Source organism: Pseudophryne corroboree, chromosome 9, assembly GCF_028390025.1.
Source record: "Pseudophryne corroboree isolate aPseCor3 chromosome 9, aPseCor3.hap2, whole genome shotgun sequence".
NCBI lineage: Eukaryota > Metazoa > Chordata > Amphibia > Anura > Myobatrachidae > Pseudophryne > Pseudophryne corroboree.
The window spans coordinates 69,922,342-70,210,699 of NC_086452.1; the positions used below are offsets into that span (position 1 = coordinate 69,922,342).

Below are 288,358 nucleotides of genomic sequence, written 5' to 3' on the forward strand. Positions count from 1 at the left end.
GTAGTGTCTGTTATTCACATTACACCACGCAGTAGTGTCTGTTATTCACATTACACCATGCAGTAGTGTCTGTTATTCACATTACACCACGCAGTAGTGTCTGTTATTCACATTACACCGCGCAGTAGTGTCCATTATTCACATTACACCGCGCAGTAGTGTCCATTATTCACATTACACTGCGCAGTAGTGTCTGTTATTCACATTACACCGCCGCACAGTAGTGTCTGTTATTCACATTACAGCATGCAGTAGTGTCTGTTATTCACATTACATCGCGCAGTAGTGTCTGTTATTCACATTACACCGCGCAGTAGTTTCCATTATTCACATTAGACCACGCAGTAGTGTCTGTTATTCACATTACACCACGCAGTAGTGTCTGTTATTCACATTACACCGCACAGTAGTGTCTGTTATTCACATTACACTGCGCAGTAGTGTCCATGATTCACATTACACCGCACAGTAGTGTATGTTATTCACATTACACCGCGCAGTAGTGTCCATTATTCACATTACACTGCGCAGTAGTGTCCGTTATTCACATTACACTGCGCAGTAGTGTCCATTATTCACATTACACTGCGCAGTAGTGTCCATTATTCACATTACACTGTGCAGTAGTGTCCATTATTCACATTACACTGCACAGTAGTGTCCATTATTCACATTACACTGCGCAGTAGTGTCCGTTATTCACATTACACTGCGCAGTAGTGTCCATTATTCACACTACACTGCACAGTAGTGTCTGTTATTCACATTACACCGCACAGTAGTGTCTGTTATTCACATTACACCGCACAGTAGTGTCTGTTATTCACATTACACCGCGCAGTAGTGTCTGTTATTCACATTACACCGCACAGTAGTGTCCATTATTCACATTACACCGCGCAGTAGTGTCCGTTATTCACATTACACTGCGCAGTAGTGTCCATTATTCACATTACACCGCACAGTAGTGTCCATTATTTACATTACACCATGCAGTAGTGTCCATTATTCACATTACACTGCACAGTAGTGTCTGTTATGCACATTACACCGCACAGTAGTGTCCGTTATTCACATTACACCGCGCAGTTGTGTCCATTATTCACATTACATAACGCAGTAGTGTCCATTATTCACATTACACTGTGCAGTAGTGTCCGTTATTCATATTACATCGCACAGTAGTGTCCATTATTCACATTACACTGCACAGTAGTGTCTGTTATTCACATTACACCGCGTAGTAGTGTCCATTATTCACATTACACTGCGCAGTAGTGTCCATTATTCACATTACACTGCACAGTAGTGTCCATTATTCACATTACACCGCGCAGTTGTGTCCATTATTCACATTACATAATGCAATAGTGTCCATTATTCACATTACACCGTGCAGTAGTGTCCGTTATTCATATTACACCGCACAGTAGTGTCCATTATTCACATTACACTGCACAGTAGTGTCTGTTATTCACATTACACCGCGCAGTAGTGTCCATTATTCACATTACACTGCGCAGTAGTGTCCATTATTCACATTACACTGCACAGTAGTGTCCATTATTCACATTACACCGCGCAGTTGTGTCCATTATTCACATTACATAACGCAGTAGTGTCCATTATTCACATTACACCGTGCAGTAGTGTCCGTTATTCATATTACACCGCACAGTAGTGTCCATTATTCACATTACACTGCACAGTAGTGTCTGTTATTCACATAACACCGCGCAGTAGTGTCCATTATTCACATTACACTGCGCAGTAGTGTCCATTATTCACATTACACTGCACAGTAGTGTCCATTATTCACATTACACTGCGCAGTAGTGTCCGTTATTCACAGTATACTGCGCAGTAGTGTCCATTATTCACATTACACTGCGCAGTAGTGTCTGTTATTCACATTACACCACGCAGTAGTGTCTGTTATTCACATTACACCACGCAGTAGTGTCTGTTATTCACATTACACCATGCAGTAGTGTCTGTTATTCACATTACACCACGCAGTAGTGTCTGTTATTCACATTATACCGTGCAGTAGTGTCCATTATTCACATTACACCGCGCAGTAGTGTCCATTATTCACATTACACTGCGCAGTAGTGTCTGTTATTCACATTACACCGCTGCACAGTAGTGTCTGTTATTCACATTACAGCATGCAGTAGTGTCTGTTATTCACATTACATCGCGCAGTAGTGTCTGTTATTCACATTACACCGCGCAGTAGTTTCCATTATTCACATTACACCACGCAGTAGTGTCTGTTATTCACATTACACCACGCAGTAGTGTCTGTTATTCACATTACACCGCACAGTAGTGTCTGTTATTCACATTACACCGCGCAGTAGTGTCCATGATTCACATTACACCGCACAGTAGTGTATGTTATTCACATTACACCGCGCAGTAGTGTCCATTATTCACATTACACCGCGCAGTAGTGTCCGTTATTCACATTACACTGCGCAGTAGTGTCCATTATTCACATTACACTGCGCAGTAGTGTCCATTATTCACATTACACTGCGCAGTAGTGTCCATTATTCACATTACACTGCACAGTAGTGTGCATTATTCACATTACACTGCGCAGTAGTGTCCGTTATTCACATTACACTGCGCAGTAATGTCCATTATTCACATTACACTGCGCAGTAGTGTCTGTTATTCACATAACACCGCACAGTAGTGTCTGTTATTCACATTACACCGCGCAGTAGTGTCCATTATTCACATTACACCGCGCAGTAGTGTCCATTATTCACATTACACCGCGCAGTAGTGTCCATTATTCACATTACACTGCGCAGTAGTGTCTATTATTCACATTACACTGCGCAGTAGTGTCCATTATTCACATTACACTGCGCAGTAGTGTCTATTATTCACATTACACTGCGCAGTAGTGTCCATTATTCACATTACACTGCGCAGTAGTGTCCGTTATTCACATTACACTGCGCAGTAGTGTCCGTTATTCACATTACACTGCGCAGTAGTGTCCATTATTCGCATTATACCGCGCAGTAGTGTCTGTTATTCACATTACACCGCACAGTAGTGTTTGTTATTCACATTACACCGCACAGTAGTGTCCATTATTCACATTACACCGCGCAGTAGTGTCTGTTATTCACATTACACCGCGCAGTAGTGTCCATTATTCACATTACACCGCGCAGTAGTGTCCATTATTCACATTACACCGCGCAGTAGTGTCCGTTATTCACATTACACTGCGCAGTAGTGTCCATTATTCACATTACACCGCGCAGTAGTGTCCATTATTCACATTACACCATGCAGTAGTGTCCATTATTCACATTACACTGCACAGTAGTGTCTGTTATGCACATTACACCGCATAGTAGTGTCCGTTATTCACATTACATAACGCAGTAGTGTCCATTATTCACATTACACTGTGCAGTAGTGTCCGTTATTCATATTACATCGCACAGTATTGTCCATTATTCACATTACACTGCACAGTAGTGTCTGTTTTTCACATTACACCGCACAGTAGTGTCCATTATTCACATTACACTGCGCAGTAGTGTCCATTATTCACATTACACTGCACAGTAGTGTCCATTATTCACATTACACCACGCAGTTGTGTCCATTATTCACATTACATAGCGCAGTAGTGTCCATTATTCACATTACACCGTGCAGTAGTGTCCGTTATTCATATTACACCGCACAGTAGTGTCCATTATTCACATTACACTGCACAGTAGTGTCTGTTATTCACATAACACCGCGCAGTAGTGTCCATTATTCACATTACACTGCGCAGTAGTGTCCATTATTCACATTACACTGCACAGTAGTGTCCATTATTCACATTACACTGCGCAGTAGTGTCCGTTATTCACATTACACTGCGCAGTAGTGTCCATTATTCACATTACACTGCGCAGTAGTGTCTGTTATTCACATTACACCGCGCAGTAGTGTCTGTTATTCACATTACACCACACAGTAGTGTCCATTATTCACATTACACCGTGCAGTAGTGTCTGTTATTCACATTACACCGTGCAGTAGTGTCTGTTATTCACATTACACCGCGCAGTAGTGTCCATTATTCACATTACTGCTGTTATTCACATTACACCGCGCAGTAGTGTCCATTATTCACATTACACCATGCAGTAGTGTCTGTTATTCACATTACACCACGCAGTAGTGTCTGTTATTCACATTATACCATGCAGTAGTGTCTGTTATTCACATTACACCATGCAGTAGTGTCTGTTATTCACATTACACCGCGCAGTAGTGCCTGTTATTCACATTACACCGCGCAGTAGTGTCCGTTATTCACATTACACTGCGCAGTAGTGTCCATTATTCACATTACACCGCGCAGTAGTGTCTGTTATTCACATTACACCGCACAGTAGGCCTGTTATTCACATTACACCGCGCAGTAGTGTCCGTTATTCACATTACACTGCGCAGTAGTGTCCATTATTCACATTACACTGCGCAGTAGTGTCTGTTATTCACATTACACCGCACAGTAGTGTCTGTTATTCACATTACACCGCGCAGTAGTGTCCATTATTCACATTACACCGCGCAGTAGTGTCCATTATTCACATTACACCGCGCAGTAGTGTCCGTTATTCACATTACACTGCGCTGTAGTGTCCATTATTCACATTACACTGCGCAGTAGTGTCAGTTATTCACATTACACTGCGCAGTAGTGTCCGTTATTCACATTACACTGCGCAGTAGTGTCCATTATTCACATTACACCGCGCAGTAGTGTCTGTTATTCACATTACACCGCACAGTAGTGTCTGTTATTCACATTACACCGCACAGTAGTGTCCATTATTCACATTACACCGCGCAGTAGTGTCCATTATTCACATTACACCGCGCAGTAGTGTCCATTATTCACATTACACCGTGCAGTAGTGTCCATTATTCACATTACACTGCGCAGTAGTGTCCATTATTCACATTACACTGCACAGTAGTGTCCATTATTCACATTACACTGCGCAGTAGTGTCCGTTATTCACATTACACTGCGCAGTAGTGTCCATTATTCACATTACACTGCGCAGTAGTGTCTGTTATTCACATTACACCGCACAGTAGTGTCTGTTATTCACATTACACCGCACAGTAGTGTTTGTTATTCACATTACACCGCGCAGTAGTGTCCATTATTCACATTACACCGCGCAGTAGTGTCCATTATTCACATTACACTGCGCAGTAGTGTCCATTATTCACATTACACTGCACAGTAGTGTCCATTATTCACATTACACAGCGCAGTAGTGTCCGTTATTCATATTACACTGCGCAGTAGTGTCCATTATTCACATTACACTGCGCAGTAGTGTCTGTTATTCACATTACACCGCACAGTAGTGTCTGTTATTCACATTACACCGCGCAGTAGTGTCCATTATTCACATTACACCGCGCAGTAGTGTCCATTATTCACATTACACCGCGCAGTAGTGTCCATTATTCACATTACACTGCGCAGTAGTGTCCATTATTCACATTACACCGCGCAGTAGTGTCCATTATTCACATTACACCAGGCAGTAGTGTCCATTATTCACATTACACTGCACAGTAGTGTCTGTTATGCACATTACACCGCATAGTAGTGTCCGTTATTCACATTACATAACGCAGTAGTGTCCATTATTCATATTACATCGCACAGTAGTGTCCATTATTCACATTACACTGCACAGTAGTGTCTGTTTTTCACATTACACCGCGCAGTAGTGTCCATTATTCACATTACACTGCGCAGTAGTGTCCATTATTCACATTACACTGCACAGTAGTGTCCATTATTCACATTACACCACGCAGTTGTGTCCATTATTCACATTATATAACGCAGTAGTGTCCATTATTCACATTACACCGTGCAGTAGTGTCCGTTATTCATATTACACCGCACAGTAGTGTCCATTATTCACATTACACTGCACAGTAGTGTCTGTTATTCACATAACACCGCGCAGTAGTGTCCATTATTCACATTACACTGCGCAGTAGTGTCCATTATTCACATTACACCGCACAGTAGTGTCCATTATTCACATTACACTGCGCAGTAGTGTCCGTTATTCACATTACACTGCGCAGTAGTGTCCATTATTCACATTACACTGCGCAGTAGTGTCTGTTATTCACATTACACCGCACAGTAGTGTCTGTTATTCACATTACACCGCGCAGTAGTGTCTGTTATTCACATTACACCACACAGTAGTGTCCATTATTCACATTACACCGTGCAGTAGTGTCTGTTATTCACATTACACCGTGCAGTAGTGTCTGTTATTCACATTACACCGCGCAGTAGTGTCCGTTATTCACATTACTGCTGTTATTCACATTACACCGCGCAGTAGTGTCCATTATTCACATTACACCATGCAGTAGTGTCTGTTATTCACATTACACCACGCAGTAGTGTCTGTTATTCACATTATACCATGCAGTAGTCTCTGTTATTCACATTACACCATGCAGTAGTGTCTGTTATTCACATTACACCGCGCAGTAGTGCCTGTTATTCACATTACACCACGCAGTAGTGTCCGTTATTCACATTACACTGCGCAGTAGTGTCCATTATTCACATTACACTGCGCAGTAGTGTCTGTTATTCACATTACACCGCACAGTAGTGCCTGTTATTCACATTACACCGCACAGTAGTGTCCGTTATTCACATTACACTGCGCAGTAGTGTCCATTATTCACATTACACTGCGCAGTAGTGTCTGTTATTCACATTACACCGCACAGTAGTGTCTGTTATTCACATTACACCGCGCAGTAGTGTCCATTATTCACATTACACCGCGCAGTAGTGTCCATTATTCACATTACACCGCGCAGTAGTGTCCGTTATTCACATTACACTGCGCAGTAGTGTCCATTATTCACATTACACTGCGCAGTAGTGTCCATTATTCACATTACACTGCGCAGTAGTGTCAGTTATTCACATTACACTGCGCAGTAGTGTCCGTTATTCACATTACACTGCGCAGTAGTGTCCATTATTCACATTACACCGCGCAGTAGTGTCTGTTATTCACATTACACCGCACAGTAGTGTCTGTTATTCACATTACACCGCACAGTAGTGTCCATTATTCACATTACACCGCGCAGTAGTGTCCATTATTCACATTACACCGCGCAGTAGTGTCCATTATTCACATTACACCGCGCAGTAGTGTCCATTATTCACATTACACTGCGCAGTAGTGTCCATTATTCACATTACACTGCGCAGTAGTGTCCATTATTCACATTACACTGCGCAGTAGTGTCCGTTATTCATATTACACTGCGCAGTAGTGTCCATTATTAACATTACACTGCGCAGTAGTGTCTGTTATTCACATTACACCGCACAGTAGTGTCTGTTATTCACATTACACCGCGCAGTAGTGTCCAATTATTCACATTACACCGCGCAGTAGTGTCCATTATTCACATTACACCGCGCAGTAGTGTCCGTTATTCACATTACACTGCGCAGTAGTGTCCATTATTCACATTACACCGTGCAGTAGTGTCCGTTATTCACATTACACTGCGCAGTAGTGTCCATTATTCACATTACACTGCGCAGTAGTGTCCATTATTCACATTACACTGCGCTGTAGTGTCCATTATTCACATTACACTGCACAGTAGTGTCCGTTATTCACATTACACCGCGCAGTAGTGTCCATTATTCACATTACACCGTGCAGTAGTGTCTGTTATTCACTATTCACATTACACTGCGCAGTAGTGTCCATTATTCACATTACACTGCGCAGTAGTGTCTGTTATTCACATTACACCGCACAGTAGTGTCTGTTATTCACATTACACCGCACAGTAGTGTCCATTATTCACATTACACCGCGCAGTAGTGTCCATTATTCACATTACACCGCGCAGTAGTGTCCATTATTCACATTACACTGCGCAGTAGTGTCCATTATTCACATTACACTGCACAGTAGTGTCCATTATTCACATTACACTGCGCAGTAGTGTCCGTTATTCATATTACACTGCGCAGTAGTGTCCATTATTCACATTACACTGCGCAGTAGTGTCTGTTATTCACATTACACCGCACAGTAGTGTCCGTTATTCACATTACACCGCACAGTAGTGTCCGTTATTCACATTACACTGCGCAGTAGTGTCCATTATTCACAATACACCGCGCAGTAGTGTCCATTATTCACATTACACCATGCAGTAGTGTCCATTATTCACATTACACTGCACAGTAGTGTCTGTTATGCACATTACACCGCATAGTAGTGTCCGTTATTCACATTACATAACGCAGTAGTGTCCATTATTCACATTACACTGTGCAGTAGTGTCCGTTATTCATATTACATCGCACAGTATTGTCCATTATTCACATTACACTGCACAGTAGTGTCTGTTTTTCACATTACACCGCGCAGTAGTGTCCATTATTCACATTACACTGCGCAGTAGTGTCCATTATTCACATTACACTGCACAGTAGTGTCCATTATTCACATTACACCACGCAGTTGTGTCCATTATTCACATTACATAACGCAGTAGTGTCCATTATTCACATTACACCGTGCAGTAGTGTCCGTTATTCATATTACACCGCACAGTAGTGTCCATTATTCACATTACACTGCACAGTAGTGTCTGTTATTCACATAACACCGCGCAGTAGTGTCCATTATTCACATTACACTGCGCAGTAGTGTCCATTATTCACATTACACTGCACAGTAGTGTCCATTATTCACACTACACTGCGCAGTAGTGTCCGTTATTCACATTACACTGCGCAGTAGTGTCCATTATTCACATTACACTGCGCAGTAGTGTCTGTTATTCACATTACACCGCACAGTAGTGTCTGTTATTCACATTACACCGCGCAGTAGTGTCTGTTATTCACATTACACCACACAGTAGTGTCCACTATTCACATTACACCGTGCAGTAGTGTCTGTTATTCACAATACACCGTGCAGTAGTGTCTGTTATTCACATTACACCGCGCAGTAGTGTCCGTTATTCACATTACTGCTGTTATTCACATTACACCGCGCAGTAGTGTCCATTATTCACATTACACCATGCAGTAGTGTCTGTTATTCACATTACACCACGCAGTAGTGTCTGTTATTCACATTATACCATGCAGTAGTGTCTGTTATTCACATTACACCATGCAGTAGTGTCTGTTATTCACATTACACCGCGCAGTAGTGCCTGTTATTCACATTACACTGCGCAGTAGTGTCCGTTATTCACATTACACTGCGCAGTAGTGTCCATTATTCACATTACACCGCGCAGTAGTGTCTGTTATTCACATTACACCGCACAGTAGTGCCTGTTATTCACATTACACCGCGCAGTAGTGTCCGTTATTCACATTACACTGCGCAGTAGTGTCCATTATTCACATTACACTGCGCAGTAGTGTCTGTTATTCACATTACACCGCACAGTAGTGTCTGTTATTCACATTACACCGCGCAGTAGTGTCCATTATTCACATTACACCGCGCAGTAGTGTCCATTATTCACATTACACCGCGCAGTAGTGTCCGTTATTCACATTACACTGCGCAGTAGTGTCCATTATTCACATTACACTGCGCAGTAGTGTCCATTATTCACATTACACTGCGCAGTAGTGTCAGTTATTCACATTACACTGCGCAGTAGTGTCCGTTATTCACATTACACTGCGCAGTAGTGTCCATTATTCACATCACACCGCGCAGTAGTGTCTGTTATTCACATTACACCGCACAGTAGTGTCTGTTATTCACATTACACCGCACAGTAGTGTCCATTATTCACATTACACCGCGCAGTAGTGTCCATTATTCACATTACACCGCGCAGTAGTGTCCATTATTCACATTACACCGCGCAGTAGTGTCCATTATTCACATTACACTGCGCAGTAGTGTCCATTATTCACATTACACTGCACAGTAGTGTCCATTATTCACATTACACTGCGCAGTAGTGTCCGTTATTCATATTACACTGCGCAGTAGTGTCCATTATTCACATTACACTGCGCAGTAGTGTCTGTTATTCACATTACACCGCACAGTAGTGTCTGTTATTCACATTATACCGCGCAGTAGTGTCCAATTATTCACATTACACCGCGCAGTAGTGTCCATTATTCACATTACACCGCGCAGTAGTGTCCGTTATTCACATTACACTGCGCAGTAGTGTCCATTATTCACATTACACCGTGCAGTAGTGTCCGTTATTCACATTACACTGCGCAGCAGTGTCCATTATTCACATTACACTGCGCAGTAGTGTCCATTATTCACATTACACTGCGCTGTAGTGTCCATTATTCACATTACACTGCACAGTAGTGTCCGTTATTCACATTACACCGCGCAGTAGTGTCCATTATTCACATTACACCGCGCAGTAGTGTCTGTTATTCACTATTCACATTACACTGCGCAGTAGTGTCCATTATTCACATTACACTGCGCAGTAGTGTCTGTTATTCACATTACACCGCACAGTAGTGTCTGTTATTCACATTACACCGCACAGTAGTGTCCATTATTCACATTACACCGCGCAGTAGTGTCCATTATTCACATTACACCGCGCAGTAGTGTCCATTATTCACATTACACTGCGCAGTAGTGTCCATTATTCACATTACACTGCACAGTAGTGTCCATTATTCACATTACACTGCGCAGTAGTGTCCGTTATTCATATTACACTGCGCAGTAGTGTCCATTATTCACATTACACTGCGCAGTAGTGTCTGTTATTCACATTACACCGCACAGTAGTGTCTGTTATTCACATTACACCGCGCAGTAGTGTCCATTATTCACATTACACTGCACAGTAGTGTCCATTAGTCACATTACACTGCACAGTAGTGTCCGTTATTCACATTATACTGCGCAGTAGTGTCCATTATTCACATTACACTGCGCAGTAGTGTCTTTTATTCACATTACACCACGCAGTAGTGTCTGTTATTCACATTACACCGCACAGTAGTGTCTGTTATTCACATTACACCGCGCAGTAGTGTCCATTATTCACATTACACCGCGCAGTAGTGTCCATTATTCACATTACACCGCGCAGTAGTGTCCGTTATTCACATTACACTGCGCAGTTGTGTCAATTATTCACATTACACCGCGCAGTAGTGTCCGTTATTCACATTACACTGCGCAGTAGTGTCCATTATTCACATTACACTGCGCAGTAGTGTCCATTATTCACATTACACCGCGCAGTAGTGTCCATTATTCACATTACACCGCGCAGTTTTGTCCATTATTCACATTACACTGCGCAGTTGTGTCCATTATTCACATTACACCATGCAGTAGTGTCCATTATTCACATTACACTGCACAGTAGAGCCCCTTATACACATTACGTGTAAGAATGACAGGCTACCGCGTTAGGGGGTTGGGGAGGGAACAGGGGAGACCTGCGTTCCTGGGAGGGGAGAGCCAAAGGTCTGCATGTCATCACGCAGACTTCCTGACCTTGCAGTCACCCCCTTCTGTTGGTCAGCTACATTAGCTAAGGCTTACTCAGCTGTCTGTCTGCGTTAACATCGTGACCGATGGTTGCAACACCTGTTTTTGGGGAAATAGTCCCAAATATGTAGTATCACCTAAATGCATGACAGAGGGAAAGCAGCAGGTAACTCCGATTTCTCCTGCGATCCTTCCATTCCTGACAGCAGCCACATTCATCACAGGTTTCTAAGGGGGATGCAATGCTGTCAGATTGACCAATTCCAGAGACTGACCCCCACAGCTAATGCCTTCTGTGATCTGTGTTCCTGCACATGGATCATGGTGGGGTCAGTGTCATATAAGAGTATAAGTCCTGCATTAAGTGGTTGATAAGATAGTAAGCTGATCCTGATTGTGTTTGAATGCTAAGCTGATGTTTATACAATGGAATGATTATCAGCAGACTGGGCATGTGCAGCTATCAAACTGCCCACAGAGCAAGGTACCTTTGCGATTGCGATCGCACTTTTTATACGCAGAGTGATTGACAGGAAGGGACTCTTTGGGGGTGTTAAAGTGGGAGTGGTGGCAAAAGCGCAGGCATGTCACGGCTGTATCTGAGGCGTGTATCTGCCTTCAGCCGCGATAATGTATGTACAGAAACATGGTGTCGCTACTGCTGCAGTCAGTCTGTGTAGCCATAGGTCATATAGGTTTTGTCATGTTAAGATCTTGATGCAAAACTTTCCTAACAGTTTCTCTGTCAATGTGTACCGTTTCTGCTATAATTCGGACAGGACTGGCAACAGGGAGGACAAAGGGGACACTGGTACAGGGACCCAAGGTTCTATTGCAACTATTTTTTTTAAAAGCCACCCTCTGCTTTAAAAGGGGGTGGTCAAGGGGGGTACATAATGACATAATGACACACATAATGTCCCTTACACATATGCCGCACATTATTAGTGCCCTTATATTATACACATATTGACACACATAGTGCCCCTTACACATATGTCACACATTATTAATGCCCTTATACACATAATGACACACATAGTGCGCCTTAATGCATTTTTACACGACACGCGTAATGCCCCTAACACATATGCCGAACACTATTACACAACCAACCCACTCACACACACACACACACACACACACACACACACACACACACACAGCACTCACACGGCCGCTAACACTGTGACCTCTGCCTCTACTTGGATACAGATGTGTCCTCATTAATCTTGCCTCAATGTACCATGCAGCAGGAGATGTGTGGCGTGAGTCAGCTGGCAGTTCTACTAATGTCGGGCGCCTATTTTTTATGAAAATACATCATATTTGCATTGCTTTGTGGCTAGGATGCACAAGCAGATTCTGCTGATTAAAATGATGGGGGTCATTCCGAGTTGTTCGCTCGCAAGGCGATTTTAGCAGATTTGCTCACGCTAAGCCTACGCCTACTGGGAGTGAATCTTAGCATCTTAAAATTGCGAACGATGTATTCGCAATATTGCGATTACACACCTCGTAGCAGTTTCTGAGTAGCTTCAGACTTACTCGGCATCTGCGATCAGTTCAGTGCTTGTCGTTCCTGGTTTGACGTCACAAACACACCCAGCGTTCGCCCAGACACTCCCCCGTTTTTCCGGCCACTCCTGCGTTTTTTCCGGAAACGGTAGCGTTTTTCCCCACACGCCCATAAAACGGCCTGTTTCCGCCCAGTAACACCCATTTCCTGTCAATCACATTACGATCGCCAGAACGATGAAAAAGCCGTGAGTAAAAATCCTAACTGCATAGCAAATTTACTTGGCGCAGTCGCAATGCGGACATTGCGCATGCGCATTAAGCGGAAAATCGCTGCGATGCGAAGATTTTTACCGAGCGAACAACTCGGTATGACCCCCGATATGCGGCATGCTTATATACTGTGTGTGACTGTGGCTGTATCTGCATACAAAATGCTACACACAGAATATAGGCATGCCGCATATCATTTTAATCAGCAGAAGCTGCTCGTGCCCCTAGGCATACCAAATGCCCTAGGCAATTGCCTAGTTTGCCTATGCCTAGGGCCGGCTCTCCCCTAATTGAAATCAGCACTATGAATAGAGGTTGTGTGATCCCTGTGCAGCAGTCACAGAAAGGATTAATCTCTGTAATCTGTCACTCAAATCACATTGTTGCTCTTTTGGGAGCTGTAACCCACAGACCAGCTGCAATAATTACCCTTATGCTGGGCGCTTTGGTACACCCCCATGGTACTAATGTGGACCCCAGCAATCCCCTAGGACGTAAGAGAAAATTGGATCCATTGCATGCACATTGTGCATGTTTTGGGTGCGAATACGATGCGATGCGCGGCTGCTACTGCGCATGAGCTGGGTCCTGGCTTCTGTGAACTGTACAAAACCGTTTTGGGATAGTTTAAGGTCAATGTTCTCCCTTGGTTAAATTTTTTTACAATTACAGTCTCGTTATTTAATAGTCACACCTTATAGTGCACAGACTAAATGTTTGACAGGTTGCTGGTTTACTGAGCAAGAGGTTCCAAGCAGCACAGAAGTGAGATGTCTGGTGTTCTGCTGTGAGTTTATAGTGAAAGGAAGAATACAGCGCAGAAACTGTGTTTAATGTGTTCATTCCCTTCCCTATAAACAAATAGACTGATGGTGGCACTAGGGCCAGAACAAGGACTATTTTATACTCTAATCATGTAAGATATATATTCACAGACCCTATTATCATTATTATTAAAATTATTATTTTCTTAAGAAAAGAAGAAAATGTATCATTCTTCTTGGCTGCAGGGCTTGATAACTATTAACTAGGAAGAAAACCAACATCTGCTGAAAACAACAGTTTATGCTGGATTTAAAGCTTTACTTCCTTAATTAAATAGAATACAACTGTTACTAGATAAAAGCCCGTTCAAAATGACCAACACCAGGGCCAGATTATAGGAGTGGGGGGAATCAGTCACTACTCACACAGGAGCTGACGGGTTCCTGGAAGTCCTGCTCCCGGGAGCCGGGACTCTGTCATGCCGAGTGTGAGTATGTGTAGCATTAGGCTCATTATATATATATATATATATATATATATATATATATGTGCTGTATATCTGTAATGGGCAGGCTATAATGATGCTCCACTATATACACCAATACTGGTACATGTAAACTCACTAGTACCCGCACAGCTACTGGCCAGTTTGGGGGTAGAGGAGGCCAGAATGTAGTCACCATCCCGACAGTTGGGATCCCAGTGGTCCGCATACCGACCAGAATGCCGGCAGGGGGCCCAGGACTATTCACACTCCTGGGTGTCAACGACACCCATAGCCCGCAAGGGGCTTCGTCGTGCTCACCCCCCTGCCGGCAGTATGGCTGCTGGGATCCCGGCCGCCAGTCACACATACCCAACGCAAGAGGCCAGTAGCCATCAGCAGCTGGCTGGAGGGGTCAGGGCATGGCCTATGCGGGGTGTGGGAGGAACGAGCACAGGACTCCGTCCTTCTGCCGGCGTGCAGTATATTCAAAGCAGATGACCTGGATATCTGCCTTCTCCTTACCCACATCATCTGCAGCCCCAGCACCAAACCCTCCTCCTCCCGGTCACCACACGGCTAACCCCACACATGGTCTCACCACGTCCTGCCGGACTAATTCACCTTCTCCCCCCGCCAGTAAGTGGCAACACATGTTCCTGATGCCTCCACTCTGAGTGCTGTGGGACCGTCTGGTGGTTCCTGTATCCAGTTCCTGGTTACTGCTGCTACTTGTTGCTGAGTCCCGGGATGGCAAGTAACCTGGGGTTGCAGCATAGTATATGGAGAAGGGGGTGCAGAGTATGCGGTATATGGTGGGAGCAGTATTTGGAGGAAGGGGGTGCCCAGTATATAGGGGGCACTATATGGAGGGGTATGGGGGTGCAGTATATATAAATAGGGGCAATATATAGTGTGGGGTGCAGAATATGGAAGAAAATGGGGGTGCAGTGTATATTGGAGCAGTATATAGTGGAGGTAGCAGTGTACATAGAGTGTTTGTGTCCGTGTCCCGAACGGAACTCCGTCGGGTGCCCTCCTGTGTCCGCCGGCCGCACCACAGAGGTTACTATAATCAAAAAATCTGCATCTTTCTGACTACTGTCCCTATCTGTCCCTACCACTCCTCACTCTCCCCAGTCCCTTACTACCCCCACCCCTCCCACTCCGCTCTCTCCTCAGTCCTTATCTGCGTCAAACCCCCCACCCCCCACCCTCACTCTTTCTCCCTCAGTCCCTAACTGCCCCTAATCCACTTTTCAAACCTCCCCAGTCCCTATCTGCCCCTACCCCCACTCTCTCTCCCCCCGGCCCACTCTCCCTGTATGCAGCAAGTGTGAAGCAGACAGATCAGTATTATTAATATTAGCAGCAGCGGGCTAGGAGGCAGTAACATCTCCCTGCAGTATCGCTTTCACCTGTGACAGCAGCTTGCAGCATAGAAAGGAGTCAATTGGTCCTTTGAGCAGCCGCCGGCGCACATAACAGAGGTGAGGAGAGGCTTTAGCCTTTAATTATATACTATGTTTGGCAGTGCTGTAACTAGGCATTTTAGCGCTATGTTCAAGAAACGACAGTGGCGCCCCCATTTAAGATAGGGGCAGTGCGTGCCGTAAGCGCGCAAAAAAATTATAGGGCCGTGGCTTCACGGGGAAGGGGCGTGGTCACGAAATAATAGCAATTCATACTACGGTGCACAGTAGTCTACATTATTCAAATTACGCTGCACAGTAGCGCCACTACACCAGGTAGAGCCCCTTTTATACATTACAGCAGACAGCGTCCCCCTTTTTACACATTACAGCAGCCAGTCCCCCTTTTTACACATTGCGGCAGCCAGTCCCCCTTTTTACACATTGCGGCAGCCAGGCCCCCTTTTTACACATTGCGGCAGCCAGTTCCCCTTTTTACACATTGCGGCAGCCAGGCTCCCTTTTTACACATTGCGGCAGCCAGTCCCCCTTTTTACACATTGCGGCAGCCAGGCCCCCTCTTTACACATTGCGGCAGCAGTCCCCCTTTTTACACATTGCGGCAGCCAGGCCCCCTCTTTACACATTGCAGCAGCCAGGACCCCTTTTTACACATTGCGGCAGCCAGGACCCCTTTTTACACATTGCGGCAGCCAGGACCCCTTTTTACACATTGCGGCAGCCAGGACCCCTTTTTACACATTGCGGCAGCCAGGCCCCCTTTTTACACATTGCGGCAGACGGTGTCCCCGAGAGAGAGAGAGAGAGAGAGAGAGAGACATACTTACCTTCTCCCCGCTGACAGGCTCCTCGTGCTGGCATCTCCCTCTCGGTGCAGGCAGTGAGGTGAGAAGGAGGAGGAGGGAGGGGGAGCAGGGAGCCGCAGCAGCGCTATTTCATTGGTAGTAAGCGCCGCTGCAGCATCCCCCTCTCCTTCCGTATTGGCTGCCTGGCGCTGCTGTGGATGCTGGGATGAAGGAACCGCATCCCAGCATCCATAGCAGCGCCGGGCAGCCAATACAGAAGGAGAGGGGGATGCTGCAGTGGCGCTTACTACCAATGAAATAGCGCTGCTGCGGCTCCCTGCTCCCCCTCCCTCCTCCTCCTTGTCCGCTGCCCGGCGCTGGTCTCTTCTCCCTCCAGCGCGGCGCACACAGCAGATGCGGCATGTAATGAGTCAATTTGGCTCATTACATGCCGCTGGCCGTGCGCCCTCAGGGCAACTGCGCTGTGTGCCAAGCCCACTTGGCACACACGTAGTTACGGCCCTGATGTTTGGACCACCCAATTCCTCCTGCCCATCAATATCATTCTCTCCATCCCATATGCACCCTTTTCTTTATACAGTAACAGGAGTAGGTAACACACAGTATGGTGGGCTCCCACCTCCTGTAATCACTGTATGAGGGGAGCAATGGCTGCACGGTGACACAGAGTATGGTGGGCTCCCACCTCCTGTAATCACTGTATGAGGGGAGCAGTGGCTGCACGGTGACACAGAGTATGGTGGGCTCCCACCTCCTGTAATCACTGTATGAGGGGAGCAATGGCTGCACGGTGACACAGAGTATGATGGGCTCCCACCTCCTGTAATCACTGTATGAGGGGAGCAGTGGCTGCACGGTGACACAGAGTATGGTGGGCTCCGACCTCCTGTAATCACTGTATGAGGGGAGCAATGGCTGCACGGTGACACACAGTATGGCGGTCTCCCACTTCCTGTAATCACTGTATGAGTGGAGCAGTGGCTGCACGGTGACACAGAGTATGGTGGGCTCCCACCTCCTGTAATCACTGTATGAGGGGAGCAATGGCTGCACGGTGACACAGAGTATGATGGGCTCCCACCTCCTGTAATCACTGTATGAGGGGAGCAGTGGCTGCACGGTGACACAGAGTATGGTGGGCTCCCACCTCCTGTAATCACTGTATGAGGGGAGCAATGACGGCACGGTGACACACAGTATGGCGGTCTCCCACTTCCTGTAATCACTGTATGAGTGGAGCAGTGGCTGCACGGTGACACAGAGTATGATGGGCTCCCACCTCCTGTAATCACTGTATGAGGGGAGCAGTGGCTGCACGGTGACACAGAGTATGGTGGGCTCCGACCTCCTGTAATCACTGTATGAGGGGAGCAATGGCTGCACGGTGACACACAGTATGGCGGTCTCCCACTTCCTGTAATCACTGTATGAGTGGAGCAGTGGCTGCACGGTGACACAGAGTATGGTGGGCTCCCACCTCCTGTAATCACTGTATGAGGGGAGCAATGGCTGCACGGTGACAGAGTATGATGGGCTCCCACCTCCTGTAATCACTGTATGAGGGGAGCAGTGGCTGCACGGTGACACAGAGTATGGTGGGCTCCCACCTCCTGTAATCACTGTATGAGGGGAGCAATGACGGCACGGTGACACACAGTATGGCGGTCTCCCACTTCCTGTAATCACTGTATGAGTGGAGCAGTGGCTGCACGGTGACACAGAGTATGGTGGGCTCCCACCTCCTGTAATCACTGTATGAGGGGAGCAGTGGCTGCACGGTGACACAGAGTATGGTGGGCTCCCACCTCCTGTAATCACTGTATGAGGGGAGCAATGACGGCACGGTGACACACAGTATGGCGGTCTCCCACTTCCTGTAATCACTGTATGAGGGGAGCAGTGGCTGCACGGTGACACAGAGTATGATGGGCTCCCACCTCCTGTAATCACTGTATGAGGGGAGCAATGGCTGCACGGTGACACACAGTATGGCGGTCTCCCACTTCCTGTAATCACTGTATGAGTGGAGCAGTGGCTGCACGGTGACACAGAGTATGGTGGGCTCCCACCTCCTATAATCACTGTATGAGGGGAGCAATGGCTGCACGGTGACAGAGTATGATGGGCTCCCACCTCCTGTAATCACTGTATGAGGGGAGCAGTGGCTGCACGGTGACACAGAGTATGGTGGGCTCCCACCTCCTGTAATCACTGTATGAGGGGAGCAATGGCTGCACGGTGACACAGAGTATGATGGGCTCCGACCTCCTGTAATCACTGTATGAGGGGAGCAATGGCTGCACGGTGACACAGAGTATGATGGGCTCCCACGTCCTGTAATCACTGTATGAGGGGAGCAATGGCTGCACGGTGACACAGAGTATGGTGGGCTCCCACCTCCTTTAATCACTGTATGAGGGGAGCAGTGGCTGCACGGTGACACAGAGTATGGTGGGCTCCCACCTCCTTTAATCACTGTATGAGGGGAGCAGTGGCTGCACGGTGACACAGAGTATGATGGGCTCCCACCTCCTGTAATCACTGTATGAGGGGAGCAATGGCTGCACGGTGACACAGAGTATGATGGGCTCCCACCTCCTGTAATCACTGTATGAGGGGAGCAATGGCTGCACGGTGACACAGAGTATGGCGGGCTCCCACCTCCTGTAATCACTGTATGAGGGGAGCAATGGCTGCACGGTGACACACAGTATGGCGGTCTCCCACTTCCTGTAATCACTGTATGAGGGGAGCAATGGCTGCACGGTGACACAGAGTATGGTGGGCTCCCACTTCCTGTAATCACTGTATGAGGGGAGCAGTGGCTGCACGGTGACCCAGAGTATGGTGGGCTCCCACCTCCTGTAATCAGTAATCACTGTATGAGGGGAGCACTGGCTGCACGGTGACACAGAGTATGATGGGCTCCCACCTCCTGTAATCACTGTATGAGGGAAGCAATGGCTGCACGGTGACACAGAGAATGATGGGCTCCGACCTCCTGTAATCACTGTATGAGGGGAGCAATGACTGCACGGTGACACAGAGTATGATGGGCTCCCACCTCCTGTAATCACTGTATGAGGGAAGCAATGGCTGCACGGTGACACAGAGAATGATGGGCTCCGACCTCCTGTAATCACTGTATGAGGGGACCAATGGCTGCACGGTTACACAGAGTATGGTGGGCTCCCACCTCCTGTAATCACTGTATGAGGGGAGCAATGACTGCACGGTGACACAGAGTATGGTGGGCTCCCACGTCCTGTAATCACTGTGTGAGGGGAGCAATGGCTGCACGGTGACACAGAGTATGATGGGCTCCCGTCTCCTGTAATCACTGTATGAGGGGAGCAATGGCTGCACGGTGACACACAGTATGGTGGGCTCCCACGTCCTGTAATCACTGTATGAGGGGAGAAATGGCTGCACGGTGACACAGAGTATGGTGGGCTCCCACCTCCTGTAATCACTGTATGAGGGAAGCAATGGCTGCACGGTGACACAGAGTATGATGGGCTCCCACCTCCTGTAATCACTGTATGAGGGGAGCAATGGCTGCACGGTGACACAGAGTATGGCGGGCTCCCACCTCCTGTAATCACTGTATGAGGGGAGCAATGGCTGCACGGTGACACAGAGTATGGCGGGCTCCCACCTCCTGTAATCACTGTATGAGGGGAGCAATGACTGCACGGTGGCACAGAGTATGATGGGCTCCCACCTCCTGTAATCACTGTATGAGGGAAGCAATGGCTGCACGGTGACACTGAGTATGATGGGCTCCCACCTCCTGTAATCACTGTATGAGGGAAGCAATGGCTGCACGGTGACACAGAGTATGGCGGGCTCCCACGTCCTGTAATCACTGTATGAGGGGAGCAATGACTGCACGGTGACACAGAGTATGATGGGCTCCCACCTCCTGTAATCACTGTATGAGGGAAGCAATGGCTGCACGGTGACACAGAGAATGATGGGCTCCCGTCTCCTGTAATCACTGTATGAGGGGAGCAATGGCTGCACGGTGACACACAGTATGGTGGGCTCCCACGTCCTGTAATCACTGTATGAGGGGAGAAATGGCTGCACGGTGACACAGAGTATGGTGGGCTCCCACCTCCTGTAATCACTGTATGAGGGAAGCAATGGCTGCACGGTGACACAGAGTATGATGGGCTCCCACCTCCTGTAATCACTGTATGAGGGGAGCAATGGCTGCACGGTGACACAGAGTATGGCGGGCTCCCACCTCCTGTAATCACTGTATGAGGGGAGCAATGACTGCACGGTGACACAGAGTATGATGGGCTCCCACCTCCTGTAATCACTGTATGAGGGAAGCAATGGCTGCACGGTGACACAGAGAATGATGGGCTCCGACCTCCTGTAATCACTGTATGAGGGGACCAATGGCTGCACGGTTACACAGAGTATGGTGGGCTCCCACCTCCTGTAATCACTGTATGAGGGGAGCAATGACTGCACGGTGACACAGAGTATGGTGGGCTCCCACGTCCTGTAATCACTGTGTGAGGGGAGCAATGGCTGCACGGTGACACAGAGTATGATGGGCTCCCGTCTCCTGTAATCACTGTATGAGGGGAGCAATGGCTGCATGGTGACACACAGTATGGTGGGCTCCCACGTCCTGTAATCACTGTATGAGGGGAGAAATGGCTGCACGGTGACACAGAGTATGGTGGGCTCCCACCTCCTGTAATCACTGTATGAGGGAAGCAATGGCTGCACGGTGACACAGAGTATGATGGGCTCCCACCTCCTGTAATCACTGTATGAGGGGAGCAATGGCTGCACGGTGACACAGAGTATGGCGGGCTCCCACCTCCTGTAATCACTGTATGAGGGGAGCAATGGCTGCACGGTGACACAGAGTATGGCGGGCTCCCACCTCCTGTAATCACTGTATGAGGGGAGCAATGACTGCACGGTGGCACAGAGTATGATGGGCTCCCACCTCCTGTAATCACTGTATGAGGGAAGCAATGGCTGCACGGTGACACAGAGTATGATGGGCTCCCACCTCCTGTAATCACTGTATGAGGGAAGCAATGGCTGCACGGTGACACAGAGTATGGCGGGCTCCCACGTCCTGTAATCACTGTATGAGGGGAGCAATGACTGCACGGTGACACAGAGTATGATGGGCTCCCACCTCCTGTAATCACTGTATGAGGGAAGCAATGGCTGCACGGTGACACAGAGAATGATGGGCTCCGACCTCCTGTAATCACTGTATGAGGGGACCAATGGCTGCACGGTTACACAGAGTATGGTGGGCTCCCACCTCCTGTAATCACTGTATGAGGGGAGCAATGACTGCACGGTGACACAGAGTATGGTGGGCTCCCACGTCCTGTAATCACTGTGTGAGGGGAGCAATGGCTGCACGGTGACACAGAGTATGATGGGCTCCCATCTCCTGTAATCACTGTATGAGGGGAGCAATGGCTGCACGGTGACACACAGTATGGTGGGCTCCCACGTCCTGTAATCACTGTATGAGGGGAGCAATGGCTGCACGGTGACACAGAGTATGGTGGGCTCCCACCTCCTGTAATCACTGTATGAGGGAAGCAATGGCTGCACGGTGACACAGAGTATGATGGGCTCCCACCTCCTGTAATCACTGTATGAGGGGAGCAATGGCTGCACGGTGACACAGAGTATGGCGGGCTCCCACCTCCTGTAATCACTGTATGAGGGGAGCAATGGCTGCACGGTGACACAGAGTATGGCGGGCTCCCACCTCCTGTAATCACTGTATGAGGGGAGCAATGACTGAACGGTGACACAGAGTATGATGAGCTCCCACCTCCTGTAATCACTGTATGAGGGAAGCAATGGCTGCACGGTGACACAGAGTATGGCGGGCTCCCACGTCCTGTAATCACTGTATGAGGGGAGCAATGACTGCACGGTGACACAGAGTATGATGGGCTCCCACCTCCTGTAATCACTGTATGAGGGGAGCAATGACTGCACGGTGACACAGAGTATGATGGGCTCCCACTTCTTGTAATCACTGTATGAGGGGAGCAATGGCTGCACGGTGACACAGAGTATGGCGGGCTCCCACCTCTTGTAATCACTGTATGAGGGGAGCAATGGCTGCACGGTGACACAGAGTATGATGGGCTCCGACCTCCTGTAATCACTGTATGAGGGGAGCAATGGCTGCACGGTGACACAGAGTATGGTGGGCTCCGACCTCCTGTAATCACTGTATGAGGGGAGCAATGGCTGCACGGTGACACAGAGTATGGTCGGCTCCCCCACCTCCTGTAATCACTGTATGAGGGGAGCAATGGCTGCACGGTGACACAGAGTATGGTGGGCTCCCACCTCCTGTAATCACTGTATGAGGGGAGCAATGGCTGCACGGTGACACAGAGTATGGTGGGCTCCCACCTCCTGTAATCACTGTATGAGGGGAGCAATGGCTGCACGGTGACACAGAGTATGATGGGCTCCCACCTCCTGTAATCACTGTATGAGGGGAGCAATGACTGCGCGGTGACACAGAGTATGATGGGCTCCCACCTCCTGTAATCACTGTATGAGGGGAGCAATGACGGCACAGCAGGGACGGACTGGGGACGAAAATCGTTCCTGGCATGTTCATGCAAGTGCATGTGAAATAGTTGCATGTGCTGTGAAAGGGGGCGTGCTATGAGTCAGGGGGGCGTGGACTCTCAGCCACCATATTTCATAGAAACAAGCACTTCGGGCGGCGGGGGTGGGGTGACAGAGAGCCGGAAGCTGCGATGCGCACGACCTTCCCCGCTCTCTGTTTAACTGGACCGGCCCACCAGACCATCGGCCCTTCTGGCATTTGCCAGAAGTGCCAGATGGGCAGTCTGGCCCTGTGGCTTAGTGATAGTATCGTCTCAGCACCCCTTGTGCCATCTGAGATTACATCCCCACCCCATCTCATGGTAAGAGACCCCAGTGGGAATAGGGTGAGCAGAAGTGGAGCTAACTTTAATAAAAGTCCCCATTAGTATATTTTGGGAGGGAAAGGTAATAGGAATAATGAGTGGACCCAGTGGCGGAACTACCGCCAGTGCAAGCAGTGCCTTGCACTGGGGCCCGCCACCGTCCAGGGGCCCAAAGCCAGCGCGGCATGTAATGAGTCAGACTGACTCATTACATGCCGCTATCCACCGCCCTCCGAGGAGAGGAGCACTGCACCACGGGTGGGGAGGGGGGAGGAGGGAGCCGCAGCAGCGCAGTGTAATTGGTGGAGGCGCTTCTGCTGCTGTCCCTCTCCTTCACCATAGGCTGCCCTCCGCCGCTGTGAATGCTAGGAAGCGCATCCCAGCATTTACTGCGGCGGAGGACAGCCTATGGTGAAGGAGAGGGACAGCAGCAGCGCCTCCACCAATTACACTGCGCTGCTGCAGCTCCCTCCTCCACCTCCCTCCTCCTTCTTCTCCCCTGCCCGAGATCATCATACGCCATCAAGCTGCACCGAGGAGCCTGACTACCAGCGGAGACAGTAAGTATAATCTTTTCTATCTATCTATCTATCTATCTATCTATCTATCTATCTATCTATCTATATATTCTGTCTGGCTGACACAGTGTGTAAAAAGGGGGACTGGCTGCCTTAATGTGTAAAAAGGGGACGCTGTCTGCCGTAATGTGTAAAAAGAAGACGCTGTCTGCCGTAATGTGTAAAAAGGGGACGCTGTCTGCCGTAATGTGTAAAAAGGGGACACTGTCTGCCGTTATGTGTAAAAAGGGGATGCTGTCTGCCGTAATGTGTAAAAAAGGGGACGCTGTCTGCAGTAATGGGTAAAAAGGGGACGCTGTCTGCCGTATTGTGTAAAAAGGGGACGCTGTCTTCCGTAATGTGTAAAAAAGGGGGACGCTGTCTGCCGTAATGTGTAAAAAGGGGACTCTGTCCGCCGTATTGTGTAAAAAGGGGACGCTGTCTTCTGTAATGTGTAAAAAAGGGGGACGCGGTCTGCCGTAATGTGTAAAAAGGGGACTCTGTCCGCCATAATGTGTAAAAAGGGCTCTACCTGGTGTAGTGGTGCTACTGTGCGGTGTAATTTCAATAATGGAGACTACTGTGCACCGTTATATGAATTGGTATTATTTTGTGGCCATGCCCCTATATTTTTTGCGTGCGCCTACGGCGCGCACTGCCCCTGTTTTACATGGGGGGGAGCTCCGATGCCGTTTCTTGCACACAGTGCTAAAATGTCTAGTTACGGCACTGTTGCTAGGTATCCATTTCCCTGGCCCTGAGCAGGTCCCCCTCACCAGATCCTCTCCAGGGGTGAGGGGGTGGACTTGGATGGGATGGGGGGCCCAAAGCATTTTGTCGCACCTGGGCCCACCGCTCGCTAGTTCCGCCACTGAGTGGACCCTGATGTAAAGGACATTCAGCTAATGTTTGGCATATACTTTTCTCACCCTACAGTCTGCCTATATAAAGTGCATTATAAGCAGAATTCCCAGAGCCCTCTGTGGGCTGTGGATCTGTATAATGGGTACTTCCGCCACATAGAGCACAGTCAGGATAATCTACAGCAATTAGGACTGGATTTCTGTGGACCTCAGCTCTCTGCATTTACTAACGCGCATAGAAGGCTGATTCGTCATATCCTATCTCTGCTTAGACACGCTAAAAGCTATGTATGCACTAAGCAAAAGCTGCAGACACACTATAGAGAAGAGGAGGTTTGTTGGAAATGTGTTTGCTCGCTAGGCCCCTGTGTGCTCAGGCTTTGAGCCAGTCATTTGTCAACAAGACTTTGCTTCTTGTTACAAGTTACAACACAGAGGAATTAATGAGCAAGCTGCCTGTCCCTCTGGTCACATAATAAGATGTCCTTGTCTCCTGTACTCAGACATAATATTGTCCTCCCCAAATTGCTGAAAACTGCACAATATTCTCGTCCCTTATCCTCCCTGCGGATTTCACACTGTCTGAGAGTCATGTCCTCACAGCAAGGACCTATCACCTCCTATCTAGGACAGAAAGAGGCCTCATCTGTGATTCTGAGTCCCTGTTATCACTTTATACAAATCCTCTTTATACAACTTTATATTTTTCTTATGTCTTGATCAGGGCAAGAGAGACCATGGATGTTGTTATTGCACATGTCACAGTTCTACATTTAATTACATTTGTTCCTGTGAATATATAAATGCATTTTCCTGCATGGAATGGCGCAGGCGGCACTGTAATGGGTGACACCCTGTCTCCGACACTTGTGAAAGGGTTTTCCAGCACTTAGATACACATTCTCCATTCCTAGTATTTCAGTATTTGATTTCTCCTGAACTTCAGGGAGAGTAGGGATGGACATGGGTCACCGATGGTTTGTAACCATTGATGTTTTCAGTCTGACAGTGATGCTTTTTCAGTTAGATACATAGGGTGCTACGGTGGGAACCATGTTCTGTCTAACATTTTCCTAAGTTTGATGATGTCAGTCCATGCACTCAGTATCTCCAGCACTGATACATAGAACATAGATACATAAATGATTGCAATAGTCTTCCCAAAAATAGGCTCTCACCACTACAATCCATTTTCAATGCAGCTGTGAGGCTGATTTTCCTTGCTAGACGTTCATCGTCTGCGGATCCGCTCTGTCAGTTGGTCCATTGATTAACGGTATTCTACTGTATTCAATATAAAATACTTTTACTTACATACAAGGCTATAAACCAAACTGCACCAACATACATCTCCTCACTCATCTCAAAATATTTTCCTAACCGGCTTCTCCGCTCTGCATAAGATCTGCATCTCTCTCATCCACACGCATTACTTGCTCCCACTCAAAATTACAGGACTTTATTCGGGCTGCTACTGGTGGCTGACTTACACAAACAACATCATCAATATCCTCATCATCAATATCCTCATTAGCGTCAGATAGTACACAAACATCCCCCTCATCCTGTTGCACTTCCACACTAGAATCCTCAATTTGCATTTTATTTTCATCACCATCTTTACTTCTCTACGAATACAGTGTGAGGAATATCAGACGCACACATAGCTAATGTGGACACATCTAGACTCTCCTCAAGGATTTGTGAACACACAGTGTGTTCTTCGGCCTTAGGCCCTCATTCCGAGTTGTTCGCTCGTTGCCGATTTTCGCTATATTGTGACGTCAAACCAGGGTGGTCATTCCGAGTTGTTTGCTCGCTAGCTGCTTTTAGCAGCATTGCACACGCTAAGCCGCCGCCCTCTGGGAGTGTATCTTAGCATAGCAGAATTGCGAACGAAAGATTAGCAGAATTGCGAATAGAAATTTCTTAGCAGTTTCTGAGTAGCTCCAGACTTACTCAGCCATTGCGATCAGTTCAGTCAGTTTCGTTCCTGGTTTGACGTCACAAACACACCCAGCGTTCGCCCAGACACTCCCCCGTTTCTTCAGACACTCCGCGTTTTTCCCAGAAACGCCAGCGTTTTTTCGCACACTCCCAGAAAACGGCCAGTTTCCGCCCAGAAACACCCACTTCCTGTCAATCACAGTACGATCACCAGAACGATGAAAAATCCTCGTTATGCCGTGAGTAAAATACCTAACTTTTGTGTAAAATAACTAACCGCATGCGCTCTGCGAACCTTGCGCATGCGCAGTAAGCGACTAATCGCAATATAGCGAAAATCGGCAACGAGAGAACAACTCGGAATGAGGGCACAGGAACGAAACTGACTGAACTGATCGCAATGGCTGAGTAAGTCTGGAGCTACTCAGAAACTGTTAAGAAATTTCTATTTGCAATTCTGTTAATCTTTCGTTCGCAATTCTGCTATGCTAAGATACACTCCCAGAGGGCGGCGGCTTAGCGTGTGCAATGCTGCTAAAAGCAGCTAGCGAGCGAACAACTCGGAATGACCACCTTAGTTTTCTTTTTTGAGGGGCACTGATTTGTCAGTTTTAAAGGTAACACTTTTAACACTGTGAAATATTTTGATTTCAGGTGCCCTTTCTTAAACTTTCTGCCCCCCCCTCCCCCAGATAACTTTTAGTAGATCTTGTAGTACTATTATGACAAGCAGCAGACACAGCTCTAGTACGTGGTTGCTTCTCCTGCTTATCCATCGAATGATTGTGATCCATATCGACAGCACTTATATTATTAAAGCAGTGGCAGGCGTGGCACCTACGTTGCATTACTGTAACACAGTGTCACACTGCTTGGCCCTGAACACACACAATTTAAAAAAAAAACTAAAAAAAACGTCACACTGCATCTCACAGTGCTCATATTTTTAATGTAGTGGCACTACTGTTATTGTAACTCAGTGCCATTGCCTGGTCCTGAATGCACACAAACATTTTTTTACACACTGCTGTGAATCACTGTGCTTATATTATAGTAATGGTGGCACACACCAAAACCTTTTTCAAGTACCAGTGTGCACGAATAATAAGATTTTACTCACCGGTAAATCTATTTCTCGTAGTCCGTAGTGGATGCTGGGACTCCGTAAGGACCATGGGGATTAGCGGCTCCGCAGGAGACTGGGCACAACTAAAGAAAGCTTTAGGACTACCTGGTGTGCACTGGCTCCTCCCACTAAGACCCTCCTCCAGACCTCAGTTAGGATACTGTGCCCGGAAGAACTGACACAAATAGGAAGGATTTTGAATCCCGGGTAAGACTCATACCAGCCACACCAATCACACCGTATAACTCGTGATACTATACCCAGTTAACAGTATGAAATATAACTGAGCCTCTCAACAGATGGCTCAACAATAACCCTTTAGTTAGGCAATAACTATAAACAAGTATTGCAGACAATCCGCACTTGGGATGGGCGCCCAGCATCCACTACGGACTACGAGAAATAGATTTACCGGTGAGTAAAATCTTATTTTCTCTGACGTCCTAAGTGGATGCTGGGACTCCGTAAGGACCATGGGGATTATACCAAAGCTCCCAAACGGGCGGGAGAGTGTGGATGACTCTGCAGCACCGAATGAGCAAACTCTAGGTCCTCCTCAGCCAGGGTATCAAACTTGTAGACTGTTGCAAAAATGTTTGAACCCGACCAAGTAACAGCTCGGCAAAGTTGTAAAGCCGAGACCCCTCGGGCAGCCGCCCAAGAAGAGCCCACTTTCCTCGTGGAATGGGCTTTTACAGATTTAGGGTGCGGCAGTCCAGCTGCAGCATGTGCAAGTTGAATCGTGCTACAGATCCAGCGAGCAATAGTCTGCTTAGAAGCAGGAGCACCCAGCTTGTTGGGTGCATACAGGATAAATAGCGAGTCAGTTTTCCTGACTCCAGCCGTCCTGGAAACATATACTTTTCAGGGCCCTGACTACGTCCAGTAACTTGGAATCCTCCAAGTCCCAAGTAGCCGCAGGCACCACAATAGGTTGGTTCACATGAAAAACTGATACCACCTAACCACCTTAGGAAGGAATTGGGAACGAGTCCTCAATTCCGCCTTATCCATATAAAATACAGATAAGGGCTTTTGTATGACAAAGCCGCCAATTCTGATACACGCCTGGCCGACGCGACGGCCCACAGCATGACCACTTTCCACGTGAGGTATTGTAGCTCCACGGATTTAAGTGGCTCAACCCAATGCGACTTCAGGAAATCCAACACCACGTTGAGATCCCACGGTGCCACTTGAGGCACAAACGGGGGCTGACTATGCAGCACTCCCTTAACAAAAGTCCGAACTTCAGGCAGTGAAGCCAGTTCTATTTTGGAAGAAAATCGATAGAGCCGAAATCTGGACCTTCATGGAACCCAATTTTAGGCCCATAGTCACCTCTGACTGTAGGAAGTGCAGAAATCGACCTAGCTGAAATTTCTCCTTTGGGGCCTTCCTGGCCTCACAGCACGCAACATATTTCCACCATATGCGGTGATAATGGTTTGCGTTCACTTCTTTCCTAGCTTTAAATAGCGTAGGGATAACTTCCTCCGGAATGCCCTTTTCCTTCATGATTCGGCGTTCAACCGCCATGCCGTCAAACGCAGCCGCGGTACGTCTTGGAACAGACAGGCCCCCTGCTGCAGCAGGTCCTGTCTGAGCGGCAGAGGCCATGGGTCCTCTGAGATCATTTCTTGGAGTTCTGGTTACCAAGCTCTTCTTGGCCAACCCGGAACAATGAGTATAGTACTTCTTACTCCTCTCCTTCTTATTATTCTCATTACCCTGGGTAAGAGAGGCAGAGAAGGGAACACATACACCGACTGGTACACCCACGGTGTTACCAGAGCGTCCACAGCTATCGCCTGAGGGTCCCTTGACCTGGCGCAATATCTTTGTAGCTTTTTGTTGAGGCTTCTGCCATCGCCATCCTGCTTCTTGTGCCGCCCTGTCGGTTTACATGAGCGACCGCCGTGATGTTGTCTGACTGGATCAGCACCGTCCGGTGTTGAAGCAGGTTCTAGCCTGACTTAGGGCATTGTAAATGGCCCTTAGTTCCAGAATATTTATGTGTAGGGAAGTCTCCTGACTTTTCCATAGCCTTGGAAGTTTCTTCCCTGTGTGACTGCCCCCCAGCCTCGAAGGCTGGCATCCGTGGTCACCAGGACCCAGTCCTGTATGCCGAATCTGCGGCCCCCTAGAAGATGAGCACTCTGCAGCCACCACAACAGCGACACCCTGGCCCTTGGAGACAGGGTTATCCGCCGATGCATCTGAAGATGCGACCCGGACCACTTGTCCAACAGATCCCACTGGAAAATCCTTGCATGGGACCTAGCGAATGGAATTTCTTCGTAAGAAGCTACCATCCTTCCCAGGGCTCGCGTGCATTGATGCACCGACACCTGTATACGTATTAGGAGGTCTCTGTCTAGAGACGACAACTCCTTGGACTTCTCCTCCGGGAGAAACCCTTTTTATCCTGTTCTGTGTCCAGAACCATACCCAGGAACAGTAGACGCGTCGTAGGAACCAGCTGCGACTTTGGAATATTCAGAATCCAGCCGTGCTGTTGTAGCACTTCCCGAGATAGTGCTACTCCGCCGAACAACTGCTCCCTGGACCTCGCCTTTATAAGGAGATCGTCCAAGTACGGGATAATTATTTCGGCCATTACCTTGGTAAATACCTCGGTGCCGGGGACAGACCAACGGCAACGTCTGGAATTGGTAATGACAATCCTGTACCACAATTTTGAGGTACTCCTGGTGAAGAGGGTAAATAGGGACATGCAGGTAAGCATCCTTGATGTCCAGTGATACCATGAAATTCTCCAGGCTTGCAATAATCGCCCTGAGCGATTCCATTTTGAACTTGAACCTTCGTATATGTGTTCAAGGCTTTCAATTTTAGAATGGGTCTCACCGAACCGTCTGGTTTCGGTACCACAACATTTTGGAATAGTAACCCCGGCCTTGTTGAAGGAGGGGTACCTTGATTTCACCTGCTGGAAGTACAGCTTGTGAATTGCCGCCAGTACTACCTTTCGCCGAGGGCAGCAGGCAAGGCTGATGTGAGGTAACGGCGAGGGGGAGTCGCCTCGAACTCCAGCCTGTATCCCTGTGATACTATTTGCAGAACCTAGGGATCCACCTGTGGGCAAGCCCACTGGTCCCTGAAGTTCCCGAGACGCGCCCCTACCGCACCTGTCTCCACCTGTGGAGCCCCAACGTCATGCGGTGGACTCAGAGGAAGCGGGGGAAGATTTTTGATCCTGGGAACTGGCTGCTGGTGCAGCTTTTTCCTTCTTCCCTTGTCTCTGTGCAGAAAGGAAGCGCCTTTGACCCGCTTGCTTTTCTGAAGCCGAAAGGACTGTACCTGAAAATACAGTGCTTTCTTAGGCTGTGAGGAAACCTGAGGTAAAAAATTTTCTTCCCAGCTGTTGCTGTGGATACGAGGTCCCAGAGACCATCCCCAAACAATTCCTCACCCTTATAAGGCAGAATCTCCATGTGCCTTTTATAGGCAGCATCACCTGTCCACTGCCGGGTCCCTAATACCCTCCTGGCAGAATGGACATTGCATTAATTCTGGATGCCAGCCGGCAAATATCCCTCTGTGCATCCTTTATATCTAAGACGACGTCTTTAATATGCTCTATGTTAGCAAACTATTATCCCTGTCTTAGAGTATTAATATTATCTGACTGGGTATCAGACCACGCTGCAGCAGCACTATTTATGCTGAGGCAATTGCAGGTCTCAGTATATAACCTGAGTGTGTATATACAGACTTCAGGATAGCCTCCTGCTTTTTATCAGCAGGCTCCTTCAAGGTGGCCGTATCCTAAGACGTCAGTGCCACCTTTTTTGACAAACGTGTGAGCGCCTTATCCACCCTAAGGGATATCTCCCAACGTGACCTATCCTCTGGCGGGAAAGGGTACGCCATCAGTAACTTTTTAGAAATTACCAGTTTCTTATCGGGGGAACCCACGCTACTTTACACACTTCATTCATTCATCTGATGGGGGAACAAAACACTGGCTGCTTTTTCTCCCCAAAAATAAAACCCCTTTTATGTGGTACTTGGGTTCATGTCAGAAATGCGTAACACATTTTTCATTGCCGAGATCATGTAACGGATGTTCCTAGTGGATTGTGTATATGTCTCAACCTCGTCGACACTGGAGTCAGACTCCGTGTCGACCTCTGTGTCTGCCATCTGAGGTAACGGGTGCTTTTTTGAGCCCCTGATGGCCTTTGAGACGCCTGGGCAGGCGCGGGCTGAGAAACTGGCTGTCCCACAGCTGTTTTACGTCATCCAGCCTTCTATGTAAGGAGTTGACATTGTCGGTTAATACCTTCCACCTATCCATCCACTCTGGTGTCGGCCCCACAGGGGGCGACATCCCATTTATCGGCCTCTGCTCCACCTCCACGTAACCTTCCTCATCCCACATGTCGACACAGCCGTACCGACACACAGCACACACACAGGGAATGCTCTGACTGAGGACAGGACCCCACAAAGTCCTTTGGGGAGACAGAGAGAGAGTATGCCAGCACACACCAGAGCGCTATATAATGCAGGGATTAACACTATATTGAGTGAATTTTTCCCAATAGCTGCTTGTACAAACAATATTGCGCCTAAATTTAGTGCCCCCCCTCTCTTTTTAACCCTTTGAGCCTGAAAACTACAGGGGAGAGCCTGTGGAGCTGTCTTCCAGCTGCACTGTGAAGAGAAAATGGCGCCAGTGTGCTGAGGGAGATATCTCCGCCCCTTTTTCGCAGACTTTTCTCCCGCTTTTTTATGGATTCTGGCAGGGGTATTTATCACATATATAGCCTCTGGGGCTATATATTGTGATGATTTTGCCAGGCAAGGTGTTTATATTGCTGCTCAGGGCGCCCCCCCCCCAGCGCCCTGCACCCATCAGTGACCGGAGTGTGAGGTGTGCATGAGGAGCAATGGCGCACAGCTGCAGTGCTGTGCGCTACCTTGGTGAAGACTGAAGTCTTCTGCCGCCGATTTTCCGGAACACTTCTTGCTTCTGGCTCTGTAAGGGGGCCGGCGGCGCGGCTCTGGGACTGAACATCAATGGCCGGTTCCATGCGGTCGATCCCTCTGGAGCTAATGGTGTCCAGTAGCCTAAGAAGCCCAAGCTACCACCAGTTAGGTAGGTTTGCTTCTTCTCCCCTTAGTCCCTCGCTGCAGTGAGTCTGTTGCCAGCAGATCTCACTGTAAAATAAAAAACCTAAAATATACTTTCTTTCTAGGAGCTCAGGAGAGCCCCTAGTGTGCATCCAGCTCAGCCGGGCACAAGAATCTAACTGAGGTCTGGACGAGGGTCTTAGTGGGAGGAGCCAGTGCACACCAGGTAGTCCTAAAGCTTTCTTTAGTTGTGCCCAGTCTCCTGCGGAGCCGCTAATCCCCATGGTCCTTACGGAGTCCCAGCATCCACTTAGGACGTCAGAGAAAAAGGGTTAATGCTGCCCTGCATTACTAATAGGAGCTCTAGTCTCTACTATGGGAGATCTGGGCAGTTACAGCACCAGTGTACACCAGTAAAGGATTAATGCTGCCCTGTTTAGGAGCTCTGGGCTGCACTGTTACAAACAATACCAGTGTGCACCAATTGTTAATGCTGCCCCTGCATTAGGAGCTCTGGTCTGCACTTCAGGCAGTTACATGCTAAGCAGCACCAGTGTGACTGTGCATGTGAACCAATAAAGGGTTAATGATGGTTAATGAATTGCTGCCCTGTGTTATTAAGGAGCTCTGGGCTGTGTGCACCAGTATAAAGGATTGGTCATTTACTGCCCAGGTAGTCTAGTGTGCTCTCCGTCCGATGTCCTGTGTGAAAAGGCACTTGAATCTCTGCGGGAGAGACTTTTATGGAATCCAACACACATGAGATCTGATGCCATGAAGCATACTTACCTACTTTTCTTTTATCCGGAGAAGCCTAGAGTGGAGATGGTGCAGGGATCTTCGGGTTTTAACAAGCACCGCCCCCACATCGGGAACATGCCATCATGATTCGCTGGTCTGTGGGAAGTGGGTGGGGCTAAAATTATGGGTTTGGGTCATTTTAGCCCCTCGCTTTCCCCACGTACAGGCGAATGCCAGGGATTATCCCTCCATCCTGCACGCTTCACTAGGGTGCGGGCAGGATGCGGGAGATCTGCCTGCTCTTCCGGGGGTGCGGGGGGGTTAGCCCAAAAATCGAGAGCCTCCCGCGACTTCCGTGAGAGTAGGAAAGTATGACGGGAAGATGACGTTTTGCCTTGTTTTTGAATATGAGTCTGGCTGGGGAAAACCGGAGCCACAGCTCGGATAGACGTGGATCTCTGAAGTTCGAGTGGGCTTGGTTTAAAAAAAACAACAAGCCTGCACGTCTCTAGTCACAGTATGAAATATGGGGTGGCACTTGATATATCGGCTGTCGTGATCCCGGCGCTCAGCATACCGACGCTGGAATCCCGACCGCCGGTATACCGACAAGTATTCTCCCTCTTGGGGTGTCCACGACAAACCTGGAGGGAGAATAAATAGCGTGGCGTGCATAGCGCACCACCGTGCCTGCAAGGGGCTCTTTTGTGCTCGCCCCACTGCCGGCAGTCCGGCGGTCGTGATCCCGGCGCCGGTATGCTGGCCGCCGGGATCCCAAGTGCCGCCAACTCATACCACACCCAAATAATGTCTATTTGTGTGGAGAGCCAGATTAATTATTTCACGTTCAGCGAGTAACATCCAGAACCTCCCAGCTCCTACCACTAGAGGAGGACAAAATGTTACCCACCACAACTGCCCCTTTCCTTCCTAACAGGTGAACTAAAATGTATTTATGACAGAAGGGTGTGTTTCTAAAGTGATGATAAGCGGGAATTGGAAGTGACTTTTTACATTCTCTGTTAATGCTCCTTCCCTTCAAAAACCTTCCTTTCTCTATCGTCCTAGTGGATGCTGGGGTTCCTGAAAGGACCATGGGGAATAGCGGCTCCGCAGGAGACAGGGCACAAAAAGTAAAGCTTTTCCAGATCAGGTGGTGTGCACTGGCTCCTCCCCCTATGACCCTCCTCCAGACTCCAGTTAGATTTTTGTGCCCGGCCGAGAAGGGTGCAATTCTAGGTGGCTCTCATAAAGAGCTGCTTAGAGAAAGTTTAGCTTAGGTTTTTTATTTTACAGTGATTCCTGCTGGCAACAGGATCACTGCAACGAGGGACAGAGGGGAGAAGAAGTGAACTCACCTGCGTGCAGGATGGATTGGCTTCTTGGCTACTGGACATCAGCTCCAGAGGGACGATCACAGGTACAGCCTGGATGGTCACCGGAGCCGCGCCGCCGGCCCCCTTGCAGATGCTGAAGTAAGAAGAGGTCCAGAATCGGCGGCTGAAGACTCCTGCAGTCTTCTAAAGGTAGCGCACAGCACTGCAGCTGTGCGCCATTTTCCTCTCAGCACACTTCACACGCAGTCACTGAGGGTGCAGGGCGCTGGGGGGGGGCGCCCTGGGAGGCAAATGTAAACCTATATAAAGGCTAAAAATACCTCACATATAGCCCCCAGAGGCTATATGGAGATATTTAACCCCTGCCTGTATTCACAAAATAGCGGGAGACGAGCCCGCCGAAAAAGGGGCGGGGCCTATCTCCTCAGCACACAGCGCCATTTTCCTTACACAGCTCCGCTGGTCAGGACGGCTCCCAGGTCTCTCCCCTGCACTGCACTACAGAAACAGGGTAAAACAGAGAGGGGGGGCAAATTTAATGGCAATATCTTGATATATATAAAGCAGCTATAAGGGAGCACTTATTATAAGGCTATCCCTGTCATATATAGCGCTTTTTGGTGTGTGCTGGCAGACTCTCCCTCTGTCTCCCCAAAGGGCTAGTGGGTCCTGTCTTCGTTTAGAGCATTCCCTGTGTGTCTGCTGTGTGTCGGTACGTGTGTGTCGACATGTATGAGGACGATATTGGTGTGGAGGCGGAGCAATTGCCAAATATGGGGATGTCACCTCCTAGGGGGTCGACACCAGAATGGATGCCTTTATTTATGGAATTACGGGATAGTGTCAACACGCTAAAGCAGTCGTTTGACGACATGAGGCGGCCGGACAATCAATTAGTGCCTGTCCAGGCGCCTCAAACACCGTCAGGGGCTGTAAAACGCCCTTTGCCTCAGTCGGTCGACACAGACCCAGACACAGGCACTGATTCCAGTGGTGACGAATCAACCGTATTTTCCAGTAGGGCCACACGTTATATGATTTTGGCAATGAAGGAGGCGTTACATTTAGCTGATACTACAGGTACCACTAAACAGGGTATTATGTGGGGTGTGAAAAAACTACCTATAGTTTTTCCTGAATCAGAAGAATTAAATGACGTGTGTGATGAAGCGTGGGTTGCCCCTGATAAAAAGCTGATAATTTCAAAGAAATTATTGGCATTATACCCTTTCCCGCCAGAGGTTAGGGAGCGCTGGGAAACACCTCCTAGGGTGGACAAGGCGCTAACACGCTTATCAAAACAAGTGGCGTTACCTTCTCCTGAGACGGCCGCACTTAAAGATCCATCAGATAGGAGGATGGAAAATATCCAAAAAAGTATATACACACATGCAGGTGTTATACTACGACCAGCTATAGCGACTGCCTGGATGTGCAGTGCTGGGGTAGTTTGGTCAGAGTCCCTGATTGAAAATATTGATACCCTGGACAGGGACAATATTTTACTGTCGTTAGAACAAATAAAGGATGCATTTCTTTATATGCGTGATGCACAGAGGGATATCTGCACACTGGCATCACGGGTAAGTGCTATGTCCATTTCGGCCAGAAGAGCTTTATGGACGCGACAGTGGACAGGCGATGCGGATTCAAAACGGCATATGGAAGTTTTGCCGTATAAAGGGGAGGAGTTATTTGGAGTCGGTCTATCAGATTTGGTGGCCACGGCTACAGCCGGGAAATCCACCTTTCTACCTCAAGTCACTCCCCAACAGAAAAAGGCACCGACTTTTCAACCGCAGCCCTTTCGTTCCTTTAAAAATAAGAGAGCAAAGGGCTATTCATATCTGCCACGAGGCAGAGGTCGAGGGAAGAAACAGCAACAGGCAGCTCCTTCCCAGGAACAGAAGCCCTCCCCGGCTTCTACAAAAGCCTCAGCATGACGCTGGGGCTTCTCAAGCGGACTCGGGGACGGTGGGAGGTCGTCTCAAAAATTACAGCGCGCAGTGGGCTCACTCGCAGGTAGATCCCTGGATCCTGCAGATAATATCTCAGGGGTACAGGTTGGAATTAGAGACAGATCCACCTCGCCGTTTCCTGAAGTCTGCTTTACCAACGTCCCCTTCCGAAAGGGAGACGGTTTTGGAAGCCATTCACAAGCTGTACTCTCAGCAGGTGATAGTCAAGGTACCTCTTCTACAACAAGGGAAGGGGTATTATTCCACTCTATTTGTGGTACCGAAGCCGGATGGCTCGGTAAGGCCTATTCTAAATCTGAAGTCCTTGAACCTGTACATAAAGAAGTTCAAGTTCAAGATGGAGTCACTCAGAGCAGTGATAGCGAACCTGGAAGAAGGGGACTTTATGGTATCCTTGGACATCAAGGATGCGTATCTCCACGTTCCAATTTACCCCTCACACCAGGGGTACCTCAGGTTCGTTGTACAAAACTGTCACTATCAGTTTCAGACGCTGCCGTTTGGTTTGTCCACGGCACCTCGGGTCTTTACAAAGGTAATGGCCGAGATGATGATTCTTCTTCGAAGAAAAGGCGTATTAATTATCCCATACTTGGACGATCTCCTAATAAGGGCAAGGTCCAGAGAACAGCTAGAGATGGGATTAGCAATATCTCAAGAGGTGCTAAAGCAGCACGGATGGATTCTGAATATTCCAAAATCCAAATTAATGCCGACAACTCGTCTGCTGTTCCTAGGGATGATTCTGGACACGGTTCAGAAAAAGGTTTTTCTTCCCGAGGAAAAAGCCAAGGAGTTATCCGACCTGGTCAGGAATCTCCTAAAACCAGGAAAGGTGTCTGTACATCAATGCACGCATCTTCAGATGCACCTGCGGATAACCCTGTCTCCAAGGACAAGGGTATCTCTTCTGTGGTGGTTGCAGAGGGCTCATCTATTGGAGGGCCGCAGATTCGGCATACAGGATTGGATCCTGGTGACCACGGACGCCAGCCTGAGAGGCTGGGGAGCAGTCACACAAGGAAGAAACTTCCAGGGAGTGTGGTCGAGCCTGGAAAAGTCTCTTCACATAAACATTCTGGAACTAAGAGCAATCTACAATGCTCTAAGCCAGGCGGAACCTCTGCTTCAAGGAAGACCGGTGTTGATCCAGTCGGACAACATCACGGCAGTCGCCCATGTAAACAGACAGGGCGGCACAAGAAGCAGGAGTGCAATGGCAGAAGCTGCCAGGATCCTTCGCTGGGCGGAGAATCACGTGATAGCACTGTCAGCAGTGTTCATCCCGGGAGTGGACAACTGGGAAGCAGACTTCCTCAGCAGACACGATCTTCACCCGGGAGAGTGGGGACTTCATCCAGAAGTTTTCCACATGCTAATAAACCGTTGGGAAAGACCAATGGTGGACATGATGGCGTCTCGCCTCAACAAAAAACTGGACAGGTATTGCGCCAGGTCAAGAGATCCGCAGGCAATAGCTGTGGACGCGCTGGTAACACCTTGGGTGTACCAGTCGGTGTATGTGTTTCCTCCTCTGCCTCTCATACCAAAGGTATTGAGAATCATACGGCAAAGCGGAGTAAGAACGATACTAGTGGCTCCGGATTGGCCAAGAAGGTCTTGGTACCCGGAACTTCAAGAGATGGTCACGGACGATCCGTGGCCTCTACCTCTAAGACAGGACCTGCTTCAGCAGGGACCGTGTCTATTCCAAGACTTACCGCGGCTGCGTTTGACGGCATGGCGGTTGAACGCCAGATCCTAAAAGGAAAAGGCATTCCAGAAGAAGTCATTCCTACCTTGATTAAGGCAAGAAAGGAAGTCACCGCGAAGCATTATCACCGCATTTGGCGGAAATATGTTGCGTGGTGCGAGGATCGGAGTGCTCCGACGGAGGAATTTCAACTGGGTCGTTTCCTACATTTCCTGCAATCAGGATTGTCTATGGGTCTCAAATTGGGATCTATTAAGGTTCAAATTTCGGCCCTGTCAATATTCTTCCAAAAAGAATTGGCCTCAGTTCATGAGGTCCAGACTTTTGTCAAAGGAGTACTGCATATACAGCCTCCTGTGGTGCCTCCGGTGGCACCGTGGGATCTAAATGTAGTTTTAGATTTCCTCAAATCCCATTGGTTTGAACCACTAAAAAATGTGGATTTGAAATATCTCACATGGAAAGTGACTATGTTACTGGCCCTGGCGTCCGCCAGGAGAGTATCTGAACTGGCGGCTTTATCTTATAAAAGCCCTTATTTAATTTTCCATTCGGATAGGGCAGAGCTGCGGACGCGTCCGCATTTTCTCCCTAAGGTGGTATCAGCGTTTCACCTGAACCAGCCTATTGTAGTGCCTGCGGCTACAAGCGACTTGGAGGACTCCAAGTTGTTGGACGTTGTCAGAGCTTTAAAAATATACATTTCAAGGACGGCTGGAGTCAGAAAATCTGACTCGCTGTTTATACTGTATGCACCCAACAAGTTGGGTGCGCCTGCTTCTAAGCAGTCGATTGCTCGTTGGATTTGTAACACAATTCAACTTGCACATTCTGTGGCAGGCCTGCCACAGCCTAAATCTGTTAAGGCCCATTCCACAAGGAAGGTGGGCTCATCTTGGGCGGCTGCCCGAGGGGTCTCGGCATTACAACTCTGCCGAGCAGCTACGTGGTCAGGGGAGAACACGTTTGTAAAATTCTACAAATTTGATACCCTGGCAAAGGAGGACCTGGAGTTCTCTCATTCGGTGCTGCCGAGTCATCCGCACTCTCCCGCCCGTTTGGGAGCTTTGGTATAATCCCCATGGTCCTTTCAGGAACCCCAGCATCCACTAGGACGATAGAGAAAATGAGAATTTACTTACCGATAATTCTATTTCTCGGAGTCCGTAGTGGATGCTGGGCGCCCATCCCAAGTGCGGATTATCTGCAATACTTGTACATAGTTATTGTTAACTAATTCGGGTTATTGTTTAGGGAGCCATCTTTCAGAGGCTCTTCTGTTATCATACTGTTAACTGGGTTTAGATCACAAGTTGTACGGTGTGATTGGTGTGGCTGGTATGAGTCTTACCCGGGATTCAAAATCCTCCCTTATTGTGTACGCTCGTCCGGGCACAGTACCTAACTGGAGTCTGGAGGAGGGTCATAGGGGGAGGAGCCAGTGCACACCACCTGATCTGGAAAAGCTTTACTTTTTGTGCCCTGTCTCCTGCGGAGCCGCTATTCCCCATGGTCCTTTCAGGAACCCCAGCATCCACTACGGACTCCGAGAAATAGAATTATCGGTAAGTAAATTCTCATTTTTTTATTATTTGGAGTAAAACCTTTGGCCTCAAACATTACTTGGACATAGTGTTTGCAGGGGTCTGGGACTCCAGGTCGACAACAAAAAGGTCGACACACCTTATGTCGACACACCTTAGGTCGACATGGACAAAAGGTCGACAGGAACAAAGTCGACATGGAAAAAGGTCGACATGACTTTTTTATGTTTTTTTGGTGTCGTTTTCTTCGTAGAGTGACCGGGAACCCCAATTAGTGCACCGCGTCCCCTCGCATGGCTCGCTTCGCTCGCCATGCTTCGGGCATGGTGCCTTCGCTCCGCTTCGCTCGGCACAGATTACCGTTCCAATCGTAGTCCACGTGGATCGTTAAGTATGAAAAAGTTCCAACAAAGAAAAAAATTGTGAAAAACACATGTCGACATTTTTCCATGTCGACCTTGTCCCTGTCGACCTTTTGTCCATGTCGACCCAAGGTGTGTCGACCAATTGGCGGCGGCCTAAGGTGTGTCGACCTTTTTGTTGTCGACCTGGAGTCCGGATACCGTTTGCAGATAGTGTGTATGACCAAGTCACAATTACACAAATGTCTATTTATGAAGCAGTGATACTTTTGTTTGCCATGAAATACAACACTTTGAACTGCAGGAGATTCACTGAGGTCACTGGAGTAATATTACTAAAGAGTTGTACATATTAGTCAATTATCAGATTGGCAAAAGAGTATGCAGAGTCACCATGTTGTTAGAGCCCAAAGTTCCTGACTATTATGGCCGCATAGAAAACCGAAGGGGTAAATTTACTAAAGCTTCTAAAACAGACAAGTGAAGATTCTATCGCTTTCTAGAATTCAATAGAGAAATTATTGGTATAACCCGATTGTTGTTATCGGCAACACCTCTACTTTCATTTTTAGAAGCTTTAGTAAATCTACCGTTGACAGACCCTCTCAGAGGCCCATATATTATTGAATATTTGCCTTATTCCCCGAAAACACCTGCTTTCCTGTCGGGCTGGACTATAGATCTACAATGTCATGGTCGACAATCAATAGGTCGACACCATATGGTTGAAATACATTAGGTTGGCACTGACAGCAGTCAACATTGACAAAAGGTTGACCTATGGAAGGTCGACAGGTTCAAATGGTCGACACATCAATGGTCGACATACATATGGTCGACGCATATTTTTGGGGTTCCATGTTTTTTAACTTTTTCCATCTTTGACTATCCGTGTAACAAATCATAACCTTTAGTAACCTTGTGTCGACCGGAGCATAGCGAGTGAGGGGACGCGTTTATACAAAGGGTGGTTCCAGATGAAAAAACTATCAACACTAACCCCAAAAATTCTAAAACAAAAAAAATCTGTGTCAACATTTTTTGTGACAACCATTGTCATGTCAACCTTCTGAACTAATTGACCTTTTGTACAATATTTAGTATCACTCAAATGTATTACTGAGGGACCACTGCAGGTATCTGAGATATCTGCTACAATCCCTCTATTCCCAACAGCAGCTGCATCCCCCGTAGGCTTCTATGGGGGATGCAATGCTGCCATATTTACCAAGCTAGTAGCTAATGTCATCTAAAGATGGCGTTAGAACTTTGTCACCCTGTGGGTGTAGACTGTTACATCCACCATAAGTTTGCACCCTGCAATGCGATTCTGGGTGCTAATAGTGCACCCAGATTGTACTGCAAATGTGATTCTTGCTAAATAGGCCCCTCAGCCTCTATGCTTCCCTCTTCCACCTGCTTATGAAAGAGAGCTCCCCCTCCTTTCCATTTCAGAAACTTGCTGCTAGGAAGGTAGTGGTGGAGTATAGGGAGTGAGGGTTCCAGAAACCGTCCTCACTCCTCCAAATGGCTAGCACACCAGCAGCACCATTACACATTATTTTCTGTGCCTAAGTGGCCTATTTGTTAAAGTAGTTTTGTACTCAATCCTCCAAAAACTTCCTTTTTGGAGGATTGCCACATTATTTATATAAGAGGGCTATGTATTATGAGAGTGCTACAGCAGTTGACAGAGAAATATGTGGCAATCGTTCTGTTTTCCCATAGCTTTATATGGGGACTGAGAGACTGGCAAATTTACCAAACTCTAAAAGGTTTAGTTTAACTTTGAGTAATAGCTAACATATGTTCCCTTCACTGCTATGGGCTCTTGATGGAACCACTGTCCCAGCAGAAGAATTTTAATGAATTGCCAACTAATTTGGCAAAAAGAAATGAGAGGTAATGGGGAAATGAGAAATGAGAGGTAACAGAGAAATGAGAGGTAACAGGGAAATGAGAAATGAGAGGTAATGGGGAAATGAGAAATGAGAGGCAACAGGGAAATGAGAAATGAGAGGCAACAGGGAAATGAAAGGTAACAGAGAAATTAGAGGTAACAGGAAAATGAGAAAGGAGAGGTAACGGGGAAATGAGAAATGACAGGTAACAGAGAAATGGGAGGTAACAGGGAAATGAGAAATGAAAGGTAACAGGAAATGAGAGTTAACAAAGAAATGAGAGGTAACGGAAATGAGAAATGAGAAGTATCGGGGAAATGAGAGGTAATGGGGAAATGAGAGGTAATGGGGAAATGAGAAATGAGAGGTAACGGGGAAATGAGAAATGAGAGGTAACGGGATTTTTTTTAGAATGTTGATAAATCGACCCCTTAGTGAAATGTATTAAAATTTACTAGAAAACATACAACTTCCCTCTCATCCTCAGGTAGACAGATCAGGGGCTAACTGGGAAATGATAAATGAGAGGTAACAGAGAAATGAGAGGTAACGGGGAAATCAGAAATGAAAGGTACCGGGGAAGTGGGAAATGAGAGGTAACAGAGAAATGAGAAATGAGAGGTAATAGGGAAATGAGTGGTAAGGGGGAAATAAGAAATGAGAGGTAACGGGGAAATGAGAAATGAGAAATAACAGGGAAATGAGAAATGAGGGGTAACAGGGAAATGAGAAATGAGAGGTATTGGAGAAATGAGAGGTAACAGCAAAATGAGAAATTAAAGGTAACAGGAAATGAGAAATTAGAGGTAAACAGGTAAATGAGAAATGAGAGGTAACGGGAAAATGAGAAATGAGATGTAATAGAGAAATGAGAGGTAACGGGGAATGAGAGGTAACAGATACATGAGAGGTACCAGATAAATGAGAGGTAACAGGGAAATGATAAATGAGAGGTAACAGAGAAATGAGAGGTAACAGAAATGAGAGGTAACAGAGAAATAAGTGCTAAGAGGGAAATGACAGGTAACAGGGAATTAAGAAATGAGAGGTAACGAGGAAATGAGAAATGAGAGGTAACAGGGAAATGAGAGGTAAGGGGGAAATGAGAAATGACAGGTAATGGGGAAAAGAGAAATGAGAGGTAACAGGGAATGAGAAATGAGAGGTAGCAGGGAAATGAGAGGTAATGGGAAATGAGAAATGAAAGGTAACAGGAAATGAGAGTTAACAGAGAAATGAGAGGTAACAGGGAAATGAGAAATGAAAGGTAACGGGGAGAAGAGAAATGAGAGGTAACGGGGAAATGAGAGGTAATGGGGAAATGAGAGGTAACGGGGAAATGAGAGGTAATGAGGTAACGGGGAAATGAGAGGTAATGGGGAAATGAGAGGTAACAGAGAAATGAGAGGTAACAGGGAAATGAGAGGTAACAGGAAAATGAAAGGTAACAGAGAAATTAGAAGTAACAGGAAAATGAGAAAGGAGAGGTAACGGGGGAAATGAGAAATGACAGGTAACAGAGAAATGGGAGGTAACAGGGAAATGAGAAATGAAAGGTAACAGGAAATGAGAGTTAACAAAGAAATGAGAGGTAACGGAAATGAGAAATGAGAGGTATCGGGGAAATTAGAGGTAATGGGGAAATGAGAGGTAACGGGGAAATGAGAGGTAATGGGGAAATGAGAAATGAGAGGTAACGGGGAAATGAGAAATGAGAGGTAACGGGATTTTTTTAGAATGTTGATAAATCGACCCCTTAGTGAAATGTATTAAAATTTACTAGAAAACATACAACTTCCCTCTCATCCTCAGGTAGACAGATCAGGGGCTAACTGGGAAATGATAAATGAGAGGTAACAGAGAAATGAGAGGTAACAGGGAAATCAGAAATGAGAGGTACCGGGGAAGTGGGAAATGAGAGGTAACAGAGAAATGAGAGGTAATAGGGAAATGAGAGGTAATGGGGAAATGAGAAATGAGAGGTAACAGGGAAATGAGAGGTAACGGGGAAATGAGAGGTAATGGGGAAATGAGAGGTAATGAGGTAACGGGGAAATGAGAGGTAATGAGGTAACGGGGAAATGAGAGGTAATGGGGAAATGAGAGGTAACAGAGAAATGAGAGGTAACAGGGAAATGAGAGGTAACAGGAAAATGAAAGGTAACAGAGAAATTAGAAGTAACAGGAAAATGAGAAAGGAGAGGTAACGAGGAAATGAGAAATTACAGGTAACAGAGAAATTTGAGGTAACCGGGAAATGATAAATGATAAATGAGAGGTAACAGAGAAATGAGAGGTAATAGGGAAATGAGAAATGAGAGGTAACGGAGAAATGAGAAATGAGAGGTAACGGGGAAATGAGAAATGAGAGGTAACAGAGAAATGATTGGTAACAGGGAAATGAGAGGTAATGGGGAAATGAGAAATCAGAGGTAACGGGGAAATTAGAAATGAGAAGTAACAGGGAAATGAGAAATGAGAGGTAACAGGGAAATGAGAAATAAGTGGTAAGGGGAAATAAGAAATGAGAGCTGACAGGGAAACGAGAAATGAGGGGTAATGGGAAATGAGAAATGAGAGGTAACAGAGATATGAAAGGTAACAGGGAAATGAGAAATGAGAGGTAACAGGGAAATGAGAAATTAGATGTAATAGGGAAATGAGAAATGAGAGGTAACAGGGAAATGAGAATTGACAGGTAACGGGGAAATGAGAGGTAAAGGGGAAATGAGAAATGAGATGTAATGGGGAAATGAGAGGTAATGGGGAAATGAGAGGTAATGGGGAAATGAGAAATGAGAGGTAACGGGGAAATGAGAAATGAGAGGTAATGGGGAAATGAGAAATGAGAGGTAACAGGGAAATGAGAAATGTGAAGTAACAGGGAACTGAGAAATAAGAGGTAACGGGGAAATGAGAAATGAGAGGTAGCAGAGAAATGTGAGTTAACAGGGAAATGAGAAATGAAAGGTAACAGGAAATGAGAGCTAACAGAGAAATAAGAGGTAACAGGGAAATGAGAAATGAGAGGTATCGGGGAAATGAGAGGTAATGGGGAAATGAGAGGTAACGGGGAAATGAGAGGTAATGGGGAAATGAGAGGTAACGGGGAAATGAGAAATGAGAGGTAACTGGAATTTTGTAGAATGTTGCTAAATCGACCCCTTAGTGATATGTATTAAAATTTACTAGAAAACATACAACTTCCCTCTCATCCTCAGGTAAACAGATCAGGGGCTTCTCTGCACAAAGCTAACACTCAAAGTTTTGGCTAAAGCTGTTCTAAATCTGCGTGTCAAGGTTACAGCAAATGTTTAACTAAACACAGAACTTGGGTTCAATAGCTTGAATAGTTAACGTACTAACCCATAGATTATAAATCAGAAGCTCGTGCTGGGTGTGGTGTCACAGTTTGGAATTGCAAATTGATAATATAGTAAATGTTACAGCGACCTACATAGAAATGTTTACGATTGACTATCATTCCATCTTTACGCCATATTTATTATATAATCTGCATTATTCTATTGGTTGTATGTATTTTAAAATAAGATTTTACTCACCGGTAAATCTATTTCTCGTAGTCCGTAGTGGATGCTGGGACTCCGTAAGGACCATGGGGAATAGCGGCTCCGCAGGAGACTGGGCACAACTAAGAAAGCTTTAGGACTAACTGGTGTGCACTGGCTCCTCCCACTATGACCCTCCTCCAGACCTCAGTTAGGATACTGTGCCCGGAAGAGCTGACACAATAAGGAAGGATTTTGAATCCCGGGTAAGACTCATACCAGCCACACCAATCACACCGTATAACTCGTGATATTATACCCAGTTAACAGTATGAACATAACAGAGCCTCTCAACAGATGGCTCAACAATAACCCTTTAGGTAACAATAACTATATACAAGTATTGCAGACAGTCCGCACTTGGGCCGGCGCCCAGCATCCACTACGGACTACGAGAAATAGATTTACCGGTGAGTAAAATCTTATTTTCTCTAACGTCCTAAGTGGATGCTGGGACTCCGTAAGGACCATGGGGATTATACCAAAGCTCCCAAACGGGCGGGAGAGTGCGGATGACTCTGCAGCACCGAATGAGAGAACTAAAGGTCCTCCTCAGCCAGGGTATCAAATTTGTAGAATTTTGCAAACGTGTTTGCCCCTGACCAAGTAGCAGCTCGGCAAAGTTGTAAGCCGAGACCCCTCGGGCAGCCGCCCAAGAAGAGCCCACCTTCCTCGTGGAATGGGCTTTTACAGATTTAGGCTGCGGCAGGCCAGCCGCAGAATGCGCAAGCTGAATTGTGCTACAAATCCAGCGAGCAATAGTCTGCTTCGAAGCAGGAGCACCCAGTTTGTTGGGTGCATACAGGATAAATAGCGAGTCAGTCTTCCTGACTCCAGCCGTCCTGGAAACATAAATTTTCAAGGCCCTGACCACGTCCAGTAACTTGGAGTCCTCCAAGTCCCTAGTAGCCGCAGGCACAACAATAGGTTGGTTCAAGTGAAAAGCTGATACCACCTTAGGGAGAAACTGGGGACGAGTCCTCAATTCTGCCCTATCCATATGGAAAATCAGATAAGGGCTTTTACATGACAAAGCCGCCAATTCTGATACACGCCTGGCCGAAGCCAAGGCCAACAACATGACCACTTTCCACGTGAGATACTTCAAATCCACGGTCTTAAGTGGCTCAAACCAATGTGACTTTAGGAAATCCAACACCACGTTGAGATCCCAAGGTGCCACTGGAGGCACAAAAGGGGGCTGAATATGCAGCACTCCCTTAACAAAAGTTTGAACTTCAGGTAGTGAAGCCAGTTCTTTCTGGAAGAAAATCGAAAGAGCCGAAATCTGGACCTTAATGGAACCCAATTTTAGGCCCATAGTCACCCCTGACTGTAGAAAGTGCAGGAAACGACTCAGCTGAAATTCTTCCGTTGGGGCCTTCCTGGCCTCACACCACGCAACATATTTTCGCCATATGCGGTGATAATGGTTTGCGGTTACTTCTTTCCTAGCTTTAATCAGCGTAGGAATGACTTCCTCCGGAATGCCCTTTTCCTTCAGGATCCGGTGTTCAACCGCCATGCCGTCAAACACAGCCGCGGTAAGTCTTGGAACAGACAGGGCCCCTGCTGCAGCAGGTCCTGTCTGAGCGGCAGAGGCCATGGGTCCTCTGACATCATTTCTTGAAGTTCCGGGTACCAAGCTCTTCTTGGCCAATCCGGAACAATGAGTATAGTTCTTACTCCTCTTCTCCTTATTATCCTCAGTACCTTTGGTATGAGAGGAAGAGGAGGGAACACATAAACCGACCGGTACACCCACGGTGTCACTAGAGCGTCCACAACTATCGCCTGCGGGTCTCTTGACCTGGCGCAATACTTTTCTAGCTTTTTGTTTAGGCGGGACGCCATCATGTCCACCTGTAGCCTTTCCCAACGGTTTACAATCATTTGGAAGACTTCTGGATGAAGTCCCCACTCTCCCGGGTGGAGGTCGTGCCTGCTGAGGAAGTCTGCTTCCCAGTTGTCCACTCCCGGAATGAACACTGCTGACAGTGCTAACACGTGATTTTCCGCCCATCGGAGAATCTCGGTTTACATGGGCGACCGCCGTGATGTTGTCTGACTGGATCAGTACCGGCTGGTTTTGAAGCAGGGGTTTTGCCTGACTTAGGGCATTGTAAATTGCCCTTAGTTCCAGAACATTTATGTGTAGGGAAGTCTCCTGACTTGACCATAGTCCTTGGAAGTTTCTTCCCTGTGTGACTGCCCCCCAGCCTCGAAGGCTGGCATCCGTGGTCACCAGGACCCAGTCCTGTATGCCGAATCTGCGGCCCTCTCTGAGATGAGCACTCTGCAGCCACCACAGCAGAGACACCCTGGTCCGTGGAGACAGGGTTATCAGCCGATGCATTTGAAGATGCGATCCGGACCATTGGTCCAACAGGTCCCAGTGAAAGGTTCTGGCATGGAACCTGCCGAATGGAATTGCTTCGTAGGAAGCTACCATCTTTCCCAGGACTTGCGTGCAGTGACGCACCGACACCTGTTTTGGTTTCAGGAGGCCTCTGACTAGAAGATGACAGCTCCTTGGCTTTTTCCTCTGGGAGAAACACTTTTTTCTGGACTGTGTCCAGAATCATCCCCAGGAACAGTAGACGTGTCGCAAGAACCAGCTGTGACTTTGGAATGTTTAGAATCCAGCCGTGCTGTTGTAGCACTTCCCGAGATAGTGCTACCCCGACTAACAACTGCTCTCTGGACCTCGCCTTTATCAGGAGATCGTCCAAGTATGGGATAATTAAAACTCCCTTTTTTCGAAGGAGTATCATCATTTCGGCCATTACCTTGGTAAATACCCTCGGTGCCGTGGACAGGCCGAACGGCAATGTCTGGAATTGGTAATGACAATCCTGTACCACAAATCTGAGGTACTCCTGGTGAGGATGGTAAATGGGGACATGCAGGTAAGCATCCTTGATGTCCAGTGATACCATGTAATCCCCCTCTTCCAGGCTTGCAATAACCGCCCTGAGCGATTCCATCTTGAACTTGAATTTTTTTATATATGTGTTCAAGGATTTCAAATTTAAAATGGGTCTCACCGAACCGTCCGGTTTCGGTACCACAAACATTGTGGAATAGTAACCCCGTCCTTGTTGAAGTAGGGGCACCTTGACTATCACCTGCTGGGAATACAGCTTGTGAATTGCCTCTATCACAGCCTCCCTGCCTGAGGGAGTTGTTGGCAAGGCAGATTTGAGGAAACGGCGGGGGGGAAATGTCTCGAATTCCAGCCTGTACCCCTGAGATACCACTTGAAGGATCCAGGGATCTACTTGTGAGCGAGCCCACTGATTGCTGAAGTTTTTGAGACGGGCCCCCACCGTACCTGGCTCCGCCTGTTGAGCCCCAGCGTCATGCGGCGGACTTAGAAGAAGAAGCGGGGGAGGACTTTTGTTCCTGGGAACTGGCTGTATGCTGCAGCTTTTTTCCCCTACCTCTGCCTCTGGGCAGAAAGGACGCGCCTCTACCCCGCCTGCTCTTTTGGGGACGAAAGGACTGTACCTGATAATACGGTACTTTCTTTGGTTGTGAGGGGACATGTGGTAAAAATGCTGACTTCCCAGCCGTTGCTGTGGACACTAGGTCTGAAAGACCATCCCCGAACAACTCCTCACCCTTATAAGGCAAAACTTCCATGTGCCTTTTAGAATCTGCATCACCTGTCCACTGCCGAGTCCATAACCCTCTCCTGGCAGAAATGGACAGTGCACTTATTTTAGATGCCAGCCGGCAAATATCCCTCTGTGCATCTCTCATGTATAAGACAGCGTCTTTAATATGCTCTATGTTTAGCAATATAGTGTCCCTGTTTAGGGTGTCAATGTTTTCTGACAGGGAATCTGACCATGCAGCAGCAGCACTGCACATCCATGCTGAAGCAATAGCTGGTCTCAGTATAATACCAGTGTGTGTATATATAGCCTTCAGGAGAGCCTCCTGCTTCCTATCAGCAGGCTCCTTCAGGGCGGCCGTATCCGGAGACGGTAGTGCCACCTTTTTTGATAAGCGTGTAAGCGCTTTATCCACCTTAGGGGGTGTTTCCCAACGTGACCTATCCTCTGGCGGGAAAGGGTACGCCATTAGTAACTTTTTAGAAATTACCAATTTTTTATCTGGGCAAGCCCACGCTACTTCACACACTTCATTTAATTCTTCAGAAGGGGGAAAAACTACTGGGAGTTTTTTCTCTCCAAACATAATACCCTTTTTTGTGGTACCTGGGGTCACATCAGAAATGTGTAAAACATTTTTCATTGCCTCAATCATGTAACGAGTGGCCCTACTGGACATAACATTAGTCTCTTCGTCATCGACACTGGTATCAGTATCCGTGTCGACATCTGTGTCTGCCATCTGAGGTAGCGGGCGTTTTAGAGCCCCTGATGGCCTTTGAGACGTCTGGGCAGGCACGAGCTGAGAAGCCGGCTGTCCCGCATTTGGCATGTCATCAAATTTTTTATGTAAGGAGTCGACACTTTCACGTAATTCCTTCCACAAGTCCATCCACTCAGGTGTCTGCACCGCAGGGGGTGACAACACATTTACAGGCATTTGCTCCGCCTCCACATAAGTCTCCTCATCAAACATGTCGACACAGCCGTACCGACACACCGCACACACACAGGGAATGCTCTGACAGGAGACAGGACCCCACAAAGCCCTTTGGGGAGACAGAGAGAGAGTATGCCAGCACACACCAGAGCGCTATATAATACAGGGATTAACTAAATTATATCCCCTTATAGCTGCTATATATGTATATTGCGCCTAAATTTAGTGCCCCCCCCCTCTCTTTTTTACCCTTCTGTAGTGTAGACTGCAGGGGAGAGCCAGGGAGCTTCCTTCCAGCGGAGCTGTGAGGGAGAAATGGCGCCAGTGTGCTGAGGGAGATAGCTCCGCCCCTTTTTCGGCTGACTTTTCTCCCGCTTTTTTATGGATTCTGGCAGGGGTATTTATCACATATATAGCCTCTGGGGCTATATATTGTGATGATTTTGCCAGGCAAGGTGTTTATATTGCTGCCCAGGGCCCCCCCCCCCCAGCGCCCTGCACCCATCAGTGACCGCAGTGTGAGGTGTGCAAGAGGAGCTACCTTGTTGAAGACAGGAGTCTTCTGCCGCCGATTTTCCGGATCACTTCTTGCTTCTGGCTCTGTAAGGGGGCCGGCGGCGCGGCTCCGGGACCGAACACCAATGGCCGGTTCCATGCGGTCGATCCCTCTGGAGCTAATGGTGTCCAGTAGCCTAAGAAGCCCAAGCTACCACCAGTTAGGTAGGTTCGCTTCTTCTCCCCTTAGTCCCTCGCTGCAGTGAGTCTGTTGCCAGCAGATCTCACTGTAAAATAAAAAACCTAAAATATACTTTCTCTCTAGGAGCTCAGGAGAGCCCCTAGTGTGCATCCAGCTCAGCCGGGCACAAGATTCTAACTGAGGTCTGGAGGAGGGTCATAGTGGGAGGAGCCAGTGCACACCAGTTAGTCCTAAAGCTTTCTTAGTTGTGCCCAGTCTCCTGCGGAGCCGCTATTCCCCATGGTCCTTACGGAGTCCCAGCATCCACTTAGGACGTTAGAGAAAATGTGTTGTTTTTATATTCCTAATGTGACCAGTTGAGTCCTATAGGTGTCATTAACACACGCAGTGTTGGTGTCAGCATTCAGCCCCATCAAGGTCACATCAAGGTGGCAAACAGACTGGACTTTAAAGAAGCAGCCCAGCAGCTGCTGAAGCCCATTTGATTCATTGTCTACCTGCTAAAGCAGGAGGCCGTTTTTGCTTGGTCCCTGCCCTGCTTGTAGATGAGTGAAGACTGTGTGGCTCGGTAGCCTGGACAGTACTGCAGAGGACACACACTGATTATACACCGCTTCAGTAGGACTGAATGGTAGGCTCCCGAGGGCTGAGTCAGGTCCCGTTGCTGATACGATGCATGCCGTAAAGTACTGATGTTTGGTACTTTGCGCATGCGCCTGACCCATACTGTCCATGTGCAGTTTGGGTCTGCTACGTTGGTCACACTACGGCATCAGACTGACAGTGATTGCAGTTTGAGGGCAACAATGGCCCCCATTTCTCAAGATGTAGGTGTGTAGCCGCCATTGTTGTGGAGGAACGAGGCCAGGATCTCCGTCAGAGAGCAGAGATTTCCTGGCCGCCTCTTGCTTGGATCAACTGATGACTGAAGGTGTCGCAGGTGATCTGATGCTGCATCCCAGATGCAGCTCGGATCAGTAATGCAGCAGGGGGCGTGACACCATCTGCTGCCTTACCATATTAGACCTATCCCTGCTGCTTCTATGTAATCAGCAGCGATAGCTCCTCCAACCGGGATGTAGTTACGTGACCGGCAGTCAGCAGATCCTGCCCCCTTACAGTCCCGACAGTCGGCATGCCGACTAACAGGGACTATTCCCACTTGTGGGTGTCCCATAGAGTGGGAATAAAACACTCGCCATCGAGCCGGGCACCTATAAGCCGGGGACCCCGTTGTCTGTATGGTGACTGGTGGTCTCTGACCGCCTGTCATGCATACCCAACCCCCTCCAACCACATATGAATCAGGCCCCCAGTGAAGGAAGCAGCAGCGATAACTACTCCAACCACATCTGAATCGGGATACGGTCCTTAGATCGATCTCACTCAGGTCGACGCTCAATAGGACAACCACTATTGGTTGACCTACTTTAGGTCAACACATGAAAATGTCAACATGAGTTTTTCACAATTTTTTTCATTTTTTTAAACTTTTTCATATTTTACGATCCACGTGGACTATGATTGGGAATAGTAACCTGCCCGAAGATGCGAGGGGACACGGTGCACTAATTGGGGTTCCGAGTCACTTTACGAAGAAAGCGACACAATTTTTTTTTAACAACTCATGTCGACCCTTTTCCATGTCGACCCACTGACCATGTCGACCTTTTCCAGGTGTCGACAAATAGTGGTCGACCTAATGAGTGTCGACTTAAATAGGGTCGACCCAACAAAGCCATTGCATCTGAATCAGTCCCGTTGTCACCTATCATTTATACTTGTCATAGTAACATCTGTAGAGCATTCATATTTGGGATACTCCTTTCATTTCTGATGGGCCCTACACATTAGGCGACCCGCTGCCGCGCTGCCCGATGGCTGATATGGCACACAGGCGAGCCGGCGGCGGGGGGGGGAGTGAAGTTTCTTCACTCCCCCCGTCACCTGGCCCCACAGCAATGTATGCTAATATGGACGAGAGTGTCCATATTGGCCTGCATGCACAAGCGACCCGGCACCAACGATGAACGAACGCGGGGCTGCGCATCGTTCATCATTGCTGCCTCCACACTGAATGATATGAACGAGTTCTCGTTCATTAATGAACGAGAACGTTCATATCGATCACTGTTATCGGCCAGGATGTAGGGCCCATTACTCACTGTCTCACAAGACACAACATCATGCTGGAAAAAGGTTAATCCTGGAATTAGGGAAATGGAAAAATAACACATTGTAACACAGATGATATATTTGATTAAAATTAACTGTCAGGAAGGAAGCTCTGCTACAGTCTCAGCTGCAGACACTATAATAAGTTGTATTACAGCACAGGGGCCAGTGATTCCATAGGACCCATTGCAAAGGAAAATATGCTGCCAGGTTTCTTTAATTATGGATTGCAGGTATATCAGCAATGTGTATGCTGCGTAATGTCGACACAGAATGCTGACATATGGGGGTATCTTATTAGCCACGTTAATTTTTCTGTAAAAAAAAACAAAAAAAACGTCCTAATATCGTGGTGTAGCCTGATGGTCATTATCGGGCTATCCAATGATTACCTGTTTTTTTCTTCTGGCAAAAAATGTCCTGTTTGCGGGCGATAACACATGGGATCCAAGATAGGTTTCCGGGCCCATATGTTTTTGTGAAAAAAGGGTTCTCCTAGGGCTGGTTATTGGGGATTTTGCTCCGCGTGTTTACATAATCCCAGATAAGTGTCAGCTATTGAGGCTAGTTGAACTCTGACGAGGGACTCCGGCCACAGCTACCTCACTTTGCAGGACATACTGTGCTAGATTGGGGCATCAAAGAGCAAATGCAGGATTTGGGGAAGGTGCAAACAAATTCCAATAAGCGCTGGCATCAGGGGATAAGTGCCGGCATTGGGGCTAATAAGATAGCCCTGGGCAAATGCATTAGCAGCAGTAAATTACCGCTGCTAATTGAATATCCCCCATAGTCTGTATGTCGGCTTTCAGAGTGTGTAATAGTGTCAACATGGTCATAGCGTCAACATGGTCATAACTTCAATTAGCCCCGGAGCTAATTGTAGAGCTGGATCAATTCAATTAGCAGGGATTACTCCACACATGAATTCCTTATTTTATCTTTACATTGTTCATGTTAACAGTCGGCATGTGGACATAGCATTTTTACAATGTTAAAACCCTAACACTAGGCTAGACTAACCATAACAGTATCTCTAACCCTAACTGCAGCCTAACCTTAATGCTAACTGTAACCTAACCCTAACCGTAGCCGAACCCTAACTGCCGCCTAACCCTAACCGCAGCGTAGCCCTAACTACAGCCTACCACTGCCTGGAGCCTTACCCTTATGCTAGCCGCAACCTAACCCCTACTGCAGCTTAGCCCTAACCGCAGCCTAACCCTAACTGCATCCTAACCCTAACTGCAGCATAGCCCTTACCGCAGCCTAACCCTAACTGCATCCTAACCCTAACTGCAGCATAGCCCTTACCGCAGCCTAACCCTAACTGCATCCTTACCCTAGCTGCAGCTTAGCCCTAACCGCAGCCTAACCCTAACTGCATCCTAACCCTAACTGCAGCTTAGCCCTAACTGCAGCCTAACCCTAACTGCATCCTAACCCTAACTGCAGCATAGCCCTTACCACAGCCTAACCCTAACTGCATCCTAACCCTAACTGCAGCTTAGCCCTAACCGCAGCCTAACCCTAACTGTATCCTAACCCTAACTGCAGCTTAGCCCTAACCGCAGCCTAACCCTAACTGAATCTTAACCCTAACTGCAGCATAGCCTTTACTGCAGTCTAACCCTAACTGCATCCTTACCCTAATGCTAGCCTAACCCTAACTGCAGCCTAGCCCTAACCGCAGCCTAACTCTAATCGTAGCCTTACTCTAATGCTAGCCACAACCTAACCCTAACTGCAGCATAGCCCTTACCTCAGCCTTACCCTAACCGCATCCTTACCCTAATACTAGCCGCAGCCTAATCCTAACTGCAGTTTAGCCCTAACTGCAGCCTAACCCTAATTGCATCCAAACCCTAACTGCAGCCTAGCCCTAACCACAGCCTAACTCTAATGCTAGCCGCAACCTAACCCGAACCGCAGCCTTACCCTAATGCTAGCCGCAACCTAACCCTAACTGCAGCTTAGACCTAACCGCAGCCAAATCCTAACTGCATTCTAACCGCAGCCTAACCCTAACTGCAGCCTAGCCCTAATTCTAAACGCAGCCTAATTCTAACTACAGCCTAGCCCTAACACTAACCGTAGCTTAACCCTAATGCTAGCCACAACCTAACCCTAACTGCAGCCTTACTCTAATGCTAGCTGCAACCCATCCCTAACTGCAGACTAACTCTAACTGCAGCCTAACCCTAACTGCAGCATAACCCTAACCACGGCCTTACCCTAATGCTATCCACAGCCGAACTGTAACTGAAGCCTAACCCTAATACTAATTGCAGACTAATTCTAACCGTAGCCTATACTCAATGCTAACCGCAGCCTAACCCTAACTGCAGCCTAACTCTAATTGCAGCCTAACCCTAATGCTAGAACAACCTAAGACTAACTGCAGCCTAGCTCTGAAAACTTTATCTCTCTCCAAGTCTTAGTACAATACATAGACCAATTAATTCCTTATGCTATTGCAAATATCTGTACTACTTCATGTGTGGCGCATGGTCGCACCGCCTCCAATGTTTTTTTTGTCCGCAGTTGCATCTGTTATCACTAACAGGCTTCCCTTCCCCATAAGCACGCCTCACACTAGCACAGTTGCTGTCCACAAACTCCCATTTCATGGAGAGAGAGATCTGGCCACAAACACGGAAAGAACAAGCCGCTCTCAAATCCTCCATGGTGATATTTATGCATGGTGCAACACATGCGCATTCTGCAATTACTTTTACCAGTGTGTGCAATCTTTGAATCAACTCAGGAAGTGTCCACAGATGGATTGGCATCAGGAATCAGGAACATTATTTGTTGCATGGGGAATCATGGAGAAATTAGTAGTAATCCTGCCCTGTAGATGATTGAGTTCTCTTGTCCTAAATCTGGGTAACTGCCTGTAAATCTGGACACACTCCCCAGGGCTCCCCGGGATTGCAGCTACAGTCAGTTCAGGTGGCTCTATGCATTCCAGTCCTTTACAGCAACTGATAGGCTTAGGATGTGTAAAGAAGACAAGGAAAACAAACAGACAGGCAGGTGGCTTATAAATAGTGAGACCTGCACATTGAGCCCGGACAGTCCCACCGCACAGCACGAACAGTAGCAGCAAAGGTAAGGCTGCAATACCTATACCAATATATCTATATATGGGGCTGGGACTTACTGATCAACATCTGGAAAGGTGCCGAGAAAATGAGCAACGTCGCTAATTTTCACCCTTCCTGAGCGACATCGCTCATTTTTACGGCAAGTGTGTATGCTGCCGCCGACCAGCGATGCGCGGCCCTAAGGGTCGTTAACGACCCTCGCTGTTGGCCATGCAATCAGCTCAATTTGGAATGTCATCCAAGAGCTCCCTGCACAGCCTGGCCGCTGCGTGACGTCACTGAGCGATTTAGTCATCACATGGCTCAGTGTGTACGCCCTGCCACCGCCCGCCCTGGGCCGGGAGGGGAGACATTAGGTGACATCGCTCGTAAGGGGTAATTCAGAGTTGATTGCAGCAGCAGATTTGTTTGCAGTTGGGCAACACCATGTGAACTGCAGGGGGGGGGGGAGATATAACAGTTGCAGAGAGAGTTAGATTTGGGTGGGTCATATTGTTTCTGTGCAGAGTAAATACTGGCTGGTTTGTTTTTACACTGCAATATAAATTTCAGATAGAACACAACCCACCCAAATCTAACTCTCTCTGCACCTGTTACATCTGCCCCCCCTGAGTGCACATGGGGAGTCATTCTGAGTTGATCGCTTGCTAGCAGTTTTTAGCAGCCGTGCAAACGCATAGTCGCCACCCACGGGGGAGTGTATTTTCGCTTTGCAGGAGTGAGAACGCCTGTGCAGCAGAGCGCCTGCAAACACATTTTGTGCAAAACAAGACCAGCCCTGTAGTTACTTATCCTGTGCGATGATTGCTGCGACGAGTGACACTGTAATGATGTCAGATACCCGCCCAGCAAACGCCCGGCCACGCCTGTGTTTTTCCAAATACTCCCAGAAAACGGTCAGTTGACACCCATAAACGCCCTCTTTCTGTCAATCTCCTTGTATTCGGCTGTGCGATTGGAATCGTCGCTAGAACCAGTGCAAAACCACAATGGACTTCGTAGTTCGTACCCGTACGATGCACGTGCGCATTGCGATGCATGTGCATGCGCAGATTAGCCATTTTTTTTACTGATCGATACGCAGCGAACAACGGCAGCTAGCGATCAACTCGGAATGACCCTCATGGTTTTGCCCAACTGCTAACAAATTTGCTGCTGCGATCCAACTCTGAATAACCCCCATAGAGCATATCGCCTAGTGTGTACCCCAGTGGCGGAACTGGTGAGCGGTGGGCCCAGGTGCGACAAAATGCTTTGGCCCCCCATCCTATCCAAGTCCACCACCTCACCCCTGGAGAGGATCTGGTGAGGGGGACCTGCTCAGGGCCAGAGAAATGGATACCTAGCAACAGTGCCGTAACTAGACATTTTAGCACTGTGTGCAAGAAACGGCTCCAGAAGCCCCCCCCCTGCTCCATGCAAAACAGGGGCAGTGCGCACCGTGGGCGTGGCTTCGTGAGGAAGGGATGTGGCCACAAAATAATACCAATTCATATAGCGGTGCACAGTAGTCTCCATTATTCAAATTACGCCGCACAGTAGCGCCACTACACCAGGTAGAGCCCCTTTTACACATTACGACGGACAGATTCCCCTTTTTACACATTACGGCAGACAATGTCCCCTTTTTTACACATTACGGCAGACAGCGTCCCCCGTTTTACACATTACGGCAGACAGCGCGCCCTTTTTACACATTACGGCAGACAGCGTCCCCCCTTTTTACACATTAAGGCAGAAAAGAAAGAAAGAAAGAAAGAAAGAAAGAAAGAAAGAAAGAATGAATTATACTCACCTTCTCCAGTCAGGCTCCTCAGTGCAGCTTCTGGCAGAGATCCCGGGCAGGAGAGAAGGAGGAGGAGGGAGGTGGAGGAGGGAGCCGCTACAGCGCTGTGTAATTGGTGGAGGCGCTGCTGCTGCTGTCCCTTTCCTTCAACATAGGCTGTCCTCCGCCGCTGTGAATGCTGGGAAGCGCTTCCCAGCATTCACAGCAGCGGAGGACAGCCTATGGTTAGGGAAAAGGACAGCAGCAGCGCCTGCACCAATTACACAGCACTGCTGCGGCTCCCTCCTCCACCTCCCTCCTCCTCCTTCCCCCCCTGCCCGTGGCCGCTGCGCATCTCTCCTCAGCGGGTGGCTGTGAGCTGCGGGCAGCAGTTGCCCGCAGCACACAGCGGCATGTAATGAGTCACTTTGACTCATTACATGCTTTGGGTCCCTGGACAGTGGCGGGCCCCAGTGCAAGGCACCGCCTGCACTGGCGGTAGTTCCCCCACTGGTGTACCCACAGTAAGACCTGAAAGCAGCAAGATGAATGTTACAAAATATAGATTGCAATGTTCCTCTTTAGAAGGATGAACCATTATTGAATTTCCAATTTAGTTAAAATTTGGATATGAACTTGTTTGTAAATGACGTCTCATTTTTGTTCTGTGCAGTGATGACTTAAGATAGTTTTTAATCAAATTGTAAAAACATAAAAATCTGCGTAGGTTACAATAGATGAAATACAATCAGATCTAGGTGTCAACCAATAGTAAGGCTGGGTACACACTTGCCGATGTCAGTGACATCATCACAATCCCCCGCAAACGGTATCGTTCATACACACTGAACGATATCAGTTGCGTCCCAGCAGTGACGGCATGCACCCACATCCAGGTGCATGCCGTCTCGTACAATATCTTTAGATTTCAAGTTAAAAACTGAAGATATTGTACCTCGTTAACGAGCCGCAGGTTCGCGTATCATTAACGAGATAGGGTATACAGTTATACACACTTGTCGATGTATACGATATATATCGTCCGATCTGCTGGTTCGGGCGATATATCGGGTGCACATCCGCAAGTGTGTACCCAGCCTAAGATTAGGAATTAAAAAAAAAAAGTACTGTGTTTGATCTGGAGATCTCTGATGTGTTTGTATGATTATCATATAGTACATTAAATGTCTAACAATGTTATAATGTGTGAGATGATCACTGGTTCTTCATCTGTCTCTTTTCAAAAAATCTGATTTCAACGTGTGTGCTCTAATTAATAATCATTCATAAAATGTTATGGTAACAGAACAGTTCTCTATTATGTGATGGTGGTATGTCAGGAACCGCTTATTCCATCATTATAATCCTACATTCACGTTGCGGTCACTTTGTCCCCTATCTGTAATATTGCGCTTTCTCAGCATAACATTTTCTGTTTTGTCTTCTCCATAATTTACTGAAATGTAACTTTTTGTTTCAATGTTCTATTGACAAAGTGCTTTGATTTTCTATTTATTCAGTAACACTAGTGTGTAACCTGAAATGGGACAAAGGTAAGCAGTAATCTGCTAGAGGTTACAAAAAAGTTTAGGTTAGCAAAAAGTGAAACATAATGTAAATTTCAGGGAACAGGGTTAAGAATTTACAGCTGTTCTGCCGCAATGAAAAAGAGGCCTGCCTGGGCCGTGAAGCACCCCCAGAGGACTACTGAAGACTGGAAGGTCTTATGGACCGATTCATCAAAATATGAAATCTTTGGTTCATCACGCAGGGTTGTATGCCGTCAAGTAGGCAAAAGGATAGTATGATGGTCATTCAGTGCAAGAGGTACATATATATATGTTGCCATTTTCCGGAATGCTTAAAGACAAAAATTTAAAGGGGAAATGCTTTTAACAGCAAAACACCCCAAACACGCAGAGAAGAAGCAGCTTTTACAAGCTCCCGCTTAGTACTGTATATAAACCCCTGTGACAGCAACTGTCCAACACGGGGGAAGAAATGTCATGGCCTGGGGCTATTATTTTTGAGTTAGCAACTTGCACAAAGAGACTGACATCCTGAGCCAAAAAAGCTACCACTGCATTTTGCTGCAGCATGCAATACCCTCTGGTCTATACCTAGTGAGCTAAGAGTTTATCCTAAAGCAAGATAATGAGCCGACTATACCTCTCTGATGTGTTGAAACAACTATGAGCAGATCAGGGTAAGGAGCCCAAATAGGAATACGCCAGTCCAGGGTATTTGATACAAAGAGCCTCAGCTAATTTTATTTGCACCAAACGTAAAACAAAACATAAATCCTAGCCTGTCCGGCTCTTACTATTACTAGGACAATACATTTATTCAAAGAAAGAAGGCCTGTGCATTCCTCCTCCTCTGATCTCAGATGTGCAAAATGCGCTGTGTAACCTCCCTGCATTGTGTGGAATAAGTCACATGACACATAGAGGGTCATGTGATGCAGAAGTTAGCCATTCGTGGCAAAGAATATGACCAAGTTTTATTGAAAATAAGAGGGTGTTGGGGGGCGTGGCCTGGCTGGCAATGTGAGAGGAAGCATTTCCCATGGGCTCCTGCTAACTGGCTCATATAAACTCTAAAAATACCCTTTGTAGTCCTCTGGTGTCCCCTGCACTTACCCCATTGCCTCTGCTTACATCAACCCGGCCAGGGGAAAAGTGCTGCGGAGTCGGAGGGCGGCCTTGGCTGCCCTTGCGGATTGCGGCCTTCCCCCTCCTGTGAAGCCGGGACCTCGATTTCGGCGCGTCGCGGGGCCGGGTTCCGGAGCCGTCCGCGGGACTCGGGACACACATCTCCCCCCTTCCGGACCGCTGGTAACGGCCTACGGTGGCCTCACCCCCTCGGTGGATCCCTCCGGCGGAACTGTGTGGCTGCTGAAACGGGTCTGCGGCCCCCCTGCTGCCTCCGGCCGCCGCGGCCTATCACGCGCCCTACAGCCGGGGCCTCGAGTTTGGGGACGACCCGGCCGTGAGCTCCGGGAGCGGAGCGCGGCCGCAAACGGCTCCCTGAGACCCCGGATCCTCCCTGTATGCGTGGCTGGACGCCCCACAGCATCCCCAAGGAGCCTCAGTACCATAGGCAGCCCCACAGAGGGTGAAAGAGAGGAGAGAAGCAGCTTTGTAAATGCTGCGGCGGCCATCTTGAAATCCTGGAGCTTTATCTGGAAAAGGCTGTGCACACCTGCAGCCCTAGAAGTCTCTACAACACAGCCAAAAAGGCTGCATTGCCTTCAACACCAACACCCAGCCATCCTGGAACATTGTGAGTACCTGCTGTCGCCACAGCATCTATTTCTTATTAGCACCCCTGCTCCATAGAAGCCCACGACAGGAGCCCAGAGTCGCCATTTTACTTTCTGGCACCCAGACAGGGTAAAGAAAAGCCGCACTATACCACACACTCCTCACCTCTGCAGGAGTCCAGATTCTGTTTGCACCACCGCCGGCACTGGCGACGGCCATGGAGGTGCTTTAATACCAACCATGAGCACCCGGGCCACTGAGTAAGGGGCTGGACTGCGACCTGCCCCGATAGCGGAGCTGGCGCCTGGAAGAGACACGGTCTCAGCGTTATGACACAAGGATCCATGCATCTCAGACCTATCCTTAAGATGACTCGCAAGATGATTTAACGCAAAATAATAATATATTACATGTGCCATAGCTAAATAGTCAGACTCCATATATAACTCTCTGGCACCCTACCCCCAGCCCCGCGGTTGGAGGATCGGATCTGACCGGATTGCCTGTTCATTAAACGGACTTTGGCCTGTGTCCTCCCATCAATAATTTTCTTTCCTTTTTCTTTTTTACCCCCACCCCTACCCTCCTTTTTTGATACATACCACTATGTCCAAAAACAAAAAAGCATCGCAAGCTCCGACTAACTTCTTTGGCTCAAAGTCCAAGGGCTCACAGAACCCCATCATGGCCGCAAGCTCCCCCCCCTCTCCATGTTCGTCGGAAGTAGGTATCGACCCTCAGATACAGGCGGTCATGTCGAGCCTATTGGAGGGAGTGCAGTCCGCGTTCAAGCAAGAACTCTCGAACGCTATAGCCGAATTTAAATCGGACCTTACAGATCTCGGTAACCGGACGGATGCACTGGAAACAAAGACGGACGATCTCTGTCGCTCCCAACACCGCATTGACAGTGAACTCGCTAGATTGCACGAGGAAATGGAGTCCCTCAAGGAGCGACAAGAGGACCAAGAAAATCGCTCGCGTAGAAATAATCTGCGCATACGGGGCGTTCCAGAAACGGTCCTCGGCCCATCACTACCAACATTCTTGAGAGAATTCTTCATACACTTGGTACCAGACCTCACAGCCGAAGAATGCCTTTGCGATAGGGCACATAGAGCACTCCGGGCAAAACCATCTCCCGCCCAACCGCCCAGGGATGTTATTGTCCGTTTCCATTATTTCCGTTCGAAGGAGAAAATTATGTCCTCCGTTCGAGACACATCGGAGATCCTGTTTAAAGGCACGCAGCTGCAGATCTTTCAGGACCTTGCACCCTCCACCATCCAAAAACGGCGAGACCTCCAACCGGTCACCCGGATCCTACGACAACACCAGATCAGATACAGATGGGGATTCCCCTTCCACTTACACGTTTCGGTCAATAACTCTGTTCACTCGGTCAAGACCTTACCCCAAGGACAGGAACTGCTGGCATCTGCAAGCTAGATCTCCTCCCAACATCAGCAGTAGATGACATGGCGGCCTCATCATCCCAACCGCCACATCCTCAGTCCCCTCTTCCCGACTGGACACGGGTGACCCGACAGCGCAATGTGGACAAGGACCCTCCCTGACCTGGGGAAACTCCCCGATATGCATAGTGCATGAACTGTCGGTGCAACGTCTCCACGACTCGAAACGAGTGTGAACAGTGGAAGATTCGACCTCAGTTCAACTACCAGTATCGTAACTATCCTTGGTTAATGCTGTTATAATCTAGTTATAACTGTTTGAATCCCCGTGGTATTCCCCCCCCCCCCCTCCTCCCTCCCTCTCCTCCCTCCCTATCCTTCAACCCCCCCCTCCCCTTCCCTCCTTTCTCCCTCCCCAATTTTTAATTTTTCTCTCGTTTGTTTTTTTTTATTTTTTATTTATTTTTTGCTGTTCGTTGTTTGTTTTTATGCTTGCAAATTTGTTGTATGGACACAGTTCTCAATGTCCTATATTATATTATGTTTGCTATAAATGTAAAAAGGTCATAGCCATTCCCAGCCCTCATGGCCCGGGTGACGCACACCCTCTCACATGGTAGCTCAGTTACCCCCCTACAATCCCTTACTGTTGTTTATAGTGTTACTAACTCGATGCTTTTTCCTAGCGGCCCCTAAATGGGACCCACAACCTCAGGGATGTTTCCCCGTTTGGGGTACTTCTTCTTCTTCTTTTCTATGTTCTTTCTTTTCTCTCTTTTCTTGTGGCCTCTGCTTGACCTCCCTGCTCCTTCTCTTGCTTGGCCCAGAGGGGTGGCCTTCGCCTGGCACAAATTGTACCTCGCTGGACTATACCTGGCAACATGCCGTACTCCCCCACGTAATTAATCATGTCTCTTAAAATATTCTCGGTCAATGTTAATGGCCTGAACTCCCCTAGGAAGCGTACCGTATTCCTGAGTGCTTGCAGACGTGAGAAAGTTGACATAGCATTCCTGCAGGAAACACATCTCACCGGTCCCCACACTCGGCTAAAGGGCAAATGGTTCTCCCAGTCCTATTTTGCCTCAGCAGACTGCAAAAAACGGGGTGTGGCCATCTTAGTTCATCGTAATATCCCGTTTATACATTCCAGGACGGTGACAGACCCAGACGGGCGGTTCCTTATGGTAATGGGTACCCTCCGCTCTAAGGCTTTCACTCTGGTCTCCGCCTACGCCCCCAACCAAGACCAATCTCTGTTTTTTGATTCTCTCTCCAAACGCCTATCACGAGAAGCACAGGGAAGCATTATCATGGGTGGTGACTTTAATACCATAATCGACCCCTTGCTGGACAGATCTGGTCCCCCGCCTCATGCTTCCATGACGACCCTCCCTCGGGCTTCTCGCACACTTACCGCCACCATGAAACTCCACGGTCTCTGTGACACTTGGCGTTCCCAACACCCCCACACCAAAGATTTTACACACTTCTCAGCCCCACATCAACACTATTCCAGGATTGACATGATCCACATCTCCACTGCCCTAGTGCCACTGATCTCGGACACGGGCATTACACCACTGACTTGGACGGACCACGCTGGGGTCTACCTCCTCATAGATATATACCGCACGCCTCATAGGAAATTTAAATGGCGTCTTGATGACTCGCTTCTACAACACCCCTCTGCACTAGAGGAAACTAGACTAGCGATCACACACTACTTCACTGAAAATACATCTCCCGACATTCCACTTAATATCCTTTGGGAAGCCCACAAAGCCACGATTCGCGGCACCTTATTAGCAAAATCGTCGGCAATCAAGAAAAAAGCCGCACAGGAAATAGCCTCCCTCGAATCAGAAATAGCCACCTTACTACCCAAACACAAAGCATCCCCCGACCCCTCTTTACTCGCTCAGATAGACTCCCTCCGAGGACAACTCAACACTCTCCTATCCAACCGCGCGGCAACAATCCTTCGGAAATTGCAACAACGCTTTTACGACAAAATGGATAAAATAGATACCCTACTAGCCAACAAACTACGTCGTAAGCAGGTGCTGGGTGCAATAGATAAACTGTACTCGTCACAAAGGGGAACCTATACATATGACCCTGATTTGATGGCTGAAGATTTCCGCCTGTTTTATAGCTCCCTCTATAACTTACCTGACCCGCCCCTGCTGTCTCCGGACGGATCCGGGGGAGTGCGCTCATATTTATCCGATACCCCCCTCCCAACCCTATCCGACAATCAATTGGAAGCCCTAAATAGCCGAATCTCGGAGGAGGAGACAATAGCTGCCATACGAACGATGCGATCATCGGCTGCTCCGGGTCCGGACGGTTTCACAGCCCAATATTATAAACTCTTCGCGAAGGAACTGGCCCCACACCTAGCCTCCCTATTTAACGGTATCCTCGAAGGAGCCTCCTTCCTGCCGGAGACGACTCGGGCTGATATAGTAGTAATCCCAAAGCCCGACAAAGATCCGACTAGCTGCTTAAATTATAGACCAATCTCATTATTGAATGTTGACTTGAAAATATACGCGAAAATACTAGCTAACCGTCTGGGTCCCCTGATGCCCGGCCTGGTCCACCCGGACCAGGTCGGCTTCATCCCTGGACGCCAGGCGTCTGACAACACCAGAAGGGCAATAGATCTAATATACTCAATCCAAAAACGGAAACCTCCCTCTCTCATTTTGGCTCTCGACGCGGAGAAGGCCTTCGACCGCATATCGTGGTCTTTTGCCTTTGCAGTTCTTGACAAAATGGGATTCTCCGGAAACTTTCTAGAGGGAATTAAAGCACTCTACCACTCCCCGTCGGCCCAGGTTATGGTTAACGGTGTCTCCTCCTCCAGTTTCGGGATCACCAATGGTACCAGGCAGGGATGCCCCCTCTCCCCTTTAATCTTTGCCCTAGTCATGGAGCCCCTAGCAGCAAGGATCCGTAATAATAGTGCTATCCACGGAATATCCACAGGCCTATCCGAACACAAGATAGCGTTATACGCCGACGACGTCCTGATCTCCCTCACTGACCCAGCCCAATCTCTCCCCGCGCTTTTATCTGAGATCAGCTCATACTCACAGCTATCAGGTTATAAAATAAACGTGAACAAAACAGAGGTCCTCAACTTTTATATCCCGGCAGCTCTCAAACAAGAACTTCAAACTATTCTCCCCTGTAACTGGCATACCAAGAAAATTAAATACCTTGGTGTGTACTTGACCCACCATCACCACCAACTTTTCCAAGCAAATTATCCCCGTTTATTACAGACAATTAAGGAGGACTTGGTGGACTGGTCCAGTTATTTTATATCATGGATAGGCAGAATTAACTCTGTCAAGATGAGCGTGCTCCCCCGACTCCTGTACTTATTTCAGACCCTCCCGATCTATGTCCCTACCTACGTCTTCAAGACTCTACAACGCCAATCCTCCCTCTTTATTTGGAATCACAAACGCCCTCGAGTCAGACTTAAACTGCTTCAACGCCCCTCCAGAGGCGGCGGCCTGGGTATCCCGGATTTTAAGAAATACTTTTATGCCGCGCAACTCGCTCAATGTGCACAATGGTGCAACGAAGGCGGGACACGGAAGGTCTGGGTGGGGATAGAGGCAGAGGAGACGGGCCTAGCTACACTATCCTCTCTACTGTGGCTTCACAGGAACCAGCGTCCCCGCGCGGCCCTATTGCACCCTGTAGTAAGTCGCTCCCTGGCAACATGGGACCTGACAAATAGACGATTCAGTCTGGCCCCATACCCGTCCCCGCTAATTCCGTTATTTAACAACCCAGCCTTCCCACCAGGTATGAGCAGAGCCACGCACACGTCTTGGCGCATGAGTGGTATTTTCTATGTTAATGATATCACCTCCACAGCTACGTTCCCACAATTCGCAGATATCCGTGAAGGAACAGTAATCCCCTCATCGGACTTCTTTCGCTATCTACAAATTAGACATTTCCACTCCACCATCACCACCACCCTTCTCCACAGACATTTATCCCCCTTTGAACACATTAGCTGGAAACGCACCAACACTAAAGGCCTCATATCAGACATCTACACCCTCCTGGACGACCCCCCCACAACACCCCGGGCCCCTCATGAAGTGGCATGGGAAAAGGAACTGGGATTCACTATAGACAATGAGGACTGGGTAGATATATGGGACAATGCGGCTTCCAGCTCCATCTGTGTAAGAATTAAAGAAAATATCTATAAATTACTCTACCGATGGTACTATGTCCCTTCCCGTCTACATACTATGTTCCCCGATACTCCAGATAGATGCTGGAGGGGCTGTACGGACATTGGTTCATTCTTACACATATGGTGGGCCTGCCCTAAAATCTACACAATATGGGGTGAACTCATCACCATGCTTTCGCGTCTATTCGACACCTTCATCCCCTCCGAACCCCAATACTTTTTGCTCCCCATGACTCTTCCTACCCTCAACAGACATCAAAACAAACTATTCCGACATATAGTCTCGGCAATGACATGTCAAATCGCCACAGACTGGAAGAGCCCGACCCCCTCCCCAATGCAGGGGATAATTTCTCGGATATGGTATGTCCACAAAATGGAATACATGACCGCAGTTATTCGTAACACCTCGAAGCAATTCGATAAAGTATGGTCCCCATGGCTAAACCTACAACAGGCTTCCTCCCCATTCATAATCTGACACGGCATGCCAAGGTCCTATCCACCTCTTGCCCCCGAAGGCTACCCCTCCACCTCTCCTCCCTCTCTCTGCTCCCCCCCTCTCTTCTTCAACCGGAGGTGCCCAGCCTCCTACACTTTTCTGTCCTCTTCTGATCGCTCTCTGAGCACTCTCCTTTCTCATTTCCTTTGCTGACTCTCTTGACGGAAGGCCACTCCGTTGCCGAGAGTTTCCCACTTTTTATGCTCTAACCTGAATCTCTAAACACGGGAAAACATAAAAACAAAAAAAAAGGATCCATGCTGTTGTAGCAACAATTTACTGTACTTACATTTGTATTTTAAGCACCCAAAATGTTCGGGTGCTCTGTTATGTAATCATTGTACCTACTTCATGATCCATTCAATAAAATGTGTTTAAAAAAGAAAAAGAAAATAAGAGGGTGTTAAAGCTGAAACCAATGGTCCGGAAAGAGCGATGGATGAAGACCACTCAGGGGGCTACATGTTACACTACGGTTGATTGTTGCCAGTTACTGGTGGATGCAATTGTCTCTGCCTCGCCTCATTCTCTGGTTTTATAAGTTATATTAAAGTATTTAATTTAAAATGCAAGAATAATACATAGGGCAATATTTACTAATATTCGTGTTTGAGTCGGTTTGTGTAGTGTTTAAACTCGTTTTGTATCGGGTGCATTTTCATGCAACTTTTTGAATCCATATACGCAAAGTTACGAAGCCGTCGACTTTATGGTTGTCGTGTTTTCCGATGTTGATGCCAGTCGTTTTGTTTTGGCACATTTACGGCCGTCATTGTCGTTTGCGTACGTGCTTTTGTAGTATTTGTTGGTTTTTGTCCTAAGTTAAACGCGGCAGGGTTTTTTTTTTCCCGCGGCCGCATTTTCACTTTCAGTTTTGATTTTCATCCCCGTCCGTGATTGGTTGTGTTTCAGATGGTAGGAGTGTCTGTGTGCAACCATATAAATACGCCCCAAACCGTCCGCACCTCGTGGGTTTAGTTAGTGGTGAGGAGGAGGGAGGTTGTGCTGTGGAGGTAGGTGAATTTGTGGTTTGGTGAGGAGTGTTGGTAGCGATTTCTGAGTGTAGGTGTATTGAAATGGGCCTAACATCCTTTTATAGGCATCCTAATTCAGGTGTGAGTGATTTTTTATTTGCAACACATGTAAACACGACTGAAAAAAGCAGGTCTATTTTTTTGCCGCTTTTTTTTACGAATCGCAAAAAAATACGACCGCATTTGAGCACACAGAAACTAACACCCAAATACGAATGAACAGTGAATTCCCGTATTCTATGAAATAACAGCCGCGTTTGACCGATGGTCTATTCATTCGTATTTCAGAACATTGTCATTCAAACCATTACGAATAGACCAGACACTGCCGAGATTGGTGCTTAGTGAATTCCCGGATTGGGACTTACAAAAAAACACAAATCGACCAAACTCGTATTTTTAGTAAATACTGGCCATAGTGTCTACATGTTAGGATGGGGATTGTGTTGCACCAAGGTCATCCAAGGCTCACAGAAGATTTTATTAATGAGTTTGATACTATGTACACTGCATGGGGCAAAATATTGGCATTCCAAAAGGGAAAGAAGCTTGAAAATATCTTAGGAAGGTAAGTATCTTGTTTCCATCTCCCTAGCTATGTGTGCTCAATATCAGGGTCCAATGTGTAATCACCCCCTTCTTCCGCCTCTCAGTGGTTCTTTCAGTATGTAGTTCCCTCTCTTTCCATTGGGAGAGCTGCCGGATCCGGGGGGAGCGGGTGAGGAGAGACCTCGGGAAATCTCTGAGTTCAATACTGTGATGAATAATAAGCAATAACCATAAATATGTCCTTTCCTGCAGGCACAGGACAATCATGAGTCCACTGCGGATAATCCTTGCGCTGATCTTCCTATCTGCTGGTTCTTGTGAGTTGAGCTGCCTGCATGGGACACATCACAAGGGGGCCCCCAGCCCGGAGCCTGGCATGCAGGAGTGTGTTCTCTACTCTACATGTAAGTGGCTCAACAGGAAAACATCTAAGAGTCACAGAGGACACTGGACAGTTCTTGTGGCTGTAAAAATGTCATTAGGTTCCAAAAGCAAAACGGTGATTGTAAGCTCTGCGGACCAACATGGTTGAGCTGGCCCCTTATCCTTTGCCTTTATGGAAAATCAATTTAATAGAGACCAACGTACAGTAAGACAATACCATAATCACAGGTGGGGGAAAGGCTGCATTTTATGATATCGGTGGGTGCCATGTCCTTTGTTCGCTTGCTGTATAACGCTACATGCGTAGAAAGTGCTGATTCCCTTTGTACCTTTCTAATAGCCCCCTCAGTGTATCTACCTCACATTCTCTCTCCTTCTATGTTTGAGGTTCTTCAAGGCTCTTTGGGCGGGATGTACTAAAGCTGAAAATGCAGCCAAAACTGCCGCATTCCCATATGTACTAAGCTCCTACCAGTAGTCAACGCCACCTGTAGATGTTGTTCCGACAAGAAGCCCATGGGCCGTGTGCAATGAGAGGGATCCAGTGCAGCGTGCACATCTTCCGACGCATGTGCAGATGTACTCTCGGGTCATAAACCCAGAAGTCTTTGTATTGCACAGGACAGCTCTTACTGGGCGAGCTGTCCTGTGCCATATTCTAAGCACAGATGGGTACCCTTCATCTATTGTTCTCAGCTGCAATACACTACAGAGAACAATACAGCAGGGGATTAAGTCCGACTGCCCAGTCTCAGTTAATCCTAATAAAGGTCAAGGCAAACATGGACCCATCTGTATGTACCGGCGTTATTAATGTCGGTTTGCCGGCGGCCGGGATCCAGACGACCAGCATACCGGCGCAGGAATCCCGACCGCCAGCATACCGTAGCGCGCAAGGGGCTAATTTGCGCTCGTCCAGTTGTCAGTATGCCAGCGGTCGGGATTCCGGCGCCGGTATGCTGGCTGCCGGTAGCCCGACTGCCGGCATGACATACTACACCCGCAGGTTGTATCGCATGGTAAATGCAATGCATAGTACATCCCGCTCTGTGACTCTTCTCTCTGTGACCTATAATTTCCTTCAGCCTCCACTCCCAGCTCTACACTGATGACACACAAAGAAACCTCTCCTCTCCTGACCTCTCTCCTTCTCCACCTGAAGCTCTGCCATCTCCGCCTGGATGTCTCAATGCCATCTGCAGCTCAACATGTCCAAAACGCTCATCATTTTCCCCTCTCCTAGTTTTACTGCACCTCCTCTTGTGTCTCTCATGGTTAAAACCTTTAAGCCCGTTGTTCCCCAAGCCTACTGACCCAGTGTCCTATCACCCTTAGCTTCACTCTACACACCCAGGGGGAGATTTATCAAAGCTTGGAGAGAGATAAATTGGGGAGAGATAAGGTACCAACCAATCAGCTCCTGTAATTTTTCTAACACCGCCTGTAAATTATAAACTGATTGGTTGGTACTTTATCTCTCTCCAAGTCTTGACACATCTTCCCCCAATCTGTTGAGCAGCATTGACTCCTCAGAACACACGCCTTTTTTACTCAGGATGTTACCAAAATCTTTGTTTAACAATTGACAATTTATTTTGTGTTATCATTTAGCCTCTTGTTGTCATGCCAACTTTACCGAGAAAATCACCCCATCTCCGATCATAAAGGTGGATAATTATTACTGGAACAGATGTGGAAACCTCAGCAAGACGTAAGGAAATGCTGTACATTTAATTATTTTAGATTTAGAAAGGATAATGCTTTGGTGTGTGTGTGTGTGTGTGTGTGTGTGTGTGTGTGTGTGTGTGTGTGTGTGTGTGTGTGTGTGTGTGTGTGTGTGTGTGTGTGTGCGTGTGTGTGTGTGTGTGTGTGGGATGGGGGGGGGGGGGCTGGGGGTGATGAATCAGAAAAATCTAGTTAAAGTGTAAACTAAAGGTTATTCAGATATTTGGAAAGCCGCAAGTATGAGGACCAGAGTCTTTGACCCAGCAATCCAAGAGACAATGGAAGGTAGATGCAAAAACTGAAACTCTATTCAAATAAGCACTTTTGATATTCAGTTATGCATTCCAAATAATCATTTTGGGGTATATTTACTAAACGTCAATTTTCAATGTTTTTTTGTGAAAAGTGATTTAAATTGATGTTGTATTTCCAGGAATAAAACACACATTCACTAACATTTAAAAATTCATATAAAAAATCATCTGTTAGTAAATGTGGTTTCAGCCCCTGAAACACAACATCAATTTAGAGAGTTTTCCGTCAACTGATGTAAATAGATCATAGCCAGATTAAGGGGGGATGCAGGGCATACTGTACCCCAGCCCCCCTTTATCAGGGCTCCCCCCCCCACCCCCCAGAGCACACTGACATCATTAGCTTTCCCTCTTAAGCAGCAGCAGAACCAGCAGCCAGAATACAAGCAGGACAGTATGCAGTGCAGGCCGAAACACAGTATCATGTTTCATGAGCTACTGACAGAGCTTTCTGACCAGAGGAGAGATAGAAGGGTGGAGAGAGCTGTAAGTGACACTGGGGTCCCAGCTTCTCCTCTTCCCTGCCTGGGTGTCTGAGTCCTGTGTAAACTGTTATGCAACTAAACAATTTGGGTCTAGAGATAGAGACACACACAGAGAGCCCCCCTGAGTCCAGTCCCAGTGTGTAAGTAGTACAGAGGCTGCTGCTATTCTTGCATCTGACAAGATAAATTATTTTATTTTTCTATGTGTGTATAAGGTTAAGTTGTCTTTGTACCACTACAAGAAAAATTTATTAAATAGTTGTCTTTAAATTAGGTGGCGCTATAAACAGTACCCAGGCATTATTAAACTATTGGTTAAATCTAATATACACCATTGGTTTAAATTTAATATACACAATCTATACCTCCCACCATGACCCATTCTAGGAGGACATACTGCTCTCTACCTGGACTTCCTTCTTAATTTATGATTGCAATCACCTGTGTTGAAGTACCTTTCTTATCAATTAAATAGTTCAACACAGGTGACGCCAATCATATATTAAGTGGGAATCCAGGTAGAGAGCATTTTGTCCCTCCTGGAATGGGACATGTTGGGAGGTATGCACAATTCAATATACATCCCCCACCTTACATCGGGGGCCCCCCATCTTAAGTGCCCCGGGCACCCCCAAGGCTTAATCCTGCCCTGAAATAGATGAAAACCCACATTTAGTAAATATACCCCCTGGACTCCATCGTGCAGGTGATCTCACCCCTAATTTCCCAAAGTCCATGTTACAACATTTTTTATTGATTTATTTTTCTGTAAAATTTGAGTAAAGCAGCCATTTATTAGAGACAGTGGGGTATATTTACTAAGATTCGTAATTTCCGAAAATAGGTCAAAGTTCAATCACGAATGACATCGACAGTGTAAAACTGCAACTTTTTGAATTGATTACGATGGATTTACTAAGCTGTCGTATTCGTATTTTTCTTTGCTTCCGATGTCGATGTCATTCGTTTTTTTTAACCTATTTTTACGGCAGTGATTAGCAAAACACTGCCGTTTTTTTTTACAATCAATCTCGGCCGGATCTGTGTGATCCGTGCTGGGGTTCTTATTTTTTTTTTTTTTAATTAAACAATGTAAAATCCCAAAAAAAAATGCGTGGGGTCCCCCCTCCTAAGCATAACCAGCCTCGGGCTCTTTGAGCCGATCCTGGTTGCAGAAATATGGGGAAAAAATTGACAGGGGTTCCCCCATATTTAAGCAACCAGCATCGGGCTCTGCGCCTGGTCCTGGTTCCAAAAATACGGGGGACAAAAAGAGTAGGGGTCCCCCGTATTTTTAAAACCGGGCTCCACTAACTGGACAGATAATGCCACAGCCGGGGGTCACTTTGATATAGTGCCCTGCGGCCGTGGCATCAAAAATCCAACTAGTCACCCCTGGCCGGGGTACCCTGGGGGAGTGGGGACCCCTTCAATCAAGGGGTCCCCCCCCCCAGCCACCCAAGGGCCAGGGGTGAAGCCCGAGGCTGTCCCCCCCCATCCAATGGGCTGCGGATGGGGAGGCTGATAGCCATTTGTGATAATGAAAAGATATTGTTTTTAGTAGCAGTACTACAAGTCCCAGCAAGCCTCCCCCGCATGCTGGTACTTGGAGAACCACAAGTACCAGCATGCGGCTGAAAAACGGGCCCGCTGGTACCTGTAGTACTACCACTAAAAAAATACCCAAAAAAACACAAGACACACACACCGTGAAAGTATAATTTTATTACATACATACACACATACATACATACTTACCTTATGTTCTCACGCAGGTCGGTCCTCTTCTCCAGTAGAATCCAAGGGCTACCTGTTGAAGAAATTCTACTCACCAGATCCATGGGTCCAGGCTCCTCGGCAAATCCAGGGTTAATCCACGTACTTGAATAAATAAAAAAAAACGGTGTCCCGACCACGAACTGAAAGGGGACCCATGTTTGCACATGGGTCACCTTCCCACGAATGCCAGAAACCCACTTTGACTTCTGTCTAAGTGGGTTTCTTCAGCCAATCAGGGAGTGCCACGTTGTAGCACTCTCCTGATCAGCTGTGTGCTGCTGTCCTCACTGACAGGCAGCACGCGGCAGTGTTACAATGTAGCGCCTGCGGTTGACCTAAAGTGACGTCACCGCTGAGCAGAAAGTTCCCAGCATTGGTTACAATGGAGCGCATAGGCGCTACATTGTAACACTGCCGTGTGCTGCCTGTCAGTGAGGACAGCAGCACACAGCTGATCAGGAGAGTGCTACAACGTGGCACTCCCTGATTGGCTGAAGAAACCCACTTAGACAGAAGTCAAAGTGGGTTTCTGGCATTCGTGGGAAGGTGACCCATGTGCAAACATGGGTCCCCTTTCAGTTCGTGGTCGGGACACCGTTTTTTTTATTTATTCAAGTACGTGGATTAACCCTGGATTTGCCGAGGAGCCTGGACCCATGGATCTGGTGAGTAGAATTTCTTCAACAGGTAGCCCTTGGATTCTACTGGAGAAGAGGACCGACCTGCGTGAGAACATAAGGTAAGTATGTATGTATGTGTGTATGTATGTAATAAAATTATACTTTCACGGTGTGTGTGTCTTGTGTTTTTTTGGGTATTTTTTTAGTGGTAGTACTACAGGTACCAGCGGGCCCGTTTTTCCGCCGCATGCTGGTACTATCTGTCCAGCTAGTGGAGCCCGGTGCTGGTTTTAAAAATACGGGGGACCCCTACTCTTTTTGACCCCCGTATTTTTGGGACCAGGACCAGGCGCAGAGCCCGATGCTGGTTGCTTAAATATGGGGGAACCCCTGTCATTTTTCCCCCCATATTTCTGCAACCAGGATCGGCTCAAAGAGCCCGAGGCTGGTTATGCTTAGGAGGGGGGACCCCACGCAATTTTTTTGGCAAAAATAAGCACTTTCCCACCCCTTCCCACTGATATACATGCACGGATCTCATGGATCCCTGCATGCATCTCAAATCACGGAAAAAAAAAGCAGGTCTGTTTTTTTTTAGGACTTTTTTACGAGTTGTAATTTTTCACGGCAGTGTTTTGTGTTTTTTTGCTTTGCACTTCTTAGTAAATGACCGAGATTCATATCTAAACAGGCGTAATTTGACCGATGGTGTATTCATTCGTAATTTTTTACCTGAACTAGCAAAAAATTACGAATGCCCTCATCACTGCCGTGATTAGTGTTTAGTAAATGACCGAGATTAACCGAGATGACACTTTGAAGAAAAAACGGCATCTCGGTCAAAATCGGGAGCTTAGTAAATATACCCCAGTGTGCCTAATTCAAGGTTGATTGCAAAACAAAATTTTCCTCTAACGGCCAAAAACATGTGCACTGCAGGTGGGGCAGATACAACATGTTCAGAGAGAGTTGGATTTGGGTGAGTTATATTGTTTCTGTGCAGGGTAAATACTGGCTGCTTTTTTTTTTACACTGCAATTTAGTTTGAACACACTCCTCCCAAATCTAACTCTCTCTGGAGTCTGCACATGTTATATCTGCCCCACTTGCACTGCACATGGGGCCTAATTCAGACCCAATCGCTGCAACGATAGCGATCACAGTCTGAATCTTTTTGCCTAGTGCGCTCGCGCAGTGGGCGTACTGCGCGTGCGCACCCAGTGAGATGCGAAAGCATCTCACTGGTGCGATTGCCTCTGCCTGGAGGGGGCGTGCCAACAGTGTTAGAATGTTGTTGGGGGATGCGGTCTGGACAGCGCAGGGCTGGATCGTTGCTGGTGCGAGCTGCGGCTGCTGCGCGACATCACACACAGCCGCTGTGACCCAGAACGCTAGGCTGCGCAAGTAAAGAGCTACTTGGTGGGTGCGAAAGCATTGCTGCTGTGCAAAGCTTTCACACCCCTGCGAGGGGGAGGGGGGGCAGGGCCTGACATACGGGGCTGACTAGCCCTGTGCTTGGCGTCAACCGCATGTCCGAAAATCTGTTCGTAGATGTGCTAAATTTAGCACATCTATGATCAGGTCTGAATCCCGGGATCCGGTCTGAAGATCAACACTGTCTAGGTCGACAATGTTTAGGTCGACCACTATAGGTTGACAGTCAATAGGTCGACAGGGTTGGAAGGTCGACAGGGTTTCTAGGTCGACATGTGCTAGGTCGACATGAGTTTTTCAAAAATGTTTTCTTTTTTTGAACTTTTTCATACTTAACCATCCACATGGACTACGATTGGAACGGTAATCTGTGCCGAGTGAAGCGGTAGTGGAGCGAGGCACCTTGCCCGAAGCATGGCGAGCGACGCGAGCCATATGAGAGGACACGGTGCACTAATTCGGCTTCCTGGTCACTGTACGCAGAAAACGACACAAAAAACCCTCATGTCGACCTTTTGACCTGTCGACCTAAAACCATGTCGACCTTCCAACCCTGTCGACCTAGTGACTGTCGACCTATAGTGGTCGACCTAAATATTGTCAACCTAGACACTGTCGATCTAATGATCCACACCCCTGAATTCCCCCCATGATTTTGCCCATTAGAGGAAAATGAATCAACCTTGAATTAGGCCCAGTCCCCTTTTAGACAAAACCTTCTTTACCTACTTACCCCCACCTCCATGTTACTAATAAAGGAGGGAAAAGGCTTCTTTCTTTGGGGACAGCTGTCACTTGCACCCAGGAACCAGACCATGCGGTTTATGATTCCATAAGATTTGACAGGGTGAGCTTGCCGGGTCTGATGTAGTGCTCAGGTGCTTTGTCCGAAACTGCACACCATGGGGGTTATTCAGCGCTGGTCACAGATTTTGCTATTTTTTAGCTAAATCTTCGACCACTAAAATCACATGCTGGGGTCTACCCAGCACAGGGAAAGGCCACTCAGGATGCAGGGCCGGCTCTACCATTAGGCAGCTTTAGGCGGCTGCCTAGGGGCGCTGTCCTCTGAAGGGCGCCACTGAATTCATCTAACAAAAAACTGAAGGATATGAATGTGGCCTCCACCTTTTACACTGCCCTGGCTGCTGCTGCAGGTCTAATCAGGTGCAGCCGCCGCTATCAGGCTGTACCACATAGTGTCTCAGCGTTTCCTCTGTGCCGACATGAGTAACATCAAGTCATGTGATGGCATATAGGGGCGGATGTAACTGTGGATCCGGGGGGCCTACAGTACGTCCGCTTCTCATAGCCCTGATGCACCTCCTCCAGGCCTCTCAGGGGCGCTTTAAGAGAGGAGGAGGCCCGGGTGCAGCCTCCTCCGTTCGGGCCTCCTCCTCTCTGACAGCAGCGCTGAGAGTCTGAGCACTAGAGCGCTCAGACTCTACTGCGCATGTGTATATCTCTGGGTAAAATGGCGCGGCGGCCATTTTCCCTGAGATTTCTCTCAGGGCCATTTTCACAGAGTTTTGATACCGCCGTGGACATCGCCGCGGGACTCCGGAGGGGTGAGTATTTAGAAAATGGGTGCAGCGTGTGCGGTGGGGGCCCCCTCTGGACTCAGGAGCCCGTGTGCACAGCACACACTGCACCCATTATAGAGACGCCAGTGAGGCCTCTGTATCCCGGCTCTCCAGCAGCAAGCAGCACCTGACTACATGTCGGCTCCCAGCAGTGTCGTTGTAATGCTGCTGCCGCCTGTGAGAGGAACCAATTACCAGGGAAAACAAGGAAACAAATTTTAGGTAAGTAACCCATGGGGGTTCTGCGGCGCCACAGACAGTGCAGATCTTGCAGCCTGATGGGTGGTTTGCACTTGTAAACAGCATAATAGGGAAATCACAGACACTGGGGCACAATGCACATACCTCCCAACTGTCCCGATTTTCGCGGGACAGTCCCGTTTTTTGGGGACTGTCCCGCTGTCTCACCCACAGGCCGCAGTGTCCCGCGGTTGGGGGGGGGGCAGTTGGGAGGCTCTGTCTCTCGCTGCCCTGCTTAGCAGAGCAGCGGTGAATAGACGCTGTGCGCATGCGCACAGCGTCTATTCACTGAAGTCAGAAAGAGAGGGGGCATGCCAACAGCTCACAGAGCGCTGGGCATGTCCCCTCAGTGATGAAAACGGGGGCGTGGCTCGCAATCGCGGCTCCTCCCATGAAGCCACACACCCCTTTCGCCGCGCATGTGTCCCTCTTCCAGCCAGGACAAAGTTGGGAGGTATGCAATGCAGTACAAATGGAGGAGGGGGACAGTAATGAATTTACAGATGGGGGAATGGAACACAATAAGGAGCAAACAACTATATGTATGTGTGCAGAGGCAGAACTCTGGGAGGCAACGGAGTCATCTGCCGCCGGGCTCCTGCTCTGAAGGGGGGCACCTTTCCTCCCATTCTGTGACACCATTGAATTAAGTTAATTAATAGCTGCCGCTGTCTTTTCACTTCCTCACTGGTCCCTGCACCTTACAAATCACACCCTTTTTATTATACTGAATATACACATTTTACAAGTGTCATACCCAGGATTAGAAACCACAACCTATTACACTGGATGCGGCACCTTACTGATGAAGCTGTTTGCTCCTGTATAGGAAATATGAGAATTTTAACTATATGAAGATACTTCTCTGACAATTACATGTAACTTCATATAGTTAGAATTCTCATGCTTCCTCTACAGGAGCAAATAACTCCATCAGTAAAGTGTCTCCTGTTAGTGTAACAGGTCGTGGGTTCTAATCCTGGGTATGACTGCTAAGAAATGTGTGATTTAAAATAAAAGACAATTAAATGTATAAATACAGTATATAATTTTTTTTCAGAACACTACACATACACACACAGACACATATTTATCTTAATATAGTAAATAGGGGGGCACCAATATTTATCTTGCCTCCGGGCAACTGGGACAAACTTACGCCACTGTATGTGTGTGTATATATGTATGTATATATATACACATATAATTAAATATCCCCACCAGACCCCATATGCAGAATTGCAGATGCATATCTCGGCACTTAGCAAAAACGTAAAATTGGCCTCAGTGTACTATACAATCCCAAGGATGCTGGCTAGGGTGTATACACAGTCAGAAAGAATGATCGCCACTCAGGGATTTGAAAGTGAAAGTATACTGCGAACAAAGTCACAAAATGTTGTGACTTTGTTTACAATATACTTTTTCACCTTAAAAGTCCTTGAGTGTATTCCCTTTTCTCTGTATGTGTATAATGGTGCAATTCACCTCAGCCCACCCAGTGGCCACCTGCACCTCCTCTCCGAGAGGTGGTGGTGTTTTGTTTTTTTTGCAGGTTAGGGGGCGCCAGGCTGAAGCTTTGCCTAGGGTGCAGAGAGACCTTGCACCGGCCCTGCCAGCATGTGTGGTGCCGCACCGTGATGTGATTGCAATTCAATTGCGATTGCATTGCAAAAGACTCAAATATAGATTGACCCCTGCCTATGCAGGATGGCTGAGTAGGCAGGGGCACTGCCACCATGTTTCCAATAGCAGGAAACGCAGACGACACCATTGGCCGGCCCTGAAATTGGCCATGACATGACTGCGTTTCCTGGCGTATCCCCCCCCCCCCCCCAGCGCCACGTCGCCACCTTGGATGCCCAGGATGCGATCGCATTATGCTAGCCCACGCACTGTGGCCACGGTGCGTGGGAAGACGCCTGAAAATACTCTGCGACAGGGTCTGCATGAGACCCTTTGTTCACTGAATCGTGAATCTGAGCCGGAAATCAAACACTGTTGACTAGAAAATTGACCAGTGGAGAAATTTTCATATATATGACCAAGGTTTCACACAGTGATCGATGAGGCGTTCTCAGGCGCAGCAGCCTATCACAGAAGCGGCCTGGAGGTGTCTATTTATACCAGATGCCTCCTGCTGCATTAGCATATTAAAGCAACAATGCTTTCAGCAAATAACCGCTGGAATCGGGACAGTTGGGAGGTGTTGGGAGTGACCTGTGGGCAGAAGGGGGGTGGGGGGTGGGGGGCAGTTGGGGAAGGCTTTTATCACCAGCTGTTCTGCTCCTCAAAGCAGCGAGTGATCATGATCTATTCAGTGCTTGGAGGGGAGCAGGGGGCTGCCCAGCGGCTTGGGGGCCGCTAGACACACCACCAAAATAACGAAAAATGGGTTCCGTTACGCACGACCACGCACCTCCCACCAGAGGCCATGCCCTTTTTGGCTTGCATGGCTGCCGTCCTGAACCTATAATATGAAAAGTTGGGAGGTGTGTTAATGTAGATGCCTCTATAGAGAGTTACAGTATCTGTATAGGTACCAGAAAAAAGGTAAAAGAGGAAGGGGGAGGCTGGACTGCACACCCTATTACTAAAGATATCAAGATGTGCGGTCATGCTGAGGCTTGTAATACTATGCTGGAGGAAGAGAGAGGCAGATGCACACTCCGAGCACTAAGAACACTGATAATAAAAATAATTTAAATAAACCCTCACAATTAACATGGAGTGTAATTGAAGTTCTTAGCACACATTTGCGCAAATGTGCGGGCCCATGTACCACGACCAGGTGACTTCATCACAAGGGTCCCTAACATTCCTAATACTATCACATTATATAAATTAGAAAAAAGGTACCAGCACTTACCTAAAGTTACAAGGTGATACTAGATTTATAGTAGCTTCCATACACTGGACAAGTCATCAGACACTTATTTTATTCCTTTATGAAACAAGTTCCTGTTTCTGGAACTAGTTATAAGAATTAATAATGTTGCCAATAAAAAGGTGATGATTATTTGTAGTGTAACTTCTAATAGTTCTTATTGGCTGTACCAGAAAGGGGTTGGGCTAAATGGGTTGCAGTCATGTGACTGGCACTCGTGATCCCGGGGGTCACCATGCCAACGCTGGGATCCTGAGCTATCAAAATGTCAGCAGACAGAATGCCGACCCGCAGGGACTATTCCCACTTGAGTGTGTCCACAGCACCCATAGAGTGGGAATGGAACCTGTGGAGAGCGTAGCGAGCCATCGAGCCTGCAAGGGGCTTTGTTGCGCCCCCTCTTCCCGGCATTCTGATAGCAGGGATCCCCAGCGCGTCTCCCAGCCCCAGCCCGGCTAAATAAGTAGTAGGCGTTTCACCAGGCAGTGAGCGCGTTTGGTGTGTTTTGGTTGAATTGGGGTATGGCTTGCACAGATCAGGGGCGGGGCTTATTTTGCTTTGATTGGTGCTGTGCAATCAGAGCCTCAGTCCTCTCCTGATGTAATTCCAAAGATCCTCCCGCACAGATGGATTTTGCAAATGGAAAACTATCAAATGTCTCAACGATACAAAACAAAGTGGGATTGCATAGAACATACATTTGCTGAAAACTAATAATGGAGTAACAGTTTAACTTGAAACACAAGATATTATTCACTTATGGAAATAATGACTTTCTAATATAAGTTATGGGAAAAGCTTAGTGGAATCTTCCACTACATGGTGCACATCTATGCAGTATAGGAAATGCGCTTACACACTGTACTGTAGGTAGATAATGACTTCTCAGAATACTCAGTGAGTAAGAGGGGGTAAAGGGATTAATTATACGCAGCTGGAAATGTGATCTAATCTCAGAGAATATCCACTGTTCTTCCTGCTTCCTGTTTTGTACAGATTCATTAATCTCCTGTTCGTTATTAAACTACAGTGAATTCATAATCACAATCAATACAGCCAAGGGCGTAGCTACCATAGGTGCAGGCAGTGCAGCTGCTATGGGGCCCAGACCTGAGAGGGGACCCCCTTCTCTGTCGCAGTTATATGTGTTATATACATTTTTCGCCATTGGGTGGTACGTAGGGGTCCTTTCAAACTTTTTCCTTTGGGCCTGCAATATATCTAGGTATACCCCCGGACCTGCTCATTGTAGTGTGGTATAAAATGAACTGGAGGGCATTTTAATGTTATATAATATGACCGGGGCACTGTAATGAGACACAAAATGAACGGGGAGCACTATATATATCATAATGTGAATTGGGGGTACTGTGCGGCATAATGTGTACTGGCAGCTCTGAAATGTGACATAGGGTGAACTTAAGCACTACTACGATTCATAAAAGAAACTAGGGCACTGCTATGGGGCATAACAGTAAATAAGGCTCTACTATGGGTCAGAAAATGAACTAGGGCACTGTTATAGGGCATAAAATTAACAACTACTGCAAAGAAGTGTCTCTTTAGAAGCATTAAGACGGGGGCCCCTTCAAAATGTTGCTATGGGGCCCACAAAGTTCTGGCTACGCCTCTGAATACAGCATCACATTGGAGTTATAATGTCCCTTGGAAAAAGTGATTAGCTCATTAATATCCAGCCTGGAGCTTTGTTGAAACTTAGATCCTATGTCAACTACCATCACAGTCTGGCCACATGCATTCCTCCCAACACTTGGGAGTTTAAAGTCGGGACATTGCATGCTGAAGTCAGTGCCCTGGAAAAGGGGGCATGGTCTTGTGGGAAGTAGAGATGAGCGCCTGAAATTTTTCGGGTTTTGTGTTTTGGTTTTGGGTTCGGTTCCGCGGCCGTGTTTTGGGTTCGAACGCGTTTTGGCAAAACCTCACCAAATTTTTTTTGTCGGATTCGGGTGTGTTTTGGATTCGGGTGTTTTTTTCAAAAAACACTAAAAAACAGCTTAAATCATAGAATTTGGGGGTCATTTTGATCCCAAAGTATTATTAACCTCAAAAACCATAATTTCCACTCATTTTCAGTCTATTCTGAATACCTCACACCTCACAATATTATTTTTAGTCCTAAAATTTGCACCGAGGTCGCTGTGTGAGTAAGATAAGCGACCCTAGTGGCCGACACAAACACCGGGCCCATCTAGGAGTGGCACTGCAGTGTCACGCAGGATGTCCCTTCCAAAAAACCCTCCCCAAACAGCACATGACGCAAAGAAAAAAAGAGGCGCAATGAGGTAGCTGTGTGAGTAAGATTAGCGACCCTAGTGGCCGACACAAACACCGGGCCCATCTAGGAGTGGCACTGCAGTGTCACGCAGGATGGCCCTTCCAAAAAACCCTCCCCAAACAGCACATGACGCAAAGAAAAAAAGAGGCGCAATGAGGTAGCTGTGTGAGTAAGATTAGCGACCCTAGTGGCCGACACAAACACCGGGCCCATCTAGGAGTGGCACTGCAGTGTCACGCAGGATGTCCCTTCCAAAAAACCCTCCCCAAACAGCACATGACGCAAAGAAAAAAAGAGGCGCAATGAGGTAGCTGACTGTGTGAGTAAGATTAGCGACCCTAGTGGCCGACACAAACACCGGGCCCATTTAGGAGTGGCACTGCAGTGTCACGCAGGATGTCCCTTCCAAAAAACCCTCCCCAATCAGCACATGATGCAAAGAAAAAGAAAAGAAAAAAGAGGTGCAAGATGGAATTGTCCTTGGGCCCTCCCACCCACCCTTATGTTGTATAAACAAAACAGGACATGCACACTTTAACCAACCCATCATTTCAGTGACAGGGTCTGCCACACGACTGTGACTGATATGACGGGTTGGTTTGGACCCCCCCCAAAAAAGAAGCAATTAATCTCTCCTTGCACAAACTGGCTCTACAGAGGCAAGATGTCCACCTCATCATCACCCTCCGATATATCACCGTGTACATCCCCCTCCTCACAGATTATCAATTCATCCCCACTGGAATCCACCATCTCAGCTCCCTGTGTACTTTGTGGAGGCAATTGCTGCTGGTCAATGTCTCCGCGGAGGAATTGATTATAATTCATTTTAATGAACATCATCTTCTCCACATTTTCTGGATGTAACCTCGTACGCCGATTGCTGACAAGATGAGCGGCGGCACTAAACACTCTTTCAGAGTACACACTTGTGGGAGGGCAACTTAGGTAGAATAAAGCCAGTTTGTGCAAGGGCCTCCAAATTGCCTCTTTTTCCTGCCAGTATAAGTACGGACTGTGTGACGTGCCTACTTGGATGCGGTCACTCATATAATCCTCCACCATTCTATCAATGTTGAGAGAATCATATGCAGTGACAGTAGACGACATGTCCGTAATCGTTGTCAGGTCCTTCAGTCCGGACCAGATGTCAGCATCAGCAGTCGCTCCAGACTGCCCTGCATCACCGCCAGCGGGTGGGCTCGGAATTCTGAGCCTTTTCCTCGCACCCCCAGTTGCGGGAGAATGTGAAGGAGGAGATGTTGACAGGTCGCGTTCCGCTTGACTTGACAATTTTGTCACCAGCAGGTCTTTCAACCCCAGCAGACTTGTGTCTGCCGGAAAGAGAGATCCAAGGTAGGCTTTAAATCTAGGATCGAGCACGGTGGCCAAAATGTAGTGCTCTGATTTCAACAGATTGACCACCCGTGAATCCTTGTTAAGCGAATTAAGGGCTCCATCCACAAGTCCCACATGCCTAGCGGAATCGCTCCGTGTTAGCTCCTCCTTCAATGTCTCCAGCTTCTTCTGCAAAAGCCTGATGAGGGGAATGACCTGACTCAGGCTGGCAGTGTCTGAACTGACTTCACGTGTGGCAAGTTCAAAGGGCATCAGAACCTTGCACAACGTTGAAATCATTCTCCACTGCGCTTGAGACAGGTGCATTCCACCTACTATATCGTGCTCAATTGTATAGGCTTGAATGGCCTTTTGCTGCTCCTCCAACCTCTGAAGCATATAGAGGGTTGAATTCCACCTCGTTACCACTTCTTGCTTCAGATGATGGCAGGGCAGGTTCAGTAGTTTTTGGTGGTGCTCCAGTCTTCTGTACGTGGTGCCTGTACGCCGAAAGTGTCCCGCAATTCTTCTGGCCACCGACAGCATCTCTTGCACGCCCCTGTCGTTTTTTAAAAAATTCTGCACCACCAAATTCAAGGTATGTGCAAAACATGGGACGTGCTGGAATTTGCCCATATTTAATGCACACACAATATTGCTGGCGTTGTCCGATGCCACAAATCCACAGGAGAGTCCAATTGGGGTAAGCCATTCCGCGATGATCTTCCTCAGTTGCCGTAAGAGGTTTTCAGCTGTGTGCGTATTCTGGAAAGCGGTGATACAAAGCGTAGCCTGCCTAGGAAAGAGTTGGCGTTTGCGAGATGCTGCTACTGGTGCCGCCGCTGCTGTTCTTGCGGCGGGAGTCCATACATCTACCCAGTGGGCTGTCACAGTCATATAGTCCTGACCCTGCCCTGCTCCACTTGTCCACATGTCCGTGGTTAAGTGGACATTGGGTACAACTGCATTTTTTAGGACACTGGTGAGTCTTTTTCTGACGTCCGTGTACATTCTCGGTATCGCCTGCCTAGAGAAGTGGAACCTAGATGGTATTTGGTAACGGGGGCACACTGCCTCAATAAATTGTCTAGTTCCCTGTGAACTAACGGCGGATACCGGACGCACGTCTAACACCAACATAGTTGTCAAGGCCTCAGTTATCCGCTTTGCAGCAGGATGACTGCTGTGATATTTCATCTTCCTCGCAAAGGACTGTTGGACAGTCAATTGCTTACTGGAAGTAGTACAAGTGGGCTTACGACTTCCCCTCTGGGATGACCATCGACTCCCAGCAGCAACAACAGCAGCGCCAGCAGCAGTAGGCGTTACACGCAAGGATGCATCGGAGGAATCCCAGGCAGGAGAGGACTCGTCAGAATTGCCAGTGACATGGCCTGCAGGACTATTGGCATTCCTGGGGAAGGAGGAAATTGACACTGAGGGAGTTGGTGGGGTGGTTTGCGTGAGCTTGGTTACAAGAGGAAGGGATTTACTGGTCAGTGGACTGCTTCCGCTGTCGCCCAAAGTTTTTGAACTTGTCACTGACTTATTATGAATGCGCTGCAGGTGACGTATAAGGGAGGATGTTCCGAGGTGGTTAACGTCCTTACCCCTACTTATTACAGCTTGACAAAGGCAACACACGGCTTGACACCTGTTGTCCGCTTTTCTGTTGAAATACCTCCACACTGAAGAGCTGATTTTTTTGGTATTTTCACCAGGCATGTCAACGGCCATATTCCTCCCACGGACAACAGGTGTCTCCCCGGGTGCCTGACTTAAACAAACCACCTCACCATCAGAATCCTCCTGGTCAATTTCCTCCCCAGCGCCAGCAACACCCATATCCTCCTCATCCTGGTGTACTTCAACATCTTCATCTTCAATCTGACTATCAGGAACTGGACTGCGGGTGCTCCTTCCAGCACTTGCAGGGGGCGTGCAAATGGTGGAAGGCGCATGCTCTTCACGTCCAGTGTTGGGAAGGTCAGGCATCGCAACCGACACAATTGGACTCTCCTTGTGGATTTGGGATTTCGAAGAACGCACAGTTCTTTGCGGTGCTTTTGCCAGCTTGAGTCTTTTCAGTTTTCTAGCGAGAGGCTGAGTGCTTCCATCCTCATGTGAAGCTGAACCACTAGCCATGAACATAGGCCAGGGCCTCAGCCGTTCCTTGCCACTCCGTGTGGTAAATGGCATATTGGCAAGTTTACGCTTCTCCTCCGACAATTTTATTTTAGGTTTTGGAGTCCTTTTTTTACTGATATTTGGTGTTTTGGATTTGACATGCTCTGTACTATGACATTGGGCATCGGCCTTGGCAGACGACGTTGCTGGCATTTCATCGTCTCGGCCATGACTAGTGGCAGCAGCTTCAGCACGAGGTGGAAGTGGATCTTGATCTTTCCCTAATTTTGGAACCTCAACATTTTTGTTCTCCATATTTTAATAGGCACAACTAAAAGGCACCTCAGGTAAACAATGGAGATGGATACTAGTATACAATTATGGACTGCCTGCCGAGTGCAGACACAGAGGTAGCCACAGCCGTGAACTACCGTACTGTACTGTGTCTGCTGCTAATATAGACTGGTTGATAAAGAGATGTCTATGTAACTATGTATGTATAAAGAAGAAAGAAAAAAAAACCACGGTTAGGTGGTATACAATTATGGACGGACTGCCTGCCGAGTGCAGACACAGAGGTAGCCACAGCCGTGAACTACCGTACTGTACTGTGTCTGCTGCTAATATAGACTGGTTGATAAAGAGATGTCTATGTAACTATGTATGTATAAAGAAGAAAGAAAAAAAAACCACGGTTAGGTGGTATACAATTATGGACGGACTGCCTGCCGAGTGCAGACACAGAGGTAGCCACAGCCGTGAACTACCGTACTGTACTGTGTCTGCTGCTAATATAGACTGGTTGATAAAGAGATGTCTATGTAACTATGTATGTATAAAGAAGAAAGAAAAAAAAACCACGGTTAGGTGGTATACAATTATGGACGGACTGCCTGCCGAGTGCAGACACAGAGGTAGCCACAGCCGTGAACTACCGTACTGTACTGTGTCTGCTGCTAATATAGACTGGTTGATAAAGAGATGTCTATGTAACTATGTATGTATAAAGAAGAAAGAAAAAAAAACCACGGTTAGGTGGTATACAATTATGGACGGACTGCCTGCCGAGTGCAGACACAGAGGTAGCCACAGCCGTGAACTACCGTACTGTACTGTGTCTGCTGCTAATATAGACTGGTTGATAAAGAGATGTCTATGTAACTATGTATGTATAAAGAAGAAAGAAAAAAAAACCACGGTTAGGTGGTATACAATTATGGACGGACTGCCTGCCGAGTGCAGACACAGAGGTAGCCACAGCCGTGAACTACCGTACTGTACTGTGTCTGCTGCTAATATAGACTGGTTGATAAAGAGATGTCTATGTAACTATGTATGTATAAAGAAGAAAGAAAAAAAAACCACGGTTAGGTGGTATACAATTATGGACGGACTGCCTGCCGAGTGCAGACACAGAGGTAGCCACAGCCGTGAACTACCGTACTGTACTGTGTCTGCTGCTAATATAGACTGGTTGATAAAGAGATGTCTATGTAACTATGTATGTATAAAGAAGAAAGAAAAAAAAACCACGGTTAGGTGGTATACAATTATGGACGGACTGCCTGCCGAGTGCAGACACAGAGGTAGCCACAGCCGTGAACTACCGTACTGTACTGTGTCTGCTGCTAATATAGACTGGTTGATAAAGAGATGTCTATGTAACTATGTATGTATAAAGAAGAAAGAAAAAAAAACCACGGTTAGGTGGTATACAATTATGGACGGACTGCCTGCCGAGTGCAGACACAGAGGTAGCCACAGCCGTGAACTACCGTACTGTACTGTGTCTGCTGCTAATATAGACTGGTTGATAAAGAGATGTCGTAGTAGTATGTATGTATAAAGAAGAAAAAAAAACCACGGTTAGGTGGTATACAATTATGGACGGACTGCCTGCCGAGTGCAGACACAGAGGTAGCCACAGCCGTGAACTACCGTACTGTACTGTGTCTGCTGCTAATATAGACTGGTTGATAAAGAGATGTCTATGTAACTATGTATGTATAAAGAAGAAAGAAAAAAAAAACCACGGTTAGGTGGTATACAATTATGGACGGACTGCCTGCCGAGTGCAGACACAGAGGTAGCCACAGCCGTGAACTACCGTACTGTACTGTGTCTGCTGCTAATAATATAGACTGGTTGATAAAGAGATGTCGTAGTAGTATGTATGTATAAAGAAGAAAGAAAAAAAAACCACGGTTAGGTGGTATACAATTATGGACGGACTGCCTGCCGAGTGCAGACACAGAGGTAGCCACAGCCGTGAACTACCGTACTGTACTGTGTCTGCTGCTAATATAGACTGGTTGATAAAGAGATGTCTATGTAACTATGTATGTATAAAGAAGAAAGAAAAAAAAACCACGGTTAGGTGGTATACAATTATGGACGGACTGCCTGCCGAGTGCAGACACAGAGGTAGCCACAGCCGTGAACTACCGTACTGTACTGTGTCTGCTGCTAATATAGACTGGTTGATAAAGAGATGTCTATGTAACTATGTATGTATAAAGAAGAAAGAAAAAAAAACCACGGTTAGGTGGTATACAATTATGGACGGACTGCCTGCCGAGTGCAGACACAGAGGTAGCCACAGCCGTGAACTACCGTACTGTACTGTGTCTGCTGCTAATATAGACTGGTTGATAAAGAGATGTCTATGTAACTATGTATGTATAAAGAAGAAAGAAAAAAAAACCACGGTTAGGTGGTATACAATTATGGACGGACTGCCTGCCGAGTGCAGACACAGAGGTAGCCACAGCCGTGAACTACCGTACTGTACTGTGTCTGCTGCTAATATAGACTGGTTGATAAAGAGATGTCTATGTAACTATGTATGTATAAAGAAGAAAGAAAAAAAAACCACGGTTAGGTGGTATACAATTATGGACGGACTGCCTGCCGAGTGCAGACACAGAGGTAGCCACAGCCGTGAACTACCGTACTGTACTGTGTCTGCTGCTAATATAGACTGGTTGATAAAGAGATGTCTATGTAACTATGTATGTATAAAGAAGAAAGAAAAAAAAACCACGGTTAGGTGGTATACAATTATGGACGGACTGCCTGCCGAGTGCAGACACAGAGGTAGCCACAGCCGTGAACTACCGTACTGTACTGTGTCTGCTGCTAATATAGACTGGTTGATAAAGAGATGTCGTAGTAGTATGTATGTATAAAGAAGAAAAAAAAACCACGGTTAGGTGGTATACAATTATGGACGGACTGCCTGCCGAGTGCAGACACAGAGGTAGCCACAGCCGTGAACTACCGTACTGTGTCTGCTGCGACTGGATGATAAATGATATAAAAAATATATATATATCACTACTGCAGCCGGACAGGTATATATTATATATTATATAATGACGGACCTGCTGGACACTGTCTGTCAGCAGAATGAGTTTTATTTTTATAGAATAAAAAAAACAACAACACACAAGTGAAGTCACACGACGAGTGTTTAACTTTTTCAGGCAATCACAATATAAGTATACTACGAACTATACTGGTGGTCAGTGTGGTCAGGTCACTGGTCAGTCACACTGGCAGTGGCACTCCTGCAGCAAAAGTGTGCACTGTTTAATTTTAATATAATATTATGTACTCCTGGCTCCTGCTATAACCTATAACTGGCACTGCAGTGCTCCCCAGTCTCCCCCACAATTATAAGCTGTGTGAGCTGAGCAGTCAGACAGATATATAATATATATAGATGATGCAGCACACTGGGCTGAGCCTGAGCAGTGCACACAGATATGGTATGTGACTGAGTCACTGTGTGTATCGCTTTTTTCAGGCAGAGAACGGATATATTAAATAAACTGCACTGTCTGGTGGTCACTCACTATATAATATTATGTACTCCTGGCTCCTGCTATAACCTATAACTGGCACTGCAGTGCTCCCCAGTCTCCCCCACAATTATAAGCTGTGTGAGCTGAGCAGTCAGACAGATATATAATATATATAGATGATGCAGCACACTGGGCTGAGCCTGAGCAGTGCACACAGATATGGTATGTGACTGAGTCACTGTGTGTATCGCTTTTTTCAGGCAGAGAACGGATATATTAAATAAACTGCACTGTCTGGTGGTCACTCACTAGTAAACTCTCTGCACTCTCTACACTTCTACAGTACTCCTCCTAGTCCTAAGCTCCAGTAAATCTCTCTCTCTTATAATCTAAATGGAGAGGACGCCAGCCACGTCCTCTCCCTATCAATCTCAATGCACGTGTGAAAATGGCGGCGACGCGCGGCTCCTTATATAGAATCCGAGTCTCGCGACAGAATCCGAGCCTCGCGAGAATCCGACAGCGTCATGATGACGTTCGGGCGCGCTCGGGTTAACCGAGCAAGGCGGGAAGATCCGAGTCGCTCGGACCCGTGAAAAAAACCATGAAGTTCGGGCGGGTTCGGATTCAGAGAAACCGAACCCGCTCATCTCTAGTGGGAAGGGGTTTGGCCTCGTGAGTCGTGACACCCCCCATTTTTCATCAATCTGGGTGTGTGGCTAGCACTCCCGGATATACTTGGCTGCCCCCAGCCTCTCCCTGCAGTGGCTCGACAGTGGCAAACGCAGGATGTCTAGAGGGGAGTTTCCAAATGCAGTCCACAATTTCCCACTCTGCAGAACATTTGAGCAAATGCGGGAGTCTGGGGAAGCGGTAGAAGAACCTAATACAGACCCTGGACATTAATGTAAACATTGGTCTACAGTATTTATACACTAGATAGTGTACGGAATACAGTATTAATAATTAACGCTATAGATAGTTTATAGTATAGGCTGTATCAAACATATATAACTAATAAGATAAGTGGTCAGGAAAAGGTTAAATATACTTTAATAAATAAATACACAAACATAATAGAACCAGTACTGTACTTTCTAAGCACACATTCTACCAGTTCATGGTAAGGCTCCTGTCTCTTTTTCCTGGTAGCTACTCTCTGGTCCAGTGCACTGATTGAGAACGTGTAGCAGCTCTGCTCTGTCCCTTAAACTGCATGATGTGGCGGGAGCTCTAGTAACCATATTATATATCATTGCTATTGACATAATTTGTGCGACTTGCCAAGAGGAGGGGGGTTTCCGGGCGTTTGCCTATGCCCGAGTGCTCCCCCAACTACCCCTCCTCCTTCGCAGGACACTGTGGCCTGTGTCTGTCTCACTGAAAGGGATGTTTCTAGAGAGGAGGACGCCCATGTCCATGCTCCGTCTGGGCCCCCTCCTCTCTAGTGCTGTCCCAGAGCCTAGAGCGCATGCCCAAATGACCGGGAAAATGGTGCAGCGGACATTTTCCTAGTGACTTTCCTACTGCGCATGCCCGAATCACCATGAAAATGGTGCAGCGCTATTTTCCCAATGATCTCTGCAGTGCTGCTGTTGAGCCACAGAGGGTATGTAAATTAATGGGTGCAGGACGTGCGGTATGGGCTCGGGGGCCCACGTGCACCGCACACACTGCACCCATTATAAATGCGCCAGTGGTTGCGAGGTATGTACACAAAAGGGCCTATTCATTATGCTAATTATCAGGGCTGGATGGCCTTCGATAGGGAAGTGTTCCACTTGGGTGCTGAAGTAATTCATCACTGCTGCGGCATGTAGACAGCAAGGTTACGGTTTGTGCAAGCCCTAGGGCAACTAACTTGTGGGGTCCACTACAAATAAAATGATCAATATGACATACTGGTAATATTAGTAACAGTATAATATGTAAATAGAGCTTCCAGTTCACATTATGCCGCACAGAACCTCCAGTTCGCATTATGCCGCACAGAACCTCCAGTTCGCATTATGCCGCACAGAACCTCCAGTTTGCATTATGCCGCACAGAGCATTCAGGTCACATTATGCCGTACAGAACCTCCAGTACGCATTATGCCGCACAGAACCTCCAGTTTTCCATTATGCTGCACAGACCCTCCAGTTCGCATTATGCCACACAGAACCTCCAGTTTTCCATTATGCTGCACAGACCCTCCAGTTCGCATTATGCCACACAGAACCTCCAGTTTTCCATTATGCTGCACAGAACCTCCAGTTCGCATTATGCCACACAGAACCTCCAGTTTTCCATTATGCTGCACAGAACCTCCAGTTTGCATTATGCCGCACAGAGCCTCCAGTTCACATTATGCCGCACAGAGCCTTCAGTACACATTATGCCGTACAGAGCCTCCAGTTCACATTATGCTGCACAGAACCTCCAGTTTACATTATGCTGCACAGAGCCTTCAGTACACATTATGCCGCACTGAGCCTCCAGTTCACATTATGCTGCACAGACCCTCCAGTTTACATCATCCCAGAGTACACTTATGATGTAGCCATGTGTGGAGGCCCTGGACAACTGCCCAGCTGCCCTGTTAATAATCCAGCACAGACACAGCGCTGTCCCCAGACACTAACACTCGCTGTTTATCTTCCCCACAGCAGCTTGTGTTTCACTTTCCAGGCAGGAAAAAAAACAATCACAATACATTTATAATTAAAATAAGAAAATAGGGGGAGAGGGGGGAGGGGGGGGGGGCAGCCGGACAATCTGCAGAATATGTATCTATATCCTGAGGTGGACGGAACAGAGCAATGTTCTGCAGATCTCCAGATAGGGCAGTCATTTAATACTTTACAAGTAATTAAGACAAAAATTACTGGATGTTCCACAAAACTATTAAACTTGTACGTTCAGTGATCATAACAATTGTGTGTGTTGTGTGCGCACTGCAGTCACGCCATGCTGGGAAGAAGAAGCAATGTATATAAACAGTACTGATGCATACTGTAGATCTTCCACTGAATGTTACTGGGCATGCTCAGTATAGTAATGGCAGTACATATGCTCTATATAGACCTATCTGCAATTGCACTGCGTGTTTGCAGTGTGAGGCAGTGAAGGCATCAGAGGGGTTAAGCGAGCAGCTTGGCAGGATAACACATCCCATCACATATTGATGAAGTGAATCCAGTCATAATCCTCCTATGTATCTCAGCCTGGCTCTGGCAGTCATAAATATTGTGAAGCCAAAAGCGTACTGGGTAGATTAACTTTGTTGGCCACGAGTCACAGCAATGTGGTCAGTATTCCCTTATGAGCCATTACTCATATAACCAGAGGAAACAGCGGTCTGTACTGAACAGATCGGCCCCAATGCACATATTCTGATCTACTAATTAATACAACACCTTGGAATGATAATTACACTGTAACCAGGGCTTAGGTGGTCTGCTAAACTGCGCATAAAGGGACTGCTATAGAGTAGTACGCAGTTTCCACTTAAATGGTGACTTCAATTGCTTCCCTGTTGACCGTACATAGGGCCTAATTCAGGGGTCTATTCATGAAGCAGTGAAAAGAGTGGAGAAGTGAGTCTGTGGAGAAGCTGCCCATGGCAACCAATCAGCTGCTCCGTATAAATTGTATAGTATGCAAATAATAAATGTTACTTCAATGCTGATTGGTTGCCATGGGCAACTTCTCCACTGGCTCACTTCTCCACCCTTTTCACTGCTTCATGAATAGACCCCTTAGTGTTTTACGCATTTTCCGATGTTCACGCAAGTGAACGATTATCTGCAGAGTGCGCATACGCAGCGATCGTCCTTGCGATCACTCTCTCACTTTTATCAGCCTGACAGAAAAGGGACCGTTTAGAGGTGGTAATGGGAGTGGCGGAAAAAACGTAGACATGGCACGCCCATTTTCGGGTCTGCAATCATGTTTATAGAGAGACATGGGTCCTGCTTTGCTATACTGCCGCGGCCAGTCTGCGTGGCCACAGGGGCTACCCCGATGGTCCTCTTTGTTGCAAATAAAAAATGTCCTCTTTATGGGCAAAACCATGGCCCTCATTCCGAGTTGATCGGTCGCAAGGCGAATTTAGCAGAGTTACACACGCTAAGCCGCCGCCTACTGGGAGTGAATCTTAGCTTCTTAAAATTGCGACCGATGTATTCGCAATATTGCGATTACTAACTACTTAGCAGTTTCAGAGTAGCTTCAGACTTACTCTGCCTGTGCGATCAGTTCAGTGCTTGTCGTTCCTGGTTGACGTCACAAACACACCCAGCGTTCGCCCAGGCACTCCCACCGTTTCTCCGGCCACTCCTGCGTTTTTTCCGGAAACGGTAGCGTTTTCAGCCACACGCCCCTGAAACGCCGTGTTTCCCTAGTGATGAGCGGATTCGGTTTTACTCGGTTTTACTCGGTTTTACTCGGTTCTCAAAACGGCATCTTATTGGCTCACGGATGTCACGTGTTTTGGATAGCCAATAAGATGCCGTTTTGAGAACCGAGTAAAACCGAACCTCGCTCATCACTAGTTTCCGCCCAGTAACACCCATTTCCTGTCAATCACATTACGATCGCCGGAGTGATGAAAAAGCCGTGAGTAAAATTACTTTCTACATAGCAAAGTTACTTGGCGCAGTCGCAGTGCGAACATTGCGCATGCGTACTAAGCGGATTTTCATTGCGATGCGATGAAAAATACCGAGCGAACAACTCGGAATGAGGGCCCATGTGCACTGCAGGTGGGGCAGATATAACGTGTAGAGAGAGTTAGATTTGGGTGAAACACTCGGCGGCGATGTTGGATTGAGCGAAGCAGCATTTGAGTGTCTAAGGGGTGCTGGCCAGGGAAGGGCTTTGTTGCGGCCTGAGCATAAGTTGCAGCCTCAGATTTAGGAGATTTGTGGTTTTTATTCAGCTTTAATTGTGTCATCTGTGTGCACTCAGATCATCCTAAAAACAGACATTTGGCACATTTATCACCCATATTTAATGATCCCTAAAATAAGAAAACAACTACATTAACAAATACATATGATCTTTATTTACGCCAGAAACCTAAAGGGGGGTACTCACGGAGCGATCGCTGCTTAAAATCTAAGCAATCTGACTAGATTGTGATCACTCCGTGTGTACCCCCCACAGCGGTAGCGATGCGCAGCCCCGCGCATCGCTATCGCTGGTGCTAGATTGACCTGCATGCAGGCTCAATCTAGCAGGTCGCTCATTTCATCCGCTGGGTGAAATGAGCGCCCCTCTCGTCTCCCCCCCGCACTCTCAGCACACATTGCGCTGTGCTGAGTGAGGGGAGAGATCTGTGCTGAGCGGTTCGCTTAGCACACATCTCTCCCCAAATCAGGCCGTGAATACAGCCCTTAAGTTTGCAGCGCTGATGATACTGTGATGATACTGTGATAATATCACTAAAGACAAACAGAGGGAGAATCTCCCAAGTGGCAAGACAGAATGGGTGGGAAATGCGCAATTAGAAAAAAAACCCATTAGGTTTCAGGTCCCTGCCCCAAACAGCTTACATTCTAATTGGGTGATGATATATAAGTGAGGAGCTTACAAGCGGCACCCAGAAATAAGAATGTAGAAATGGTAAGAGGTTCCAGCAGCTATGTTCAGTCTCTTCAGTGTAAGTCTATAATATATATTTATGTATTGTATGTTACAGATGTGAGGATTACATGAAGAAGATTGAATGTTTCTATCAGTGCTCCCCAATCGCTGGTCACTGGGTTCATCCCAACATCTCACTTGCTATCCAGAATGTTCCGCTGTGCCAATCATTTTGTGACAACTGGTAAGTGGTAGAAGGGGGCAGTTTGTGGCCCTGGGGCCGGATCTGGGGGTTTGTTATTCATCTCATGGGATTTGTGTTGGCAGGGTTTCCCAAACTCTCTCCTCAAGGCACTCTAACAGTCCAGGTCAGGTTTTAAGAATATCCCTGCTTGTGCACAGATGATAATCAAACTGACTGAGGTACTAATTAAGTCACCTGTGCTTAAGCATGGAAAGCCTTAAAACTTGGACTGGTAAGTTGCCTTGAGGACAGAGGGGGCTATTCAGCGCTAAAAGCAGCTACACGTCTGTATGTATGCAGCGGCTGCATTCGAAGGGTCTGCGCGCGCGCACCGGCCGCAGTGAGTGTGCGCCACTCTACACCTTGCAGCCGCATCGCTGCAAAGTGATTGACATCGGCGGGCATTCCAGGGGTAGCGTTTCGGGTGGCGTAGCAGGAGCATTTTTTTGTGAGGGGGGGGGGGGGCTGCATGACATCACACGCAGCTGCTCCCCCCCAAAGACATTGTTCCAGACCGCCTGCCAGCGCAGCCAGGGGTCAACCTTAAATAGATGCGTCCAAATTGCGGATGCATCGCGAGGCGGCACCACACACATGCTGGGCAGCCATGCCCTGTGCTGGGCGGCCCCCAGCATGTGAGATGGATGCAGATCTTGCGGCCGGAAGAAAGATCTGCATCCATCTCTGAATGAGGTCCATAGTTTGGGAACCACTGGACTGAGGGGTCCAGTATATATTATTCCCCAGTAATACAGCCTATGTCATTGTCCTCTTATCCTCAGGTTTGAAGCTTGTCGGTCGGACCTGACCTGTGTCCACAACTTTCTTTCTGACTGGACCATTGATGAGAGTGGGAACCACTGTAAGAATGAATGTATCCCCTATGATAAGGTAAGACATTGGGTGACCCTGTGAGTATTGATAGGACACTGTACTGGTTCTCTGCTGTGCTATATCTGCACACACTATAAATCCGCTTATATAAGGATTATATACAGTATATAGGTGCCATCAGAAAGATGAGAGATGCATTAGATGTTTCAGGCTTTACTAAGATCACTGTTTTAAAGATAATTATTAATGCAGCCAAAAGATTATATTTAAATGCTGATAATGACGATTTATTACCTTATAAAATTCAATATATATGGGTAAGAGACTCAGGCCCTCATTCCGAGTTGATCGGTCGCAAGGCGAATTTAGCAGAGTTACACACGCTAAGCCGCCGCCTACTGGGAGTGAATCTTAGCTTCTTAAAATTGCGACCGATGTATTCGCAATATTGCGATTACTAACTACTTAGCAGTTTCAGAGTAGCTCCAGACTTACTCTGCCTGTGCGATCAGTTCAGTGCTTGTCGTTCCTGGTTGACGTCACAAACACACCCAGCGTTCGCCCAGGCACTCCCACCGTTTCTCCAGCCACTCCTGCGTTTTTTCCGGAAACGGTAGCGTTTTCAGCCACACGCCCCTGAAACGCCGTGTTTCCGCCCAGTAACACCCATTTCCTGTCAATCACATTACGTTCGCCGGAGCGATGAAAAAGCCGTGAGTAAAAATACTTTCTACATAGCAAAGTTACTTGGCGCAGTCGCAGTGCGAACATTGCGCATGCGTACTAAGCGGATTTTCATTGCGATGCGATGAAAAATACCGAGCGAACAACTCGGAATGAGGGCCTCAGTACGCAATTGGCGTATGGGGTACCGTAAGGGTACGCACTTAGCGTAGCAGACGCTTAGCCGTGGTCGAGACGCACATGCGGCACGCTCGCTCACAGCTTAACGCTTGGTGTCGAGCACGCTATAGGCGGCCAACTACCGTAATGCTACACAAACAGCGTAGCGTACGCTCGTGACCACGAGGGGAACACGAGCGGCGCAGATGCTCACGGGATGACACTCAGTAAACCTTGTATGCAACACACTGAAAGATTGAGTTTGTACTGTAAACCTTACTACTGAAATACTGTAGCGATATAACGCTGCTTAACCTTGCTAATATAAAAGCTGCTTGAGCGATTGAGACGCTCTGATTACCCTCAGCAATATAATAAACACACAATACCTTGCTAAGGTTCCAACACCTTTACTAACAATATTTAGCTAAGTAAAAAGGGGAAAACAGTTAACAGTTTATACACTACAGGCTAACATTGATATCTAACAGAATAACTACACGTGAATAATATACAATAGCGGCACAATCGCTAACACAAATACATTGACTAAGAATGAACAGCTAACATTACATGGGTAACAAAGTGGCCACAGAGAAACATACCATACGGGGAACACTCGCTAGCGCAACCGGATCCAGTCCTCCAATTATCTGAGATAAATGTTGATGAGAGAGAGTACTGGCCGGTCTGGGGACAGTGACCCTTATATACACAATATACAGTGCACTACAAAGGGTCCTATAATCTCATTGTTCATTGGACACAGGAATGTCTCCTTGCACCATAACAAAAGGTCATAGGTTAGTTTGAACAGGTGGGCTGTGACTATATCAAACTGCTCAGGTGGGAGGGAATCTCAGAATTCCCGCCGCATGGATAGTGAACCGCAAATATAGTAAATGTCCAGAAACTACTAATAGACATAACTATACCCAGGAGCGATTAATCTTTACCTAACCAGCACCGGATTGTTTCTAATAAAATGTTCTTTAGTTAGGTACCAAACACCACTGCTCAAACCCTGTCTGACCCTTCGTATCATGCAAAGAGGAATTCCTCTGTCCAGCGACCAGTTACAATAAACAGACTTACAGTTATTATTAAGGGGAACATTACCTATAAAACATACTATTTGGTTTTACTATGTAACGATTGAGTCGCCGACTAGACGCACACAAACTCTACCGTAAATGCACATACCACGCGCTCGAGCGTATGGCCGAGGAAGTGCCATCACGCAGCTGCGAGTATCCGCACGCACGGGAGAGAATGTGCACGTGCAGCGGGCAAGCGCATGGGGTGTATATATGGCAACGTGTAGCGTGATATTTTTCGACTTTGACAGTCCACCCTTTGGCAGTCATCAATAACTGCCACTTCCTAAAACAGTTCAAAAAAGAAAAAATAAGAATTTACTTACCGATAATTCTATTTCTCATAGTCCGTAGTGGATGCTGGGGACTCCGAAAGGACCAGGGGGATAGCGGCTCTGCAGGAGACTGGGCACAAAAGTAAAAGCTTTAGGACTACCTGGTGTGCACTGGCCCCTCCCCCTATGACCCTCCTCCAAGCCTCAGTTAGGATATTGTGCCCGGACGAGCGTACACAATAAGGAAGGATTTTGAATCCCGGGTAAGACTCATACCAGCCACACCAATCACACCGTACAACTTGTGATTTGAACCCAGTTAACAGCATGATAACAGAGGAGCCTCTGAAAAGATGGCTCACAACAATAATAACCCGATTTTTGTAACAATAACTATGTACAAGTATTGCAGACAATCCGCACTTGGGATGGGCGCCCAGCATCCACTACGGACTATGAGAAATAGAATTATCGGTAAGTAAATTCTTATTTTCTCTAACGTCCTAGTGGATGCTGGGGACTCCGAAAGGACCATGGGGATTATACCAAAGCTCCCAAACGGGCGGGAGAGTGCGGATGACTCTGCAGCACCGAATGAGAGAACTCCAGGTCCTCCTCAGCCAGGGTATCAAATTTGTAGAATTTTGCAAACGTATTTGCCCCTGACCAAGTAGCTGCTCGGCAAAGTTGTAAAGCCGAGACCCCTCGGGCAGCCGCCCAAGATGAGCCCACTTTCCGTGTGGAATGGGCTTTTACAGATTTTGGCTGTGGCAGGCCTGCCACAGAATGTGCAAGCTGAATTGTACTACAAATCCAACGAGCAATCGTCTGCTTAGAAGCAGGGGCACCCAGCTTGTTGGGTGCATACAGGATAAACAGCGAGTCAGATTTTCTGACTCCAGCCGTCCTGGAAACATATATTTTCAGGGCCCTGACTACGTCCAGCAACTTGGAATCCTCCAAGTCCCTAGTAGCCGCAGGCACCACAATAGGCTGGTTTAAGTGAAATGCTGAAACCACCTTAGGGAGAAATTGAGGACGAGTCCTCAATTCTGCCCTGTCCGTATGAAAAATTAGGTAAGGGCTTTTATAGGATAAAGGCGCCAATTCTGATACACGCCTGGCTGAAGCCAGGGCTAACAGCATTACCACTTTCCATGTGAGATATTTTAAATCCACAGTGGCGAGTGGTTCAAACCAATGTGATTTTAGGAATCCCAAAACTACATTGAGATCCCAAGGTGCCACTGGAGGCACAAAAGGAGGCTGTATATGCAGTACCCCCTTGACAAACGTCTGAACTTCAGGAACTGAAGCTAGTTCTTTTTGGAAGAATATCGACAGGGCCGAAATTTGAACCTTAATGGACCCTAATTTGAGGCCCATAGACAGTCCTGTTTGCAGGAAATGCAGGAATCGACCCAGTTGAAATTCCTCTGTAGGGGCCTTCCTGGCCTCACACCACGCAACATATTTACGCCAAATACGGTGATAATGTTGCACAGTTACATCCTTCCTGGCTTTGATCAGGGTAGGGATAACTTCATCCGGAATGCCTTTTTCCTTCAGGATCCGGCGTTCAACCGCCATGCCGTCAAACGCAGCCGCGGTAAGTCTTGGAACAGACATGATCCCTGCTGGAGCAGGTCCTTTCTTAGAGGTAGAGGCCACGGGTCTTCCGTGAGCATCTCTTGAATTTCCGGGTACCAAGTCCTTCTTGGCCAATCCGGAGCCACGAGTATAGTCTTTACACCTCTCCTTCTTATGATTCTCAGTACCTTGGGTATGAGAGGCAGAGGAGGCAACACATATACTGACTGGTACACCCACGGTGTTACCAGAGCGTCCACAGCTATTGCCTGAGGGTCCCTTGACCTGGCGCAATATCTGTCCAGTTTTTTGTTGAGGCGGGACGCCATCATGTCCACCTTTGGTTTTTCCCAACGGTTCACAATCATGTGGAAGACTTCTGGGTGAAGTCCCCACTCCCCCGGGTGAAGATCGTGTCTGCTGAGGAAGTCTGCTTCCCAGTTGTCCACTCCTGGAATGAACACTGCTGACAGTGCTATCACATGATTTTCCGCCCAGCGAAGAATCCTTGCAACTTCCGTCATTGCCCTCCTGCTTCTTGTGCCGCCCTGTCTGTTTACGTGGGCGACTGCCGTGATGTTGTCCGACTGGATCAACACCGGCTGACCCTGAAGCAGAGGCCTTGCCTGACTTAGGGCATTGTAAATGGCCCTTAGTTCCAGGATATTTATGTGAAGTGACGTTTCCATGCTTGACCACAAGCCCTGGAAATTTTTTCCCTGTGTGACTGCTCCCCAGCCTCTCAGGCTGGCATCCGTGGTCACCAGGACCCAATCCTGAATCTGCGGCCCTCTAGGAGATGAGCACTCTGTAACCACCACAGGAGAGACACCCTTGTCCTTGGAGACAGGGTTATCCGCTGATGCATTTGAAGATGCGATCCGGACCATTTGTCCAGCAGATCCCACTGAAAAGTTCTTGCGTGGAATCTGCTGAATGGAATCGCTTCGTAAGAAGCCACCATCTTTCCCAGGACCCTTGTGCATTGATGCACTGACACTTGGCCTGGTCTTAGGAGGTTCCTGACTAGGTCGGATAACTCCCTGGCTTTCTCCTCCGGGAGAAACACCTTTTTCTGTACTGTGTCCAGAATCATCCCTAGGAACAGCAGACGTGTCGTCGGAATCAGCTGCGATTTTGGAATATTTAGAATCCATCCGTGCTGTCGTAGTACTACTTGAGATAGTGCTACTCCGACCTCTAACTGTTCTCTGGACCTTGCCCTTATGAGGAGATCGTCCAAGTAAGGGATAATTAAGACGCCTTTTCTTCGAAGAAGAATCATCATTTCGGCCATTACCTTGGTAAAGACCCGGGGTGCCGTGGACAATCCAAACGGCAGCGTCTGAAACTGATAGTGACAGTTCTGTACCACAAACCTGAGGTACCCTTGGTGAGAAGGGCAAATTGGGACATGGAGGTAAGCATCCTTGATGTCCAGAGACACCATATAGTCCCCTTCTTCCAGGTTCGCTATCACTGCTCTGAGTGACTCCATCTTGAACTTGAACCTTTTTATGTAAGTGTTCAAGGATTTCAGATTTAAAATGGGTCTCACCGAGCCGTCCGGCTTCGGTACCACAAACAGCGTGGAATAATACCCCTTTCCCTGTTGTAGGAGGGGTACCTTGATTATCACCTGCTGGGAATACAGCTTGTGAATGGCTTCCAATACCGCCTCCCTGTCGGGGGGAGACGTTGGTAAAGCAGACTTCAGGAACCGGCGAGGGGGAGACGTCTCGAATTCCAATTTGTACCCCTGAGATACTACCTGCAGGATCCAGGGGTCCACTTGCGAGTGAGCCCACTGCGCGCTGAAATTCTTGAGACGGGCCCCCACCGTGCCTGAGTCCGCTTGTAAGGCCCCAGCGTCATGCTGAGGACTTGGCAGAAGCGGGGGAGGGCTTCTGTTCGTGCGAAGAGGCTGTCTGCTGCAGTCTTTTTCCCCTTCCTCTGCCCCGGGGCAGATATGAGTGGCCTTTTGCCCGCTTGCCCTTATGGGGACGAAAGGACTGAGCCTGAAAAGACGGTATCTTTTTCTGCTGAGAGGTGACCTGGGGTAAAAAGGTGGATTTCCCAGCCGTTGCCACCAGGTCCGATAGACCGACCCCAAATAACTCCTCCCCTTTATACGGCAATACTTCCATATGCCGTTTGGAATCCGCATCACCTGACCACTGTCGCGTCCATAACCCTCTTCTGGCAGAAATGGACATCGCACTTACTCTTGATGCCAGAGTGCAAATATCCCTCTGTGCATCTCGCATATATAGAAATGCATCCTTTAAATGCTCTATAGTCAATAATATATTGTCCCTGTCCAGGGTATCAATATTTTCAGTCAGGGAATCCGACCAAGCTACCCCAGCACTGCACATCCAGGCTGAGGCGATTGCTGGTCGCAGTATAATACCAGTATGTGTGTATATACCTTTTAGGATATTTTCCAGCTTCCTATCAGCTGGTTCCTTGAGGGCGGCCGTATCAGGAGACGGTAACGCCACTTGTTTTGATAAGCGTGTGAGCGCCTTATCTACCCTAGGGGGTGTTTCCCAACGTGCCCTAACCTCTGGCGGGAAAGGGTATAATGCCAATAATTTTTTAGAAATTAGCAGTTTTTTATCGGGGGAAACCCACGCTTCATCACACACCTCATTTAATTCATCTGATTCAGGAAAAACTACGGGTAGTTTTTTCACACCCCACATAATACCCTTTTTTGTGGTACTTGTAGTATCAGAAATGTTCAAAACCTCCTTCATTGCCGTGATCATGTAACGTGTGGCCCTACTGGAAAATACGTTTGTTTCCTCACCGTCGACACTGGAGTCAGTGTCCGTGTCAGTATCGACCTGAGGTAACGGGCGTTTTAGAGCCCCTGACGGTGTTTGAGACGCCTGTACAGGTATTAACTGATTTGCCGGCTGTCTCATGTCGTCAACAGTCTTTTGTAAAGTGCTGACACTATCACGTAATTCTTTCCATAAGACCATCCAGTCAGGTGTCGACTCCCTAGGGGGTGACATCACTAACACAGGCAATTGCTCCGCCTCCACACCATTTTCCTCCTCATACATGTCGACACAACGTACCGACACACAGCACACACACAGGGAATGCTCTGACAGAGGACAGGACCCCACTAGCCCTTTGGGGAGACAGAGGGAGAGTTTGCCAGCACACACCAGAGCGCTATATATATATAGGGATAACCTTATATAAGTGTTTTTCCCTGATATAGCTGCAATATATATTTATCTGCCAAATTAGTGCCCCCCCTCTCTTGTTTTACCCTGTTTCTGTAGTTCAGGACTGCAGGGGAGAGTCAGGGAGCCTTCCTCCAACGGAGCTGTGAGGAAAAAATGGCGCCAGTGTGCTGAGGAGATAGGCTCCGCCCCCTTTTCGGTGGCCTTTCTCCCGCTTTTTTATGGAAAAATTGGCAGGGGTTAAATGCATCCATATAGCCCAGGAGCTATATGTGATGTATTTTTTCCCAAAAAAGGTGTTTTTATTGCGTCTCAGGGCGCCCCCCCCCCAGCGCCCTGCACCCTCAGTGACCGGAGTGTGAAGTGTGCTGAGAGCAATGGCGCACAGCTGCGGTGCTGTGCGCTACCTTATTGAAGACAGGATGTCTTCTGCCGCCGATTTTCCGGACCTCTTCAGTCTTCTGGCTCTGTAAGGGGGACGGCGGCGCGGCTCTGGGACCCATCCATGGCTGGGCCTGTGATCGTCCCTCTGGAGCTAATGTGCAGTAGCCTAAGAAGCCCAATCCACTCTGCACGCAGGTGAGTTCGCTTCTTCTCCCCTTAGTCCCTCGGTGCAGTGAGCCTGTTGCCAGCAGGTCTCACTGAAAATAAAAAACCTAAAACTAAACTTTTTTCTAAGCAGCTCAGGAGAGCCACCTAGACTGCACCCTTCTCGTTCGGGCACAAAAATCTAACTGAGGCTTGGAGGAGGGTCATAGGGGGAGGGGCCAGTGCACACCAGGTAGTCCTAAAGCTTTTACTTTTGTGCCCAGTCTCCTGCGGAGCTGCTATCCCCCTGGTCCTTTCGGAGTCCCCAGCATCCACTAGGACGTTAGAGAAATATATGTCATCATGTAAACACCATTTTATGATTGGGTAAAGGGAGGAGAGGAGAAGGTGGGAAAAATGTATGACCTAGTGAGATAGTAGAAGCATGTGTGTATGAATCCATGTTTGAGGGGTCATGTATCATCGTGCCGTACGTGTTTTAAATCAAGCTTCGAGGTATTGCGAAGTATACATTTGAATCCTTCTTATCCCGTATTACGGGTCTGTGGATGGGCTGTCAAACTTTACCGAGCTCTTTTCGGCTTTTGGTTGCAACAAATGGGGGAGCACATTTAGTTGATGATACATGAATGGGGGGATATGTGAGTGCTGATATCTGTATCTATATTCCCTATCGACTATGTGTGTCATTACCTGAAGGTTATAGAGGTGAAGATAAGAAGCAATTATTATAAATGCAGTCGTAAACTATGTGAGTTTAATATGCATTCGCCGATTGAGGTCTTGTCTGATGTCTTGTCTTGATGTACATGTTGTCTGATGTCTCTCTGTGCTTTTGCTATAAATAGCGAGCAAAAGTTGTTCCATTGTCCATAAAGTTACAGTCTCTAAAGTATTGGGCTATCGTAAAAGTTAAAGTCACTAGGGATATTGGGGGTCTGTGGCATAGTTCATCAGTGGTCTGTATAAAAGAGGTTGTCAGATTTTTCTTCCAAGCGGATGTCTTTGTACCTTGGAAGAAAACAAAGGAGAAACGGGTGAAAGAAACGGACCGTGGATTAACATTTTCATCACAACATTGTCTCTATCGTTGGGTCATAAATCAAATTTGTTGTTGTTATTATAGTGTCTTCGCTCCTTAAACTCATCACTCTGGTATTACTTTTACACTTCGTTAAAACCCGAACGCATCTAAATATCAGTCCAACCAATATGACGACTCCCAGAATACACAAAAGAAATTTCCCTACATCCATAATAATACTTTGGGCCCATTCTCTTAAACCAGAGAACCAATTTCGTGGGTTCAACCATGACACCCAACTGGTCAGCTCATTACCCACAGCGGTGAGTGTGATATTGTGTTTCCTTCGGAACTCCCACTTTAATTGTAAAATGTCATCCATCTTTTGGGCTATGACCTCGGCTGGGTCCTCCGTGCTGTTTGTAATGTACGTGCAGCACTTTATTCCATATTGAGTTGCTAGGGTAACACAATACCCGCCTGTCACAGCTGTGAGGTAATTGAGAATCATCCTATGCTGAACCAGTTCTGTTTTGTAGGCTTGTAACTCTTTCCCAGTATACCTGAATGTGTCGTCATACATTTCGGTGATATTGTCTAATAAATTTGCTAGCGCAGATATATATCTATAATTTATCACTCCTCTGGCGGTACGAGTGATATCATCTAACGCGAGTAGGAATTGAATCCCGGTGGATTCATGGATCAGATCAGAGGCTGGATGCTCTGTCCTCTCTATCAGGTGCCGTTTAACGACGTGCTCGTAATGAGTGTGAGTATAAGGAGCTTGGGCACTGCGGTGAATATCTTTCATTTTGTTATGGGATACAGTCATTACTTCAGGCAGTACTTTTCCAATATAACACAATCCCTCTGAGTTTGGGGCAAGCCACTTATACGCCTTCCTCCCGCATATGAAATATGCATCATCGGGGAGAACATATGGGACGGAATATGACATAACCATGTTACAAATTTTCCATGTGAAATCTCCTAACCCTAATTCTCCCATCTGTTTAGTACACGTATCTGTTTGTACGATATGTGCATAGTATCCTGGTGATACTTCTCCAACTCGCATGGTCCTACTTCCTAGAGTGTACCTATACCGGAAAAATCTTCCATGGTCGGCTATCTGGCGTATAAGTTCTGTGTCTATAGGCATTCTGTCGGCTCTGTATGAAAAGGTCATGGTTTGATTACTCCATGACACTTCCCAATTTCCCGGCTTTCGGGGATTGGAAATGTTAAAGCACACTAAGGACCTATCCACATGATATTGGTGGAGCTTCAAACTAGGAGGACTAGAGATATTAAACCTCTTGTCCACCGGCCTCCCACCACTTAGCTCAAGTACCTCTCCTACAGTTAAAGGGAATGGTACTAGTCCTGATTTGCTATGACCTTGAGGTACTTGAGAGCATACCCAACAGTCTGTCTGATTTAACACTTTACCCACTAAGGAGTGATAGTCACTCAATGGATGCCGGTCCATGTGGATATTAAAACTGGACTGACATTTCTTGATGCACCCATCCTCAACTATACTGTCACAGTGTCTACAGATGCAGTTCTCTTCAGCTAACAATCCTTCACAATTCCTTCTATTGTCAATGCTATCAGATCGTTTTCGGATACTCGCCTTTACTCGGTGATTATGTTGTTCTTGGAAATCTACGACTCCATCCTGGTCATCAGAACCCATTCCAGATCCTTTCTCGACCTCCATGGTACTCTCACCGAAACAGACTGCTCTGGTCAACATCATGGTCAACAGGAAAATCCGGATCATAGTCTCTTGGGGCAAGTCCATCTTAGAGGAGTAAAAGGAGAAAAATAAGAAGGGGGAAAGGAAATAGGAGGGAGGTGGGAACTGGAGAAAATAACAAATGGGAAAAAGAAATCTGGCTCGACAACCGCCTCTGGTCTTATTATTCTCAGTGCTCAGGTGTCGTCTCAATCCTCCCTGAACAGACACTCTAGTGATACAACCTCTACCGTCTGTTCTTTATCACGAGACCTCTCTGGGTCAGCAACCTTTTTACAATGAGACGAATGGACCCAAGTCTCCCTCTCGGCAACCTTCAATGCAGTTGTGCTGGTCAATAAGACTTGATATGGTCCTTCCCATCTGTCAACAAGGCAACCTGAGCGTAGAAAATTCTGTATCATTACATAATCCCCAGGTTCAATGTCATGACAATTACTGTCTGGCAAATCAGGAATCACCAGCTTTAGATTATCATTCTGATTCCTCATTTGCTTACTCATCTTAACCAAGTACTTTACGGTTACTTCATTGTTACATTTCAAATCATCCTGGGGGTTAATCATAACATGAGGTTGTCGACCAAACAGAATTTCAAAAGGAGACAGATTAAGAGGGGACCTGGGAGTGGTTCTGATGCTGTATAATACGATTGGCAAAGCTTCAGGCCATAACAGTCCTGTTTCAGTCATTACCTTGCTCAATTTATTTTTAATAGTGCCGTTTACTCTTTCCACCTTCGCACTCGCCTGGGGGCGGTACGGAGTGTGCAGCTTACTATTAATTCCCATCAACTTACACATTGTTTGAAAGACTTCACCTGTAAAATGGGTACCCCTATCGCTTTCAATTATTCTAGGGATACCGTACCTACACACAAATTCCTGCACAATTTTCTTTGCAGTAAACACAGCGGTATTTGTGGCCTCGGGAAATGCTTCAACCCAATTTGAGAACACATCAATACAGACCAATACATACTTTAAATTTCTACAAGGTGGCAATTGTATATAATCAATTTGTATTACCTGAAAAGGGCCATCTGTCGGAGGGATATGGGATGGCTCTGTTGGTATTGCCTTACCGATATTCTTCCTCAAGCAGGTGAGACATGTCATCGCTCTTTTACCCGCATGGGAAGAAAATCCTGGGGCGCACCAATAAGCTCTTACCAACTTACACATTCCTTCTTTGCCTAGATGAGTCAGCCCATGTGCCGCTTCCGCTAGACTTGGAAGGTATGCTCTGGGTGCCACTGGCTTACCCTGTCCATCTGTCCAGAGTCCTGAGGACTCCTGGCCATATCCTTTTGACCTCCAAACTGCCTTTTCCTGTGGGGAACACAAGTTTTGCATTTCACACAATTTCTGTGTGTTTACAGTATTAAATACCATCAGTTGTGTGGTGTCTGTCTGTATGGGGGTACTGGCTGCTGATTTTGCAGCTTCGTCTGCTCGGCTGTTACCAAGTGATACCGGGTCTTGGCTATATGTGTGAGCTTTACACTTGATAACAGCCACTCTGTCGGGTTCCGGGTTCCTGTATCGCTGTTAGAAGTCTTTTGATGTGGGCTGCATGCGCTACGGGTGTGCCAGCTGCCGTCATGAAATTTCTGAGGCGCCATAGGGCCCCGAAATCATGGACTACTCCGAAGGCGTACCTAGAATCTGTGTAAATATTGGCTGACTTGCCCTTAGCCAATTCGCATGCTCTGGTTAGGGCAACCAGTTCAGCAACTTGTGCTGAGTGTGGTGGGCCTAACGGTTCTGCTTCTATGGTTCTTTGGTCATCTACGACTGCGTATCCAGTACACAAGTCTCCCGAGTCCGTCTGTCTGTGACAACTACCGTCAGTGTAGAAAGTAAAATCTACATCTTCCAGTGGGTTGTCACTGATGTCAGGCCTTGCCGTGAAATTTTGGGTCAAGTATTCCATACAATCATGTGTGTCGCTGTCCTTACTAAATCCTCCTTCCCCATCACTCTCATCCTCCACCCTTTGTGGCTGTCCAGGCACACCTGGGAGATATGTTGCAGGATTTAGTGTACTGCATCTCTTTATTGTAATGTTTACCGGGGCCATTAATGCCAATTCCCACCTTGTAAACCGTGCCGATGAGACGTGTCTGGTTTGGGCAGAATTCAGCAAGGCTGACACTGCATGTGGCGTATGAATTGTGAGGTTGTGTCCTAGCACTACATCTTTGCTCTTTGTGACTAGCAATGCTATTGCGAAGTGCAAGCATGTGGGGAGGGATCGCGCTACCGTATCTAGCTGAGCGCTATAGTAGGCTACCGGCCTGCTGGCATCATCATGTTTCTGGGTTAAGACACCTGCCGTGCACCCAGCACTCTCTGTTCCGTACAGCTCAAAGGGTTTCCCATAGTCTGGCATACCTAATGCTGGTGCCTGCGTTAGGCACTGTTTAAGTCTCTCAAATGCCATCTCAGATTCGTCTGTGTGCGAAATCCGATCAGGTTTGTTTGATGAGACCATCTCCTGCAAAGGTAGGGCCAGTATGGAAAAACCTGGGATCCAGTTACGGCAATACCCACACATTCCTAAAAACGTTCTAATCTGTTGCTGGGTTTGTGGCAGGGTCATGTCACGAATTGCTTGAATTCTATCAGCGGTGAGGTGTCTCAGTCCTTGTGTTAAACAGTGTCCCAAATACCTCACCCGGTTCTGGCATAATTGTAACTTGTCCTTGGAAACCTTGTGTCCTGTGTCTGAAAGATGAAACAGGAGTTGTTTCGTATCCTTCAGGGACGCTTCCAGTGAATCTGAACACAGTAGTAAATCATCCACATACTGTATCAATACTGATCCACTCTCAGGTTGGAAAGACTGTAAACAATCATGCAAGGCCTGAGAGAAAATACTTGGACTGTCAATGAAACCTTGTGGTAAGCGAGTCCAGGTGTACTGATCTCCTCTGTATGTAAATGCGAATAAGTATTGACTGTCAGGGTGCAGAGGTACCGAGAAGAAGACAGAGCAGAGGTCAATCACAGTGAAAAAATTGGCAGTGGGAGGGATTTGCATAAGGATGACAGCTGGATTTGGCACTACAGGGAATTGACTCTCAACTATTTTGTTGATCCCCCTTAGATCCTGCACTAATCTGTAACCCCTCCCCCCACTCTTTTTAACAGGGAAGATGGGACTATTGGCAGTGCTGGACGTCCTTACCAGAATGCCCTGTTGTAGCAAGCGCTCTATTACAGGGTAAACTCCTAAATCCACCTCTGGCTTCAGAGGGTATTGTGGGATTTTTGGAGCTATCCTACCATCTTTTACTTGCACAACTACTGGGGCTACGTTTGCCATCAATCCAGTGTCTTGTCCGTCCTTGGTCCAAAGTGACTCCGGTATCTGGGAAGTCATTTCTTCTACCTTGGACGGACCCCTATTTACAATAACAGAGTGTGACATTAATCTTGTTGGGGAGTCTAGCATATCCTGCGCTTCCTGAGCGTGGTTTTCGGGTATATCCAAGAACACACCTTCAGGAGTACAATATATGACGCATCCCATTTTGCACAGTAAATCTCTCCCTAGGAGATTAGTCGGAGCCGATGCAGCCAGCAGAAAAGAATGCTTGGTATGCAAAGGCCCTATCGTAATCTCTGCTGGTTTGCTTAAAGGATATTGTCGCACTACTCCTGTTACTCCCATGGCTGGAATTGTTTTACCAGTGGTTCTCATGCCCACGGTCGAATTTATCACTGACTTGGCCGCCCCCGTATCTACAAGGAAATTTAGAGATTTACCAGCTACATCAATTGTGACCTCGGGTTCACTTCCAAGGCTCGCAATAAATTTCACTGGCTGCAGATTACAGGTGTGGCCCCACCCCTATGGTGCGTGGTGACCTCCCTGCATCGCACTGGCAGCTATTACCTGTGAAGGGGGTAAATGGGAACTATCAGAGACTTGCCAGTCTCTTCTTGGGGGATACCTTCTTGTTTCCCCTGCGTGTGGCTCATAACTCCGTCTCTGCGGTCCTTGATCCCAATCTCGTATGTCATGTCGTTGTCTAGGGTTTTTATATGCATTGTGTGGGTTACTGGTGCAGTTACGTGCAAAATGACCTTCCCTGTTACAATTGTAACATTTTACCATATACGGCTTACCACCAGGGGTCTGAGATTTAGACTGAGGCGGCCTTGTTGTAAGGGCTTGGATACTTATAGCCATCAGTTTATCACTCTGTGACTCCCTGCGTCTTGTGATGTTCCTGTCGTGCCCAACAGCAGTCTCTCTTAAGGCGGCCACCGACATACCTCTCCAGTTAGGTTGAGTGGTTTGTACCCTATTCCTTAATACCTCCTTTAAACCGTCCATCAAGACGGACACCGCTACCTCTCTATGGTGTATATTTGCCTCAATGTCCACGATCCCAGTATATTTAGCCATTTCCTCCAGTGCCCGGTGGAAATAGTCAGAGGCAGTTTCTCCTTCCATTTGTTTGATGGAGAAAATTTTGTTCCATTTTACCACAGTTGGGAAGTATATTCCCAGCTGCAGATTGATTCTGGTTACATTATCTTGATTATACTAATCCGTAAGGGGTACCTCTTCGTCTAATTTACAGTCAGCTATAAATTTCACAGGGTCAATACTAGAGGGCAGACATGCCCGCAGTAGTGTCCGCCAATTTTTGTTGTTAGGTTCAGTGGAGTTACCCAGGTCCTTAATGAACCTCTGACATGCGGCTAAATCTTTTCTGGGATCAGGAAATTCAGACAAAATTGTTCTTAATTCTGCTCGGGACCAGGGACAGTGCATTGCAATATTCCTGATGGGTGTGACCCCATTTGTGTCAGTCTTCCCATTGGGGACCGCTATCACTCTAACAGGATTAAGATTAATTACTTCACTCTGGGTTGATTCTACAGTGTGTGGTGCAACAGTTTCAGCATATTGTACAGTGCCGTACTTACCTCTAGATAAAACCTCACCTGTCCCTGAACTATGGGCCTTTGATACCACTCTTACTGGTTGGGCGGTACCCACTAGAGTATCGTTTATGGTGGCCGCTAGAGAGAGAGCTGAAATCGTAGTGGGCTCATCTTCCTGGTCGTATTCCTGGGGGAAGTTTAAAATGGGATACAACTTGCATGGGTTAGCGTTAGTATCAACATTTGCATTAACTTTCATTTTATTCTTATCACTACTACATTGGTTAAGTGCACCCTTATCGTACACCCGCATGTCATTCTGTGCAGCCACTTTTTCCCCTACTATATACGGTGGTGGTGCCGTTGCTATCAGACTCCTACCAGGATTTGAATTTGCTTTCTGAGCTAATTCCTGTTGTATTTCACTTTCCTGTTGACATACCTGTAAACAATCATAATGTCTAATCCTCTGCTTTGCAGATTTTATTAGACCTATCCTTTTTCCTCGATTCTGCAATACCTCAGGGTTCAAACTGCCTACCCGGGGAAACTGCTCCCCATCATCCTCTGTCATTCGTTCCCATTCTTTGCAAAATACCTGTGTGTGTGATCCGTATTTTTCACACATTATATACCGTGCTGACCCTTTGGGCCAACAAATACCAACGTGAACCCTTGTTGGACGTCCCTTCTTTGAACAACTGGCCCCCATCGTTTGCAGATATTGCTGTCTCAGCGAATTCTTACAAACAAACCAAGTTGCCCGCGGTAAGGCGACGGTGAAAGTTCAACTAGTGCCTTCACTCACTTTACGCCCCAATTGGCCAATACGAGTTCCAGCAAAGGCCCACCACTGGACGTACCCAATTCGCGGGATCTTTTTGTAACCTCTATTTACTGGGGTGTGTGGGAGTATGCTACCCTCCCCAGTAAGTATTGGTTGTTGGAGATTTCCTGAGTGAACAGCGAAACTCCCTTAAAATAACAAAAACCGACACAAATCACGTTAGAATGTACAAATAGCGTTTATGATCCCACAGTAAATTTTAATGGGTATCAAGGTAACAAACTAATGCACACAATTACGTGCAGTCCAGTCGCACTGCGCATAAGTAACTTAATATTTATACGCTGTACGACCAACGGAATCGGTTGTTTAGGCTGCGAAACCTTCAGCCAGAGCTCAACTTGTCTATATGGGTACTACGCAAAACCACCCGGGCTGCGCTTAAACCTTCGCAGTCCTTTTGTCTGCGGATACTACTTGCTCCTTTTACCTTGTATAATGTTAACGCGGGCAAGCCAGTCCCACGCCACCAAGTGTCCACTCACCTGATGTGGTCTCCGACGGGATCCCGATTTCTGGGTTCACAAAATAATACCTTTATTTCCACACTCACTCCTATTCACTCATATGCACACTGATTTTTCTGTACAGAAATTCCTTTCATACAGGCAGTAGTCCAATCCCTGGGTTTTGCAATAGAAAAAGGTTCTCTTTTAACTAAGCTTTTTGGAAACTGAACAAACCTGTGCTATTATCAGGTGGCTATACTATACTGCCCCCACTAAAACAATGTTATCGTGTGATTTGAGTTTCGGTGGGCGTATCCGTATGCTCCGTTGCGTAAACACGCCACGTGCGTATGCCTTTGTGTTGGGTACGTAATCTCGCACGTTGCCCGAGACACGTATGCACAAAGTCCAGATATGCCCACAGCAACGCAACTAACACGCTTCTATAAATGTAAACGATGTTCAACTGTAATCGCTTACCGTACACCACACAGTATTTGCTATGCTGTGTGCGTGTCCTTTACAATTATTCCCTTAAAAATTATCCTTTATAATCTCAACTAAATAGCACCAGATTTCCTCAGCACGTGTCTAATAATCGATTCTAATGGCAACAAGAGAGTGAGATGCAACAATGTACAAATGAATAGAAATGCAGGTGTGTGCGTGTGTACGCAAAACAGAAATAAACAGTTTTAAAAGATAATAGCGTATTGTTCTTACCTTCCTACCTTCCGGTTCCGGATTCCACCCCAGCACTCCTACAGCGTAGCGTAACAGACGCTTATCTAGTCAGCAACACTGTATCCCTCACCACCAATACGGATACGAAGGATACTGCTTTCCCACCCTTTGCTGACAGATAAAGTCTGTGTGCACTAGTGTGGATATGTGGAGGACGGACGAGGCCGCAATTGATAATGCCGATTTATTACCTTATAAAATTCAATATATATGGGTAAGAGACTCAGTACGCAATTGGCGTATGGGGTACCGTAAGGGTACGCACTTAGCGTAGCAGACGCTTAGCCGTGGTCGAGACGCACATGCGGCATGCTCGCTCACAGCTTAACGCTTGGTGTCGAGCATGCTATAGGCGGCCGACTACCGTAATGCTACGCAAACAGCGTAGCGTACGCTCGTGATCACGAGGGGAACACGAGCGGCGCAGACGCTCACGGGATGACACTCAGTAAACCTTGTATGCAACACACTGAAAGATTGAGTTTGTACTGTAAACCTTACTACTGAAATACTGTAGCGATATAACGCTGCTTAACCTTGCTAATATAAAAGCTGCTTGAGCGATTGAGACGCTCCGATTACCCTCAGCAATATAATAAACACACAATACCTTGCTAAGGTTCCAACACCTTTACTAACAATATTTAGCTAAGTAAAAAGGGGAAAACAGTTAACAGTTTATGTGGCATACTGGAATGTTAGTAGACAAGAGATATTGAAAAGTTCCAAAAGCCTTTTAATTCTTATCAGTGAGTGGGGGAGTTTTATTGCCCCAAACCAGTTCTAGCAGACCCTGCCACATGTAGGGGTTTAGGACAGGAAGTGGAGGGGGATTTTAGCAAAAGGAACAAAGCACAGGACAGTGCAGTGTGAGCTGAGGACTGAGGATGGAAGGCACAGGCTAAGTGTCCAGGAGAAACGCAGGCTGGGGACTGTGGAACAAGAATGGCACTCCACAGTCCCTGGCATGACAGGAAAGAAGAGCAGCGTGTGGGTGTTGCTATGAAGAGAGGGAGAGCCAGCAGCTTCAGTGAGAGATGGAGAGTGCAGTGTGAGAGCCACAGTATGCAGAGTACAGTGGAAGGAACCAGGAACAAAGGACCTTCAGGGGTACCCAAGAAGCAGGACGGGAGGTGTGAGTCTGCGGGATAGGACGAGCTGGATGAGTGGTAGGAACCACGTTTGGCGGAAGGCCCCCAGTAACGTGTACATGAGATCCCGTTTAGATGGAGCCCCTAGCGAATGGGGGAGAGCACACTAAAATGAATTTCAGTTTGCGAAAGCCGCACTACTTATTCCCAGAGACTGCGCTGGTATGTACTGTACTGTAGTGATGTCACATCACTGTAAATGCTGTTATTGCCCGTGAAGCAAATGAAAGGAGATGTAACTTGATGTAACCCATATGAATATTGCGCTGGAGAGGACAACAAGGAGTTAAATGTTACTGTCGTGATAACCCTGTCTGAACTGTGAATAAACTGCTTGCTTATGTGATGACATGGCCTGGTGTGCAATGCTTTTTTAAAATCACTGATGGGCCGGCCGCTGCCCGGCTATCACATTTATACACTACAGGCTAACATTGATATCTAACAGAATAACTACACGTGAATATACAATAGCGGCACAATCGCTAACACAAATACATTGACTAAGAATGAACTTCTAACATTACATGGGTAACAAAGTGGCCACAGAGAAACATACCATACGGGGAACACTCGCTAGCGCAACCGGATCCAGTCCTCCAATTATCTGAGATAAATGTTGATGAGAGAGAGTACTGGCCGGTCTGGGGACAGTGACCCTTATATACACAATATACAGTGCACTACAAAGGGTCCTATAATCTCATTGTTCATTGGACACAGGAATGACTCCTCGCACCATAACAAAAGGTCATAGGTTAGTTTGAACAGGTGGGCTGATACTATATCAAACTGCTCAGGTGGGAGGGAATCTCAGAATTCCCACCGCATGGATAATGAACCGCAAATATAGTAAATGTCCAGAAACTACTAATAGACATAACTATACCCAGGAGCGATTAATCTTTACCTAACCAGCACCGGATTGTTTCTAATAAAATGTTCTTTAGTTAGGTACCAAACACCACTGCTCAAACCCTGTCTGACCCTTCGTATCATGCAAAGAGGAATTCCTCTGTCCAGCGACCAGTTACAATAAACAGACTTACAGTTATTATTAAGGGGAACATTACCTATAAAACATACTATTTGGTTTTACTATGTAACGATTGAGTCGCCGACTAGACGCACACAAACTCTACCGTAAATGCACATACCACGCGCTCGAGCGTATGGCCGAGGAAGTGCCATCACGCAGCTGCGAGTATCCGCACGCACGGGAGAGAATGTGCACGTGCAGCGGGCAAGCGCATGGGGTGAATATATGGCAACGTGTAGCGTGATATTTTTCGACTTTGACAATGCGCTACAGACAAACCAAAAATATCACCTGATCAGTGTGAAAGCATCTTGTATACAGATGAAGCCACACTTATTCTCTGTTAAAAATAAAGAATCACAACATGTGCAAACCTGTATATTAAACCGTGTTCCCATTGTTTTGGTGAAGATATTGTGCCACATAAAAACTCTCTACATCGGAAACAGACAGCATGCCTGTGAAACGCTCAGACAGCATACCTGTGAAACGCGCAGACAGCATACCTGTGAAACGCGCAGACAGCATGCCTGTGAAACGCGCAGACCGCAGGCCTGTGAAATGTGCATCAATTTTTACTCCACTGCGCCTCCTCTGCTGTCATAAGGATATTCCACCTAGGGAGTGTTTTTTTGCGTGAACATGGGGCAATCTGCAGGGTAATGTCTAGTGGTCACCAAAGGATGTGCCTGCCGGCCCGGCGTGCTTTATATGCCAGGACAGAATAATTATTACAGTGCAGACACAATATATCAAGACATGTTGTTCGCAGCGCAGCGATTGGGTCGGAAATGTGCATGCGCCGGCTCCGCAGTGCGCCGGTGCATGCCAGACGACCTAAGGCCGTCGTTACCTAGCTGATTGACAGGCAGAGGCGTTCACTGGGCGGGAGGGGGCAGCACGGCGGCATTTAGCCGCTGTTTTCGGGGCACGGTCCGCCAACACAGGTGTGGCCACCCCATGCGGGGGGAAGGGGGGGGCCACAGCGGCTGTTTGACAGCACAAGCAGCCGCTGCAACCCGGGGCAGCGACGAGTAACTCCCTGCCAGCTGCAGGAGCTGCGCTGGCCGGGAGTTACTCTTCAAGTACCAAAGCATCGCCGCTGTGCGATGCTTTTGTACCTGTGCGGGAGGGGGGGGGTGGGGGGGGGGGGCGGACTGACATGCGGGCGGACTAGCCCTGTGCTGGGCATCCACCCGCATGTCTGGGAAGATGATCGCAACTGTGCTAAATTTATCACAGCTACGATCAACTCGGAATGACCCCCGTTATCATTCGGCTGCTCAAGCGATACGGGCTGGTTACAGGCCCCTAGTAATTGGGGGGATTCAGGCCCCCAGGTATAATGCCCCTTTACAGTATAACTTGCTGCTTTATCAGTCCAGTCTCTGGGGAAATATGCATGTGTGAGCCGGGTTCTAAAAATATATGAATAAATAAATTTGAAAAAAAAAAGTTAAAAGATAATTAAAAATCTTTAAACCTTGAAAAAAAAAAATTATTTATTAAATAATTCGGCACTATTTAAATTATTTTCATCTGTTATCATCCATTTAGAGATTGTAGTCCCACGATTAATGTTATATAGGTTTTTCTACTGCTGGTGGAGTTCGCGCTGGCGACTGGAATTTCCGTACAGATGTACAAGAGACTCTTGTTGACCACAGTCCTGCAATGTTATTAGAAGTTTCTTTGCTATAGATGGATGTCTGTATAGAACAGATATAATAATTAACCTTATGTGGAATCTTTATCCCCGATTGCCGGAGTGCCGGAGTGTGAGTAGTCCGTGATTCAGCCATCAGGGGTGGCACTGTAAGGGCAGAGAGATGCTCATTACTACTATACATGGCTCTGGGACTTGGTCCAATCTGCTGACTCACTGTCCGCAGCATCCACATGTCAGCTGCACTACAAATGTTTCCGGAGACTGCCAAGCCCTTCAGATGACACTTCTATTACTTGAGCTGTCAGTACATGTAAACTCTGCGTGGTGAGGATATTACCAACTCCACCAGAATACACTGAGTGACTGACACATCACTTCTCCTAGTAATATCCTAATACTTCCCCCGCACTCCTCACAGTAACATAGAAACATAGAAACATAGAATTTGACGGCAGATAAGAACCACTTGGCCCATCTAGTCTGCCCCTTTTTTATTTTATCCTTTAGGCAATCTCAACCCTTTTTTAACCTTAATTCTTTGTAAGGATATTCATATGCCTGTCCCAAGCATGTTTAAATTGCCCTACAGTCTTAGCCTCTACCACCTCTGATGGGAGGCTATTCCACTTATCCACTACCCTTTCTGTGAAGTAATTTTTCCTTAAATTTCCCCTGAACCTCCCCCCCTCCAGTCTCAATGTATGCCCTCGAGTTCTAATACTTCTTTTCCTTTGAAGAATGTTTCCCTCCTGAACTTTGTTAAGACCCTTGATATATTTGAAAGTTTCTATCATGTCCCCCCCTTTCCCTTCTCTCCTCCAAACTATACATGTTAAGATCTTTTAGCCTTTCCGGGTAAGTTTTGTGATGTAGGCCATGCACCATTTTAGTTGCCCTTCTTTGTACACTCTCTAATGTATTTATATCCTTCTGGAGATATGGGCCCTCATTCCGAGTTGATCGGTCGCAAGGCGAATTTAGCAGAGTTACACACGCTAAGCCGCCGCCTACTGGGAGTGAATCTTAGCTTCTTAAAATTGCGACCGATGTATTCGCAATATTGCGATTACTAACTACTTAGCAGTTTCAGAGTAGCTTCAGACTTACTCTGCCTGTGCGATCAGTTCAGTGCTTGTCGTTCCTGTTTGACGTCACAAACACACCCAGCGTTCGCCCAGGCACTCCCACCGTTTCTCCGGCCACTCCTGCGTTTTTTCCGGAAACGGTAGCGTTTTCAGCCACACGCCCCTGAAACGCCGTGTTTCCGCCCAGTAACACCCATTTCCTGTCAATCACATTACGATCGCCGGAGCGATGAAAAAGCCGTGAGTAAAATTACTTTCTACATAGCAAAGTTACTTGGCGCAGTCGCAGTGCGAACATTGCGCATGCGTACTAAGCGGATTTTCATTGCGATGCGATGAAAAATACCGAGCGAACAACTCGGAATGAGGGCCATGGTCTCCAGAACTGGACACAGTATTCAAGATGAGGCCGTACCAATGATTTATACAGTGGCATTATCACTTCTTTTTTCCTGCTACTGATTCCTCTCCCTATGCAACCAAGCATCTGACTAGCCTTTCTCATTTCTTTGTTTCCTGCCTTCAAGTCACTTGAAATAGTGACTCCTAAATCTCTTTCCTCCTCAGTAGTTTCCATTATAGTACTCTTGATACTATACTTAGCCTTTGGGTTTTTGAGACCCAAGTGCATGATTTTGCATTTTTTAGCATTAAACTGTAGTTGCCACGTTCTTGACCATTTCTCAAGCCTACCTAGGTCATTAATCATTTGTTTGACCCCTCCCGGTGTGTCTACCCTGTTGCATATCTTTGTATCATCTGCAAAAAGGCATATCTTCCCTTCAATACCATCTGCAATGTCACCAACAAAGATATTAAAGAGTACATGTTTTCCAGCTCTGGTCACAGTGCTTGTTTTCCTGCTCACCTCACATTCTATAATTTCCAGATCTCCACAAAGGGCATGTTTTCCAACTCGCCTCACGGTGTATGATTTCCTGATCTCCTTTAGCTGGGTACACACTGGAGCAATTTTGCTCCGAAAATGCAGTTTTGGAGCAACATATCGCTTACATTGCTCAGTGTGTACCCAGGATTGTGTACTCCCGCGGTCGCAAGCGACGGACAATAGGTTTGATTTGCTGCACAGTCTTTGTTTATGCTAATGGTGGATGGAACATGGGGCCTAATTCAGACCAGATCGCTCGCTAGGGGTTTTTTGCACTGCTGCGAGCAGATAGTCACGCGCCCAGAGGGGAGTGTATTTGTGCAAGTGTGCGATCGCATGTGCAGCCGAGCGGTACAAAAACAGTTTGTGCAGTTTCTGAGTAGCCCAGGACTTACTCAGCTGCTGCGATCACTTCAGCCTGTCATGTCCCGGAATTGACGTCAGACACCCGCCCTGCAAACGCTTGGACACGCCTGCGTTTTTCCGACCACTCCCAAAAAACGGTCAGTTGGCACCCACAAACGCCCTCTTCCTGTCAATCTCCTTGCGACCGGCTGTGCAAATGGATTCTTCGTAAAACCCATCGCACAGCAACGATCCGCTTTGCACCCGTGCGACGCGCCTGCGCATTGCGGTGCATACGTATGCACAGTTCTGACCTGATCGCAGCGCTGCACAAAAAGCTAGCGTGTGATCAAGTCTGAATGACGCCCATTGTCGTTCTGTCCTTCATTAATATTGTGCCAGTGTGTACTGGCAATACCCACTGATGGGCATTCGTTCCGAAGACGGAACGAATGCTCGTCGCTCCAGTGTGTACCCAGTAGAACTGGAAGCCAAGCAAGGGTTTCCAGATCCACTGCGCATAAGTGTGCCCGCATTGCTGCATAACACATGCATCAAGGTTAAGCAACGAACTGATAAGGTTCCTTTGTTTCTGCTGTCAGCCCGTATCGTCAGGCAGCCGAGTATCACAATAATTGAAGCATAATTCACAGAAATAATAGAATTTTTTTATGCAATGATATGATACAAAAAAAATCTATGTTGTCGCCGATCATTACTAAATCTACCCATCGGTCACAGACAAAGGAATCGCACGGCAAATCCCATTCATACGCAGCCGCACTGCATGATCGGAAATCAATGCAGATCTTCCTGCATTCAAAGTTTGGTGCATCATTGCGTCTGCACCGCCCCTACGCATCAACTCGTCAATGTAACTGTCATCGCTATTAGCATGCATTGCTTACCACATGCCCTCACTCAATGTAGTTTACAAGCGCATACCCCTTTACCTCCTGTTCTGCCCAATCAACTGCAAGTTAGATGCACCCAACCTGAACCACTTGTAGATACAGCATGTACCCCTGTCTCCAATACATGTGCTGTTGCTAACAAATCGCAAAATGCGTCCTCATAGCAAACTTGTATGCAACTCCCAATATTGACAGACAGACAGTAAATGGGAATTAATCAAACAGTGATATAATAAGCGCACTTGCTTACTTACAAGTCAGTTCAGGGACATTGGGGGTAATTCTGAGTTGATCGCAGCAGAAAGTTTGTTAGCAATTAGACAAAACCATGGGGGTCATTCCGAAATGTTTGCTCGCTAGCAGATTTTAGCAGCATTGCACACGCTAGGCCGCCGCCCTCCGGGAGTGTATCTTAGCTTAGCAGAATTGCGAACGAAAGATTAGCGGAATTGCAATTATAAAATTCTTAGCAGTTTCTGAGTAGCTCGAGACTTACTCCTACACTGCGATCAGCTCAGCCTGTTTCGTTCCTGGTTTGACGTCACAAACAAGCCCTGCGTTCGGCCAGCCACTCCCCCGTTTCTCCAGACACTCCCGCGTTTTTCCCTAACACGCCTGCGTTTTTCCACACACTCCCAGAAAACGGTCAGTTTCCGCCCAGAAACACCCACTTCCTGTCAATCACACTCCGATCACTTCAACAATGAAAATTCTTCGTACGGACGTGAGTAAATCTACTAAGTTTTGTGCTAAAATACTTAGCGCATGCGCACTGCGTACCATGCGCATTTTTGCCTTAACTGCTCCGTTGCGAAAATCAGCAACGAGCGAACAACTCGGAATGACCCCCTATGTGCACTGCAGGAGGGACAGATATAACATGTGCAGAGAGAGTTAGATTTGGGTGGGTTATTTTGTTTCTGTGCAGGGTAAATAAATACTGGCTGTTTTATTTTTACACTGCAATTTAGATTGCAGAGTGAACACACCTAGAGGCGGATTGGTCATAGGGTTTACAGGGAAGATTCCCGGTGGGCCGACGCACCCGTGGGGCCTGTTTTGTTTGAGGACATGTGGTCCTTTTTATAGACATAAAGGGTGGGATTCAAATGATACATCACGCCCAATTTCCTTTCTAAAATGATCTCCGCTATCGCGCATATTGCGCCCATAGTGAGCAGGTTTAGCATTGTAATGGGTTGGGTGCCTCCCTACTCCAGGGGTAGCAAGCTGAAATAATGATACCACGCCCCTGAGGGCAGAAACAGAACGGGTGTGGAAGGAAAGGGGTGAAAAAAATTGAATCTCGCCCTTTGAATAAGATGCAAAATAATTTGCATATATGAAAATGACTTTGCCACTTAGCTTGTGATTGCAGATTATCTAGTGTATGCTCTGTCTGCCTGCTTGGCTGACATATAAGATTGAGTGAATAGTGATTGGGATACGGTTGGTGTAATAAGCAAGAAAATATATCTTTCTAAAGAATTATATAGTTTCCTAAATTCTGAAGGTGTATCATATAATGTGCTCATAATATTTAAATTTTATTTCTTTTTAACTTCCCCCTTGATGCTGGACATCCCCACTATCTGGAAAGTCTTGGGGGGAGGGTGCTGCTGCCATGGCCCATGGCTAGACCTTACACCTCTGGTGCTGCCCATGTGGGGCCACTAGTACAAATTTTTCCAGGGCCGCTTTTTGTTCCCAATCCGCCCCTGAACACACCACACCCAAATCTAACTCTCTCTGCACATGTTATATCTGCCCCCCCTGCAGTGCACATGGGGGGTAATTCTGAGTTGATCGCAGCAGAAAGTTTGTTAGCAATTGGGCAAAACCATGTGCCCTGCTGGTGTGGCAGATATAACATTTGCAGAGGAGAGTTAGATTTGGGTGGGTTATTTTGTTTCTGTGCAGAGTAAATCATGCTTACCGACGTTCTGGCTGCTCTCTGCGGGAGAGAGCAGCCAAGTCGGCTCAGAGGGCGGGCAGGGGAGGCTGTGACGTAGAGGAGGAAGTGGACCGGAGGCGGGGCAGGGGCGGAGCAAGGGCGGGCGTGGATGGAGCAAGGGCTGGGTCACAGCGATGCCTCCTTTAAGCCACGCCCCCCGCTCTGTAATGCCGCAATCGCCGGCATTACACTGCAGGGGGCGTGGCTATGATGACGCGATTCAGCAAGAATCGCATCATCATCAACTGCCTGGACCGCCCACTTTACACATTAAGTGGGCGGACGGGCAGGGGGGACCCCACGAATCGGGAGACTTGCCTGCTCTTCCGGGGGGCCGGGAGGGTCACCCGATTTTCAGGAGCCTCCCGGCCTTTCCGGGAGAGTAGGCAAGTATGGAGTAAATACTGGCTGCTTTATTTTTACACTGCAATTTAGATTTCAGTTTGAACACACCCCACCCAAATCTAACTCTCTCTGCACATGTTATATCTCCCCCCCCCCCCCCCCCCCCCTTGCAGTGCACATGGTTTTGCCCAACTGCTAACAAAATTGCTGCTGCCATCAACTCAGAATTACCCCCTTTGGCCCTCATTCCGAGTTGTTCGCTCGCTAGCAGATTTTAGCAGCATTGCACACGCTAGGCAGCCGCCCTCCGGGAGTGTATCTTAGCTTAGCAGAATTGCGAACGAAAGATTAGCAGAATTGCGAATAGAAAATTCTTAGCAGTTTCTGAGTAGCTCGAGACTTACTCCTACACTGCGATCAGCTCAGCCCGTTTCGTTCCTGGTTTGACGTCACAAACACGCCCTGCGTTCGGCCAACCACTCCCCCGTTTCTCCAGACACTCCCGCGTTTTATCCTGGCACGCCTGCGTTTTTCCCGCACACTCCCAGAAAATGGTCAGTTTCCGCCCAGAAACACCCACTTCCTGTCAATCACACTCCGATCACTTCAACGATGAAAATTCTTCGTTCGGACGTGAGTAAATCTACTAAGTTTTGTGCTAAAATACCATGCGCATGTGCATTTTTGCCTTAATCGCTCCGTTGCGAAAATTGGCAACGAGCGAACAACTCGGAATGACCCCCTTTGTTAGCTGTTGGGCAAAACCATGTGCACTGCAGGGGAGGCAGATGTAACATGTGCAGAGAGAGTTAGATTTGGGTGTGGTGTGTTCAATCTGCAATCTAAATTGCAGTGTAAAAATAAAGCAGCCAGTATTTACCCTGCACAGAAACAAAATAACCCACCCAAATCTAACTCTCTCTGCACATGTTATATCTGCCCCCCTGCAGTGCACATGGTTTTGCCCAACTGCTAACAAAGTTCCTGCTGACTCAACTCAGAATTACCCCCATTGTGCAAGTAACTTCTTGGTGCAGAGCCAAGTGGGATTGCCTGCTCCACACAATGGGAGTCTCTCATACTTAAGGGCCCCATACACTAGGACGATAATGCCCGATTTCATCCGATTGAATGTGCTGCACTAACGATAATGGCCCTCATTCCGAGTTGATCGGTCGCAAGGCGAATTTAGCAGAGTTACACACGCTAAGCCGCCGCCTACTGGGAGTGAATCTTAGCTTCTTAAAATAGCGACCGATGTATGCGCAATATTGCGATTACTAACTACTTAGCAGTTTCAGAGTAGCTTCAGACTTACTCTGCCTGTGCGATCAGTTCAGTGCTTGTCGTTCCTGGTTGACGTCACAAACACACCCAGCGTTCGCCCAGGCACTCCCACCGTTTCTCCGGCCACTCCTGCGTTTTTTCCGGAAACGGTAGCGTTTTCAGCCACACGCCCCTGAAACGCTGTGTTTCCGCCCAGTAACACCCATTTCCTGTCAATCACATTACGATCGCCGGAGCGAAGAAAAAGCCGTGAGTAAAAATACTTTCTTCATAGTAAAGTTACTTGGCGCAGTCGCAGTGCGAACTTTGCGCATGCGTACTAAGCGGATTTTCACTGCGATGCGATGAAAAATACCGAGCGAACAACTCGGAATGAGGGCCAATGTCCAACCCCGCAGGCATGGCTGGGATCGCCCAAGATACATCGTATGCAAAAGGACAGCATCCGATGTCTCTCGGGCGACCCGGGGTAGATCCCCTGCAACATGTCAGACGGACATGTCGCGTAAGTGTATGGGGCCCTTTACTCCTGTTTAAAGGGGATGCCGGAATCCCTGACACCACTTGGAATCCCAGCACCAGAACACAGACTGCCGACATCCCAAAGGTAAGTATTGGAGGGTTAGGATTAGGCACTGGAGCTGGGGGTTAGCCCTATCCACACCCCCCGGGTCTTAGCCCTAGCTGCCACCCACCGTACACACTAAGCAATACGCTCCATGAGTGATATCGCCTAGTAGTTCCCTTCCTCTCCCGGGGGGCCGACATTGCGCATACACACTATGCGATATTGCATGCGATGTAGCGCAGTGACGTCATGCCGCGGCTGGTCCGAACATGCAGCTCCTGACGATATTGTCAGATTGAGCTGCATGTACAGCCATCAGGGAGCGTGCATCGGGAACCGCTGGCAGCACACACACTGGGCGATACTGCAAACAATATTGGGCCTAATTCAGACCTGATTTCAGCTGACTGGCGTATGCAAAGCTTTTTGCACGCCGTACGCAGACTTGCACGGGGCGGGTTTTCACTCTGTCCGGGCGGCGACTATTTGAATGCAAACCTCTGCAAATTCACAGAGGTGCGATCAGGTCTGAATTAGGCCCATAGCTAAGGAGGGTAAAAATGAGCGATATTGTTGACAATATCGCCCAGTGTGTATGAACCTTATGTGTCTTGGCTAATGGAATAAACCCCATTGTGCCAAACAAAATATGTAAATGATATTCCAGGGAAAAGGCGTGCACGTCTATAAATGGTGTTCCCTTTCCAATCCAGGAATACAGAGCAACAGGATTTTTCCCTTGTCCGCGGCAGTGGTGATCACCTGTAGCCTTAGCGGCACACCCCGTATTCCTTCCTTACTCACAGGATAATGGACATAACGGGGCATATTTATTATACACATTTCAATACACAGAATGTAAAGTATCCCCTGGTTGTATTGCATGGGTACCACAGCAGATAGCAGAGATAGTTGCTGCGGTTCCACTGTTTCCGTTTGCAGTAGCAGCTCCTATAAAATTCAATGGGAGCTGCTATATGGGGAGATTTACCAAACTCAGGAATGTGAAGCTTGGCCCCAGTAGCCAGTACCAGCTTAAGATAGCATTAGCCAATGTAGCCAATAGGCTATAGTACATACAGTATCACATAATGTACCAGGAGAGGTAATAGCGGCAATAAAATATTCTAATTATTGGGTCTAAAACTCTAAAAACCGATATAAATGGGCCCCCAAAGTAGATAAATTGAGCCGCATTATAGGAGAAAGACTCTGGTTAGCAATACCAATATCTCCTATATATTTGCCCTGTGACTCTGTGCTTGGCCCTCTAACGCTGGGCGGAGTCACAGTGGTGGGTGGAGTTAGCAGCTCCTGCCCTGTCCCAGCACACCACTAGCAGAACGGAGCAGCAGCCACAGAATCCACCCACCAGCCCCAGCCACCAGTGCATGGACGCCCCACAGTGCCAGGTAACCACGGACACCCCAATGCCACCCGCACCACCCCCCCCAACCCCCCCCCTCCACCAGCTCCCACATCCAGCTATGGACGGCCCACCCACCCCCCATCCCGACGCCTGCATAACTCACCACATTGCCCAGCCTAACCCCACATCCAGTGGCAGGGACACGCACCACGGCCGCACCGCACTGCACACCGCCCCTCCCGTTAGCGCACACACGTTCCCCGCCACGGCCGCAGCACACACCGCCGATAACACCCCCCCCCCTCGTCGCACCATCTGTCACTTTGCAGGCGTGCCGCGGGCACACAGTCCCGCAGCACGCCGTCCACACCACGGCCGCACAGACCGCACCCGCCCTCCCCACAACCCCAGCACAAACTGTCTCCCGACCTCGGACCACACTGTATCGCCGGGACCCGCTGCACTCACACATCCCCGTCACCCGCACCTGTCTGTGTGCAGGCGACAGGACTCTCGCCGCTACAGCCCCCAGCGCCACATACAGTCTCTCCCCTCCCAGCACCATACACCCGCACCCAGCCATCCCGCCCCCCTATCAGCCATCACCCCCCCTATCAGCCATCACCCCCCCCGTCAGCCATCACCACCCCCATGAGCCACCACCCCCTCTCAGCCATCACCTCCCACCCCTATCAGCCATCACCCCCTCTCAGCCATCACCCCACCCCCCTGTCAGCCATCCCCCCCTCAGCCATCTACCCCTTCCCCCTCAGCCAACTACCCCCCCGTCAGCCATCAACCCCCCCCTCAGCCATCTACCCCCCCCGTCAGCCATCTACCTACCCCCCTGTCAGCCATCTCCGCCCCCCGTCAGCCATCTCCCCCCCCGACAGCCATCTCCCCCCCTCAGCCATCACACCCCCCCTGTCAGCCATCAACCCCCCATCACCCATCCCACCCCCTATCAGCCATCACCCTCCGTCACCCATCACCCTCCTGTCAGCCATCACCCCCCCATGACTTACCCCCTGTCAGCCATCTACCCCCCCCTCAGCCATCTACCCCCCCTGTCAGCCATCTACCCCCCCTGTCTCCATCTACCCCCCCCTCAGTCATCTACCCCCCCTGTCAGCCATCTACTCCCCCCCCGTCAGCCATCTACCCCCCCGTCAGCCATCTACCCCCCCGTCAGCCATCTACCCCCACCCCCCTATCAGCCATTCCGCCCCCCCTATCAGCCATCACCCCCCCATCAGCCATCACCGCCTCTGCCACCCCCCCATCAGTCACACACCCCTCTATCAGGCCCCCCCCATCAGCCATACACCCCCCTCTATCAGCCATCCCCCTCTATCAGCCATACACCCCCCTCTATCAGCCACACATCCCCCCCTATCAGCCAACCCCCCACCCCTTATCATCCATCCACACACCCCTGTCAGCCATCCCCTGAAGGCCATAAATGAGCATGCCTCCCTTTTGCTCACAACTCCGCTCACATCCCACTCATCTCAGGGTGGGGGGGCCCGCGGTGCTGCCTTTTACACCCACATATACCATGGTCTACTATACTTTTACACACACACACTCAGCCTGCACACTCCTAACATAACACACGCACCCTACACCCCCCCCCCAAACACAGACAATACACCTTCCCCATGTGTACACCACCAACACCCACCAACTTTCACACCTACCCCTATCACCCTCACACCACAATAACATACACAAATCACACACACCCCAACACACCTTCTTACACACACACTCACACCCACCCAAACCCCTCTCCTACACACCCCGCACACCCTAAGGTCATCCCACACCCACCATAACCCCATACCTGCCAACCACCCACCACAAATACAACACCCATCCAGCTTCTCCCCCCCCATAAAACCCCACAAAAATTCCTCTACCTTCACCTAATGGCCCCCCCTTCCATGCACACCCCCCTACCCCCCCAAAAAAAAACCCCACTACCCTCCACCCATCCATCACATATCAACACGCTCCACCCATGCACACCTCCAACTCCATCCCCCTAACACCCACAACCACATCACACACTGCACGTCCTGTCACCACCCCCATCCCTCACCCCTAGACCAATACATATAGAGGCAGCCACCCACCCCCACGCTATTCCGCAAGCACCATACATCACTACCCAACACTTTTTCTTAACCCACACACACACACACCAACGTACCCCTCCTACATAACACACCAACACCCACATTCCCTTCCACACACTCCACAATCCTGCACAACACCACACTACCCCTATTACACACCCACCTCTCTCTCTATACAGCCCATGGATTCTGTCAACCCATCACCACAACAATTAGGCAACAACAGTACCCGTCTCACAACCAGGCACCCACATGCCAATTGCTACCCCCCCCACACAACCTCCCAGCCACACACCACACTACCCTACACATAGCAACCCCAGATAACCCACAGCCATGCCACCTTCCAACACACTCACTCTAAAGCACACACATACCACACCACCAACTACTACACCTCCTAAACCCTCACCCACCCCTCATCCCTAGCCCAACTTATACACTGGCCACACCACATCCACCGTCCAACCTCACTCTGCTCAGCCCCCGAAACACACCATTTTTATCTACACCATGCACAATCTATGTACCCCTTCCACAAGAAACTAAACACCAAACATTGTTCCTTCACCCCCCTCCACAATGCAGCATGCAATATATATACACCTACCACGTACAAACTCTGACCCTCAACACGGATTATATCTGCCCATAACAACAACAACAGTTACCCCACAACACTACCCGTCTACCCTACAACCAACCACATGCACTACACACATTTACAGGCCCACTCCACACAATCAACTTAACACGCCCTACCACCACTCCAAAAACCTCACAACATTCTTCATCCTCCACAAACCCTATCACAAGAGACCACAACCGAAAACTCATAACTACGATGCCCCTACCCCTAATCCACCTACCTCTACACAAGTACAGCACCTATGCACCCCCTCGACCATGCCCAACACCCCCATTTAAAACCAACCATACACACACACATTCACATCCTCCACGCAGGACACCCACCACCACTGACTACAGCTACATAGACCTTTTTACAGTACACCTCTACAATAACAACCCCATCCACATCTCCCCTTCCATAACCACACAGACAACACGCGCACAACCTTCACCATCACATTCCCTTGTGTCATACTACATCTACCCACGAACAAAACTCCCATTCCACCAACACAAACTATACAACTACTATTCTACACCTTCACTTTTCAGTAGAGATTACGGGGCGTAGCCCCTTACGACGGTGTGAAGAGCGCCCGTAGGGCGCGATGAATCACCTAGTTATAATGTATTTTCTGTAACTTGTGGGTAATTCAGAGTTGATTGCAGCAGCAAATTTGTTAGCAGTTGGGCAAAACCATGGGGGTCATTCCGAGTTGATCGCTAGCTGCCGTTGTTCGCAGCACAGCGATCAGGTTAAAAAATTGCATTTCTGTGCCTGCGTATGCCCCGCAATGCGCACGCGCGTCGTACGGGTTCAAAGCCAGTTGTGGTTGTGCACAGGTTCTAGCGAAGTTTTCAGTCGCACTGACGGCCGCAAGAAGATTGACAGAAAGGAGGCGTTTCTGGGTGTCAACTGACTGTTTTCAGGGAGGGTTTGCAAAAATGCAGGCGTGTCTGAAAAAATGCAGGCGTGGCTGGGCGTTCGCTGGGCGGGTGTATGACGTCAAATCCGGACACGAATAGGCTGAAGTGATCGCAAGCGCTGAGTAGGTTCAGAGCTACTCAGAAGCTGCACAAACTGTTTTTTCAGAGCTCGGCTGCACATGCATTCGCACTTCTGCTATGCTAAAATACACTCCCCAGTGGGCGGCGGCAGAGCGTTTGCACAGCTGCTAAAAACTAGCTAACGAGCGATCAACTCGGAATGACCCCCCATGTGCAGTGCAGGTGGTGCAGATATAATATGTGCAGAGAGAGTTAGATTTGGGTCTGTGCGATCAACCTGACGCCGCCTATGGGGGAGTGTATTTTAGCATAGCAGGGCTGCGAACGCTTGTGCAGCCCTGCTATGCTAAAAAAGTTTCACGTAAAATAAGATCAGTCCTAGATTTACTTACCATTTGCGACGGATTCAGTGATGCAGGTCCCAGATTTGACGTTAGACATCTGCCCACAAAACGCCTGGACATGCCTGCGTTTGCTGGACCACTCCCGGAAAAACGGTCAGTTGACGCCCCGAAACGCCTTCCTCCTGTCAACCTTCTTGCGGTCGCCGCTGCCACCGTTTTCCTCATTGCCGGCCGTCGCCGGGCAATGATGCGTGTACGCATGCAATGTGTACGCCACGCATGCGCAGTTCCGAGCCGAATGCACCGCTGCGAAGCAGCGTGCGATCGGGTTGGAATGACCCCCATGGTTTTGCCCAACTGCTAACAAATTTGTTGCTGCGATCAACTCTGAATTACCCCAATTATGGCAATAAGTGAATTTTATTGCCACAATAAAAGCGCATCCTCGTCACCGGAAAAAGGGGCCTATTCACAAAGTAATTTTCAACTGTATCTAAAAAAAAAAAAAAGATAACTTTTAGCATGAAATGATTTATTTTGTTCTTTCTTTCTCATTCCGCAGTAACATAAGACCCTCCAATCTAGAACTAGGGTCCTGTTTGCGTCCCCTGTGGGAATGAGATCGTTTTCTGCTCTGCAGGAACTCAGTTCAGCTCAGTTTATTCTGGGAAGATGAAATTAATAGATATTAAGATTTAAAGAGTTCCTTAGCCAGACCCCCGCTGTTTATATCCCACACGGATCACTTGTCAGCTGCGTCTTGGCTGCGCCTCGCATGTCATAACATTGGGATTTGTTTGTTCTGTGGCTGTTGGTGCCAGACTTCTCTGAGTGATCTCCAGCCAGCAGGACCCAATGTCGAAGCTGCAGGAATTCTCCGCATAAGTCTGCTGACTGCCCAGTTTCTGCCATCTCCATTCACCAGTCATTGCGCAGAGCGAAGTGACCAGGTCGCCGAACCGTTTAGAATATAACGTGTGTGTAGTGGTGGTGGTGTTGGAAGAGGAGGAGAGAGGGTGGGGGGGGGGGGGGGGGGGGTATTTCTGTTACACAAACTGAAACTGTGACCTTGTTTATCCAAACTGATATTACTGACCACTGCTGAGACACATAGTTATGTACGGGATGTAGTCAGGTGACCAGCGGTCGTGATCCCGGAGGTCAGCATACCGACGCCGGGAACCCGGCAGCCAAGATGCCGGCAGGGGGCCCGGGGCTATTCCCACATGTGGGTGTCCATGACACCCATAGAGTGGGAATAGAACCTGTGGCAAGCGCAGCGACCCACTGAGCCCACAAGGGGCTTTGATGCGCTTGCCCCCCTGCCGGCATCCTTGCGGCCGGGATCCCAGTGTCGGTATGCTGACCGCCGGTCTCCAGAAAACAACCCATTATGTACAGCGCTGTAACAGGGCTTTACGCTGCCCTATGCCGGCCACTCCCCCTGAGTGTATGATGTCACGCAGAGGGAACGGGACCACCAGCCGCCCGGAAAAAAACAGCACTGGAGAGCTGTACATGTGCTGCAGGCTGCAGTGTGCATGTCGGGAGGATCCAAAGTACGCTTCAGGCGGCACTGCAGCTGCGATTCTGGCTGCAGGGTACCATTCCTGGTATCTTGTCTGCCAGATTAGAGGACCATGTGGCAGCGTCGGTGCTGGCACCAGTACACCGCTCGCACACCCCTAGTTACAGCCCTGTGTTCTACCTCTTCCCTGACATGTGATATACACTGCAGAATATAAGTTACTGACCTTTAGAAATCTGCAGAGCATTGCTCTGTTCCATGTACCCCCTGGAAGACACAGAGTGATACATTCTGCTGGTTATCACATTCTTACATAAACGCTACCCCCATACCAGCATTATGCACTAAACTGCATCTGAAAGGTTTTTTTTTTTTTTTTTTTTAACTGCCACACTCTGGAGAGTAAGGGGTCTATTTACTAAGCCTTGGAGAGAGATAAAGTGGACGGAGATAGTACCAGCCAACCAGCCCCTAACTGTCATTTTTAAAACCCAGCTTGTGACATGCCAGGTAGTTGCTGATTGGCTGGTACTTTATCTCCGTGCACTTTGTTTCCATCGAACGTTTAGTAAATAGACCCCTAAGTCACCCTCCCATATCCCACCCACTTCCTTCCTAGTAAATTGGGCAGGATGGTGGGCGTGATGATCCTGTTATTTGCAGCACTGTACCATGGGGGAGGGGCCTAATGATGTAAACCGCCTGTATCTCTCCTCCAGATGCAATCCTTATCATTTGTTTCTATGTTTTAGGTTCAATTACTTGACATTTATTAAATATTCAAAATGGAACTCGTATGTTACAATCCTAAAGGGGGTTGTAGTGCCCCACTGTCCTCTGAGATAGTATCACTTGTCCATTGTGGCATTTCCACCAGACTACACCCCCGCCTCGCGGTGACGTCTGCTGTTAGGCCATCTTTACAGAATTGTAGACCCTGGGCAAAGCAATGCACTGGGGCCTCTGCACACCTATTCACGGGAACCAATAAAAAAAATAAAATCATAAAATATCCTTCCTGAGGTCCAGCACCGTCTCTTCACATGCTTCCATACAGTGAATGGCTGCCAGCACTCTGATTGGTGGATCGTCTCAGACATCAACCAATCATCAAGGTGACAGTCACTGACTGTCTGGCTGCAGGCTGGGAGGCAAGTAGAGAATGCTGCCTCACTGCTCTGATTGTGTACAATACGTCCTTTGTGATCGTTTCCTCCTCAGATGATGTAGCATCAATGTACATTAATCACCACATGAGGAGATGAACAAAAAAAACATTTCATGTGTAGAAACATTTATTTAATAACACATATTACACATCACAAAAAATAGGATTTTAATTACCTACCGGTAAATCCTTTTCTCGTAGTCCGTAGAGGATAATGGGGTCCATTTAGTACTATGGGGTATAGACAGGTCCACTAGGAGCCATGGGCACTTTAAGAATTTGATAGTGTGGGCTGGCTCCTCCCTCTATGCCCCTCCTACCAGACTCAGTCTAGGAAACTGTACCCGATGAGACGGACATTCTTTGAGAGTAGGATAGATAAGGATAGTGGTGAGATTCCAAACCAGCACACAGAACTAGTGATGAGCACCGGAAATTTTTCGGGTTTTGTGTTTTGGTTTTGGGTTCGGTTCCGCGGCCGTGTTTTGGGTTCGAACGCGTTTTGGCAAAACCTCACCGAAATTTTTTTGTCGGATTCGGGTGTGTTTTGGATTCGGGTGTTTTTTTCAAAAAACCCTAAAAAACAGCTTAAATCATAGAATTTGGGGGTCATTTTGATCCCAAAGTATTATTAACCTCAATAACCACAATTTCCACTCATTTTCAGTCTATTCTGAACACCTCACACCTCACAATATTATTTTTAGTCCTAAAATTTGCACCGAGGTCGCTGGATGGCTAAGCTAAGCGACCCAAGTGGCCGACACAAACACCTGGCCCATCTAGGAGTGGCACTGCAGTGTCACGCAGGATGGCCCTTCCAAAAAACACTCCCCAAACAGCACATGACGCAAAGAAAAAAAGAGGCGCAATGAGGTAGCTGTGTGAGTAAGCTAAGCGACCCTAGTGGCCGACACAAACACCTGGCCCATCTAGGAGTGGCACTGCAGTGTCACGCAGGATGGCCCTTCCAAAAAACACTCCCCAAACAGCACATGACGCAAAGAAAAAAAGAGGCGCAATGAGGTAGCTGTGTGAGTAAGCTAAGCGACCCTAGTGGCCGACACAAACACCTGGCCCATCTAGGAGTGGCACTGCAGTGTCACGCAGGATGGCCCTTCCAAAAAACACTCCCCAAACAGCACATGACGCAAAGAAAAAAAGAGGCGCAATGAGGTAGCTGTGTGAGTAAGATAAGCGACCCTAGTGGCCGACACAAACACCTGGCCCATCTAGGAGTGGCACTGCAGTGTCACGCAGGATGGCCCTTCCAAAAAACACCCCCCAAACAGCACATGACGCAAAGAAAAATGAAAGAAAAAAGAGGTGCAAGATGGAATTGTCCTTGGGCCCTCCCACCCACCCTTATGTTGTATAAACAGGACATACACACTTTAACCAACCCATCATTTCAGTGACAGGGTCTGCCACACGACTGTGACTGAAATGACGGGTTGGTTTGGACCCCCACCAAAAAAGAAGCAATTAATCTCTCCTTGCACAAACTGGCTCTACAGAGGCAAGATGTCCACCTCATCATCATCCTCCAATATATCACCGTGTACATCCTCCTCCTCACAGATTATCAATTCGTCCCCACTGGAATCCACCATCTCAGCTCCCTGTGTACTACTTTGTGGAGGCAATTGCTGCTGGTCAATGTCTCCACGGAGGAATTGATTATAATTCATTTTAATGAACATCATCTTCTCCACATTTTCTGGATGTAACCTCGTACGCCGATTGCTGACAAGGTGAGCGGCGGCACTAAACACTCTTTCGGAGTACACACTTGTGGGAGGGCAACTTAGGTAGAATAAAGCCAGTTTGTGCAAGGGCCTCCAAATTGCCTCTTTTTCCTGCCAGTATAAGTACGGACTGTCTGACGTGCCTACTTGGATGCGGTCACTCATATAATCCTCCACCATTCTTTCAATGGGGAGAGAATCATATGCAGTGACAGTAGACGACATGTCCGTAATCGTTGTCAGATCCTTCAGTCCGGACCAGATGTCAGCATCAGCAGTCGCTCCAGACTGCCCTGCATCACCGCCAGCGGGTGGGCTCGGAATTCTGAGCCTTTTCCTCGCACCCCCAGTTGCGGGAGAATGTGAAGGAGGAGATGTTGACAGGTCGCGTTCCGCTTGACTTGACAATTTTGTCACCAGCAGTTCTTTGAACCCCAGCAGACTTGTGTCTGCCGGAAAGAGAGATCCAAGGTAGGTTTTAAATCTAGGATCGAGCACGGTGGCCAAAATGTAGTGCTCTGATTTCAACAGATTGACCACCCGTGAATCCTTGTTAAGCGAATTAAGGGCTCCATCCACAAGTCCCACATGCCTAGCGGAATCGCTCTGTGTTAGCTCCTCCTTCAATGTTTCCAGCTTCTTCTGCAAAAGCCTGATGAGGGGAATGACCTGACTCAGGCTGGCAGTGTCTGAACTGACTTCACGTGTGGCAAGTTCAAAAGGTTGCAGAACCTTGCACAACGTTGAAATCATTCTCCACTGCGCTTGAGACAGGTGCATTCCACCTCCTATATCGTGCTCAGTTGTATAGGCTTGAATGGCCTTTTGCTGCTCCTCCAACCTCTGAAGCATATAGAGGGTTGAATTCCACCTCGTTACCACTTCTTGCTTCAGATGATGGCAGGGCAGGTTCAGGCGTTTTTGGTGGTGCTCCAGTCTTCTGTACGTGGTGCCTGTACGCCGAAAGTGTCCCGCAATTCTTCTGGCCACCGGCAGCATCTCTTGCACGCCCCTCTCGTTTTTTAAATAATTCTGCACCACCAAATTCAAGGTATGTGCAAAACATGGGACGTGCTGGAATTTGCCCATATTTAATGCACACACAATATTGCTGGCGTTGTCCGATGCCACAAATCCACAGGAGAGTCCAATTGGGGTAAGCCATTCTGCGATGATCTTCCTCAGTTGCCGTAAGAGGTTTTTAGCTGTGTGCGTATTCTGGAAAGCGGTGATACAAAGCGTAGCCTGCCTAGGAAAGAGTTGGCGTTTGCGAGATGCTGCTACTGGTGCCGCCGCTGCTGTTCTTGCGGCGGGAGTCCATACATCTACCCAGTGGGCTGTCACAGTCATATAGTCCTGAGCCTTCCCTGCTCCACTTGTCCACATGTCCGTGGTTAAGTGGACATTGGGTACAACTGCATTTTTTAGGACACTGGTGAGTCTTTTTCTGAGGTCTGTGTACATTTTCGGTATCGCCTGCCTAGAGAAATGGAACCTAGATGGTATTTGGTACCGGGGACACAGTACCTCCAACAAGTCTCTAGTTGCCTCTGCAGTAATGATGGATACCGGAACCACGTTTCTCACCGCCCAGGATGCCAAGGCCTCAGTTATCCGCTTTGCAGCAGGATGACTGCTGTGATATTTCATCTTCCTCGCAAAGGACTGTTGGACAGTCAATTGCTTGGTGGAAGTAGTAAAAGTGGTCTTACGAGTACGACTTCCCCTCTGGGATGACCATCGACTCCCAGCAGCAACAACAGCAGCGCCAGCAGCAGTAGGCGTTACACGCAAGGATGCATCGGAGGAATCCCAGGCAGGAGAGGACTCGTCATAATTGCCAGTGACATGGCCTGCAGGACTATTGGCATTCCTGGGGAAGGAGGAAATTGACACTGAGGGAGTTGGTGGGGTGGTTTGCGTGAGCTTAGTTACAAGAGGAAGGGATTTACTGGTCAGTGGACTGCTTCCGCTGTCGCCCAAAGTTTTTGAACTTGTCACTGACTTATGATGAATGCGCTGCAGGTGACGTATAAGGGAGGATGTTCCGAGGTGGTTAACGTCCTTACCCCTACTTATTACAGCTTGACAAAGGCAACACACGGCTTGACAAATGTTGTCCGCATTTCTGTTGAAATACTTCCACACCGAAGAGCTGATTTTTTTGGTATTTTCACCAGGCATGTCAATGGCCCTATTCCTCCCATGGACAACAGGTGTCTCCCCGGGTGCCTGACTTAAACAAACCACCTCACCATCAGAATCCTCCTGGTCAATTTCCTCCCCAGCGCCAGCAACACCCATATCCTCCTCATCCTGGTGTACTTCAACACTGACATCTTCAATCTGACTATCAGGAACTGGACTGCGGGTGCTCCTTCCAGCACTTGCAGGGGGCGTGCAAATGGTGGAAGGCGCATGCTCTTCACGTCCAGTGTTGGGAAGGTCAGGCATCGCAAACGACACAATTGGACTCTCCTTGTGGATTTGTGATTTCGAAGAACGCACAGTTCTTTGCTGTGCTTTTGCCAGCTTGAGTCTTTTCATTTTTCTAGCGAGAGGCTGAGTGCTTTCATCCTCATGTGAAGCTGAACCACTAGCCATGAACATAGGCCAGGGCCTCAGCCGTTCCTTGCCACTCCGTGTGGTAAATGTCATATTGGCAAGTTTACGCTTCTCCTCCGACAATTTTATTTTAGATTTTTGAGTCCTTTTTTTACTGATATTTGGTGTTTTGGATTTTACATGCTCTGTACTATGACATTGGGCATCGGCCTTGGCAGACGACGTTGCTGGCATTTCATCGTCTCGGCCATGACTAGTGGCAGCAGCTTCAGCACGAGGTGGAAGTCGATCTTGATCTTTCCCTATTTTTGGAACCTCAACATTTTTGTTCTCCATATTTTAATAGGCACAACTAAAAGGCACCTCAGGTAAACAATGGAGATGGATGGATACTAGTATACTTATGGATTGACGAGCGACTGCCGACACAGAGGTAGCTACAGCCGTGGACTACCGTACTGCGTCTGCTGCTAATATAGACTGGATGATAATGATATAAAAAATATATATATATATCACTACTGCAGCCGGACAGGTATATATTATATAATGACGGACCTGCTGGACACTGTCAGCTCAGCACTGCAGACTCCTAAAGTAAGCTACTAGTAGTATCAAGAAGATAGAAAAAAAAAAAACACCACAGGTAGGTGGTATACAATTATGGATGGACTAGCGACTGCCGACACAGAGGTAGCTACAGCCGTGGACTACCGTACTGCATCTGCTGCTAATATAGACTGGATGATAATGATATAAAAAATATATATATATATCACTACTGCAGCCGGACAGGTATATATTATATAATGACGGACCTGCTGGACACTGTCAGCTCAGCACTGCAGACTCCTAAAGTAAGCTACTAGTATCAAGAAGATAGAAAAAAAAACAAAACACCACGGGTAGGTGGTATACAATTATGGATGGACGAGCGACTGCCGACACAGAGGTAGCTACAGCCGTGGACTACCGTACTGCGTCTGCTGCTAATATAGACTGGATGATAATGATATAAAAAAATATATATATATATCACTACTGCAGCCGGACAGGTATATATTATATAATGACGGACCTGCTGGACACTGTCAGCTCAGCACTGCAGACTCCTAAAGTAAGCTACTAGTATCAAGAAGATAGAAAAAAAAAAAAACACCACGGGTAGGTGGTATACAATAATGGATGGACGAGCGACTGCCGACATAGAGGTAGCTACAGGCCGTGGACTACCGTACTGCGTCTGCTGCTAATATAGACTGGATGATAATGATATAAAATATCTATATATATATATCACTACTTGCAGCCGGACAGGTATATATTATATAATGACGGACCTGCTGGACACTGTCAGCTCAGCACTGCAGACTCCTAAAGTAAGCTACTAGTATCAAGAAGATAGAAAAAAAAAAACACCACAGGTAGGTGGTATACAATTATGGATGGACGAGCGACTGCCGACACAGAGGTAGCTACAGCCGTGGACTACCGTACTGCGTCTGCTGCTAATATAGACTGGATGATAATGATATAAAATATATATATATATATCACTACTGCAGCCGGACAGGTATATATTATATAATGACGGACCTGCTGGACACTGTCAGCTCAGCACTGCAGACTCCTAAAGTAAGCTACTAGTAGTATCAAGAAGATAGAAAAAAAAAAAAACACCACAGGTAGGTGGTATACAACTTATGGATGGACGAGCGACTGCCGACACAGAGGTAGCTACAGCCGTGGACTACCGTACTGCGTCTGCTGCTAATATAGACTGGATGATAATGATATAAAAAAAATATATATTATATATATCACTACTGCAGCCGGACAGGTATACTATTATATAATGACGGACCTGCTGGACACTGTCAGCTCAGCACTGCAGACTCCTAAAGTAAGCTACTAGTATCAAGAAGATAGAAAAAGAAAAAAAACACCACGGGTAGGTGGTATACAATTATGGATTGACGAGCGACTGCCGACACAGAGGTAGCTACAGCCGTGGACTACCGTACTGCGTCTGCTGCTATATAGACTGGTTGATAATGATATTAAAAATATATATATATATCACTACTGCAGCCGGACAGGTATATATTATATAATGACGGACCTGCTGGACACTGTCAGCTCAGCACTGCAGACTCCTAAAGTAAGCTACTAGTAGTATCAAGAAGATAGAAAAAAAAAAACACCACAGGTAGGTGGTATACAATTATGGATGGACTAGCGACTGCCGACACAGAGGTAGCTACAGCCGTGGACTACCGTACTGCATCTGCTGCTAATATAGACTGGATGATAATGATATAAAAAATATATATATATATCACTACTGCAGCCGGACAGGTATATATTATATAATGACGGACCTGCTGGACACTGTCAGCTCAGCACTGCAGACTCCTAAAGTAAGCTACTAGTATCAAGAAGATAGAAAAAAAAAAAACACCACGGGTAGGTGGTATACAATTATGGATGGACGAGCGACTGCCGACACAGAGGTAGCTACAGCCGTGGACTACCGTACTGCGTTCTGCTGCTAATATAGACTGGATGATAATGATATAAAAAATATATATATATATCACTACTGCAGCCGGACAGGTATATATTATATAATGACGGACCTGCTGGACACTGTCAGCTCAGCACTGCAGACTCCTAAAGTAAGCTACTAGTATCAAGAAGATAGAAAAAAAAACAAAACACCACGGGTAGGTGGTATACAATTATGGATGGACGAGCGACTGCCGACACAGAGGTAGCTACAGCCGTGGACTACCGTACTGCGTCTGCTGCTAATATAGACTGGATGATAATGATATAAAAAATATATATATATATCACTACTGCAGCCGGACAGGTATATATTATATAATGACGGACCTGCTGGACACTGTCAGCTCAGCACTGCAGACTCCTAAAGTAAGCTACTAGTATCAAGAAGATAGAAAAAAAAAAAACACCACAGGTAGGTGGTATACAATTATGGATGGACGAGCGACTGCCGACACAGAGGTAGCTACAGCCGTGGACTACCGTACTGCGTCTGCTGCTAATATAGACTGGATGATAATGATATAAAATATATATATATATATATCACTACTGCAGCCGGACAGGTATATATTATATAATGACGGACCTGCTGGACACTGTCAGCTCAGCACTGCAGACTCCTAAAGTAAGCTACTAGTAGTATCAAGAAGATAGAAAAAAAAAAAAACACCACAGGTAGGTGGTATACAATTATGGATGGACTAGCGACTGCCGACACAGAGGTAGCTACAGCCGTGGACTACCGTACTGCGTCTGCTGATAATATAGACTGGATGATAATGATATAAAAAATATATATATATCACTACTGCAGCCGGACAGGTATATATTATATAATGACGGACCTGCTGGACACTGTCAGCTCAGCACTGCAGACTCCTAAAGTAAGCTACTAGTATCAAGAAGATAGAAAAAGAAAAAAACACCACGGGTAGGTGGTATACAATTATGGATGGACGAGCGACTGCCGACACAGAGGTAGCTACAGCCGTGGACTACCGTACTGCGTCTGCTGCTAATATAGACTGGATGATAATGATATAAAAAATATATATATATCACTACTGCAGCCGGACAGGTATATATTATATAATGACGGACCTGCTGGACACTGTCAGCAGAATGCGTTTATAGAATAAAAACACCACACGACGAGTGTTTAACTTTTTCAGGCAGACAGTCACAATATACTGGTGGTCAGTGGTCACTGGTCAGTCACACTGGCACTGGCAGTGGCACTCTGGCAGCAAAAGTGTGCACTGTTAAAATATGTACTCCTGCTATAACTGCTCCCCAGTCTCCCCCACAATTAAGCTGTGTGAGCAGTGAGCACTCAGCACAGTCAGATATACAGTATTACATAGATGATGCAGCACACTGAGGGCACACTGAGGCTGAGCACAGATATGGTATGTGACTGTGTCACACTGTGTATCGTTTTTTTTCAGGCAGAGAACGGATTAATTAAACTGGTGGTCACTGGTCACACTATCAGCAAGTAGTACTCCGTCCTAATATGCTCCCCAAAATTAGTAAATCAAGTGTCTCTAGACTCTCTACTCTCTACTCTACTCTAAACGGAGAGGACGCCAGCCACGTCCTCTCCCTATCAATCTCAATGCACGTGTGAAAATGGCGGCGACGCGCGGCTCCTTATATAGAATCCGAGTCTCGCGATAGAATACGAGCCTCGCGAGAATCCGACAGCGGGATGATGACGTTCGGGCGCGCTCGGGTTAGCCGAGCAAGGCGGGAAGATCCGAGTCTGCCTCGGACCCGTGTAAAAAGGCTGAAGTTCGGGGGGGTTCGGTTTCCGAGAAACCGAACCCGCTCATCTCTACACAGAACAAGAGGAAAGCCAAGCTAACCAAATTTGAAACAGGAACAGCAACGGCTGAACCAACATTACTTAACCAAGTAACAGTGCAGGAAGAATGAAGCACTGGGCAGGCGCCCAGTATCCTCTACGGACTACGAGAAAAGGATTTACCGGTAGGTAATTAAAATCCTCTTTTCTCTTACGTCCTAGAGGATACTGGGGTTCCATTTAGTACCATGGGGATGTACCAAAGCTCCCAAACCGGGTGGGAGAGTGCTGAGGTTCCTGCAGAACTGATTGACCAAACTGAAAGTACTCAGAGGCCAAAGAATCGAACTTGTAGAACTTACCAAACGTGTTCGAACCTGACCAAGTAGCTGCTCGGCAGAGCTGTAAAGGCGAGACACCCCGGGCAGCCGCCCAGGAAGAACCCACCGACCTAGTAGAGTGGGCCTGTACAGATTTTGGACATGGCAAACTTGCCGTGGAATAAGCATGCTGGATAGTAAGTCTGATCCAGCGTGCAATTGACTGCTTTGAAGCAGGACACCCAATCTTATTGGGATCATAAAGAACAAACAGCGAGTCTGTCTTTCTGTGACGAGCTGTTCTTTTCACATACACCTTCAAAGCCCTCACAACATCCAAAGAGTTTGAAGTAGCAGAGGTGACGGTGACAACCGGAACCACAATAGGTTGGTTGATGTGAAAAGCAGACACCACTTTAGGAAGAAATTGCTGACGAGTTCTGAGTTCAGCTCTGTCCTCATGGAAAATTAAATAGGGACTTTTGTGAGACAAAGCCCCCAGCTCTGACACACGTCTTGCTGAAGCCAAGGCCAACAGTGTGACGGTCTTCCATGTAAGATATTTTACTTCCACCTCCTGTAACGGTTCAAACCAGTCCGATTGGAGGAACTGCAGCACCACATTAAGATCCCAAGGTGCCGTGGGAGACACAAAGGGAGGTTGGATGCGCAGAACACCTTTCAAGAACGTCTCAACCTCAGGGAGAGAAGCCAATTGTTTCTGAAAGAAAATGGACAAGGCCGAAATCTGGACTTTTATGGAGCCCAGACGCAGGCCCACATCCATGCCTGCCTGCAGAAAAAGCAGGAAACAGCCCAGATGAAATTCCACCGCAGAATATTTTCTGCTCTCACTAAGAGACGTATTTCTTCCAAATACGATGGCAATGCTTAGACATTACCCCCTTCCTGGCTTGGATCATAGGGGGTAATTCTGAGTTGATCGCAGCAGGAACTTTGGGGGTAATTCCAAGTTGATCGCAGCAGGATTTTTGTTAGCAATTGGGCAAAACCATGTGCACTGCAGGCGAGGCAGATATAACATGTGCAGAGAGAGTTAGATTTGGGTGGGGTGTGTTCAATCTGCAATCTGATTTGCAGTGTAAAAATAAAGCAGCCAGTATTTACCCTGCACAGATATAAAATAACCACCCAAATCTAACTCTCTCTGCAAATGTTATATCTGCCCCCCCCCCCCTACAGTGCACATGGTTTTGCCCAATTGCTATCAAAAATCCTGCTACGATCAACTTGGAATTACCCCCTTTGTTAGCAGTTGGGAAAAACCATGTGCACTGCAGGGGAGGCAGATATAACATGTGCAGAGAGAGAGAGAGATTTGGATGTGGTGAGTTCAATCTGCAATCTAAATTGCAGTGTAAAAATAAAGCAGCCAGTATTTACCCTGCACAGAAACAAAATAACCCACCCAAGTCTAACTCTCTCTGCAAATGTTATATCTGCCCCCCCTGCTGTGCACATGGTTTTGCCCATCTGCTAAACAATTTCCTGCTGCGATCAACTTGGAATTACCTCCATAGTCAGGATAACCTTGTTAAGGCTCCCTCCCCTGGCTAGAATCAGCCGTTCAACCTCCATGCCATCAAACGTAGCCGCGGTAAGTCCTGATAGACGAATGGGCCCTGTTGCAGAAGATCCTCGTGAAGAGGTAGAGGCCACAGATCTTCGAGGAGTATCTCCAGAAGGTCCGCGTACCAGGGCCTTCTTGGCCAGTCCAGAGCAATGAGTATTACTTGAACCTTTTCCCTTTTTATTCGTTTTAGAATTCTTGGGATCAGAGGAAGTGGAAGAAACACGTACACCATCTGATAGACCCATGGAGTTGTCATGGCATCTATCGCCACCGCCTGTGGGCCTCTCGAGCTGGAACAATACCGCCTGAGCTTCTTGTTGAGACGAGAGGCCATCATGTTGATCTGTGAATATCCCCATCGACTTGTCAAGCACCTGAACACTTCCGGGTGAAGGCCCCACTCCCCCGGGTGCAGGTCGTGTCCGCTGAGGAAGTCTGCTTCACAGTTGTCTACTCCCGGAATGAAGACCGCTGACAACGCCACATCGTTTCTTTCTGCCCAGAGGAGAATTCTTGACACCTCTGACATTGCTGCTCTGCTTTTTGTTCCGTCCTGTTGGTTTATGTACTTTACTGCCATCACATTGTCCGACTGTACCTGAATTGCCCAATCTTGAAGAAGATGTGAGGATTGCAGAAGGGCGTTGTATATGGCCCTGAGTTTCAGAATGTTGATTGGAAGGATGACTTCCTGACTAGACCATCTTCCCTGAAACTGCACCCCCTGAGTGACTGCTCCCCAACCTCTGAGGCTTGCGTCTGTGGTTAACACAATCCAGTTTTGAATTCCGAACCTCCGTCCTGTGACGAGGTGAGAAGACTGTAGCCACCACAGAAGGGAGATCCTGGCCTTTGGCGACAGACGGAACCTCTGGTGCATGTGAAGATGCGATCCGGACCATTTGTCCAACAGATCGAGCTGGAAGGGCCTTGCGTGAAACCTTCCGTATTGAAGTGCCTCGTAAGAGGCCACCATTTTCCCCAGAAGGCAAATGTACAGATGCACCGACACCCGGGTTGGCTTCAGGGTATCCCGAACCATCGACTGGATTACCAATGCCTTTTCCAACGGAAGGAACACCTTTTCTGACACCATGTCCAGTATAATTCCCAGGAATGGGAGCCTCCGTGTTGGCTCTACGTGAGATTTCGGAAGGTTCAGAATCCACCCATGATCCAGGAGCAGTTTGGTTGAGAGAGCAATGCTGTCCAGCACCCTCTCCCTGGACGGCGCTTTTATTAGGAGATCATCCAGGTATGGAATTATGTTCACTCCCTGTTTGCGGAGTAGAAACATCATCTCTGCCATCACCTTGGTGAACACCCTCGGTGTCGTGGAGAGACAGAATGGCAGGGCCTGGAACTGGTAGTGACAGTCCTGCAGTGCAATCCAGGGATAAGCCTGATGAGGCGGCCAAATCGGAATATGAAGATACGCATCCTTGATATCCAGAGACACTAGGAATTCCCCCTCCTCCAGACCTGAGATCACAGCTCTCAAAGACTTCATCTTGAATTTGAACACTCGTAAGTACGAGTTCAAAGACTTGAGGTTCAGAAGTGGTCTTATCGAACCGTCCAGCTTTCATACTACGTACTACGAACAAGTTGGAATAGTACCCCTTGTTTAGTAGATGAGGTGGAACTGGAACAATGACCTGAGTCTATACCAGTTTTTGGATGGCATGCTGTAAATTATACTTGCCTCTTGTGAAACTGGCAAGCCTGATTTGAAGAATCTGTGAGGTGGGAGCTTTTGGAATCCCAGTCTGTAGCCCTGGGATATAAGATCTATGACACGGGGATCCTGGCACGAATTTGACCAGGTCTGACTGAAAAATTGTAGTCAGGCTCACACCAGACAGCCTTCCAGGCATCGCAGTCCACCGTCATGCTGAAAGCTTTGAGAAAGCAGAGCCTGAGCTCTGTTCCTTTGCACCTGCTGTTGCTGGTTTGCGTGGTTTACCTCTTGCGCCGCTGGAGGACGTAGAAGCACTTCTGGATTTGCCCTTTTACTTGGCTGTCCAAAAGGACTGTAACTTAGAAGCTGAATAAGTCTTCTTGGTTGGGGGATCTGTGGAAGGAAGATACGTAGACTTACCCGCAGTAGCTGTGGAGTTCCATTTGTCTAATTCATCTCCAAACAAGGCCTCTCCTGTGAATGGTAGGCCTTCCACGCCTTTCCTGGAGTCCGCGTCAACAGTCCACTGGCGTAGCCACAAGCCCCTGCATGCCGACACTGCCATAGCGGTGGTGCGGGCGTTAAGCACACCTATTTCCTTTATGGCTTCCACCATAAGGTTCACAGAGTTCTATATATGCTGCAGGAGTAAGACAACATCTCCCCTAGATAAGGAATCTAACCCCTCAATTAGGCTACCTGACCATTTAGCAATGGCTTTAGTGATCCACGCACATGCAATAGCAGGTCTTTGGGCCACCCCAGCAGCTGTGTACAATGATTTGAGTATAGTCTCAATTTTATGATCAGGAAGGCTGCACCAGGAACAGGCAATACAATTTTCTGTGACAGCCTGGATACTGATGCATCCACTATCGGTGGATTTTCCCATTTTTTTCCTATCCTCCAGAGGAAAAGGAAAAGATGAGAGCAAACTTTTAGGGATCTGAAACTTCAAACTTCAAACATGGGGGTAAATTTACTAAGATTCGTGTTTTCCCGTTTGAGGTCAAAGTTCAATCACGAATGACATCGAAAGTGTAAATATGCAACTTTTTGAATTGATTACGACTAATTTACTAAGCTGCCGTATTCTGCATTTTCGGGTTTTCCGATGTCGATGTCATTCGTTTTTTTTGGCAGTGTTTTACGTGAGTGACTTGTAAAACACTGCCGACTTTAATACAATGAATCTCGGCCGGATCTGAGAGATCCGTGCTGGGCTTCATTGTGCACTTTGTTAAAAAAAAAAAAAAAGTTTAAATGTAAAAAAAAAATTGCGTGGGGTCCCCCCTCCTAAGGCAAACCAGCCTCGGGCTCTTTGAGCCGATCCTGGTTGCAGAAATATGGGAAAAAAATGGACAGGGGTTCCCCCATATTTAAGCAACCAGCATCGGGCTCTGCGCCTGGTCCTGGTTCCAAAAATACGGGGGACAAAAAGAGTAGGGGTCCCCCGTATTTTTGAAACCAGCACCGGGCTCCACTAGCTGGACAGATAATGCCACAGCCGGGGGTCACTTTTATGCAGTGCCTTGTGGCCGTGGCATCAAATATCCAACTAGTCACCCCTGGCCGGGGTACCCTGGGGGAGTGGGGACCCCTTCAATCAAGGGTCCCCCCCCCCAGCCACCCAAGGGCCAGGGGTGAAGCCCGAGGCTGTCCCCCCCATCCAATAGGCTGCGGATGGGGGGCTGATAGCCTTTGTGAAAAGTGATTGATATTGTTTTTAGTAACAGTACTACAAGGCCCAGCAAGCCTCCCCCGCAAGCTGGTACTTGGAGAACCACAAGTACCAGCATGCGGCGGAAAAACGGGCCCGCTGGTACCTGTAGTACTACTACTAAAAAAATACCCCAATAAAGACAACACACACACACCTTGAAAGTATAACTTTAATACATCCATCCACACCTCCATATACACATACTTACCTTATGTTCCCACGCAGGTCGGTCCTCTTCTCCAGTAGAATCCATGGTGTACCTGTAGAAAAAATTATACTCACATAATCCAGTGTTTTCGGCTCCTCGGTAAATCCTTTTGTAATCCACGTACTTGAAAAAATAAAAAAACGGATACCCGACCACGAACTGAAAGGGGACCCATGTTTTCACATGGGCCCCCTTTCCCCGAATGCCAGAAACCCACTCTGACTGATGTCTAAGTGGGTTTCTTCAGCCAATCAGGGAGTGCTACGTTGTGACACCCTCCTGATCGGCTGTGTGCTCCTGTACTGTATGACAGGCGGCACACGGCAGTGTTACAATGTAGCGCCTATGCGCTCCATTGTAACCAATGGTGGGAACTTTCAGGTCAGCGGTGAGGTCACTTTCGGTCAACCGCTGACCTGAAAGTTCCCACCATTGGTTACAATGGAGCGCATAGGCGCTACATTGTAACACTGCCGTGTGCCGCCTGTCAGACAGTACAGGAGCACACAGACGATCAGGAGGGTGCCACAACGTAGCGCTCCCTGATTGGCTGAAGAAACCCACTTAGACATCAGTCAGAGTGGGTTTCTGGCATTCGGGGAAAGGGGGCCCATGTGAAAACATGGGTCCCCTTTCAGTTCGTGGTCGGGTATCCGTTTTTCTCTGACGTCCTAGTGGATGCTGGGAACTCCGTAAGGACCATGGGGAATAGCGGCTCCGCAGGAGACTGGGCACAAAAGTAAAGCTTTAGGACTACCTGGTGTGCACTGGCTCCTCCCCCTATGACCCTCCTCCAAGCCTCAGTTAGATTTTTGTGCCCGACCGAGAAGGGTGCACACTAGGGGCTCTCCTGAGCTCTTAGTGAAAGTTTAGTTTTAGGTTTTTTATTTTCAGTGAGACCTGCTGGCAACAGGCTCACTGCATCGAGGGACTAAGGGGAGACCATATACTCACTATGTTCCCACACACACACACACACACACACACACACACACACACACACACACACACACACACTATGCCCCCATACACACTGAGCTCACACACACACACACACACACACACACACACACACACACACACACACACACTGTGGCCCTATACACACATATATATTGTGCTCCCATATACTCACTATGTTCCCATACACACACACTATGCCCCCATACACACTGAGCTCACACACACACACACACACACTGTGCCCCATACACACTGAGCTCTCACACACACACACACACACACACACACACACACACACACACACACACACACACACACTGTGGCCCTATACACACATATATACTGTGCTTCCATATACTCACTATGTTCCCATATGCTCACACACACTATGCCCCCATACACACTGAGCTCTCTCACACACACACACACACACACACACACACACACACACACACACACACACACACACACACGAATGTTAAGCACAAGTAACCCACAAAGAGCCCTTCAGGGAGACACAGAGTTGTTTGGAGCCAGCCCCCACCGCGCCCTTACCGCTAATGCCAAGCTTAGCTGGGTCGCAGACTAAGTACCCTGATAGGGGTCTTAGTACACTAATAGTTGCTCTCCCCTGCTATGACCCCCTGGGACTGCTGGCGTAATCTGGAGTCACACCGGAGGAGCTGCGTGTCCCTGTCAGTCAGCGTCTGTGTCCACTGCAGAGGGAAAATGGTGCTGTTGAGCTGCTGGATCCTTTCATAGTGAAGCCCCGCCCCGTCAATGGCACGCGGTCTTCCCGCTTTTTTTATACTGGCTGAGGTAATTTTTGTGCTTAAAATGGAGCAGAACCGTTTTAAGGCTGTGTTTGCCAGTGTGGGTACTGTGTACAGTGTACTGAGACGCAATTGTGTACTGTGTCTGGAAACACATTCCGCCCCGTTTAGAAGCCGTGGTCTCCGTACCTTCGTGCCGCCATAATGGCCGGCGCCCCGCTAAACGGGGTGCCGGCTCAGTACTCACCCCTCTTCATTCTGCTGGCTCTGTTAGGGGTGGCGGCGTGCTGCGGAAATGTACGCTCGCCGTGGTGGAGCTTGCAAATAGTTCCCTCAGGAGCTCAGTGTCCTGTCAGCGGGGAACGGGTCCATTAACACTTCAAGAGGTTGGGCCGTTCCCCCCCTAAGTCCCACGAAGCAGGCAGGCTGGTGCTAACACTGCTAACCAGCCCTGCCTGAAAATAACAAACATAGAAAATAAATGCAGAAAACTCTTCAGGAGCTTCCTTCAGCGTGACCGGCTCCTCCGGGCACATTTTCTAAACTGAGTCTGGTAGGAAGGGCATAGAGGGAGGAGCCAGCCCACTCTATCAAATTCTTAAAGTGCCCATGGCTCCTAGTGGACCCGTCTATACCCCATGGTATTAAATGTACCCCATTATCCTCTAAGACGCAAGAGAAAATATAAAGAAATATTAAAAAATAGTGAGGACACACAAGAATAAAAAGATATCGCTCCCCCTCTATCCTGTGAATGCTGAAGTGCAAAACAAATACCAGAGATACTAAGAACCGGCATAAGTCAGTTCTTAATAAGGTTTTTATGTCACCAGTTCTCCTCCCGGGTAGGCAATCTGGAAACTCTTTCTCCGTCAAGAGGTCAGCAAAATCAGTCCACAAGTACTGTGGGGTCCGGTTTAGGTCAACGCATTTCGACCCTGTTCTTTGGGTCTTTATACTGTCTTAATAAAGACCCAAAGAACAGGGTCAAAACGCGTTGGTCCAAACCGGACCCCCACAGTGCTCATGTGCTGATTAATATACATTGATGCTACATCATCTGAGGTGGAAACAATCACAAAGGACGTATTGTATATATTTTTATATATTATCACAATATTGTGGTGATTGGTGCCCAGCGGTACATTTACCCCATATTTTTTTATTTTATTGCTACAAATCTGAAGTGTTGTGGAGAGACACCGATTTGGCATATACATACCATAGGGCTGCCTGAGTGCTTTTGCGCAGTTTTTGAGGTATCCGATATCCACTCTTTTGCTTTGATTGTGTGACCACCACTCACCCCTGCTAAGAGACCCCTAGAATTGTGGGCAGAGAAGGTGTGGCCTCAGTGATAATGCAATGATGCTGTGAGAGGGCATGTCCAAGTATCCTGTCCGACTTGGCTGCAGATCATGTGACGACTCAAATCTGTAAGAAATCTACAAGAAATGTGGTTTCTCATGTTAGGTAAATGCAGCCATCTTAGCTGGGGTATCTAGGATGGGAGCCCCTCCTGAGTACCCCAAGGGTCCAATGCCAAAGCCACAAGGTTTTAGCTGGTAAAGTAGAAGGGGGGGAGAGGGTTGTCACATATATAACAAGGGAGGAAACCAAAACCACATGTAAGGGGAATTGCCTCCATTATTCAAGGGGGCCTTCCAGTAAGAAACCCCAATTTACCTGAGAGAAGAAGGGAGAGATGTTCAGGAAGATAAGGACCACTGGAGAAATCCTAGTTGTACAGCTGAAAGTAACTGAGGGACCTCCTGTGATGGAGTGAAGATGACAGGTCTCCCAGCATGCAATGAGTGTCTTCTGATGATGTAAGCTGCATAGAAAACAAGGGAGAATCTCCGGAAAATATCCTCGTTAGTGACGTCATCATGTGAAGGTGGAGCAACATGGCTGAAAGGAACACAGATGAAAGCCCCAATAGGTAAGAGCCAAGCAGTGACAGAATACCTGATGCATGTTCCTTAAAGTGACCCCATAATAGAAGAGGGGGCTGCATGGCTCTGTGGAGGACCTGGGTGAGAGCTCTGTATCCATTTCTGTGTCATTAATACTAAGACTGTGCTGGAGGTGTTGGCTCACAGGGCCTGATTCTGATATGGTTGTTATTGCGCAGCTGTAAGGAAGTGATTGTACCACAAATATTCCATTGCTGCAGGAGACATCTGTAGACGCCTCCTACCAGCACTTACAATCTGAGGACTGCGTCCAAAGATGTAGCATCGGATCACCATTGCGACTGTTAACAGCCCTTGGCCAGTCTACATAATCCAAAGTTTACTCAGACTGGTCATTGGAACCCAGCTGCCAGGTTCATAAAATCTGCATTGCCCCTGGGCTCGCCAAGCCTGCAAAACTAAGGCGTATAAATCTAAGGAAGTGCAAGGCGTCCAGCCCTATAGATGGTGTCAGATGCTAGTCTAACAGGAGAATCATCAGCAAGGACACCAGAATAGAAGAACAGTGACCATCGCTGCCGGTCTTATAAGGAAATGCCATATCCAACATAATGTCACATCCAGGCACCCTAAGTGATGCCCCAAACATGTCCTCAGAAATTCTTCAAAATTCAATATATTTTATTGTATCTACATATAACAAAAACACAAAAAAAAAAAAGTAAAAGAGTGTAAGCCTGATAGGTTTTAACACGTTCTAATTGGATGTGCTCACAATTTTGCAGAAGTTGCAAGCTTATGATAGAAATGGTCCTGAATGGTCCTGCAATCTCTGGTCCTTGAACTGTTATCCTCCTGTTGATGGAGAATACTTAGGGGGATTCTCCTAGTTTGAATAAATTTCCCCCTATGTCTATGAGGTCTATGTACTAAGCCTTGGAGAGATACAGAGTGGATAAAGTACCAACCAACCAGCTCCTGTCATTTTGCACATCCAGCCTGTAACATGACAGGTAGGAGCTGATTGTCTGGTACTTTATCTCCGTCCACGTTATCTCTCTCTCTCCAAGGTGTAGGGCCTTTTTCATGTTTGTGCACAGATGCAATTCCAAGTGCGATTTTCTAGGCTACGGAGCAGCTAATGTTAGCGAGTGAAGCTGCCGCCCAGAAATGAAACGAGACGCCCACAGCATATACGCAAAAGTGAGGAACATTGGGTGTGAGGCTTGGACACAGCAGTAGCGATGCAGGCGCCATGTTTTTGTAGTACAAGCTCGCAGCTGACAGCAGATACACACCCTGAAAATGGACGTGACACGCCTGTGTTTTTGCAACCACTCCCCATTAACACCTCCAAACGGTCACTTCCTGTCAATCATTTTCCTATGAACTCCTCATTGCGAGTGAGATCGCAGCGGCACCTTGATACATGCTCAGTGCGATCGCAGCACATGCGCAGTCAGCTGATAATCGCTCACTTACACCTACATCGGCCATGGCGTATAAACATGAATTAGGCATTTAGTAAATAGACACCATTATAGGCCTATGCGTTTTGTAAGCCTGACATCATCTTTCACACCTTATTAAGGTTAGCGCATCTACAACGTATGGATACTAAGTCATGGTACACTATACATTGTATTATTTGTATCTCATCTATGGCCACTGGCATTTCTATAATGCGTGCAGTGTGTGCGGTGCACACGGGGCCCTGAGTCCAGAGGGGGCCCCCACCGCACACGCTGCACCCATTTTCTAAATACTCACCCCTCCGGAGTCCCGTGCCGACATCCACGGCGATGTTAAAACTCTCTGAAAATGGCCCAGCGGCCATTTTCCCAGAGTTCTGCGCTTGCGCAGTAAAGAAATCTCAGGGAAAATGGCCGTCGCGCCATTTTCCCAGAGATCTGCGCATGCGCAGTAGAGTCTGAGCGCTCTAGTGCTCAGACTCTCAGCACTGCCGGCAGAGAGGAGGGGGCCCGAACGGAGGAGGCTGCACCCGAGCCTCCTCCTCTCTTAAAGCGGCCCTGCCTATGGCACATCTCATATTATTGTGGAGTAATGGTCAATACTTGATATTCACCAAATGAGAGCATATCCTCCAACATGACCCATTCTGTTCTGTTAGGTACAAAATGCGCTGTTCCTGGACTTCCTGTTAACTTATGACTGGTGTCACCTAAGATAGACTGGTGTTTCAACACAGGTACGTATGTATTGTATACTGTATGTACATTAAGAGTTAAGTCCAGGAGCAGAGCATATTGGGGCAGATGTATTAAGCCTGGAGAAGGCATAAAGAAGTGATAAAAGCGCTGATAATGCACCAGCCCATCAGCTCCAATATGTAAGATAAGTTATGAGCTAATTGGCTGGTGCGTTATCACCTTGCACTTATCACTGCTTTATCACTTTTTTATGCCTTCTCCAGGCTTAATACATCTGCCCCACACTACCTAACGGAATGGGTCACGTTGGAGGGTATGTGATAGGAGGGCACATTCGATCACAGTATCATGAATCTTATAGGCCCTACACACTGGGCGATTTGACTGCAAGATATGAACTATCTCGTTCATTAATGAACGAGATAACGTTCATATCGTGCAGTGTGGAGGCACCAGCGATGAACGATGCGCGGCCCCACGCTCGTTCATCGCTGGTGCCCCGTCGGCTGTGCATGCAGGCCAATATGGACGATCTCGTCCATATTTGCCTGCAGTTCTATAGAGCCGTGTGACGGGGGGAGTGAAGTAACTTCACTCCCCCCCCCCTGCCGCCTGGTCGCCCGTCGGCCATATCCGCCGTCGGGCAGCTCGGCGGCGGATCTTTAAATGTGTAGGGCCCTTTACACTGTCTTTCCCGGGAATAGTATTTCTACATTTAGAAAGTGTGTTATTGGGGACAGAGCGCATTCTGTAATGTTCCACTTCTCGCTCTCCAGAACAGGTGTTGCAGGTGCTGGTAAATATTACAGGTCTCTAATCCGAGTCAGTAAACCACTGAGAATTGTGTTTGTTAAATCCATTAAATGAATCTGCACAGATTATCGGAGTATTAGTAACATGTGATGCTGCTGCCAAACCAGGTGTTAGCTGTTATTTATTGCCAGATGTCTATTTGCTCCTAATTAGACCTTTCTTTGGAACAGAACAAATACCACGTAACTGCCCAAACCAGGCATTCCCAACCTCGGTCCTCAAGCCACGCTAATGCTGGGTACACACCTAAAGATATATCTGTAGATCAATTGATCTGCAGATTTATCTAAAGCCGGATCGGGCAGTGTGCTGTGCATACATACTGCCCAATCCGTCGGGGACTGACGTCATGTACTGGGCGGGCGTATATACACACCTGACCAGTTCAGCTGTCAGTCGCCGCCGGCTGCTGCAGCTTGTGTACGGGCAGTCGGCTGACCGTCCATACACACACAACGACGTGCCAATATATCTAATTTTATATTGGCCATCGGCTGTGCAGCAGTGCCGACGCAATAGGTCTGTGAACGACGGAGTTCACAGACCTATTACTCGTACACACTGGCCGAAGGACCCGCGTTATATCGCCCGTTCAATAGAACGGCCGATACATTGGCCAGTGTGTACCCAGCTTTACAGTCCAGGATTTAGTGATATCCATGCTTGAGCACAGGTGACTTAACCACTTAACTGACGATTTATTTTGCTGAAAACCGCTCCGAAATTGTCGGTTCTTTTTATGAGTGAATTAGGTGAAGAACATGAATTGAACCCTATCCCAAATGATTTTAGTAAAAAAAAAAAGGAAAAAAAAATTTTTTCTTTGATTTTTTTATTTTTTTTCTTCAAACATCGATCGGGAACATTGCGACCATCGGAACACCGGGAACATCGCGGCTTTCAATCTGAAAGCTGGGACAGCCTGCAGGCATACAGGGGGGGGGGTCTGGGGTGGCTTGGGAGGGTTAATATACATTCCCCAGCGGCTGCCATTGTCTGCAGCCACTGGAGGCTTCCGGTCCCTCTGACAGCAGCAGCGGAGGGAAGTTTCTCTTTCCTGCCGCTGCTAACACTCTCTATCTGACTGGTCGCATCCTGTGCGACCAGGTCAGATAGAGCACTTGCAGGCATGGACGCATCTGATGCGACCATGCCAGGCAAGTGGTTAATGACTACTGGTTATTTTGATTTAACCATCTGTGCTGAAGCCTGGGTATCCCTACAACCATACTTGCCTACCTGACCCTCTCCATGGGGGAGAAAATCCTCTGTTCCTGGACTTTCCTGGTAATGTATGATTGCCATCACCTGTGGTGAGCTAGTTAATTGATAAGACAGGTGTTTCACCACAGGTGATGGCAATCATACATTACCAGGAAGTCCAGTAACAGAGCATTTTCTCCCTCATGGAGAGGGTCAGGTAGGCAAGTATGACTAAAACCCAAATTCAGCATGGCCCCTGCACCCCCCCCCCCCCCCCCCACCATCATTCATCACTGAGTATCAGTGTGTATGCACTTGCCAAAGCCGGCACTAGGGATGGCCATCAGCCACCGATGATTCTTAATCATTGATGGTTTATGGCTGATGTCAAATGCTTTTGCCATTGATGGGAGATAACCAGACAGTTTCCCACCACTGATGGCACAGAAACCAATATTTTTTTTTTTTTTTTTGCAAGGTGCTGTGACTTGGAGCCTAGCTCTGCCCTTGACACCCGTGAAGCCCCACCCCTGGGCTGTGATTGGTCCGCGGGTCATTCACTAAACTAAAGGTGTGTAAACACGGTGCGATATTACCTTGCGATTTTGACTATATAACCAAAACCGCAAGGAAAGTTAGTGCAAAGCGCAAGGTGTTAGCCACTTTGTGATACTGATGCAATCTCGAAGCGCGGCCCCACGGGGTCAGTATCGCAAGGTTAGATAGACTGTGCAGGCAAGTCAATTTTGACTATCTAGTACTAATGTATAGTCAAAATTGTCACTTAGTCAAATACGCAGATTGCCAGTATCGCAAGCACACATAGTCAAAATCGCATAGTCAAAATTGAAGATAGACAAAATCTCACTGTGTGTATTCACCTTAATAGGGATGACCATCGATTAAACAATCGATGGTCTCCCATAGCATAGTTGGTGGTCATTGATGGCGAACACACCAATGGCCATCCCTATCCGGCAACCCCGCCACGTCCCGTCACTAACATCGCATCGTTTCCTAGTCGCATAAGCCCAAATGTATTAAGCATTAACAAGAGATAAATCTGAGATGCATAAGAAGAGATAAAGTACCAGCCAATCAGCTCCTAACTGTCATTTTTCAAACACAGCCTGTGTCATGGCAGATAGGAAGCTGATTGGCTGGTCATTTATCTCTCCTTATGCGCCTCAGATTTATCTCTTGTTAACGCTTAATACATTTCGGCCCTAGTGTGTATGCACTTTAATATCTGTCCAATCTGGCTGGTTGGAACGAAAATCTGGTAATGTATGGGAGCAGATGACAGTCGACCAATTGCTTCCAAAAACACTGGAACACAGACAAAAATGGTTGATTTAACCAATTTGTCAGAATGACCATTTTTGTCTGTTTTCTGGTGTTTGGGAGTGAATGGTTGATTGTCATTTCCTCCCATATATTACCAGATTTTCGTTCAAACCAGCCAGATTGGTGAAAATAATCTTAAAGTGTGTAGGTCCCTTTTCTCTCTCGCTCTCTCTCTCTCTCTCGCGCCTATTTTTGTGCAATTGCACACAATTTTATGTAGAAACAAATGGATTTGTGTGAGAATGGAGCAGTGTTGGCAGGATGCACACCCCTAGGTGAGAGGATTTGTGCAGTCTGGGGGCGTTCCTCTCTGATTTAGAGCAGACGTCCACCTACTTTTTTAATAAGGTGGAAACTCAAGATTTTAATTTTGCAGTATATAATCAATCATGAAGGGGTGGATAGAGTATTTATGGGGTATTACTAGGCTTACCATACTGTCCCTTTAAACTGGGACACTCATGAATTACACGGGTTCTGTGGCCGTCTGGTCTACATTTGGGATCAGTACTAAATCCCGCTGGACGGGATCCCGGCGGTCGAAATCCCGATGCCGGAATCCCGACCACATAATCCCGACAGGGGTGGCGAGCGGAGCGCAGCCCCTTGCGGGCTCGCTTCGCTCGCCACGCTGCGGGCACGGTGCCTCGCTACGCTCGACACACTATTATATTCTCCCACAACCACGGAGGGAGAATATGTCGGGATTGTGCCAGTCGAGATTCCGGCGTCGGTATTTTGACCGCTGGGATCCGGTCCAGCGGGATCTTGACCGCCTCCCCTACATTTCACCTGGTTTTTAACCAGCCACAGAACCTGTGTAATTGAGTGTCCTGTTTTAAAAGGATAGTATGGTAAGTCTAGGTCAGTGATGGGGAACCTGTGACCCTCCAGCTGTTGTTGAACCTCAACATCCCAGCATGCCCTGCTACAGTTTTCCTATTTGGCCATACTAAAACTGTAGCAGGGCATGCTGGGATGTGCAGTTCAACTAGGCTGACCATACTAGCCCTTTAAACTGGCACACTCATGAATTACACAGGTTCTGTGGCTGGCTGACTTGAAGCCTGCATTTCACCTGGTTTTAATCAGCCACAGAACCTGTGTAATTCATGAGTGTCCCAGTTTAAAGGGCTAGTATGGAAACCCTAGTTTAACAACATCTGGCGTGCCAAAGGTTCCCCATCACCGGCCTAAGTGTTACCCACATTGCAAAACAGCACACAGCCTGAGCCTATGCACTCAATCAAAAAGCATCTGATGTGTCCCACACCTCTTAGGTCTACTCAGGTATACTTATCACTGGACACCATACTTGCCCAATGCTCTGTTCCTGGACTTTCCTGGTAATGTATGATTGCCATCAGCTGTGGTGAAACACCTTTCTTATCAATTACCTAGTTCACCACAGGTGATGGCAATCATACATTACCAGGAAAGTCCAGGAACAGAGCATTTTCTCCCTCATGGAGAGGGTCAGGTAGGCAAGTATGCTGGACACATATCTCTATACCACTAGACCCTCCAACATGACCCGCCCCACTAGGTACAAAATGCTCTGTTTCTGGACTTCCCTCTTAATTTATGATTTCCACCACCTGTGTTGAACTAGTTAAATGATAAGAAAGCTGTTTCTTCACAGGTGATGGCAATAATAAATTAAGAGGGAAGTCCAGAAACAGAGCATTTTGTACCTAGTGGGGCGGGTCATGTTGGAGGGTCTGTACCACAGGTTCTCAAACTCGGTCCTCAGGACCCCACACAGTGCATGTTTTGCAGGTCTCCTCATAGAATCACAAGTGAAATAATTAGCTCCACCTGTGGACCTTTTAAAATGTGTCAGTGAGTAATTAATACACCTGTGCACTTGCTGGGTTACCTGCAAAACATGCACTGTGTGGGGTCCTGAGGACCGAGTTTGAGAACCACTGCTCTATACACATCCACTAATGTACTGAAAGAGAACCTTCACACACACAGAACTGCTACATTTAATAAACACTGTGTATGTGCGCACGGACCGTTGAGTGAAAGCGGCTCTGCAATAACCACAAATCTCCCAACATTTGGAGGCTTGTAGGAGGGACTCCAGGTGCTGCATAGCCAAGCGGCGGCGAAAAGGAAACATGGCCTATTGAAAAAGGGGGCGTGGCTTTGAGTGAATGACGCGATACGAGATACCGTTCATATCTTTGAGTGTGGAAGCTCCAGCGATGAACGATGCGCGGCCCCGTGCTCGTTCATCGCTGGTCCCCCGTCGGCTGTACATGCAGGCCAATATGGACGATCTCGTCCATATTTGCCTGCACTTCAATCATACTTGCCTACCTGACCCTCTCCATGAGGGAGAAAATGCTCTGTTCCTGGACTTTCCTGGTAATGTATGATTGCCAACACCTGTAGTGAAACGCCTTTCTTATCAATTACCTAGCTCACCACAGGTGATGGCAATCATACCAGGAAAGTCCAGGAACAGAGCATTTTCTACCTCATGGAGAGGGTCAAGTAGGCAAATATGACTTCAATGCAGCCAGGTGACGGGAGTGAAGAAACTTCACTCCCCCGTCACTGCCCCTCCGCCGCCGGGTCGCCCGTCGGCCGTATCCGCAGTCGGGCAGCTCGGCGGCGGATCGGCCAATGTGTAGGGCCCTTTACTGCCAGGCACACTGTGGCGCTTACCAGACACCATGGCCTGGTGGACAGCTGCATAAAGAAGCAGAGAGGAACATTAGGATATGTCTACTATTGCAAGTATGGGGGAAAGGAGCACTAATGCACCACTCTATCCTCCATATTAGCACAGAGACCCCTAAACCTGTACATTTCTGGGCAAAATGGAATTTTCCATTCTGGATGACTATTGAGCCTACATGGTAACTTTACTTATACCGTTATTGGTTAGTAAAGCTGGGTACACACTTGTCAAATCCTCCAGGGTTCCAACTCCGCACCAGACTGTTAACACAATCCTACTGTGGACCTAACTCTCAGATACAACACCCAATCTATGCGTACACACCTGTCCAATTTTGGTAGGTTGGAGATCAGATTAGATGAGAATTGGACCAGTGTGTAGCCATTTTAAAGCTAGATACACACCTATACAATTATCAGACCAATCACCCAATATCGTCCCAATAATTGTATAAGTGCGTATGACGATAAATGGCTTAAAACACTCCTGCACGTGGTCAGTTCGGGAGGTCGCATCTTATGAGCTGCTTAAAATTGAAGTTGCCTGATGACCCCGATACATGGGATGTACCCTAATCACTTTTAAAGGATCAGAGCATTTATCTGATCTGCAGAGTGTGTACCAGGCTTAGGCCCAGATTTATCAAGACTTGGAGACTGATAAATTGCACGGTGATAATACAGGTTGAGTATCCCTTATCCAAAATTCAAAATCCCACATTTTTGGGTCCCCTACTGAGATAATGACATATATATTATATATTATGTGTATATATACCAACACATATAAAACCACAGCACTCACCACCCCAGAAGCGGGTTGCAGTGTCTGCACTCACCACTCATAGGGTGGGGTGCATGTAGCCCATGGCCACCTACTTAAAAATATACAAACAGAAAGTTCAGCACTCACCAAAGCAAGCTCACTTATTTTCACAACATCAATAAATAAATGATGGGGGTTTAGTTAGTGAATTGGCCAATGCACGGAAGCCTGCAAACCGCTCGCCAAGGTACCCCACCTTCATGCAGGTCCTACACTATCACAGAGTCTCGAAAATTAAAACCTAGCAACTGTATCACACATAATATAACTGCAAACATGCCCACTTGGTTTAATGTGTATCTGCCAGATACTTCCTGGCTTTTAAAGGTACACTAGTCACCTGACACTGGCTGATACCGATCACCCAATATCGTCCCAATAATTGTATAAGTGCGTATGACGATAAATGGCTTAAAAAAACACTCCTGCAAGTGGTCAGTTCGGGAGGTCGCATCTTATGAGCTGCTTAAAATTGAAGTTGCCTGATGACCCCGATACATGGGATGTACCCCAGTGGCGGATCCAGCGGGGGGCGATGGGAGCGATCGCCCCCCGTAACACACAGCCAACCCCGCCCACTTGCTGTTTGAAGCAGAGGTCGCGTCACGGGATCTGGCCGGGAGTGCGGGACTTGGTCACGCTGAGACGGCGCCGCCGCCGGGTGATCGCGGGAGCTGGTGGCGAATGGCGATGGCCGGGACCTGGCCGCGGTAGCCACACTAGCCACGCTAAGAAAATGCCAGGTGGGCGGGGGAGCTGCAGGCGCCAGTGGCGGCATGGGGCTATAGACTCCAACGTATGGGCTGGAAGCAGGACGCGAGTCCGACAGCACTAGGCCACTAGCTGTAAGATATGGGTTTTTGCGGGTGGACAGTGCTGGCTTGCCGGAAGACAGGGGGAAGTGGGGTTGCTACGAGAGAAGGGACTGCATACTGATGACTGCGCTGGGGGTGGTAGGGGGGCTGCTGTTGCCTCAGTTCCTAGCTGTATGAAAGGGTATTGACTAGGGAGACAGTGCCAGCTGTGTGGGGGGGGGGGGGGGGAGAGGGGTTTGCATGGTGCTCACAGCTCTGGGGTGGTGAGGGGCGCTGAACTGCAGACTCTCCCTCCTGCCACCAGCAGAGTCAGGTAATGCTGGAGAGAGGTGACTATCACAAAAGTAGGTGGACACTGCTGGTTTTTATTTATTTTGTTCTATTTCTTGTTAATTAATAGTCTATGGTTTTTCCCCTTCAATTTTTGTTTAAAATGGGAGGGGCAGAACTAAGTGGGAGGAGCTATGCATAGAGGGGAGGAGTCCATATCCTTAAACTGCCCCCCCTAAAAGGGAAGTCTAGATCCGCCACTGATGTACCCTAATCACTTTTAAAGGATCAGAGCATTTATCTGATCTGCAAAGTGTGTACCAGGCTTAGGCCCAGATTTATCAAGACTTGGAGACTAATAAATTGCATGATGATAATACAGGTTGAGTATCCCTTATTCAAAAATCAAAATTCCACATTTTCGGGTCCCCTACTGCGATAATGACATATATATTATATATTATGTGTATATATAGATATATTATATAGATATATAATATAATATAATATATATAAATATGTGTCATCTCAGTAGCGGAACAAAAAATGTGGGATTTTGAATTTTGGATACTGTATACCAACCAATCAGCTCCTGTCATTTTTCAAACACAGATTGTAACATGGCAGTTGGGAGCTGCTTGGCTGGTAAATTTATCACCGTGCTATTTATCACTCTCCAAGGCTTGATAAATCGGGGCCTTAACTCTTAAGTTGTGATAATGCTGATTTAGATTACCTTATAACCTTCACAATAATGGGTAAGAGACACAGTACGCAATTGGCGTATGGGGTACCATAAGGGTACGTATTTAGCGTAGCATACGCTAGGCCGTGATCGAGACGCACATGCGGCACGCTCGCTCACAGCTTAAGGCGTGGTGTCGAGCATGCTATAGGCGAGCGACAACCGTAATGCTACGCTATCAGCGTAGCGGACGCTCGAGACCACGAGGAGATCACGAGCGGCGCTGACGCTCACAAGATAACAATCAGTAAACCTTGAATGTAACACACAGAAAAGATATTCTTATACTGTAAACCTTGTACTGAAACACTGTAGCGATATAACGCTGCTTAACCTTGTTAACACTAAAGCTGTTTGAGCGATTGAGACGCTCCTATTACTCTCTGCAATGAAATGAACACACGATACTGTGCTAAGGATCCAACACCTTTACTAACAAGCTTATAGTTATATTGAAAAGAGGTAAAACAGTTACAAGTCATACACTACATACTAACATATAATTCTAACAGAATATCTAGACATAAATAAATTGATAACGTTACAATCTTAAACTAAACAGAGAGAGAGAGAGAGAATGTGGCCAATATAAACAAAGAGCGAGATGATTACAGAGAATTACTTACACACACTGGGAATGATCGCAGCGCAGCCTGGTACCAGCCCCGAGTTTGTCAATATGAAAACCGTTTGTGGAGAGAGTGGGGGAGCTGTTCAGGCTGGCTGATCTTATATACACTGGGTACAGTATACTACAAAGGGACCTACAATCTCATTGTTCATTGGACACAGGAATGTCTCCTCGCATCATATCAAAAGGTCATAGGTTAGTTTGAACAGGTGGGCTGTGACTATTTTAAACAGCTCAGATGGTTGGGAATCTCCGGATTCCCGCCGCATGGATAATGAACTGCAAATATAGAATATGTCCAGAAACTACTAATGGTCATAACTACACGCAGGAGCGATTAATCTTTACCTAACCTAACCAACACCGGATTATTGCTATTAAAATACTCTTCAGTTAGGTACCAGACACAGCTGTTCAACCTTAATCAGACCCTTTGTACCACGTAAAGAGGGATTCCCAAGTCCGTGAACAAGTCACATTAACCAAACTGACAGTTATCATTAAGGGGAACATTATCTATAAAACGAGCTATTTGGTTCTATTATTAAATGATTGAGTCGCCCGCTAGACGCACACAAAGTCTACCGTAAATGCACATACCACGCGCTCGAGCGCATGGCCGAGGCGCCATCACGCGGCTGCGTGTATCCGCACGCACGGGAGAGAATGTGCACGTGCAGCAGGCACGCGCATGAGGTGCATATATGGCAACGTGCAGCGTGATATTTTTCTGACTTTGACAGTCCACCCTTTGGCAGTCACCAATAACTGCCACTTCCTGAAAACAGTTCAAAAAGAGAAAAATATATGTCATGTAAAAATACATTTCTATGATTGGGCAAGGGAGAAGAGAAGAAGGTGGGAGAAAGGTATGACCTAGTGAGATAGTAGAAGCATGTATGTATGAGTCCATGTTTTGAGAGGTCATGTATCATCGTGCCGTACGTGTTTTAAATCAAGCTTCGAGGTATTGCGAAGTATACATTTGAATTCCTTCTTATCCCGTGGTACGGGTCTGTGGATGGGCTGTCAAACTTTACCGAGCTCGTTTCGGCTTTTGGTTGCAACAAAATGGGGGAGCAAATTTTAGTTGATGATACATGAATGGGGGGGGGGGATATGTGAGTGCTGATATCTGTGCCTATATTCCATATCGACTATGTGTGTCATTACCTGAAGGTTGTAGAGATGAAGATAAGAAGCAATTATGGTAAATGCAGTCGTAACATATGTGAGTTTAATGTACATTTGCCGATTGAAGTCTTGTCTGGTGTCTTGTCTTGATGTACATGTTGACTGTAGTCTCCCGATGCTTTTGCTATAATTGCTTGAGCAAAAAGCTTTCTCAATGTCCATAGACTTACAAAAGTGTTGGGCTATCGTAAAATTTTAAAATCGCTAGGGATATTGGGGGTCTATGGCATTGTCCATCAATGGTCTGTGTAAAAGGTTGTCAAATTCTTCTTCCAAGCGGATGTCTTTGTACCTTGGAGGAAAACAAAGGAGAAACGGGTGAAAGAAACGGACCGTGGAATCACATTTTCATCACAACATTGTCTCAATGGTTGGGTCGTAAATCAAATCAGTCGTTGTTATTACAGTATCTTCACTTCTTAAACTCATCACTCGGGCGCTACGTTTACACTTTGTTAAAACCCGAACGCATCTAAATATCAGACCGACCAATATGATGACACCCAGAATACACAAAAGAAATTTCCCTACATCCTTGATAATACCTTGGGTCCATTCTCCTAAACCAGAGAACCAATTTCGTGGGTTCAACCATGACACCCAACCGGTCAGCTCATTACCCACAGCGGCAAGGGTGAGATTGTGTTTCCTTCGGAACTCCCATTTTAATTGCAAAATGTCATCCATCTTTTGGTCTATGACCTCGGCTGGGTCCTCTGTGCTGTTTGTAATATACGTGCAGCACTTTATTCCATACTGAGTCGCTAGGGTAACACAATACCCGCCTGTCACAGCCGTGAGATAATTGAGAATCATCCTATGCTGAACCAGTTCTGTTTTGTAGGCTTGTAACTCTCTCCCAGTATACCTGAATGTGTCATCATACATTTCAGTGATATTGTCTAATAAATTTGCAAGCGCAGATATATATTTATAATTTATCACTCCTCTGGCGGTACGAGTGATATCTAACGCGATTAGGAATTGAATCCCGGTGGATTCATGGATCAGGTCAGAAGCCGGATGCTCTGTTCTTTCTATCAGGTGCCGTTTAACGATGTGTTCGTAATGAGTGTGAGTATAAGGAGCTTGGGCACTGCGGTGAATATCCTTCATTTTAGTGTGGGATACGGTCATTACCTCAGGCAGTACTTTTCCAATATAACATAACCCTTCTGAGTTTGGGGCAAGCCACTTATACGCCTTCCTCCCGCATATGAAATATGCATCATCGGGGAGAACATATGGGACGGAGTAGGACATAACCATATTACACATTTTCCATATGAAATCTCCTAACCCTAATTCTCCCATCTGTTTAGTACACGTATCTGTTTGTACGATATGTGCACAGTATCCTGGTGATACTTCTCCAACTCTCATGATCCTACTTCCTAGGGTATACCTATATCGGAAATATTTTCCACTACCAGCTATGTGGCGTATAAGTTCTGTATCTGTTGGCATTCTATCGGCTCTGTATGAAAAGGTCATGGTTTGGTTATTCCATGACACTTCCCAATTTCCCGGCTTTCGGGGATTGGAAATGTTAAAACACACTAAGGACCTATCCACATGGTATTGGTGGAGCTTCATACTAGGAGGACTAGAGATATTAAACCTCTTGTCCACCGGCCTCCCACCACTTAGCTCAAGTACCTCTCCTACCGTTAAAGGGAATGGTACTAGTTCTGATTTGCTATGGCCTTGAGGTACTTGAGAGCATACCCAACAGTCTGTCTGATTTAACACTTTACCCACTAAGGAGTGATAGTCACTCAATGGATGCCGGTCCATGTGGACATTAAAACTGGACTGACATTTCTTTATGCACCCATCCTCAACTATATTGTCACAGTGTCTACAGATGCAGTTCTCTTCAGCTAACAATCCTTCACAATGTCTATAAATAACATGGCTGTTAGATCGTTTTCCGGTACTCGCCTTTGCTCGGTGATTGTGTTGCTATTAGAAATTTACGCCTCTGTCTCTGTCATCAGAAACCCATTCTGGATCCTTTCTCGGCCTCACTGGTACTCTCACCGAAACAGACTGCTCTGGTCAACATCATGGTCAACAGGAAGATCCGGATCACAGTCTCTTGGGGCGAGTCCATCTTACAGGAGGAGAAAGAGAAATTTGTAATGGGGGTACAAAAAAAATACTTTGAGGGGAAAGAAAAATGTTACGATGATTAGTTCTCTAGTCTTGTTGTTCTTCTTGTTCTGCTGTCATCTCAAAGGTGCTGTCTCTCAGTCTTCCAAACGAACACTCCGGTGATACAATATTCCTTCCAAATCAGCGATCTCTCTGTAAGGAGCAAAAATCTTGCATTACCATTTGTTTTACTGATGTGTGACATACCATCTTTAAAGCATGAGAACACGAGAGAGAGAGAGAAGGAAAAAAAAAACAAATGAGAGAGAGAACAATTCATATATATATATGTTACATAAACCAACAATAAACAACGAAACATTGTCAGATCTTCCGTTCACCATCAGGCTGTCACATCTACATGTCCAATGGTATCTTTGCATAGTCTCTCCCACCAGTATTTCCATACTGCACCCTTTGTATCTGGCCAGGATACATCGATGCTGGTAGGTCATACTGGGGTTTGGTAGACTTCTGAAAAGGTCAGGTAGTCAGGTGATGTTGGAGCTGTTGTGGTGACCGTCAGAGATGGGGAAAAAGAAACATTTTACAGATACATTACAATTTTTTTTTTTACCCGGTCATTCCTGTGTCTTCAAGGAATGACCTCCCAGTTTGTTAACTGTTACCTCAGGCTTACTATCAGTCCTAATGATCAACTTTCCTAATCATAAATTATATGTGTGGACCAAAATTTGACATGTGTGATACCTGATTATACTTCCGAATGTCATAACTCTGCTCGTGTTCTTGTCTAGGGGGTCTGACTTTATGTGGGCTGTTACAGTTGCTGGCATAATGCCCTTCTCTTTTACAAAGATAACAAACCCTTGGCTTCCTCCATGTGCCAGTGGCCTGGGATTTCGGTCGATTTGATGCCTTCTCTAGTGCTTGGATGCTCATCACCATCAACCGCTCTCCCTGTGCTTCCCTGGTTCTTTGGATATTACGGTCATGCTCGATAGCGGACTCTCTTAATGCAGCCACCGAGATACCTCTCCAGTGAGGTAGAGAGGTTTGTACCCTGATTCTTAGTGTGTCTTTTAAGCCGTCCATTAATACGGACACAGCTACTTCTCTATGATTTACATTTGTTTTAATGTCTTCTATGCCTGTATACTTAGCCATTTCCTGTAGTGCCCGATGAAAATACTCTGGTGTGGATTCACCTTCTTTTTGTTTTATTGTAAAGATTTTATTCCACTTTACTACTGCAGGAAAATATACTCCTAACTGCAAGTTGATTCTCTTTACATTATCCTGATTATACTCGTCTGTTAGTGGTACTTCCTCATCTAACTTGCAATCAGCGATAAACTTTAACGAATCAACATTGGGGGGGGGGGGGGGGGGGTAAACATGCCCTCAAAACTGTCCTCCAGTCTTTGTTATTTGGCTCTGCAGAATTTCCTAGCTCTCTAATATACTTTTGACATGCAACTAAATCTTTCCTAGGATCAGGGAATTCAGACATCATTGATCTTAATTCTGCTCGGGAAAAGGGACAGTGCATGGCGATGTTCCTGACAGGAGTTGCTCCTGAAGTGTCAGTTTTCCCATTTGGCACTGCTATTACCCTAACTGGATTAAGTCCAATAACGTCATTCTGAGTTGGTTCTACAATATGAGGTACATTTGTTTGTGCGTGATATATAACACCATACGTACCTGTGGACACGACCTCACCTGACCCTCCGTTAGGGGATTTGATTATTGCCTTTACCGATTTGGTCGCGTCCACCTGGATGTCTTGTGTGATGGCTGCTGGAAAAGGTGCCGACATCGTGCTGGGCTCACTTTCTTGCTGGTGATCCTGAGGGAAGTTTAACATGGGGTGCAACTTGCATGGGTTAATAGTTGTACATTTAACAGTATTACAATTATTCTTGTTACATTTATTACAAGTATCCTTATCATCTATAATACAGTTGCTAAGTGCATTTTTATCATTCACCAGTGTGCCATTCTCTGTAACCACCTTCTCTCTCGCTGCCATATTTTTGTTACCACAGTGAGAGTCAGCTGTGTAAGCTAATCCTCCTTGTATTTCACTTTCCCGTTGCCATAACTGTAAACAATCATAATGTCTGATCCGTTGCTTCCCGGATTTTATGAGACAGATCCTTCGCCTTAAACTATGCAATACCTCTGAGTCAAAACTACCTATCCCAGGAAATGGTGCTTTATCCCCAACAGTCATTCGTGTCCATTCGTCACAAAAGGTCTCAGTGTGGGGACCATACTTCCCCCACATTACTAACCGAGCAGACCCTCGGGGTCTGCAAGCCTCTCCAGTCTGAACCCTGACTGCTAAACGTCCCTGTGTTGTGCACTTGGCTTCCATTGTGGACCTTTTTAACACAGAAAAACTTCCTAAAATGCACCAAACACAGAAGTCTACGGTGGAAGTTTTCCAAGCTCTTCCACCAGCTTCTTCTGCTCCGAGTACAACGAATCCGCCCCTTTTTAGCAGACCCACGTAATCGTTGCAGGCCCTACCAGCGAAAATTCCTTACCTTTATATTTTTACACAAATCACGCTTGCATGTGCTCCCTACAACACGCATGAGGGCAATTTAATATCACGTTGCGTTATTGGTCACACATACAACCGTGCGGTCCAATCGTACTACTTATAGACACTTGTTGCCTATAAATGGTAGGATCATTGAAGTCTCCCTACTGTGCTCCAAAACAGCCAGAGCGTAATACCATGAAAACTTTATCACACTTCGTCGCACTAGTTCACCAAGACCGTGCACGCACGTTTTCACCTAGACCGTGCTCATCACGTATTCACCTAGACCGTGATTCACCAAGATTTACTTCACCAAGATTTCACCAAGACTTCACCAAGAGGAGTTCAATACACTCATACCGTTTTCAACCCACTATCATTCTATAGTTTCCTGATCAGAAAAATCATTTCCCGTAATCTGATAGCTCTCCCCAGAGGCATTACAGTAAAGTAAGGTACTTAAATTTTTTTTTTTTTTTAAACTGAAATCAATTTGTGCTATTATCGCGTGGCTATACTATACCGCCCCCACTAAAACAATGCTATTGTGCGATTTGAGTTTCGGTGGGCGTATCCGTACGCTCCGTTGCGTAATATACGCTCCGTGCGTCGACCCTTGCGTCGCGTACACTCGTTCTGCCCCTTGTTAGAGACACATGTACACAGGCCAGACACGTCCGCAGTAACACAAATAACACGTGTCTATCAATGCAAATGATATTTAGCTATAATCATTTACCGAACACCACACAGATTCCACTGTATCAACCTTTAACTAGGCCAGGCTGTGTGCGTGTTTTTATAATTACTCCTTTAAGTATTATTTTAACTACCAATAGCGACAAATCTTTCTCAGCACGTTATCAATTGTGAAATGGCAAACAGGAAGGTGATATGTGAAAATACACAAATGAAAAAGAGATACAGTTGTGTGTGTGCGTGCGTGTGTACGCAAAACAGAAATAAACAGTTTTAAAAAAACAATAGCGTATTGTTCTTACCTCCGGTTCCGGATCCTACCAGCACTCCTTCAATCTAGCGAAACAGACGCTTATCTAGTCAGCACTACTGTATCCCGATACGAAGGGATACTGCCTTCCCGCCCTTGCTGACGGATAACGTTTGTTTTCGCTAGTGCGGATATGTGGAGGACGGACGAGCCGCCAATTGATAATGCTGATTTAGATTACCTTATAACCTTCACAATAATGGGTAAGAGACACAGTACGCAATTGGCGTATGGGGTACCATAAGGGTACGTATTTAGCATAGCATACGCTAGGCCGTGATCGAGACGCACATGCGCTCACAGCTTAAGGCGTGGTGTCGAGCACGCTATAGGCGAGCGACAACCGTAATGCTACGCTATCAGCGTAGCGGACGCTCAAGACCACGAGGAGATCACGAGCGGCGCTGACGCTCACAAGATAACAATCAGTAAACCTTGAATGTAACACACAGAAAAGATATTCTTATACTGTAAACCTTGTACTGAAACACTGTAGCGATATAACGCTGCTTAACCTTGTTAACACTAAAGCTGTTTGAGCGATCGAGACGCTCCTATTACTCTCTGCAATGAAATGAACACACGATACTGTGCTAAGGATCCAACACCTTTACTAACAAGCTTATAGTTATATTGAAAAGAGGTAAAACAGTTACAAGTCATACACTACATACTAACATATAATTCTAACAGAATATCTAGACATAAATAAATTGATAACGTTACAATCTTAAACTAAACAGAGGGAGAGAGAGAGAGAATGTGGCCAATACAAACAAAGAGCGAGATGATTACAGAGAATTACTTACACACACTGGGAACGATCGCAGCGCAGCCTGGTACCAGCCCCGAGTTTGTCAATATGAAAACCGTTTGTGGAGAGAGTGGGGGAGCTGTTCAGGCTGGCTGATCTTATATACACTGGGTACAGTATACTACAAAGGGACCTACAATCTCATTGTTCATTGGACACAGGAATGTCTCCTCGCATCATATCAAAAGGTCATAGGTTAGTTTGAACAGGTGGGCTGTGACTATTTTAAACAGGTGGGTGGGAATCTCCGGATTCCCGCCGCATGGATAATGAACTGCAAATATAGAATATGTCCAGAAACTACTAATGGTCATAACTACACGCAGGAGCGATTAATCTTTACATAACCAACACCGGATTATTGCTATTAAAATACTCTTCAGTTAGGTACCAGACACAGCTGTTCAACCTTAATCAGACCCTTTGTACCACGTAAAGAGGGATTCCCAAGTCCGTGAACAAGTCACATTAACCAAACTGACAGTTATCATTAAGGGGAACATTATCTATAAAACGAGCTATTTGGTTCTATTATTAAACGATTGAGTCGCCCGCTAGACGCACACAAAGTCTACCGTAAATGCACATACCACGCGCTCGAGCGCATGGCCGAGGCGCCATCACGCGGCTGCGTGTATCCGCACGCACGGGAGAGAATGTGCACGTGCAGCAGGCACGCGCATAAGGTGCATATATGGCAACGTGCAGCGTGATATTTTTCTGACTTTGACAGTTGCCACAGCGATATGTTTCTGCTAAATAATCATAAACTGAGATGAAAAATTGTACTAAGTTATCACTGAGATGGGGAATGTTAATAAATAGACCCCCATAGTCCAGTTACTACTTCTGTACATATTATTATTATTATTATTATTATCTATTGACTATAATTTATTCTGTTTTGAAAATGGCCTATTTTGAATAGGACACAGGTCAACAGGGGCAAATGGCATAAAACAGCACCACCCTTACTGACCACACAAAGGCTGTGTGTAATAAACACGTATGTAATAAACATGTATGTCTGACGCTGAGTGATGAGCTCTGGGAGGAAATGTTTTGTGTTTGGCGCCTTCTCCCTGGCCACAATAACAGCTGAGGACGCCAGAGCTGTACTGTGTGGTTATAGAAATAGATGGGTGCGGAGAGTTATATTTTACTTCGTGCCTCCTCTGTGGTGCAGTCACTTCCGCAGCCACGTGTCCTCCCCACAGGGAGTGCCGGCTACCAGAAGGCTCGGGCTCCAGAGGAGTAATCATGTCAATATTGGGTTTGTGACTTCACTGATGTCCACATCTTATGTATATCTCATTTAAGAGCCCGTTCATCTTCACTTAATGTAAATTGTCACTTTTACTTACATTTATAAAATCCAATTATTGTGGCCATTTATTTCACAGGTAATGCATGAGATTCCACTGGTACCGTATCTCCTGCTTACCTCACAGACCCCAGTACGGAGGCATCAATTCATCTGTTCGACTGTGAGCCTCTGCCATCTGCAGATGGTGTTTGTTCCCTGTGCCCCACTTCTTCTATGGGAAGAAAGATCATGTTTTTTGGAGCAGCTGTCCCCATACCGGAGAAATCTTGAATTGCTTTGGTAATATGGTATTCAGCTAATGCCGCAATTCACAGTGACTCAGACACCAAAGTATCGGGAGGCAGATGGCGCATATTAATGAATATGCCCCTTAATGGATGCATTACATTAATCTTATTCAACCCCTGGGAAACAGTACTGTGTGGATTTAGTTACTGTCACAAGAAGTACTCAGCATGATACAGGTACTAAGTACTTATACAGTCGCTTAGACTGTGAGCTCTAAGGAGCAGGGCTCTCTTCCCTTTTGGTTCTCAGTCTGCATTATTCCTGTCTTCAGTGTGCCTCCACTTAAAGAGATACAGGCCCTCATTCCGAGTTGATCGCACGTAGCAACTTTTTGCTGCTCGTGTGATCAACTTGACGCCGCCTATGGGGGAGTGTATTTTAGCATAGCAGGGCTGCGATCGCTTGTGCAGCCTTGCTATGCTAAAAATGTTTTCTGCAAAACAAGACTAGGGTCAGACTTACTTACCCTGTGCGACGGATCCAGCGACGAAGGTCCCGGGATTGACGTCACGGTCAGACATCTGCCCTCCAAACACCTGGACACGCCTACGTTCGGATCTCCATGCCCGGAAAACGGTGAGTATCCGCCCCGGAACGCCTCCCCGTTGTCAATCTTTTTGCGATCGCGCCAGCGATCACTTTCTTCTCTCTTCTGGCCGTTGCCCGGCGACGGCTGTCGCTGGGCAACAACACGCGTGCGCATTGCGGGCACCGGTTCTGACCCAGTTCTGACCCGTTCGCACCGCAGCGAAGAACCGCTGCGTGCGAATGGGTCAGAATGACCCCCACAGTCAGGGACTCTGATTCCCTTTGTTTACCCTTCTCAGGAACTGAGTCACCGATTGCTCCCGTTATAACTCATTCTGTTTTACTATTATTTCACTTTTGGTTTGTACCCTTTTAGTGTCTGTTTGATCCCTTTTTAGATGATATTATCGATTATTTAACCATTTGTTTTCTCTTTGTGCTACTGATACTTTTTGACGCCCCTAGATAAAACTATGATATGGCAGTACAGCTGGTATAATGGTTAGCAATGCATTACTGCCTCACAGCACTGTTCACTTCCCACCATGGCCCTAACTGTGTGGAGTTTGTATATTCTCCCCGTGCCTGCGTGGGTTTCCTCCAGGTACTCTGGTCTCCTCCCACTATACAAAATTATACTGGTAGGTTAATTGGCTCCCAATAAAAATTAACCCGTGTGTGTGTAGATGGGCCAAGTAGTTCTTATCTGCCATCAAATTCTATGGCCCTCATTCCGAGTTGTTCGCTCGTTGCCGAGTTTCGCTATATTGCGATTAGTCGCTTACTGCGTATATGCAAGGTTCGCAGAGCGCATGCGCTTAGTTATTTTGCTCAAAAGTTTGGTATTTTACTCACGGCATAACGAGGATTTTTCATCGTTCTGGTGATCGGAGTGTGATTGACAGGAAGTGGGTGTTTCTGGGCGGAAACTGGCCGTTTTATGGGTATGTGTGAAAAAACGCTGCCGTTTCTGGGAAAAACGCGGGAGTGTCTGAAGAAACGGGGGAGTGTCTGGGCGAACGCTGGGTGTGTTTGTGACGTCAAACCAGGAACGACAAGCACTGAACTGATCGCACTGGCAGAGTAAGTCTGGAGCTACTCAGAAACTGCTAAGAATTTTCTATTTGCAAATCTGCTAATCTTTCGTTCGCAATTCTGCTATGCTAAGATACACTCCCAGAGGGCGGCGGCTTAGCGTGTGCAATGCTGCTAAAAGCAGCTAGCGAGCGAACAACTCGGAGTGAGGGCCTATGTTTCTTCATTTAAACAGGATCTGATAATAGGATTCGTGAAGAAGGAGCAAACAGTTTAGCTCATCCATGAGTGTAGTCAGGGGGCGCCCTGGAGGTAGAACTGTAGCTTCCTATTATATTATCTCTGCTTCATACATGCTAATACTGGTAGAGAAGAAATAACATTTTATCTCCTTTCTGAACCAGATGTATGTGAATGGCACAGACTTGTGTGAGAGCGCCTGGGGAACCTCCTTCGTGGTCAGTCATTCCTCGTGTCGCTGCCTGGACATGACTCAGACAGATGGGAATGTGGTTAAATTCATTCTGGAGAACGAGCTCTCCGCAGAGAGTAGGGAGGAACAGGCCTGCAAACTCCGGCAGCCAGGGCCCCAGGACAAGGGGGAACCTGATGAGGATGAGGAAAACTGAGTGCAGGTACAGTAGAATGTTTTATAAATGTAAAGTAGTAACTTACACAGCATGTTGCCCATGTATCACTCTGATGAAAAGAGTTACATTTACTAAATAATATCAGACCCTCCAACATGACCCGCCCCACTATGTACAAAATGCTCTGTTTCTGGACTTCCCTCTTAATTTATGATTTCCGTCACCTGTGTTGAACTAGTTAAATGATAAGAAAGCTGTTTCTTCACAGGTGATTGCAATAATAAATTAAGAGGGAAGTCCAGAAACAGAGCATTTTGTACCTAGTGGGGCGGGTCAGGTTGGAGGGTATGTAAGATTGGTTTTGGGTCTATTAAAAGTCGACAGGTATGAACTATTACATACCTCCCAACATGACCCTCTCCAGGAGGGACACAATGCTCTGCTTCTGGACTTTTCTCTTAATGTATGATTGCCATCACCTGTGTTGAACAGGTTAATGGATAAGAAAGGTGTTTCAGCACAGGTGATGGCAATCATAAATGAAGAGAAAAGTCCAGAAACAGAGCATTCTGTCCCTCCTGGAGAGGGTCATGTTGGGAGGTATGCTATTATTGGCATCTTTTTGAGGACTAAAAAACTAGCATTTACTACACATCAGCTTTGACTGTCATTTAAAAGCCAATGTCGTCACTAATTGGAGGATTTTAAGCCTCTATACCCGGCAAACCCACTGTCAGTCTGTTGTAGAGGTGCAGCCCTATGATCTGTGCAGGCTTTGTTAGTGTAAAATGTAGAGAAATGGTTAAAAAGAGAAAAAAATGTGTGCCCCACCCCACAAGCCAGCCCCAGAACTCTGAGCCTAGGCCGGTATTGGAATAGGGTGAAATAACTGCAGCAGGCTGAACCAGGCGGGGCCTGACACTATAGCAGGGGGACACACATTGTGGGTTCCACCTGCCATAGCAGCAACCAACCACAAACTGGTCAGCCCAGGGCTGGCATCCCTAGGGTAGTGGGGACCCTATCTCTGCATAAAACTGGGGCCTCCCTCCTCAAAGACAACCAGATGCATCTCCGCAAATAGTATTTTACAGGTGGACCACAGGTCACAGCAAGCCTTCACCAGCATAATAGCGCTTGTCGAACCACAAGGGCCAACTGTGCTTTATTCTATACTGATGTTTCAAGACCTAAACATTGTTTTTATCAAGGAGCTTATATAGATATAATATATACTGTATATAATTTTATATATATATATATATATATACACTAGGTGCTTCATCGCGCCCTACGGGCGCTCTTCACACCGTCGTAAGGGGCTACGCTACCTTAACCCTTGCACACCCTTGTGGCATGCATTATTTTTATTATATGGAGTATTACATCCAATCATAATTGTTTGAGTGGTTAAATATTGCACGAACAAAGGGGCGTGCAATGGTTAAGGGGTGGAAGCCCCTTGCAACGGGGTGAACAGCGCACGCAGGGCCTGGTGAATCACCTAGTAGGTGCTTTGGTTGGGGGAGTAGGGGGTGCGGGGAAGAGGCGGATGGGATCCTGGGGTGCCATGGGAGGGGCGGTTGCGGTGGTACCGCAGGTGGGGGAGGGTGCATGGGTGCCGCGGGTGGTGGTCCAGAGCCGCTGCGGGTGGGGGAGGAGCAGTTGCGGGGTTGCCCCGGGTGGGGGAGGGGCGGATGCAGTGGTGCGGCGGGAGGTACGGGTGCGGGATCGCTGCGGGTGGAGGAGGGGGTCCGGAGCTATCGCGGGTGGTGGAGGAGGTGTGTGGGGGTGCCGCGGATGAGGCTCGGAGGTACTGCGAGTGGGGTAGGGGCGGGTAATGTTTATCCTGCTTCTCCTCCTGTCAGCAGCTAAGCTGCTGTCCTCCCTTTGGCAGTTGCTCTCCCGGAGACTCGCACAGCAGGCAGTCACTATTGTTCGCACCGGTGTCCCAATGCGCCGCATTACAGGGAAGAAGATGTACGCAATAAACTACAGCTCCCAGCAGCCCTAAGGGGTGGAATGCTTCGGCGCTAAGGGCTGCTGGGAGCTGTAGTTTATGTAGTGCGTCTACTTCCCTGTAATGCGGCGCGTTGGGACACTGGTGATAACAATAGTGACTGGCTGGCAGAACTGAGTGACTGGCTGAATCAATGTAAAAGGTGAGAGTGCTGTGCAGTGTCAGTGACACTACTCACAGGGGCTGCGCTATCCGCTCAGCAAAGGGATGCAGTGCAGGGAGGCGCCAGGAAGGAGAGACGTTCTCCCTGCTCTGCATCCCTGTGCTGAGCTTCTGCTGCTATCCCTGCTGCTGTCGGCTGCTGTCACACATGCAGCGGCGCCGGAAGCACAAAACCTTTTCTCCCCCTCGGCGCCGGCAGCACAAAGCCTCCTCTCCCCCCTCCCCTGTGTGACATTCAGTGTCTGGGAGGGAGCCAAAGTGGGCGGAGCTAGATGGGAGTAAGGGGCGGAGCTACACGGGACCATGCTGCAGCAGGAGGATGAGCTGCTACAGCTTCGGCCAGCCAGACTTCATTAGATAAGTGTCTGGAAAGAGAGTGAGTGTGTGTGTGTATATACAGTGTCTGTGTATACTGTATATATGTGTGACTGTGTATGTGTGTAATGTATGTACAGTATGTATGTGTGTGTGTTTGTATATATGTGTCTGTTGAGTGTGTGTGTGTGTGTGTGTGTGTGTGTGTGTGTGTGTGTATGTGTGACTGCTGCATAATGTGTGTAAGCGTCACTGGTACAGGGGGCATTACGTGTGTAAGCGTCACTGGAACAGGGGGCATTACGTGTGTAAGCGACACGTACAGGGGGCATTACGTGTGTAAGCGGCACTGGTACAGGGGGCGTTACGTGTCTAAGCGGCACTGGTACAGAGGGCGTTACGTGTCTAAGCGGCACTGGTACAGAGGGCGTTACGCGTGTAAGCGTCACTGCTACAGGGGGCATTACGTGTGTAAGCGTCACTGCTACAGGGGGTGTTACTTGTGTAAGCGTCACTGGTTCAGGGGCGTTACATGTGTAAGCGTCACTGCTACAGGGGGTGTTACTTGTGTAAGCGTCACTGGTTCAGGGGCGTTACATGTGTAAGCGTCACTGCTAAAGGGGGTGTTACTTGTGTAAGCGTCACTGGTACAGGGGGCATTACATGTGTAAGCGTCTCTGGTACAGGGGGCATTACATGTGTAAGCGTCTCTGGTACAGGGGGCGTTTTGTGTGTAAGCGTCTCTGGTACAGGGGGCATTACATGTGTAAATGTCTCTACTACAGGGGTCATTATGTGCACTGTGCGTTTGTAAAGTATGTGAGGGTGCAAATTTATAGTTTGCAGGGGGGCGCCGAACACTCTAGCAACGGCCCTGACTGCACACCCACTGCACTGCACAGCACTGTCACCTTTTATATCGATTCAGCGTCCAGACATTACCCTCCGCGATATCACCCTCTCTATCCGTTACATTAGGCATCTCGGGGCTTCCAGGCCGGCAGCTTAGGTGCTGTGTTGCGGAGTCAGGGCCTCTGGGGATCTGGGCGTAGCTGTGGCTGGGAGGCACTTCTGTGACATCACACGCAGAGGAGGCTCTGGGGCTGAGAGTATGCGGTGCAGGGAGGGCTATGAAAGTCTTCCTCTGCGCCACTTTCATACACATCTACGCCGGTGGCCGCAGCAGCTTTTGTTCTACCTGCGGCACGGCTAGGGAGTGGGGATTGTTGATGCCGGAGGGGGCAGGTGGACTGGCAGCAAGACATTGGTGGTCATTCCGAGTTGATCGCTCGCTAGCAGTTTTTAGCAGCCGTGCAAACGCTATGCTGCCGCCCACTGGGAGTCTATTTTAGCTTAGCAGAAGTGGGAACGAAGGGATCGGAGAGCGGGTACAAAAAATTTTTGTGCAGTTTCAGAGTAGCTCCAGACATACTCAGCGCTTGCGATAACTTCAGACCATTCAGTTCCTGATTTGACGTCATGAACACGCCCTGCGTTCGGCCAGCCACGCCTGCGTTTTTCCGAATACTCCCTGAAAACTGTCAGTTGACACCCAGAAACGCCCACTTCCTGTCAATCACTCTGCGGCTGGCTATGCGACTGAAAAGCATCATCGCTAGACCCTGTGTAAAACTACATTGTTTGTTGTAATAGTACGCCGCACGTGCACATTGCGCTGCATACGCATGCGCAGAAGTGCCCAGTTTTTGCCTGATCGCTGCACAGCGAACGAATGCAGCTAGCGAACAACTCGGAATGACCCCCATAGGACGCTGCAGTAAAAGGATTGTTTTTCGCCCTATCTACAGCGCAGAGACTTGCTGCAGATGCAGTGGCATACCCTCCAGCTGCACCTTTTTGGCAGGTACGGTCCCTTTTTTTTATGGTCTGTACCGTTTTTTGACTCTCCAAGCTTCCATTGAAAGTATAGGAAAAGGGGTGTGGCCACGGCGCTGTACCCGTGGCCACACCCCCTTTTCGAATTTGTATCAATGTTTATGTGTAAATTGTTGGAGGGTGTGATGCTGCAGATGCAGTGGGCCTATTTTGGGGTGTGGGGCTGGAGCTGCAGCTCCATCAGTCCCATTGCTAATAGTGCTCTGTGAACACACAGCAGGCAAAGGGCAGAGCCTCCCATTGGATGTAACCTGTGTGGGAGGGCGTTTCTCGCCCAATCAGCTGTGTACTGGGTGTGATAGACCTGCCACTAACCCAATGAGAGCTCCTAGCCACGCCCAGCGTTAGAAACCCAGGCACAGAATCACAGGGCTATTATATAGGAGATATATTATATATATATATATATATATATATATATATATATATTGAAAAAAGTCAGTCCACTCATACTTTGAAAGTTTAAGTCCTTTATTAAATACCCTCCTCCCCAATACACCCCCCCCCCCCCACACACACACACACACACAATCATCACCATTCGCCAATTTATTACTTACAGACTGAAGGAGTCCCATCCTCCTCGGCCCATGAAGGCATTCTTACATGTTACTTGCTCTTTACACATCCCCACACCGAGCGACAGGTCATTCAAGGTTACTCTTCTTAGAAATGAATGGTCAGCTTGCGTCAGTTCCCATGCTCTGACCAATCAAAACATCTCATTTAATTTCTATGGAGAGAGTCCCAGAATGACCTGTCACACGAGGCAGGGCTCTGTTAAGAGCAAGTAGTGACTTTTTTTGCTTTGCCAAGTGTCTGAGTGCCTACATGGATTTAAGAGGACGTGATCCCTTCAGTTTGTAGGTAATAGCCAGCGTGGTGCTGGTTATTGGAAAATAGGGTAAAACCCCATGCCGTCACCCCCCCCCCCCCCCCCCCCCCCCAATACCAGCCGGGACTGGTAATGTACTTAGGGAGAGCCCCATACATTTTCTTCTCTCTCACAGTGATGTGTGCAGGGTGTCATCCAAACTCGCCTGCTACAGCCAGGTCTGGTGTTTGGGTGGGTATTTCTGCGTTTTATGGTTCGTTTTTGGTTGTTTTTCAAAGCGATGCTTAGTAAATCTCCAGGTTTCTATACTTATATATGTAGAAAAAAGGACATGTGCGCCGATGTTCTAAAGTTTTCTAAAGTCAGATTTGTGGTCAAAACATAAACTCTACTTTTAGAAAATATACCCCAAAGCATTTATACACACAATGGCCCTCATTCCGAGTTGATCGCTCGCTAGCTACTTTTATCAGCCGTGCAAACGCATAATCGCCGCCCACGGGGGCGTGTATTTTCGCTTTGCAAGAGTGCGAACGCCTGTGCAGCCGAGCGGTCTAAAAACATTTTGTGCAAAACAAGACCAGCCCTGTAGTTACTTATTCTGTGCGATGATTGCTGCGACAAAGGTCCCGGAATTGACATCAGACACTCGCCCTGCAAACGCCTGGCCACGCCTGTGTTTTTCCAAACACTCCCAGAAAACGGTCAGTTGACACCCATAAACTCCCACTTCCTGTCAATCTCCTTGCGATCGGCTGTGCGAATGGAATCGTCGCTAGAAGCAGTGCAAAACAACGATGCTCTTTGTACCCGTACGCTGCACGTGCGCACTGCGGCTCATACGCATGCGTAGTTTTGCCGTTTTTTTAAATGATCACTACGCAGCGAACAACGGCAGCTAGCTATCACTCACAACACCTTACTCCAACTCAAGCTGGGGGCACTTGTGTCATAGCACCCTAGGTCACTCACCCCATGCACACTCATCACACCTTGCTTATGCCAACTCACTCCAGAGGCAATCACCCCATGAGCACTCATTCTGGAGGCATTTGCTCCAGCTCACCCCGCCACACCCTGAGGCACCCAAACCATCAACACTCTCCCACTTTGGCAAAGGAACACTCAGCCCACTTCATACCAGCAGCAGTCACTCCACCTCACCACATGTGCACTATTTCCTAACACTCTAAGTATCATCAGCGGAGACCTGATTTGGACACTATGGTGGATATTCAATTAACAGTGATAACGGACTTTTCACGGGAAAAAACTGACTTTTCCCGCGAAACGCAATTACAGCCTATTCAATTTTCCGGGAAAATTTATCGGTGATAATTTTTTCACAAATTTCACTTCACCTACTCTGAGCAGGTGAAAAGTTGGGAAAAGTCACTATTTTAAGGTAAAAATGTTTGGATATGGTACAGAACTCCTGGGACACCCCCGTTAATGACTAATTAGGCACGTTGAAGTTTTTAATTATTTTTAATTGGCCAATAATGACGTCATTTTTGGGGTGAAAAAGTACAAAGTGATGGAAATTTGGGTTCAAGGTATGGGACAGGTATATTGGGGTGCTTTATGAGTGGGACAGGTGTTTTTAGGCTTGCAGGTGGGAGTAATCGGTCTGTTTCCACTTTTTTTTTTTAAAAGTACCCTAAAATGACCCAAATATATACTTATACCCATTTTCATGTACCCCAAATTTAATGAGAGCATTTATTTTGCACAAAAAAAACTTGCTTTCTATCATTTTTTTTGCATTTAAAAAAAAATGCATATAACAGCCATTTCGCACAATTTAAGTCCCCAAAAACTCTCTAATGTGATCTCTAATACACTTCTCTTCTGTTTTCCTATGTTATTTTAGCATTTTTTGGGGTACAGGCTGATTTCCCCATTTTCACCTACATTTTACACTGCAACAATTTTCACGTGAAATCCGTTTGGAATTGAATAGGTTGAAAAACGGGAGTGCGCATACCCGCGAAAAATTGCCACAAATTTGTGGATAATTGAATACCCCACTATGTCAGTAAATAAACTATGATTCTGTGGGATGTGATTTAGGTCACAATGGGGTCACAATGGGGGTCATTCCGAGTTGATCGCTAGTGAAAAATGTTCGCAGTGCAGCGATTAAGTGAAAAAGCGGCACTTCTGCGCATGCGTATGTGGCGCAGTGCGCACGCGTGACGTACTTTCACAACAGGTAATGTAAGTTTTACACAAGGTCTAGCAACGCTTTTCAGTCGCAACGGCAGCCGCAGAGTGATTGACAGGAAAGGGACGTTTCTGGGTGTCAACTGACCGTTTTCAGGGAGTGCTCGAAAAAACGCAGGCGTGCCAGGAAAAACGCAGGCGTGGCTGGCCGAAGGCGTGTGTTTGTGACGTCAAATCCGGAACTGAACAGTCTGAAGTGATCGCAAGCTAGGAGTAGGTCTGGAGCTACTCAGAAACTGCAAATTTTTTTTGTAGTCGCTCTGCGATCCTTTTGTACGCACTTCTGCTAAGCTAAGATACACTCCCAGAGGGCGGCGGCTTAGCGTTTGCACGACTGCTAAAAACTGCTAGCGAGCAATCAACTCGGAATGACCCCCCATATACGGTGCTCCCTGTCAGGCCACTTAGTGCTGCTGGGACTGTAGTGTCTCATGTTATTAGTGTGGGGCAGGATATATACCAGGAGGTCAGATGTCTCCCACACTCTGGTACACGGATGTACAGCGCTGAGGACTAAGGATTTACTGCTCCGATTCCTCCCCAGCCTGGGGGCTGTAATAAAAAGATGAGACACTGAGGGTCATGTACAAAGCGGAAAAAAATGTGATTCAGATGCCATTGTAGAAATGCATTTACAGTATCTTCCCATGAATGCAGCTGTTTATTCTGGAAGCACGTGCAGTAATGTGGATGGTGGCTAATTTTGAGGTGCAAAAGTTCAAATTTCTTCATGGAAATAGCTGAGAGATTTTGCGCTGTGGAAGAAGATGTTTAAGGGTTGGAGAAAGTGCATTCAGGGGGCATTAGCAAATCCTCAGAGATCGTAGCAGAGGGCGTCTCCAGGTGTGGTGACACCCAGTGCACACTCAGCATTACTCCCCCCCCACCCGTGGCATATGTGTGGCGGCACGAAAAGGGTGTGTGGCCTAATAAAAGGTGGCGTGGCCTCACATAATCTTTGTTACGTCACTGCGGGGGGTTTCAGCATGTTGTGAGATGCTGGCTGCACCCGGAGACTGGGCTGTCGGCTGTGTGCAGTGCCTGCTCTTCATCAATGACAGAAGCCGAGTGCTGCAGGAGAATATCACACTGCAGCACCCAGCTCCTGTCACTGCAGAACAGCTGGCACTTTGATGTCACCCCTTCCCCGCACCCAGGTTGTGACGCCACTGGGTGGTATTGGGGCGTTGGCACCCTCTGGGTGTATTTAATGTGGGATAGAGGCACAATGCTACCACTGGAGTAAAAACAAAAATAGGATTTTAATTACCTACCGGTAAATCCTTTTCTCGTAGCCCGTAGAGGATGCTAGGGTCCATTTTAGTACCATGGGGTATAGACGGGTTCACTAGGAGCAATGGGCACTTTAAGAGATTAATAGTGTGGGCTGGATCCTCCCTCTATGCCCCTCCTACCAGACTCAGTCTAGAAACTGTGCTCGAGGAGACATACTTCGAGAGAAGGAAAACACAGATAGTGGCGAGAGTCACACCAGCTCACACATACAACAAAAGGAAAGCCAAGCTAACCAACTCGGAACAATTCAGCACGGGCTGAACCAACAATACTGAACCAAGTAACAATGCAGGAATATGAAGCACTGGGCGGGCGCCCAGCATCCTCTACGGACTACGAGAAAAGGATTTACCGGTAGGTAATTAAAATCCTATTTTCTCTTACGTCCTAGAGGATGCTGGGGTCCATTTTAGTATCATGGGGATGTACCAAAGCTCCCAGTACGGGAGGGAGAGTGCTGAATTTCCTGCAGAACAGATTGACCAAACTTTAGGTCCTCAGAGGCCAAAGTATCGAACTCGTAAAACTTAGCAAACGTGATCGACCCTGACCAAGTAGCTGCTCTGCAAAGCTGTAAAGCCGAGACACCCCAGGCAGCCGCCCAGGAAGAACCCACTTTACGAGTAGAGTGGGCCTTAACAGATTTTGGACACGGCAATCCTTCCATAGAATAAGCATGCTGGATAGTGAATCTGATCCAGCGAGAAATTGTCTGCTTAGAATCATAAAGGACAAACAGAGCTTCCGACTTCCTGTGACGAGAAGTCTCTTCACATATATTTTCAAAGCCCTCACAACATCCAAGGACTTTGAGGTAATTGAGGAGTCAGTAGCCACTGGCACCACAATAGGTTGGTTGATATGAAAGGCCGACACAACCTTTGAAAGAAATTGTTGATGCGTTCTGAGCTCAGCTCTATCCGCATGGAAAATCAAGTAGGGGCTTCTGCATAACAATGTCCCCAATTCCGACACACGTCTAGCAGAAGCCAATGCCAACAGTGTGACCGCCTTCCAAGTAAGAAACTTGACGTCCACGTCCTGTAATGGCTCGAACATTCTGATTGCAGGAACTGCAGCACCACATTAAGATCCCAAGGTGCCTTAGGAGGCACAAAGGTTGGTTGAATGTACAGAACCCCTTTCAAGAATGTCTGAACCTCAGGAAGAGCAGCCAATTGTTTCTGGAAGAAAATGGACAAGGCCGAAATCTGGACCTTTATGGAGCCCAAGCATAGGCCCACATCCACACCTGCTTGCAGAAAGAGGAGAAACCGTCCCAGCTGAAACTCCACTGTAGGAAACTTCTTGGATTCACACCAAGACACATACTTTTTCCAAATCCGATGGTAATGTTTTGATGTTACTCCCTTTCTAGCCTGTATCAGGGTAGGAATTACCTTGGTCAGAATGCCCTTTCCGAGCTAAGATCTGGCGTTCAACCTCCATGCCATCAAACGTAGCCGCGGTAAGTCTTGATAGGCGAACGGCTCCTATTGTAGAAGGTCCTCGCGAAGAGGTAGAGGCCTCGGATCCTCCAGCAGTAATTCCAGAAGACCCGCATACCAAGCTCTTCTTGGCCAGTCCGGAGCAATGAGGATCGCCTGAACTCCTGTTCTTTTTGTGAGTTTGAGAATCCTTGGGATGAGTGGAAGTGGAGGGAACACATACGCTGACTGGTACGTCCAAGGAGTTACCAGTGCGTCTACCGCCACTGCGTGTGGGTCTCTCGACCTGGAACAGTACCGCCGAAGCTTCTTGTCGAGGCGAGAGGCCATCATGTCTATCTGAGTCACACCGCATCGGCTTGTCACTTCTGCGAACACCTCCGGGTGGAGGCCCCATCTCCCGGATGGAGATCGTGTCTGCTGAGGAAGTCTGCTTCCCAGTTGTCCACTCCCGGAATGAAGACAGCTGACAGCACCACCGCTTTTCTGCCCAGAGGAGGATTCTTGTTACCTCTGACATAGCGGCTCAGCACTTCATTCCGCCCTGTCGGTTTATGTAGGACACTGCCGTTACATTGTCCGACTGAACCTGAATTGCCTGATTTTGCAGAAGATGTGCCGCTTGTAGGAGGCCGTTGTATATGGCCCTTAGTTCCAGAATGTTTATTGGAAGGATGGATTCCAGACTTGACCACTTTCCTTGGAAGTTTTCCCCTTGGGTAACTGCTCCCAAACCTCTGAGACTTGCATCCGTGGTTAGAAGGATTCAATTCTGAATCCCGAACCTGCGGCCCTCGAGTAGGTGAGAAGTTTGCAGCCACCAGAGGAGTGAAATTCTGGCTTTCGGCGACAGGCATATCTGCTGGTGCATGTGAAGATGTGATCCCGACCATTTGTCTAGGAGATCTAGTTGGAAGAACCTCGCATGGAATCTTCCATACTGTAGAGCCTCGTAGGAGGCAACCATCTTCCCCAGAAGGGGAATGCACTGATGAACTGATACCCGGGCTGGCTTCAGGACATCCCGGACCATTGATTGGATCACCAACGCTTTCTCCAGTGGTAGAAACACCCTCTGCATTTCCGTGTCGAGTATCATCCCCAGGAAGGGCAGTCTCCTTGTCAGTTCCAAATGTGACTTTGGAAGGTTCAGGATCCACCCATGATCCTGGAGTAGTCGAGTTGAGAGAGCAATTCTCTGCAACATCCTCTCCTTGGAAGATGCTTTTACCAGTAGATCGTCCAGATATGGAATTATGTTCACTCCCTGTCTGCGGAGGAGTAACATCATTCTGCCATGACCTTGGTGAACACCCTCGGTGCTTTGGAGAGGCCAAATGGCAGTGCCTGGAACTGATAGTGACAGTCCAGCAACGCAAATTTGAGATAAACCTGGTGAGGCGGCCAGATCGGAATGTGAAGGTAGGCATCCTTGATATCCATGGATACTAGGAATTCCCATTCCTCCAGACCCGAGATCACCGCTCTCAGAGACTCCATCTTGAATTTGAATTCCCTCAAGTAGGGGTTCAATGATTTTAGGTTTAATATCGGCCTTACCGAACAATCCGATTTCGGTACAACAAACAGGTTTGAGTAATAACCCTTGTGTTGTAGGTGAGGTGGAACTGGAACAATGACATTTGTTTGAACCAATTTTTGAATGGCTTCCTGTAGGATAGCACTTGCTGTCAGCGAAGCTGGTAAGCCTGATTTGAAGAATATGTGAGGTGGGAGTTCTTGAAACTCCAGTCTGTATCCCTGGGCAACAATATCCTTTACCCAAGGGTCTATGCATGATGACGCCCAAACATGACTGAAAGCTTTTAGCCTCGCTCCCACCTGTCCGACCTCCAGGCTGGGAGGTCCGCTGTCATGTTGAAGATTTTGAGGAAACAGAACCTGGTTTCTGTTCCTGGGAACCTGTTGGTGCAGGTTTTCTGGACTTTCCTGTAAAGAAGGTGGGAGGGGGTTTGGATTTTTGTAAAATTTTGCGGTCCGAAAGGACTGCGGTGTAGGAGAAGGATAAGATTTCCTAGCTGGTGGTGCCGCTGAGGGAAGAAAGGTTGGACTTACCCGCAGTTGCCGTGGAGATCCACTCATCCAATGCTACCCCAAACAGAGGCTGACCTATGAAGGGTAGGTTCTCCACGCTTTTCTTGGATTCTGCATCCGCAGTCCATTGACGTAGCCAGAGTCCTCTGCGTGCCGAGACTACCATGGAAGTAGCCCGTGCATTCAGCATGCCAAGGTCCCTCACGGACTCCACCATGAACCCTGCAGAATCCTGTATGTGACGCAAAAACAATTCAATGTCACTCTTATCCATAGTATCTAAGGGGGTAATTCTGAGTTGATCGCAGCAGCAAGAAAGTTAGCAATTGGGCAAAACCATGTGCACTGCAGGAGTGGCAGATATAACATTTGCAGAGAGATTTAGATTTGGGTGGGTTATTTTATTTCTGTGCAGGGTAAATACTGGCTGCTTTATTTTTACACTGCAAATTAGATTGCAGATTGAACACACCACACCCAAATCTAACTCTCTCTGCAAATGTTATATCTGCCCCCCCCCCCCTGCAGTGCACATGGTTTTGCCCAATTGCTAAAAAAATTCCTGCTGCGATCAACTTGGAATGACCCCCTAAGTCCTCTAGCAATGTGCCTGACCACTTTACTATGGCTTTAGAAATCCAGGCACAATAGTGGGCCTTAAAGCTACGCCAGTAGCTGTGTAATATGATTTGAGTGTAGTCTCAATCTTGCGGTCAGCCGGCTCTTTTAAAGCGGCTGATCCAGGAACGGGTAAAACCACCTTTTTTGACAACCTAGATACAGGAGCATCAACTATAGGGAGGTTTTCCCTCTTTTTTCTATTCTCTTCAGGAAAAGGGAAAGCAATGAGAACCCTTTTTGGGATCTGGAATTTTTTCTCTGGGTTTTCCCAGGATTTTTCAAAGAGTTTAACTCCTTGGAAGCTGGGAAGGTAAGCGAGGACTTCTTACTTTCTGTAAAATAAAATTCCTCTGCCTGCTCTGGTACCTTCTCAGTTATGTGTAACACATCCCTAATGGCTTCAATCATTAGTTGCACCCCCTTAGCAAGTGATGCATCCCTCCCTGCATATCCCCATCACCATTCCCTGTATCAGAGTTGGTATCAGTGTCAGCTTGCATTATCTGGGCAAGTGTGCATTTTTGTGGGTACGTAGGGAGGTTCTTAGACGAAGCAGTGGGGGCTGAGTATACCAAATCTTCCACAGATTTTCTCAAAAACTGTGTTTCTTTCTCAGTCTGTGACATCCTAGTTGAAATCTGGGATATCATGCCCCGTAAAGAATCCACCCATGGGGGTTCAGATTCAGAAGGTTGGAAAAGTACATTGCAGTCCTGAGTACATGGAATAGACTCTTCAGGAGAAGATACACACTCTGCAGTACAGAACACAGTCCTTAGACATGGTAACGTGGATATACACTTACACACCCACACAGGAAAGTGTCAGACACAGTTTCCCCCAGAGTACCTGCAGAGAAGCACAGAGTATAAGGAGCCAGCCACACAGCGCCCCTGTGGTCAGTTATTATGATAAAAGCCCGGCGCTGACTAACCAACCTTAATAGGTTAATTAGTACTAATAACACACTCCGCCCCCCTTTCTATAACACCCTGGTACCGCAGAGGATAACTGGAGTTATGTGGAGGTCAGCGCTCCCTGTCAGCGTCTTGTTCCTACGATCTGCAGGGAGAAAATGGTGCTGGTGAGTGCTGGATCCGCTCTGAGATGCCCTGCCCCCTGTAATGGCGCGCGGATTCCCGCACAATTTGATTATATTGGCCTGAGGTTTTGTATGCTAACAGCGGGATTAGCCCCTGTTAGCTGCTTGTACCAGTTTATGGTGATTGCGCTGGCCAAGGACGCCCCTCAAAGCGTCTACACTGAGTGTTGCTGAGCCCTCATGGAGTGCAGCCTGTCAGAGCTGTGCTCCCACCCTTGTGCCGCCATTCCCACCGGTGACCTGCTAACCGGGCCGCCGGCGCTGTACTCACCACTATTCATTCTTCTGGCTATGTTAGGGGGTAGCGGCTGTGCTGCGTGAGTGAGTGGTCGCCTCGTGGGCTTGCGATCAGTACCCTAAGGAGCTCAGTGTCCTGTCAGCGGAGATAGAGAACCATTAACTTCAAGAGTTTGTTCCTACTCCCCCCCTAAGTCCCACGAAGCAGGAAGGTTGTTGCCAGCAGCTTTCCTGTAATCTAATTAGTCTATTAAAACAAAAAATCTAAGAAAACTCCTAGGAGCTCCCCTAGCTGTGACCGGCTCCTCCGGGCACATTTTCTAAACTGAGTCTGGTAGGAGGGGCATAGAGGGAGGAGCCAGCCCACACTATTAATCTTTTAAAGTGCCCATGGTTCCTAGTGGACCCGTCTATACCCCATGGTACTAAAATGGACCCCAGCATCCTCTAGGACGTAAGAGAAAGAACAAATGTGCCACATAATGAAGTGAAAAGGTTTAAATACATTAAATGATAGTACCCGGACTTTGGCCTGATGGTTTTAACTGTTGGCATCATGCATATTCCTATCCTGGCCTGTAAATAGTCTAGAAGAGGAATTTCTCAGGGACAGTTATCAAAATTGAAATTGGGATTGTACTAATGTACAGCGGCCAAATGGGAGCTTCCAAGTATTGCAGTTATTAAATTAATTTTCACCACCAGAACTAGTGCTTGTGTATGGTGTGCCTGGAGTGTGTCTATCTGTTCCTTCCCCATCCCTGAAGTGTATCTTACAATCTCGTCTTCATCCCTGGAGTGTATCTAACCACCCCTTCCTTATCCCTGGGGTGTATTTAACCACTCCTTCCTTATCCCTGGAGTGTATCTAACCACCCCTTCCTTATCCCTAGAGTGTATCTAACCACCCCTTCCTTATCCCTGGAGTGTATCTAACAACTCCTTCCTTATCCCTGGAGTGTATCTAACCACTCCTTCCTTATCCCTGGAGTGTATCTAACCACTCCTTCCTTATCCCTGGAGTGTATCTAACAACCCCTTCCTTATCCCTGGAGTGTATCTAACCACCCCTTCCTTATCCCTGGAGTGTATCTAACCACTCCTTCCTTATCCCTGGAGTGTATCTAACCACTTCTTCCTTATCCCTGGAGTGTATCTAACAACTCCTTCCTTATCCCTGGAGTGTATCTAACCACCCCTCCCTTATCCCTAGAGTGTATCTAACCACCCCTTCCTTATCCCTGGGGTGTATTTAACCACTCCTTCCTTATCCCTGGAGTGTATCTAACCACCCCTTCCTTATCCCTAGAGTGTATCTAACCACCCCTTCCTTATCCCTGGAGTGTATCTAACAACTCCTTCCTTATCCCTGGAGTGTATCTAACCACTCCTTCCTTATCCCTGGAGTGTATCTAACCACTCCTTCATTATCCCTGGAGTGTATCTAACAACTCCTTCCTTATCCCTGGAGTGTATCTAACCACCCCTTCCTTATCCCTGGAGTGTATCTAACCACTCCTTCCTTATCCCTGGAGTGTATCTAACCACTCCTTCCTTATCCCTGGAGTGTATCTAATGACTCATTCCTTATCCCTGGAGTGTATCTAACCACCCCTTCCTTATCCCTGGGGTGTATTTAACCACTCCTTCCTTATCCCTGGAGTGTATCTAACCACTCCTTCCTTATCCCTGGAGTGTATCTAACCACTCCTTCCTTATCCCTGGAGTGTATCTAACCACTCCTTCCTTATCCCTGGAGTGTATCTAACCACTCCTTCCTTATCCCTGGAGTGTATCTAATGACTCATTCCTTATCCCTGGAGTGTATCTAACCACCCCTTCCTTATCCCTGGGGTGTATTTAACCACTCCTTCCTTATCCCTGGAGTGTATCTAACCACTCCTTCCTTATCCCTGGAGTGTATCTAACCACTCCTTCCTTATCCCTGGAGTGTATCTAACCACTCCTTCCTCATCCCTGGAGTGTATCTAACCACTCCTTCCTTATCACTGGAGTGTATCTAACCACCCCTTCCTTATCCCTGGAGTGTATCTAACCACCCCTCCCTTATCCCTGGAGTGTATCTAACCACTCCTTCCTTATCCCTGGAGTGTATCTAACCACCCCTCCCTTATCCCTGGAGTGTATCTAACGACTCCTTCCTTATCCCTGGAGTGTATCTAACCACCCCTTCCTTATCCCTAGAGTGTATCTAACCACCCCTTCCTTATCCCTGGAGTGTATCTAACAACTCCTTCCTTATCCCTGGAGTGTATCTAACCACTCCTTCCTTATCCCTGGAGTGTATCTAACCACTCCTTCCTTATCCCTGGAGTGTATCTAACAACTCCTTCCTTATCCCTGGAGTGTATCTAACCACCCCTTCCTTATCCCTGGAGTGTATCTAACCACTCCTTCCTTATCCCTGGAGTGTATCTAACCACTCCTTCCTCATCCCTGGAGTGTATCTAACCACTCCTTCCTCATCCCTGGAGTGTATCTAACCACTCCTTCCTTATCCCTGGAGTGTATCTAACCACTCCTTCCTTATCCCTGGAGTGTATCTAACCACTCCTTCCTCATCCCTGGAGTGTATCTAACCACTCCTTCCTCATCCCTGGAGTGTATCTAACCACTCCTTCCTTATCCCTGGAGTGTATCTAACCACCCCTCCCTTAACCCTAAATTTTTCATACATGCCAGTCACTGATGTGGAAAGTTACATATATACTGTATGAAGATATATAGGGGGAGTATCCAATTAGCCACAATTAGTTACCGCAGCTAATTGTCCCGCCGGGGGCTATCCTATTAGCCCTGATAAGCCACCGCGAGCTGCAGTTTATCATGGATTTTGTTTCACCTGCCTCAGACAGGCAAAACCAAATACCCGGAAACAGCCCCGTTTGCGGTTTCTACCGAAAACACACAGGTTTCACTGAACTTATGTGTTTTTCGGGCGAGAAAGTATTTTTTTACAGGCGAACAAACTGGATAGCCTGTACAGAAATACAGATGAAACATCGTGAAAAAAGTTAATTTTTACACGCCTGATGTTTCTTCACCTCTAATTGGATACCCCCATAATCTTTATAATATCATGGTCTAATCACAGAATTCCGATATGTAGCGCCAGTCCAGTTGTACATGATGGGTGTAGTATGTTATACCGACAGTAGGGCTCCCGGCGTCCAGCATACCGGCGCCGGAATACTTCCGCCGGCAAACCGACAGCTGGGCGAGCGCAAATGAGCCCCTTGCGGGCTTGCTGCGCTCACCATGCTGCGGGCACAGTGGCACCATGCTATATATTCTCCCTCCAGGGGGGTCGCGAGCCCCCGAGAGGGTGAAAAGCTGTCAGTATGCCAGCGGTCGGGATTTCGGCGCCAGTATGCTGGCAGTCGGGAGCCCGGCCACTGTCAAACTGAAGACCACCCTTACATGATATGATCTATGTCAGATTATATGAGGAGAGAGATCATCTGGGGTGGGAAGCAGCCCAATAACTATGCTTCTCTATTTAACCACTCCCTTGGCATATTCTTTCCCTGCATACGCAGAGATTAGCATATTAGTGCTCAGAAGAGAACTACGTTATTTTGGCAGATGCACCGCAGAGTGCCGTTTCCATGGCATTCGGGGGCGCAATTCTGCTGTGATGACGACGATCACAACCGGAGGTTGGACAGGAGGAGAAAATTCGCTAAAGAGTTCCTTATTACCTGTCCGAGGACGATACCTACGGCATGGTCATATGGAATTCGACTATGTCAGCTAAAGCCCAGCTAGGTGCAGTCGTATACCATGCCAGGTAAGTGGCTCTAACAATAAAAAGGTAAACACAATTGATTTCCATAGAACAGCACCATCACACTAGTCAAGCACCAGCCCACCGCTTACCCTCCATTCCTCCCACTCAGCATCCCACTCACTGCCTGGTGGGCTCTGGTCAGGGAAGGGGGGAAGCTGTGAGTCCACAATACCTGTAGTCTGCCTCCAGTGCAGCATGGGCCAGGGCCGAGACGGAGGGGACGGCCAAGAACCTCTGCTACCTGCAGCACCACCTACTGTCCATTGCCAGCACACTTTGCTTGGCAGGCTGGACCAGCAGAGTTAAAAAATGCCAGGCAGAGATCCCTGGGCAAAACACTTCAGACTCATCTGGGGTAACAGCAGCTGCTGACTCATCTGGGGTAACAGCAGCTGCTGACTCATCTGGGGTAACAGCAGCTGCTGACTCATCTGGGGTAACAGCAGCTGCTGACTCATCTGGGGTAACAGCAGCTGCTGACTCATCTGGGGTAACAGCGGCTGCTGACTCATCTGGGGTAACAGCTGCTGCTGGAACTTGTAGTCTCAAGTGACTGAAAAGCTCTAGCAGCAGTGAGAACGCCAGGGATACAATGTCCAGTTTCGGGAATAGGTCACCTCCGGACATTTTCTGATTCCTGGACTATTCTTAATATATATATATAGATCGTATGTCTGGCACTGATACAAACAGATGTACTGTATAATGTACACTTAGAGCATTGTTACTATGCAGGTGTAACATGTCGGTGTCATTATTTAAAGTTAAAACATTTGTAACAGTTAAATGCTCTGTGTTGCATTATAACCATGTCAGGAGTGCCAAACTCATTGTCCACATAATGAGTGTTCACCTACTGCACTGGTGCCGAGAGATGGGGAGTGGGTACTACTTACCCGGGCCCAGGCTTGCTGGAAGGGCCCGGTTCTGCAGCACTCTCCTGAGTATAGTTACCTTGATCTGGAAAGAGTGTTCCTACTCTGCAGCAGCACCATCTTCCCAATGACAATTTTAGGAACATAGCACTGTACAGTCAAAGCAAAGTCTGTGCTCTCTAATGCACATGTGCCATCTTCTGTTTATATGTAGCTTTTTCTAGAGGACGTGGACACCCCCCAGGAGGTGCCAAACTCATTGTCCACATAATGAGTGTTCACCTACTGCACTGGTGCCGAGAGATGGGGAGTGGGTACTACTTACCCGGGCCCAGGCTTGCTGGAAGGGCCCTGTTCTGCAGCCCTCTCCTGAGTAGTTACCTTGATCTGGAAAGAGTGTTCCTCCTCCGCAGCAGCACCATCTTCCCAATGACAATTTTAGGAACATAGCACTGTACAGTCAAAGCAAAGTCTGTGCTCTCTAATGCACATGCGCCAACTTCTGTTTATATGTAGCTTTTTCTAGAGGACGTGGACACACACCCCAAATTTAGGCCACGCCCCTATGATGTACCGGGGTCCAACGCTGCAGTCTACGTCCATGACCTCCTGACTACATCTCCTCCCACATCCCTACATCTGATTTGTACCTATGTAATGGAAAATACATTACTGACAACCTCCAACAGTGGTCGCTTCACATGGCTCAAGGAGGTTATAAAACCCTTTAATTTCCTTTGTTTTCTTCTGTCAGGAACGTACAGGATGAAGAAGAGAACATGTTCCCTGATTCTGCACAGGACTCCGGACGTTGGATTAGGGAATATATAAATATATATGTGGGTATAAATCTGCTCTCTGAATCTTCAGGATTAATTCTCGGTGCCCACACAAAGTAATGTAAAGTCGTCGTCTGATCCCGCACCGAAGCAGGAAAACCCTCTGATCTCCCACAAGTGGGTGGAGACGCTCAGATGAAGCACTGATGACCCCCCAGAATGTGTCTTATAACTGTCAATAATCTCACAATAAAGTGCTGCTAACCTGTGTGTATGAATGACTGATTCTGCTAGCCCACCCAGGGCTATAAGTATAGGTTGGACAGGGTCACACTTGCCAGGGGCGACTATCAAGGAGGTGGGGGGGGGGGTTTTCCGCTCGCAACAGCCACCTACAAATTTTAAAATTACTCCAGCTTCATAATGATATAAATATCCCAGGCCTGGTTTAATAGACATAAACATAATGCAACTTATTGTCTTACCACAGAGAGGGAGTTTTCCCTAAGTTAGAATTCATCATCTCATGAGATGCAGATAAGGGAAGGAACGTGGAAAATTTTCTATTTCTGCAATAAGTGGAGACAGGAAATCTGTTTTTTTCTGACCTATTTGGTAAATAGGCTCCTAAATTTGGTTAAATAATAAATAATAAATAAATAAAATTAATAAAGGTTAGAAAACTTTATTTTTTAAAATTGACAATAGAAAAAATATTTATTTTAGCCTTAGTCAGTCATCACTATCACCATCCTCCGATAGTGCTTGTTGAATATGTAATAGCGACAGTACGTACTTTATATGGGGAAGCTATAGCGGGATACGGTTGCCGCCGGCAGTGGCCCTCATGTTCTGTGTAATATACCGGCTGTGAGGTCACTTCCCTTGTCCCAACATTAGCCATGAGGAACTTGTGAGAGATGGCTGAGCAAGTGTCATGTAATGTGAGGACATCAGGAGACTCTGTGGGAACTTCACATTAATGAACCTTTCTGCACATTAAATATTAATTGGTTACAGAATAAAACAGCCAGGAGCGATCCCAGAGTGACATTTCCTTCTCCCATCCATGCAACTTTAGGCCGCAGCCATCTGGGGTCTGTGCTTTGAATGCATCCTAGAAAACTGCATTATACCAGCAAATCTGTGAAAAATATGTATAATTATTACAAAACGTCATTCTGAGTAAATCAGATGTTCCCTTTGTGCTGTTCATCTGATGATAAACTTCCACTGTCTCTGAGAGATTGCGCCATCTATCACTGAGCTATGTAGCACTTGGGAAATTCATCACGTGGGACCAAACACCACTCTGCAAAGAACTGACTGTGAAATACAAATACAACATAAATGTAGAAAACATGCAACTACTAATGCCACCAGTTTTATCCAGGAAAGATATGGTAGCATATAGACATCTCCTCTAAAGCCAACGTGAAGAGCAACTAAATCCAACACTGAAGGTCATGCAATTCTAAACATTCATTTTGCAACAAATACTATATCTCCTATATATTAGGCCAAATCTGTGACTCTGTGCCTGGTCTGTAACACAGCCACACAATCCAGCCACCATCATCACAGGGAACCATCACTGGACGGACGCCCCACGGTGCACGGTACCACACACCCCTCCCTTCGTTTCCCCACAACACATAGCCACCCACATCCCTAATGACACCCGCAACTCCACGCACCGAAGCCTCTTCCCCAACAACCTGCCAACTTGCTCCTACTGACACCCGCGCCACCACAGCCTGCTAGCGCAACACCCCCTCCACAGCTCCCACCTCCAGCCACACACATCATACGCTGGACGGAAGCCGCCCGCACCACCACACCACCCCAGGCTGCCTCCGCAACCCCCCTCTCCACAGCTCCCACCTCCAGCCGCACACATCATACGCTGGACGGAAGCCACCCGCACCACCACAGCCAGCCTCCGCTGACCCTCCTCCACAGCTCCCACCTCCAGCCGCACACATCATACGCTGGACGGAAGCCACCCGCACCACCACAGCCGGCCTCCGCTGACCCCCCTCCACAGCTCCCACCTCCAGCCACACACATCATACGCTGGACGGAAGCCGCCCGCACCACCACAGCACCACATCCTCCCTCCGCTGACCCCCCTCCACAGCTCCCACCTCCAGCCGCACACATCATACGCTGGACGGAAGCCGCCCGCACCACCACAGCACCACATCCTGCCTCCGCTGACCCCCCTCCACAGCTCCCACCTCCAGCCACACACATCATACGCTGGACGGAAGCCGCCCGCACCACCACAGCACCACATCCTCCCTCCGCTGACCCCCCTCCACAGCTCCCACCTCCAGCCGCACACATCATACGCTGGACGGAAGCCGCCCGCACCACCACAGCACCACATCCTCCCTCCGCTGACCCCCCTCCACAGCTCCCACCTCCAGCCGCACACATCATACGCTGGACGGAAGCCGCCCGCACCACCACAGCACCACATCCTGCCTCCGCTGACCCCCCTCCACAGCTCCCACCTCCAGCCACACACATCATACGCTGGACGGAAGCCGCCCGCACCACCACAGCACCACATCCTGCCTCCGCTGACCCCCCTCCACAGCTCCCACCTCCAGCCACACACATCATACGCTGGACGGAAGCCGCCCGCACCACCACAGCACCACATCCTGCCTCCGCTGACCCCCCTCCACAGCTCCCACCTCCAGCCGCACACATCATACGCTGGACGGAAGCCGCCCGCACCACCACAGCCAGCCTCCGCTGACCCTCCTCCACAGCTCCCACCTCCAGCCACACACATCATACGCTGGACGGAAGCCGCCCGCACCACCACAGCACCACATCCTGCCTCCGCTAACCCCCCTCCACAGCTCCCACCTCCAGCCACACACATCATACGCTGGACGGAAGCCGCCCGCACCACCACAGCACCACATCCTGCCTCCGCTAACCCCCCTCTCCACAGCTCCCACCTCCAGCCACACACATCGGCCGTTGGTCGGGAGCCGCAAGACACCCGCACCACCCCAGGCTGCCTCCACAACCCCCCTCCACAGCTCCCACCTCCAGCCGCACACATCATACGCTGGACGGAAGCCACCCGCACCACCACAGCCGGCCTCCGCTGACCCCCCTCCACAGCTCCCACCTCCAGCCACACACATCGGCCGCTGTTCGGTAGCCGCAAGACACCCGCACCCCGCACCACCCCAGGCTGCCTCCGCAACCCCCCCTCCACAGCTCCCACCTCTAGCCGCACACATCATATGCTGGATAGAAGCCGCCCGCACCACGACAGGCTGCCTCCGCAACCACCCCTCCACAGCTCCCACCTCCAGCCGCACACAACAACCCCTGGTCGGGTGCCGCAATACAGCCGCACCAACGCAGCCTGCCTCCGCCACCCCCTCTCCCCAGCTCCTACCTCAGCCGCACACAACAACCGCTGCACGGCACCCACCCGCCCCCCGCACCACCACAGCCTGCAAACGCAACCCCAGCTCCCACATGTACTGTACACGCTGGCCAGGAGCCACAGCCACACGCTGCTCTGGACTGGAGCAACACATTACTGGACATGCCGCCCACCATAGCCACCTGCCGATTCACCAGGCTCTGCTGTCTGCTGCCCCCAAACCCCAATAAAAACATGTAACTTACCCTACCCCCCCTACCCCTCCACCCCCCACAACAACGGACCACAAACTCACACAATGGGGGTAATTCTGAGTTGATCGCAGCAGGATTTTTGTTAGCAGTTGGGCAAAACCATGTGCACTGCAGGGGAGGCAGATATAACATGTGCAGAGAGAGATAGATTTGGGTGTGGTGTGTTCAATCTGCAATCTAAATTGCAGTGTAAAAATAAAGCAGCCAGTATTTACCCTGCACAGAAACAAAATAACCCACCCAAATCTAACTCTTTCTGCACATGTTATATCTGCCTCCCCTGCAGTGCACATGGTTTTGCCCAACTGCTAACAAAAATCCTGCTGCGATCAACTCAGAATTACCCCCAATGTCTACAGCCACCACAGGCAGACACTCACTATCAGCACACACACACACTCCTACCACTTCAACCTTACACACACACACACACACACACACACACACACACACACACTCTTCACCCTTCCCCCCCACCTCCTCACACACAACACCTTACCCATATTGACTACACCACCACCCAAGACCCACCACCCCTGCACCCATCACCCTCAGACCAGCTCTACCAGCCTCCGCTGTCTACTGCCCCCAAACCCCTGTAATGCATGTGGCTTCCCCCCCCCCCCCCCCCCCCCAACAACGAAACCCAACAATCACACAATATGTACACCCACCTCAGGCAAACACTCACTACCAGCACACACACACTGCTACCACTTCTACCTTACACACACACACACACACACACACACACACACACACACACACACACACACACTGTTCCCCCTTCTCCCCCCCACATCACACAAAACACCTTACCCATCTTGACTACAACACCACCCAAGAACCAGCACTCCTGCACCCATCACCCTCAGACCATCTCTACCAGCCGCCGCTGTCTGCTGCCCACAAACCCACGTCAAAGTACACATTACACCAACTGACCAACAAGGACTGCTCCTGGGTGACGGCCGACACTTTACGAAAAATGTCGTTTTCAATCAAGTGTTTCAAATGTAAAACATGTCTTTACCTAACCAAAGCTTTTTAGTCTACATGTCATTTCCACCTACATTCTCTACATCGTACCCTGCATACACTCTTCACACACTCACAACACCCTACACACCATTCACCATCACATTCCCTTTTGCCATGCAAGATTTATCCAACACCAAAAGCCACATTCCACCACAATAAATTATACAACTACTATTTTACACATTCACCTCTATGTAGGGGTTACGGGGGCGAAGCCCCTTACGACGGTGTCAAGAGCGCCCGTAGGGCGCGATGAATCACCTAGTTTATACAGTATATAATAATTCTTCCCTAGAATGTTGAGTTCTTTCCACAAGCCAGCATGCCGAACTATGAAGGAGAAAGAAGGGGCAGGAGCTCAGGGTGGTGAAGGGAAGGACCATTGATCCATGGCTAGGTGTATTGGTGGGCAGGGCAGGGGCCAGCCAATAGAAAGCAAGAGCAAAAGCAAGCAAACCACCTTTAGGCCAGTCTTGACCCCAATACCGACCGCATTGCGAATAACCAGCCAGATGACTTAGTCTCCCATGTGCTGGGTACCCAGACATGACTGTAGGTTGTTTAAAAAGGATGATCAGGCCCTAATCAGGTGTGTTTATTGTAGTGATGTGCACCTGAAATTTTTCAGGTTTTGTGTTTTGGTTTTGGGTTCGGTTCCGTGGCCGTGTTTTGGGTTCGAAAGCGTTTTGGCTAAACCTCACCGAATTTTTTTTGTCGGATTCGGGTGTTTTTTTCAAAAAACCCTAAAAAACAGCTTAAATCATAGAATTTGGGGGTCATTTTGATCCCATAGTATTATTAACCTCAATAACCATAATTTCCACTCATTTTCAGTCTATTCTGAACACCTCACACCTCACAATATTATTTTTAGTCCTAAAATTTGCACCGAGGTCGCTGGATGGCTAAGCTAAGCGACCCAAGTGGCCGGCACAAACACCTGGCCCATCTAGGAGTGGCACTGCAGTGTCAGGCAGGATGGCCCTTCCAAAAAATAGTCCACAAACAGCACATGATGCAAAGAAAAAAAGAGCTGCACCAAAGTCGTTGTGTGACTAAGCTAAGCGACCCAAGTGGCCGACACAAACACCTGGCCCATCTAGGAGTGGCACTGCAGTGTCACACAGGATGGCCCTTCCAAAAAATACTCCCCAAACAGCACATGACGCAAAGAAAAAAAGAGGCGCAATGAGGTAGCTGTGTGACGACTAAGCTAAGCGACCCTAGTGGCCGACACAAACACCTGGACCATCTAGGAGTGGCACTGCAGTGTCACGCAGGATGGCCCTTCCAAAAAATACTCCCCAAACAGCACATGACGCAAAGAAAAATGAAAGAAAAAAGAGGTGCAAGATGGAATTGTCCTTGGGCCCTCCCACCCACCCTTATGTTGTAAAAACAGGACATGCACACTTTAACGAACCCATCATTTCAGCGACAGGGTCTGCCACACGACTGTGACTGAAATGACTGGTTGGTTTGGGCCCCCACCAAAAAAGAAGCAATCAATCTCTCCTTGCACAAACTGGCTCTACAGAGGCAAGATGTCCACCTCATCATCATCGTCCGATTCATCACCCCTTTCACTGTGTACATCCCCCTCCTCACAGATTATTAATTCGTCCCCACTGGAATCCACCATCTCAGCTCCCCGTGTACTTTCTGGAGGCAATTGCTGCTGGTGAATGTCTCCATGGAGGAATTGATTATAATTCATTTTAATGAACATCATCTTCTCCACATTTTCTGGAAGTAACCTCGTACGCCGATTGCTGACAAGGTGAGCGGCGGCACTAAACACTCTTTCGGAGTACACACTGGAGGGAGGGCAACTTAGGTAGAATAAAGCCAGTTTGTGCAAGGGCCTCCAAATTGCCTCTTTTTCCTGCCAGCATACGTACGGACTGTCTGACGTGCCTACTTGGATGCGGTCACTCATATAATCCTCCACCATTCTTTCAATGTTGAGAGAATCAAATGCAGTGACAGTAGACGACATGTCAGTAATCGTTGGCAGGTCCTTCAGTCCGGACCAGATGTCAGCATCAGCAGTCGCTCCAGACTGCCCTGCATCACCGCCAGCGGGTGGGCTCGGAATTCGTAGCCTTTTCCTCGCACCCCCAGTTGCGGGAGAATGTGAAGGAGGAGATGTTGACGGGTCGCGTTCCGCTTGACTTGACAATTTTCTCACCAGCAGTTCTTTGAACCTCTGCAGACTTGTGTCTGCCGGAAAGAGAGATCCAACGTAGGTTTTAAATCTAGGATCGAGCACGGTGGCCAAAATGTAGTGCTCTGATTTCAACAGATTGACCACCCGTGAATCCTGGTTAAGCGAATGAAGGGCTCCATCCACAAGTCCCACATGCCTAGCGGAATCGCTCTGTTTTAGCTCCTCCTTCAATGCCTCCAGCTTCTTCTGCAAAAGCCTGATGAGGGGAATGACCTGACTCAGGCTGGCAGTGTCTGAACTGACTTCACGTGTGGCAAGTTCAAAAGTTTGCAGAACCTTGCACAACGTTGAAATCATTCTCCACTGCGCTTGAGACAGGTGCATTCCACCTCCTTTGCCTATATCGTGGCCAGATGTATAGGCTTGAATGGCCTTTTGCTGCTCCTCCATCCTCTGAAGCATATAGAGGGTTGAATTCCACCTCGTTACCACCTCTTGCTTCAGATGATGGCAGGGCAGGTTCAGGTGTTTTTGGTGGTGCTCCAGTCTTCTGTACGCGGTGCCTGTACGCCGAAAGTGGCCCGCAATTCTTCTGGCCACCGACAGCATCTCTTGCACGCCCCTGTCGTTTTTTAAATAATTCTGCACCACCAAATTCAAGGTATGTGCAAAACATGGGACGTGCTGGAATTTGCCCAGATGTAATGCACGCACAATATTGCTGGCGTTGTCCGATGCCACAAATCCCCAGGAGAGTCCAATTGGGGTAAGCCATTCTGCGATGATCTTCCTCAGTTGCCGTAAGAGGTTTTCAGCTGTGTGCGTATTCTGGAAAGCGGTGATACAAAGAGTAGCCTGTCTAGGAACGAGTTGGCGTTTGCGAGATGCTGCTACTGGTGCCGCCGCTGCTGTTCTTGCAGCGGGAGGCAATACATCTACCCAGTGGGCTGTCACAGTCATGTAGTCCTGAGTCTGCCCTGCTCCACTTGTCCACATGTCCGTGGTTAAGTGGACATTGGGTACAACTGCATTTTTTAGGACACTGGTGAGTCTTTTTCTGACGTCCGTGTACATTCTCGGTATCGCCTGCCTAGAGAAGTGGAACCTAGATGGTATTTGGTAACGGGGGCACACTACCTCAAGCAATTGTCTAGTTCCCTGTGAACTAACGGCGGATACTGGACGCACGTCTAATACCAACATAGTTGTCAAGGCCTCAGTTATCCGCTTTGCAACAGGATGACTGCTGTGATATTTCATCTTCCTCGCAAAGGACTGTTGGACAGTCAATTGCTTACTGGAAGTAGTACAAGTGGTCTTCCGACTTCCCCTCTGGGATGCCGATCGACTCCCAGCAGCAACAACAGCAGCGCCAGCAGCAGTAGGCGTTACACTCAAGGATGCATCGGAGGAATCCCAGGCAGGAGAGGACTCGTCAGACTTGCCAGTGACATGGCCTGCAGGACTATTGGCTTTCCTGGGTAAGGAGGAAATTGACACTGAGGGAGTTGGTGGTGTGGTTTGCGCGAGCTTGGTTACAAGAGGAAGGGATTTACTGGTCAGTGGACTGCTTCCGCTGTCGCCCAAAGTTTTTGAACTTGTCACTGACTTATTATGAATGCGCTGCAGGTGACGTATAAGGGAGGATGTTCCGAGGTGGTTAACGTCCTTACCCCTACTTATTACAGCTTGACAAAGGCAACACACGGCTTGACACCAGTTGTCCGCATTTCTGTTGAAATAATTCCACACTGAAGAGCTGATTTTTTTTGTATTTTGACCAGGCATGTCAATGGCCATATTCCTCCCACGGACAACAGGTGTCTCCCCGGGTGCCTGACTTAAACAAACCACCTCACCATCAGAATCCTCCTTGTCAATTTCCTCCCCAGCGCCAGCAACACCCATATCCTCATCCTGGTGTACTTCAACAGTGACATCTTCAATTTGACTATCAGGAACTGGACTGCGGGTGCTCCTTCCAGCACTTGCAGGGGGCATGCAAATGGTGGAAGGCGCAAGCTCTTCCGTCCAGTGTTGGGAATGTCAGGCATCGCAACCGACACAATTGGACTCTCCTTTGGGATTTGTGATTTCGAAGAACGCACAGTTCTTTGCTGTGCTTTTGCCGCAAGTCTTTTCTTTTTTCTAGCGAGAGTGAAGCTGAACCACTAGCCATGAACATAGGCCAGGGCCTCAGCCGTTCCTTGCCACTCCGTGTCGTAAATGGCATATTGGCAAGTTTACGCTTCTCCTCAGACGCTTTTAATTTTGATTTTTGGGTCATTTTTTTACTGATCTTTTGTGTTTTGGATTTTACATGCTCTGTACTATGACATTGGGCATCGGCCTTGGCAGACGACGTTGATGGCATTTCATCGTCTCGGCCATGACTAGTGGCAGCAGCTTCAGCACGAGGTGGAAGTGGATTTTGATCTTTCCCTATTTTTTTAACCTCCACATTTTTGTTCTCCATATTTTAATGCGCACAACTAAAAGCCACCACAGGTATACAATGTAGATGGATGGATAGTATAGTATTATATTACTTATGGAGGACGAGTGACTGACGACACAGAGGTAGGTACAGCCGTGGCCTACCGTACTGCTATATATATATAATATACTGTATAATAATAACGGACCTGGTGGACACTGTCAGCAGACTGCTAAACTAGTATGAAGAAAAAAAAAACCACCACAGGTAGGTATACAATGTAGATGGATGGATAGTATAGTATTATATTACTTATGGACGACGAGTGCACTGACGACACAGAGGTAGGTACAGCCGTGGCCTACCGTACTGCTTATATATATATAATATACTGTATATAACGGACCTGGTGGACACTGTCAGCAGACTGCTAAACTAGTATGAAGAAAAAAAAAAACACCACAGGTAGGTATACAATGTAGATGGATGGATAGTAAGTATAGTATTAAATTACTTATGGACGACGAGTGCACTGACGACACAGAGGTAGGTACAGCCGTGGCCTACCGTACTGCTTATATATATAATATACTGTATATAACGGACCTGGTGGACACTGTCAGCAGACTGCTAAACTAGTATGAAGAAAGAAAAAAAAACACCACAGGTAGGTTTACAATGTAGATGGATGGATAGTAAGTATAGTATTATATTACTTATGGACGACGAGTGCACTGACGACACAGAGGTAGGTACAGCCGTGGCCTACCGTACTGCTTATATATATAATATACTGTATATAACGGACCTGGTGGACACTGTCAGCAGACTGCTAAACTAGTATGAAGAAAAAAAAACCCACCACAGGTAGTTATACAATGTAGATGGATGGATAGTATAGTATTATATTACTTATGGACGACGAGTGCACTGACGACACAGAGGTAGGTACAGCTGTGGCCTACCGTACTGCTTATATATATAATATACTGTATATAACGGACCTGGTGGACACTGTTAGCAGACTGCTAAACTAGTATGAAGAAAAAAAAACCCACCACAGGTAGGTATACAATGTAGATGGATGGATAGTAAGTATAGTATTATATTACTTATGGACGGCGAGTGCACTGACGACACAGAGGTAGGTACAGCCGTGGCCTACCGTACTGCTTATATATATAATATACTGTATATAACGGACCTGGTGGACACTGTCAGCAGACTGCTAAACTAGTATGAAGAAAAAAAAACCCACCACAGGTAGGTATACAATGTAGATGGATGGATAGTAAGTATAGTATTATATTACTTATGGACGATGAGTGCACTGACGACACAGAGGTAGGTACAGCCGTGGCCTACCGTACTGCTTATATATATAATATACTGTATATAACGGACCTGGTGGACACTGTCAGCAGACTGCTAAACTAGTATGAAGAAGAAAAAAACCACCACAGGTAGGTATACAATGTAGATGGATGGATAGTATAGTATTATATTACTTATGGTCGACGAGTGCACTGACGACACAGAGGTAGGTACAGCCGTGGCCTACCGTACTGCTTATATATATAATATACTGTATATAACGGACCTGGTGGACACTGTCAGCAGACTGCTAAACTAGTATGAAAAAAAAAAAAAACACCACAGTTAGGTATACAATGTAGATGGATGGATAGTAAGTATAGTATTATATTACTTATGGACGACGAGTGCACTGACGACACAGAGGTAGGTACAGCCGTGGCCTACCGTACTGCTTTTATATATATAATATACTGTATATAACGGACCTGGTGGACACTGTCAGCAGACTGCTAAACTAGTATGAAGAAGAAAAAAACACCACAGGTAGGTATACAATGTAGATGGATGGATAGTATAGTATTATATTACTTATGGACGACGAGTGCACTGACGACACAGAGGTAGGTACAGCCGTGGCCTACCGTACTGCTTATATATATAATATACTGTATATAACGGACCTGGTGGACACTGTCAGCAGACTGCTAAACTAGTATGAAGAAGAAAAAAAACACCACAGGTAGGTATACAATGTAGATGGATGGATAGTAAGTATAGTATTATATTACTTATAGACGAGTGCACTGACGACACAGAGGTAGGTACAGCCGTGGCCTACCGTACTGCTTATATATATAATATACTGTATATAACGGACCTGGTGGACACTGTCAGCAGACTGCTAAACTAAAAACACAAACAAAATTCCTGCGCACTGATCGAGGGTATAAGACACTCTGTTAACCCCTTCAGGGTTTAGCGTTTAAGATATATCTGGTGAACAAAAAGTCTCAATAAGGTCAGTTGTCCAAAGATACTATGGTTAGTACTTGTGTTGATCTCCCTTAATAATAGAAGATCAGACCAAAAATTAGAAACAATGTCCCAATCAAAAGATTTTTCCAACAAAGTCAGACGTAAAGTCTCTTGTCTGGTCTCGTTCTTGGTCCTCCAATCACTTAAAAACGTAAACGTGATAAAACTTGGATTCAGTCAGCCCCACCGTTATTCAATTCTTTGTCTCTGTCCTCAAACAATGGTACTGTAATTGATCTGTGAATATTCTTTGGATCCAGGCACCAGAGGCCGCGGGGAATAGGGATGGAGCTGCTGCCCACTTAGCGCTAGCCTCACTGCCCGCATAGGAGTAGTAGACAGCAGGAGGAGGATGCAGAGGTGGCGCTTGGTGGTGTAGTGGGAGTTTTCAGTCCCTACTCCTTCTAAACTAGTATGAAGAAGAAAAAAAAAACACCACAGGAGTGTTTTTCAGGCAGACAAACGTATACTGGACTGGTGGTCACTGTCAGCAAAACTGTGCACTGTACTCCTGCTATAACTGCTCCCCAGTCCCCACAATTAGGCAGTGTGAGCAGTGCACTCAGCACAGATATATCATGCAGCAGTGCAGCACACTGATCACAGATATGGTGGAGCGTTTTTTTCAGGCAGAGAAAATAAGAATTTACTTACCGATAATTCTATTTCTCGGAGTCCGTAGTGGATGCTGGGGTTCCTGAAAGGACCATGGGGAATAGCGGCTCCGCAGGAGACAGGGCACAAAAGTAAAGCTTTCCGATCAGGTGGTGTGCACTGGCTCCTCCCCCTATGACCCTCCTCCAAGCCAGTTAGGTACTGTGCCCGGACGAGCGTACACAATAAGGGAGGAATTTTGAATCCCGGGTAAGACTCATACCAGCCACACCAATCACACCGTACAACTTGTGATCTAAACCCAGTTAACAGTATGATAACAGCGGAGCCTCTGAAAAGATGGCTCACAACAATAATAACCCGATTTTTGTAACTATGTACAAGTATTGCAGATAATCCGCACTTGGGATGGGCGCCCAGCATCCACTACGGACTCCGAGAAATAGAATTATCGGTAAGTAAATTCTTATTTTCTCTATCGTCCTAGTGGATGCTGGGGTTCCTGAAAGGACCATGGGGATTATACCAAAGCTCCCAAACGGGCGGGAGAGTGCGGATGACTCTGCAGCACCGAATGAGAGAACTCCAGGTCCTCCTTAGCCAGGGTATCAAATTTGTAGAATTTAGCAAACGTGTTTGCCCCTGACCAAGTAGCTGCTCGGCAAGGTTGTAAAGCCGAGACCCCTCGGGCAGCCGCCCAAGATGAGCCCACCTTCCTTGTGGAATGGGCATTTACATATTTTGGCTGTGGCAGGCCTGCCACAGAATGTGCAAGCTGAATTGTATTACACATCCAACTAGCAATAGTCTGCTTAGAAGCAAGAGCACCCAGTTTGTTGGGTGCATACAGGATAACAGCAAGTCAGTTTTCCTGACTCCAGCCGTCCTGGAACATATTTTCAGGGCCCTGACAACATCTAGCAACTTGGAGTCCTCCAAGTCCCTAGTAGGTGCAAGGCACCACAATAAGCTGGTTCAGGTGAAACACTGACACCACCTTAGGGAGAGAACTGGGGACGAGTCCGCAGCTCTGCCCTGTCCGAATGGACAAACAGATATGGGCTTTTTTGAGAAAAAACCACCAATTTGACACTCGCCTGGTCCAGGCCAGGGCCAAGAGCATGGTCACTTTTCATGTGAGATGCTTCAAATCCACAGATTTGACTGGTTTTAAACCAATGTGATTTGAGGAATCCCAGAACTACGTTGAGATCCCACAGTGCCACTGGAGGCACAAAAGGGGGTTGTATATGCAATACTCCCTTGACAAACTTCTGGACTTCAGGAACTGAAGCCAATTCTTTCTGGAAGAAAATCGACAGGGCCGAAATTTGAACCTTAATGGACCCCAATTTGAGGCCCATAGACACTCCTGTTTGCAGGAAATGCAGGAAACGACCGAGTTGAAATTTCTTTGTGGGGCCTTCCTGGCCTCACACCACGCAACATATTTTCGCCACATGTGGTGATAATGTTGTGCGGTCACCTCCTTTCTGGCTTTGACCAGGGTAGGAATGACCTCTTCCGGAATGCCTTTTTCCCTTAGGATCCGGCTTTCCACCGCCATGCCGACAAACGCAGCTGCGGTAAGTCTTGGAACAGACATGGTACTTGCTGAAGCAAGTCCCTTCTTAGCGGCAGAGGCCATAAGACCTCTGTAAGCATCTCTTGAAGTTCCGGGTACCAAGTCCTTCTTGGCCAATCCGGAGCCATGAGTATAGTTCTTACTCCTCTACGTCTTATAATTCTCAGCACCTTAGGTATGAGAAGCAGAGGAGGGAACACATACACCGACTGGTACACCCACGGTGTTACCAGAACGTCCACAGCTATTGCCTGAGGGTCTCTTGACCTGGCGCAATACCTGTCCCGTTTTTTGTTCAGACGGGACGCCATCATGTCCACCTTTGGTATTTCCCAACGGTTTACAATCATGTGGAAAAAACTTCCCGATGAAGTTTCCACTCTCCCGGGTGGAGGTCGTGCCTGCTGAGGAAGTCTGCTTCCCAGTTTCCATTCCCGGGATGAAACACTGCTGACAGTGCTATCACATGATTTTCCGCCCAGCGAAAAGTCCTTGCAGTTTTTGCCATTGCCCTCCTGCTTCTTGTGTCGCCCTGTCTGTTTACGTGGGCGACTGCCGTGATGTTTTTCCCACTGGATCAATACCGGCTGACCTTGAAGCAGAGGTCTTGCTAAGCTTAGAGCATTATAAATTTACCCTCAGCTCCAGTATATTTATGTGGAGAAAAGTCTCCAGACTTGATCACACTCCCTGGAAATTTTTTCCTTGTGTGACTGCTCCCCAGCCTCTCGGGCTGGGCTCCGTGGTCACCAGCATCCAATCCTGAATGCCGAATCTGCGGCCCTCTAGAAGATGAGCACTCTATAACCACCACAGGAGAGACACCCTTGTCCTTGGATATAGGGTTATCCGCTGATGCATCTGAAGATGCGATCCGGACCATTTGTCCAGCAGATCCCACTGAAAAGTTCTTGCGTGAAATCTGCCGAATGGAATTGCTTCGTAGGAAGCCACCATTTTTACCAGGACCCTTGTGCAATGATGCACTGTTTTTAGGAGGTTCCTGACTAGCTCGGATAACTCCCTGGCTTTCTCTTCCGGGAGAAACACCTTTTTCTGGACTGTGTCCAGAATCATCCCTAGGCACAGCAGACGTGTCGTCGGGATCAGCTGCGATTTTGGAATATTTAGAATCCACCCGTGCTGTTGTAGCAGTATCCGAGATAGTGCTACTCCGACCTCCAACTGTTCCCTGGACTATGCCCTTATCAGGAGATCGTCCAAGTAAGGGATAATTAAGACGCCTTTTCTTCGAAGAAGAATCATCATTTCGGCCATTACCTTGGTAAAGACCCGGGGTGCCGTGGACAATCCAAACGGCAGCGTCTGAAACTGATAGTGACAGTTCTGCACCACGAACCTGAGGTACCCTTAGTGAGAAGGGCAAATTTGGGACATAGAGGTAAGCATCCCTGATGTCCCGGGACACTATATAGTCCCCTTCTTCCTGGTTCGTTATCACTGCTCTGAGTGACTCCATCTTGATTTGAACCTTTGTAAGTGTTCAAAAAAATTTTTAGAATAAGTCTCACCTAGCCTTCTGGCTTCAGTACCACAATATAGTGTGGAATAATACCCCTTTTCTTGTAGTAGGAGGGGTAATTTAATTATCACCTGCTGGGAATACAGCTTGTGAATTTTTTCCCATACTGCCTCCTTGTCGGAGGGAGACCTTGGTAAAACAGACTTCAGGAGCCTGCGAAGGGGAAACGTCTCGACATTCCAATCTGTACCCCTGGGATACTACTTGTAGGATCCAGGGGTCCTGTACGGTCTCAGCGCCATGCTGAGAACTTGTCAGAAGCGGTGGAACGCTTCTGTTCCTGGGAATGGGCTGCCTGCTGCAGTCTTCTTCCCTTTCCTCTATCCCTGGGCAGATATGATCTTATAGGGACGAAAGGACTGAGGCTGAAAAGACGGTGTCTTTTTCTGCAGAGATGTGACTTAGGGTAAAAACGGCGGATTTTCCAGCAGTTGCCGTGGCCACCAGGTCCGATGGACCGACCCCAAATAACTCCTCTTCCTTTATACGGCAATACACCTTTGTGCCGTTTGGAATCTGCATCACCTGACCACTGTCGTGTCCATAACATCTTCTGTCAGATATGGACATCGCATTTACTCTTGATGCCAGAGTGCAAATATCCCTCTGTGCATCTCGCATATATAGAAATGCATCCTTTAAATGCTCTATAGTCAATAAAATACTGTCCCTGTCAAGGGTATCAATATTTTTAGTCAGGGAATCCGACCAAGCCACCCCAGCTCTGCACATCCAGGCTGAGGCGATCGCTGGTCGCAGTATAACACCAGTATGTGTGTATATACTTTTTATGATATTTTCCAGCCTCCTGTCAGCTGGTCCTTGAGGACGGCCCTATCTATAGACGGTACCGCCACTTGTTTTGATAAGCGTGTGAGCGCCTTATCCACCCTAAGGGGTGTTTCCCAACGCGCCCTAACTTCTGGCGGGAAAGGGTATACCGCCCATAATTTTCTATCGGGGGGAACCCACGCATCATCACACACTTTATTTAATTTATCTGATTCAGGAAAAACTACGGTAGTTTTTTCACATCCCACATAATACCCTCTTTTGTGGTACTTGTAGTATCAGAAATATGTAACACCTCCTTCATTGCCTTTAACGTGTGGCCCTAATAAGGAATACGTTTGTTTATTCACCGTCGACACTGGATTCAGTGTCCCTGTCTGTGTCTGTGTCGACCGACTAAAGTAAACGGGCGTTTTAAAACCCCTGACGGTGTTTTTGAGACGTCTGGACCGGTACTAATTGTTTGTCGGCCGTCTCATGTCGTCAACCGACCTTGCAGCGTGTTGACATTATCACGTAATTCCCTAAATAAGCCATCCATTCCGGTGTCGACTCCCTAGAGAGTGACATCACCATTACAGGCAATTGCTCCGCCTCCTCACCAACATCGTCCTCATACATGTCGACACACACGTACCGACACACAGCACACACACAGGGAATGCTCTGATAGAGGACAGGACCCACTAGCCCTTTGGAGAGACAGAGGGAGAGTTTACCAGCACACACCAAAAACGCTATAATTATATAGGGACAACCTTATATAAGTGTTTTCCCTTATAGCATCTTTTTTATATATTTCTAACGCCAAATTAGTGCCCCCCCTCTCTGTTTTAACCCTGTTTCTGTAGTGCAGTGCAGGGGAGAGCCTGGGAGCCTTCCCTCCAGCCTTTCTGTGAGGGAAAATGGCGCTGTGTGCTGAGGAGATAGGCCCCGCCCCTTTTTCGGCGGCCTCGTCTCCCGCTCTTAACGGATTCTGGCAGGGGTTAAATATCTCCATATAGCCTCCGGAGGCTATATGCGAGGTATTTTTAGCCAAAATAGGTATTCATTTGCCTCCCAGGGCGCCCCCCTCCCAGCGCCCTGCACCCTCAGTGACTGCCGTGTGAAGTGTGCTGAGAGGAAAATGGCGCACAGCTGCAGTGCTGTGCGCTACCTTTAGAAGACTGAGGAGTCTTCTGCCGCCGATTCTGGACCTCTTCTTACTTCAGCATCTGCAAGGGGGCCGGCGGCAAGGCTCCGGTGACCATCCAGGCTGTACCTGTGATCGTCCCTCTGGAGCTGATGTCCAGTAGCCAAGAAGCCAATCCATCCTGCACGCAGGTGAGTTCACTTCTTCTCCCCTAAGTCCCTCGTTGCAGTGATCCTGTTGCCAGCAGGGCTCACTGTAAAATAAAAAACCTAAGCTAAACTTTTCTAAGCAGCTCTTTAGGAGAGCCACCTAGATTGCACCCTTCTCGGCCGGGCACAAAAATCTAACTGGCTTGGAGGAGGGTCATAGGGGGAGGAGCCAGTGCACACCACCTGATCGGAAAGCTTTACTTTTGTGCCCTGTCTCCTGCGGAGCCGCTATTCCCCATGGTCCTTTCAGGAACCCCAGCATCCACTAGGACGATAGAGAAACAAAGGATTAAACTAACTCACTGGTGGTAAACCCTGCACTGTACTCCCTAACAGCTGCTCCCCGTCCCCAATCCCCCCCACATAACTAAGTCACTCAGTTTACTCTGTTCTTTTCTAATATAATGGAGAGGACGCCAGCCACGTCCTCTCCCTATCAATCTCAATGCACGTGTGAAAATGGCGGCGACGCGCGGCTCCTTATATAGAATCCGAATCTCGCGAGAATCCGACAGCGGGATGATGACGTTCGGGCGCGCTCGGGTTAACCGAGCAAGGTGGGAGGATCCGAGTCGCTCGGACCCGTGTAAAAAAAAAGGTGAAGTTCGGGCGGGTCGGATCCCGAGGATCCGAACCCGCTCATCACTAGTTTATTGTGGGTCAGTCAGCTAAAGCAGAGTTCCTGTAAGCAGTGGCGCAAGTAGAAATATTTTCTTAGTGGTACTGAGTGTCGAGTGTCGAAAAATGGGCATGGTCATGTGTTGTGGGGGGGCGTGGCCACATTTTGCTAGTGGGAGTGGCTACATGACACACGCGGCATGGGCACACGACAGCCCCTTTTTTGGGGGGAATCTGGAGGCATGGCTAAAAATATATAGTGATACCTCCAGTATAATAGAAATATATAGCAATGTCCCCAATTTAATAACAATAAATAGTAATGCCTCCATTATAACAGGAAAATACAGCCACTGTCGCACTCCCAGTAACCACAAAGTGGGAGGAGCCATCATGCTGCAAAGCACCATGGTCTTGTTGCTTTGTGGCACATCATAATTGTGGTAATGGCAAAGTGTGTGCTAGTGGGTACTGCGTAGTGCGTACCCGCTGCCAAATTCTTAGGGTACTCCATACCCGAGCATACCCGCGTACTTGCACCGCTGCCTGTAAGCCAAAGAAAATTGCAGTGTAGACACAAGTGTATAAACTGCTTTGTCCAGCGCTAAGTATGAATTGCTTCGTATATAATATATGTTCTCTAAATAAAGATTATACATGTAGTTTTCAATTCAGCTGCAGGAATCCAGTGTTGGATCAAGGCAAATTATCACAATACTAATATGACTGAAAAAAAACTTGAAGACTCAGCAAACAAAGATCACTATACAAAATGTAATTTTTCGCTAAAAATATAGCCATTAAAGTTATTGCACTTTAAAAATACACTTTACATCACACACATGTACTGTATATCTTTAGAAAACTATGTGAAAATTAACAGATCCATTCCAGTATTTAGAGGGCTCCAATGCAGAGCTTATACTTTCTTTTTAAACTGGTGGAACTACAAGTCCCATGCTGACCTTCCGCTGCAAATGGAAGCTTATATATCACCAGTATTCACAACTGAATACGTGGCAGATATCATATTACTCTTCACATACACCTTTTTATACTGCAGTTGAGAATACTGGTGACATATAAGCTACAGGTACCTTTATCCCACACAATTCCAAAACATGTCCAGATGCAGGGGCGGATTGGGAAATAAAAGTGGCCCTGGAAAAATTTCTAGAAGTGGCCTCATGTGGGCGGCACCAAATCAACTGTAGGCGGAACCAATACCAAAGTAGGCGGGATTACTGCTTCAAAATGTAATGTAGACGGAGTTACACCTACAAATGGCAGAGCATATCATATCAGCTGGACTTTATACATTAAAAAGTTTAGAAAATATTGTATTGTAGCAGAAGTAGTTAAAACTTGGGGAGACATGTAATCCTCTGCACACTCACTAAATACATTTTAAAGCAATTATAGCTAATTTACGCTATACTTTATTACAGTGGTTCTCAAGCTCGGTCCTCAGGACCCCAAACAGCTCGTGTTATCCAGGTCTCCTAGCAGGTGCACAGGTGTATTCATTAGTCACTAACACATTTCATAAGGTGGAGCTAATTATTTCACTTGTGATTCCGTGAGAAGATCTGGAAAACATGCACCGTTTGGAGTCTTGGGGACTGTGCTTGAGAACCTGTGCTCTATTAAAAAATAAGAATTTACTTACCGATAATTCTATTTCTCGGAGTCCGTAGTGGATGCTGGGGTTCCTGAAAGGACCATGGGGAATAGCGGCTCCGCAGGAGACAGGGCACAAAAAGTAAAGCTTTAGGATCAGGTGGTGTGCACTGGCTCCTCCCCCTATGACCCTCCTCCAAGCCAGTTAGGTACTGTGCCCGGACGAGCGTACACAATAAGGGAGGAATTATGAATCCCGGGTAAGACTCATACCAGCCACACCAATCACACCGTACAACTTGTGATCTAAACCCAGTTAACAGTATGATAACAGCGGAGCCTCTGAAAAGATGGCTCACAACAATAATAACCCGATTTTTGTAACTATGTACAAGTATTGCAGATAATCCGCACTTGGGATGGGCGCCCAGCATCCACTACGGACTCCGAGAAATAGAATTATCGGTAAGTAAATTCTTATTTTCTCTATCGTCCTAGTGGATGCTGGGGTTCCTGAAAGGACCATGGGGATTATACCAAAGCTCCCAAACGGGCGGGAGAGTGCGGATGACTCTGCAGCACCGAATGAGAGAACTCCAGGTCCTCTTTTGCCAGGATATCAAATTTGTAGAATTTTACAAACGTGTTCTCCCCTGACCACGTAGCTGCTCGGCAGAGTTGTAATGCCGAGACCTCTCGGGCAGCCGCCCAAGATGAGCCCACCTTCCTTGTGGAATGGGCCTTAACCGATTTAGACTGTGGCAGGCCTGCCTCAGAATGTGCAAGTTGAATTGTGTTACAAATCCAACGAGCAATCGCCTGCTTAGAAGCAGGCGCACCCAACTTGTTGGGTGCATACAGTATAAACAGCGAGTCAGATTTTCTGACTCCAGCTGTCCTGGAACATATTTTCAGGGCCCTGACAACTCCTAGCAACTTGGAGTCCTCCAAGTCCCTAGTAGGTGCAAGGCACCACAATAAGCTGGTTCAGGTGAAACACTGACACCACCTTAGGGAGAGAACTGGGGACAAGTCCGCAGCTCTGCCCTGTCCGAATGGACAAACAGATATGGGCTTTTTTGAGAAAAACCACCAATTTGACACTCGCCTGGTCCAGGCCAGGGCCAAGAGCATGGTCACTTTTTATGTGAGATGCTTCAAATCCACATATTTGACTGGTTTTAAACCAATGTGATTTGAGGAATCCCAGAACTACGTTGAGATCCCACAGTGCCACTGGAGGCACAAAAAAGGGGTTTGTATATGCAATACTCCCTTGACAAACTTCTGGACTTCAGGAATTGAAGCCAATTCTTTCTGGAAGAAAATTTACAGGGCCGAATTTGAACCTTAATGGACCCCAATTTGAGGCCCATAGACACTCCTGTTTGCAGGAAATGCAGGAAACGACCGAGTTGAAATTTCTTTGTGGGGCCTTCCTGGCCTCACACCACGCAACATATTTTCGCCACACGTGGTGATAATGTTGTGCGGTCACCTCCTTTCTGGCTTTGACCAGGGTAGGAATGACCTCTTCCGGAATGCCTTTTTTTTCCCTTAGGATCTGGCTTTCCATCGCCATGCCGACAAACGCAGCTGCGGTAAGTCTTGGAACAGACATGGTACTTGCTGAGGCAAGTCCCTTCTTAGCGGCAGAGGCCATAAGACCTCTGTAAGCATCTCTTGAAGTTCCGGGTACCAAGTCCTTCTTGGCCAATCCGGAGCCATGAGTATAGTTCTTACTCCTCTACGTCCTATAATTCTCAGCACCTTAGGTATGAGAAGCAGAGGAGGGAACACATACACCGACTGGTACACCCACGGTGTTACCAGAACGTCCACATCTATTGCCTGAGGGTCTCTTGACCTTCTGCTTCCCAGTTTCCATTCCCGGGATGAAAAACTGCCGACAGTGTTATCACATGATTTTCCGCCCAGCGAAAAGTCCTTGCAGTTTCTGCCATTGCCCTCCTGCTTCTTGTGTCGCCCTGTCTGTTTACGTGGGCGACTGCCGTGATGTTTTTCCCACTGGATCAATACCGGCTGACCTTGAAGCAGAGGTCTTGCTAAGCTTAGAGCATTATAAATTTACCCTTAGCTCCAGTATATTTATGTGGAGAAAAGTCTCCATACTTGATCACACTCCCTGGAAATTTTTTCCTTGTGTGACTGCTCCCCAGCCTCTCAGGCTGGGCTCCGTGGTTACCAGCATCCAATCCTGAATGCCGAATCTGCTGCCCTCTAGAAGATGAGCACTCTATAACCACCACAGGAGAGACACCCTTGTCCTTGGATATTGGGTTATCCGCTGATGCATCTGAAGATGCGATCCGGACCATTTGTCCAGCAGATCCCACTGAAAAGTTCTTACGTGAAATCTGCCGAATGGAATTGCTTCGTAGGAAGCCACCATTTTTACCAGGACCCTTGTGCAATGATGCACTGTTTTTAGGAGGTTCCTGACTTGCTCGGATAACTCCCTGGCTTTCTCTTCCGGGAGAAACACCTTTTTCTGGACTGTGTCCAGAATCATCCCTAGGCACAGCAGACGTGTCGTCGGGATCAGCTGCGATTTTGGAATATTTAGAATCCACCCGTGCTGATTGTAGCAGTATCCGAGATAGTGCTACTCCGACCTCCAACTGTTCCCTGGACTATGCCCCTATCAGGAGATCGTCCAAGTAAGGGATAATTAAGACGCCTTTTCTTCGAAGAAGAATCATCAATTCGGCCATTACCTTGGTAAAGACCCCAGGGTGCCGTGGACAATCCAAACGGCAGCGTCTGAAACTGATAGTGACAGTTCTGCACCACGAACCTGAGGTACCCTTAGTGAGAAGGGCAAATTTGGGACATAGAGATAAGCATCCCTGATGTCCCGGGACACTATATAGTCCCCTTATTCCTGGTTCGTTATCACTGCTCTGAGTGACTTCATCTTAATTTGAACCTTTGTAAGTGTTCAAAAACAAATTTTTAGAATAAGTCTCACCTAGCCTTCTGGCTTCAGTACCACAATATAGTGTGGAATAATACCCCTTTTCTGTAGTAGGAGGGGTAATTTAATTATCACCTGCTGGGAATACAGCTTGTGAATTTTTTCCCATACTACCTCCTTGTCGGAGGGAGACTTGGTAAAGCAGACTTCAGGAGCCTGCGAAGGGGAAACGTCTCGACATTCCCATCTGTACCCCCGGGATACTACTTGTAGGATCCAGGGGTCCTGTACGGTCTCAGCGCCATGCTGAGAACTTGTCAGACGCGGTGGAACGCTTCTGTTCCTGGGAGTGGGCTGCCTCTATCCCTGGGCAGATATGATCTTATAGGGACGAGAGGACTGAGGCTGAAAAGACGGTGTCTTTTTCTGCAGAGATGTGACTTAGGGTAAAAAACGGTGGATTTTCCAGCAGTTGCCGTGACCACCAGGTCCGATGGACCGACCCCAAACAAGTCCTCTTCCTGTATACGGCCATACTGTGCCGTTTGGAATCTGCATCACCTGACCACTGTCGTGTCCATAACATCTTCTGGCAGTTATGGACATTGCGTTTATTCATGATGCCAGAGTGCAAATATCCCTCTGTGCATCTCGCATATATAGAAATGCTCTATAGTCAATAAAATACTGTCCCTGTCAAGGGTATCAATATTTTTAGTCAGGGAATCCGACCAAGCCACCCTAGCTCTGCACATCCAGGCTGAGGCGATCGCTGGCCGCAGTATAACACCAGTATGTGTGTATATACTTTTTATTATATTTTCCAGCCTTGTCAGCTGGTCCTTGAGGACGGCCCTATCTATAGACGGTACCGCCACTTGTTTTGATAAGCGTGTGAGCGCCTTATCCACCTTAAAGGGTGTTTCCCAACGCGCCCTAACTTCTGGCGGGAAAGGGTATACCGCCCATAATTTTCTATCGGGGGGAACCCACGCATCATCACACACTTTATTTAATTTATCTGATTCAGGAAAAACTATGGTAGTTTTTTCACATCCCACATAATACCCTCTTTTGTGGTACTTGTAGTATCAGAAATACGTAACACCTCCTTCATTGCCTTTAACGTGTGGCCCTAATAAGGAATACGTTTGTTTATTCACCGTCGACACTGGATTCAGTGTCCCTGTCTGTGTCTGTGTCGACCGACTAAAGTAAACGGGCGTTTTAAAACCCTTGACGGTGTTTTTGAGACGTCTGGACCGTACTAATTGTTTGTCGGCCGTCTCATGTCGTCAACCGACCTTGCAGCGTGTTGACATTATCACGTAATTTCCTAAATAAGCCATCCATTCCGGTGTCGACTCCCTAGAGAGTGACATCACCATTACAGGCAATTGCTCCGCCTCCTCACCAACATCGTCCTCCTACCTGTCGACACACACGTACCGACACACAGCACACACACAGGGAATGCTCTGATAGAGGACAGGACCCACTAGCCCTTTGGAGAGACAGAGGGAGAGTTTGCCAGCACACACCAAAAACGCTATAATTATATAGGGACAACCTTATATAAGTGTTTTCCCTTATAGCATCTTAATATATATATAAGCATATCGCCAAATTAGTGCCCCCCCTCTCTGTTTTAACCCTGTTTCTGTAGTGCAGTGCAGGGGAGAGCCTGGGAGCCTTCCCTCCAGCCTTTCTGTGAGGGAAAATGGCGCTGTGTGCTGAGGAGATAGGCCCCGCCCCTTTTTCGGCGGCCTCGTCTCCCGCTCTTAACGGATTCTGGCAGGGGTTAAATATCTCCATATAGCCTCCGGAGGCTATATGTGAGGTATTTTTAGCCAAAATAGGTATTCATTTGCCTCCCAGGGCGCCCCCCTCCCAGCGCCCTGCACCCTCAGTGACTGCCGTGTGAAGTGTGCTGAGAGGAAAATGGCGCACAGCTGCAGTGCTGTGCGCTACCTTTAGAAGACTGAGGAGTCTTCTGCCGCCGATTCTGGACCTCTTCTTACTTCAGCATCTGCAAGGGGGCCGGCGGCAAGGCTCCGGTGACCATCCAGGCTGTACCTGTGATCGTCCCTCTGGAGCTGATGTCCAGTAGCCAAGAAGCCAATCCATCCTGCACGCAGGTGAGTTCACTTCTTCTCCCCTAAGTCCCTCGTTGCAGTGATCCTGTTGCCAGCAGGACTCACTGTAAAATAAAAAACCTAAGCTAAACTTTCCTAAGCAGCTCTTTAGGAGAGCCACCTAGATTGCACCCTTCTCGGCCGGGCACAAAAATCTAACTGGCTTGGAGGAGGGTCATAGGGGGAGGAGCCAGTGCACACCACCTGATCCTAAAGCTTTACTTTTTGTGCCCTGTCTCCTGCGGAGCCGCTATTCCCCATGGTCCTTTCAGGAACCCCAGCATCCACTAGGACGATAGAGAAACAAGGAATACCATCGCCACTAACACTTACCCCCGACCTGCTGCCGGCACTGCTACAACCCCCATACCTTACAACATGACCCTCTCCAGGAGGGACAGAATGCTCTGCTCCTGGAATTCCCTCTTAATAAATGATTGCCCTCACCTGTGCTGAAACACCTTTCTTATCCATTAACCTATTCAAAACAGATGCCAGAAATCATAAATTAGGCGTGAAGTCCAGGAGCAGAGCATTTTGTCCCTCCTGGAGAGGGTCATGTTGAGACATACTTGCCTACTCTCCCGGAATGGCCGGGAGGCTCTCGAAAATCGGGTGACCCTCCCGGCCCCCCGGAAGAGCAGACAAGTCTCCCGACTTTTCACTTACCACCTGCCCGGCCGCCCACTTTGAGAGTAAAGTGGGCGGTCCGGACACTTGATGACGCGATTCAACAAGAATCGCGTCATCGTAGTCACGCCCCCTGCTGTAAAATGCCAGTTATAGCGGCATTACAGAGCGGGGGTGTGGCTTAAACATGGTGTCAATGTAACCCCGCCCTTATACCGCCTCTGACCCGCCTCCACCACACACCATTCCGCCTCCTCCCCGCCCCCTCCTCTCATCATTGTCCCGGACAGCCCCCCCCTCCACTGAGCCAACCTGGCAGCTCTCTCCCGGAGAGGGCTGCCAGAAAGAAGGTAAGTATGTGTTGAGAGGTATACACCCCCCCCCAGACCTGCCACTAAGACATCCTCATCATATTTTGACATGCCTCCACCACCATTTCCCCATATTATTTATTTATTTATTTATTAACAGTTTCTTATATAGCGCAGCATATTCCGTTGCGCTTTACAATTAGAACAACAGTAATAGTACAAAACTGGGTAAAAACAGACAGACATAGAGGTAGGAAGGCCCTGCTCGCAAGCTTACAATCTATAGGGAAATAGGCATAGATACACAAGGATAGATGCTACCTATTGCATAATGGTCCACCAGATTGCTAGGTTATTAATGGGTTGTATGATGATACCCCACAAAGTTATCCAAGTGTCAGGAGGGTGTGAGACTAAAGAAAGACAAGATATGTGATGTTATAAATACTCTCCAGAGGATGTAATTAGATAGGGAAGCACTGAAGATTATGTGGGTGGGTCAGGAATTTGATAGGCTTGTCTGAAGAGGTGAGTTTTCAGGGAACATTTAAAGGTTTGGAGACTAGAGGCGAGTCTTACTGTGCGTGGGAGGGCATTCCACAGAGAACGCTACACTACATTTCTGCACTACATCACAATACATCAGTGAGAGAGATGTAGGTAGAATGGGAGGGAAATGTTTAAAAGACTGTGGGCATCTTTGTAACTGTATATTTTTTTGTCAGACACTAGCTAGCACCTGCCATCCAGTGCAAACAGGCTCTTGTGTATGTTGTGTGTTTGTGCCGCTGCTCTGCTGCTTATTTTAGTCAGCTAGCTCGCTGCAGAAACGCTTGTGTGGCCATGCTTGCTAGGCATTTTCCCAGGTTTTGTCACGTTGGAGGTATGACCAGCACTCAGGGAGCAGCAGGGCATGCCCCCATTACCTTTCTCCTATGAATATAACTGGCCATACACCTAAAAATTGATTGTCTAATCTGGCTGGTTGGAATGAAAACCTGGTAATGTATGGGAGCAAATGACAATTGACGGTCGTTCAGACAAATTGGATAAATCAAATGGATTTAACCAGTTTGTCTGATTGACCATTTTTGCTGCTTTGCAGTGTTTGGGAGCAAATGGTCAATTGTCAGTTGATCCCTACTGTACTTTACCAGCCAGATTGGACAATCAATCTATGGCCATCTTAAGCAAGCACGCATGTGAATGAGTGTTTTCTTACCTATATGATTTCTCTGTAACGGGGAACTTCTGAAGATATTGGGGGTCATTCCGAGTTGTTAGCTCGTTATTTTTTTGTCGCAACGGAGCGATTAGTCGCTAGTGCGCATGCGCAATGTCCGCAGTGCGACTGCGCCAAGTAAATTTGCTATGCAGTTAGGAATTTTACTCACGGCATTACAAGGTTTTTTCTTCGTTCTGGTGATCGTAATGTGATTGACTGGAAGTGGGTGTTTCTGGGCGGAAACTGGCCGTTTTATGGGAGTGTGTGAAAAAACGCTGCCGTTTCTGGGAAAAACGTGGGAGTGGCTGGAGAAACGGAGGAGTGTCTGGCCGAACGCTGTGTGCGTTTGTGATGTCAAACCAGGAACGACAAGCACTGAACTGATCGCACTGGCAGAGTAAGTCTCGAACTACTCAGAAACTGCACAGAGAAGTCTTTTCGCAATATTGCGAATCTTTCGTTCACAATTTTGATAAGCTAAGATTCACTCCCAGTAGGCGGCGACTTAGCGTGTGCAATGCTGCTAAAAGCAGCTTGCGAGCGAACAACTCGGAATGAGGGCCATTGATCCTTCCTTGGCAGGCAGTGTCTTGAGTCAGTATTCTCTATTCATGTAGGAGATCACATGGTCCGGAAGCCATCTGGTTGCGTAGGAATAAAGTGAATGTCATAATCATGCAACAGAGGTTCAACCAGATAAACATAGCAACAGAAGCTTTGGGACAGGGCACAATTTAGTTTTCCTGATCAAACAATTTATATTAATAAAATATATTTGCTCATTTAGTACCATTTGCATCATTAATTTGTTTTCTTTATAACTGGTGTCCTACTGAATATTACTGTCCACAAACCTTTTCTTCTAAACCTACTAGTGGTCCTATATATGTGATTCCCCAGCGCCATCTCCCTGTGTGTCTCTCCAGGGCCATCCCCCTGTGTCTCTCCAGCACTATCACACAGTGCGTCTCCCCAGCACATCCCAGCGCAACTCCCCAGCGCCATCCTCCTGTGCATCTCCCGAGCTGCATCCCCCTGTGCGTCTCCCCAGCACCATCCCCCTGTGCGTCTCCCCAGCACCATCCCCCTGTGCGTCTCCCCAGCACCATCCCCCTGTGTGTCTCCCCAGCACCATCCCCCTGTGCATCTCCCCAGCACCATCTCCCTGTGCGTCTCCCCAGCACCATCCCCCTGTGCGTCTCCCCAGCACCATCCCCCTGTGCGTCTCCCCAGCACCATCCCCCTGTGTGTCTCCCCAGCACCATCCCCCTGTGCGTCTCCCCAGCACCATCCCCCTGTGTGTCTCCAGCACTATCCCACAGTGTGTCTCCCCAGCACATCCCAGTGTGTCTCGTCAGCGCCATCCTGCTGTGCGTCTCCCCAGCACCATCCCCCTGTGCTGTGCGTCTCCCCAGCACTATCCCCCTGTGTGTCTCCCCAGCACATCCCAGCGCGACTCCCCAGCGCCATCCTCCTGTGCATCTCCCGAGCTGCATCCCCCTGTGTGTCTCCCCAGCACCATCCCCCTGTGCGTCTCCCCAGCACCATCCCCCTGTGTGTCTCCCCAGCACCATCTCCCTGTGCGTCTCCCCAGCACCATCCCCCTGTGCGTCTCCCCAGCACCATCCCCCTGTGTGTCTCCCCAGCACCATCCCCCTGTGCGTCTCCCCAGCACCATCCCCCTGTGTGTCTCTCCAGCACCATCCCCCTGTGTGTCTCCCCAGCACCATCCCCCTGTGTCTCCCCAGCACCATCCCCCTGTGTCTCCAGCACTATCCCACAGTCCATCTCCCCAGCACATCCCAGTGTGTCTCGCCAGCGCCATCCCCTGTGTCTCCCCAGCACTATCCCACAGTGCGTCTCCCCAGCACATCCCAGCGCGACTCCACAGCGCCATCCTCCTGTGCGTCTCCCGAGCTCCATCCCCCTGTGTGTCTCCAGCACCATTCCCCTGTGTCTCTCCAGCACCATCCCCCTGTGTGTCTCCCCAGCACCATCCCCCTGTGTCTCTCCAGCACCATCCCCCTGTGTCTCTCCAGCACCATCCCCCTGTGTGTCTCCCCAGCACCATCCCCCTGTGTGTCTCCCCAGCACCATCCCCCTGTGTCTCTCCAGCACCATCCCCCTGTGTGTCTCCCCAGTACCATCCCCCTGTGTGTCTCCCCAGCACCATTCCCCTGTGTGTCTCCCCAGCACCATCCCCCTGTGTCTCTCCAGCACTATCCCACAGTCCATCTCCCCAGCACATCCCAGTGTGTCTCGCCAGCGCCATCCTGCTGTGCGTCTCCCCAGCACCATCCCCCTGTGTCTCTCCAGCACCATCCCCCTGTGTGTCTCCCCAGCACCATCCCCCTGTGTCTCTCCAGCACCATCCCCCTGTGCGTCTCCCCAGCACCATCCCCCTGTGTCTCTCCAGCACCATCCCCCTGTGTGTCTCTCCAGTACCACCCCCCTGTGTCTCTCCAGCACTATCCCACAGTGCGTCTCCCCAGCACATCCCAGCGCGACTCCACAGCGCCATCCTCCTGTGCATCTCCCGAGCTCCATCCCCCTGTGTGTCTCCCCAGCACCATCCCCCTGTGTCTCTCCAGCACTATCCCACAGTGCGTTTCCCCAGCACATTACAGCGCGACTCCCCAGCGCCATCCTCCTGTGCGTCCCCTGAGCTCCATCCCCCTGTGTGTCTCCCCAGTACCATCCCCCTGTGTCTCTCCAGCACCATTCCCTTGTGTCTCTCCAGCACCATCCCACAGTGCGTCTCCCCAGCACATCCCAGTGAGTCTAGCCAGCGCCATCCTACTGTGCACCTCCCCAGCACCATTCCCCTGTGCATCTCCCCAGCACCATCCCCTTGTGTTTCTCTCCAGCACCATCCCCATGTGTCTCCCACGTGTCAGCCTCCTGTGTGTCTGCCCAGCGCCATCCCCCTATGCATCTCCCCAGCACATACCGAGCATCTCTCCAGCGCCATCCCCCTGATTGTCTCCCCTGTGTCAGCTTCCTGTGGGTCTCCCCAGCACCATCCCCCTGTGTGTTTCCCCAGCACCATCCCCCTGTGTCTCTCCAGCACTATCCCACAGTCCATCTCCCCAGCACATCCCAGTGTGTCTCGCCAGCGCCATCCTGCTGTGCGTCTCCCCAGCACCATCCCCCTGTGTCTCTCCAGCACCATCCCCCTGTGTGTCTCCCCAGCACCATCCCCCTGTGTCTCTCCAGCACCATCCCCCTGTGTCTCTCCAGCACTATCCCACAGTGCATCTCCCCAGCACATCCCAGCGCGACTCCACAGCGCCATCCTCCTGTGCATCTCCCGAGCTCCATCCCCCTGTGTGTCTCCCCAGCACCATCCCCCTGTGTCTCTCCAGCACTATCCCACAGTGCGTCTCCCCAGCACATCCCAGCGCGACTCCACAGCGCCATCCTCCTGTGCATCTCCCGAGCTCCATCCCCCTGTGTGTCTCCCCAGTACCATCCCCATGTGTCTCCCACGTGCCAGCCTCCTGTGTGTCTGCCCAGCGCCATCCCCCTATGCATCTCCCCAGCACATACCGAGCATCTCTCCAGCGCCATCCCCCTGATTGTCTCCCCTGTGTCAGCTTCCTGTGGGTCTCCCCAGCACCATCCCCCTGTGCGTCTCCCCAGCACCATCCCCCCCTGTACATCTCCCCAAAACCATCCCCCTGTGCGTCTCCCCAGTGCGTCTCCCCAGTGACATTCCGCACTGTGCATCTCCCCGGCGCCATCCCCCTGTGCGTCTCTCCAGTGCCATCCCCATGTGTCTCCCACGTGCCAGCCTCCTGTGTGTCTGCCCAGCGCCATCCCCCTATGCATCTCCCCAGCACATACCGAGCATCTCTCCAGCGCCATCCCCCTGATTGTCTCCCCTGTGTCAGCTTCCTGTGGGTCTCCCCAGCACCATCCCCCTGTGCGTCTCCCCAGCACCATCCCCCCCTGTACATCTCCCCAAAACCATCCCCCTGTGCGTCTCCCCAGTGCGTCTCCCCAGTGACATTCCGCACTGTGCATCTCCCCGGCGCCATCCCCCTGTGCGTCTCTCCAGTGCCATCCCCGTGTATCTCTCCAGCGACATACCACTGTGTGTTTTTCCAGTGCCATCCCCATGTGTCTACCCTGAGCCATTCCTGTATGTCTACCCAGTGCCTTACCTGTTTGTCTCCCAACCCCATCCCCCTGTGTATCTCCCTAGTGCCATACCTCGGTGCCATCCCTTAGTGATATCGGACACAGTGCTCCGTGTGTCTCCCCAGTACCTTTTCAGCACTCTCTGACACCCCCCTTCAAGGCTAACACAATATGACAGCTCCTCTGTACTGGGTGCCATAGAGGGCAATCCACCCTGCATAACTACCACTTTATATAATATAGTCACATCCAGGGGTGATACAAGGCCCATCCTCCCCACCCCAGGGGCTCACCCTCCACCCCAATAACAGAGAACTCACCAGGCACATACCCCTGAAGGGCCTTGCAGCTTTTTGGAGCAAAACAGGTCCTGCATGGGCTTCTTCCTCCGGAGGTTGTGTCTTGGAGCCTGCCCGCTGACACTTCATCCTGGCCTACACAGCCACTATTTCTGTCTACCGCCGCACGCAGTCCCCTGCAGAGCCGCTGCGGCTGCTCTCCTCCGAGTCCACGCCCCACACAGACCTGACCTGGCAATTAATTATATTTCTTTAAGGGGGGAGCGGGGACGGGGCCCCTCCTCCCCCTCTGATCGGACAGCTCCCCCTCAGGATCGGACTGTGGTGCGGCGGCAGCGGAACAGACAGAAGAGCACACTCAGGGGACTGGCAGCGTGCGGCAGCATATAATGACTCAATCTGACTCATTGTAATGCTGCCGACCCCTTCCCTACAGTGGGCCTTGGCTGCCTGTCATAGAAAATGCAGTGACTGCGTTACGTGTAAGGTGGGCGGGGCCACAGATGACAGGCGGTCCTGCTTTCCGTTCGGCCCACCGGGGATCTCCCCGGTAGAGGCTATGGCCAGTCCGGGCCTGTCCAGATGTATAATGGAAACTAAAAAGTGCTCAGACCCCGTCATATCCACCGTAATAACAGGTGTGCTGTATTAGGAAGATTTATTTACATTTAGACAATATGCTTCACATAATAGCTAACAATGGTGGTCATTCCGAGTTGTTCGCTCATTGCCGTTTTTTACAACGCAGCGATTAGGTGGAAAATGTGCATGCGCATGCGCTAAGTTATTTAACACAAAACTTTGTAGATTTGCTGGTGTTCATGCGACGCTTTTCAGTCGCACTGCTGATCTGTGAGTGATTGACAGGAAAGGGGCGTTTCTGAGAGGTAACTGAGCGTTTTCCGGGAGTGTGCTAAAAAAACGCAGGCGTACCAGCCGTAGGCGCGCAAATTTTTTATAGGGGCGTGGCTTCACGGGGAAGGGGCGTGGCCACAAAATAATTGCAATTCATACTACGGTGCACAGTAGTCTACATTATTCAAATTACGCTGCACAGTAGCGCCACTACACCAGGTAGAGCCCCTTTTATACATTACAGCAGACAGCGTCCCTCTTTTTACACATTACAGCAGACAGTCCCCCTTTTTACACATTGCGGCAGCCAGTCCCCCTTTTTACACATTGCGGCAGCCAGACCCCTCTTTACACATTGCGGCAGCCAGTCCCCCTTTTTACACATTGCGGCAGCCAGTCCCCCTTTTTACACATTGCGGCAGCCAGGCCCCCTCTTTACACATTGCGGCAGCCAGTCCCCCTTTTTACATATTGCGGCAGCCAGTCTCCCTTCTTACACATTGCGGCAGCCAGGCCCCCTTTTTACACATTGCGGCAGCCAGTCCCCCTTTTTACACATTGCGGCAGCCAGTCCCCCTTTTTAGAGATGAGCGCCGGAAATTTTTCGGGTTTTGTGTTTTGGTTTTGGGTTCGGTTCCGCGGCCGTGTTTTGGGTTCGACCGCGTTTTGGCAAAACCTCACCGATTTTTTTTTGTCGGATTCGGGTGTGTTTTGGATTCGGGTGTTTTTTTCAAAAAACACTAAAAAAAACAGCTTAAATCATAGAATTTGGGGGTCATTTTGATCCCAAAGTATTATTAACCTCAAAAACCATAATTTACACTCATTTTCAGTCTATTCTGAATACCTCACACCTCACAATATTATTTTTAGTCCTAAAATTTGCACCGAGGTCGCTGGATGACTAAGCTAAGCGACCCTAGTGGCCGACACAAACACCTGGCCCATCTAGGAGTGGCACTGCAGTGTCACGCAGGATGTCCCTTCCAAAAAACCCTCCCCAAACAGCACATGACGCAAAGAAAAAAAGAGGCGCAATGAGGTAGCTGTGTGAGTAAGCTAAGCGACCCTAGTGGCCGACACAAACACCTGGCCCATCTAGGAGTGGCACTGCAGTGTCACGCAGGATGTCCCTTCCAAAAAACCCTCCCCAAACAGCACATGACGCAAAGAAAAAAAGAGGCGCAATGAGGTAGCTGTGTGAGTAAGCTAAGCGACCCTAGTGGCCGACACAAACACCGGGCCCATCTAGGAGTGGCACTGCAGTGTCACGCAGGATGTCCCTTCCAAAAAACCCTCCCCAAACAGCACATGACGCAATAAATTAAATTAAGAAAAATTAATTAATTAATTAAATTAAGAAAAATTAAAGAAAAAAGAGGTGCAAGATGGAATTGTCCTTGGGCCCTCCCACCCACCCTTATGTTGTATAAACAGGACATGCACACTTTAACCAACCCATCATTTCAGTGACAGGGTCTGCCACACGACTGTGACTGAAATGACGGGTTGGTTTGGACCCCCACCAAAAAAGAAGCAATTAATCTCTCCTTGCACAAACTGGCTCTACAGAGGCAAGATGTCCACCTCATCATCATCCTCCGATATATCACAGTGTACATCCCCCTCCTCACAGATTATCAATTCGTCCCCACTGGAATCCACCATCTCAGCTCCCTGTGTACTTTGTGGAGGCAATTGCTGCTGGTCAATGTCTCCACGGAGGAATTGATTATAATTCATTTTAATGAACATCATCTTCTCCACATTTTCTGGATGTAACCTCGTACGCCGATTGCTGACAAGGTGAGCGGCGGCACTAAACACTCTTTCGGAGTACACACTTGTGGGAGGGCAACTTAGGTAGAATAAAGCCAGTTTGTGCAAGGGCCTCCAAATTGCCTCTTTTTCCTGCCAGTATAAGTACGGACTGTGTGACGTGCCTACTTGGATGCGGTCACTCATATAATCCTCCACCATTCTTTCAATGGTGAGAGAATCATATGCAGTGACAGTAGACGACATGTCCGTAATCGTTGTCAGGTCCTTCAGTCCGGACCAGATGTCAGCATCAGCAGTCGCTCCAGACTGCCCTGCATCACCGCCAGCGGGTGGGCTCGGAATTCTGAGCCTTTTCCTCGCACCCCTAGTTGCGGGAGAATGTGAAGGAGGAGATGTTGACAGGTCGCGTTCCGCTTGACTTGACAATTTTGTCACCAGCAGGTCTTTGAACCCCAGCAGACTTGTGTCTGCCGGAAAGAGAGATCCAAGGTAGGCTTTAAATCTAGGATCGAGCACGGTGGCCAAAATGTAGTGCTCTGATTTCAACAGATTGACCACCCGTGAATCCTTGTTAAGCGAATTAAGGGCTCCATCCACAAGTCCCACATACCTAGCGGAATCGCTCCGTGTTAGCTCCTCCTTCAATGTCTCCAGCTTCTTCTGCAAAAGCCTGATGAGGGGAATGACCTGACTCAGGCTGGCAGTGTCTGAACTGACTTCACGTGTGGCAAGTTCAAAGGGCATCAGAACCTTGCACAATGTTGAAATCATTCTCCACTGCGCTTGAGACAGGTGCATTCCACCTCCTATATCGTGCTCAATTGTATAGGCTTGAATGGCCTTTTGCTGCTCCTCCAACCTCTGAAGCATATAGAGGGTTGAATTCCACCTCGTTACCACTTCTTGCTTCAGATGATGGCAGGGCAGGTTCAGTTGTTTTTGGTGGTGCTACAGTCTTCTGTACGTGGTGCCTGTACGCCGAAAGTGTCCCGCAATTCTTCTGGCCACCGACAGCATCTCTTGCACGCCCCTGTCGTTTTTAAAAAAATTCTGCACCACCAAATTCAAGGTATGTGCAAAACATGGGACGTGCTGGAATTTGCCCATATTTAATGCACACACAATATTGCTGGCGTTGTCCGATGCCACAAATCCACAGGAGAGTCCAATTGGGGTAAGCCATTCCGCGATGATCTTCCTCAGTTGCCGTAAGAGGTTTTCAGCTGTGTGCGTATTCTGGAAAGCGGTGATACAAAGCGTAGCCTGCCTAGGAAAGAGTTGGCGTTTGCGAGATGCTGCTACTGGTGCCGCCGCTGCTGTTCTTGCGGCGGGAGTCCATACATCTACCCAGTGGGCTGTCACAGTCATATAGTCCTGACCCTGCCCTGCTCCACTTGTCCACATGTCCGTGGTTAAGTGGACATTGGGTACAACTGCATTTTTTAGGACACTGGTGAGTCTTTTTCTGACGTCCGTGTACATTATCGGTATCGCCTGCCTAGAGAAGTGGAACCTAGATGGTATTTGGTAACGGGGGCACACTACCTCAAGAAATTGTCTAGTTCCCTGTGAACTAACGGCGGATACCGGACGCACGTCTAACACCAACATAGTTGTCAAGGCCTCAGTTATCCGCTTTGCAGCAGGATGACTGCTGTGATATTTCATCTTCCTCGCAAAGGACTGTTGGACAGTCAATTGCTTACTGGAAGTAGTACAAGTGGGCTTACGACTTCCCCTCTGGGATGACCATCGACTCCCAGCAGCAACAACAGCAGCGCCAGCAGCAGTAGGCGTTACACGCAAGGATGCATCGGAGGAATCCCAGGCAGGAGAGGAATCGTCAGAATTGCCAGTGACATGGCCTGCAGGACTATTGGCATTCCTGGGGAAGGAGGAAATTGACACTGAGGGAGTTGGTGGGGTGGTTTGCGTGAGCTTGGTTACAAGAGGAAGGGATTTACTGGTCAGTGGACTGCTTCCGCTGTCGCCCAAAGTTTTTGAACTTGTCACTGACTTATTATGAATGCGCTGCAGGTGACGTATAAGGGAGGATGTTCCGAGGTGGTTAACGTCCTTACCCCTACTTATTACAGCTTGACAAAGGCAACACACGGCTTGACAAATGTTGTCCGCATTTCTGGTGAAATACTTCCACACCGAAGAGCTGATTTTTTTGGTATTTTGACCAGGCATGTCAATGGCCCTATTCCTCCCACGGACAACAGGTGTCTCCCCGGGTGCCTGACTTAAACAAACCACCTCACCATCAGAATCCTCCTGGTCAATTTCCTCCCCAGCGCCAGCAACACCCATATCCTCCTCATCCTGGTGTACTTCAACACTGACATCTTCAATCTGACTATCAGGAACTGGACTGCGGGTGCTCCTTCCAGCACTTGCAGGGGGCGTGCAAATGGTGGAAGGCGCATGCTCTTCACGTCCAGTGTTGGGAAGGTCAGGCATCGCAACCGACACAATTGGAGTCGGACTCTCCTTGTGGATTTGGGATTTCGAAGAACGCACAGTTCTTTGCGGTGCTTTTGCCAGCTTGAGTCTTTTCATTTTTCTAGCAAGAGGCTGAGTGCTTCCATCCTCATGTGAAGCTGAACCACTAGCCATGAACATAGGCCAGGGCCTCAGCCGTTCCTTGCCACTCCGTGTGGTAAATGGCATATTGGCAAGTTTACGCTTCTCCTCCGACAATTTTATTTTAGATTTTGGAGTCCTTTTTTTACTGATATTTGGTGTTTTGGATTTTACCTGCTCTGTACTATGACATTGGGCATCGGCCTTGGCAGACGACGTTGCTGGCATTTCATCGTCTCGGCCATGACTAGTGGCAGCAGCTTCAGCACGAGGTGGAAGTTGATCTTGATCTTTCCCTAATTTTGGAACCTCAACATTTTTGTTCTCCATATTTTAATAGGCACAACTAAAAGGCACCTCAGGTAAACAATGGAGATGGATGGATACTAGTATACAATTATGGATGGACTGCCGAGTGCCGACACAGAGGTAGCTACAGCCGTGGACTACCGTACTGTGTCTGCTGCTAATATAGACTGGATGATAATGAGATGAAATCAATATAATATCACTAGTACTGCAGCCGGACAGGTATGTATATTTATTATGTAATGACTGATGACGGACCTGCTGGACACTGTCAGCTCAGCAGCACCGCAGACTGCTACAGTAAGCTACTATACTATAGTAGTATGTACAAAGAAGAAAGAAAAAATAAAACCACGGGGAGGTGGTATACAATTATGGATGGACTGCCGAGTGCCGACACAGAGGTAGCTACAACCGTGGACTAACGTACTGTGTCTGCTGCTAATATAGACTGGATGATAATGAGATGAAATCAATATAATATCACTAGTACTGCAGCCGGACAGGTATGTATATTTATTATGTAATGACTGATGACGGACCTGCTGGACACTGTCAGCTCAGCAGCACCGCAGACTGCTACAGTAAGCTACTATACTATAGTAGTATGTACAAAGAAGAAAGAAAAAAAAAAACCACGGGGAGGTGGTATACAATTATGGATGGACTGCCGAGTGCCGACACAGAGGTAGCTACAGCCGTGGTCTACCGTACTGTGTCTGCTGCTAATATAGACTGGATGATAATGAGATGAAATCAATATAATATCACTAGTACTGCAGCCGGACAGGTATGTATATTTATTATGTAATGACTGATGACGGACCTGCTGGACACTGTCAGCTCAGCAGCACCGCAGACTGCTACAGTAAGCTACTATACTATAGTAGTATGTACAAAGAAGAAAGAAAAAAAAAAAACCACGGGGAGGTGGTATACAATTATGGATGGACTGCCGAGTGCCGACACAGAGGTAGCTACAGCCGTGGACTAACGTACTGTGTCTGCTGCTAATATAGACTGGATGATAATGAGATGAAATCAATATAATATCACTAGTACTGCAGCCGGACAGGTATGTATATTTATTATGTAATGACTGATGACGGACCTGCTGGACACTGTCAGCTCAGCAGCACCGCAGACTGCTACAGTAAGCTACTATACTATAGTAGTATGTACAAAGAAGAAAGAAAAAAAAAAACCACGGGGAGGTGGTATACAATTATGGATGGACTGCCGAGTGCCGACACAGAGGTAGCTACAGCCGTGGACTACCGTACTGTGTCTGCTGCTAATATAGACTGGATGATAATGAGATGAAATCAATATATATGTATATATAATATCACTAGTACTGCAGCCGGACAGGTATATATATTTATTATGTAATGACTGATGACGGACCTGCTGGACACTGTCAGCTCAGCAGCACCGCAGACTGCTACAGTAAGCTACTATAGTAGTATGTATAAAGAAGAATGAAAAAAAAAAACCACGGGTAGGTGGTATACAATATTATATATATATATATATATATATATATTATATACAATTATATATATATATATATATATATATTAAACTGGTGGTGGTGATTGATTATTATTAAACTGGTGGTCAGATCACTGGTCACACTATCAGCAACTTGCAAGTAGTACTCCTAAGCAGACAATCACAAAATATATTATACTGGTCTGGTGGTCAGTGTGGTCACAATGGCAGTGTGGCACTGACTCTGGCAGCAAAAGTGTGCACTGTACGTTATATGTACTCCTGAGTCCTGCTCTCAGACTCTAACTGCTCCCCACTGTCAGTGTCTCCCCCACAAGTCAGATAATTAATACAGTCACACTATCTAATCTATATCACTTCAGCAAGTAGTAGTAGTATAGTAGTACTCCTCCTAATAATGCTCCCCAAAATTACTACTACTGTGTCTCTCTCTACTGTCTCACTCTCTTCTCTAAACGGAGAGGACGCCAGCCACGTCCTCTCCCTATGAATCTCAATGCACGTGTGAAAATGGCGGCGACGCGCGGCTCCTTATATAGAATCCGAGTCTCGCGATAGAATCAGAGCCTCGCGAGAATCCGACAGCGGGATGATGACGTTCGGGCGCGCTCAGGTTAACCGAGCAAGGCGGGAAGATCCGAGTCGCTCGGACCCGTGTAAAAAAACCTGAAGTTCGGGCGGGTTCGGTTTCCGAGGAACCGAACCCGCTCATCTCTACCCCTTTTTACACATTGCGGCAGCCAGTCCCCCTTTTTACACATTGCGGCAGCCAGTCCCCCTTTTTACACATTGCGGCAGCCAGTCCCCCTTTTTACACATTGCGGCAGCGGCAGCCAGTCCCCCTTTTTACACATTGCGGCAGACGGTGTCCCCCTGAGAGAGAGAGAGAGAGAGAGATATACTTACCATCTCCCTGCTGGCAGTCAGGCTCCTCGTGCAGCTTCCTCGGTGCAGGCAGTGAGGTGAGAAGGAGGAGGAGGGAGGGGGAGCAGGGAGCCGCAGCAGCGCTATTTCATTGGTAGTAAGCGCCGCTGCAGCATCCCCCTCTCCTTCTGTATTGGCTGCCCGGCGCTGCTGTGGATCCTGGGATGCAGGAACCGCATCCCAGCATCCACAGCAGCGCTGGGCAGCCAATACAGAAGGAGAGGGGGATGCTGCAGCGGCGCTTACTACCAATTAAATAGCGCTGCTGCGGCTCCCTGCTCCCCCTCCCTCCTCCTCCTTCTCCGCTGCCCGGCGCTGGTCTCTTCTCCCTCCACAGCGCGGCGCACGGCGCAGAGCAGAGGCGGCATGTAATGAGTCAATTTGACTCATTACATGCCGCTGGCCGTGCGCCCTCAGGGCAACTGCGCTGTGTGCCAAGCCCACTTGGCACACACGTAGTTACGGCCCTGCTAAACGGACGGAGGTGATCGCAATCTAGGAGTAGGCCTGGAGCTACTCAGAAACTGCAAAGAATTATTTAGTAGCAGTTCTGCTAATCTTTCGTTCGCTATTCTGCTAAGCTAAGATACACTCCCAGAGGGCGGCGGCCTATCGTTTGCAATGCTGCTAAAAGCAGCTAGCGAGCGAACAACTCGGAATGACCACCAATCTGCAAAGTACAAGTCATCAGTAACCCTCTGTCCCACGCTCGGTCTACTCCATCTGTGTCACCCCTGTCTGTCTGCCCCTCCCCTTTAGAATGTAAGCTCTCACGAGTAGGGCCCTCTTCCCTCATGTGAATATCCTTTTCTTACTTTAATAATCCTCAACTGCCCAAATCCTGCAGTTCTCGGCCACCGTGATACTTATCTCAGTGTCGTCTACTGCTGTAGTTATGCTTAGTTACCCTGTACTTGTCCGATATTGTCTTCAACTATAAGTCACTGTTTTCCTGTTTTGATTATGTGCATATGTACTCTGTAACTGGGCGCTGCGGAACCCTTGTGGCGCCACATAAATAAAAGATAATAATAATAATAATAATCAGTAGAGAAACATATATATGACGAAAAAGACATCTCCCGTGGTGTAAAATACAAAAGGTTCCTTCTGAATCCTCCTACCATCATTATTCAGTTATGTATTGCCCTCTAGTGGAAGGATTATAAACAACAACCACAGGCTATAACACAAGGAAACTATGGGGGGGGGGGGATGTATTATAGCGGCACGTATAACACTTCTGGCTTCACCTCATTACCGAAGCCAATCCGACAGGATGTACTAACATCTTGTCTGCTGAAGTCGGGTAGTGTAACCCCCCACCCCCATCCTCTGGCGTACCCACAGAGCACGCAGCGCATCAGCTCAGTGCTGATGCCTTGTGTCTCCCAGCCCAGCCAGCTCAAATGCGCATGCACAAGATCTCGCACATCACGTGAGATCTCCTGAGCAGCCTGGAGTCCGTATACTTCCACAGACAGGGACCGCTCTGTCCCTGCTGTGGAGATAGGGCAATGCCACCTGCAGCTGTCGGAACGGTCAGCGCTGATGAAACGTCATACATTTTCGCAGTGGCGTAACTAGAAATATTTCTCCCCCAAGCCAAAAAATGTTCTAGCGCTCTCCCCTTCCCCCCTGCCATTGCTTTTAGAAAAGTGAAGAATTTCCACACGCCGTAGGTGCACACCCTAAAAGGGGCATGTCCTCACTAAAAGAGCGTGTCTTTGTTGCAAGGAGCGTGGCACTGCAGGAATAGACTACCTTATACCCCAGTTTTGCAACCTGCACGCCCAGACATTGGCCACCACAGGAAAAAAATCATTGTGATTCATGCCCCTTATATTACAGGTTGAGTATCCCATATCCAAATATCCGAAATACGGAATATTCCGAAATACGGACTTTTTTGAGCGAGAGTGAGATAGTGAAACTTTTGTTTTCTGATGGCTCAATGTGCACAAACTTTGTTTAATACACACAGTTATTAAAAATATGGTATTAAATGACCTTCAGACTGTGTATATAAGGTGTATATGAAACATAAATGAATTGTGTGAATGTAGACACACTTTGTTTAATGCACAAAGTTATAAAAAATATTGGCTAAAATGACCTTCAGGCTGTGTGTTTAAGGTGCATATAAAACATAAATGCATTCTGTGCTTAGATTTAGGTCCCATCACCATGATATCTCATTATGGTATGCAATTATTCCAAAATACGGAAAAATCCGATATCCAAAATACCTCTGGTCCCAAGCATTTTGGATAAGGGATACTCAACCTGTATTTGTCATTTTTCCTCCTTATAGTAATGCCCCTTACAGCAAATTTAAGATAATTTTGAGTACAGTTTTAAAATGAGCCCTTAACCTCTGTCTTATTTGCTGTAAAAATGGATAAGTATCAAAATGCTCTTAAAAATGTTGTTGCTGCAATGGTTACAGAAACTTGAAAAACTTTGTCAGCAGCACAGAATAATGATGAGCTATATATATATATATATATATATATATATATATATACATACACACACTGCTCAAAAAAATAAAGGGAACACTTAAACAACACAATGTAACTCCAAGTCAATCACACTTCTGTGAAATCAAACTGTCCACTTAGGAAGCAACACTGATTGACAATCAATTTCACATGCTGTTGTGCAAATGGAATAGACAACAGGTGGAAATTATAGGCAATTAGCAAGACACCCCCAATAAAGGAGTTGTTCTGCGGGTGGTGACCACAGACCACTTCTCAGCTCCTATGCTTTCTGGCTGATGTTTTGATCACTTTTGAAAACTGGCGGTGCTTTCACGCTAGTGGTAGCATGAGACGGAGTCCACAACCCACACAAGTGGCTCAGGTAGTGCAGCTCATCCAGGATGGCACATCAATGCGAGCTGTGGCAAGAAGGTTTGCTGTGTCTGTCAGCGTAGTGTCCAGAGCATGGAGGCGCTACCAGGAGACAGGCCAGTACATCAGGAGACGTGGAGGAGGCCGTAGGAGGGCAACAACCCAGCAGCAGGACTGCTACCTCCGCCTTTGTGCAAGGAGGAACAGGAGGAGCACTGCCAGAGCCCTGCAAAATGACCTCCAGCAAGCCACAAATGTGCATGTGTCTACTCAAATGATCAGAAACAGACTCCATGAGGGTGGTATGAGGGCCCGACGTCCACAGGTGGGGGTTGTGCTTACAGCCCAACACCGTGCAGGACGTTTGGCATTTGCCAGAGAACACCAAGATTGGCAAATTCGCCACTGGCGGCCTGTGCTCTTCACAGATGAAAGCAGGTTCTCACTGAGCACATGTGACAGACGTGACAGAGTCTGGAGATGCCAAGAAGAACGTTCTGCTGCCTGCAACATCCTCCAGCATGACCGGTTTGGCAGTGGGTCAGTAATGGTGTGGGGTGGTATTTCTTTGGGGGCCGCACAGCCCTCCATGTGCTTGCCAGAGGTAGCCTGACTGCCATTAGGTACCGAGATGAGATCCTCAGACCCCTTGTGAGACCATATGCTGGTGCGGTTGGCCCTGGGTTCCTCCTAATGCAAGACAATGCTAGACCTCATGTGACTGGAGTGTGTCAGCAGTTCCTGCAAGACAAAGGCATTGATGCTATGGACTGGCCCGCCCGTTCCCCAGACCTGAATCCAGTTGAGAACATCTGGGACATTATGTCTCGCTCCATCCACCAATGCCACGTTGCACCACAGACTGTCCAGGAGTTGGTGAATGCTTTAGTCCAGGTCTGGGAGGAGATCCCTCAGGAGACCATCCGCCACCTCATCAGGAGCATGCCCAGGCATTGTAGGGAGGTCTATAGATTGTAAGCTTGCGAGCAGGGCCTTCCTACCTCTATGACTGTTTGTTATCACCCATTTTGTTATTGTTATTTCAAATTGTAAAGCGCAACGGAATTTGCTGCGCTATAGAAACTGTTAATAAATAAAATAAATAAATAATACAGGCACGTGGAGGCCACACACACTACTGAGCCTCATTTTGACTTGTTTTAAGGACATTACATCAGTGAAGCTACTGTAAATGTCATCAGGACCCTACTAGCCCAACTAATATATGCAGTCTAATGAGCTTCAGGGGACAGACACCACCACCAGCCCCTTCTCATGTCATATATCTGATTTTGTCCATCAAATAAGCAGCATACAATATATGCACACACTGGATCTCTGGTACAGGATGCATACTTTAATAATTTAGGGCAAGCATTTGTATGCATCCACACAGTGGCGTCACAAGGCGGGTGCGGGGTATGACGCCTAGAAGGGGTGACACCAATCTGTGGGCTCCTCCGCAGTGACAGGAGCCAGGTGCTGCAGTGTGAAATTATGCTACAGCACCCGGCTACTGTCATAACAGAGGAGCCGACAGCGCTGCAGACAGTCTCCGGGGGCAGCCCAGTACAGCCCAGCATCTACGGAGATGCTGGGCACGCCCCTGGAGTGACGATCCACGAGGCCACACCCCCTCCCTTTGCAGCCACGCCCTTTTTTGCCGCGAACGCACCTCCGGTGCGCTGGCATACGAAGGGGGCGCACCGGGTGTCACCACACCTGGTGACACCTCTGCATCCACATCAGGTTGGTTTTCCCTACTTTGATCTTTTTAAAAAAAAATGTATATGCCCAGATTCCTCGCCTCTGCACCACATGGCACTTGTCACCTAAAGCTGGCCATTCATCATGTATGGTGGTGCAGGGGCGAGGGATCTGGGCATATAATTGTACATGGATTTGTACAAAAATTGCGTGAAGGCTGGCTGACGCAGTAATAAATATAATAGTAAGTTACTCGGTGTATGATACACCTAGCAACGTACTATTATATTTATTACTGCATCAGTCGACCTTCACACAATTTTTGGACAAGTCTATGTACAATGATATTGTTATATGCACAGAATCCTCGCCCCTGCACCACCACAGCAATAATCACCTAAAGCTGGCCTGCACATGATAGTAACTTAGAGTCAAGTGCGGTACGGAAGGTAAGATTAGATAATGGCCCTGGACTGGCCTGACCTGGGTGGGGCCGCTGCAGCTGCTCAGCCTCAGCTTCTCTCCAGAGTCCAAGTGGAGACTCAGGCGCTGGCGCGGTAGGTAGATGGTCCTGGCATGGGGTCTGAGGCCGCTGCAGATGCTCAGCCAGCCTCTTTCCACACACACCAGCACTACGCGACGCTTTAATGGAGACAGAGACTGACTCGCTCCTCACTGCCCGCGGTGCCCGCTGTGTGTGTGTGTGTGTGTGTGTGTGTGTGTGACTGAGTCAGTCTGTGTTTAGCAGTCAGTGACAGGCAGTCTCACCAATTCACCAGCGCGGCAATATCTTCCCAAGGCCAGGCGGCGGTAGTCGCGGGACCGGACCACCACCGCAGCAGCAGCACAGCCTGCCCTGACAGCCTTCGTCTCTCCTCTCTCGGTCTTCATACTGCGCAACATGCTGGGTGTACCCGCAACCGCCTTCACACATATACATACTGCACGTCACCAGAAGCAGAGGAGCTCCGCCCTCACCTCAATCTAATTGGGCAGCAAATCTGTCTGTCAGCCAGACCCAGGCTTGTCACTCAAACTCCGGAGTGGCGGTGCGGTCTGCAGGGGCAGTAGTTACGCCACTGCATTGCCCTGGATACAGAGCCGGCCCTAACCAATATGATGCCCTAGGCAAGATTTTGGCTGGTGCCCTCTAGCACCACCGCTGGTTCTGCCTCTGACCTTGCACCTCTTTCCCAGCACCATCACCCCTCATCCATAGCAGTCCTTGTACCCCCTATATTTTAAATAGGAACAGTTCGTACATTTGACGCACAGCCCAAAAAGGGGCATCTTCTTGCTGGGAAGGGGTATGGCCACACAATAGTAACCCCAATTCCAATTATGCCACACAGTACTGCAACTTTATTCACATTTTATCTTGCTATAGTGTCCATAATTCATATTACATCCCACAGTAGTATCACTTCACCTTATAAACGTTACTCCTCACAGTAGAGCCCCTTATTCACATTACATCACACTGAATTGCTCCTTATTCACATTACACCACACCTTATTGCTATTTTTTCACATTAGACGACACAGTAGTGCCCTTTCTTTATGCAGCGCCACATAGTAGAGCACCTTATACACATAATGCCACACATTAATAATGTATTTATATATACAATTCCACACAGTAATGCCCCATACACATATGAGACACATTAATGTCCTTATAAATATAATGCACCTTACACATTATGACAACCTTTATTAATGCCCTTTTATACATAATGTCCCTTACACATAAGCCGCACATTATTAATGCCCTTATACACATAATGAGTCTGACACACATAGTGCCCCCTACACATTTGCTGCACATTATTAGTGCCCCTATACACATAATGACACACATACAGTTGTACCCTGTTACACATATACCGCACATTATTAATGCCCTTATACACATAATGACACAGTACCCCCTACACATATGTTGCACATTATTAATGCATTTTTACATGACACACATAATGCTCCTTACACATATTCCGAACACTACTGCACAACCAACCCACTCACATGCACACAGCACTCACACTTCCACTAACACTGTGACCTCTGCCTCTGCTTGGATACAGATGTGTCCTCACAAATCTTGCCTCAATGCTAATGTCGAGCACCTTTCTTTAATGAAAATACATCTTATTTGCATTACTATGTGGCTAGGATGCACAAGCAGCTTCTGCTGATTAAACTGATATGCAGCATGCCTATATACTGTGTGAGACTGTGGCTGTATCTGCATATGAAATGCTACATACAGAATATAGGCATGCCGCATATCATTTTAATCAGCAGAAGCTGATGATGCCCCTAGGCATATCAAATGCCCTAGGCAATTGCCTAGTTTGCCTATGCCTATGGCCGGCTCTGCCTGGATATCAGCGTGCTATCTTTTATAATACATTTAACTGCATATTCCAATCTTGGCCAACACTCACTGTACAATTCCTATTACTCTAAAATTTGGTTGCAATTCTCAGCGTCTGTTTTTAGTTTCTTTAAATGTTAATGTTTATTGAAGTTCTCTTTTTTTTAATCTAGGACCTTTAAAAACATCAGTAGCTGTCCATATCATATGATGTTATAGACCCATGGCTTTGGGTTCCCAGCTTTAGTCCCACCCAGTGTCGGACTGGGGCTTAAGGGCCCACCGGGGGAACACAGTGGTAGGGGCCCAAATTTAGGGGTGTGGCCAGTCTCTATAGGGGGTGTGGCCATCTGCCACATTGATTGTCCTAAGCATTAGAGAATGCTTGGGCTGGGCCCTTTGATAAATATATTTACTAAATACTGTTAGTGCATACATGATAATGTAGCAGATTAATAACAGCAGTGCACTGTAGATAATATGCCATAGTCCAGGATCCATAGTGCAGTATTAGGTAACATATGTATAATGTATAATTCAAGAACGTACTCTAGAACCTGATACCTAGAGGAATAGGTGGTGGCCACCGGAGGTTTCCCCTTTACCCCTCTGGGCCAGTCCAACCCTGGTCCCATCTAATATTAGCAGGCAAAATGGAAACAAGTATACTGGGACCCTTACATCTGCACGTCTCTCAGGTGATTCTCTTCCACTTATAACCTTCTGTGATTCTCATTTCTCCATAAACCTACTTTTATCAATAAGGAAAATCCTATACAAAGCCCACTACCACATGCACTTCTAGTAAGTAAGAACCATTTATCTTCCCCCGCTAGGATCTTTCTTCTGCCGGTAGTGATCAGTGTTTTGTTGCCTGTAAAAGAGCGGTCCCCAAACCTACAGTATCAGCAAGTTCTAAATATCAAATATCAGACGAGAACTCGGACACCCTTACTCCTAGCGATGGCCTGAAAGCCGCCCGTCTGTGGTAGACTTTTTATTGAGCCAAATCCATAGAATCCGCATCTGCCACTTTCAGGGAATTGTATCCTGAGCTCTAAACCACCCAAACACAGTTACAGTGCATCCAGAAAGTATTCACAGTGCTTCACTTTTTCCACATTTTGTTATGTTACAGCCTTATTCCAAAATGGAATAAATACATTTTTTCACCCAAAATTATACACACAATGCGGGTGATTTAGAGTTGATCATAGCTGTGCTAAATTTAGCACAGCTACGATCAGGCACACTGATATGCGGGGGGACGCCCAGCACAAGGCTAGCCCGCCCCGTATGTCAGTCCCTGCCCCGTTGCAGAAGTACAAAAGCATCGCACAGCGGCGATGCTTTTGTACTTCAGGAGTAGTTCCTGGCCAGCGCAGCCCCTGCATGCTGGCCAGGAGCTGCTCGTCGCTGCCCGGGTCGCAGCGGCTGCGTGTGACATCATGCAGCCGCTGTGGCCCGCCCCGACGTGGTCCGGCCACGCCTGCATTGACCAGACCGTGCACTGCGGCACCGCCGCATGCGCAGTTCAGGTCTGATTGCTGCTGTGCAAACACGCACAGCATCGGTGAGGTCTGAATTAGCCCCAATACCCCATTATGATAACGTGAATAAAGTTTTGGGGAAATTTTTGAAAACTTATTACAAATAAAAAACTAAGAAATCACATGTACAAGTATTTACATCATTTGCTCAATACTTTGTTGATGCACCTTTGGCAGCAATTACAGCCTCAAGTCTTTTTGAATATGAAGCCACAAGCTTGGCACACATCTTTGGGCAGTTTCGCCCATTCCTCTTTGCAGCGCCTCTCAAGCTCCATCAGGTTGGATGGGAAGCGTCGGTGCACAGCCATTTTCAGATCTCTCCAGAGATGTTCAATTGGATTCAAGTTTGGGCTCTGGCTGGGCCACTCCTTTGATATCTTGGCTGTGTGATTAGGGTCGTTGTCCTGCTGAAAGATGAACCGTTGCCCCAGTCTAAGGTCAAGAGCGCTCTGGTGCAGGTTTTCATCTAGTATGTCTCTGTACATGCTGCATTCATCTTTTCCTCTATCCTGACTAGAGGATCGAAATCCTGGCTTTCGGTGACAGACGTATCCTCTGGTGCATATGTAGGTGAGATCCCGACCACTGGTCCAAGAGATCCAGCTGAAAGGATCGAGCATGAAACCTTCCGTACTGCAGAGCCTCGTAGGAGGCATCCATCTTCCCCAGAAGGCAGATGCACTGATGAACCGATACCCGGGCAGGCTTCAAGACATCCCAGACCATTGTTTGAATCACCAACGCTTTCTCCACTGGTAGAAACACCCTCTGCACCTGCGTGTCGAGGATCATCCCCAGGAAAGACAGCCTCCTTGTCGGCTCCAGATGAGACTTCGGAGGTTCAGGATCCAACCGTGCTCTTGAGCAGATGTGTCATGAGAGCAATGGATCTTAACAACTTCCCCCTGGACGATGCCTTGATCAGCAGATCGTCCAGATATGGAATTATGTTCACCCCCTGCTTGCGGAGGAGGACCATTGTTTGAATCACCAACGCTTTCTCCACTGGTAGAAACACCCTCTGCACCTCCGTGTCGAGGATCATCCCCAGGAAAGACAGCCTCCTTGTCAGTTCCAGATGAGACTTCGGAAGGTTCAGGATCTAACCGTGCTCTTGAGCAGATGTGTCATGAGAGCAATGGATCTTAACAACTTCCCCCTGGATGATGCCTTGATCAGCAGATCGTCCAGATATGGAATTATGTTCACCCCCTGCTTGCGGAGGAGAACCATCATTTCTGCCATCACCTTGGTGAAGACCCTCGGTGCCGTGGAGAGACCGAACGGCAGTGCCTGAAACTGATAGTGATCGTCTAACAGTGCAAACCTGAGGTAAGCCTGATGCGGCGACCAAATGGGAATGTGGAGGTATGCATCCTTGATGTCCAGGGACACCAGGAACTCCCCTCCGTCAGTCCTGAGATAACTGCTCTCAGAGACTCCATTTTGAATTTTAAGTCTTTGAGGTAAAGGTTCAAAGATTTCAAGTTCAGAATTGGCCCGACTGAACCATCCGGCTTCGGAACCACAAAAAAGTTCGAATAGTAATCTTTGTTCAACTGATGAGGTGGAACTGGAACAATGACCTCGGACACTATCAATTTTCGGATAGCGTCCAGTAGAGTAGCTCTGTCTGCCGGCAAAGCCGGCAAGCCTGATTTGAAGAATCGGTGAGGTGGGAGAGTTTAAAACTCCAGCCTGTACCCTCGGGACAAATATCCTGTATCCAGGGGTCCAGGCCAGACGACACCCAGATGTGGCTGAAATGCCGGAGTCTTGCTCCCACCTGACCTACCTCCAGGCCTTGCGGTCCACCGTCATGCTGAGGACTTCGAGGTACCAGAAGCAGGCTTCTGGTCCTGGGAACCTGTGGGAGTAGGCTTTTTGGATTTGGCACGACCACCTCTAAAGAAGGTGTGAGAGGGCTTGTTCTTTCTAGGCCTCGCGGGTCGAAAGGACTGTGACGTGTTGGGAGTGAAAGGCTTCTTCGTAGCCGGTGCAGCTGAGGGGAGAAAAGGAGACTTACCCGCGGTAGCCGTGGCAATCCACGCATCCAGCGCCTCCCCAAACAGAGCCTGACCTGTATAGGGTAGGCTCTCCACACTTTTCCTGGATTCCGTGTCCGCAGACCATTGGCGCAACCAGAGACCCCTGCGAGCCGAGACGGACATGGAGGAGATCCCCGCAGCCATGGAACCCAGATCCTTCATGGATTCTACCAGGAACCCTGCATAATCCTGTATGTTATGTAAAAATAAATCAACGTCGCCTTTATCCATCGTAGTCAAGTCCTCCTGCAGAGTAATTGACCACTTTGCTATAGCTTTTGAAATCCATGCACAGGCTAGAGTAGGCCCATAGGCGTGCGCACGGGGGGTGCCTGGTGCGCACAGGCACCCCCTAATGTCCGGCACCCTCACACTGCCTGCTGCAGCGCAGTGATCGCCAAGCCTGCAGCTCATTCCTCTGCTTCCTCCCCACCACTGCACCCGGCACCCGCTAATACATGCTGACATGAATGTACATTATGTGCGGCGGCCTCACAGTGGGGGACTGCCGTCGCCTGATGACGTTATACCGTGCATCCACCGTACTCTCCAGCCCAGCCGCCGCGCTCTCCTCCCGCCCGCGCTCTCCTCCCGTCCGTGCTCTCAATCATGTGTGCGGCCACAGCCAGAGTTCCTCTCATGGGGACTCGGAACCACCGCCGAAGGACACATTCTGCTGATGCAGTTCAGCAGCAGAGACTCTTTCACCGAGACAGACTGTAAGTCACTATTCATGGCATCTTGGGTTCCATTAGCAATAGCCACAGTTATATGGCCAAATCCATCAATATCCTTCACTGTATTAGAGATCCCATTAAACAAAAAGTGCAAAGATAATAAATAATACATCAGCATTGGAAGTATAATTTTTTTGTCTTGCTGTTATACTTATGCCACCAGTGGTGAATTTGCCATAAGATACCTGAGGCACGTGGTGTGTGGCGTAATGTGAATGTGGCTCATACTTTGTGGCATAATGTGAATTTTGGCTTATACTGTGTGGCGTAATGTGAATTTGGCTCATACTGTGTGGCGTAATGTGAATTTGGCTCATACTGTGTGGTGTAATGTGAATTTGGCTCATTCTGTGTGCTATAATGTGAATTTCGGCTCATACTGTGGCGTATTGTGAATTTGGCTCATACTTTGTGGCGTAATGTGAATTTCGGCTCATACTGTGTGGCGTATTGTGAATTTCGGCTAATACTTTGTGGCGTAATGTGAATTTCGGGGAAATGGATACCCTAGAGTGCTCGGGCGCTTCAGATAGGAGATGCTTCACCAAGCGGCAGTCTCTGAATAAGGGAAGTCACTCCCGTTTACAGTACAGAAAAAAAGGGTGGGATGAGACCGCGCTGAATTTGATGCATACAACAAGTGATGTAAATAAAAACACAATTTATTCCTAAAATAAATGCAATAGGTAACAATTAAGAACTAGGTACATATAGGACAATTACATGTCAAATGCAGTTGGTATATGATATAAAATTCATATGACACTTCGATAGGGTTACCCAATACGCCAGGAGGTGATATTTAAGATTGGAAGTTTTGAGGTGACCGTTCCGGATTGTTTTCCCCTACAAGTATACAGTCCAGCATAAACAACAGTCTCAAAGATAAGCAGTAGCCAATGGATTGGCAGTTTACCGTTAGAGGGTAGTGTGCTCCAGATTCTTTTTGATGGAGGGCTCCTCATGCAATACGGTTGACACAGTCCTTTTGTGCGGCTATTGCTATTTATAGTCTCAGAGTTTGGGTGAATCGTCTGGACGAAGTTTGGGGGATGGTTCGGTCCTCCTTCAGAGCAGCTCCTGGCGGGGGTCCCTGGTACACCTGACGCGTTTCGCTGCAGTCAGCTTGCAGCTTTATCACCTTTGATAAAGCTGCAAGCTGACTGCAGCGAAACGCGGCAGGTGTACCAGGGACCCCCGCCAGGAGCTGCTCTGAAGGAGGACCGAACCATCCCCCAAACTTCGTCCAGACGATTCACCCAAACTCTGAGACTATAAATAGCAATAGCCGCACAAAAGGACTGTGTCAACCGTATTGCATGAGGAGCCCTCCATCAAAAAGAATCTGGAGCACACTACCCTCTAACGGTAAACTGCCAATCCATTGGCTACTGCTTATCTTTGAGACTGTTGTTTATGCTGGACTGTATACTTGTAGGGGAAAACAATCCGGAACGGTCACCTCAAAACTTCCAATCTTAAATATCACCTCCTGGCGTATTGGGTAACCCTATCGAAGTGTCATATGAATTTTATATCATATACCAACTGCATTTGACATGTAATTGTCCTATATGTACCTAGTTCTTAATTGTTACCTATTGCATTTATTTTAGGAATAAATTGTGTTTTTATTTACATCACTTGTTGTATGCATCAAATTCAGCGCGGTCTCATCCCACCCTTTTTTTCTGTAATGTGAATTTCGGCTCATACTGTGTGGCGTATTGTGAATTTTGGCTCATACTGTGTGGCGTATTGTGAATTTTGGCTCATACTTTGGCGTAATGTGAATTTCAGCTCATACTGTGTGGTGTAATGTGAATTTGGCTCATACTGTGTGGCGTAATGTGAATTTGGCTCATACTGTGTGCTATAATGTGAATTTCGGCTCATACTGTGTGGCGTATTGTGAATTTGGCTCATACTTTGGCGGAATGTGTATTTCGTCTCATACTGTGTGGCGTATTGTGAATTTTGACTCATACTGTGTTGTGCAATGTGAATTTCGGCTCATACTGTGTGGCGTCATGTGAATAAGGGGCACTACTGTCAGTAACTGTGAGCATGGGGACATGTGTGACAAATGCTGGTGTCCTGCATATATAGAGAATCTGAATGCATAGAAACAGTCAAATATGGCTCTGATGGCATGTGTAAATTTTAAACTTGTGTTATGTTAAAGCTCAAATGTTTGGCCCCCTAAATCTCCTGTACTTTTCAGAGTGGCCCACTCAAAATCAGGGTGTAGGTGCTGGGGGGTGCAAGTGGTGGGGAATGCATATACACCTAGACTCACCACTCTTTAGTTCCGTGACTGGGTCAGTGATAGGTTGGGGAAGTGGAAGCAGCGATGGGGTGCAGCGGCATCTAGGACTCAGGGTTATGCCGTAGTGGACAGTCAGGACCGGCCAGTGGTCACACTATTATGTTTCATTTTATTTCTCTGGGGTGTATATATCCACTTGTATTATTATGTTTCATTTTATTTCTCTGGGGTGTATATATCCACTTGTATTATTATGTTTCATTTTATTTCTCTGGGGTGTATATATCCACTTGTATTATTATGTTTCATTTTATTTCTCTGGGGTGTATATATCCACTTGTATTATTAGAACTAGGGAGAAATTAGATTAAGCCATGTGATTTTACTAAGAGAATGTAAAATAGTGCTAGACATGCCCAAAAGGCGGTGCACCCCCTAATAAAATTAGCTGCGCACGCCTATGAGTAGGCCGCAGTATAGCCCCTGAAGCCGTGTATATGGATTGTAGCGTAGCATCCACCTTGCGATCTGCCGGGCCTTTCAACGCGGTAGATCCCGGGACTGGTAAGACCACCTGTTTTGACAGCCTGGAGACAGAAGTGTCAACTATAGGCGGGGACTCCCATGTTTTTCTATCGTCTTCCGGGAAGGGAAAAGCAACCAGAACCCCTTTAGGGATCTGGAATTTTTTCTCCAGGTTTTCCCAGGCTTTTTCAAATATAGCATTTAATTCCTTAGATGCCAGGAAGGTGAGAGGGGCTTTCTTACTGTCTGTGAAAAAGGCCTCCTCAACCTGCTCAGGAGGTGTGTCAGTAATATGTAACACATCCCGCATGGCCTCAATCATCAACTGCACCCCTTTAGCAAGTGATGCCGACCCCCTCGACACATCCCCATTACCGTCTGCTGTGTCAGAATCGGTATCCGTGTCATCCTGCATAATTTGGGCAAGAGCCCGTTTGTGAGAATGTATCACAGGGGGCCCCGAGGGAGCAGTATCAGACCATACTGCTATAGAGGACTGCAATACCTGAGTTGCATGCTCAGTCCTTGCAATCCTTACAGAAATCTGAGAAATAGCCCCCCTAAGAGAGGCTAACCACTCCAGGTCTCTATCAGGGAACTGCGCTACAACAGTGCAATCCTGATTACATGGGATGGGATCTTCCTGAGAAGATAAATCCTCTGCAGCATATGAGACAGAGTCTCTAGACATGTTTGCTTGTACACCCAGAGGTGGATTTACCGCTAGGCAACCAAAGCGGTTGCCTAGGGCCCGGCGGGTCCCAAGGGGCCCGAAGCGCCCCCCCCCCCGCTTGTGTCACTGAGACACGCTGCCGCTCAGTCCGGCGGCAGCATCTCATCTGTCAGGAGAGGAGAGCGCGGGCACGCGGCTATGTCTGGCGGCGTGTAGCGCACTTCAAACCAGCCGCCGGTTCGTGAGCCAATCAGAGCTCGCGGACCGGCAGCCAATCAGGAGCCTCCCCTGCCGGTCCGCGAGCTCTGACTGGCTCACGAACCGGCGGCTAGTTTGAAGTCCTACACGCCGGCACCAGACATAGCAGCGCGCCCGCGCTCTCCTCCTGACACCCGCCTCACATCACAGCCGGATGGACTGGAGCAGCAGCAGCGCAGCAGCGGTAAGCTGCTGTGGGGGCAATTGTATACCTGGCACTGTGGGGGCAATTGGCTGGCACTGTGGGGGCATTTGTATACCTGGCACTGTGGGGGCAATTGTTTACCTGGCACTGTGGGGGCAATTGTTTACCTGGCACTGTGGGGGCAATTGTTTGCCTGTCAGGTATACAATTGCTTCCACAGTGCCAGATCCACAATTGCCCCCACAGTGTCAGGTATTACCTGACACTGTGGGGGCATTTGTATACCTGGCACTGTGGGGGCATTTGTATACCTGGCACCGTGGGGGCATTTGTGTACCTGGCACTGTGGGGGCATTTGTATACCTGGCACTGTGGGGGCATTTGTGGATCTGGCACTGTGGGGGCATTTGTGGATCTGGCACTATGGGGGCATTTGTGGATCTGGCACTGTGGGGGCATTTGTGGATCTGGCACTGTGGGGGCATTTGTATACCTGGCACTGTGGGGGCATTTGTGGATCTGGCACTGTGGGGGCATTTGTATACCTGGCACTGTGGGAGCAATTGTGGATCTGGCACTACACTCTTGGGGGCATATGCCTGTGTATCACGTCTCATTTTAATTGGCCACACCCATTTTTTGGCCGCGCGCGCCTTAGGCGCGCACACACAGTACCTCTATGGGGCACTCTCTGTCTGATTGGTCGCCGCTTAGCCCTGCCGGGAGTGCACACAGACGCTCTCATTCTAGTGAATGGGGTGCGTGCGTGTCACGGACACGTGCACGCCCCAGACGCGGTGATAGGCCCAGGCACAGACGGAACTCCATCTGTAATGTAAGGGGGCATAAGTCAGAACAAAAATATAGTGCTATGGATTGTTTGAGTTAGGGGAGCCCTAAATCGGTATTTAGCTTAGGGCCCCATGAGGACTAAATCCGCCTCTGTGTACACCCCAAACACCCCACATACACACAGGGTACAGGGCAGACAGAGTTCCCCCCCCCTCCCCAAGAATGGCAGAGAGACACAGAGATTGGAGCCAACCCACACACAGCGCTATATAGGTATAGGGAGACCCTTAACCAGCGCTGACTGTGTCCCTTAATAGGTGACACAGTCTTTACACAGCCTCCCCTCCCTTCTACAACCCCCTGGTACCGTACAGATAGCTGGAGGTGCTCTGGAGGGACTGCTCTTCTACTGGCAGCGTGTCTGCAGGCAGGAAAATGTCGCTGAACACTGCTGGGTCAGCTCTGAGGAGAAGTTCCGCCCACTTAATGGCGCTGTCTTACTGTTCTTCCAAGATTATACTGGCCTGAGGATTTTGTGCTGGCTGAGATCCGCGGACCCCGACACGCTTTCTGGTCAGTGTAGGGTTAAGGCGCCGGCTCAGGGCGCCCCTCACAGCGCCGCACCAAGTACCGCTGAGCCCCCCCTGAGTTAGTACTGCGCTCCTACCCTGATGCCGCCATCTTCACACTGGCCCCCCGCTTGCTGGGGGGGTTGGTGACTCACTTGCCACACTTCAGCTCTGTAAGGGGGTGGCGGCATGCTGCTGGGGTGTGCATTCCCCTGCGGCGGGAGCGATCTATCCCCTCTAGAACTCAGTGTCTAGTCAGCGGAGACAGTGGCTCAGACCCCGCAGGGCGGACACTGCTATCTCCCTCAGTCCCTCGATGCAGGGAGGCTGTTGCCAGCAGCCTCCCTGTAAAATAACATTCTAAAAAAACTTTTACTAAAGAAGCTCTGTAGAGCTCCCCTAGCTGTGACCGGCTCTTCCGGGCACATTTTCTAAACTGAGTCTGGTAGGAGGGGCATAGAGGGAGGAGCCAGCCCACACTGTTAAACTCTTAAAGTGCCAATGGCTCCAGGTGGACCCGTCTATACCCCATGGTACTAATATGGGCAAATTGAAATTTCAATGATATAGATGACTGCGCTCTAAAGGCTGCCCTTTTACTGCAATTACCAAAAAAGTGTCCCTCCAAAACACTTCAATTACAAATAGACAAAAGAAAAATCAGTATTTGCTGAAAAAGGCGCCACACCAGTAAATCAAAATGATGTAAGATACATTCCTTTATGTGTAGAATGTCCTCATAATCCTCTTGCCCTCTATCTTTAGGCCGTCAGCACATGTGGAGAGAGCAAAAAATGTACCATGTGTAGTAAAATCAAGATAGCATTTTTTAATTACATACACATATATAGATAGGACATAACAATGTAAAACTGGATCCCCCTTTAGTCCTTAGATAGAATGGTATAAAAGCTGTGCAATTACCAGAGTTTCTGAGAACTAATGCTATTAGCTCTCAAAAAAGCATATAGATCTTTCACCAAACGAACCACCCGGGTAAGCAGTCTGGGATGAATATTCTGGTCTCTGGACAGCAATCCACCCTTCGTCCACAGGAATCTGGGGTCCAAAAGACCAACGCGTTTCGACTAGTGATGAGCGAGGTTCGGTTTTACTCGGTTTTACTCGGTTCTCAAAACGGCATCTTATTGGCTATCCAAAACACGTGACATCCGTGAGCCAATAAGATGCCGTTTTGAGAACCGAGTAAAACAGAGTAAAACCGAGTAAAACCGAACCCGCTCATCACTAGTTTCGACCCACATGCTTTGGGTCTTTCTCAAGGCAGTATGAAGTCCTTCCTATGTCTGGGGTCCTTAATAAACCCCTACTGACCAATCACACCCGTCGATACTCCAAACAACTAATTATCCAATCATAGGCCATTCAACCTATTTAGTCTCTCATCTCTATGGCTAAGGTCCTTGTCTATCATAGTCCGGAATTCTATCCTTTTTAGTGCCCCTCTTGATTGGTTCAAATGGATGTCAATCACCCTTTCGGGATCCCCCACGGGACCGCGTCATGTCTGGACAAACGGCCCTCCACTTCCGGGTCCGTGACGTCGTCCGTCAGAGAGCGCCAAAGCTAATTTCCTCCTTGCGGCCCTGAGAACGCGTCCTGGTTGCCATGGAGCGGTAACGCCGATGTCGGATGCGCGTCATCCCCGGGGTCTCCGTCCAGACTGTTTGGCAACGTAACGTCATATCCTGTTATGTTGCCATGGATATCTAGAAACAACGGCAGTGTTTTACCATTCAGTTTGACACAAGAGCACTTTAGACTTCAAAGGACCAAAACAACACTACATTATCCTATGTATTTACAGCAATCGTGAAACATTTCATTCTTATTTAAAAAACTATTTCAACACATTAAAAAGACCTTGCAACTGGCCCTATAAAAATTCATAATTTGACATACTAAAAGTTTATAATAAAAATCAGCTCCTCGTTCAGTGCGTTTTATATGTTTCTTTCTTTCACATAAACCATTTTAATTCGAAGTCACTGTTAATACCATGTGGATGCAGTGTGTTGAAATCAAATATACACTGCATTTCACATTTGGCCAAAAGGGTTGCAATGTCCCTCTGGCGATGGTTACCTGAAACCACTTTCATTCCTGCAAATCTGACTACGGCTTTTGTGGAACACTGATGGTACTTTTTAAAATGGTTGGACAGGGCATGGGTTTCTAACCCCTTTTTAATATTGCGACAATGTTCGCCTATCCGGATTTTTAATACCCTGGAGGTTCTCCCTATGTAGAAAAGGTTGCACGTGCACTCAATCAAATAAATAAAAAAATTTGTATTGCATGTTACAAAATTGCTCCAATTAAAATTTTTCCCATTTATACAGATGGTATCAAGTTTCTTTGACCCATCGTGTTTCACTTCTCGACATCCCACACAAGACCCACATCGATGGAAGCCCTTAGTCGTAATCCTTCCCTCTCGTTTTGTTGGTGGGAGGTAGCTTCTCACCAATTTAGTTTTCAAATTAGGGGCTTTTTTGTATATGAATACAGGATGGGCTGGAATCACCTTGTTTAATACCGGGTCTTTCTGTAGGATTTTCCAATTTTTCTTAAATGATCTTTCCAACATTTTATGTTGGGAACTGAAACCAGTAATAAATGCCCACTCAAAATTCTCTTTTCTATTCTTTTTTGGTGGGTTCTTTTCAAGTAGATCCTTCCTATCAATTCTTTCAACCTCTTGTATGGCTCGTTCAACACATTCCGTTCTATATCCATTTTTTTCAAACCTTGATTTTAACTCAACAGCCTGTTGTCTAAATATATTATCATCTGTACAATTCCTTCTCAGGCGTTTAAATTGGCCTTGCGGAATAGAGTTCAGCCAGTTAGTGTGATGACAGCTGTCAAATTCTATATAGGATCTAGAGTCCGTCTGTTTGGTAAAGGTTTTAGTGTGTATGGACTGTTCTTCAATAAATACAGTAATATCCAAAAAATTTATTTTCACTTGATCTATGTTGAATGTTAACTCTATGTTTAATGAATTGGTATTGAGATATGTGCAAAATTGCTCTAAAACTTCCCTATCGCCTCTCCAAATGAAAAAAACATCATCGATATAGCGCCGCCAGGACACCAGGTTCGCTCCGAATGGGTTCTGGTTTAATACATGATCAGTCTCCCATTGCCCCATAAAAATATTGGCATAACTAGGAGCGAACCTGGTGCCCATGGCGGTGCCTACCTTCTGAATATAAAATTCTCCGTTAAAAATAAAATAATTATTGTGAAGAATGAAATGTATGCCCTCAATAATGAAGGCTTGTGTTTGTTCATCTAAAATGCTGTTGCTTAAATATTTCGTAATAGCTTGTATTCCGTCATCATGTTTGATTATTGAGTACAGCGACCTAACGTCCACTGTAACCATGATCATGTTCTCTTCCCATTGTACCTCAGCAAGAAAGTTAAGGAAGTCGTATACTTCACATGCGAGGGATTGTTCAGCACAAGTGGTTACAAGAAAAAATCGATGTATTCCGATAGATTCGCTGTTGCTGAATCAATACCGGATACTATCGGTCTGCCTGGTGGATGGGATGCATTTTTATGAATTTTGGGTAATAAATATAGTGCCGGGATTACTGGGTTTGGTTTGGAAAGGAAATTCGCTTCTTTCTCCTCTAATACCCCGTTATCTCGATACTTCACAGTCAGGTCTTGTAATTCTTTAACAATCTTTCCTGTGGGATCACTCCTAAGTTTAGCATAATTAAGCTTATCCCCTACATGTTGTTCTAGCTGTTTGTTGTACCAGTCTGTATTCATAACAACCACCCCTCCCCCTTTATCTGCAGGCTTGATTGTTATTTCTGAATTCTTGCTCAGATTTTTCAATGCTGCTCTATTCTTAAAAGTTAAATTACATTTTATGCCCGTGGGTTTTATGTTATATAAATCTTCTTTAACCATTTCACAGAATGTATCTATGTAACTTCCCTTCATATGTGCCGGGAAAAAAATTGATCTAGGTTTAAACTGCGTTTTTGCTACTATATCTGTAGTTCCTATTTCCTCTACTATTTCCTTAGTAAGAAAAAATTTCTTTATACATAACTTCCGCACAAACTTATTAATGTCTATAAACGCTTCAAATTTATTAATCGAAGTGGCAGGTGCATATTTGAGCCCTTTCTCCAATACTTTCTGTTCCTGTATAGTTAGTACATGGGAACTAAGGTTGAAGATTTTGACCCCTTTTTCTGCTTCATCCGTGCAGACACTCTCACCTTCCCCTATTCTCTCTGTAGCACTATTAGATTGCTGGTCATGCTGTTCTGGACTTTTTTTGGATTTCTTTGGGTGTCTCATTCTTTTTTTGTTCTTATTTCTGTTCTTATTTTTATTTTTTCCCCCTCTTTTTCCTCTATGTGTGCCTCTTTTCACCTCCAGCAGGGATTTCTCCTTCCATTCTCTAAAAAACGGGGACGTTTCCCCATCTTCTAGGCCATCGTATCTGTTTCTAATTGATACAGGGGTATGATGGGTTACCCTCTCTCTTCCTCTCCATTCTCCTCTCCAATCTTGATTTCTGTCCTCTCTGCGTCTGTTTCTTATGAATCTCGGTGATCTATCCCTATATCTTTGATTATCACCATCCATCCTTTGTGCTCTCTGGGGTATTCTTGCTCGTACTCTATAGTTGAGCCTTCCACGCCTTCTAGGATCCCCCTAATCTCTAGATCTATTTTCACTCTGATGATATCTTCCTTCGTCCCTTAAACGAGTCTCTCCTTTTGGTTTGGGTTGTGAATGTTTTTTTTTGGGTGTATTGTTAGACACTTCTGATATTTCTTCTGATTCTTTTTTGTCCCGTATGAACTTTCTAATTTTTCTATCTACCAGAATCTTCTCGTTCTTTTTAATGTTGATTTCTATCCTATTTTCTAGCATCTTATAGTCTGCTAGATCAGCAAAGGGAACAATTAGATCTTTACACTTCTTTATCTCTTCATCAAGATGTGCCAATTCCCTTCTCCTTTCATTTATAATCAAGTTCATTAATGAAAAGGAACATTCACCAATAATACGCTCCCATTCATCTTTGAACGAATCTGATGCTGTTTCAAAGGATGCTTTTTTGTCAATTTTTAGTCCCCTGGGAATTATTTCATGGGCCACATACTTTTCCAGTGTGACCATCTCCCACCATATTCTGTTCTCTTTTAACAGTGTATTCTCTAATCTGCGCATCACATTCTCTAAACTCACATCTAGTAATTCGATCCGTTCCCCCTCATCTTTAAACAGATTATCAAACAATGATTTTCTCTATATTTAAACATGTTGGCAGCGGTCATCAATTCTAAAGAAAAAGGAGAGATACAAAATTTCTACTGTAGGCAAATTGAAATTTCAATGATATAGATGACTGCGCTCTAAAGGCTGCCCTTTTACTGCAATTACCAAAAAAGTGTCCCTCCAAAACACTTCAATTACAAATAGACAAAAGAAAAATCAGTATTTGCTGAAAAAGGCGCCACACCAGTAAATCAAAATGATGTAAGATACATTCCTTTATGTGTAGAATGTCCTCATAATCCTCTTGCCCTCTATCTTTAGGCCGTCAGCACATGTGGAGAGAGCAAAAAATGTACCATGTGTAGTAAAATCAAGATAGCATTTTTTAATTACATACACATATATAGATAGGACATAACAATGTAAAACTGGATCCCCCTTTAGTCCTTAGATAGAATGGTATAAAAGCTGTGCAATTACCAGAGTTTCTGAGAACTAATGCTATTAGCTCTCAAAAAAGCATATAGATCTTTCACCAAACGAACCACCCGGGTAAGCAGTCTGGGATGAATATTCTGGTCTCTGGACAGCAATCCACCCTTCGTCCACAGGAATCTGGGGTCCAAAAGACCAACGCGTTTCGACCCACCTGCTTTGGGTCTTTCTCAAGGCAGTATGAAGTCCTTCCTATGTCTGGGGTCCTTAATAAACCCCTACTGACCAATCACACCCGTCGATACTCCAAACAACTAATTATCCAATCATAGGCCATTCTACCTATTTAGTCTCTCATCTCTATGGCTAAGGTCCTTGTCTATCATAGTCCGGAATTCTATCCTTTTTAGTGCCCCTCTTGATTGGTTCAAATGGATGTCAATCACCCTTTCGGGATCCCCCACGGGACCGCGTCATGTCTGGACAAACAGCCCTCCACTTCCGGGTCCGTGACGTCGTCCGTCAGAGAGCGCCAAAGCTAATTTCCTCCTTGCGGCCCTGAGAACGCGTCCTGGTTGCCATGGAGCGGTAACGCCGATGTCGGATGCGCGTCATCCCCGGGGTCTCCGTCCAGACTGTTTGGCAACATAACGTCATATCCTGTTATGTTGCCATGGATATCTAGAAACAACGGCAGTGTTTTACCATTCAGTTTGACACAAGAGCACTTTAGACTTCAAAGGACCAAAACAACACCACATTATCCTATGTATTTACAGCAATCGTGAAACATTTCATTCTTATTTAAAAAACTATTTCAACACATTAAAAAGACCTTGCAACTGGCCCTATAAAAATTCATAATTTGACATACTAAAAGTTTATAATAAAAATCAGCTCCTCGTTCAGTGCGTTTTATATGTTTCTTTCTTTCACATAAACCATTTTAATTCGAAGTCACTGTTAATACCATGTGGATGCAGTGTGTTGAAATCAAATATACACTGCATCTCACATTTGGCCAAAAGGGTTGCAATGTCCCTCTGGCGATGGTTACCTGAAACCACTTTCATTCCTGCAAATCTGACTACGGCTTTTGTGGAACACTGATGGTACTTTTTAAAATGGTAGGACAGGGCATGGGTTTCTAACCCCCTTTTAGTATTGCGACAATGTTCGCCTATCCGGATTTTTAATACCCTGGAGGTTCTCCCTATGTAGAAAAGGTTGCACGTGCACTCAATCAAATAAATAAAAAAATTTGTATTGCATGTTACAAAATTGCTCCAATTAAAATTTTTCCCATTTATACAGATGGTATCAAGTTTCTTTGACCCATCGTGTTTCACTTCTCGACATCCCACACAAGACCCACATCGATGGAAGCCCTTAGTCGTAATCCTTCCCTCTCATTTTGTTGGTGGGAGGTAGCTTCTCACCAATTTAGTTTTCAAATTAGGGGCTTTTTTGTATATGAATACAGGATGGGCTGGAATCACCTTGTTTAATACCGGGTCTTTCTGTAGGATTTTCCAATTTTTCTTAAATGATCTTTCCAACATTTTATGTTGGGAACTGAAACCAGTAATAAACGCCCACTCAAAATTCTCTTTTCTATTCTTTTTTGGTGGGTTCTTTTCAAGTAGATCCTTCCTATCAATTCTTTCAACCTCTTGTATGGCTCGTTCAACACATTCCGTTCTATATCCATTTTTTTCAAACCTTGATTTTAACTCAACAGCCTGTTGTCTAAATATATTATCATCTGTACAATTCCTTCTCAGGCGTTTAAATTGGCCTTGCGGAATAGAGTTCAGCCAGTTAGTGTGATGACAGCAGTCAAATTCTATATAGGATCTAGAGTCCGTCTGTTTAGTAAAGGTTTTAGTGTGTATGGACTGTTCTTCAATAAATACAGTAATATCCAAAAAATGTATTTTCACTTGATCTATGTTGAACGTTAACTCTATGTTTAATGAATTGGTATTGAGATGTGCAAAATTGCTCTAAAACTTCCCTATCGCCTCTCCAAATGAAAAAAACATCGTCGATATAGCGCCACCAGGACACCAGGTTCGCTCCGAATGGGTTCTGGTTTAATACATGATCAGTCTCCCATTGCCCCATAAAATTATTGGCAGCATGTCTGCAGGCAGAAAAATGTCGCTGAACACTGCTGGGTCAGCTCTGAGGAGAAGTTCCGCCCACTTAATGGCGCTGTCTTACTGTTCTTCCAAGATTATACCGGCATGAGGATTTTGTGCTGGCTGAGATCCGCGGACCCCGACAGGCTTTCTGGTCAGTGTAGGGTTAAGGCGCCGGCTCAGGGCGCCCCTCACAGCGCCGCACCAAGTACCGCTGAGCCCCCCCCTGAGTTAGTACTGCGCTCCTACCCTGATGCCGCCATCTTCACACTGGCCCCCCGCTTGCTAGGGGGGTTGGTGACTCACTCGCCACACTTCAGCTCTGTAAGGGGGTGGCGGCATGCTGCTGGGGTGAGTATTCCCCTGCGGCGGGAGCGATCTATCCCCTCTGGAACTCAGTGTCCAGTCAGCGGAGACAGTGGCTCAGACCCCGCAGGGCGGACACTGCTATCTCCCTCAGTCCCTCGATGCAGGGAGGCTGTTGCCAGCAGCCTCCCTGTAAAATAACATTCTAAAAAAACTTTTACTAAAGAAGCTCTGTAGAGCTCCCCTAGCTGTGACCGGCTCTTCCGGGCACATTTTCTAAACTGAGTCTGGTAGGAGGGGCATAGAGGGAGGAGCCAGCCCACACTGTTAAACTCTTAAAGTGCCAATGGCTCCAGGTGGACCCGTCTATACCCCATGGTACTAATATGGGCAAATTGAAATTTCAATGATATAGATGACTGCGCTCTAAAGGCTGCCCTTTTACTGCAATTACCAAAAAAGTGTCCCTCCAAAACACTTCAATTACAAATAGACAAAAGAAAAATCAGTATTTGCTGAAAAAGGCGCCACACCAGTAAATCAAAATGATGTAAGATACATTCCTTTATGTGTAGAATGTCCTCATAATCCTCTTGCCCTCTATCTTTAGGCCGTCAGCACATGTGGAGAGAGCAAAAAATGTACCATGTGTAGTAAAATCAAGATAGCATTTTTTAATTACATACACATATATAGATAGGACATAACAATGTAAAACTGGATCCCCCTTTAGTCCTTAGATAGAATGGTATAAAAGCTGTGCAATTACCAGAGTTTCTGAGAACTAATGCTATTAGCTCTCAAAAAAGCATATAGATCTTTCACCAAACGAACCACCCGGGTAAGCAGTCTGGGATGAATATTCTGGTCTCTGGACAGCAATCCACCCTTCGTCCACAGGAATCTGGGGTCCAAAAGACCAACGCGTTTCGACTAGTGATGAGCGAGGTTCGGTTTTACTCGGTTTTACTCGGTTCTCAAAACGGCATCTTATTGGCTATCCAAAACACGTGACATCCGTGAGCCAATAAGATGCCGTTTTGAGAACCGAGTAAAACCGAGTAAAACCGAGTAAAACCGAACCCGCTCATCACTAGTTTCGACCCACATGCTTTGGGTCTTTCTCAAGGCAGTATGAAGTCCTTCCTATGTCTGGGGTCCTTAATAAACCCCTACTGACCAATCACACCCGTCGATACTCCAAACAACTAATTATCCAATCATAGGCCATTCAACCTATTTAGTCTCTCATCTCTATGGCTAAGGTCCTTGTCTATCATAGTCCGGAATTCTATCCTTTTTAGTGCCCCTCTTGATTGGTTCAAATGGATGTCAATCACCCTTTCGGGATCCCCCACGGGACCGCGTCATGTCTGGACAAACGGCCCTCCACTTCCGGGTCCGTGACGTCGTCCGTCAGAGAGCGCCAAAGCTAATTTCCTCCTTGCGGCCCTGAGAACGCGTCCTGGTTGCCATGGAGCGGTAACGCCGATGTCGGATGCGCGTCATCCCCGGGGTCTCCGTCCAGACTGTTTGGCAACGTAACGTCATATCCTGTTATGTTGCCATGGATATCTAGAAACAACGGCAGTGTTTTACCATTCAGTTTGACACAAGAGCACTTTAGACTTCAAAGGACCAAAACAACACTACATTATCCTATGTATTTACAGCAATCATGAAACATTTCATTCTTATTTAAAAAACTATTTCAACACATTAAAAAGACCTTGCAACTGGCCCTATAAAAATTCATAATTTGACATACTAAAAGTTTATAATAAAAATCAGCTCCTCGTTCAGTGCGTTTTATATGTTTCTTTCTTTCACATAAACCATTTTAATTCGAAGTCACTGTTAATACCATGTGGATGCAGTGTGTTGAAATCAAATATACACTGCATTTCACATTTGGCCAAAAGGGTTGCAATGTCCCTCTGGCGATGGTTACCTGAAACCACTTTCATTCCTGCAAATCTGACTACGGCTTTTGTGGAACACTGATGGTACTTTTTAAAATGGTTGGACAGGGCATGGGTTTCTAACCCCTTTTTAATATTGCGACAATGTTCGCCTATCCGGATTTTTAATACCCTGGAGGTTCTCCCTATGTAGAAAAGGTTGCACGTGCACTCAATCAAATAAATAAAAAAATTTGTATTGCATGTTACAAAATTGCTCCAATTAAAATTTTTCCCATTTATACAGATGGTATCAAGTTTCTTTGACCCATCGTGTTTCACTTCTCGACATCCCACACAAGACCCACATCGATGGAAGCCCTTAGTCGTAATCCTTCCCTCTCGTTTTGTTGGTGGGAGGTAGCTTCTCACCAATTTAGTTTTCAAATTAGGGGCTTTTTTGTATATGAATACAGGATGGGCTGGAATCACCTTGTTTAATACCGGGTCTTTCTGTAGGATTTTCCAATTTTTCTTAAATGATCTTTCCAACATTTTATGTTGGGAACTGAAACCAGTAATAAATGCCCACTCAAAATTCTCTTTTCTATTCTTTTTTGGTGGGTTCTTTTCAAGTAGATCCTTCCTATCAATTCTTTCAACCTCTTGTATGGCTCGTTCAACACATTCCGTTCTATATCCATTTTTTTCAAACCTTGATTTTAACTCAACAGCCTGTTGTCTAAATATATTATCATCTGTACAATTCCTTCTCAGGCGTTTAAATTGGCCTTGCGGAATAGAGTTCAGCCAGTTAGTGTGATGACAGCTGTCAAATTCTATATAGGATCTAGAGTCCGTCTGTTTGGTAAAGGTTTTAGTGTGTATGGACTGTTCTTCAATAAATACAGTAATATCCAAAAAATTTATTTTCACTTGATCTATGTTGAACGTTAACTCTATGTTTAATGAATTGGTATTGAGATATGTGCAAAATTGCTCTAAAACTTCCCTATCGCCTCTCCAAATGAAAAAAACATCATCGATATAGCGCCGCCAGGACACCAGGTTCGCTCCGAATGGGTTCTGGTTTAATACATGATCAGTCTCCCATTGCCCCATAAAAATATTGGCATAACTAGGAGCGAACCTGGTGCCCATGGCGGTGCCTACCTTCTGAATATAAAATTCTCCGTTAAAAATAAAATAATTATTGTGAAGAATGAAATGTATGCCCTCAATAATGAAGGCTTGTGTTTGTTCATCTAAAATGCTGTTGCTTAAATATTTCGTAATAGCTTGTATTCCGTCATCATGTTTGATTATTGAGTACAGCGACCTAACGTCCACTGTAACCATGATCATGTTCTCTTCCCATTGTACCTCAGCAAGAAAGTTAAGGAAGTCGTATACTTCACATGCGAGGGATTGTTCAGCACAAGTGGTTACAAGAAAAAATCGATGTATTCCGATAGATTCGCTGTTGCTGAATCAATACCGGATACTATCGGTCTGCCTGGTGGATGGGATGCATTTTTATGAATTTTGGGTAATAAATATAGTGCCGGGATTACTGGGTTTGGTTTGGAAAGGAAATTCGCTTCTTTCTCCTCTAATACCCCGTTATCTCGATACTTCACAGTCAGGTCTTGTAATTCTTTAACAATCTTTCCTGTGGGATCACTCCTAAGTTTAGCATAATTAAGCTTATCCCCTACATGTTGTTCTAGCTGTTTGTTGTACCAGTCTGTATTCATAACAACCACCCCTCCCCCTTTATCTGCAGGCTTGATTGTTATTTCTGAATTCTTGCTCAGATTTTTCAATGCTGCTCTATTCTTAAAAGTTAAATTACATTTTATGCCCGTGGGTTTTATGTTATATAAATCTTCTTTAACCATTTCACAGAATGTATCTATGTAACTTCCCTTCATATGTGCCGGGAAAAAAATTGATCTAGGTTTAAACTGCGTTTTTGCTACTATATCTGTAGTTCCTATTTCCTCTACTATTTCCTTAGTAAGAAAAAATTTCTTTATACATAACTTCCGCACAAACTTATTAATGTCTATAAACGCTTCAAATTTATTAATCGAAGTGGCAGGTGCATATTTGAGCCCTTTCTCCAATACTTTCTGTTCCTGTATAGTTAGTACATGGGAACTAAGGTTGAAGATTTTGACCCCTTTTTCTGCTTCATCCGTGCAGACACTCTCACCTTCCCCTATTCTCTCTGTAGCACTATTAGATTGCTGGTCATGCTGTTCTGGACTTTTTTTGGATTTCTTTGGGTGTCTCATTCTTTTTTTGTTCTTATTTCTGTTCTTATTTTTATTTTTTTCCCCTCTTTTTCCTCTATGTGTGCCTCTTTTCACCTCCAGCAGGGATTTCTCCTTCCATTCTCTAAAAAACGGGGACGTTTCCCCATCTTCTAGGCCATCGTATCTGTTTCTAATTGATACAGGGGTATGATGGGTTACCCTCTCTCTTCCTCTCCATTCTCCTCTCCAATCTTGATTTCTGTCCTCTCTGCGTCTGTCTCTTATGAATCTCGGTGATCTATCCCTATATCTTTGATTATCACCATCCATCCTTTGTGCTCTCTGGGGTATTCTTGCTCGTACTCTATAGTTGAGCCTTCCACGCCTTCTAGGATCCCCCTGATCTCTAGATCTATTTTCACTCTGATGATATCTTCCTTCGTCCCTTAAACGAGTCTCTCCTTTTGGTTTGGGTTGTGAATGTTTTTTTTTGGGTGTATTGTTAGACACTTCTGATATTTCTTCTGATTCTTTTTTGTCCCGTATGAACTTTCTAATTTTTCTATCTACCAGAATCTTCTCGTTCTTTTTAATGTTGATTTCTATCCTATTTTCTAGCATCTTATAGTCTGCTAGATCAGCAAAGGGAACAATTAGATCTTTACACTTCTTTATCTCTTCATCAAGATGTGCCAATTCCCTTCTCCTTTCATTTATAATCAAGTTCATTAATGAAAAGGAACATTCACCAATAATACGCTCCCATTCATCTTTGAACGAATCTGATGCTGTTTCAAAGGATGCTTTTTTGTCAATTTTTAGTCCCCTGGGAATTATTTCATGGGCCACATACTTTTCCAGTGTGACCATCTCCCACCATATTCTGTTCTCTTTTAACAGTGTATTCTCTAATCTGCGCATCACATTCTCTAAACTCACATCTAGTAATTCGATCCGTTCCCCCTCATCTTTAAACAGATTATCAAACAATGATTTTCTCTATATTTAAACATGTTGGCAGCGGTCATCAATTCTAAAGAAAAAGGAGAGATACAAAATTTCTACTGTAGGCAAATTGAAATTTCAATGATATAGATGACTGCGCTCTAAAGGCTGCCCTTTTACTGCAATTACCAAAAAAGTGTCCCTCCAAAACACTTCAATTACAAATAGACAAAAGAAAAATCAGTATTTGCTGAAAAAGGCGCCACACCAGTAAATCAAAATGATGTAAGATACATTCCTTTATGTGTAGAATGTCCTCATAATCCTCTTGCCCTCTATCTTTAGGCCGTCAGCACATGTGGAGAGAGCAAAAAATGTACCATGTGTAGTAAAATCAAGATAGCATTTTTTAATTACATACACATATATAGATAGGACATAACAATGTAAAACTGGATCCCCCTTTAGTCCTTAGATAGAATGGTATAAAAGCTGTGCAATTACCAGAGTTTCTGAGAACTAATGCTATTAGCTCTCAAAAAAGCATATAGATCTTTCACCAAACGAACCACCCGGGTAAGCAGTCTGGGATGAATATTCTGGTCTCTGGACAGCAATCCACCCTTCGTCCACAGGAATCTGGGGTCCAAAAGACCAACGCGTTTCGACCCACCTGCTTTGGGTCTTTCTCAAGGCAGTATGAAGTCCTTCCTATGTCTGGGGTCCTTAATAAACCCCTACTGACCAATCACACCCGTCGATACTCCAAACAACTAATTATCCAATCATAGGCCATTCTACCTATTTAGTCTCTCATCTCTATGGCTAAGGTCCTTGTCTATCATAGTCCGGAATTCTATCCTTTTTAGTGCCCCTCTTGATTGGTTCAAATGGATGTCAATCACCCTTTCGGGATCCCCCACGGGACCGCGTCATGTCTGGACAAACAGCCCTCCACTTCCGGGTCCGTGACGTCGTCCGTCAGAGAGCGCCAAAGCTAATTTCCTCCTTGCGGCCCTGAGAACGCGTCCTGGTTGCCATGGAGCGGTAACGCCGATGTCGGATGCGCGTCATCCCCGGGGTCTCCGTCCAGACTGTTTGGCAACATAACGTCATATCCTGTTATGTTGCCATGGATATCTAGAAACAACGGCAGTGTTTTACCATTCAGTTTGACACAAGAGCACTTTAGACTTCAAAGGACCAAAACAACACCACATTATCCTATGTATTTACAGCAATCGTGAAACATTTCATTCTTATTTAAAAAACTATTTCAACACATTAAAAAGACCTTGCAACTGGCCCTATAAAAATTCATAATTTGACATACTAAAAGTTTATAATAAAAATCAGCTCCTCGTTCAGTGCGTTTTATATGTTTCTTTCTTTCACATAAACCATTTTAATTCGAAGTCACTGTTAATACCATGTGGATGCAGTGTGTTGAAATCAAATATACACTGCATCTCACATTTGGCCAAAAGGGTTGCAATGTCCCTCTGGCGATGGTTACCTGAAACCACTTTCATTCCTGCAAATCTGACTACGGCTTTTGTGGAACACTGATGGTACTTTTTAAAATGGTAGGACAGGGCATGGGTTTCTAACCCCCTTTTAGTATTGCGACAATGTTCGCCTATCCGGATTTTTAATACCCTGGAGGTTCTCCCTATGTAGAAAAGGTTGCACGTGCACTCAATCAAATAAATAAAAAAATTTGTATTGCATGTTACAAAATTGCTCCAATTAAAATTTTTCCCATTTATACAGATGGTATCAAGTTTCTTTGACCCATCGTGTTTCACTTCTCGACATCCCACACAAGACCCACATCGATGGAAGCCCTTAGTCGTAATCCTTCCCTCTCATTTTGTTGGTGGGAGGTAGCTTCTCACCAATTTAGTTTTCAAATTAGGGGCTTTTTTGTATATGAATACAGGATGGGCTGGAATCACCTTGTTTAATACCGGGTCTTTCTGTAGGATTTTCCAATTTTTCTTAAATGATCTTTCCAACATTTTATGTTGGGAACTGAAACCAGTAATAAACGCCCACTCAAAATTATCTTTTCTATTCTTTTTTGGTAGGTTCTTTTCAAGTAGATCCTTCCTATCAATTCTTTCAACCTCTTGTATGGCTCGTTCAACACATTCCGTTCTATATCCATTTTTTTCAAACCTTGATTTTAACTCAACAGCCTGTTGTCTAAATATATTATCATCTGTACAATTCCTTCTCAGGCGTTTAAATTGGCCTTGCGGAATAGAGTTCAGCCAGTTAGTGTGATGACAGCAGTCAAATTCTATATAGGATCTAGAGTCCGTCTGTTTAGTAAAGGTTTTAGTGTGTATGGACTGTTCTTCAATAAATACAGTAATATCCAAAAAATGTATTTTCACTTGATCTATGTTGAACGTTAACTCTATGTTTAATGAATTGGTATTGAGATGTGCAAAATTGCTCTAAAACTTCCCTATCGCCTCTCCAAATGAAAAAAACATCGTCGATATAGCGCCACCAGGACACCAGGTTCGCTCCGAATGGGTTCTGGTTTAATACATGATCAGTCTCCCATTGCCCCATAAAATTATTGGCAGCATGTCTGCAGGCAGAAAAATGTCGCTGAACACTGCTGGGTCAGCTCTGAGGAGAAGTTCCGCCCACTTAATGGCGCTGTCTTACTGTTCTTCCAAGATTATACCGGCATGAGGATTTTGTGCTGGCTGAGATCCGCGGACCCCGACAGGCTTTCTGGTCAGTGTAGGGTTAAGGCGCCGGCTCAGGGCGCCCCTCACAGCGCCGCACCAAGTACCGCTGAGCCCCCCCCTGAGTTAGTACTGCGCTCCTACCCTGATGCCGCCATCTTCACACTGGCCCCCCGCTTGCTAGGGGGGTTGGTGACTCACTCGCCACACTTCAGCTCTGTAAGGGGGTGGCGGCATGCTGCTGGGGTGAGTATTCCCCTGCGGCGGGAGCGATCTATCCCCTCTGGAACTCAGTGTCCAGTCAGCGGAGACAGTGGCTCAGACCCCGCAGGGCGGACACTGCTATCTCCCTCAGTCCCTCGATGCAGGGAGGCTGTTGCCAGCAGCCTCCCTGTAAAATAACATTCTAAAAAAACTTTTACTAAAGAAGCTCTGTAGAGCTCCCCTAGCTGTGACCGGCTCTTCCGGGCACATTTTCTAAACTGAGTCTGGTAGGAGGGGCATAGAGGGAGGAGCCAGCCCACACTGTTAAACTCTTAAAGTGCCAATGGCTCCAGGTGGACCCGTCTATACCCCATGGTACTAATATGGGCCCCAGCATCCTCTAGGACGTAAGCAAAAAAGCTTTTTTCACTTTGTCATTATGGGGTATTGTGTGTAGAATTTTGAGGGGGAAAATTAATTTATTCCAGTTTGGAATAAGGCTGTAACATAACAATGTGGAAAAAGTGAAGCGCTGTGAATACTTTCCGGATGCACTGTACAATCCGCATTTAAGGCTTGAAAGTGTCATTGGTTTATATGAGTCAATAAGAGAGCTCTAATACAAAGAGACAAGTTCTGGAGCCAGCACACAAATCCCACAATCAATATTTTAGAGCTGCCAAAATCTAACTGTACCGAGCTAATCCGGGAAACAAAGTCCTGGTTTTCAGTTTTTGGTAACATCAAAATGAGTACTACGGACGTAACTACCAACGGGTAAAGAGATATTGCAGGCTTATTAGTGTTACTGGTTCACGCCTACACTCCCAGCTCAACACATGTCCTACCCAATCTACTTCCCCAAATACAATCTTGTCATTCTCTTCTGATTCTTTAATAGAAGTTGAGGATCTTATCCAGATGAACAACAGAACAAGAGCTGGTGCCGACACCTTTCCTAAACACTGTCTATCATGTCTGCACCATGATTATAATCTACTCAGCTTGTCCCTTTCTCAAGAGTACCTCCTAACAGGTTGAAGACCTCCCAACTCATTATTCAAATGTGAGGTCCTCTGACCTAAATATCTAACTTTCCCCAAAATTTCTGGAAACATGCTCAAATCCTTCACAGATGATAGTGACTTCTTAAACCCAATGCAATATGGCTTTAGAACTGAACATGGTATAATTATGGTCCTGTATAAGCTAAAAATAACTGACCTGGAGAACCAGGCCCTTGTCTCTGTTTAGTATAACCTAAAAGCTATAGCTCTAGATTCTACCTCTTTTGGTTGGTTCCACAGTTACCAGTCTAAGTGACACCAACTGGTCCAAGCTGAATGTGAACTTAGGCCCTCATTCCGAGTTGTTCGCTCGCTAGCTGCTTTTAGCAGCATTTGCACACGCTAAGCCGCCGCCCTCTGGGAGTGTATCTTAGCATAGCAGAATTGCGAACGAAAGATTAGCAGATTTGCGATTAGAAATTTCTTAGCAGTTTCTGAGTAGCTCCAGACTTACTCAGCCAGTGCGATCAGTTCAGTCAGTTTCGTTCCTGGTTTGACGTCACAAACACACCCAGCGTTCACCCAGACACTCCTCCGTTTCTTCAGACACTCCCGCGTTTTTCCCAGAAATGCCAGCGTTTTTTTCGCACACGCCCAGAAAACGGACAGTTTCCGCCCAGAAACACCCACTTCCTGTCAATCACACTACGATCACCAGAACGATGAAAAATCCTCGTTATGCCGTGAGTAAAATACCTAACTTTTTTGTAAAATAACTAAGCGCATGCGCTCTGAGAACCTTGCGCATGCGCAGTAAGCGACTAATTGCAATATAGTGAAAATCAGCAACGAGCGAACAACTCGGAATGACCACCTTAATCACTTAAATTTGTTAAAATGATGCATCCTTATGGCGATCTGTACTGGGCCTACTCTTATTTGACATTCTTATCAATAATATGGGAACAAGTAGGTGAAAATTAAAAGGTTAGCAGACAATGCAGTGATTTAGCTAAGCAGCACAACTCAAGACTCCTTTGTAAAAATGTGAAACTTACAGTAACGTCAAAGAGATAAAGCAATACTATACTCAACTCCCCCATACTATACTCTGACCTCCATCACTACCTTTCTAGGGTAAACCCAGAAATTGTTACCAAAAATAAAATACCTGGTTTGGCTTGACTTAGACTTAAAAAACAGAGTGGAGCTCTAAGTGGAAACTTTGGAGGGTTGTGTCATGATGTTCTGTATTTCAAGAGTCTCTCGGATATTCCCGGAGAGCAGCAAAACATGAGTTGGAGCTTCCATACACTGCAAAGTAAAAATGCAACTCTCAGTACATACAAAACTATAATTCCCAATATGCCTGAATCCATGTCCTCAGAAGCTCTTCACTGATTTTTATGAAGTACAGGAAAGCCCCAACGCATTCTGTGGGAGCACCCCTATAGTCATCCACTGAGACTGAGTACTCCTCTTGGTATTAATGTGTTTAAAAACTTAAAATATACAACAGAGGACTGCAACTACTTCTGATGACCCTAGTACAGAGGGTCTCAAATGCAGCCCTCAAGGCCCCCCAGCAGTCCACGGTTTAGGTATATTCATGGCTCAGCACAGACGGCTAAATAAAATTGACTGAGCTGCTAATTAAGTCACCTGTGGCCAAGCACGGATAAACTTAAAATCTGCACAATTGGGATGCCTTGAGGACCGCGTTTGATAACCTCTGCCCTAGTATATTCCTCTCCTCTTCTACAGCATCCCTTTATATCCCATCTTTTTAACCTGTCTCTTGTAAGTCACCTACTTCTATTGCCCTAAACCTCACCATTCCTCACTTACCTGCACCTTGTTTACTTATCTCCCTCCCTGCCTTCTAGCAGAATTCCAATAATAAACCCCCCTTTCCAAATTGGTTGCTCAGCTCTCCTGACATGTTACCCCCATGATGCACCTTCTACTATCTACTCATTGCTTGTTGCATCCACTATAACTAATTTCCTGGTTGGACTATAGTGCCTTTACTTTACAGCAGGGGTGGGGAACCTTTTTTCTACCAAGGGCCATTTGGATATTTACAGGTATAAAATCCTTCAGGGGCCAAACAAAAATGATCAACTTAAAAATTACCCTGCCACCAGTAGTTATGCCCGCAGTAGTTATGCCCCTTAGTGGTTCTGAGTGATGGGTGTGGCCAATTAAAATGGGAAGTGATACACATATGCCCCCAATAGTGCAATGCCAGATACACATATGCCGCCACAGTGCCAGACACGCAAATGCCCCACAGTGCTAGATACATAAATGCCTCCACAGTGCCAGATACACAAATGCTCCCATATTGCCCCACACATGCCCCCCACCCCACTGTGCTGCTCACCGCTGCTGCTGTGTGTCAGGGGAGGGGAGGAGAGCGCAGTGTGCACCTCTCCTGCCCCTTAGTGCTCCTTCCGGTGGCGGCGTGTCTCAGCGTCAGGCAGGGAGGAGAGCACAACTATGTCGGCCGGCGGCGTGTAGGACCTCAAACCAGCTGCCGGTTCGTGAGCCAATCAGAGCTTGCGTACCTGCAGCGGCAGCTCCTGATTGGCTGCCAGTCCGTGAGCTCTGATTGGCTCACGAACCGGCGGGTGGTTTGAGATCCTACCCGTCGCCGGACATAGCTGCGCTCTCCTCCCTGCCCTGACAGCTGAGACACACCACTGCCGGACTGAGGGGTGGCATGTCTCGCTGATACACAGCAGCGGGTGGCCCGGAACAAATGGCTTTGCGGGCCTTATACGGCCCGTGGACCGGAGGTTCCCCACCCCTGCTTTACAGCATGTTGTTGTATTAGGCACAAGTCTCAATGGGTGTAGTATGTTTCCCGGGCACTTGGGTTCCCGGCGCGCTATTTATTCTCCCTCCAGGGGTGTCGTGGACACCCCTGCATTAGTGGATACTACATACGTAAAAACGGGAACAAGTATGTAAACACAATAATACAAGCAAAGATAATACAGCGCGCCAAATATAAAATAAAATGTATTAAAAAACAATAGGTAAGATTGCTTTATGGAGGTGATATAGTGAGGATGGTATTATACGGATGAAGGTGATATAGTGAGGATGGTATTATACAGATGAAGGTGATATAGTGAGGATGGTATTATATAGAAGGAGGTAATATAGTGAGGAAGGTATTATATAGAAGGAGGTAATATAGTGAGGAAGGTATTATATAGAAGGAGGTAAGGGTGGTACTATATAGAAGGATGCTATCTGGTGAGGATAAGAGGCAGGTAATATATGGGGGTGGTATTAGAGAATGATGATATTTCATGGTTATTATATACAGGATGATGACATATAATGGTTGGAATTATATAGGAGAAGGTGGTATGGTGAGGATGGTGTTATATGGAGGGTGTGATACAGACAACAAGGCACTCTATGGAGTGATGTGATATAGGTAAGAGAGTGTCATATGGGCAGAGGTCATCTAGTGAGGATGGTTTTATATGGAGAGAGGTGATATCATGGCTTCAGTAAATTTGTCGCCTTTCATCATGTCAACACTGATATCCACATGATTAGACTGTCGATAAGAAGTGAGTCCTGATGGTGCGGCGCTGACTTACCGAGTCCTCTGATGCCGCGGTTTTATCGGCTAAGTAGCAGAATTTGCAATACTTGTGAACACATGCTGGGGGCCGCCCACCATGCTGACCCCCCCCCCCCCCCCCCACTTGATGAAGCAGAAATTGCGATCGCACCGCAATTTCTGCTTGATTGCAGAAATGAGGGTTGCCTCCTGCCAGCGCAGCTAGGCTGCTCCCGCAGGAGGCCCGCCGCCATCTTTCTGATCACACCGGCTGTGTGTGATGTCATGCAGTCACCGCGATCACGCCCTCACCACCCATTTGTAGGATGCCGCCCCTGTTTCCCTGCCTCCGCAACACTCCTTCTCCACCTAGAAAACGGAGCGTTGCCGCAACCCCCACCCCGCAAACGCTTCTGCCTGATTAACAGGTAGAGAGAGACATTCACATTTTCTCCGGGCGCTCGCATCATTTTTGTAAGTTTTGCGGTTGGATCGCAATTAGCGATCCGATCTGAATCAGACCAAAAGTCAGAAATTTGTGTCCACTGTCCAGGCTAATTAAAAGCCTTTGGTTTTAGCTGCAAATTGCTGCACTTGTAGCCACACTGCAGGAATAATCCTATAATCCTGAACATGTCCTCATTAGGAACCACGAGCTCTGCACTGTGCGTATTGAAGGATGAATGGAAAGCCGCGCTCCACAAGCTATCAGTAGCAGTACATATGGCCTAATTCAGACCTGATCGGTGCTGTGCATTTTCGCACAGCAGCGATCAGGTCTGAACTGCGCATGTGCCGGCGACCACAGTGTGCCGGCGCATGCCAGACAGCCGACGGCCTTCTCAGCCCTGCGATCGCCTCTGCCTGAGGTGTTCGCTAGGTGGGAGGGGGCCGGCCGGCGGCGTTTGGTCGTCGTTTTAGGGGCGCGGTCTGGGCAATGCAGGCGTGCCCGGACCATGCGGGGGTTGCCCGAGGCGGCTGCATGACGTCCCACGCAGCTGCTGTGACCCTCACAGCGACGAGTAGCTCCCTGCCAGCGTGCAGGAGCTGTGCTGGTGGAGAGCTACTCTTCAAGTACAAAAGCATCACCGCTGTGCTTTTCTTTTGTACTTGTGCGGGTGGGTCAGGCCTGACATGCGGGGCGGACTAGACCTGTTCTGGGCGTCCCCCCGCATGTCTGTGTGACTGATCGTAGATGTGCTTAATTTAGCACATCTACGATCAGGTCTGAATTAGGCCGCCCTTAGGCCCTCATTCCGAGTTGTTCGCTAGCTGTTTTCGGTCGCTGCACAGCGACCAGGCAAAAGAAGGCTCTTCTGCGCATGCGTATGCGGCGCAATGCGCATGCGCGACGTACTATTACATCAGCGATGCAGTTTCACACAAGGTCTAGCGACGGTTTTCAATCGCACTGCTGGCCGCAGAGTGATTGACAGGAAGTGGGTGTTTCTGGGAGGTGACTGCCCGTTTTCGTGGAGTGTGTGTAAAAACGCAGGCGTGTCAGATACAAACGCAGGCGTGCCTGGGGAAACGCAGGCGGGGCTGGCCGAACGCAGGGCGTGTTTGTGACGTCAAAACAGGAACTAAATAGTCTGCAGTGATCGCAAGCTAGGAGTAAGTCTCGAGCTGCTCAGAAACTACACAATCTTTTTTTGTAGCAGCGCTGCGATCCTTTCGTTCGCACTTCTGCTAAGCTAAGATACACTCCCAGAGGGCGGCGGCTTAGCGTTTGCACGGCTGCTAAAAGCAGCTAGCGAGCGAATAACTCGGAATGAGGGCCTTAGTCCTATGGCCCAAGTGCAAGACAGTCCATAGCCAGCCCACAAAGCTTACTATCATTCGGTGGTGGTGACAGCAGCTTTGCGGATATCTAATGTCTAGTAGTCCAGATTAGGTACAGCAAACAGTAAACTCAATAAATACATATAGTTTCCGTGTGTCTGGGTCCTTATTTAATACATGGAGGTGTCAGAGGATTGCAGATGCCATGGCAAATTGGTATAAGATTGCTGGGCCCTGTAGTCATTCTGAAAAATAAATAAATAAATAATAAATAATAAATAAATATATATATATATATATATATATATATACTGTATATTCTAATATTAACCACTTTACTAGTCCACAGCCACCACTATCCAGCGTGGGAAGAGTTCTAGTGCTGTTTTGGTGGCCCATTACCCCTAGGAAATACAGCTCTCTGCTGTCAGGCTCTGGCTGATTGGCTCAATGGCACAGGGACCCACCCACCTTGTGTATTCCTGTTATAGTGGCACCAGCCCTGGCTGGCAAGGCCTAGTATTGGTCATAGCAATTCCATGGGGAACACCCACTTTCAGGCTCCAACTTTGCTACTACCAAACTTCAAGTGTTAGTGCTGGTTGCCAAGCGGGTGCTTGACGCATGCGATACTAGTGCCCAGGATCACACAGCATAATGCCATCACATCGGGTGACTGTATCAGGCAGGGACAGGGGCTCCGAATGTACAGTCAAGCTGACCACCATGCACAGCGGCCATTTCCGGCATAGGGTTCCTGGGGAATCCTCCAGAACTACCGCCCAATCTTTAAGCCATAGGCTATTTTGGGCTACCACTATTTCCATATGGTGGTAGCCAATATCCGGAATGCTTTGCATCCTGTATATGGATACATCGGGCAGTATCGCATCCCCCAACCTATGGGCGATGCGACTGCCGGCGGGAATGGAGGGATTGCAGCAGGTATCTGAGATATCTGCTGCGGTGCTGCCTTCACATATTCTGATGGGGTGGGGGGGGGGGGGGGGGGGGGGCAGATTTAAAAAGCACAGAGACAGTTGGATTTGTGGGGGGCGTGTCCAGATTCAAATCTAAATTGCAGTGTAAAAATAAAGCTGTCCAGCATTTGTGGGCTACATGCAAAAGCAGCCAGTATATCCACTGCATGCAAAAATAAATGTGTTTTTAACTCCTTGCATTGCAATAAGGCTTGTTCCAGACACAAAGGGGGTCATTCCGGGTTGATCGCTAGCTGTTTTCGGTCGCTGCGCAGTGATCAGGCAAAAAAACTGCAACTCTGAGCATGCGTATGCGGCGCAATGCGCACGCGCGTCATGCTATTACAACGAACGATGTAGTTTCACACAAAGTCTAGCGAAGCTTTTCAGTCGCACTGCTGGCCGCAGATTGATTGACAAGAAGAGGGCGTTTCTGGGTGTCAACTGACCATTTTCTGGGAGTGTTCAAAAAAACGCAGGCATGCCAAGAAAAACGCAGGCGTGGCTGGGCGAACGCAGGGCGTGTTCGTGACGTCAAAACAGGAACTAAATAGTCTGAAGTCATCGCAAGTGCTGAGTAGGTCTGAAGGTACTCTGAAACTGCACAAAAAAAAATTGTAGCCGCTGTGCGATCCTTTCGTTCGCACTTCTGCTAAGCTAAAATACACTCCCAGTGGGAGGCGGCATAGCGTTTGCACGGTTGTTAAAAACAGCTAGCGAGCGATCAACTCTGAATGACCACCAAAGTTATTTGCTTTTTTTTTTTTTATACTCTCAAGTCAACTCTTCTTCAGGATTCTTTGGGACAGCAGTTCAGCAAGCATGTATTTGGCCTGATTCAGAGTCAGTAGTAAAAGCAAAAAAAAAATAAAGGAGCAAACCATGTTGCAATGGAAGTGGTACAAATGCATGCATTTCTTTTTTGCATGCAGGGAAACTCCTGAGAGTAACATTACATGTTGTTAGAGAATAAATGAGCTGTCTAATGCCAGCCTGGGCTTCTCAGTGAATTTGTCACTATGCTGTGAGATTCCTGAGCTGCCTTTAGCATTTCTCAGCTGTCTCTGACTAATCAGAGGCTGAATCTGCTATTCGGCCGGATGGGCTCAGCAGGGAATCCGGATACAGGAGCCGAGCAACCTGGATGTCTGAGCCCATTTACCCTTTAATGATTAGCAGCATAATTAGAGATGCCCCACAGAAGTGAAGTTGTCCATAATTACATTTTCTTCGGCTGGGTCCACAGGTTATCCACAGGATAACAATGGGATATGATGGAGCGATAGCGGATTGGCACCAAATGATCACAAGCTTTTAGTCCTCCCAGGATGCAACGGGCCTGACCATATATCCCCGCCCACTGGCTCAGGAAAATCAGTTTTTTGTTTGGTGCGTCAGGAGACGGACCGTGGTCAGAGGGCTGCTGTTTTTGGCAGCCCTAAACTTTCTTATTTTTTCTTATTTCTTACTATGTTTTTGAATGATCTTTCCTAACAGCGTCTTATATGCATATTGGAAAGAGTCGCTCCAACAACTCTCCGCCGTGTCGCAACAACGCTTACCCACGGTACAAGTGCTGTCTCGACGGGCGTCTGTGTCGGATATACTAGCAGGTCCAGCAGACATGACTAGGCTGTGGCCGGAGAACGGGGAGATTTAAGGCATCGGTTCCACTTAGAAGGGGAATACGGACACAGCCACACTGTTTTGGGAGCAGACTACCAAACAGTAGCTGGCGCGTCCCCACCACGGGTGCTCCAGCGCTAGGCCTTAGGGATCATAAGGCACCAGGAATAGTATGAGGCTGCGATCCCTAGGGTTGAAGTCAGCGGTGGGGAGTCAGACGCTTTCCTGTTCGCCCCTCCCCCCAGTTCATGATCAGTTTCCGTCAGTCTCCCGCCATGAACTGTTGCCTCACTTCCGTCTCAGACGCTACCACGAGGGGTCTCGGTCGCAGCATAGGCCGCTGTGTCTGTGTTCACTAAAAGCTACCGCGAGGAGATCCAGTCGCAGTACAGGCGTCTGTGTGACCGGAGCGTCTGTGTGCACAGTTTGTCTGTGTTCACCGAAAGTTCCCAGAGCGACAGTGTACACTAGTAGCGTCTGGATCCACTCAGCGTTCGCTAACGTATTGATCGATCTTGGAAGTGAGGTGAGTCTCCCTGTATCCCACTCTACTGAGTATGGGTTATACAGCACTAAATTTCTATCTACTTTGGTTAGTATGAATAGTTAAGTTTAGTGCCCATTGCATATGAGTCTGTGTACATTACTGTGGTTTTCTTCGCATTGTATCTGAATACGTTAAGATTTGTATAGAAAAGAATGCAATAATACGTACTCCTACATACTTTGAAATGTGTTTGGAGTTGATAATATGCTCATATGACTAATATATAACATGTGACTGACTGCTAATGTGATTGCTGACTTTATATATGTTTGTCAGTGGTTTCTTCTGAGCCTCAATGCTGGTGCATGGGTAGGGTCAGATTGATATCACTTTAAATGGTAAAGTGATTACAGTCACAAATTGTGTAGTACACTGTGTAAGTGCTGATTATTTATCATGTCTAAGAGCGGCAAAAGTGATGAGGTTACACTGACAGTAACACCAACACTCATATCATTATGTTTGTCCTGCAAAACGGTATTATCCTCTCAGGATCTGGTACAGGATGGTTTATGTGCAAATTGTTTTACTTTTCAGCAGATTACAAGGCAGATCCCTGTTCAGCGTCAGGGCAATGTTTGCACAGACCTTGTCCAGTATAGCTGAACGGGTAATTCCTACAGCTTCAATACCAGGAGTAGGGTACACTATTAATACATGCAGCTCCCTTCCTACGGTATATCCCCAACAGCTTCTCCAATGAAACAAGCTGATAAACCGAGTGTAAATAAATCATCAAAATCACAGGCTACACAGGATGATACATCAGATGATGATCGCCCTATCTACTCTGCTTCAGCATACGAACAACAGGTAGAAGGTATCAGCTCAGTGGATGTAGCTGAATTAATTAGAGCAATGAAGGCTATTCTGTCCTTAGAGGATTCAGCAGAGCCGGTGTTAAAAATTAAGGCACCTGTGTTTAAACGTCCCAAAACAGTTAGGATAGAGTTTCCAGGATCAGATCAGCTGACGGAAATCATGGAAGAAGCTTGGGCTACACCCAATAAAAAATACAGAATTCCCAGAAAATGGGACTCCAATTATCCTTTTCCAACTGGGGACTGTTTAAAAAGGGAAGTGCCTCCTAAAGTAGATACGCATGTCATTCGATTAGTGCGAAAATCTATATTGCCTTTGCCTTCAATGTCATTAGATGATGCCACAGACAGAAGAGTGGATGGATTTTTGAAAACCATATTTTCTCTGTCGGGGGGCAGTCATAAGGCCAGCTATGGCTTCAGCTTGGATGGCAAAAGCAGTAGCTGAATTGGCTGAGGTACTGGAAGACAGGCTTTCAGCACCTTCTAGGGAGCAAGAATCCCATTTAGCTAACATGAAACAGGCTGCAGTTAAGGACTCAGGAGTTGTTACACAGTCAAACAATATCAAATCATGCAGCAATGTGAATGTTGGGTTTGATGGTGTCAACATTCGACATGGTGGAGTATGCACAATTCCACTCAAGACCTCTGCAGCGTCTGATTCTGGCCAGATGGAATGGAGTACATCAGACAATAAATAAACAGACCATAGTACTTTCAGAAAAGGTAAAAAGGTCATTAGCCTGGTGGCTACAGACATCCCATCTAGACAAGGGGAGACCTTCTTGGATATCAGATTGGGAGGTCCTGACAACAGATACCAGTCTTCAGGGCTGGGGAGCAGTATCCGGAAAATTATGGTTCCAGGGACAATGGACCAAAGAAGAAAGTTGCCTGCCAATAAACCTGTTGGAACTTCGGGCCATATTCATGGCACTGATTCAGGCAAAGTACACTCTGCAAGGAAAACCAGTCCAGATCCGCTCGGACAATGCAACGGAAGTAGCGTACCTCAACCATCAGGGAGGAACTCGCCGCCAAAAAGCAATAAAGGAGGTAAGTCACATACTAAAGTGGGCAGAACTCCATCATCCAGCATTTTCTGCAGTGTTCGTTCCAGGAGTCCTAAACTGGGAAGCGGACTTTCTCAGTCGACCCACCATTTAAGCAAGCGAATGGGCTCTACACCCGAAAGTATTTCAGACTCTGGTAGACAAGTGGGGTTTGCCAGAGATAGATCTCATGGCATCCCATCTGAACAACAAAGTGCCAGCATACGGGTCAAGAACAAAGGATCCCGGAGCGATCTTTGTGGATGCCTTGTCAGTGAAATGGGAATTTTATCTGGCATATCTGTTTCCTCCGATCATCCTGCTACCCAGGGTGGTGAGGAAAATAAAACAAGCAAGGGTGCCGTGATTCTAATAGCTCCGGCTTGGCCCAGAAGGCATTTGTACATAGATCTGCAGAGGATGTCGATGGATGCGCCAATTCTGCTCCCTCAGCATCCAGATCTACTGTTGCAGGGTCCTTGTTATCACAGGCATCTGGATCGACTGTTATTGACGGCATGGCTCTTGAAACCTCTATCCTGAAGTCAAGAGCACAACAGGTTATTCAAACTATGCTCAGAGCAAGGAAACCCTCCTCAGCTCGCATTTATCACAGAATATGGCAGGCCTATATTCATTGGTGCAGTGAAAGAATATAGACCCAAAATCTTTCCAAGTTGCCAGGGTCTTAGATTTTCTTCAAGCAGGAATGGATAAGGGTTTGAAGGTGGCTTCCTTGAGAGTGCAAGTATTAGCATTAACTGTATGGTTCCAAAAGAAAATTGCCAATATACAGGATGTGCGTACTTTTTTCCAGGGAATGCTGCGCATTCAACCGCCTTTTGTTCCTCCTACAGTGCCTTGGGACTTAAGTTTAGTTCTCAAAGCTCTTCAAGTTGCTCCGTTTGAACCACTTAATAAAGTGGATCTTAAATGGTTGACAGCTAAAGTTCTCTTTCTACTGACTATGGCATCAGCTAGAAGAGTGTCAGATTTAGGAGCGCTGTCATGTAAATCTCCTTTTCTGATTTTTTATCCAGATAAAGCAGTTCTCAGAACTAGGTCTGGTTATCTTCCTAAGGTGGTATCTAAATTCCACCTTAATGAAGAAATTGTAGTCCCAGCTTTTCAGGTATTGGGACTTTCTGCGGGAGAAGCTTTGCTGGATGTAGTCTGTGTTACGTTCCTGGTGCTCAGAACAAGAGAGATGTTGCGTAGTGAGTCCAGAGCACCAGAACGTGACGCTAAAATAAGGTGTGGTATGGAAACAGCCCCTAGCAGCCTACCTCCATTGTTTCACCCGTGTGGTCAGTTCACGCCTGCGTGACTATGGTTTCTTGGGCCCACGGCAGTCGCGTTTGAAGGGCGGATTAGGTCTGCCCAACTCCGATGCCCCCAGGTCTTAGAGTGAGACAAGGCGTGAACCGAGACAGGATAATAACAAGGGGACCTCTAACTAAAGCAAACAGAAGGCTAGGGGCTACTAACAACCTTAAAACTAAATACATGTGCGGCACGCCGCCAAAGGAAAAGATCAACAAAGGAAATGCTGTCCACACGCCGACACTATACTGTTGTGTACCAGCGGTGACAGCATATGCAGAACCCTCTGCAAAACACCAGTAACAGATATAATCAAGGAATACAGCGGCCTAGGCCGACGGACGCGGCAAAGCCGCTACTCATGGAACCGGTAGAAATACTGGCAAACGGACAGGAACCCCCAATGTAGCCGACACAGGCTCTCAGAACCGGAGGACAGGCAGAATCCCAAACGACAGACCGGTGGACACCAAGAAGCCAGATACTCGACCAGGCACAGACAAAGCCACAGAACTTCTGGACAGGAACGCTTCACGGCAGGACACTGGATCAGACACTGGATCAGACACTCAGGAACTGGCAGGAACTAGCTCAGAACTCAAGAACTATCACCGGCATCTGTGTATTGCACTGAGCCAGAATATAACAGAGAGCCCTAATTAATTATGTCGTACAGCTGCCCTGTTGCACGACTCCAAACTGACAAGATGCAATTAGCAGACAGGTGAGGCCAAACACATGGAAACAGGCTGCAATTACACAGACTCACCACCGGCAGCAAACAAGAATCTTCTAAACCAGAGCAAAGGGAAATCCTGGCCTGCAAGAGAACTATAAACATAAAATAGGAATGAACCACTACCTGTGGTTCATAACAGTACCCTCTCCTTAAGGGTGGGCTCCGAACACCCCATGACACCCACGGGGAACAGAAACAGAAGTATAACATAAAATACATAACCAAAATGCAAAACAGGAATGAGCCACAGCCGTGGCTCATAACAGTACCCCCCCCCCTTGAGGAGGGGTCAATGGACCCCAAAATTCAGACTTTCCAAAACAGGGGATACAAAAAAAAAACCTGACACATTGGTCTAACAGGCAAGAAAACAGAAACAAACTGTGGCAACAGCTTGTAACAGTGCCCCCACCCCCCTTGACGGTGGCCACTGGACACAAGACAAGGAAAAAACATTTTTTATTTTTTTTTTATAACAAGGCAAGAGTCAATAATTATTTATTTTTCTTATTATTATTATTTTTACAAAGTTCTTGAGGTCTGCCAAGGTAATTCCCCAAACATTGTCTGAACTGATGGTACCTCCCAGCAAGGCTGGGTTCAAATCAGAGATTGGTTTCTTAACCTTGGGAGCAGAACATTCAGGCAAAGTACTACTATTAGAAGAAGACAGAAAAGCACATCCTGCAGTCAAAACAATGGGCTGAGACTCTTGTGCTGAGTTTACAGTATACGGTGGACTCTCAGCAGATAAGACGGGTGACCTAGAGGAACCTGAACCAATTTCTTTGGAACCATATCTCTTAATAACTGCATCACTGAATGCTGGGGGATCCTGAAGAATGGGATCTTCAGTTTTCATTAAATTGGATGCCCACTCAAAAGGCTCCCCACTAAAGGAATATATCACATAGAGCACAAGGTTCTCTGAAGTGATGCCCAGAAATGGTCTAGACAACATAATGATGTAATAGTGTTTGTAAAGCGCCAGAAATTGGACTAAGTCCCCATCAAAGATTATAGATGTTGAGATATCAACAGAGTCAGGATCTGCTTCCTTCCCATCTGACTGACTAAAGTGCTTTGCTAGGACCTGGTCACTACTGACCTTACTCGAGGCTGAGACTTTCTGAACCCCACCTGGGGCAGTGACTTTCTGAACCCCACCCGGGGCAGTGGCCCTCGGAAACCCACCCGGGGTAGTGACTTTCTGAACCCCACCCGGGGCAGTGGCCCTCAGAACCCCCTCTGGGGCAGTGGCCTTCGGGAACCCCGCTGGGGCAGTGGCCTTCGGGAACCCCGCTGGGGGTGGCACCTCTGATTCTTTTACTGGGACCGGGCCGTCAGCCTCCCTCTCTGGGACCGGGCCGTCAGCCTCCCTCTCTGGGACCGGGCCGTCAGCCTCCCTCTCTGGGACCGGGCCATCAGCCTCCCTCTCTGGGACCGGGCCGTCAGCCTCCCTCTCTGGGACCAGGCCGTCAGCCTCCCTCTCTAAGTCAATAATTATCGAAACTTCTCCCGGGACTATGACTTCCGGGACTTTTGCTGAAGCTATAACCTTCAGAACCTCCACTAACGCTATGCCTCTTGAGTCCTTTCCTGGGGAAGCGACTTCTAGACCCTCTCTGCGGCTGTGTCTCTCGAGACCCCACTTGGAGATATTACTTCAAAGATCCCTTCTGGGGTTTTGCTTCTCGAGTTCCCTTCTAGAACCATGGTTTTAGACACCTTCTCTGGAGTTGCGCTTTTCAAGTCCCTACCTGGGCTAACAGCTTCTGAGACCCCTTCTGGTATTGACACCTGAGCTATAATATTCGATGTCCCTCTATGACCCAGAGCATCGGGTACCGCTCCAGGACTCTGGGCATCGGGTACCGCTCCAGGACTCTGGGCATCGGGTACCGCTCCAGGACTCTGGGCATCGGGTACCGCTCCAGGACTCTGGGCACCACTCCAGGACCCTGGGCATCGGGCACCACTCCAGGACCCTGGGCATCGGGCACCACTCCAGGACCCCGGGCATCGGGCACCACTCCAGGACCCCGGGCATCGGGCACCACTCCAGGGGTTTGCAACTCTGCTTCAACAGGAAAAGCAAGAGAGGAGAGAAACATTCTCCTTTGGTTCCTGAATCTATAATGGGGCTCCCTAGCCCAAGGACCCCAATTATAGGACAGAGTGCTTTTTAGTGTGGGTTGTGTGACAAGTACCTCTGCCACAGTAGAGACAGGAGTAGGTCTTGTATCCTGACTCAACTTGGCCAGAGGGCAGGACTTGTCGCCACACTTTGGCTTGCGCAACTCACAGGTCTGCAGATAGTGGCCTAAACCCCCACAATATAGGCATAAATTTAAGTTTCTGCGACGCAGACGCTCCTCTTCTGAGAGCCTGGGCCGCAGAAAACTTTTAAACTTTTTCTCTCCAACTGAACCTGAGGATTCTCTTGTCACCATATTGTGAGCAAGAGTTTCTTTAGAGGTAGATGAACTCTCAACGACTTCTGGCAAGATAAGCAAAATTTTAGTCAGAAGGTTTTGCAGTTGCTTTAAGGATTGCTGCAAAACTTCCAGTCGCTCAGGTTTCAAAGCACTGAAAGCAGAGTTCAGGGCTGAGAGAGACGCCTGCAGGGCTTGCATAGTTGGCATAGGAGGATTTTAAACTAGACAAGACAAGACTGGATTCTGCACACCGGACTGGATTCTGCACACCGGACCGGATTCTGCACACCGGACCGGATTCTGCACACCGGACTGAATTCTGCACACTGAATTCTAGACAGGACTGGATTCTAAACACCGGACTGGATTCTGCACACTGAATTCTAGACAGGACTGGATTCTAGACACCGTACTGGATTCTGCACACTGAGTTCTAGACAGGACTGGATTCTAGACAAGACACTGGACCAAAAAAGAAAAAACTACTATTTAGCTTTGTTTCTTTTTTGTTGTATGGCCGGTGATAATGTTACGTACCTGGTACTCAAAACAAGAGAGATGTTGCGTAGTGAGTCCAGAGCACCAGAACGTGACGCTGAAATAAGGTGTGGTATGGAAACAGCCCCTAGCAGCCTACCTCCATTGTTTCACCCGTGTGGTCATTTCACGCCTGCGTGACTATGGTTTATTGGGCCCACGGCAGCCGCGTTTGAAGGGCGGATTAGGTCTGCCCAACTCCGATGCCCCCAGGTCTTAGAGTGAGACAAGGCGTGAACCGAGACAGGATAATAACAAGGGGACCTCTAACTAAAGCAAACAGAAGGCTAGGGGCTACTAACAACCCTAAAACTAAATACATGTGCGGCACGCCGCCAAAGGAAAAGAACAACAAAGGAAATGCTGTCCACACGCTGACACTATACTGTTGTGTACCGGCGGTGACAGCATATGCAGAACCCTCTGCAAAACACCAGTAACAGATATAACCAAGGAATACAGCGGCCTAGGCCGACGGACGCGGCAAAGCCGCTACTCACGGAACCGGTACAAATACTGGCAAACGGACAGGAACCCCCAATGTAGCCGACACAGGCTCTCAGAACCGGAGGACAGGCAGAATCCCAAACGACAGACCGGTGGACACCAAGAAGCCAGATACTCGATCAGGCACAGACAAAGCCACAGGACTTCTGGACAGGAACGCTTCAAGGCAGGACACGGGATCAGACACTGGATCAGACACTGGATCAGACACTGGATCAGACACTGGAACAGACACTGGAACAGACAGACACTGGAACAGACACTGGAACAGACACTGGAACAGTTACTGAAACAGACACTGGAACAAGGCTGGAAGCAGCTAGACAGAAGCTGCTAGACAGAAGCTCAGAAACTCAGGAACTGGCAGGAACTAGCTCAGAACTATCACCGGCGTCTGTGTATTGCACTGAGCCAGAATATAACAGAGAGCCCTAATTAATTATGTCGTGCAGCTGCCCTGTTGCACGACTCCAAACTGACAAGATGCAATTAGCAGACAGGTGAGGCCAAACACATGGAAACAGGCTGCAATTACACAGACTCACCACCGGCAGCAAACAAGAATCTTCTAAACCAGAGCAAAGGGAAATCCTGGCCTGCAAGAGAACTATAAACATAAAATAGGAATGAACCACTACCTGTGGTTCATAACAGTCTGGGCATTAAGGATCTACGTGGATCGTATCAGTGCCATCAGAAAGACAGATTCTCTTTTCATTCTCTACGGATTTCACAAGAGAGGATGGCCTGCTACTAAACAGACGCTAGCAAGATGGCTTCGAATGACGATTTCAGAAGCATATTCTCGAGCTGATCTCCCTGTTCATGCTAATGTCTCTGCTCACTCTACACGTAAGGTAGGTCCTTCATGGGCAGCACAACACAGTGCTTCAGCAGAACAGATATGTAAGGCAGCCACAAGGTCTTCCATTAACACATTCATTAGACATTATGCCTTGGATACTTTTGCCTCTCATGATGCTAAATTCGGGTGTAAGGTTCTCCTGTCCAATCTTCTCGCCTGAATAGGCCTCTATATGATGCTCCTGCCTAATTGCTTTGGAATCCAACTAATTTGCCTGAACCAGTGGGCGGGGATATATGGACGGGCCCGTTGCATCCTGGGAGGACTGAAAGCTTGTGATCGTTTGGTGCCAATCCGCTATCGCTCCATCATATCCCATTGTTATCCTGTGGAACCTGTGGACATAGGAGAAATACCGTTATCAATGGTAAGTTCTTGCCATAACGTAAATTTTGGGGGCGGAGCTTCTCCTCAGAGCGGACCCAGCAGTGTTAACGCCATTTTCCTTTCTGCACAGCGCTGATCGGGAGAAGCAGGTCCCTCCACAGCAACTCCAGCTATCTCTCACGGTACCAGGGGGTTGTAGAAGGGGGGGGGGGGGGGGAGGCTGCAATACGACTGTGTATCCTATTAAGGTGCACAGTCAGTACTCAAAAGGGGTCTCCCTTTGTTGTAAAAGCGCTGTGTGTGGGTTGGCTCTAATCTCTGTGTTTCTCTTGCCATTCTGGGGGGTGAAACTCTGTTTGCCCTCCCCTGTGTGTGTGGAGTGTTTGTGGTCACCGTTAGCTATGTCCAGGGACACTGTGTGATATGGTGCGGAGGATATGTCCTCCCAGGATGATCCCATTCCATGTAATCAGGATAGCACTGGTTTAGCACAGATTCCAGCAAGGGAACCGGAGTGGTTTTCCTCTATCAAATCTTGGATTTCTCAGATTTCTGATAGGATTGCAAATAATTAGTCGGCAACCCAGGTATTACAGAACTCTATGGCAGTATGGCCCGATTCTGGTACCTCAGGATACCCCGCTATATACCCTCACAAAAGTGCGCTTGTTCATGTCACACAAGATGACACGGTTACCGAATCTGACACCACAGACGGTGCTGGGGATGTGTTGCGGGGGTTTGCCTCTCTTGAAAAGGGGGTGCAATTGATGATAGAGGCTATCAGGGATGTGTTGAATATTAATGATACCACACCTGAGCAGGTTGAGGAGGCTTTTTTGCACTGAAAATACGAAAGCCTCGCTAACCTTCCCTGCATCAAAGAAATTAAATGCTTTATTTCCCTGAGAAAAAATTCCACATCCCTAAAAGGGTCCAGATGGCGTTTCCTTTCCCTGAGGAGGATAGTAAAAAATGGGAAAACCTGCCTATTGTTGACGCATCTGTGTCCAGATTCTCTAGAAAGGTGGTCTTACCTGTTCCAGGATCTGCCGCCTTGAAGGAGCCTGCTGATCGTAAATTGATAATACACTTAAATCAATGTACACTGCTTCGGGGGCCATATTATGTCCCACTATTGCTAGTGCATGGATTGCAAGAGCTATAGTAAAGTGGTCAGGCACCTTACTTGAGGAGTTGGATGCAATGGATAAAAGTGATGTTGAATTGTTTTTGCATAACATTCAAGATTCAGCAGGTTTTCTGGTAGAATCCATGAAAGACCTGGGTTCCATGGCTGCAGGGATCTCTTCCATGTCTGTTTTCAGCTCATCGGGGACTATGGCTGCACCAGTGGTCGGCCGACGCGGAATTCAGGAGAAGTGTGGAGACCCTACCCTACACAGGTCAGGCTCTCTTTGGGGAAGCTTTGGATGTGTGGATATCCACGGCTACTGCGGGTAAGTCTCCATTTCTTCCCTCAGCTGCACCTGCTTCGAAGAAATCCTTTTCTTCATCAGCATCACAGTCCTTTCGGTCTAACAAACCTAGAAAGGCCAAACCGCCCAATACCTTCTATAGGGGAGATTGAACTAAATCCAAGAAACCTGCTGCTGCAGGTTCCCAGGAACAAAAGCCTGTTTCAGGTACGCCAAGGTCCTCCGCATGATGATGGATCGCGCGTCCTGGGGGTGGGGCCAGTGGGAGCGAGACTCAGACAGTTCAGTCACGTCTGGGTATCGTCCAGCCTGGATCCCTGGGTGGTTGATATTGTGTCCCAGGGATACAGGCTGGAATTTCAAAAGCTCCCTCCTCACTGATTTTTCAAATCAGGCTTGCCAGTTCTACTGGCAGATAGGACTGTCCTACAAGAAGCTGTCCAGAAGTTGGTGGAGGCACAGGTCATTGTGCCAGTACCTCCTCATTTGCAAACCACAGGTTACTATTCAAACCTTTTTCGTGGTACCAAAACCGGATGGTTCGGTCAGGCCCATTCTGAACCTAAAATCACTGAACCCCTTTATAAAGGAGTTCAAGTTCAATATGGAGTCTCTCAGGGCGGTGATATCAGGTTTGGAAGAGGGGGAATTCCTGGTATCCCTGGATATCAATGATGCATACCTCCACATTCCGATTTGACTGCCGCATCAGGCTTATCTCCATTTCGCATTACTGGACAGTCATTTCCAGTTCCAGGCCCTGCCATTCGGCCTCTCAACAGCACAGAGGGTGTTCACCAAGGTGATGGCAGAGATGATGGTTCTCCCCCACAAACAGGGGGTGAACATCATTCCATATCTGGACGATCTGCTGATAAAGGCATCGTCCAAGAAGAAGCTGTTGCAGTCCATCGTTCTCACAGCCCACCTGCTCAGAGTCTACGGTTGGATTCTGAACCTTCCAAAATCACATTTGGAACCAACCCAGAGGTTGTCATTTCTGGGGATGATCCTTGACACGGAAGTGCAGAGGGTGTTTCATCCACAGAAAAAGGCGTTGGTGATATAAACATGATCCGCGATGTCCTGAGGCCAGCCCAGGTGTCAGTTCATCAATGCATTCGCCTTCTGGGAAAGATGGTGGTCTCTTACGAGGCTCTCCAGTACGGAAGGTTCCATGCTCGAGCCTTCCAACTGCTAACCACGGATGCAAGTCACTCAAGGAGGAACCTTCCAAGGAAGGTGGTCAAGTCTGGAATCTAGCCTGCCGATAAACATTCTGGAACTAAGAGCCATCTACAACGGTCTCCTTCAAGCGGCCCATCTTCTGAGAAATCGGGCCATTCAAGTGCAGTTGGACAATGTAACGAAAGTGGCTTACATAAACTGACAGGGCGGAGCGAAGAGCAGAGCTGCAATATCAGAGGTGGCAAGAATCATCCTCGGGGCAGAAAAACATGCGTTGGCGCTGTCAGCAATCTTCATTCCGGGAGTGGCCAACTGGGAAGCAGACTTCCTCAGCAGACACAATCTCCATCCAGGGGAGTGGGGCCTCCATCCAGAGGTGTTCAAGGAAATAACAGACCTTTGGGGGTTATCCCAAATAGACATGATGGCCTCTCATCTCAACAAGAAGCTTTGACGCTATTGTTCCAGGTAGAGGGACCCACAAGCTGTGGCAGTGGACGCCCTGGTGTCTCTGTGGGTGTTCCAGTTGGTGTACGTGTTTCCACCTCTCTCTCTCATTCCAAGATTTCTAAAGCTCGTAAGGAGAACAAGAGTTCAAGCGATCCTCATTGCTCCAGA

General features: G+C 47.4%; 1 protein-coding gene across 1 annotated transcript; it reads left to right on the forward strand.

Annotated features, from left to right (window-relative positions):
* The first annotated feature begins 57,036 nt into the window (after positions 1 to 57,036).
* Positions 57,037 to 195,095, forward strand: LOC134957520 (riboflavin-binding protein-like). The gene is made up of 7 exons (XM_063939500.1): positions 57,037 to 57,142; positions 70,159 to 70,310; positions 71,902 to 72,001; positions 96,608 to 96,736; positions 97,519 to 97,627; positions 174,962 to 175,192; positions 194,801 to 195,095. Exons 2-6 carry the CDS (start codon positions 70,172 to 70,174, stop codon positions 175,184 to 175,186), a joined length of 702 nt encoding a protein of 233 aa, XP_063795570.1. The 5' UTR covers positions 57,037 to 57,142; positions 70,159 to 70,171; the 3' UTR covers positions 175,187 to 175,192; positions 194,801 to 195,095.
* The last annotated feature ends 93,263 nt before the right edge of the window (positions 195,096 to 288,358 follow it).

What these genes read in the sequence shown, in the direction of transcription:
- LOC134957520 (XM_063939500.1), top strand. Translation starts at nt 70,172, where the DNA reads ATGAGTCCACTGCGGATAATCCTTGCGCTGATCTTCCTATCTGCTGGT. An exon ending in CAATCATTTTGTGACAACTG is followed by an intron (nt 96,737 to 97,518) that starts GTAAGTGGTAGA and finishes TCTTATCCTCAG; the next exon opens with GTTTGAAGCTTGTCGGTCGG. An exon ending in AATGTATCCCCTATGATAAG is followed by an intron (nt 97,628 to 174,961) that starts GTAAGACATTGG and finishes TTTCTGAACCAG; the next exon opens with ATGTATGTGAATGGCACAGA.